Source organism: Maylandia zebra, linkage group LG9 (assembly GCF_041146795.1).
Source record: "Maylandia zebra isolate NMK-2024a linkage group LG9, Mzebra_GT3a, whole genome shotgun sequence".
Taxonomy (NCBI): Eukaryota; Metazoa; Chordata; class Actinopteri; order Cichliformes; family Cichlidae; genus Maylandia; species Maylandia zebra.
In genome coordinates, this window is record NC_135175.1 from 34593321 (window position 1) to 34858785 (window position 265465).

A 265465-nucleotide genomic window follows, 5' to 3' on the forward strand; every position below is an offset into this window, starting at 1 on the left:
GTGCAGTTGAGTTGCTTCTTTAGAAGAAACTACCTGCAAGGCTAAAGTGAGGTAGAATGGTTCCCATATAAAGATTGTTCAGTTTATTTGGACTTAAAGTTCAAAACGAGCCCAGAAATTCATTTTTAAAAGATGTGAATGCTTTTTTGACTAAAGCAAAACCTCTTTATCCATTAATAAAATTAATAACATTATTATTAATAATAAATGTATTTATATAGTACAGCATCACAGGTTGAATCAAAGCCACATATTAAGGTTATGTATACATGTTTGAGCAACCATGTGGTCACACATTCATTCCAACATGCACACTTCCATGGTCCAAAATAAAAGGGGAAAATCAGGGGAAAGCTAACCTGCAAAACCAAGTTTTCAGGTGTCACTTAAAACAGCTGACCTGAGGACTTCAAAAACATGATCGCCTCTGGTTTTAAAACCAGAGGGAGGGTCAGAGGAGACCCTGGTTTGCGGATAAGAGAGCAGTGATAAGGTCTCAGAAGCTCCGCTATAGAAACACGGGTCTGTGCGTTTTTATTTCTCAGTAACGCCTTTGTTACTATTACTATTATTACTATTATTACTTCATTTACCTTCAGCTGCATCTTTTAGCTGTTCTCCCATCAGCAGCAGCTGAAAGCTGAAAGAGAAAGCTGATATAGTGATTTTGAATAAACAGCTGAAGCTCAGCTTTAATCCTCACTGAGCGTTTTCTCTATATTCTGGCATCTTTCTGCTTCCTCCTCTGGTTTCCTTCTCAGCTCTACTACAGATAACTACCACCAGCTGATGAGAGCATCGAGGCATTTAGCCACAATGTTCTAATTATATATTGCAATTTAATATACACTCACTGGTCATTTCATTAGGTACACCTGTTCAGCTGCTCAAGAACACAAATAGTTTTTCACATAATCACATGTCAGCAGCTCATTGTAGTTTTGCATTCCCAGGTCCAAAGTGTCTTCACTCAGTCCTAGCTAGCCATCTGTGCAGTCTCCCTTTGTCACATAGTCTGTTTACTTTACACTCTCAGGTGGTAGAGTGGGTTGTTTACCAATTGGAAGGTCGGTGAATTGATCCCAGACTCCTCCTGTCTTCATGCTGAAGGATCCTTTGGCAAGACACTGAACCCCTGATGGATCCATCCGTGTGAGTGGGAATGTTAGAAAGCAACTGACCATAAATACAAGTGCTGTATGAGTGTGTGTGGGACTGAATGAATGAGAGATGCAGCTGTTGTTGTTTGAGTAGAAAGTTGTTATATAACTACCAATCCATTTACCATTTCCTTGATTTTTGATTCCTTGCCTTGATTCCTTTAAAAAAAATTTCTGGGTCTTGCTTCATCCCACAAATCTTCACTAACCCCTGAATCCCTGTTAAAAGAAACAGACATGAATGTTTCAGTCCACACTCCATAACAGTTGGTGGCTGTAATGCACCATTCAGTTGTCTGCCAACTGCCAATAAAAGAAAAAGAAGAAAGAAGAAGTTCCAGCTTTACCGAGGCCCTCGCTCATCCATAGGTAAGCAGCACAGGTGCGCCCTAAAGTATCGGAGTGTGCGACCGTGAAGGTTCGTGGGAACGTGCAGGGTGGAGGGATTAATTGTCGCTAAATCTACGTGCTCATACATCAGCCAGCTGTGTGCGCAGCTTCATCTCCAGCTCTGCTCCTTTGGACGCGTCCTAGTTTGTTCTTTTCACTCCTTTAACTAAGTGAGATAAATCAGCACGATAATGGAACAATAAAATGTGCCTCCTTACGAGCAGGATTATGTCAGGCTTTAGTCAAACAGGTTGACGACTCAGTAAAGATTGCAAGGACGTGGCCAAGGTTTCGATGCTGTGGTGACAGCTTTGAGCCATCCACCAGCGCCTATGACCACTTCCTCTGATAACACCTCACCCTCTCATTCAGAAAAAATGAACTCTTAACAGCACAGCTTGCAGCCACATCAGATGCAATGTTAACCATGTTTTTTTCCAGCATTTTTCCAAAGCAATTCACATGTTTGTGCGATTCATATAAACACTTTACTCTAAAACTGTGGTCTCTGTGAAACAAAACAAAAATCTCTTAATATAAGTTCAACAGCTTTGCCTGTTCAGTTTGATAAATTGCTCTCCGTAAAGCGTCCTTTAGTGATGACTGATTTTGACCAGTTTAGGAAAATGTGAATGTTTTATTTCTTGATTTGGAGCTTGTTGGAAGATGTCGAGTGTTTGCTCACAAAAAGTTGGAGCAGAAAAGTCTTTACTGCTCTGTTTTTGTGAATCCTGAGGTCACTCACTGCCAGCAATTCAATTCAATTCAATTTTATTTATATAGCGCCAAATCACAACATAAGTCGCCTCAAGGCGCTTCATAGATACAGAGAAAAACCCAACAATCATATGACCCCCTATGAGCAAGCACTTTGGCGACAGTGGGAAGGAAAAACTCCCTTTTAACAGGAAGAAACCTCCGGCAGAACCAGGCTCAGGGAGGGGCGGGGCCATCTGCTGCGACCGGTTGGGGTGAGAGAAGGAAGACAGGATAAAGACATGCTGTGGAAGAGAGACAGAGATTAATATCAAGTATGATTCAATGCAATACAGTTCCCCCTGGTGAGAGTCTGTATCTGTCACTGATGCTCATCAGAGACCAGAGATGCTTCTTTCAGTTTGTGCATAAAATCTTGTGATTTTAAATGGAGCACCAAAATGCAGTTGCTGTAGAAGTGCAGTTTATCACTAGAGTTGTAGGTTCAAGCTGTGCGAGGGTCCACTCGTGTCTGACTGAGGTCCCCCTCATCAGAGGGTGAACTGTGTTAAACTGCATTCCTGCCAGATTCCTGTGACAAGTCAGTGCAAACAGTAATGCTTTATAATGTTATTGTGGGCTTCATAAAAGGACTGTGTTGAATGAGCAGCCAGACAAAATGAAGATAAGTTGCTAATGAGCACTTCGGGTTCTCCTGTGAAAACATGATTCTATATCTACATGTTAACTGGAGGCTGACACACTTAAGGCATTTAGTTTGGGTGGATTTTAACTTTCCTTCTTGATTATTTCCATCTTGCTTTGACTGCAGCTGTAACGACATTGATTCGAGCAGGAATTTTAAAAAGCATTTTAACAGACAAACAAAGCCGAGAGTCTGTCACATTGAGCCTTCGGTTTAGGAGGAGATCTGCTTCTTTTTATACCAGTAGCTGTTGTGGCTCAGCAGACTCCAACTCCACTGGGTGGAGCTAAAAATGCAGAATGCCACAACTGTGGGAAACGTGGACACTACGGGAGAGTTTGCAGGTCTACAACTGTGCATGAGGTGGCAGACAGCGCAGATGGACTCTTCCTAGGTGAACTGGATTCAGGGGAAGACCCGTGGCTTGCTAACATCTGCGTGAGAGGCAAAAGCATGACATTTAAATTAGACTCGGGGGCAGATGTCACAGCTATCTCAGAAGAGACATTCAAAGGAGGACATTTCCTACAGTGACAGGAGCACTACAGAGACAATCTATGTAGTCAGAAATCTTTGTGTAGCTCTCTTAAGCATGACCGCTTTCGTGAGACTGAAACTAATTGCCCGAATGGACAATATTGACCTTGAGACAGTAAAAAAAGTGTACCCGAAACTATGTGATGGGCTCGGGCTTGTTCAAAAACCATACACGATTAAGCTGAAGCCTGACGCTGAACCTTATTCACTGAAAGTGCCAAGGCATGTTCCACTGCCACTACTGGGCAAAGTCAAAACAGAGCTGGAGACAGACTGGTGTTGCGGCATGGTCGTAGCCCCCAAAAAGGACAAAGAGCAAGTCCGCATCTGTGTGGACATGACACTATTAAATGAGTCAGTGTGTCGTGAAAGATATATCCTCCCCTCTGTAGACCAAACACTAGGCATGCTCACAGGTGCGCAGTATTTCTCCAAGCTTGATGTTAACACGGGCTTTTGGCAAATACCGCTGTCCAAAGAATCTGCTCTCCTCACCACATTTATTACGTCAGTTGGTAGGTACCATTTCAATCGTTTGCCATTTGGTATTTCCAGTGCACCAGAGCATTTCCAAAACATGATGGTGACGGAAGTGACAGCCGGCCTCGCGGGAGTCGTGTGCCACATGGACGACATCCTGGTCTGGGGATCCACGAGAGGAGCACGACATGAGACTCCACGCTGTCCTCGACCGTGCAGAGACGTCACCCTGAAGATGTCAAAATGTGAGTTTGGAATTTCCAGTGAAATTCTTAGGATTCATTGTGTCATCAGAAGGTGTGAGTCCTGACCCTGACAAAACCAGTGCGGCACAGAATATGAAAGAGCCAAGCACCGTGAGTGAGCTTAGGAGCTTCTTAGGAATGGCGAATCAGCTGGCAAAATTCACCCCAAAACTCTCCGAAAAAGACAAACCACTGAGAGACTTGCTTTCAACTAAAAACATGTGGTACTGGGGGCAGTTTAACACAAGAACTGAGCTTGAGACCGACCATAAGCCACTCGTGAGCCTACTCGGAGGGCAAGCCTTGGATTTGCTTCCACCGCGGATACAGAGATTCAGCATGCGCCTAATGAGGTACTCTTACACAATAAGGCACATTCCAGGCAAAAGCCTCACCACAGCTGACACGTTCTCACGGTTACCGCTGATAGACAGTGTGATGCCCAGAGACAATGATCTTATGGAGGACACTGATATTTACGTTGACACAGTGCTGGAGGGCTTTCCTACTAGCAGCAAATACCTTGCAGATCTCCGTGAGCAGCTACAGTCTGACAGCGTCTGTTCCCAAGTCATGAAGTTCTGTGCAGAGGGCTGGCCGGACAGGAACCAGCTGCAGCGAGTAAAACACTACTGGTCAGAAAGAGAAGTTTTGAGTGTACACAAGTGATGATCATTTTCAAACCAGTAAATTGAATTTTAAATAAGGCTATTCAGTTTTTAAAAGCATTTATTCAAGTTACAATTCAGATTCAATCCGAGCAATTCAAATTGAAATTTAACTTATTCAAATTCAGTTTCTGATGGCACAGATTTCTGCCCATACACAATTTGCATGTCAAGTGACATCCTTGGCATGCTGTCTGTTAATGTGCAATTTAACACAGTCTTGAATTACACAATCAGTAATCATTTCAGGCATCAGTTAGTTGCCAAGATTATGTTAAGTAAATAACTAATATTAAATGTAGATTTTTATTTATTGGTGTTTGTCATAATCATAACATCACATATTTACCTCTAGTAGAGCCTTCTTGATTTCTTCATTATCAATTGGAGCCTGAAATGTCTTGTCTTTTCCAACAAGGTACATAAAGAAGTTTGGAGATAAACAACATGGCCCTGAACCACCATGGACAATGGAAACTGCAATCATTCTTCCAATGTAGAAATATTCATTTTCACCTGCAGCTAAAGATAAAGACATTACATTATAATAAAGTCATTTTGACCATGGCAAAAAATGTGAAAAAAATAAACACCTTTACTATGAAATGTGAGATATTTGGCATAGTCTTTTCCTTCGAATATTCTTCTCGTCCTTATGGCTTCCATCAAAAGGGTGAGATATTCTTGAGTAGGCCCACCTGTGTCTATTGCCTCTTCAGCCAGCCCCACGTCATCAGAGAATTTCACCATCATGCCAGAGTTGGGACTTTATGAAGACCTTCTGAAGCCTCGGTAGGCACGATCCCAGACATTGTCCCGGTTAATGTTGAATCTGCTACAGGAGGTTTTGTTGATCTTCAGAGGCGGATTTGAGATGACATCTGCAGCCGTCAATCCATCAGGTTCATCACTGTAGAACCAGTCACTGAAAAGCAACTAAATATTTACACTATTTACACTTTATGTAATTTTTTTTGTTTAATATCTTGTAAGTTATTTTTTCTTGCTTTATCAACTGGCCTTTTTCTGTTAATTCATTTTAAAAAGCAAAATAGTGATCTGAAGAACAATCATCAGCAACCAAATAATTTTAAGAATCTTTTTTTTTCTGAATACAAACATCAGCAGAATAACTTCACAGGAACAGTTCAGCTATGTTTGCTCCTGTAAAAGGTTAGGATCAAAAATAGCAGCAGTACCCAGCACTATTTTTAGTAAACAAATATTTGATAAATAAGTTAACTGCAAGTCACACACTATGGGTTTGTTGTATTGCATCTGAAGAACTGCTGTCAATAACGACAGGTGCATAGATATTGTTATACATACTGTTGGAGCTATTTGTTCTTTATTTTTGTTTTTGTTCTTATTTTTGAAATTAGTTAAAGTTTGTTGTTAGTTTACTTATATTTTGGGGTTTATTTGTCGGTTAATATTTTGTTTTAAATGATTTGTTTGTTTGTTGTTATTTTGTTAAATTAGTCAGTAAGAGCTGTAGGGCCATTTTTTCTATAAATAAAGAGACTGGTTTAGGACCAGCATGCATTGGGGTGGGCCTATGGTTTTTTTTTTTTTTTTACCAGAGCAGGAGAAGCAGCAGGAAGGATCTTGTTATTGCTTGCCAAGATGGATAAATAAACCAAAACTCTCAACTAAAATGTTTGGACAGTGGACTTCTTTTGCCTGCGTACGAAATATTACCTCAATGCAGCAGTGGCTTGTGGACTTTAAGTTGTGGGACGTTTGATCTTTCAAAAGTAAAGGAATTGCCACTACATAAAGTAAAAAACCTTCCCGTGGACAAAGGAATAATCCTTCATTAATGGATATAAGGATTTCAAGGATCACCGTCGAACTCGAATAAAAGTTATTGGATCGTCTGGTGAGTAATCCAGACGGATTTGATGTTGAAGCCTGGATCAACATGTCACTCGTTCGTCAAAGCTGGTGAGTGATAATATTGTTTAAGCCGTAAAGGAAAACGGTGAAGCTATTGGAGTTTAAAGACATAATTTCACTACAAAGACTGATGAACTTAGTTTTGACGTACTAAATTGGTGCATAATTGGATCGCTAATTGAAACATGCCAACGCCCTCTGTGCTTTAATCCGCAATGGCCTCAAAGGAGTTTCTAAGGGAAATTGTCTCTACAAACTTGATCCAGTGTTGGATGCAGGAATCCTCAGAGTGGGTGGCCGATTGAATAAAGCAGCCATGCCTATGGAATTAAAGCATCCTGTAATTTTGACAAAAGATATGCATGTGTCAACACTGATTTTACGCCATATCCATCAAAGGTTGGGACATGCAGGAAGAGCACACATGCTGTCAAAACTAAGACAAAATTACTGGATACTAAATGCAAATTCTGCTGCCAGGAAAATCATCTCTCGTTGTGTCACGTGTAGACGCAACAGAGGAAAGTTTGTTGAACAAAAGATGGCGGATCTGCCTGAAGAGAGAGTCCTGCCAGACACAGCTCCATTCACAAATGTTGGAGTGGACTATTTTGGACCTATAAGTGTTAAAAGAGGACGAAGTCTCCTTAAAAGGTATGGAGTTCTTTTTACTTGTTTCACCAGTCGTGCAGTACATCTGGAGATTGCATGTACACTTGATACAGACTCTTGTATAAATGCTGTGAGGAGGTTCATCTGTAGACGAGGCCCAGTTTCGACCATCAGATCTGATAATGCTACAAATTTTGTTGGGGCGAATCGAGAGTTGAAAGAAAGTTTGACTGAGCTGGACCATGCCAAAATTCAAAAGGCTTTTGTTCAGGATGGCATGAAATGGAACTTCAACATCCCAGCAGCTTCTCACCAAGGCGGTGTGTGGGAGCGTCTCATTCGTTCAGTAAAGAATATTTTAGCCTCAGTTCTTAAGGAGCAAGTTCTGGATGATGAAGGACTCCAAACAGTTTTCTGTGAGGTTGAAGCTATAATGAACGACAGACCCATTACTAAAGTTTCAGATGACTCAAATGATCTTGAAGCACTGACACCCAATCACTTGTTGTTGCTGAAAAATAAACCAGTTTTTCCACCAGGACTGTTTCATCCAAGTGATTTGCATGTCAGGAAAAGGTGGAAACAGGTACAGTACATGGCAGAGTTGTTCTGGAAGAGAGGGCTTTCTGAGTACCTACCTTTGATGCAAGAAAGACAAAAATGGATGAGGACTAAAAGATGTCTTATACCTGGAGATGTTGTTTTAATTGCAGACGCTACAGCTCCAAGAGGATCATGGATGATGGCGAAAGTCTTAAATGTAAACATGGGCCCTATTTCAGGAAGCCGGTTTAGTGCAAACTCTGAGTAAGTATACCCTGAGTTAACGAAAACTCTGGGTTTTCGGTTTCACAAAGCGAGTTTAGATTAATTCTGAGTGAGTTACTATGACGACACACTCCGTGAAGCTAACCTGCCCCCTAGCAGGTTTACTTCAACTAACCCTGACCTTCTCCGCCTCTTTGTCAGAAACCTGACAGTAGGAAGTGTCAGACATGGCGTGCTCCTTCCTTGAAGAGCCAGTAGATGTTGAAGCCCAAATTCTCCGCAGAGCTCTCCGCCGGGAGAGAGTGATTAGAGCGTGTTTGGACATTTTATCATTTCCTGATGATTTCCTGTGCGAACGTTACCGTTTTCCAGCACAATCTATAATTTATTTGAATAACATCCTCAGGCCTAATATTGCTCATGTGACACATCGCGGACATCCTCTCAGTTCTGTACGTATTATTTGTATTGCACTTCGGTTTCTTGCAAACGGGAGCTTTCTGTATAATATTGGTGACGCTGAGCACGTTTCCAAGGCTACCGTCTGTCGGGCAGTCAGGAATGTTACAGTTGCACTGAAACGTCTCCTGTACTCGTTTGTGGTGTTCCCCGGTCATAGACCCACAAGATTTATCAAAGAGGGATGCCACAAAATTGCAGGTATCAGGATGAACAAAACTTAATTTATGATGTGGTGATACTTGAACTACTACTTAAATTTTACATTTACTTTCACGGTTCCCAGGCGTGATTGGCTGTATAGATGGCACTCACATTCCAATCATTGCTCCTTCAGTAAATGAAGGAGACTATGTGAACAGGAAGTCTTTCCACAGCATTAATGTACAGGTACATAGTTCCCTGTAGCATTTCAAACTAACAAATTATTTCATTATAGTAATGGATGCTAATTTGTGTTCTCTGCACTGTGAAGATCATATGTGATGCTGCCAACATTATCACAAATGTGGAAGCCAACTGCTCAGCCTCTGTGAGTGGTGGTGGAGGAGGACCCCCATCTGTTTTTCAGGCCTCCGCTTTTTTTCTGTTGGCTATAACGGGTCACATTTGAGCATACAGAGTAAGCAAATATGTACTTGTAATGCTCAGATAATTTCAATAAGTGCTTACAGAAAGAAAATTAATGTAGCCTCTAACTGCAATTGATTTACATCGGACAAACAGACCAAGCACTATGGCTCATAATACAATTACACCTTACCTGTTTGGACTATATTTTTATATTTCATTTTTACTTGCTGCCAGGAACGTTTGGGGCCTGTTGGGTTGCACCTGCGCTTACATTACATCACAAAATAAAATGTATAAAATAACAAATAAAATAACATATGATAAAATAACGTGTTAAATGGGTGGAAATCCCTCGATCAATGTTTAAATTAACACTCACGCATTGACTCTGTCGGCTATGTTTTGCCATGCATGCTCCCTTTCTTTTGCAGCTGAGGCTGTGTTACTTTTTTTCTGCAAAATTTGCATGTTATCGGCATATGCTGCCATCAGAATTTCGGCCTCAAGCGCTGTAAAATACATTGACCGCGCCTTCTTTCCCTCCGTCTCCATGGTGACTCGCTTAATCTGTGCTCCACTAATCAGGGCTTTATGTATCCTCGTGCGCGCGCTTAACTTGGGGTTAAAGCAACTCCGCGTTGACTGAACTAATTGTTATCAGCCTTTCTGAAACCGAATATTCCGAGTTGGACAGTTCGGGGTTACTCAACCCTGAGTATCGTTTTTCACTCTGAGTTTTCTAAACCGGCTTCCTGAAATAGGGCCCTGGATGCAAAAGGCTTGGTGCGTTCTGTGAGACTACAAACAAGGACCAGTGTTTTGGAAAGGCCAGTGACAAAACTTATTTTGCTACTGGAAGCCTCATCGTGAAGAAAATCCTCAATGAAAATTAAGGATTTGTTTAAGGGAATAGCTCCTCCTTTTGGGACTTTAAAGTAATTGTGATTGTATGCACAATTAGGGGCTGGAGTGTTGGAGCTATTTGTTCTTTATTTTTGTTTTTGTTCTTATTTTTGAAATTAAAGTTTGTTGTTAGTTTACTTATATTTTGGGGTTTATTTGTCGGTTAATATTTTGTTTTAAATGATTTGTTTGTTTGTTGTTATTTTGTTAAATTAGTCAGTAAGAGCTGTAGGGCCATTTTTTCTATAAATAAAGAGACTGGTTTAGGACCAGCATGCATTGGGGTGGGCCTATGTTTTTTTTTTTTTTTTTTTTTTTACCAGAGCAGGAGAAGCAGCAGGAAGGATCTTGTTATTGCTTGCCAAGCTGGATAAATAAACCAAAACTCTCAACTAAAATGTTTGGACAATGGACTTCTTTTGCCTGCGTACGAAATATTACCTCAATGCAGCAGTGGCTTGTGGACTTTAAGTTGTGGGACGTTTGATCTTTCAAAAGTAAAGGAATTGCCACTACACATACTGTGAAATAAGAGTATAAACAGAAGATTAAAATGCATTTTATGCAGTAGTAATTCTGGCTCTACATTTGGCTGGGTTGGGTCTGAAGTACTTCACCGTGGCTGAAATTGCTCAAGTTATGGATTAGATAGAGAGCCTCAATAATTTACCAAAAAAAAAAAAAACCCCCCAAAAAGAAAAAAACGGTTTCACTGAGCTTATTACTTTAGAATTATTTTCATGTATATCATTTTATATTTTTTAAATTTTAGAATCAGAATCATAATACTTCATTGATCCCTAGGAGGAAATCATGTAATTTTATAACTTAAGACTAACTTGTAGTATGTTCTCCTGATGTGGATGCCATTTGAGATTCTGTACCACACTGAACCTTCAGCATAAACACAACACAATACCATATCAACTGCAAATGTAATGGCATGCAAATGAAACTGAACAATTAAATATGCAACATTGTTATACAAAAGAGTATTATATACTTGCACATCAGATGTTTGGGATATTGAAGGTGACCTATAAAATACAGATCCAATGATTAAGAAGAAAATGTTATAAAACATGACATGCTTTAGTGGCCATCAAATGCTAACATTAAAGTGTTAAGAACATTAGATGTTTATATACCTGCCACAGAGGCCAGATCAATGTGCTAGAAGGCAGCCAACTCGATGTATAGGCTCTGGTGTACTTGGTGGAGGTTATCCACCAATGGTGTGTATCCAAGGTTATCATATTGGCTCTAAAATTTGCGACCCAACAGTACATGTACAACAGAATTCCTGTTTCCTACCCAGCGCGGTAGTAAAAGAACCTGCAGTCAGCTGAGACTGAAGAAATCACTTGGATGAGTGACTGGAAGGTCAGGGGGTCGAATCCACTGAACGGCTACCCTGAGGTACTGTCCCTACACACTGCTTGGGCACTGGATTGGCTGCCCCCTGCTTGGCTACAGTGAAGCAGTGGGCAGCCACTCCTTCCTACGAGTAATTTCCCTACGGGGATAAATAAAGTATACATCATTAACCAATTATAAACTGGTTTGTTGTTTGCATTTTTTTTCTCCTGTTAGTTGGACCCTATAAGTATAAAAACTAAAATTACCTTTGAACAGAGTGTTTTTAAAAAGTTGCGCTCATGAGGACAGCGGGTTTATCTTGCAGCACAACACAAAGTTGCCATATTTCATCAAAGTTTAAAACACTTCACTGAGAGTGAAGGTGCAGAAAATCCAAAATGTAATATCTTAATTTCATGACATTTTCATGACACATGGTCTCGGACAAATCATACATGACCCAGCATTGTTCAAAGAATGCAAGCTTTCTTATTGTGAGTTGCCACAGCTGCCAGAGAGGGGCAGATTTCTGGCTGATCTTAATGAGTCGTTGTTGCTCTTTCTCTCTGAAATTGCTTTACAGAGGATGTAACGTCTGTGATAAGCAGTGAGCTTTGTGTCCTTGTTGTGATTCAGAAATTACTGATAAGTGGATAACTGGAATATATAGTTTATAGATGTGGTGTGACGCTTGTGCTATTTTTAACAGGACCCCAGAAAACTTTACAGTACTCATGCAACTTTACCAAACTTTTGATGGCTAGATGTGAAGTTCCTGCTGTAAATGCATTCACTCTTTATATTCAGAAATCTGAGCGACATTAAGAGATGTCAGAAATCTTGTATTTAAAATAAATGAGGGAAGTACAATGAGGAATGAGAGAACTGACAGCTTTTATTTTAATGACCCTATCTCAGTTCTTTTAACACAATATATCAGAAAATAAGTTGGTGAAATCTGGACTGATGAGTTTATTGTCAGCATTTTAATCATGAGTTTAAAGGCTGTAGGTTGCAGCCACTGCTCGGTGTATTAATGTAACAGGGCTCAATGCTGGTTCTAATTTCAAGCTTTTCTTTGTGAAATAATTTAGAAATTCATATTTTATTGCACAAATCATTATTTAAATGAGAATTCTTTATTTCTATGTGTGTGATTCTTGCAGTCCTCCATAAGAATCCCACCCTGGTGTAACATTGCTAAAGAGAGACGAGCGTCAGGCTGTTCCAATTCTCAGCACCGCTCTTCTCTTTTCCTGAGTCCTTAGCAATTCTCCTTCCCAGGATGACGTTTTCATCGAGGCAAAGGAAAACAAAACACCACGTGGTTACGCTGCGCAGCTGAGTCACGTGACCGCACAGTAGCAAACCACAGCAGAGTCGGAAGAGTGGGGCGGAGCAAATGTGTGCAGGAGAGGAGTCGAGCAGAGAGAGCTGCTTTTTCATGAAACGGGAGTAAAGTAGTGAACTTAGAGGAGAGAAACAAACTAAAGTATCGATCATAAACCACTACCAACGTCCTGATCGATATCTGCATCGATCTGCCCACCCTTGTCTCCTGGATCGTATCTGCGATCAGCGTGAACCACGTGGGTCTCTGCTCCCTGATCTGTTTCCTGTGTTTGGAAAGAGTTGCAGCTTCATCGCGGAGTTTCTCTCGGTTTGTGGGCTCATCTAAAGGTAAGCACCGAGCTAACTTTACTGTGAGTTCAGTTCATGTTGAGTTTAGCTCCTGAACAGTGGCGGTCGTAGCCTGTTTGGCGCCCTGGGCGAACACTCCCTCTGCCCCCCCCCCACGCACAAAACATATTAAGGATTGTACATTAACATAAAACTGTTGTACACACACATATGAAGAGAGAGAGTATACATTGTATGCAAACTGCTACCAAACAGCCATCATAATTCGTCATACAATGAGAACAGGACAAATCAACAACTGACACTGACTAATTAATACTAAAATCTGTAACATAATGTACTGTTTGCAGTTTAGTCTGTTGCTGTTGCTATTTTTACCATTTCTTCTTGGAGCAACTGTAACCCACATTATTTCCTTAGGGATTAATAAAGTATTCTGACTCTGATTGTTTCAGGATGAGCTGCCATTATCCAATCACACGTCTGCTTACCTGCATCTTTTGCTCGTTTCTCCTCCTCCTCTTTTCTCTTTTTTCTAAACTGAGCACCTGATGGCTTTGAACTTTTCTTGTCCATCTTACATTGGTTTTAATTTTGCACTCCAGTATGAACACCCATCCCTCAACCCGAGGATCACCACAACATAACACAACAGACCTACACCTTAGTTCACAGGTTCACTTAGTCTAGGGTGCATTTCTGAGATTTCACACAACCCAGGATTCAAATCATGAATCCATAATAGGCTTGGATTTACATCATTATGAATGAAATGTGCTCTATCTGGAAGCAGCAGGACCCCCTCCCCTTTCGATGGGTTGTGTGTGAGACTTTAAATCATCAAACTGTAAATTAAAAATTTTAAATTGTTATTGATCCCTTTACCCCTGGTCCTAAAGTGTATATTTATTTTCTTACTCTTCTTATATTTTTTGTTTGTTTACTTGCACTGCTGTAACTGGAGCCTCGTCGTCTCGTCTCTCTGGACTGTAAGTAGCGGAGATGACAATAAAGTTTACTTTGACTTCAGCAGCGAGCAGGAGCACCGAGGAAAAACATGGGTGCAAATTATAAGTCTGTATCATGATGTCTGGTGTTTTCGTGTTTGTTGGTTTGTTTTTATTTTGTTTTATTTTGCGAGTTGGTTATTAGATGCTGCTCCAGCCGCTGCCCCGCCCTCTCCTCTCTGTGCCGCAAGCAGCAGGCGCACCTCGCAAACGAAGGGCGCCCTTACTCCCAGCAAATGGGCGATAGAAAACCGATCGGTGCGTATGCCATTCCCAATATGCGCTGGCTGGGGAGCATGAGTATGAGCATTTTTTTTTTTCTTTTGCCGATGCCCGTGATGCCGCCCCCCCACCACGGTGCCTACAGCCTCATTTATATTTGAAGTGACCCGAGCAATCAGTAGTTTTCTGATGAGGCAGCAGCTCTCCAGGGCAGAGACAATGTTCTTATTTTTCTCCTCCTTCTCCCTGAGGGTCTTCCACTTTAAGCTGGGTCCTTTTTATTCCAGTCTCTCTGTAAATAGTTATGTTGTTTATATTTATGTTTAATGTTTTTCTGTTTGAGAATTTTAATACTATTTGAAATAAATTTTTGTAATGACTAATGTCTCAGTTCTACTACACAGCAGATATTGGCACAGAACTTGACACATGTAGAATTTATTTCATATTATACTAATGAAAATACTAATACTAATGTATAGCAACATAGTGATGACCAACATAGTGATGACCAATTATTTAAGAGAATAAAGAGAGGTTAGTTCCAGGAGCTGCCCCGTCGTCCAGGGGCAGCACCTGGAGCAAATGGTGAAACTCACCAAACTGCTCACGCCTCTGGAGGACCTGATGGACCCAGGTACGGTGAGGACGTCCTTTACGCCGCTGCTCTGTTCTCCACAGTAAATAGAAAAGGGAGACTCTCTCTTCAAACGCTAGCTCGACAGCTGCCATCTTGCAAACATACCGTCTGGCACAACTTCCTCCCACATTTCCACTTCAATAATTCACGTTGGACACGCGTCGAGGTGCGAATTTGCATGCGTCAAGCTAGGGGCGTCTGGCGCGTTTTGGTCGTGTCTACTGCATTCGGTGTGAACACACCATAAAATCTGGGACTCTCCACCATTTGAACCTAGAACTGAAGAAGCTTCTCAGACGAGAGGTGAAACGTCTTCAAGCAACTTAATGAAGTGGTGATCATGTCCAGGCCGTGTTTTATAATCACAGGGGTTGCTGAAGGTGTTGAATGTCTTGGGTGGGGGAGTAACAGGTCATTGTTGGTAGAATCCACAGCAGGAGCTGTTCAGGCTGATGACTAGGTGTGAAATGTTGGTAGAGTGGGGTCTTTAGGTTTGTGCTTGGTTCACTGTCTGAGTGTTTTCCAGACAGAATCAGAGTCATTAGCTGAAAACAGTTTTTGGAGTTTAGCCTCACTAAACCTGAACAAGGAATGAATGAATGCCTTTATTTGTCGGTTGCAGTTGCCTGCAACTGAAATTGCTGGTTTCCAAAAGGGAGTCAGCATGAGAAGAAAACAAGAACTCCATAGCAGATAAAGTAAGCACCGATATTATCATACCATAACACCATAAAACACAGACAAGCAACATGGGGGAGTATGCCGTGTGCACAGCTGCATCTGCAATCTTGCGATCCCGACTCCGGTTGAGCCGCTGTCCACATGGGAGGTAAGCATGGGGAGGCGTTGGATTCGAGTAAGGGAGGGTGGTGGTGAGGGCGTATCAGTGTACGTGTGTGTGCGTTTCGGGATGCGTGTCCTGTGTTCAGCCTGAGAAAGTGGCCTTCCGCCTATTAGGCAAAGATCAACAGTCCGCAGCCTACTGAGGTGGCAATGAAGAATCAGGCAAGAGAGTCAGCTCGTTCTCGTTATCATATCTGAGGGAAGAATTGTTGTTGTTCGCCTCAGCCTTCAAGTGTCCAGCTGGCGCCTTCAGGGTGGGGGGTAGCCGCATGAGAAATCATGGTTATGTTGTTTTCGGACGAACAGACTGCATCAATTTTACAGTTGTTCTTAATGTCCATCACTGGTCTCCAGGTGTATCTCCCGTTTAAGAGCTGTGAGCTCCTCCAAGATCTTTCCCATATTTTGTTCAGTAAGAACAGTCCCAGCACTCACAGCTCTTCCCACACTTTCGATCATAGCGGCTAGCCTTGTGCCGGTTTGAACAGCAGTCACCACTTTCTTCAATTTCCGATAAGCCAGGGCCATGCCAGCTCCGATCAGCAAGAATCCTGTTATCATGGTTCCAAATAGGTAGATGTCTCCAATATCCTCGATAGACAGTCCCGCTAGGCACACAACATGCCACTTCTGCCACCCGTCCATCGTGTATCCAGCAGGGAACGTCCCTTCAGGACACTCGGGCTCTCCCGAACCCAGGCTTCTCGTTGAGAATAGAGTGCCAATTGCGTTAAGGGACCAGTTGATCAAATTCATAGTTCTTCTTTAGGTTTTAGAGAACAAGAGTGAGAATGAGACACTCTCTCAGGGTTTGACTCAGACAAGACCAGACAACGACATAGAAGCAAGCGAGCAGGGAAGATAACCGGGAGGAGAGCGTGAAAGAGGTGTCCGTCTCCTCCGAGAGCCAAAGTGGAAAAAAAGAAACTGTCTCCCCTTTAGCTTAGCTGTGAACCAGAGCTGGCCATTATTCTAACTCACCCTGGTGTGTGATGCTGTGCAGCTGTCCTCACAGATGCTGATGTTACAGGACGTCACAGCATCTCTATAATAATCCAAATTGTTAATAACAATCCTGAAAACCTGCCAGCCGGTGCAGTCCAGACACACCTGCAGATTCTCCACAGCCTCATCAGTCCACTGCTTCAGTGTCTTTACAAAAGCTTTAGACAGTTTCAGTTTGTGCCTGTTTGCAGGGATCAAGTGAACCGTGACATGGTCTGAGAATCTTGATGTAGTTTGAGATGATGACCCTCTTACTATCAGCTCACCTTCTGTTTTGTAGAGTATTTTTTTTATCCATTTTGTTTAATAAAATCTATGAGGTTCAAATGAAGCACCAAACTGCAGTTACTCAGTCAGTGGAGGTTTATTACTGCAGTTTCTCACCACTGTTGTTAACTGGAGGCTGACACACTGACTGAAGACATTTAGTTTGAGTGGATTTGAGCTTTCCATCTCAGCTTCTTTTGGTCAAGGATGAAATACATATAAATATATTTTTGTTCCAGCTGATCATCAGGAGGAGACGAGCCATTTAGACTCAGTTCAGCCACTACAGAGGAAACAATGACTTCAACCCAAAAGGTGAGCAAGAATATCACTGTGGACGTTACAACTCTCATTGTAGCACATCATTGTAATGTGATAATATCAGCAGAAGGTGGTGGTAACACACCTACGACGTGTTTGTTGACATCTTTGATTCCACTAATGGAGTTTCAGTTTGTTCCACGACTGCATTTCACTCACTGCCTCTGTTTGTATCTCTGTCACTGCAGGACCAACATGGAGCGAGAAGTCAGCGCTCTCAGGAGGCCGACAAACCTCACAGAAGAAAGGGAGAGAAGAAATACAGCTGTGAGGAGTGTGGGAAGGATTTTACTCGGGCCGACAGCTTAAAAACACACCAACTCATCCACAGTCGAGTTAAAGCTTACAGCTGTGAGTTGTGTGGAAAATCTTTTACCCTGGCTGGAAACTTGAAACGACACCAGCTGACCCACAGTGGAGTTAAAGCTTACAGCTGTGAGTTGTGTCGAAAGTTTTTCAACCAGGCTGTACACTTAAAGAGACACCAACTCATCCACAGTGGAATTAAACAGTACAACTGTGACTTGTGTGGAGATTTTTTTACCCACCCTGGAAGCTTGAAAAGACACCAACTCATCCACAGTGTAGTTAAACCGTACACCTGTGACTTGTGTGGAAATGCTTTTACCCAGGCTCAAAGCTTAAAAACACACCAACTCATCCACAGTGGAGTTAAAGCGTACACGTGTGACTTGTGTGGGAAATCTTTTACCCAGGCTCGACACTTAAAAGCACACCAACTCATCCACAGTGGAGTTAAAGCACACAGCTGCAATCAGTGTGGCAAAGCTTTTACTCACAGTAGCCACTTACAGAATCATCTAGTTACCCACTCTGGAATTAATAAGTACAGATGTGACATTTGTGGAAAAACTTTCAGTCGCAATGGGGACCTAAATAGACACATCCGCATTCACACTGGACAGGATGTTTACTGCTGTGATCAGTGTTGGAAACCGTTTACAACAGATGCACAGTTACAAAGCCACATGCTTAGCCACACTGAGGAGAGACCTTATAAATGTGACCTGTGTGAGAAGACTTTTAAATCTCCACGTTACCTGAAAATACACCAACAGATCCACACCAGAAAGAAACTCTACAAGTGCAGTTACTGTGAGGTATGTATTTATATTTATATCTTCTAATTTCAGTGTCACTGTTTGGCTCATTAAATTGTGTTAGCATGTTAGTAATTCTACTGGACTCAATGGCATCTACTGGAATTTGGAAAATGTCAGTAAAGAACATGATGAGTCATCTAACTAACAGCAATTATTACTGTTACTTTGTATCCATATTTGAGGATTTACAGTTGCAATTGTTTTGAAGCATTATTTAAATTAGTCCTAAGAGCAACTGGTGGAAAGTCACCTTAATTCCAGTCACTCTGCAGTAACTGGATCGAATGGAATATGGATCTTGTAAATGGCACTAATTGATCTTCTCGGATGGGAGGTGAAACATCTTTGAGAAACTTTAAAAACTCCAGATGCTTTTCTTTATAAGCTCCTTAGACTACGATAATGTACGCCTGAGAACCTTCACAGACTGGGTATGATTTTACAACTCCTTTAAATTCTGATTCAGTTTGATTTTGACTATTATAATTATTCCATTTAGCATGGATATATATAGTGTAGAGGAACCCTGTAAAATAAATATATTCATTTCCAAATAAAGAACAGATCTTAACACAGTTACTTATGGTACTTTTTAAATTTTATTTCTGAGATTTGTGGTATTTCACAGTATATTTCCTCCATTTTGCACATGGACATCTGGTTTTATTTGTGGTCTCAGTCCCAGCTCACTTAACTCTCACTTCCAAGTTTCAAAAAAAGAAATATATTTAAAAATCTCCTGAAATTTCCTTTCCTAATAATTTCTGTGAATGTGTGAGTAAGGTATGTTGTATAAGGTGCTTTGAGTGCTCAGAGTGGAAAAGTGCTCTATATGAACCAGTCAATTTTACTTGTATTCACTAACTTAACAACAGGAGGGTCATCTAACTAAAACCAATCAGTGTATCCCACCTGACCCCCTCAGAATCAGCTGACTTTTAATAGTCTCCAAGTTTTATTTAAATGTCCTATGTATGTATAAGTATGGTGAGAGTCTGTTTGCAGCCAGGGTAGCAGTGCTTCTTGCTGTTCCTCTGCATCACAGACATTTATTGTAGCCCATTAAGCTGTTATAATGTAAACAGTAAAATATAATTGGATGTTGTCAGAGATGCTCTTTATTTCAGGTGGCGTTCAGGATTAAAATGTTGAAGGACTGACTCACACTGTCTTTGTGTCTTTGTTTAGAAGCAGAGTGACACAGATGGATCCAGTTTTCAACCCTATTGTCAGTGTGGTGGTGGGAAAGCGTTTCGTTGTGACCTTTGTGGAAAAACTTTCAACCAGCAACGAAGCCTAAAAAAGCATCAGCTTAGACACACACAAGACAAAATGATCTACTGTAAAGAATGTGGAAGAGGCTTCCCCACTCAATCTGATTTTAAACAACATGAACTGTTCCACGGTGGGGTTTAAAAGCACGCCTGTAACCAGTGCTTACCAGCTTAAAAGACATAAACGAGTCCACACAGGAGAGAAACCATACAAGTGTAGACACTGTAACAAAAGGTTCTCACAATCGAGCAGTCGTAACCTTCATGAACGTACACATGTTGAAGGGAACTTCAGCTGTGACCAGTGTGACAAGAGCTTCAAGAATCTCAGTTCATACTCCGAACACAAACGATCCCATTCTCATTATACATTATCTGCTCTGTGCAAACAGAGTAAGCGTGATCATTAAATCATTCCTATTACTGAATCACAATGACTCTGCAGAGACAGAAAGATCCTCTTCTGGGGCCCGTTCTTCGTACCTCACTAAGTAAGTTAGCTGGATTTGATTGTTGACCATTTCGCGTGATCTTGGATCGTTCGGTTCTCCGAAGCTCATCCGGGACTTGCTGTCATAGCAACAGATCTGTAAGCGTAAACCTGCTCGGGAGCAGGCTTACTTTATGTAAACAGGATTAGATCGCGGCCACTCAGGTATGTCCGCTTCATGTATACGAAAGCAACAGCGATATTCCACCACTGTTTTACCATAAATAAATATCATCAATGTAACTAAAGACAATGCAGTACTTGATCCTTTTATTGATTTCATACAGATACATACAGGTCATTTCCTAAAAAAGGGAAATGTACTATTAATCATTCTATTTCATGTATGTGATTATTTCAGATGTAATTCTTATTTTAGAGTAGTAATTGTAAATTACTTCGTGTAATCAAGATGAGAGACCACGGCTATAAAAGCGAAGGTGGATTTGGGAAGCCTGTCGCAGCCATGTCCTGTCCGTATACGCGAGCCACCCATTGTGGAAGGTGCAAGATTGATAAGGAGAGTCCTCAGAATTCAGCGTTTATTGCGGGATAGACAGGATCCTTTAGCTCAGCGCGACAGTGTGCTCATAGAAAGATATCGATTTTCCCGTGAGGGTATTATTTACTTAACCAACTTGTTGACGAGGGGGTGCAGGACCACCACCTGTCTTTTTTTGCTCTGCCCTTTTCTTGGTTGCGGTTATAAACAAACAAACAGATTATTCCAGGGTCTCTTTCCAAGAGACGAAAAGCAATATAAGTGATAAATATTACCATTCTGTAGAATATTCTTATATTACACTTTTACTTGTTCCCATGTTCTAGTGGGTCCTGTCGTGGCTCTAATGTGAAAGAGGATATAATGTAATATAATATAATAAATTTACCCTACCGCCTACTGGTGTTGGCCAGAGGGGCCGATGGCGCGATATGGCAGCCTGGCTTCTGTCAGTCTGCCCCAGGGCAGCTGTGGCTACAACTGTAGCTGCCTCCACCAGTGTGTGAATGCGTGAGTGAATGAATAGTGGCATTGTAAAGCGCTTTGGGTGCCTTGAAAAGTGCTATATAAATCCAATCCATTATTATTATTATTATTATTATTATTATTATTATTATTATTAATATTATTAAATTACTTACGAGTTTAATTTGTCAGCAACTTTCTGCCAGCCCTCTCTCCTTGCTTTTGCAGCCTTTGCAGTGTTCCCTTGCGTTTTAATTAAACTCTGAAACTCCTGAAATCCCTCAATCAAGAGTTCTTGCTCTGCTGCCGAAAAATACTGAGCGCGCTCCTTCAACATTTTCGCCGACCAATCAAAGGGTTGCCGATCAATGTTTCTACTATCGATGCGTAGCCCCTGTTAAGCCACCCAGTGATCTCACATTACTTCATCCAGCTATACTAATCGTCAACAACAGGTGTGTTCGGAGAACCGGAATAGCGAGCTCAAAGTTGGCGCGATGATTTGATCTTGGATGTAGTAAGCGAGGTACGAAGAACGGACCCCTGGTTTCAGGGTCAGACTTAAAAACCTTGAGATCAGGCTCCACAGAGTTCAGATGGAATCTCCTGTAAAGAGTGTCAGCTGATGTCACACTTGGATCTCACAAGGTAGCTCTGATTTTTGGACCTGCAGTAAATAATCCTGAATCTTAAATTTAATAAGATGCAAATATAGATGTGTACATCAAGTTTTTGTGTTTTAATTTTAATGGATTTTATTGCTCTGAAATGTTATTCCTGTCACATTTACATAATTCCCCCTCAGAAAACAGTAGTGTTTAGTTGTAATACTTGTATTATAAAGTTATAGAAATATCTTTTAAAGCCAACTGATAAGTGTCAGTCTTGGTAGCTGGGGATCGGTCTGCCAGGGCCTCCGCTCCTGGCCACCGCCTGACTCGCATTGCACCCGACCCCTACCGTGCCTCCTGCGGGTGGTGGGCCTGCAGAAAGATGGGCCCCTGTCCCTTTTTCGGGGTGTGTCCCCATGGACTAAGGCCCGGCCAGCATACGCTCGCCCTCGGGCACCCTCCCCGGGCCTGACTCCAAGGCGTGTCCCCGGTAACCATATCCCAGGCAGGGTGAACTGTTCCCTCGATGGTCTTTTCACAGGGGTCTTCTGAATCGCTCTTTGTCCAACCGATGCCAAACGGATGATGTCACAGGTTCGGAGTTTTGACTGCCGTCCCCTCTTAATTTAACTGTGATTAATATGTTATGAAGCTTAACTTTAATCTCAGCCAAACCGATTTACTCAAATAAAACTTTGAAGTAGACCAAACATTAAGATTTGGAAGTTATCTAAGAGACTTGTATATCATGTTTAACCTGAGTAGGAAAAAGGCCGAGGGGGGGTTGAAAACGATGTGTGGGAGTCTGTTCTCGCTGGGCTCTAGTGATCCTTGACCTCGCAGTCTGCTATCAAGCTGGTGGGTAACAGGCATCTCCGGAAACGTCGAAGCACTTTTGTATGTATGGGATATCTTGATAAATCAAGCAGATATTTGAAGTTTACACAACTACATTCTATCCTGAAAATAACTTAAAAGTTTATTTTGTGACCCAGAAAGAGTAATATTTAAAAAAATTTAGCCACGCTCCTCCGCCGTTGCCGTGTTTAAATTTTGGACAAAATGCATTCTGGGATATTTAGCTGTACCAAGTTCACACAAGTCACCACCAATGCATGCTCGATAAAATGGGCGGAGCGAGAACACATCTGGGAATTTTTTGCGTTCTCTGCTTGATGCGCATGTCACTGTCACTACCTGATCCGTACTGGAAACCCGATCGGTACCACACATGTGCGAAAGGCCACTATTTCTGCTCATTTACGATAGTTACGGGTCAGAGTATCTGTTAAGATGTTAACAATATTAAGTATCTCTTAAAATGTTATAATGAAACATTTATATTTAACGTAGAGAAAAATGAAAAATAAAAAGATAGCCACAGATCAGGACTCCCCGATCCTTACTGCACATGTATGTGCAAAGTCAGACCGTACAAATCGGGTCTACACGATTCGTACCGCGGATGTGCAGATGTTTTCTTCTTCTTCTGTTTCTTTTAATGGCAGTTTACTCCCCAGTGTACGAGGATACTGCCACCTGCTGACCGAGCGAATGAACCCTTTTTTTAACTGAACTGGGCGTGTTAAATTTGATTTAGTGATAGTCGAGTGTGTTTATACTTGTCTGTGTGGAGAGGATTGTTGGAATAGTGATGAGGATTTCCGCTATCACTGTCAATTGTCAGTAAACACTTAATCTGGGTGATGAATCTTCATGTGACATATTACTAGAGCTGTATTATTAAGTCTGTCATTAGGCGCCATTCTTCTTATTTTAAAGCGTTGTTGTTTAATTGGGGGACGCTCTCTGTTAAGGAGAAAAGCATGAATTTGTTTGTATACGGATTATCTGTTGTTTAAATGTCCCGGGCAGTCGAAAAGGAGGCTAGGAGCTAACTGGACGCTAACCGTGTCACTCAAATAATTAACTGTCGCAATGTTGGCAAAGAGAAGAAATGACGTAAGATTTGCGCATGCATGGTATGGATCGGGTAGCGACAGCGTACTTTGAATTGGAACAGTACTGATGACGTGTCATGAGTAGGGATGGGTATCGTTTAGGTTTTATCCGATACCAGTACCAAACCGGTAGTTTTGAAACGGTGCTTAAACGGTGCTCGAACCAGTGCTTAAAGAATGGAGAACACAAAATTGGTCCAAAAACCTCTCATGTTCAGCTGTTTTTTTATAAAAAGATAACAATGTTAGCCTTTTCTGCAGCTACAGGGGATTTATGGCATCACTCTTGGCCAAAAACTTCTCATGTTTAGCTGTTTTCCTCTTTTTCTTTGGTCATTTTAGCCTTTTTGGCCAGGGTGAAGGGAGTATCTGCCATCAAACAAGAAGACAGCCGCATGTAGCTATGATGGTGTTTGCTAGTTCACCTTACATGCATTAATGTAATAACGTGGTTAGCCTACTCAACGTAAATTACACACGAACAACATTAAGCTACTCACGCAGAGAAGAACGGCTGCTGCTGCATCATCATCCTCATCATTTCTGCTACACTGGCAGGGCTAGGGGCCAGGACTCTGCTCTTCGGGTTTTTGGGGGATGTTGCAAACTCCGGGTCCGATAACAGGCACCATACCTGCAGTAGATGCGCTCGGTGTGAGGTCTCGCAGCAAGCTGTCAAATACGGCGCATTTCTCAGCTTGTAACAAAATGCTATACGTCATCAGGTGTTTCATCAGATTCGAGGTGTTACCTCCTTTGACAGTATCACAGTATCAGCTTAAAGCACTTGTTGCTGCTGAGTTTGCATCTTTTTCTGTGAAGTACAGCCAGACTTTGACCGCTTCACCTTGGGCATTTTTAATCTGTAGCTCTGCTCTAACTGAACGTACGTACCTGGGCCCGCCTACTACGCTCGCAAAGGTAAAATGATTGGCTGGAATCCAAAGTGTGTGACATCTCAGGAAAAAAAACACCGAAATAAAGCACCGAAATGTGCGCAGCTTATCGGTCTGGTTACTACCGTTCACGTCAGAACCTGTGCCATCATCGCACCGGATACCGGTACCCATCCCTAATCACGAGTACACGAGAACACAAGTACGCATATTGAGACAGGTCCAATTTCTTCACCCTCTGCCAGGATTCTGTGAGGAACATAACGTCCAAGCTATCACTCATTAAAAAAAGCCATTTAGTATAAATGATTTGTTGGCATATAGATTTGAAACAAAGAACTGAAAAACACTTGAAATATAGTTGCATATAAGACATTCATGAAAACACAAAAACTGTCATTGTAGTGGGGTTTTTTTTTAGTTTAAAGAATATGATAAATATAAACTACTATGTAAATGATTATTTATGGCAAGAAAATGTATTATTTTCAATTGGATTAATGGAAAACTACCAACAATAACTCAGTGGTATAAAGAAATCTTTAGAGCTTTACCAATGGAAAGACTGAGTGCAAAATTAAGTGGCAATGATGATATTTTTTTGGATATGTGGCGCCCTGTAATGGATTACTTATCTGATGATCTGAAGACAACCATAGTGAGAGGGGCAGGCCCACTCCAATGGCGGGTTGGGTTTGTCAGGACAAATGTGTAAATGCGTGGTAGACCAAATTATTTACCATACTGTATTAGTTTTCTGTTTACATGTCTCAGACTGCTTATTATGTTATTTTTGTTTTTGTTTTTTTTTGTTTTTCCTTTGTTGTGGTTCTGGTAGTTGTTTTTGTTTTTTGTTTTTTGGGGAATAAAAGGAAAAAAATAAATAAATAAGAAAAAAGTTTCTCGTACTCATGCTGCCCTGACATACTGCCAACGTATTTTTGGGATAATAATAATAATGGATTGCATTTATATAGCACTTTTCGGGGCCCTCAAAGCGCTTTACAATTCCACTATTCATTCACTCTCACATTCATACACTGGTGGAGGCAGCTACAGTTGTAGCCACAGCTGCCCTGGGGTAGACTGACAGAAGCGAGGCTGCCATATCGCCCCATCGGCCCCTCTGGCCATCACCAGTAGGCGGTAGTTGAAGTGTCTTGCCCAAGGACACAACGACCGAGACTGTCCGAGCCGGGGCTCAAACCGGCAACCTTCCGGTCACAAAACAAACTGCCAAATCTTTGAGGCACGATTGCCCCGATGTCATAGGCACCGATCGGTTTTCTATCGCCCATTTGCTGGGAGTAAAGGCGCCTTCCATTTGCGAGGTGCCCCTGCTGCTTGCCAAACATAGGGAGGAGAGGGGCGGGGGGGGGGGGGGGGGGGATTCTCTGGCTGGTTGGAGCAGCACCTAATATCCAACTCGCAAAATAAAACAAAATAAAAACAATCCAACAAACACGAAAAGACCAGACATTATAACACAGACTTAGAATTTGCAGCGATGTTTTTTCTAAATTCTATACACGAAAAGTGAGCGCGAGAGCCCTCAGTGTGGCTGCTTGCTGCTTTTCTCAAGTCAAAGTAAAAAGAGGGAGTGTTTGCTCAGGGTACCAAACAGGCTAGGACCGCCCCTGCCCACCTCTACTGATGAGTTTACTGTCAGCATTTTAATTATAAGTTTAAAGGCTGTAGGTTGCAGCAATTGCTCATACACTGTGTATAAATGTTACAGGGCACAGTGCTGGTTCTAATTTCAAGCTTTACATTGTGGATGAATTTACAAATTCATATTTTATTGCACAAATCATTATTTAAGCGAGAATTCTTTATTTCTATGTGTGTGATTCTTGTGGTCCTCCATAAGAATCCCACCCGGGTGTAACATTGTTACAGAGGGATGAGTGTGAGGCTGTTCCAACTCTCAGCACCGCTCTTCTCTTTTCCTGAGTCCTTAGCAATTCTCCTTCCCACGATGACGTTTTCATCGGCACTATCTGATATCCTCGTGTCGGTGTTCCCACATCATCATAATAAATGTTGTTCCAGGTTCAACATTGCAAGTGACCAAACACATTGTTGTGACATCATACTTTTGCGACTCCGGGATAAACCGCCTTAAAAAAATCTACTTAACTTGCGAGAAACCGCCTCTGTCCGCCGATCCAGCAATTGAATTCTTTGCATTTCAGGATACTGATCTTTAATAAACGGTAAGCATCATACATATTGTCCTTGCAAAATTTCATAAATGAATGAACCGTTTGGCTTGCAAAAGTATGTAATAATTATTTGTAATAATTTATTCTGTTTTGGGAGTGTTTTTTATGTATCTGTATTATATTATACATACACATTAAAAGTTGTCAAGGGAAAATTGTATTTAGTAGTCAGTATAATCTTTTAGTTTGCATATGGTAGAATACTGCATGTAGTTATTTGTATTAGGAAATATTCAACCATGTATACTTAGAGGCATATAATCAATTGTGTGTGATCTCTAGCAGGCTGCAGGCTTGGTGTGCACCCCAGGAATGCACCCCCACGTCCTGGGAGCATGAGAGCTTGTACCTTGTCTTATTGTTTTATGGTAGGATTAACGTAGTTACGTCTGTTCTAGTCTAAGTGCTTTAACTGCTTGACTTCCTCACCGTGTTATCTAGGGTGAGGCTACCCTCTTCCTGACCAAGGATGTTTTCCCTTTGTGCTTTCATGTATATGACCCTTTGATCAGACACACACACACACACACACACACACACACACACACACACACACACACACACACACACACACACTGAAGTATAAAATAAAGACCGGGGCAGTGCTCGGCGCGAGTCTCTTAGTAGGGAGCTGCCCTTGCTAGCAAGAGTTCTGTGTGTTTCTCTTCTCTGAGTCTTTGCTGAAGAAGTGTTTTAGAATATTTTCCCTAACAAAAGTGAATCTCTGTCCAAAAAATGCAGTCAGTTTACTTTTTACTCACTATGAGTATCATTCATTATTCTTCCCCAGTAATTAAGGTTAGGATATGTATTTTTTTTTGTTCCAATCCATTCTTCTTTTGCAGCATTTAAATAACCTTTATCAGATTTGATGGTTTTGTTACAGACTTTCCAAAAAAGTGTTTTTCTTTCACAAATGTGGGATTAAATTGTGTTAAAATGTACAAAACAGTGATGTCATGTTTTGAGACGAGGACCCAGGCACAGAGAGACTTTATGAATTTAGGAATCTTATGATTTAATAAAGAAATTTGCTGACTTGCACAGAGAGGATAAAATTATGATGACTCATAACGGAGAAGAAGACAACAGACGACGAGGACAGGGAGGAACAGGGGTTTAAATGCACCAAGGAGACAGTCACAGAGAACTCGGGACAACTGGAGACATTTAAGGATGCAGGGACTGACAGAGACAGGGAAGAAGTCTCATCGTGACGTGTAAAGTTTATTTTGCCTGGCTGGGCAGCTCTCTGGGTGCTCAGCACCCCCAAAGCTCTGATTCTAGAATCGCCCCTGGTTCTAACCTTCATTTCATGGACGCACAGTGTGAGCACTCAGGTCGCATCAGAGCATCGGGCCGTATAGTGTGAGACCCTGCATCGTGACTTACGAACATCTAACCCCTGCGAGTCAATCGTGCAGTTTGAGCAGGAGCTGAATCGCGCGACTGAAAAAATCGCACAGTGTAAGCCGGGCATAAGGAAAAGAGGTTAGCAAAAGGAGATAGGCGGTACTTTTGAAAAAAAAAAAAACAACTCCGCCTGGTTACGCTACGCAGCTGTGTCGCGTGACCACACAGCAACAAACCACAGATGAGCAGGAAAAAGGGGGCGGAGCAAAGTGTGTGTGCGTGCGCAGGAGAGGAGTCGAGCAGAGAGAGCTGCTTTGTCATGAAACGGGAGTAAAGTAGTGAACTTAGAGGAGAGAAACAAACTAAAGTATCGATCATAAACCACTACCAACGTCCTGATCGATATCTGCATCGATCTGCCCACCCTTGTCTCCTGGATCGTAGCTGCGATCAGCGTGAACCACGTGGGTCTGATCTGTTTCCTGTGTTTGGAAAGAGTTGCAGCTTCATCGCGGAGTTTCTCTCGGTTTGTGGGCTCATCTAAAGGTAAGCACCGAGCTAACTTTACTGTGAGTTCAGTTCATGTTGAGTTTAGCTCCTGAATGAGGTCTTCTGCTGCTCTCCTCGGTGTCTGTTCACAGTTTATTGTGAACACGTTGAGAGAAGAGTGAGAGAGTGTTTGAAGTGATAACAGGAAGTCAGAGCGATCTGCTGCAGTATCAGGGTCACAATAAATTTTATAGTCCAGCTGCTGTGGATGAACACATGAGAGGCTGTAAACTCCTACAGTCTCATTTTAATGAGTCTGGCTGCTGTAAAGTGATGCACAGGAAGATGGTAAATGGCCTGTATTTGTATAGCGCTTTACACATTCAGTCACCCACACACTGGTGATGGCAAGCTACAGAGGCGAGGCTGTCAGACACTGTTGCCACCGGGCCCTCTGAACACAATGGGTGAAGTGTCTTGCCCAAGGACACAACAACCGAGACTGTCGTAGCTGGGGCTTGAACCAGCAACCTTCCGATTACAAGACGAACTGCCAACTCTTGAGCCACAATCGCCCCGATGTTAACAACAGATGTTAACAACAGATGTTAACAAAAGCTAATGAAACAGAGATGAAAGTTCATGTTTGAAAGCACTGAGAATTAAAATAAATGGTGGTGGTTAATGTGCAGCTCTTGGTGATTTGGGGGAAGAATTATGTTTTTAATCCTGTTGGGTATTGAATGGTGGTGTCACGGTTGTGGCAGCAATCGTGTGGTGTTGTGGAAAGGACCCTAAATGCTGGCATATATTATATGGCTCTGACCTTTTAACTACATTTCCAGTCACTCCATTTATGGCGTGACCTTTTAACAGACCAACATGTAAAAAGCATAAGTGAGCAGTCCTGCTAATCTTATAACAAGAGGAACATGTGGATTCTTATGCACAACAAAAAATTACAGCGAAGAGTCTGCTCCCTGCATGCTGTTCTGTTTTGTAGAGTTTTCTATAAATTTTGTTTAATAAAATCTATAAGGTTCAAATGAAGCACCAAACTGCAGTTACTCAGTTGGTGGAGGTTCAGTAGTGCAGTTTCTCACTGTCATTGTTAACTGGAGGCTGACACACTGACTGAAGACATTCAGTTTGAGTGGATTCGAGCTTTCCATCTCAGCTTCTTTTTGTCACGGGTGGAATACATATTGTCAGGGATTAAACAATTATCAAAACACTCGGGTGAAGAAACGACACTCAGACACTTCAACAGTTTAACGTGCACGGGTGAGAGTTCAACAGATACTCACACCCCGCACTGGTCTTACGTCTTTATTTATACTTCATGGTACATGGTGAAACGCACAGATAAAACAGGAACTTAGCTGCACGCCCTTCACTCGTGGGTGGAGAACATGCAGTTCCTGGAACTTAATCTAACAATAACAGCTGGTTTTCACAACTTATTGTGGTTAATGCTTTGTACGCTATCTATGGCAAACCTTCTGTTGCTATGTGCTGACAACTAGAATATGCTTAAAGAAATGAGCTCTTGCAAGGATGGTTATATTTGCACACATCCCTTGTGATCTCCTCGAACAGTGGTGGCCCACTGTTCAGAGAGTTCATGATAGAAAGACGTTTGCATAAGCAGAAATATTAAACACTTATCAGTATATCACTCAGTTACATTTCATGACAATAAAAGCTTAAAATACTCTAACACATATAAATATGTTTTGTGTTCCAGCTGATCATCAGGAGGAGACGAGCCATTTAGACTCAGCTCAGCCACTACAGAGGAAACAATGACTTCAACCCAAAAGGTGAGCAAGAATATCTCTGTTATTGAACCTGTGTGCAGGTTATGGAGTTTCAGTTTGTTCCACGACTGCATTTCACTCACTGCCTCTGTTTGTATCTCTGTCACTGCAGGACCAACGTGGAGCGAGAAGTCAGCGCTCTCAGGAGGCCGACAAACCTCACAGAAGAAAGGGAGAGAAGAAACACACCTGTGACGATTGTGGGAAGGGTTTTATCAAGGCTAAACACCTGAGAGCACACCAACTCATCCACAGTGGAATTAAACCGTACAGCTGTGACTTGTGTGAAAAATCTTTCACCCAACTTGGACACTTAAAAACACACCAACTCATCCACAGTGGAGTTAAAGCATACAGCTGTGATCAGTGTGGTAAATCTTTTGCTCTCAGTTGCACCTTAAAACGTCATCGAGTTACCCACTCTGGAATCAAAGCGTATAGATGTGACATTTGTGGAGACACTTTCAGTCGGCTAGGGACCCGAAATATTCACCAACGGATTCACACTGGACATGATGTTTGCTGCTGTGTTCAGTGTGGGAAACTGTTTACAACAGATGCACAGTTACAACGCCACATGTTTACCCACAATGAGGAGAGACCTTATAAATGTGACCTGTGTGATAAGACTTTCAAATCTCCAAAGTCCCTGAGAAAACACCAAGAGATCCACACCAGAAAGTAACTCTACAAGTGCAGTTACTGTGAGGTATGTATTTATATTATTATCTTCTTATTTTAGACTGAGTGTTTGGAACAACTCTGTTAATTAAATTGTGTTAGCATGTTAGTAATTCCACTGGATGCAAAGGCATCGACTGGATGTCCGTAAAGAACATAATAAGTCATCTTACTAAAAACAATGATTCCTGTTACTTGGTATCCATGTTTGAGGTACAGTTGCATTTTTTTGAAGCATTGTTTAAATTATTTGTAATTTTCCAACCTCAACCTTCATGTAGATTATAGGGATGGGTAGTCTAAGGAGCTTGTAAAGAAAAGCATTCGGCCTTCTTTAAGTTTCTTGAAGACGTTTCACCTCTCATCCGAGAAACTTCTTCAGTCTTTAGAACAATTAGTTCCATTCACAAGGTCCCAATTTAATTCACTTGATTTGGTAGAGAGTCTCAGCGTTTTTAAACCCTTAGGGCTTTAAAATCTGGGAAAACCTTCACAGACAATAGGGCTGGGTATTGTCACTGATTTCTAAAACTCATTCAGTTCTGATTCACAAGGTCCCGATCCAATTAGTTTAGACTGAATTTGATTTTGACTTTATGTGCTGCCAGACATCTGGCTTTAGTTTTGGCTTCACCCTCAGTGGAGTCTCAGTCCCTGGTCACTTGACTCTCACATGGCCCCCTCTTGTTACCCACTTGCAAGTTTCATACATGGCAAAATACATTTAAAAATATATATTGTACATATCAGAACTGCTCTATTTTACTTGTATTCACTAACTGAACAACAGGAGGGTCATCTAACTAAAAGCAATCAGTGCATCCTACCACACATTCAGAATCAACTTACTTTAATAGTCTGTTAGTTTTATTTACATGTCCTCAAAGTATCAACCAATCAATCAATCTTTATTTATAAAGCACTTTTCATACAGAAATGTAGCACAAAGTGCTTTACATGGTTAAAAGCAGCCCACCCCACCCTCCAACTCACTCCCCACACTCTCTTTTTTTTGCCTGTCCCGTTTGGCTCTTTTGCCATCAGAATTATTGTCTAAAGGCAAAGAAAGATGCCCAACAGATTTACTTTACCAAATTGACCATCCCAGCTTTGCCGTAATGGTCTGTTTGATTCACCTTTTATTGTTTATTTTATTTTTTATTTTCACTTGCTAAATACAGGACAGACTTGACTGAGGAAGAGAAAGGGGAGAAAGAAAGAGGGAAAAACAGCAGAGAAGAGGGACAAGGATAAAGGGCAAAAAAACAAAAACCAACAAAATAAGCAGACAAAAAATACATATATCAATCACCTGGATCACCTGTTGAGAAAGAAAACAAGTAGAAGATAGAATAAACAACAGGACGATGATCTATGGGAATATAACAATAAAAACAAAATATTAAACATTATTGTGCAGCACATAAGATCAACAGAACACAGTGTGTTTTGAGGTAGGAGCCAAAAAGGGTGTAGTTTGTGTGTGTGAGCACCTGTGTGTACACCTGTGAGCATGGACGCGCTTGTATTTAAAAGGTTCCTTCATGTAATGATCTGCTAGAGGGTGTGGGGGGGCCATAGCCCCGTCCACCAGGGCATGAAGCAGGTATGGAGGAGATCAAAACTCCCGACATCCAGAGGTTGGCATGTTGACATTTTTGAAGAGGCCGGAGGTTATTAATGTTTTTGGAGTTACTGGATTTATGATAATTGTGTTGCTCTCTGTTTGTGATTATGACGGGTATTATGTTGACTGTGGGAGAGAGAGGTCCGAGTCCAGAGTTTTTGTGTATTACTGTTAAAAGTTGAACAGATATAGGAGCTGGGACCAGGGGGACATCAGTCAGTGGCGGATAGATCAGCAGGTAATGTCGGTTTGAGTAATGACAGGGCGGTGTGCGGGAGTGCTGTACACCAAATGGTAAATTGGCAGACAGCAGACGGCGTCCCCAGGCGTTGAGGTGGAGCCCGTCTGCCCCAAAAAGATGCCTCCTCTCCCAGAAGGCATCAAAATTGTTAATAAAACCCACACCATGGGAGACACAGGGGGAGGAAAGCCAGGTGTTAAGGCTGAGCAGACGGCTGAAATGGCCTATCCCTCTGCCTTCTGATATCCTTTGTTCCAGCTCGATCACTTTTTGGCTCAGGTTGATGCAGCTTTCACAACTGGATGTTGAGGTAAGTGGTGCCATGACTCACGCAGTATTTGACAGTATTTGTTCGCTGCACCTCGTTCACAAAGGCGCTGAGCTGCTTCAGTGGCTTCTCTATCAATGCAACCAAGCTGTGTGTATAGTTTCACTGTGACAGTAAAATGTAACTGGATGTTGGCAAAGATGCTCTTTATTTCAAGCTTCATTCTGGATTAAAATGTTGAAGGACTGACTTACACTGTCTTTGTGTCTTTGTTTTGAAGCAGAGCGACACAGATGGATCCAGTTCTCAACCCTGTCGTCACTGTGGTGGTGGGAAAGAGTTTCGCTGTGACCTTTGTGGAAAAACTTACAGTAATCAAAAGAGCCTGAAAATACATCAACGTAGACACACTGGAGACAAAATGAACTACTGCAAAGAATGTGGGAGCGGCTTCCCCACTATAAGTGAATTAAAAAACCATGAACTTTGTCACAGTGGGGTTAAAAAGCACATCTGTGACCAGTGTGGGTCATCCTACACCTCTGCAGGTGAGCTTAATAGACACAAACGAGTCCACCCAAGAGAGAAACCATACAAGTGCAGACACTGTGACAGAAGTTTCTCGTACTCAGGGAGTCGTAACAATCATGAACGTACACACATTGAAGGGAACTTCAGCTGTGACCAGTGTGACAAAAGTTTCGGTAAGCTCAGTTCATACTCCAAACACAAACAATCCCACGCTGCAAATAAATTGTTTCACTATTACCAATGTGCAAAAACATTCACTTCATTATCTGCTCTGAGCAAACATCAGCGTGATCATGAAATCACTCCCATCACTGGATCACAATGAATCTGAAGAGACAGAAAGATCCTCTTCTGGTTTCAGGGTCAGAGGTCTGAAAAAACAGATAAACAGATTTATTAACTATCTACAGCAGCAGTCCCCAGCCTTTTTTGCGCCACGGACTGGTTTAATGTCAGACAATATTTTCATGGACTGACTTTTAAGGCGGATAAATACAACAAAATAAAATGATACGACCAAGACAAACACTGGAATTTTGTAAATAAAATAATAAACATGAATTCACCGTGTAATCGTGTAACTTTATTAGCAGCGTCCTCTGGAAATGCGCCCACAAGATTGAGAGCAACATCCTCCTCTCTGCCCCTTAATGCTCTCTGGTCACTATGGTAACATGTAGATGTTTCTTTCAAAATAAGACACACAACTACAACATGGGGAAAAGACCCAGGCAAAGAGAGTTAATGAAAACCATAAATTTCACGCCCAAGCCTCAACTCTCGCGGCCCGGTACCAAACAACTCATGGACTGGTACCGGTCCATGGCCTGGGGCTTGGGGACCGCTGAACATGGTTTAACATTCCACATTGTATACAAGACTTACAGGCAAATACAGAAACTAATTTCAGTGTGTTTTTCTTTTTAAGTTTAAAACATATCTTAAGTGGTAAGACAATGAATTTTACTCTGACTGTCCATGTTATATAGCAGTATCCATTTTATCATGCATGTATGCTACTTTTTTCTGCTGACTGTAAATGTTTTTCTTTTGTATTCATGAAATAAACTAGACTTTCACAGTTTACGTTTTTTACTGTTTCTGCTTTTGTTCACTCCAAGTTGGACAAAAACCCACAGACAGGCAGAGTAAACTAACAATGTGAAGCAATCACAGACTGTGTATTAAATGGAAAATGGCCTGTATTTGTATAGCGCTTTACTTAGTCCCTAAGGACCCCAAAGTGCTTTACACTACATACAGTCCACCCATTCACAAACACATTCACACACTGGTGATGGGAAACAACATTGTAGCCACAGTTGCCCTGGGGCGCACTGACACTGATTAGCAGAGATGGGCAGTAACGCGTAACGCGTTACTGTAATCTGATTACTTTTTTCAAGTAACGAGTAAAGTAAGGGATTACTATTGCAAAAACGGTAATTAGATTACCGTTACTTTCCCGTAGTAACGCTGCGTTTCTGCGTTACTAAAACGGTGATTTCTTTGCGATAATGTCTCATGACAGTGACGTAAACGAGTGCGCCGTTGGTGACAACAGCTGTGTGCAGATCAACAATGGATCACATATCGATTGCGGGAGAGAGTATGAGCGTGCAGCGTTTAAAGCGTGGAAGTACTGACCTTACTTTGAGTTTGATTCCATAAAAAGTGACAAAAACATTAGTGTCCGCTGTGCGTGGGAAGAAAACTTCTTTTTACAGCGAAAAAAACCCTAAACTTCCAAGCAAGCACCGAGTAGCTACGACGTAATGGGAAACTCACAGAGAAACTCGCGGATTCTTCCACTGACCGCGGCACACCTGCACCAGGGTAAACCTCCGCCTACCCTGCTCCTGCTTTACAGGTGAAAATAGAGCAACAGGACCGCTGAGTCTTTGACTTTATTTATTTTCTGCTGTGTTTTACTTGCATCTATTTGAAAGACTGAGTGTAAACACACAAAATATTTTATTTTATGTGCTGGAATGTGCAGAAAATAGGTTTAAATGTTAAACTAATTTATTCAAGTCAGAGAATGGTGCATATAATTACATTTTTGCTTGATGCATAAAGTTAAAAGATTAAAACTAATAAAACAAGTTTTAAAAAGAGACTTTTCCATTTGATTACATTTTGTATGATGGATTATGTAGAAAAAGTAGAATTGGGCTGAAAGATCTATCGCTTTATCACCTCTTCAGGGTGTAAATCATGTTTTTAGTAACTAAGTAATTAATTACTTTTGAAAATAAGTAATCAGTAAAGTAACGGGATTACTTTTTGGGGAAGTAATCAGTAATTAGTTACTGATTACTTTTTTCAAGTAACTTGACCAACACTGCTGATTAGTACCTTGTTTTTCATAAACACAAACAGGTGACTGAGAGAAATGTCTTTGTTATCCACTTTGATCATTCTGAACATTGAAGGAGGTTTGTTCAAGAGTCACACTTTGTGTATTTCCTTAAGTTAGAACATAATAATGTTGGATATAACTATTTCAATTGATCTTCCCTTCGTGGTTTTGATGTGAAATGTTGTTAAACCATGTGTCAACTTGTGTTAGCATGACAGCAGATCATTCTGATGTACTTGTAAGAAGACTTAATGAAAAGGAAACTGACCCTGAACTAATTAAAAGCAGGTCACAGCTGAGTCAAAGGGTAATAAAAATAAGGCCATGCTGTGTCCAGCGTCTAAAAAAATTCAGGAGACTAATTTGCCATGAAGTATTTCTGGAAAAACTGTACTAATATATTTTAATTACTCAAGAAATAATATTTGATTAAAAGCTAATGGCCATGAATGTGTTTCAGGGAAAACTGAGGATTACTGCATTCTTTGCTCTATGTTAGATGCTGACGCTGACCGCAGCATGATTTAAAAAAACACACAAAGTGTTTACCAAACAGAATATGAGGTTTTGATTTTTCCTTTGCAGGTGCAGTGTGAATCTCGCCAATGATGGAAATATTTTGAGTGTGCAAAATATAAAGTCAGCAACCAAGAATATACATACAGAAAATGTAAGGAAAACATATAACTGTCATGATCGGGGGAAACGTGCAAACTAAACACAGTAATTCGGCGTGCCCGTGTGGTGTGCTGGCTAGACCCAAACGCAGGGAAGGCTAGTGATGGGTTGGGACAGGCACGCAGTTACTCTAGTAACGATCGGTGCACAAAGCACGGCTTTGGAACCGATGTTACAGATGAAGAGCGAACGGAGTGTCAACAGTTTCAGCGGAAGAAGCAGAGAGACAAATGCTTTTTCTGAAGGAGGAAGGGCTGTGTTTTGGTTGCTTAGGTGCTGGGCACATAAGTAAGGACTGTGCTAAGCGTTTGACATGTAGGACATGTGGTAAAGGTCATACCACTGTCCTCCATATTGATAACAATGGTTTAAGTCCAGAGTCCTTTGGAGAGCCCTCCTTTTCAAAGAATGTACTCCTATGAAACTATGGAACTCCTATGAAAATTTGTGGTCATACAGGGGCCGGAAGAGACAGCGGTTTTCTTTCCATTCTGCCAGTTCAAATAAAGTCTGTTAAAGGTAGTCATGTCATTAGGCATGGGTATTGTTTAGGTTTTATCCGGTGCCAAACCGGTACTTTTGAAACTGTGCCGGTGCCTAAACAGTGCTCAAACCGGTGCTTAAAGAATGGAGAACACAAACTTTGTCCAAAAACCTCTCATGTTTAGCTGTTTTTTTGGTAAAAAGATAACAATGTTAGCCTGTTCTGCAGCTATGGGGCATATATGGTATCACTCTTGGCTGGAAGCAGTGCTTAAACAATGGAAAAAACACAAACCTTGTCCAAAAATAATAACGGATTGCATTTATATAGTGCTTTTCGGGACCCCTCAAAGCACTTTACAATTCCACTATTCATTCGCTCTCACATTCACACACTGGTGAAGGCAAACTACAGTTGTAGCCACAGCTGCCCTGGGGCAGACTGACTGAAGCGAGGCTGCCATATTGCGCCATCGGCCCCTCTGGCCATCACCAGTAGGCGGTAGGTAGAGTGTCTTGCCCAAGGACACAACGACTGAGACTGTCTGAGCTGGGGCTCGAACCGGCAAACTTCCGATTACAAGACGAACACCTAACTCATGAGCCATGATCGCATCTCATGTTTAACTGTTTTGCTCTTTTTCTTTGGCCTTTCTTTTGGCCAGGGTGAAGGGAGTATCTGCCATCAAACAAGAAGACAGCCGCATGTAACTACGACGGTGTTTGCTACTTTACCTTACATGCATTAATGTAATAACGTGGTTAGCCTACTCAACGTAATTTACACATGACCAACATGACCCCCGCTGTCTTTCGCTACTCAGGTTAAATATGATATACAAGTCACTCGGATAACTTAAAAAAGTAATTGTTGGACTTTTTTATGTGTTTTATTTATACCGGAATAAATCGGTTTGGCTGAGATCAAAGATATTAGATTAGATTAGATTAAATAAAACTTTAGTAATCCATCAGGTGGGTTCCTCTGGGATTTTGACACAGCTGAATGAACGTCAAACAGAAAACTGATTAAACAAGTGTGAGACTGTCAAGAATTTACGCCAGTGTCCTCGTATATTTTAGATAGCAAGGAACAACGGCACACTGTGGTGTCACAGCTGGTGACGCAAATCTGAAGGCTAGATGTAACAGAGTTAGAAAATAGCTTAATGAATTTCCTCAAAATTGATGTGCTTTGTGAATAGTTGGAGCCACCTGGTGGACAGACACAGCAACTGTTAAGGTTCCAAATTGCTGCACAGCGCATGCGTCAGCAAAGGAGAAAAACTCCCAAGCTGGTGGTAGGTGCTAGTGAGCGATACTGTTGTCAATTTTGTAATTGTATTAATGAAAACATTCTTATAGTGGTAATTGTCAACATGTATTTTGATTGTAAGCAGTACTAGCATGTATCCTGAAAGTTACAGGCATTTTGATGCATGGGTAGTAACTTTATTCACGAGTAGCATTTTAAATTAGCATGCTAAGCTAATACTCGTTAGCTAGTCAGGTGCTTTTTGATTTGCACTCTCATTTTTTTCTCTGATTTTTTTCTCCTCCCCTTTGTGAGTGTGGACGCTTCATCTCTTTGCTCTTGAATGCTTTGCTTCTTATATTGATTTTTATTGATTTTTATGCTGATTTTTTCCCTTTTTTCCGTGTGAGCTTACCTGCGATAACTTCTGGACACTTGTAGATCATTAGGACTAGAGTGTTCTTAACAGAAACAGCAACATTTTATGGTTACCTTGTCCTCAGCGCTCCGTGTGTCTGTGGCCTAGACACAGCTGAAGCCTGATTACAGCGTCTGGGCACCGAGCAGCCTCAATAGCCTGGAAAGGTGCTAACCGCTAGGCTAACTAGCAACAAGATGCCTTCCCTCTCCACAGATGACTACCACAGCCTCCTGCAGAAGATTGCAGTACTGGAGACAAAAATTCATCGCTTAGAAGTAAACGTGGAGGTAAATGGACTGTGTGGAAATGAAACAACCTTGCCTTTGATTCAAAACAATGGCGATGAGCAAGCTAGTACACAGCTAAGGAGCACAGATAACATGACCAAGAAAGTAGACTCTGTGCATTATTATAAATCCTCAAGTGATAATCCCCCCTTAGACTGTCTTGGTGCAAAACCAAGACATAAATCATGTCTCCTGGAAGGGGGAGGACGTATCACAGGCAGGGCACAGCGAGCTGAAATCTCCGAAACCGACTGGCCTTCACTTCCTACGAGACAGAGAAGCTCTTCTACCCCTGTATACGGGAGGAAACAGGACTGGACAACCGTGAATAGGAAGGTTAACAACAAACCTCCAAAACAACTGAATGTGAAACTGCAGAACAGATTTGCTCCACTATCAAAGGACCCTGGATCTATATCGGACAACCATCCATCTAAAAGCAGCGAAATAAGGTCTGAAAATCTGTTGAAAAGTGAAAGGCCACAGGGAAAGCTAAAGGCTAGGCCTGAAACTCTGATTGTGGGTGACTCTGCCGTAAAGGATGTACAAAGGATGTGCGGTAAGAACACTAAAGTCCTCTGCTTTCCTAACGATATGGTCAACAACCTGAAGGAGAGAATTCTTCAAATTGCAGATGAATATCCAACTGTGACAAACATTGTTCTGCATACAGGGTCAAACGATGTGTCCAAACAACAGTCGGAGGTTCTGAAACGGGACTTTACTGGATTATTAAATACTGTAAACTCTCTGAATGCAGCTGTATTCATCAGTGGACCTGTACCGCCGGTCAGAGGAGGAGACGAGAGATTCAGCAGGTTGTTTACACTGAATAAATGGCTTATATCAGCATGTGCTGACCACTCAGTGCACTTTATCGACAACTTTAATATTTTTTGGGAACGCAGGCATCTGTTTTAACAAGTCAGGGGTGAAACTGTTCACCTCCAACTTGTTTTATTCCATACGTCATCCATCCGTGCTTGGTGCCAAGGCTGAGATAAACGAGGAGTTATCTCATAAAGAGGAACAAACAGTACTCCAAGAACAGACAAAGCCCAGCAGAAACCTTGAGGAGGAGCTCCATCTGCCCCCACCCGGGAAGAGCCTCAGAAAGGAGAGACATCTGAGGCAAGAAGAGGGGTCCCTATTTGCCTCCAACTCTCTCAACAACACCAACGACCAGGACAAGGGACCACGACCTTCCCCAGTCCCCCAAACCCCTGACAGGCCATCACCCTCCTCCCCCTCCCTTTCTCCCTCCTCCCCACACCTGAAATTCACTGAGGAGATGATGGAGCGGGTCAATGCTGGGCTCAGATCTACCCCCCGTCCCAATCCCTTTTTGTCCCCCATAAACCCCCCACCAGAGCGGCCAAAGGTTCGCCATCGAGCCCCACCCTCAACAGAGCAATCGAAGTCACATTGCCCAGCCTCGCCCCCCTTAGTTCCTCTTCATGCCCTGTCTCCGCAGTCTGATGCGTGATGTGTGAAGGGTCCGGGCTGTGAGGATTATGGCAGTGATGACTTTTCCCAGGAGAAGCTGGGACCCTGTTTACTAGAAGGTTTTAAAATTTCTGTACTTTTAGGTGACAGGAGACATGTGGCCTGGTCAAAACACAGAGAGCTGCACTCTAAAAGATCTTTAAACATAGTAAACATACCTTGTGTGCCACAGACTGCTCCCAAACAGGAGGGGACAAGTAATACCTCTAAAACACTTAAGTTGGCTTTATTAAACATTAGATCTCTAGCTGGGAAAACATTTTTAATTAATGATCTAATCACTGAGCACAGCCTTGATTTTATGTTTTTAACTGAAACTTGGTTGGACCAAAGTAACAGTGGAGCTGTTCTCATCGAGACGACCCCTCCTACAGTTTTATCAGTGAGGCCAGGGTGAGCAGGAGAGGAGGAGGGGTTGCTGTCTTATTTAATGAATCATTTCAATGTAAGCAGCTATCTCCTGGAATTTTTCAGTCTTTTGAATATGTGGCTTTACAGCTGAAGGCCCCATCCAAAGTTGTGTTTCTTAATGTTTACAGGCCTCCCAAATACTGCACAGACTTTTTTAATGACCTCAGTGAACTGTTGTCTGTGATCTGTGTTGATTTTGACTGTGTAATTATTGTTGGGGATTTTAACATTTATGTGGACAACCCTCAGGACAAAGGGACTAAAGACCTGAGTAACACTCTGGGCAACTTTGGGCTGACTCAGCATGTAACAGAGGCCACACATAATAGAGGACACACTCTTGACCTACTGATCTCCAAAGGCCTGAGCATTTCAAAGGTTACTGTGTCTGATGTGGGCCTGTCTGATCATTACTGTGTTTTCTTTGAAAGTAAAATCTCAGCCCACACAAATATATCAACAACAGTGATCACAAAACGGTGTATAACTGAACACAGTAGTGCAATTTTTAACCAGGTCTTCCCATTAACACCTGACCTGCCCAGAGGGTCAGTCAATGAGCTCGTCAATAGCTTCAATGCTAACATGTTAAATGTAATGGACACTATTGCTCCCATTAAGGTGAAGGTTATCTCTGGAAGGAAAAAGTCTCCATGGAGAAACTCCACACTGGTGAAAAATGAAAAAAGAGAGTGTAGGAAAGCTGAGCGCAGATGGAGAAAAACAAACCTCCAGGTTCATTATGACATTTATAAAGAGAAACTTCACAATTATAATTTACAACTGAGGAATGCAAGGAGGTCCTACTTCTCTGACATCATCACTAAAAACAGCCATAATGCTCGGGTCTTATTTTCTACAGTTGACAGGCTAACAAACCCCCCTGTGTCAGTGGCAGCTGAACTTCATTCGACCATGGCCTGCAATGACTTTGCCAAATTCTTCACTGAAAAAATCCAAAAAATTAGACAAGCAATTGTTACATCAACAGCAGATCCAGGATATGTACTGTGTCCACCAAAAAACTGTTTAAACACCATGAAACAGTTTCAACCTATTAACAGCAAAGACCTGGAGGACATCTTAGGTCAACTGAACTCCTCCTCCTGCTGTTTAGATGTCCTGCCAACAAGTTTTTTCAAAAAGGTCTCAAAGACTTTAGAGTCAGACCTGTTACAGATCGTCAACTTTTCTTTATTATCAGGTGTGTTTCCAGAATCACTAAAAACTGCTGTAATCAAACCTATACTGAAAAAGGACAATCTTGACAAGACACAAATGAACAACTACAGGCCGATCTCAAATCTCCCGTTTTTAAGTAAGATCATTGAAAAAGCAGTTTCTCAACAGCTCAGTTACTTCTTAAAACAGAATAATTGCTACGATGCCTTCCAGTCAGGTTTTAGACAGAACCACAGCACTGAAACTGCTCTGACCAAAGTGTTTAATGACATATGTCTGAATACAGACAGTGGAAAAATGTCAGTCCTAGTTTTACTGGATCTCAGTGCAGCATTTGATACAGTTGACCACAACATATTACTCAAACGACTGGAGAACTGGACAGGTCTTTCAGGAACTGTACTAAACTGGTTCAAAACATACGTAGAAAACAGGAAATACTTTGTATCAATAGGTAACTTCACATCTGAGCAGACAAGTATCACATGTGGAGTTCCCCAAGGTTCCATCTTGGGACCCCTTCTGTTTAACATCTACATGCTCCCACTGGCACAGATTATAAACAACAACAAAATAAACTATCACAGCTATGCAGATGACACACAAATATATATCACAATGTCACCAGGAGACCGAGGCCCTGTACAGGCTCTTGGTAAATGCATTGAGGAAATCAATGACTGGTTGTGCCACAATTTTCTCCAGCTAAACAAAAACAAAACTGAGGTAATAGTTTTTGGCGCCAAAGAAAAACGATTACAGGTCACCAGAGAACTTCAATCTATACATCTAAAAACCACAAACCAGGCGAGAAATTTGGGTGTAGTGATGGATGCAGACCTAAACTTAGAAAAACACATTAAGACAATAACAAAGTCAGCTTACTATCACCTCAAGAATATATCAAGGATAAAAGATCTGATGTCTCAACAGGACCTGGAAAAACTAGTCCATGCATTCATCTTTAGTAGGCTTGATTACTGTAACAGCATCTTTACAGGTCTACCTAAAAAATCAGTCAGACAACTACAGCTCATTCAGAACTCTGCTGCTCGAGTCCTCACTAAGACCAAAAAAGTGGACCACATCAGTCCAGCTCTGAGGTCCTTACACTGGCTGCCTGTCCGTCAGAGGATAGACTTTAAAGTTCTGATGCTGGTCTATAAAGCTCTGAATGGTTTAGGACCAAAATACATCAGTGACCTCCTGACCCAGTATGAACCATCCAGATCCCTCAGGTCATCTGGATCCGGTCTTTTATCAGTTCCCAGAGTCAGAACCAGACACGGAGAAGCTGCATTCAGTTGTATATGTTATGTTTGGAAAGAAAAAAAAGGAAAAGAAACTCCCAAGCTGGTGAACTGAATGTTGCAGTTGCTTTGCACACTGTTAATGAAGACTGTGTGCTGTTTTCTTTTTACCAGTTGCCAGAATAAAGAGGGAGCCCAGAGTAAGGGCAAGTCCAGCGTTGCAGTGCCGTCCTTTCTACATGGGCATATCACACCACTTGCACAATAGACTCACAGATCAGCAACAGCTACATAGACTGTTCCATTTCACAGCCTCGCATTTCCGGCCTTCTCAGTCTTCAAAGGATCCTGCCCACATAGACCGCGAAGGCTGGGTCCTCCGAACAATGCGGCTTATGTTTTGGGATACAGCTACTGAGCCTTGCAATGTTCACACGCCACCATGTTGGATGATGCCATTGCTCTAACACTGTGTATAAATGTAACACGGTTTTATTTTAAAGCTTTACTTTGCGAATGGATTTAAAATTTGTATTTTATTGCACAAATCATTATTTAAGGACAGAATGCTTTATTTCCAGGTGTGTGACGCTTGTGATGGTCCATAAGATTCGCTCCAGGGTGTCACATTGATACAGAGACTAGTGTGAGGCTGTTCCAATTCTCAGCACCGCTCGTCTCTTTTCCTGAGTCTTTAGCAATTCTCCTTCCAAAAAGGACGTTTTAATCAAGCAAAAGGAAATGAGCCGAGGAAAAGGAAAGAGGAGATACTTTTGGAACACACCCCACCTACTCACGATGTATAGTCGAGTCACGTGACCACACAGTAACAAACCACAGCAGAGTCGGAAAAATGGGGCGGAGCAAATGTGTGCAGGAGAGGAGTCGAGCAGAGAGAGCTGCTTTTTCATGAAACGGGAGTAAAGTAGTGAACTTAGAGGAGAGAAACAAATTAAAGTATCGATCATAAACCACTACCAACGTCCTGATCGATATCTGCATCGATCTGCCCACCCTTGTCTCCTGGATCGTAGCTGAGATCAGCGTGAGCCACGTGGGTCTCTGCTCCCTGATCTGTTTCCTGTGTTTGGAAAGAGTTCCGGCTTCATCGCGGAGTTTCTCTCGGTTTGTGGGCTCATCTAAAGGTAAACACAGAGCTAACTTTACTGTGAGTTCAGTTCATGTTGAGTTTAGCTCCTGAATGAGGTCTTCTGCTGCTCTCCTCGGTGTCTGTTCACAGTTTATTGTGAACACGTTGAGAGAAGAGTGAGAGAGTGTTTGGAGAAAAACACCAACTAATCATTAGCTCAGCATGCTGGGAGAAGTTGAGCTTTCGCTCACAGAAAGTTTTATCATAATAACTGTGAGTCTGTGAGAAAGAGGTAGGTTAGAGGGTGACAGGTCGCCTAGCAACAGAGGCTTCAGTAAGGGGAAGTTAAGAAATAGGAAGTATAGAGCTGCAGCGCCATATTAATAGAACACAGGAAACCAGAGGGAAAAAGCGGAACCAAGTAACACACACACATTACTCAGACCAGAAGGAGTTGTTTTGATCGAAACTGTGTGTGTGACGTGTAGCAGAACTATATATACAGTGGGGCAAAAAAGTATTTAGTCAGCCACCGATTGTGCAAGTTCCCCCACCTAAAATGATGACAGAGGTCAGTAATTTGCACCAGAGCTACACTTCAACTGTGAGAGACAGAATGTGAAAAAAAAAAATCCATGAATCCACATGGTAGGATTTGTAAAGAATTTATTCGTAAATCAGGGTGGAAAATAAGTATTTGGTCAATAACAAAAATACAACTCAATACTTTGTAACATAACCTTTGTTGGCAATAACAGAGGTCAAACGTTTACTATAGGTCTTTACCAGGTTTGCACACACAGTAGATGGTATTTTGGCCCATTCCTCCATGCAGATCTTCTCGAGAGCAGTGATGTTTTGGGGCTGTCGCCGAGCAACACGGACTTTCAACTCCCGCCACAGATTTTCTATGGGGTTGAGGTCTGGAGACTGGCTAGGCCACTCCAGGACTTTCAAATGCTTCTTACGGAGCCACTCCTTTGTTGCCCGGGCGGTGTGTTTTGGATCATTGTCATGTTGGAAGACCCAGCCTCGTTTCATCTTCAAAGTTCTCACTGATGGAAGGAGGTTTTGGCTCAAAATCTCACGGTACATGGCCCCATTCATTCTGTCCTTAACACGGATCAGTCGTCCTGTCCCCTTGGCAGAAAAACAGCCCCATAGCATGATGTTTCCACCCCCATGCTTCACAGTAGGTATGGTGTTCTTGGGATGCAACTCAGTATTCTTCTTCCTCCAAACACGACGAGTTGAGTTTATACCAAAAAGTTCTACTTTGGTTTCATCTGACCACATGACATTCTCCCAATCCTCTGCTGTATCATCCATGTGTTCTCTGGCAAACTTCAGACGGGCCTGGACATGCACTGGCTTCAGCAGCGGAACACGTCTGGCACTGCGGGATTTGATTCCCTGCCGTTGTAGTGTGTTACTGATGGTGACCTTTGTTACTTTGGTCCCAGCTCTCTGCAGGTCATTCACCAGGTCCCCCCGTGTGGTTCTGGGATCTTTGCTCACCGTTCTCATGATCATTTTGACCCCACGGGATGAGATCTTGCGTGGAGCTCCAGATCGAGGGAGATTATCAGTGGTCTTGTATGTCTTCCATTTTCTGATGATTGCTCCCACAGTTGATTTTTTCACACCAAGCTGCTTGCCTATTGTAGATTCACTCTTCCCAGTCTGGTGCAGGTCTACAATACTTTTCCTGGTGTCCTTCGAAAGCTCTTTGGTCTTGGCCATGGCGGAGTTTGGAGTCTGACTGTTTGAGGCTGTGGACAGGTGTCTTTTATACAGATGATGAGTTCAAGCAGGTGCCATTCATACAGGTAACGAGTGGGGGACAGAAAAGCTTCTTACAGAAGACGTTACAGGTCTGTGAGAGCCAGAGATTTTCCATGTTTGAGGTGACCAAATACTTATTTTCCACCCTAATTTACGAATAAATTCTTTACAAATCCTACCATGTGAATTCATGGATTTTTTTTTTCACATTCTGTCTCTCACAGTTGAAGTGTACCTCTGGTGCAAATTACTGACCTCTGTCATCATTTTAGGTGGGGGAACTTGCACAATCGGTGGCTGACTAAATACTTTTTTGCCCCACTGTATACCCATTCTGGCTTCTAATGCTTTCAGACCTGAGCTTGTGTTAGTGTGACAGGCCTCAATTTCTGGAAATATCTTTATTTTTTTTAGCTTGACCACTCTGAGTCCAGTCTTTCTCTGTCGCCAAAAGAATTCAAAAGAACGGAATTTAATAAGGCTGACACACTGACTGAAGACATTTAGTTTGAGTGGTCCTGACTCTTGGTGGCGCTGTCACTTGGTGTTCGCTCGCTCTGCGGTATAGTATCACTTCCTGTTCCTGCTCAAACACAGTGGTGTTTCTGAGTAGCTTATTTGCTTACCAATTTAATTAACAACTTTTAAATACATTCTTTTTCATAGTATAATCTTCACGTGCTTCATCCGAAGCACACTTTCTGTGTACTCACTACCTAATTTATAGCCAAAGTATTCACTCACTTTCTCTGTACTGTTTCGCTAGCTTAGCCTAGCTCGTAGCCGACTCGTTAGCACCATGGCTACTTCACCTGTCCCTCCTGCTCTTTCTTGCTCATTCAATTCAATTCAATTTTATTTATATAACGCCAAATCACAACAAAAGTCGCCTCAAACCCAACAATCATATGACCCCCTATGAGCAAGCACTTTGGCGACAGTGGGAAGGAAAAACTCCCTTTTAACAGGAAGAAACCTCCGGCAGAACCAGGCTCAGGGAGGGGCGGGGCCATCTGCTGCGACCGGTTGGGGTGAGAGAAGGAAGACAGGATAAAGACATGCTGTGGAAGAGAGACAGAGGTTAATAACAGATATGATTCAATGCAGAGAGGTCTGTGTCAGATGTATAGTTACTCCTCGGCCTCCTTTAGCAATAATGATATCTGTAACAAATGTAGCGTATTTGCAGCTCTGGAGGCCAGGATTACTGAATTGGAGACTCTGCTTCGCACCCTTCATTCACCCATAGCTAGCCAGGCCCCTGTAGCTGGTGCAGCCAAAGATGGCGTAGGCCCCGCTAGCTGTTCCCCGGCAGACCCCAAGCAGCTGGGGAAAGATGGCGGCTGGGTGATGGTGAGGAGGAAGCATAGTCCTAAACAGAAGCCCCAGGTACACCGTCTAACCGTTTTTCCCCACTCGGCGAAACACCCGCCGGGGGTCAAACTCTGGTAATTGGTGATTCTGTTCTCAGACACGTGAAGCTAGAGACACCGGCAACCATAGTCAATTGTCTTCCAGGGGCCAGAGCAGGCGACATTGAAGGAAATTTAAAACTGCTGGCTAAGGGTAAACATAAATTCAGTAAAATCATAATTCACGTTGGCAGTAATGAAACCCGGGTACGCCAATCGGAGGTCACTAAAATCAATATTGAATCGGTGTGCAACTTTGCCAAAACAATGTCGGACTCTGTAGTTTTCTCTGGTCCCCTCCCCAATCAGACCAGGAGTGACATGTTTAGCCGCATGTTCTCCTTAAATTGCTGGCTGTCTGAGTGGTGTCCCAGAAACGATGTGGTCTTGTTAGGAGAGACGGCATCCATCCCACTTTGGATGGAGCAGCTCTCATTTCTAGAAATATGGACCAATTTATTAAACCCCCCAAAATATGACTATCCAGAGTTGGGACCAGGAAGCAGAGTTGCAGTCTTACACGCCTCTCTGCAGCTTCTCTCCTCCTGCTACCCCAAAAACCCATCTCCATAGAGATTGTGTCAGCTTCCAAAAAGACAAAAAACAAACTAAAAACCAAAAACAAACAACTTAAACATAAACAATTACAAAGAAAGAACAATACAGTATCCACATCTGAACCAAAGAGTAAAACAGTGAAATGTGGATTATTAAATATTAGGTCTCTCTCCTCCAAGTGTCACGGCGGGGTGCGCCGATGTGTGCGGAAACAGGACCCAAAAGCAGATGATGACGAGGAATAGTAATGATTAACAGAAAAGTGAACCTTTATTGCGATGACGGCAGGAAATGAACCAAGAGACCAAAGCAAACAGGCAAAACACTAAGAAACAAAACACTGAGCTGGCAAAACACTAAGAAACAAAACACTGAGCTGGCAAAACACTAAGAAACAAAACACTAAAGGTACTAAGACCAAAAACTATAACTATGACCGAGGTGGAAAATAAACAGGCTAAGACTATGACTATGACTGTAACTCTGGTGAGAATAAACAGACGAACTGACAATGGCATGAAGAAAACAAAAGGCTTAAATACAGACATGAGGTGATCAGGGGAAGTGGCGACACATGGGGGAAAACAGCTGACAGACATAAACCTAATGACAGGACCAGGAGAGGAAAGCTAAATACAATGAACAAAGAACACATGACATTGTCAGAATAAAACAGGAAATGACAACACAACTTAACAGACCTAATACGTGATGAAATAAATAGAAAACCCCAAAACATAGAAAACCCAGGAACAATAACTGCCTAAACTAAAGGCAAATAGGAAATAACACAAACTAATAACATATCAAAAAAATACAAAGAAAACTCAGAGTGCTGGGTCGGAGACCCAGCCTGTGACACCAAGTCTCTGTTAGTACATGACTTAATAATTGATCAACAAATTGATTTCCTCTGCCTTACAGAAACCTGGTTGCAGCAGGATGATTATGTTAGTTTAAATGAATCAACACCCCCGAGTCATTCTTTTTTTTTTTTTTTTTTTTTTTTTCTTTTGGCCTGTCCCGTTTGGCTCTTTTGCCATCAGAATTGTTGTCTAAAGGCAAAGAAAGATGCCCAACGGATTTACTTTACCAAATTGACCATCCCAGCCTTGCCGTAATGGTCCATTTGATTCACGTTTTATTGTTTATTTTATTTTCACTTACTGAATACGGGACAGACTTGACTGGGGGAAAGAAGGGGAGAAAGAAAGAGGGAAAGAGAAACAGCTGAGAAGAGGGACGGGGGAGAAGGACAAAAAACAAAAACCAACAGAATGAGCAGAAGAAAAAAAAAAAAGAAAAAAAAGAAAAAGAAATAAAAAATGCATATATCAACCACCTGGATCACCTGCTGAGAAAGAAAGAAGAAAACAAGCAGAAGAGAACAAGAGTAATAGAATAAACAACATCACAATGATATATGGGAATATGACAGTAAATACTAAATATTAAACATTATTGTGCAGCACATAAGATCAACAGAACACAGTGTGCTTTGAGGTAGGAGCCAAAAAGGGTGTAGTTTGTGGGTGTGATCACCCGTGTGTACACCTGTGAGCATGGACGCGCTTGTTTTTTTAAAAGGTTCCTTCATGTAATGATCTGCTAGAGGGTGTGGGGGGGCCACAGCCCCGTCCTCCAGGACATGAAGCAGGTATGGAGGAGATCAAAACTCCAGACATCCAGAGGCCCCCAGAACACAAGAGACCAAGGAAGACCAACAGAGGGGCAGCCGCGCCACTGTCCCGGAAAGAGCTGAGGAGAGTCCCAGATGAGGGCTCACTCAGCAGCCGCGGAGCAGAAGCCCGGGGGAGTTGCAGTGACGTGCCCGTGAGCTCCGCCGGCAGCCAGCCGTGCCTGAGTGACCGAGCCCCAGGCCGAGAGGCCGGGGGCACCCCACCTCCGAAGTGGCCCGAGCCAGCCCCAGGCTCCAGGCCCCGATAAGCGGCCGTCAAGGAGTGAGCCGGTGTGTACCTGGACGCCCACCCCCGGACACAAAGAACCACCAACGCACCGACACCTGAGGGAGTCCGCCACTGGCAGGGGAAGTGGTGGTAGGGGGAGATAGGCCTCCAAACCTTGGAGGGCCTGAGATGTCCCCAGAGAGGTGGCGCCTGACACCCAACCTGACATATAGACACAGAAATACAGGCACACACATATACAAACATCCATTCCCACCCTCATGCTCTCATGAATGACTTAGTTAGAATGACTCTCCCCCGAGTCATTCTAACTACCAGAAATCTCGAAGCACAGGCCGAGCGGGCGGTGTGGCAGCAATTTTTCACACCAGCCTATTAATTAATGAAAGACCAAGACAGACTTTTAATTCATTTGAAAGCCTGATGCTTAACATTGTTCACCCCAGCTGTGAAACTCAGAAACCAGTCTTACTTGTTATCATCTATCGTCCACCTGGGCCTTACACAGAGTTTCTGTCTGATTTCTCAGACTTTATATCTAATTTAGTTCTGAGCTCAGATAAAATAATTATTGTGGGTGATTTTAACATCCATGTAGATGCTAAAAATGACAGCCTCAACATGGCATTTAATCTGTTATTAGACTCAATTGGTTTCTCTCAAAATGTAAAAGAACCCACCCACCACTTTAATCACACTCTGGATCTTGTTTTAACATATGGCATAGAAACTGAACATTTAACAGTGTTTCCTGAAAACCCTCTCCTGTCTGATCATTTCCTGATAACATTTACATTTACAATAATTGATTACACAGCGGTAGAGAGTAGACTTTATCAAAGTAGATGTCTTTCTGAAAGCGCTGTAACTAAGTTTAAGAATATAATCCACCCACTGTTATCATCTTCAATGACCTGTACCAACACAGAGCAGAGCAGCTATCTGAACGCTACCCCAACAGAGGTCGATTATCTTGTTAATAATTTCACCTCCTCACTACGTACGACTCTGGATACTGTAGCTCCTGTGAAAACGAAGGTCTCTAATCAGAAGTACCTGACTCCGTGGTATAATTCTCAAACACATACCCTAAAGCAGATGACTCGTAATCTGGAGAGGAAATGTCACAAATTTAGAGGATCATCATTTTGCCTGGAGAAATAGTTTGCTGCTTTATAAGAAAGCCCTCCGCAAAGCCAGAACATCTTACTATTCATCACTGATTGAAGAAAATAAGAACAACCCCAGGTTTCTCTTCAGCACTGTAGCCAGGCTGACAAACAGTCAGAGCTCTTTTGAGCCAACCATCCCTTTAACGTTAACTAGTAATGACTTCATGAACTTCTTCACAAATAAAATTTTTATCATTAGAGAAAAAATTACCAATAATCATCCCACAGATGTAATATTATCCACAGCTACTCTTAGTACCATTGATGTTAAGTTAGACTCTTTTTCTCCAATTGATCTTTCTGAGTTAACTTCAATAATTACTTCCTCCAAACCATCAACGTGTCTTTTAGACCCCATTCCTACAAAACTGCTTAAAGAAGTCCTGCCATTAATTAATTCTTCTATCTTAAATATGATCAACCTATCTCTAATGATCGGCTATGTACCACAGGCCTTCAAGCTATCATTAGAAGACATAGCATACATTTTCACTGCTATGCAGATGACACCCAGCTCTATCTGTCCATGAAGCCAGATGACACACACCAATGAGTTAAACTGCAGGAATGTCTTAAAGACATAAAGACCTGGATGGCCGCTAACTTTCTGCTTCTTAATTCAGATCAAACTGAGGTTATTGTACTCGGCCCTGAAAAGCTTATAAATATGGTATCTAACCAGATTCTTACTCTGGATGGCATTAACTTGGCCTCCAGTAACGCTGTGAGGAACCTTGGAGTCATTTTTGACCAGGACATGTCCTTCAACGCACATATTAAACAAATATGTAAGACTGCGTTCTTCCATTTGCGCAACATCTCTAAAATGAGAAATATCCTGTTTCAGAGTGACACTGAAAAACTAGTTCATGCATTTATTACTTCCAGGCTGGACTACTGTAATTCATTATTATCAGGATGTCCAAAAAACTCACTGAAAAGCCTTCAGCTAATCCAAAATGCTGCAGCAAGAGTCCTGACAGGGACTAGAAAAAGAGAGCATATTTCTCCTGTTTTGGCTTCCCTTCATTGGCTTCCTGTTAAGTCCAGAATTGAATTCAATATCCTGCTCCTCACATACAAGGTCTTAAATAATCAGGCCCCATCTTATCTTAATGACCTTGTAGTACCATATCACCCTATTAGAGCACTTCGCTCTCGCACTGCAGGCTTACTTGTTGTTCCTAGAGTATTTAAAAGTAGAATGGGAGGGAGAGCCTTCAGTTTTCAGGCCCCTCTTCTGTTGAACCAGCTTCTAGTTTGGATTCGGGAGACAGACACTATCTCTACTTTTAAGATTAGGCTTCAAACTTTCCTTTTTGCTAAAGCATATAGTTAGGGCTGGACCAGGTGACCCTGAATCCTCCCTTAGTTATGCTGCAATAGACGTAGGCTGCCGGGGGATTCCCATGATGCATTGAGTTTTTCCTTTCCAGTCACCTTTCTCACTCACTATGTATTAATAGACCTCTCTGCATTGAATCATATCTGTTATTAACCTCTGTCTCTCTTCCACAGCATGTCTTTATCCTGTCTTCCTTCTCTCACCCCAACCGGTCGCAGCAGATGCCCTCCCTGAGCCTGGTTCTGCCGGAGGTTTCTTCCTGTTAAAAGGGAGTTTTTCCTTCCCACTGTCGCCAAAGTGCTTGCTCATAGGGGGTCATATGATTGTTGGGTTTTTCTCTGTATCTATGAAGCGCCTTGAGGCGACTTTTGTTGTGATTTGGCGCTATATAAATAAAAATTGAATTGAATTGAATTTGAGCTTTCCATCACAGCTTCTTTTGGTCAAGGATGAAATACATATAAATATATTTTTTGTTCCAGCTGATCATCAGGAGGCGATGAGCCATTTAGACTCAGCTCAGCCACTACAGAGGAAACAATGACTTCAACCCAAAAGGTGAGCAAAAATATCTCTGTTATTGAAACTGTGTGCACGTCACAACTCTCATTGTAACTCATAATTGTAATGTGATAATATCACCAGAAGGTGGTGGTAACACACCTACGACGTGTTTGTTGACATCTTTGATTCCACTAATGGAGTTTCAGTTTGTTCCACGACTGCATTTAACTTGAGACTGACATGGCGGGAGCATATTGACCGGATTGAAACAAATGCAAAAAAGTTATTAATGTTATGAGGTGTGTAGCTGGGAGGGGTTGGGGAGCGAGCTCTTCTGCTTTGAAAAGACTTTACCAGGCATTAATTAGGTCGGTCTTTGATTATGGGTGTGTGGCATATGGTTCAGCAGCTCCCTATGTGTTGAGAAGTTTAGATGTTCTGCAATCGGAAGCCCTTAGAGTGTGCTGTGGAGCTTTTAAGACGTCTCCAGTTGGTGCCCTACAGGTGGAGATGGGAGAAATGCCCCTAGATCTTAGGAGGAAGCAAGTATCGGTGAATTACTGGGTTGATCTTGGTGGTCATGGTGACGCACATCCCACAAAGGAGGTACTTTTGGAATGCTGGGAGTATGGAAGAAGTCAGAAGGATCATTTTGGAAAGGTGGGGAATCAGTGGGCTAAGGAGTGTCAGGTGTATGAACTTAAAATATGTCCTGCAGTAGTGTTCTCTGTGGTTCCCCCATGATTATTGGAGACCCCTCCTGTGGACTCCTGTATTCATGTGTTCACGGATGGTGCTAAAAGTCCAGTTACTGGAAGTACAGGGTTTGGAATAGCAGTTCCGTCAAAAAATATTGGAATACACAGACGCACTTCAGATGGACTGGCAGTATACTCGGTTGAAATGGTAGCAATTTTGGTAGCATTGAAATGGGTAGAGTGTTCGAAAATCAGGCAGGTGGTAGTGTGTTCTGACTCGGCAGCTGTTCTTTCAAGTCTACAATCATTTTGTTCGAAGACAAGGCAGGGCATGCTGTATGCTATTCTGGAGACTATCAGCAGAATAAGGTGTTGTGGTGGCAATATTCACTTTCTTTGGCTGCCAGCTCATGTAGGGATCAATGGAAATGAAAAGGTGGATAGGTTGGCGAAAATAGGACTGAGATGGAATTTACAAGCAGCGGATCTGAAGCAAAAGGTATTGTTTGGAGGCAGGTTGTTCAGGAGTGGCAGAAGCGGTGGGATTCAGGGAGTACGGGCAGGCAATTGTATCATCTTAAGAGGGAGGTGGCAGTGAGTAGGTTTTATGGGGGTAATAGGAGAGATGAGGTGGTCATTACCAGGCTTAGACTGGGACATTGTGCATTGAATAAAACACTACAGATGATAGGAGAACATGAGACGGGGCTTTGTGGAGTGTGCCAGGAGGAGATGGAGACAGTAGAGCATGTAATACCCTTACACCGCAGTAAGGGTTATGATGTGCAGAGGAAAGTTCTGCAGAATAGATTGAAGGAGTGGGGAATTGGGGAATTTAATCTGAAGAGTGTGTTGGAGGGTAGTAGGGCACAGGTGAGGGAACTGGTGGGGTTTCTGAAGGATATAGGTGTTTATGAAAGAGTGTAGGGTTTTTTTTGTTTTTTGTTTTTTGTTTTGATACAGCTTGTAAACTCACTGTCTGACCCATACTCCAGAACAGTAAGAGGTGGTAATGCTCCTTTACGTTGGATGTCAACCGCCGTTAAACACAAAGAAGAAGAAGAAGTAGACTGCATTTCACTCACTGCCTCTGTTTGTATCTCTGTCACTGCAGGACCAACATGGAGCGAGAAGTCAGCGCTCTCAGGAGGCCGACAAACCTCACAGAAGAAAGGGAGAGAAAACATACAGCTGTGATGAGCGTGGGAAGGATTTTACCAAGGCTGAACACCTGAAAACACACCAACTCATCCACAGTGGAGTTAAACCGTACAGCTGTGACTTGTGTGGAAAATCTTTTACCCTGGCTGGAAACTTAAAAAAACACAAAATCATCCACAGTGGAGTTAAAGCATACACCTGTGACTTGTGTGGAAAATCTTTTACCCAGGCTGGAAGCTTAAAAACACACCAACTCATCCACAGTGGAGTTAAAGTGTACACCTGTGACTTGTGTGGAAAATCTTTTACCCTGGCTGGAAACTTAAAAACACACCAACTCATCCACAGTCGATATAAAGTGTACACCTGTGACTTGTGTGGAAAATCTTTTACCCAGGCTTTTAGCTTACAAACACACCAACTCATCCACAGTGGAGTTAAAGCGTACACCTGTGACTTGTGTGGAAAATCTTTTACCTGGGCTGGAAGCTTTAAAAGACACCAACTCACCCACAGTGGAGTTAAAGCATACAACTGTGACTTGTGTGGAAAATCTTTTACCCAGGCTGGAAGCTTAAAAGCACACCAACTCATCCACAGTGGAGTTAAGGCATACACCTGTGACTTGTGTGGAAAATCTTTTACCCAGGCTGGAAGCTTGAAAACACACCAACTCATCCACAGTCGATATAAAGTGTACACCTGTGACTTGTGTGGAAAATCTTTTAACCACACTGGAAGCTTAAAAAGACACCAACTCATCCACAGTGGAGTTAAAGCGTACACCTGTGACTTGTGTGGAAAATCTTTTACCCACGCTGGAAGCTTACAAACACACCAACTCATCCACAGTGGAGTTAAAGCGTACACCTGTGACTTGTGTGGAAAATCTTTTACCCACGCTGGAAGCTTGCAAACACACCAACTCATCCACAGTGGAATTAAAGCGTACACCTGTGACTTGTGTGGAAAATCTTTTACCCACGCTGGAAGCTTAAAAAGACACCAACTCATCCACAGTGGAGTTAAAGCGTACACCTGTGACTTGTGTGGAAAATCTTTTACCTGGGCTGGAAGTTTAAAAAGACACCAACTCATCCACAGTGGAGTTAAAGCATACACCTGTGACTTGTGTGGAAAATCTTTTACCCAGGCTGTTAGCTTAAAAACACACCAACTCATCCACAGTGGCGTTAAAGCATACACCTGTGACTTGTGTGGAAAATCTTTTACCTGGGCTGGAAGCTTACAAACACACCAACTCATCCACAGTGGGGTTAAAGCGTACACCTGTGACTTGTGTGGAAAATCTTTTTCCCACGCTGTTAGCTTAAAAAGACACCAACTCATCCACAGTGGCGTTAAAGTATACACCTGTGACTTGTGTGGAAAATCTTTTAACCGCACTGGAAGCTTAAAAAGACACCAACTCATCCACAGTGGCATTAAAGCGTACACCTGTGACTTGTGTGGAAAATCTTTTACCTCGGCTGGAAGCTTAAAAGCACACCAACTCATCCACAGTGGAGTTAAAGCATACACCTGTGACTTGTGTGGAAAATCTTTTACCCAGGCTGTTAACTTACAAACACACCAACTCATCCACAGTGGAGTTAAGGCATACACCTGTGACTTGTGTGGAAAATCTTTTACCTGGGTTGGAAGCTTAAAAACACACCAACTTATCCATAGTGGCGTTAAAGCATACACCTGTGACTTGTGTGGAAAATCTTTTACCCAGGCTGTTAACTTACAAACACACCAACTTATCCACAGTGGAGTTAAAGCATACACCTGTGACTTGTGTGGAAAATCTTTTACCCAGGCTGTTAGCTTACAAACACACAAACTCATCCACAGTGGAGTTAAAGCATACACCTGTGACTTGTGTGGAAAATCTTTTACCCACGCTGGAGGCTTAAAAACACACCAACTCAGCCACAGTGGAGTTAAGGCGTACAGCTGTGATCAGTGTGGTAAAGCTTTTGCTCGCCATACCTACTTACAGCATCATCAAGTTATCCACTCCGGATTTAAGGCGTACAGCTGCCACATTTGTGGAAAAACCTTCCGCTGGCTAAGTAGCCGAAATATTCACCTCCGCATTCACACTGGAAATGACGTTTACTGCTGTGACCAGTGTGGTAAACTGTTTGTGAAATATAAAGACTTACAACACCATATGTTTACCCACACTGTTGGGAGACCTTATAAATGTGACGTTTGTGATAAGACCTTTAAAGCTCCACGTTACCTTAAAATCCACCAACAGATCCACACCAGAAAGAAACTGCAAGTGCAGTTACTGTGAGTTATGTATGTATATTGTTATCTTCTTATTTAAGACTGACTTTTTGGATCAACTCTTCGCATTAAATTGTGTTCGCATGTAGGGCTGCGCCATATTATACCCTTCACGGTAATACCGGTACAATGCTAGGCAACGATAAGAAAATGAAATATTGCGGTAGAATATGGGTAGACCGTGCATGCGCAGTGACGAAAAAGCACGGTGGTAATTGAGAATGAGAATGGGGGGGAAAGCAGATTGTTGAGTGAAACGGATGAACCAGAATTAGTTTGTAAAAATGGTGCAACTTAACTGGTGTGGTGTTTGTTCGTCAGATAGACAACAAAGCACATTTTTTTTGCACTAAGGTGCTTGTAAATCTGGGAGTAATCTGGGTCCTAAACTCCTTTAAGGTCCCGAAGTCAAACGAATATCACTAGGAGTTAAAAACTGTCTAAATTCTTCCATCTTTAATAAAACAATCAGCGCTGTTGCTTTACCAGGTGTAACTATGATGTTTAACACCCAGGCATCCATGAAAACAGAATTCATTACATTTAGCAGAGTTAGAAGTTAGCAGGAAGTTAGCGGAAGTTAGCTCGCTAGTTTCGCTAGTTACCTAAGCATGATATAGCATGTTCTGACTGAGAGATTTCTGAAAAAAATCTAACGTACAGCTCTGCTATCACTTCCAACATAAATGAAGACAGGAAACAAAACAGCAGTGACGTTTGTAGGGTTACTGAAGTTTGGCTAGCTGGTATGTAATGTGCTACATGATCGCTAGCGACACAGCTATGTTAGCATAACATAAACAGAAAAGCTGGAGGATGAACGCTAACACTTTTCCACTCAATAAAAGTTAACGTGAAGGTTCCTGATGGTTAGAGACAAATGCAATCGCATGGCAGGATGCTGTAAACAGACCAAACTTCAGTCAGGAGAACAACTAAGATAATCCATCCACAATATGAGGTTAGTCATTAATATACTGCAACAAGAATCAGAATCAGAAACTTTATTGTCATTGTCACAAGAACAATGAAATTAAGAATGGTCCCCGATCATTGCATCATCCCTAGCAATATCAAAATATAAATAAAACAATAAAATTCAATAAATAAAATAGATAGAATACTTAAAATACTAATAAGACGTAACAGTAAAACATTCACATACATTCCCACACACATGCTTCAGACCGTGCATAGATTAACACAAGAGTGGCGTGATGGACATTTTTTTGTAGTACTCAGATGTGTTATTGCAGTTGGATAACAACTGTGTTTGAGTCTGTTAGTCCTTGAGCTGATTGCCCTGTACCGTCTGCCTGAGGGCAACAGTTCAAACAGGGAGTGGCCAGGATGTGAGGTGTCTTTTATGATATTTTGGGCCTTTTTAAAACAGTGGACGTTGTGTAGAACTTCCAGTGTGGGGAGAGAGCAGCCAGTGATCTTTTGGGCGGTGTTAATGATCCCTTGGAGTGCTTTCCATGAACAACATGAGAATAGAGCAGCTGTGATAGAATACAGAATTAATGAATCAATGGTACAGAAGTAGAGGAAGCAAGAAGAATGAGTTGAATAGTTTGATTTATCTGACTGCTTTGTTTCGCTTAATGTGCCTAATAATCCCATGCACCTTGTGGTCCGAAAAATACATATTTGACTTTTTTATTTGGCACACTGCAGTTTAATGTAGCAAAGCACCTCTTTTTAACTTCAGTGGATGTTATACATGGTTATGCTCAGGATATGTCAGCCCATTTCTACTGGAAATGCCTTTTGGTTAAACTTTCAGAAAGGAATTTGCATTTGCACTGTTAAATATTTATATAGCTTTAATACACATAAAAAACAGCTGCTTGTTTAAGTAAAATAAATGGATGTTTGGGGGTTTTTTTGCACTGTATTTATTTGCCCAAGAGTAAGTTTGCTAATGATGTTGGTTGAAGCTAATAGAAGCAGTCACGAGAACTAAATAATAGCGTTGTTTTAACGGCACCCTCATCATAGTGCTCTCAAATGCAGCAGCAATCCATTTACTCAAAGTCATAACAGATAGAAAGCAAGGCAGTAGCCTGTGTTCAGAAAAACCCAAAAACATTTTATTCAAATATAATAACCACAATGGTGGAGAGGGAAATAAAGAGAAACTGGCTTCTTTTTCCAGTATAACCATGTTTACAGGCTGTTCTAGTGTTTATGTTTTACACGCTTGTCCAAACAACAAATAAGTTAAATTTCAAAAGGTCTTTTCCAGCGAACATAAGAAGAAAATAAAAGTCTGGCGTAGAGTTAAGTCTTCAGTGTGATTTAGTGCATCTCAAATAAATGAATAATCCAAAAAGTATTGTTAGGATTTAAATATATATATATTCTTAATGCTTATTTTCTGATTAGATTGTTTCATGTATTTTAATAATAGAGGCCTTTATAAACCAGGCCCAGAGGTGACAAAGATCTAGGTCGGAAGGTGACAAGTTGCCCTGGCAACAGACTTTAGAAAGGAGAAGTAAAAAAAAGAGGAAGTTTAGTGCAGAGCTGCACCTGAAATCTGACACAAAGAAAGAGGAACTGAGTAAACTGAGGGTGTGTGTGTGACGTGCAGCGGAAATATATATAACCATGCTGGCTGCTACTGCTTTCAGACCTGAGCGTGTGTGTTCATGTGTTCGGGTCTCCGTTTCCGGAAATGTAAAATAAAGATAATTTTTTTCAGCTTTCTTTGCTGCCAAAAGAATTCAAAGAACGAAATTTATAGTATCTTTATTAATACTGGAACAAACAAGCAAATAAGGTAAAATATTCCCTCCCAACAAAACGTTTAAAAACATACAAATTTGACAGGAAATCTATCTGCACCTTCCAGTGTGCAATGTGGCAATAAGTTCGCTCATGTTTGGACTTCTTCTGTGTTCCGCAAATCAGTCCGTGGATGATTACATTGCTCCGCCCATCAAAAAGTCTACGCATGCGCGAATATCTCAGTTAGTGGACTGACGATTGTTGGTTGGAAAATTTTTACATTTCACCCAACCTTACTGGGTAGTCTAAAGAGCACTGAAAGGAAGGCAACTGGACTTCCTTGAAGATGTTTCAACTATCTTCCGAGAAGCTTCTTTGGTCCTAAGAGCAATTAGGTCGGTTTACCAGGTCCCAATTCAATTTGATTTTGACTCTATCAGAAATATTATTCTTATATTATAATATTATAATTATGATCATATAGCTTGGATATATATAGTGTAGCCCTGACAGAGCCCATCACCCACTGGGAACGAGTCCTTATTGCCGGCAATGCGAACCAAGCTCTTGCAACGGTTGTATAGGGATCGAATGGCCCGTAGCAATGGGCCAGACACCCCATACTCCCGCAACACCTCCCACAGGACACCCCAAGGGATTGTTCCTCCTGTATCCGAGGTTCGACTAGCGGACGAACTCTCCTTTCCAGCACCCTGGCATAGACTTTCCCAGGGAGGCTGAGGAGTGTGATCCCCTGTAGTTGGAACACACCCTACGGTCCCACTTCTTAAAGATGGGGACTACCACCCCGGTCTGCCAGTCCACAGGTACTGCCCCTGATCTCCACGCAACATTGCAGAGGCGTGTCAACCAGGACAGCCCTACATCATCCAGAGCCTTCAGGAACTCAGGGCGGACCTCATCAACACCAGGGGCTCTGCCACCAAGGAGTTGTTTAACTGCCTCAGTGACCTCGCCCCCGGAAATTGGCGGGTCATTCCCCTCATCCCCAGACTCTGCTTCCTCCTCGGAAGACGTGTCAGTGGGATTAAGGAGGTCCTCGAAGTATTCCTTCCACCGCCTGAAAATTTTCTCAGTCGACGTCAGCAGCGTTCCTCCAGCACTATACACAGTGCAGGTAGAGCACCGCTTTCCCCTCCTGAGACGCCTGACGGTTTGCCAAAATCTCTTCGAGGCAGTCCAAAAGTCTTTTTCCATGGCCTCTCCGAACTCCTCCGAACTGTTGAAGCTCTGCCGGAGGTGTGCGTGTGTGATCTCGCGGACTGGGGCCTCTGCTAGATGTTCCCAGCACACCCTCACTATGCGTTTAGGTGCACCAGGTCTGTCCAGCGTCCTCCCCCGCCACCTGATCCAACTCACCACCAGGTGGTGATCAGTTGACAGCTCAGCCCTTCTCTTTACCCGAGTGTCCAGAACATATGGTTGCAGGTCTGGTGATACGATTACAAAATTGATCATCGACCTACGGCCTAGAGCGTCCTGGTGCCACGTGCACTCTTATGTTCGAACAAGGTGTTCGTTATGGCCAATTTGTGATTAGCACAGAAGTCCAATAACAAAGCACCACTCGGGTTCAGATCAGGGAGGCTGTTCCTCCCAATCACGCCCCTCCAGGTCTCGCTGTCGTTACCCACGTGAGCATTGAAGTCTCTAGGTGGAGCACCTTCCAGCACCCCCCCATGGACTAAGGCACCACCAGACACTCGCCTTGGGCACCTTCCCCGGGCCTGGCTCCAGGGCGGGGCCCCGGTAACCCTATCCCGGGCGGGTTAACTGTTCGCTCGATGTTCTTTTCATAAGGGTCTTCTGAATCGCTCTTTGTCTGGTCCCTCACCCAGGACCAATTTGCCATGGGAGACCCTACCAGGGGGCAAAAGCCCCCAGACAACATATCCCCTGGGATCCCTGGGACACACAAACCCCTCCACCACGCTAAGGTAGCGATTCAAGGAGGAGATTTTCCAATTGGCTAAAAATTACAGGGGAGAGGGATGCTGCTAGCTAGCCAGTCCTGTATAATATGGCCTTAAAGCGAGCAAAAAAAGGTAATTCCTGGACTTTTATGCCAATTTGGACAGAAGACTGGGGTTTTGTGCAACAGAAAGATCATGCTATATGTGCCCTTTGCCTTGAGAGTGTTGGTTGCCAGACCTCCAATGTTAAACAACAGTTTGAGATGAAAGATCAAGAAGCTTCAAGTATGAGGCAGAGAAAGTTGAATCAATTACACGTGCTGTGTCAAGATATGAGAAGCAAGCAAGTACTCTTGCACATTTTTACAGCTGCTAAACATCATGGACCATAAGTAAGTTTTCGTATTGGGCAGTGCATTGCTAAACATGGAGAGCTGTTTACAGACGGAGAATTTATTAAGGAGGCTTTTCTCTCAAGCTCAGAGATGTTATTTAATGGGCTTCCAAACAAAGATGCAATTAAAGCAAGGATTCAAGACATACCTGCATCAGCCAGAACTGTGGAATGATACATCCAGGAAATAGGTAACAATGTCAGAGCCCAACAAACAGCTGCTTTGAAAGAAGCCCAGGTGTTTAGTGTAGCTTTGGACAAAAGCGTTGATATCAGTGAGGTTCCACGTTTGGCTGTTCTGGTAAGATCCTGTGATGTGGAAGTACAAGAGGAACTCTTCTGCTTAACCCCGATGCCTGAAAAAACGTGATGTGGGGTGTGGTGAGGCGTGGTCGGCGACGCCGTGCAGGTCTGCAATCACGTCCGCCGTGTGAAAACACGCTCTAAATGATGATCTGTGGTCCCGCCATGCCTTATTCACACCACGTGAGGGTATTGGCAAGGTTTTTAAGGAGTGTTTTGATGAGCGAGGCATTGGCATTACATTGTGCTGTGACAAATAATGATGCACCAGCCATTGCTGGAAAACACAGGGGTGCTGTTACCTTAATTGAGGAACAAGTTGGTCATCTCATCATTAAACAACACTGAATAAAAGAGTTAGAAAACCTTTGTGCCAAGATGTCAAATTCAGATCTTCATGACGCCATGGCCACAGTGGCAAAAATCGTGAACTTTATAGTTAAGCAATCTGCTTTGACACCGCCAATTCCAGTCTGTGCTCGAGGAGATGGATAGCTCATGCATAGACATCCCACTCCACTGTGCTATCAGATGGCATAGCTGTGGAAATGTTCTGGAACGATTTGTGGATTGTTTTGATGTGGTTAGAAAAAATCCTGGCAGAAAAGGTGCAAAGCCGTCCGAAGTCAGAGACCAGAATTGGGTTGAAAAATGGGACACTTCAGCGAGTTACAAAATGTGATCCCCAGATAACACAACTGGCAAATACAAAGCAGCGGCAGGGATCACATTAACCTGCAAATCCCAACATAACTCTTCCAAAATTATTAGACACCCAAGCAATGGCACTGGATTCGCTACTGACGCCAGGTGAACTCCAGGAAGCTCTGATAAATATGCCCAATCATAAGGCTCCAGGTCCAGACGGTTTTTCAACAGATTTTTACAAAGAATTCTGGACGATTGTGGCACCAGCTTTTCACAGGATGTTGCAGGAAATCAAAGAAAATGGTAGACTACCACCATATATGAACTCTGCAAATATCAGTCTCTTACTAAAACCAGGCAAAGACCCTGTATTTCCTTCAAGCTATCGTCCAATATCCCTTATTAATGTAGACCTTAAAATAATCTGCAAAGCTCTCTCAAAAAGATTAGAGAAAATAACCCCCCTTTTAATTCATCCTGACCAAACTGGTTTCATAAAAGGTAGGCACTCATCAACAAATACACGTAGATTACTTAATTTAATAGACCACTCATGCAGTAAAAACATTGAAACCATAATCTTTTCTTTAGATGCAGAAAAAGCATTTGACAGAGTTAACTGGAAATTTCTATTTGCAACTTTACACAAATTTGGTTTTGGATCCTCTTTCATAAACTGGTTAAAAATATTATATAATTCCCCAACAGCTTGTGTCAGAACAAATGACCAAACATCCTCCAGCTTCCCTCTCTTGAGGGGTACCAGACAGGGATGCCCACTCTCCCCTTCACTGTTTGTAATTTTTATTGAGCCAGCAGCAATTAGACAGGCTACAACAATTACGGGCATAAAATGTAAGAATGTAGAACATAAAATCAGCCTTTATGCGGATGATGTGTTACTTTTTCTCCAAAATTCACAAACCAATCTCTCTGGGGTAATTGCATTGATAAATTCTTTCTCAAGTGTCTCAGATTATTCAATTAACTGGTTGAAATCAACAGTTCTTCCGATTAATTGCTCCTTCCATAAATTCTTCTCCTTCCCCACTGCAATCTGGAAATATAAAATATTTAGGTATTAATGTCTCTCCTAAGCTTTCACACTTAACTAAATTAAACCACATCCCACTTCTAAAGAAAGTAGAAGGCGATCTGACTAGATGGAAATCTTTACCCATATTACTCATGGGAAGGGTCGCCGCTATAAAAAAGATGGTCTTGCCAAAAATAAACTATTTATTTTCAATGATCCCAAATAAGCCATCACAAGATTGGTTCAGATCTCTAGACTCGTATATTTCTAAATTCCTTTGGAAAGATAAACCCCCACGTATCAGCTTAAAAACACTACAAAAGACCAAGGATAAAGGAGGATTAGATCTGCCAAACTTTAATCACTATTTTTTAGCCAATAGGCTTCAGTTCATCTGTTTGAGTACTTGTTTGAGTACTTACGATTGTTTTGTTTTTTTGTTGTTGTTTTTTTGTACTTTTCATATTTTACATTTATATTTATTATTGAAACTTGCACCAAGGGAGCGGCACTCCAATTTCGTTGTACTCTGTACAATGACAATAAAGGCTATTCTATTCTATTCTATCTCTAGATGGTTTAAACACACCCTCTTAGATGAACCTTGGATAGATGTAGAACAGGCACTATGTAATAATCTAGAAATTTCATACCTACCATTTTTCAGCTCAAACATCAAACGACATGACTGCTTTAAAAGCATCAACATCAGCTCTTCTCTGACAGCATGGTGGGAGATTCTAAAAATGACAGAGTCTTCATTAATCCCATGCAAACGTACACCTATCTGGAACAATCCGGACATATTACAAAACAATAATATGATAAACTTTCCAGTTTGGAATTTCAAATGAATTAAATACTTGGAACATATATTGGAAGGAACAAACTTTATTTCATTTGACAGACTAGTTACACAATATGGGATCAACAAGAAACGATTTTTGGAATATCAACAAATTAAATCCATAGTAAAAAGAAATGTAATCCTAGTGAAGCTGAATTACAAACACCATCGAGTGTGGTACAATTTTTTAGTCTAAAACCCCCCAAATTATTGTCTAATATATACAGAACACTTTCTAAAATAGATGAATCAATATCCCTTCCTTGCAAAATGGGAAGCAGATTTATCGATCAGCTTAGACCAAAACCTTTGGTCTCAGATATGCTTAAAAACCTTTCAATGGATCAGCAATCCTAGTTTTCAATTAATACAATACAAAATATTACATAGAGTGCAATATACTGGTCATGGGATGTTCAAGATGGGCTATACGCTGTGAAGATCAGAGAAATATTTTACTGCTATTGTTCATGGTCATCATCACTACCATTGCATTAATAACATTAATAACATAATCTACAGCATTGATATTGTATTCAGATGTTTAAACATATTGGCACCCAATTAACTTTTATTACAGGTGCAGTTATAACCACTTTAAAGTGTTGAGTTAAATCTATAATCTTAAATGCTTTTGAATGCTTCATAATGTTAAAAGTTTATATGCAGATTATATTGCATTATAAAAGAAAGCCCTAACTCTGAGTACACTCTGTGCCAAAGTAGACAGGAAACGTAGGCTTTTACAGAGTGTGCTTGTGAAAGTGAAACTAAAGCAGAGTCTAAGTGTGAGTTACTTTGAGAAGCTGTTGGGAGGATGCTATTTGAATAATCAGGTTATTCATTATTATCTTTTATTCATTTATATCTTTTTATTAAGCTTTGAGTAGTGGCATTCATTTACAGCATTTATTCAATATATTACATCTATATATAGTAGGGGTGCAACGATACACAAAATTCACGGTTCGGTTCGGTTCGATACTTTGGTGTCACGGTTCGATATTTTTTCGATACAAAAAAATGTTCATGCATTTTTAATTTGTCATTTATTAAAATTATAAATATATATTTTAACTCAAAAGTACAGTTTTTAAATTTAACCCTAACCCTTGTGCGTGTTTTTTATTTTGACAGCGAATGCGCACCTGCGGACCACTTATGTGCAGCCCTGGTTATTTAGCTCGTCATATCGCAGCCACAGAAATTCTTTTGTCCATGAAACCATAAAGCTGCACTTTCTTTTTGCCTTATAGTCTGATTTGTCATAACTTCTCCTGCTGCTTTTACACACGCACTCACATAAGCTCAGCGATTCTCTGCGCGATCAACCTCTCACATGTTTAAGCTTGCTGCGGGAGATTTCACTTGTCATGTTTGCATAGTAAGCTAACGATTAATAAGACGATGTCAGAGGAATTGGTGCACAAATTATCATCACTCACAGATCAGTACTGTCGCTCTCTATACACAGTTCGCACGATTGCAAAGTGAAAGCAAAAAAACGAGCGCAAATTCAAACGCGACTTCAATATGTCACATATTGACAGTGGCTCACCGATGCCAATGACATAATTACCCAGCTACATTTCTGAAAGAATGCAAAAGCATTGACATATATTTTTCCTACAATAGCCCGACGGGCAGGGCAGAGATAGATTTTGGTAGCCCGACTGAAAAAATCGCTAGCTCCGGGACGTCAGGCTAGCGATATTGCAAGCCCTGTATCTGATTGAGGAATCACTCATCTTTGGAAAAGAGAGTTTATTACAGAGAAATGGCTCTTTCCAAAATAAAAGCTATACTATCTGCTTCTTCTGGGCTATATTCTCAGCAGCATAAGGAGAATCATGTGCTAACAGCTGTCTAAATGACTCGGCTAAAGTTTGTAGCATGCATGCTTGTTGTTTTTGTCTTTGCACTAGGATGATGTCGGTGTAAATGTGCAGTCATATTCGTTGTGTTCCCACTAGTGCTTTCAGGTTAATCTCGTTGAAATGACCTTAACGCCACAACACGGCAAATCTCCATTAACGAGCTACCGCCGATCGCTCTGTGCATGGGGCTAGACGGCCAACACGTTAACGAGCTAACTGCGCTAGCACACTAGTTCACACCAATGTAATTGAGCATTGCATGGCACATCCAACATACTGTTTTACTTTAGTCCATGACTCGCTTACCTTCAGGGTCATACGTCACATGAAAACCAAAATAATTCCAAACACCAGATCTGAATGAGGGTGGGGGAGGTGCCCTGCGCTCTTCCTTCTGACTATGCTGTCTGTGTTGAGCGCTCAGTGGATCTGCGCTGGACAGTGCAGCCTAGGCGGAGTAGTCGAACACAGATTCACTGAGCGCTCAACACAGACAGCATCGTCAGAAGGAAAATTGATAAAATAAATTACAAATGTTGTATTGTTCGATACATATGCGTACCGAACCGAAAGCACTGTATCGAACGGTTCAATATCGATACGAATATCGTTGCACCCCTAATATATAGTTATAGTAAACTGCTACACATCTGAGAGTGGCCTCTGTCTGGTTGTGAGCGTTAGTGGGTGAGGTGAGAGGTGACACAGAGTGCCAATTGAGGTCAGGACACACACACACATACACACTGTAGGTAGGCTTATGTTCTAGGTGAGAGTTCAGACATATTTTGCTTGTAACTGCATTTTTGTGCGTGCAGAATTTCTAGTTTGTTGCAGAGCATGGCCCGAGGTTTTGGAGAAGCGAGAGCGAGCTACCGGAAGCACCTGGCGTGGAGGCGAAGAAGATGCTCTTTCAAACAGTGTTAAAGTCGTTAACGGAGCATTTGTGGTTTTGAAACTTATGCATGTGATGATGCATGAGGGGGCGTCATAAAATTAAACCCTGATGGTATAAAACAACTGCTTGTGTATTGTTAGGGAGATCGATGCTGTCTGAGTACAGTGTTCATCTCCCACACGTGTGTTCATTAAAATCATCATTTGACTCCACCCGGCCGGATCAGTGTTTTATTTTGGAATTCCTCCTGTATCCCTCCTCAATATTTGAACCCTTAACAACGCCTTCCAACAACTGCTCACACTGTCTAGCAAATACACCGGACAATTACATCCACGCTCTTTGGTTCTGTCCACCAGTTCAGAAGTTTTGGCGCAAGATATGTGAAGACTTATCAAAGTGTCTGAAATGTAACATTCCAGCCTCCCCTTTAGTATGCGTGCTGGGCAACTTGGATGAGGTCACTGCAGAAATAAACATGTTGTTTTTACGGCCCTATGCATTGCCAAGAAAATGGTCCTCATTAACTGGAAAAATAAAAATAATCCTAATTCTAACCAATATAAAAACCATCTAATAGATCACATTAGTCTTGATACAGCCTCTGCCATCACATTTGATCAATCCCTTTGGGCTCCTTTGATCGGCTTCATCACCTAGTGGGGGTGGGGGGTCATGGTTTGGTCCTGCCTTCGCTATTGTGGTTGATATGGGGGTAGGGACGGCCTTAGGACGTCTGGGGAGTCCCTAGGGACGTTTCCCTAGAGGGACTAACCTGGGGGATGTGGCCATGACCTGGTTAGGGGCTCTGGTGGCTCTTAGATGGTGTTTTCCTTGTGGCTGCATACAGCGGAGATGGGGGAGGGTCTGTGCTGGCGGATGTTGGTTACTGGCCTGGTAGCCTGGCTGCTGCTGGGTGGGTCCGAGATGGGCGTGGAGGCTTGGGGGTCTGGGGGTGCTCGGCCCCCGGTCTGGGGTGCTGGCTGGGGCTTGGGGGCTTGGGTCCTGGCTGTTGTGTCGCCAGAGCTGTGGGTGGGTGGGTGCAGGTGGGGCTTAGCCCCAGTGCAGGGGACCTCTGATGCATCGGTCCAACTAGGGGGCTCTCTAACTGGTGGGGAGGCTGTTATATCTTTGCAGGTGGTCTCCTCTCTACAGGAGCTCACTCTGCAGGTGGGGGAGAGATATAGGAGAGGTGGAGAATGAACTCAACCTGGATGTCTATTGTGTTGTGTAGTTCGGGAGATGATTGGATGATGGGGTGCAGTTTTCTCCCGGGTGGAGTCGGGTGGGCTCCCCCGGACTCTGTGGGGCTGGGCGCTGCTGCTGCTGTGGGCCCCGGTCCGGATGGGCCTGGGCCCCTTTGCCCTTCCCTCCCCATCTCCAGCTGCCTCCCTCTTCCCGCTCCACCACAATCACCCACACATTCAGGGCCTTGGGTTAAAGGTGTGTCACCAGGGTGCAGGGGAGGCATCCCCCCCTCTGTCCCCTTCTGGCTGCCTCTGCCTCAATTTTATCCCACAACTTAGACATTCACATTACTCACACTCTCATTACACATACATATAGGATCTTGGGGGTGGGCACGCTACACTGTTTCCAAATTACCATCAGGGTGTACAACCTCACCCCTGGCGTCGTTGCCCACCTCCCAATTTTAAATACATGTAGACATTGAGAGCTAGCAGGAGGGGCTGTGCGCTTACCTGCTGCTCTCTGGCAGGTAGCTCCATGCCCTCCTTGGTTTTAAATGCACCTTAGAACACACATGCATCAACACTACAATGAGCGGGTGGAGGGAGGTTTGGAGTCTTCTCTCACCCCCGTTCTCTGCGGCCTGCTGGAGCGGGGGGGGGCTAGGAGGAGTTGGCTGTCCGACTGCGGTCTGGAATGTGGGGCCTCCCTGCTGCTGCCGAGCCGGGGCAGTCTGCTTCTCTCCACCCCAGGGAAAAGGGTTACACTACCTGGGTCTTGGTGCAGTTTCCCCCTCCGGGGGCAAGGGTACCTAGCCCTGGGGCTTAGAGTACGCTTGGGGAGTGTGATTGTGTGTACAGCGTCTCTCAATGTCTGTCTCCACGTTGGGTGAATGTTGAGTGCATATTAGAGCATGAGGGTGGGAATGGATGTTTGTTTCTGTGTGTGCCTGTATGTCTGTGTCTATATGTCAGGTCAGGTATCAGACGCCACCTCTCTGGGGACATCTCAGGCCCTCCAAGGTATGGAGGCCTATCTCCCCCCACCACTTCCCCTGTCAGTGGCAGACGCCCGCAGACATCGGTGCCTGGGGATGGGCGTCCAGGTACACACCGGCTCACTCCTTGGTGGCTGCTTGTCGGGGCCTGGAGCCTGGGGCTCGGTCACTCAGGCACAGCTGGCTGCCGGCGGAGCTCCCGGGCACATCACTGCAACTCCCCCTGGCTTCTGCTCCGCGGCTGCTGAGTGAGCCCTCATCTGGGACTCTCCTCAGCTCTTTCTGGGATAGTGGCACAGCTGCCCCTCTGTTGGTCTTCCTTGGTCTCTTGTGTTCTGGGGGCCTCTGGATGTCTGGAGTCTTGATCTCCTCCATACCTGCTTCATGTCCTGGAGGACGGGGCTGTTGCTCCCCCACACCCTCTAGCAGATCATTACATGAAGGAACCTTTTAAATACGAGCGCGTCCATGCTCACAGGTGTACACACGGGGACTCACACACACAAACTACACCCTTTTTGGCTCCTACCTCAAACCACACTGTGCGCTGTCGATCTTACGTGCTGCACAATAATGTTTAATATTTAGTATTTACTGTTACACTCCCATAGATCATCGTGATGTTGTTTTTTTATGTTGCTCGTTTTGTTCTTTCTTCTGCTTGTTTTCTCTTTTTTCTTTTTCAACAGGTGATCCAGGAGATTGATATATGTATTTTTTTGTCTGCTTATTTTGTTTCTATTTTGTTTTTTGCCCTTTATCCCCGTCCCTCTTCCCCGTTGTTTTTCTTTCCCTCTTTCTTTCTCCCCTTTCTTTTCCCCAGTCAAGTCTGTCCCGTATTAAACAAGTAAAAATAAAATAAAATGAACAATAAAAGGTGAATCAAATACACCATTACTGGGATGGTCCATTTAGTAAAGTAAATCCGTTGGGCATCTTTCTTCGCCTTTAGACAATAATTCTGATGGCAAAAGAGCCAAACGGGACAGGCAAAAAAAAAAAGAAAAAGAAGAAGGATCTAAAACTTGGAGATATAGTCATTATAATGGATTCTTCTGCACCATGTGTTTCCTGGCCACTTGGAAGAGTTCTGGAAACCATTCATGACAAAAATGGACTTGTACAATCTGTACTTTTAAAAACAAAAACTAACATTCTTGAAAGACCTGTAACTAAACTTTACCTGTTACATTAGACATTGGTATAAAAGTGTATTTAAATGCTCTGTTTGCTTTTGGTTATTTATGTGACTTTATATGTCTAAAGTAGACTGTGTGAGTGGCTCCTTATTTTCTTTGTGATTAGAATTGCCATGTCTGACAGCCATTACAATTAGTGGTTGGGGCGTAGGAGCCATTTTTGGGTTAATAACATATGTGGCCACCAGAGGTCACCTTTTTCTGTTTTGGTATGGTTTGTTCATGTAAAGGTATTTAAGGTAGACACACTTAGTCGGCATCAGGTGTGTCCTTAATTGTAAGAAGGCAAACAGTTTGTGACCGGCAGTGTTGGGTAAGTTACTTTAAAAAAGTAATTAATTACTAATTACTTAGTCAGTACTCTACAGTACGCAGAGGTAGCATCTCTTCCACAATGTTGCCTGCAATCATTTTTTTAAGCTCACCTTCAGACGTTTTCTGTGCTGCTGAAGTAAAATCCAGCTTTGCCTGCTTAGCAGGAGTTGCCATGGTGTTATCCATGGATGATGAACAAGAAGTGTTCGTCTATGCTCTCATGTCATGCGCTTCATTAGATTACTCATGCTATTAACAGCTGCTGATAGTTTTTTCTCGCCAAGACATATAGCTTACATATTACTGTAATATTCTTGTCTGCTTGTTTCAGAAAAGTGAAGAGACGGGAATATGTCCATTTCATAAAACAGCCACTCGCTTCAGCCGAGTCCGACATCGTCCGCTTTAGAATACAACTATGCAGCAAACTGGTGCGAAATGACACGCACCTACACTACAGCGATGTTAAAGCGGCAGAGTTTACTTCTATGTTTAGAAGACAAATTATTGAAATTAAATAACAATATTCAGCGAGTTTAATTATTTTACAATGTAACGCAAGTACATTGAACAGTAATTAGTTACTCTATTTTTTCAGTGGAAAAGTAATTTAATTACAGTAACGCGTTACTTAGTAACGCATTACACCCAACACTGGTGACCGCTGCGCTGTTATGTTAAGATGATATTGGAATAAAGACCAAAAAGGAAGAGATAAGTACTGCTGGAGCTATTGGACTGTTTAATTAATTCATGCATACCAGGGACGTCACCCCCGTTAACGACCACCTCAGTGGCTTCAAGCGTAGGCTTTGCCTCTACAATTATTCCTGTTAAATATTAAACTCCACTGAGACAGCTGGTGACACAAATCTGAAGGCTAGACTGTCCCAGTTTCCAGCCTCGCATTTCCAGCCTTCTCAGTCTTCGAAGGATCCTGCCCACATAGACCGCGAAGGCTGGTTCCTCTGAACAATGCGGCTTATGTTTTGGGATACACAATTCATAGCGCGGCGGTGGGTGTGGATAATTTTTCCGCAAAATGCGGCAGAAGGGAGCGGCCGAAGAGTGAACTTCGCATTTATTCATGTGCAAATGTTTAATAATGAAGAACATTAAAACATTACTGTTGGCCACATGTGAGCAAAGTTATGAGACATTAGTGATGTTTGTGCTAGAGATGGCACGATACTACTTTTTTATGTCCGATACTAATATCTTAAATTTGGATATCTGCCGATACAGATATGAATCCGATGTAGTGTGTCTTTTAATTAATAAAATAGTTTTTTAATATCTTGGTGCATTTTGTATAAGTTCATACTCAAGTTTAAATAAACAACAACACTAAAGCTATTCTGTTATACCTGTATGTAAAAAATACACTGCACCCAAAATATTTCATAGTTCAGCAACAGTGATCAATCTAATAAACTTAAACCTGCTCCATCTGTTGGGTCTGTCTAGCACAGGCCCACCGCTGGAACGAGACAATTTAACTACACAGCAAAAGCACCGAACACCAAGTAAGCAAAGTTCTTTGTGTTACTCATGCATGAGGGAGACCGGAGCCAGATGTCGTTCCGCCCACTTGACCTCTGTCAGACTCTCAGCCAGGTTCCCCATAGCACTAATTTTATTGTGGTTAGATGAATATGCATAGGTTCATCAACATATGACGTCTACATACACACAAAGAGTACCTTGCCCTTTGCGTTGTGCAAGTGTGTGTGTGTGTGTGTGTGTGTGTGTGTGTGTGTGGGGGGGGGGGGTCAGTTATAGTGTGACCCCATAAACGACTTTCCCTAAACCTGCTGGCCTGGAAGTCCAGCAGTTCATCTAAAATACCAGGGACGTCACCCCCGTTAACGACCACCTCAGTGGCTTCAAGCGTAGGCTTTGCCTCTACAATTATTCCTGTTAAATATTAAACTCCACTGAGACAGCTGGTGACACAAATCTGAAGGCTAGACTGTCCCAGTTTCCAGCCTCGCATTTCCAGCCTTCTCAGTCTTCGAAGGATCCTGCCCACATAGACCGCGAAGGCTGGTTCCTCTGAACAATGCGGCTTATGTTTTGGGATACACAATTCATAGCGCGGCGGTGGGTGTGGATAATTTTTCCGCAAAATGCGGCAGAAGGGAGCGGCCGAAGAGTGAACTTCGCATTTATTCATGTGCAAATGTTTAATAATGAAGAACATTAAAACATTACTGTTGGCCACATGTGAGCAAAGTTATGAGACATTAGTGATGTTTGTGCTAGAGATGGCACGATACTACTTTTTTATGTCCGATACTAATATCTTAAATTTGGATATCTGCCGATACAGATATGAATCCGATGTAGTGTGTCTTTTAATTAATAAAATAGTTTTTTAATATCTTGGTGCATTTTGTATAAGTTCATACTCAAGTTTAAATAAACAACAACACTAAAGCTATTCTGTTATACCTGTATGTAAAAAATACACTGCACCCAAAATATTTCATAGTTCAGCAACAGTGATCAATCTAATAAACTTAAACCTGCTCCATCTGTTGGGTCTGTCTAGCACAGGCCCACCGCTGGAACGAGACAATTTAACTACACAGCAAAAGCACCGAACACCAAGTAAGCAAAGTTCTTTGTGTTACTCATGCATGAGGGAGACCGGAGCCAGATGTCGTTCCGCCCACTTGACCTCTGTCAGACTCTCAGCCAGGTTCCCCATAGCACTAATTTTATTGTGGTTAGATGAATATGCATAGGTTCATCAACATATGACGTCTACATACACACAAAGAGTACCTTGCCCTTTGCGTTGTGCAAGTGTGTGTGTGTGTGTGTGTGTGTGTGTGTGTGTGTGGGGGGGGGGGGGGGGGGGGGGGGGTCAGTTATAGTGTGACCCCATAAACGACTTCCCTAAACCTGCTGGCCTGGAAGTCCAGCAGTTCATCTAAAAACCATGGCATTAATTATACAACTATAAGCATACAATCAGTAGATATTTCTAAGCATAAATGACAATCAACAATACAAATCTAACACCATCCTTCCTATTCTGGTACGAATAGGGTTGCAAACTCCAAGCAAAAGAAAGAAAATAGGGAACCAGCCCCCACCCTCCACCTCGTGATGCTTAATCAATGTAATCAACTTTAATTTGATGCAGTGTGAAAAAAATGCACATAAATAAATTATTTTTGAACGATAATTAAATAGATTCAGCATCTTTCTTCAACAGAATTGCAGACTGCACAGATGGTACCTTCCCAAAGGAAATAGTACTATAACTTACTAGGGTATATTAGACTTAACAGTTACTATTTACAGTATTGGACTTCTATACATTTTACATCAGATTAAAACTTTGGGTGTAAGATTTAGATAATTATTTATTAAAAGCTAGACATTTTAAAACAGAATAAAAAAGAAAATTATGCCTTTGTGCCCCCCTTTTCCCTGTTAATGCCCTATCGGCCCCCCTGGCTAAGCTTACCAGCCGTCAGTTACGTAGAAAAAGATCCTGGTCTAGAAAGTAATATTAAATAAATTCTAACAACAGCTTATCAAGCTTAAACGTGCTGCTGTTGTTCAGCCGCTGGTTTCCTCTTTCTGGCGCAAAGTGGGCCAAAAACAAAGATAGAAGGACTCGCGACAGAAAAGCCGAAAAGCTGATCATTGATCAGTTTCACGATGGAATTAGCAGCAGGAGAGGGAGGGAGAAGAGGCACTTGCTCCATACATCAGTTGTTAAGCTTAACACGGGAATGCTTTACAAACATTCAGAGATGAACTTACTCACTTGCTTTACTTCTCTCTGGGATAACTTCCTCGGAGATGAAATGCCGCATTGCTAGCGAGGCCACAAATACACACAGCCGCTCTGTCACGAGAGCACACTGCTGTGTGGCCGGCATAGTGTACAGGAACATCTGTGCCGAGTATAACCTGGAAGTCCCGAGGTCAAAATGAGAGATGCCCCCAAGGGTGGTGGAGAGTGACCGAGCTAAGATCCTGTGGGACTTCCAGATACAGACGGACAAAATGGTGGTGGCTAACCAACCGGACATAGTGGTGGTAGACAAACATTAGAAGACGGCCGTAGTGATCGATGTAGCGGTTCCAAATGACAGCAATATCAGGAAGAAGGAACACGAGAAGCTGGAGAAATACCAAGGGCTCAGAGAAGAGCTCGAGAGGATGTGGAGGGTGAAGGTAACAGTGGTCCCCGTGGTAATCGGAGCACTAGGTGCGGTGACTCCCAAGCTAGGCGAGTGGCTCCAGCAGATCCTGGGAATAACATCGGAGATCTCTGTCCAGAAGAGCGCAGTCCTGGGAACAGCTAAGATACTGCAGGACCCTCAAGCTCCCAGGCCTAGAGGACCCGATATATATATATGTATAATTGTTATTTACTAACTAATCTTGAAATGACTGTTCAGTACAGAAATAAAGCCCAACAATCATGTTTTTACAGTCTCGTGGTCTCAGCCTCAGATACTCAACTAATCAAAGTGATGTCATGACAAAAATGAATGACAAACAAAAAAAAATTTCTCCTTCATTTCTGTCAAACAAAGCTGTATCATCATCATAGTATCATGGTTGCTAGGCAACCTGAACGGCCCGACGAAGGCTAGACCGTCCCATTTCACAAGCCTCTCACTTCCGCGCACCGTACGTAGTACACGTAGTGCGCGTATTTCAAGCGTACGGTCTCTTAATTGGGATACAGCCATTGATACGGAGAGACTAGTGTAAGGCTGTTCCAATTCTCAGCACCGCTCTTCTCTTTTCCTGTGTCCTTAGCAATTCTCCTTCCCATGATGACGTTTTCAACGAGGCCCAGGAAAAGAACCGAGGAAAAGGAAAGAGGAGGTACTTTTGGAAAACACCCCACCTACTCACGATGTGTAGCGCAGTCACGTGACCACACAGTAACAAACCACAGCAGAGTCGGAAGAGTGGGGCGGAGCAAATGTGTGCAGGACGGGAGTCGAGCAGAGAGAGCTGCTTTGTCATGAAACGGGAGTAAAGTAGTGAACTTAGAGGAGAGAAACAAACTAAAGCATCGATCATAAACCACTACCAACGTCCTGATCGATATCTGCATCGATCTGCCCACCCTTGTCTCCTGGATCGTAGCTGCGATCAGCGTGAACCACGTGGGTCTCTGCTCCCTGATCTGTTTCCTGTGTTTGGAAAGAGTTGCAGCTTCATCGCGGAGTTTCTCTCGGTTTGTGGGCTCATCTAAAGGTAAGCACCGAGCTAACTTTACTGTGAGTTCAGTTCATGTTGAGTTTAGCTCCTGAATGAGGTCTTCTGCTGCTCTCCTCGGTGTCTGTTCACAGTTTATTGTGAACACGTTGAGAGAAGAGTGAGAGAGTGTTTGGAGAAAAACACCAACTAATCATTAGCTCAGCATGCTGGGAGAAGTTGGAGCAGAAAAGGCTTTTCATTGTCCCTGCAGCTGTTTTTCTGCCTGCACCAAACCTCTACAGCCTCATTTCTATTTGAAGTGATAACAGGAAGTCAGAGCGATCTGCTGCAGTATCAGGGTCACAATAAACTTTATTGTCCAGCTGTATGGGCTCAAAATGTGGTCATAAATATTTTGTACTTGTAAAAAAGATTTGTATGTGTAAAAAAGATTTGTGTGTGGACTTAGGGAAAAAAAACCCTCCAAGTTACAAGTACGGATTTTGACCCTATTTTTCTTCCTTTCATCTGATTGGTCAATGTCATGTCAATCACAAATGTAACAATCCAATCAGAGAACAGATGGGTTTGGCTGTCGGAGGGGCGCTTTTTTGAACTGCAGGTCCTTGAAGGGTGATACAGTTTGAAGCTGGAGGATCGCTATATAAATATCGATAGCAGCTAGGTCCCCTAACTTTCAGTAGCTGTTGAAAGGAAAAAGTTGTGGTATGTCAGTGGTTAGAAATACCATTATTACTTTAGGATTAGTTTAACACAAAGTCAGGGCTGACCCGGGACCATTGCTGCTCACATCGGACGCAGGATGTGCTGCTAATGCTAACTGCTAACTAAAAGCAAAGGATCCAGAATTTGTTACGCTGGCTGCTGGGCTCTGTGGGTTTTTGCAGCAGCTCTACCTGTACTAGATGCACCTGCTCCTTGTCTTTTCTATCTCTGACTTTATGTCCTCTACAAGAGTTTGTTTTTTTTGCTGGTTCTTCAAATGTTCAATAAAAACATGTATGCTAATTCATAACGAAGAAAGCTTTGTAATGAAGACTGTCATTTCCAAAACACTGCCCGCCCCCAACCCGCGGTCCGCAGCGCTGTTGAAAAGGCTGTGGAAGTCCCTGTATTAAACACGTAGACCTGTGACACAAAAATCACCAAACTCGGACGACCACAGACTGTTTTCCTTCGTGGTGATGAAGGAAAACGCTGGGTTGGCATGTAAAAGGGCATTTATTCCCTTCAAAGACCTGCAGTTCAAAAAAAGCGCCCCTCGACAGCCAAACCCATCTGTTCTCTGATTGGATTGTTACATTTGTGATTGACATGGCATTGACCAATCAGATGAAAGGAAGAAAAATAGGGTCAAAATCCGTACTTGTAACTTGCAGGGTTTTTTTTCTAAGTCCACACACAAATCTTTTTTACACACACAAATCTTTTTTACGCACACACAAATCTTTTTTACACACACAAATCTTTTTTACAAGTACAAAATATTTATGACCACATTTTGAGCCCATACAGCTGCTGTGGATGAACACATGAGAGGAAGTGAACTCCTACAAAGTCTCATTTTAATGAGTCTGGCTGCTGTAAAGTGATGCACAGGAAGATGTTAACAAAACTAATGAAACAGAGATGAAAGTTCATATTTGAAAGCGCTGTGAATTAAAATATAATGTGGTGGTTAATGTGCAGCTCTTGGTGAGTTGGGAGAAGAAGAATGTTTTTAATCCTGTTGGGTATTGTTAGGATTTAAATATATATATTCTTAGCTGTGAACCAGAGCTGGTCATTATTCTAACTCACCCTGGTGTGTGATGCTGTGCAGCTTCCTCACAGAAGCTGATGTCACAGCATCTCTATAATAATCCAAATTGTTGTTAACAATCCTGAAAACCTGCCAGTCGGTGCAGTCCAGACACACCTGCAGATTCTCCACAGCCTCATCAGTCCACTGCTTCAGTGTCTTTACAAAAGCTTAAGACAGTTTCAGTTTGTGCCTGTTTGCAGGGATCAAGTGAACCGTGACATGGTCTGAGAATCTTGATGTAGTGTCAGATGATGACCCTCTTACTATCAGCTCACCTTCTGTTTTGTAGAGTATTTTTCTTTTCCCTTTTTTAAAATAAAATCTATGAGGTTCAAATGAAGCACCAAACTTCTTTTACTCAATCAGTGGAGGTTCATTAGTGCCTTTTCTCACCACTGTTTTTAACTAGAGGCTGTTACGAAATAAATATATATCCTTAGTCCTTATTTTCTGATTATATGGTTTTTTGTGCTTTGTAATAAAGTCTGTGAGAAAGAACGAGGTTAGAGGGTGACAGGTTGCCTAGCAACAGAGGCTTCAGTAAGGGGACGTTAAGAAACAAGAAGTATAGAGCTGCTGCACCATATTAATAAAACACAGGAAACTAGATGGAAAAAGCGTGTGTTAGTGTGACAGGCCTCCGTTTCCGGAAATGTAAAATGAATATCTTTATTTTTTTTTTAGCTTGACTACTCTGAGTCCAGTCTTTCTCTGTCGCCAAAAGAATTCAAAAGAACGGAATTTAATAAGGCTGACACATTGACTGAAGACATTTAGTTTGAGTGGATTTGAGCTTTCCATCTCAGCTTCGTTTGGTCAAGGATGAAATACATATAAATATATTTTTGTTCCAGCTGATCATCAGGAGGAGACGAGCCATTTAGACTCAGCTCAGCCACTACAGAGGAAACAATGACTTCAACCCAAAAGGTGAGCAAGAATATCTGTTATTGAACCTGTGTGCAGGTTACAACTCTCATTGTAGCTCATAATTGTAATGTCATACTATCACTAGAAGGTGGTGGTAACACACCTACAATGTGATTGTTGACATCTTTGATTCCACTAATGGAGTCAGTTTCAGTTTGTTCCACGACTGCATTTCACTCACTGCCTCTGTTTGTATCTCTGTCACTGCAGGACCAACACGGAGCGAGAAGTCAGCGCTCTCAGGAGGCCGACAAACCTCACAGAAGAAAGGGGCAGAAAAAATACAGCTGTGACGAGTGTGGGAAGAATTTTACCCACGCTGGAAGCTTAAAAACACACCAACTCATCCACAGTGGCGTTAAAGCATACATCTGTGACTTGTGTGGAAAATCTTTTACCTGGGCTGGAAGCTTAAAAACACACCAACTCATCCACAGTGGCGTTAAAGCATACATCTGTGACTTGTGTGGAAAATCTTTTACCTGGGCTGGAAGCTTAAAAACACACCAACTCATCCACAGTGGCGTTAAAGCATACATCTGTGACTTGTGTGGAAAATCTTTTACCCAGGCTGGAAGCTTAAAAACACACCAACTCATCCACAGTGGCGTTAAAGCTTACACCTGTGACTTGTGTGGAAAATCTTTTACCCAGGCTGGACGTTTAAAAAGACACCAACTCATCCACAGTGGAGTTAAAGCATACACCTGTGACTTGTGTGGAAAATCTTTTACCCAGGCTGGAAGCTTAAAAAGACACCAACTCAGCCACAGTGGAGTTAAAGCATACACCTGTGACTTGTGTGGAAAATCTTTTACCTCGGCTGGAAGCTTAAAAAGACACCAACTCATCCACAGTGGAGTTAAAGCATACACCTGTGACTTTTGTGGAAAATCTTTTACCCAGGCTGTTAACTTACAGACACACCAACTCATCCACAGTGGCTTTAAAGCATACACCTGTGACTTGTGTGGAAAGTCTTTTACCCAGGCTGTTAGTTTAAAAAGACACCAACTCATCCACAGTGGAGTTAAAGCATACACCTGTGACTTGTGTGGAAAATCTTTTACCCTGGCTGGAAGCTTACGATCACACCAACTCATCCACAGTGGAGTTAAAGCATACCGCTGTGATCAGTGTGGCAGAGCTTTTACCCACAGTGGCCTCTTACAGCGTCATCAAGTTATCCACTCTGGATTTAAGGCGTACAGCTGCCACATATGTGGAAAAACCTTCCACTTGCTAGGCAGCCTAAATATTCACCTCCGCATTCACACTGGAAATGACGTTTACTGCTGTGATCAGTGTGGGAAACCGTTTGTGAGATATAAAGACTTAGAACGCCACATGCTTACCCACACTGTGGGGAGACCTTATAAATGTGACCTGTGTGAGAAGACTTTTAAAGCGCCACGTTACCTTAAAATCCACCAACAGATCCACACCAGAAAGAAACTCTGCAAGTGCAGTTACTGTGAGGTATGTATGTATATTATTATCTTCTTATTTAAGACTGACTGTTTGGACCAACTCTTCTCATTAAATTGTGTTCGCATGTTAATAATTCTACTGGACTCAATGGCATCTACTGGAATTTTGAAAATGTCAGTAAAGAACATAATAAGTCATCAAACTAAAAACCATGATTACTGTAACTTTGCATCCATATTTGAGGATTTGCAGTTGCACTTTCATTCAAATATAATAAACACAATGGTGGAGAGGGAAACAAAGAGAAACTGGCTTCTTTTTCCACTATAACTATGTTCACAGGCCGTTCTAGTGTTTATCTGTCTTACACAGATAAACACAGATATCTGTCTTAAAATGTGTTCAATGTGCTGCCCATTGTGTTGGATTGTCAATGCAACCCTCTTCTCCCACTCTTCGCACACTGATAGCAACACCGCAGGAGAAATGCCAGCACAGGCATCCAGTATCCGTAGTTTCAGGTGCTGCACATCTCGTATCTTCACACCATAGATAATTGCCTTCAGATGACCCCAAACATAAAAGTCTAAGGGGGTCAGATTGGGAGACCTTGGGGGCCATTCAACTGGCCCACGACAACCAATCCACTTTCCAGGAAACTGTTCATCTAGTGATGCTCGGACCTGGCACCCATAATGTGGTGGTGCACCATCTTGCTGGAAAAACTCAGGGAACGTGCCAGCTTCAGTGCATAAAGAGGGAAACACATCATCATGTAGCAATTTCAAATATCCAGTGGCCTTGAGGTTTCCATTGATGAAGAATGGACCCACTATCGTTGTGCCCCATATACCGTGTTGGGAAGGTTACTTTTAAAATGTATTCCATTACAGATTACAGAATACATGCCCCAAAATGTATTCTGTAACGTATTCCGTTACGTTACTCAATGAGAGTAAAGTATTCTGAATACTTTGGATTGCTTAATATATTATCATGCTTTTTACAACTATGTGAATGTACTATTGCTGTGTGATTTATTACTGTTACTGAAGGTCTGCGGCTCTGAACCGTAGTAAAGGGACCTTTGACTAATATGGGTTCCGTGTCGGGCTCATAGCCGAAAAATAGCTTTACTTTTTTTTTGTGGGTCAACTTTTCTTGCGAGAGACAGAGAGAGGCGTTGAAAGGCTGCTCCAACAGAGCTTATTGTTTTGGAGGAAAACACGAACAGAGTGTACATTCGAGTCTTAATAGCTTACTTGCACACAATGCACCCGACCCCTATTGCGCCTCCTGCGGGTGGTGGGCCTGCGGGAGGATAGGCCCATGTCTCCTCTTCGGGCCCCATGGACTAAGGCACGGCCACCAGACACTCGCCCTCGGGCACCCTCCCCGGGCCTGGCTCCAGGGCGGGGCCCCGGTAACCCTATCCCGGGCAGGGTAAACTGTTCCCTCGATGTTCTTTTCATAAGGGTCTTATGAATCGCTCTTTGTCTGGTCCCTCACCCAGGACCAATTTGCCATGGGAGACCCTACCGGGGGGGCAAAAGCCCCCAGACAACATATCCCCTGGGATCCCTGGGACACACAAACCCCTCCACCACGATAAGGTAGCGATTCAAGGAGGAGATTTTCCAATTGGCTAAAAATTACAGGGGAGAGGGATGCTGCTAGCTAGCCAGTCCTGTATAATATGGCCTTAAAGCGAGCAAAAAAAGGTAATTCCTGGACTTTTATGCCAATTTGGACAGAAGACTGGGGTTTTGTGCAACAGAAAGATCATGCTATATGTGCCCTTTGCCTTGAGAGTGTTGGTTGCCAGACCTCCAATGTTAAACAACAGTTTGAGATGAAAGATCAAGAAGCTTCAAGTATGAGGCAGAGAAAGTTGAATCAATTACACGTGCTGTGTCAAGATATGAGAAGCAAGCAAGTACTCTTGCACATTTTTACAGCTGCTAAACATCATGGACCATAAGTAAGTTTTCGTATTGGGCAGTGCATTGCTAAACATGGAGAGCTGTTTACAGACGGAGAATTTATTAAGGAGGCTTTTCTCTCAAGCTCAGAGATGTTATTTAATGGGCTTCCAAACAAAGATGCAATTAAAGCAAGGATTCAAGACATACCTGCATCAGCCAGAACTGTGGAATGATACATCCAGGAAATAGGTAACAATGTCAGAGCCCAACAAACAGCTGCTTTGAAAGAAGCCCAGGTGTTTAGTGTAGCTTTGGACAAAAGCGTTGATATCAGTGAGGTTCCACGTTTGGCTGTTCTGGTAAGATCCTGTGATGTGGAAGTACAAGAGGAACTCTTCTGCTTAACCCCGATGCCTGAAAAAACGTGATGTGGGGTGTGGTGAGGCGTAGTCGGCGACGCCGTGCAGGTCTGCAATCACGTCCGCCGTGTGAAAACACGCTCTAAATGATGATCTGTGGTCCCGCCGTGCCTTATTCACACCACGTGAGGGTATTGGCAAGGTTTTTAAGGAGTGTTTTGATGAGCGAGGCATTGGCATTACATTGTGCTGTGACAAATAATGATGCACCAGCCATTGCTGGAAAACACAGGGGTGCTGTTACCTTAATTGAGGAACAAGTTGGTCATCTCATCATTAAACAACACTGAATAAAAGAGTTAGAAAACCTTTGTGCCAAGATGTCAAATTCAGATCTTCATGACGCCATGGCCACAGTGGCAAAAATCGTGAACTTTATCGTTAAGCGATCTGCTTTGACACCGCCAATTCCAGTCTGTGCTCGAGGAGATGGATAGCTCATGCATAGACATCCCACTCCACTGTGCTATCAGATGGCATAGCTGTGGAAATGTTCTGGAACGATTTGTGGATTGTTTTGATGTGGTTAAAGAAAATCCTGGCAGAAAAGGTGCAAAGCCGTCCGAAGTCAGAGACGAGAATTGGGTTGAAAAACGGGACACTTCAGCGAGTTACAAAATGTGATCCCCAGATAATACAACTGGCAAATACAAAGCAGGGGCAGGGATCACATTAACCTGCAAATCCCTGAATTAAGAAAAGTCATATATGCCCAGTTTACTTTTTTCTTATCATTGTTTTACCATCTGCATTTTCTGTTGTATATTTCCTTTGCTGTTATGGTTAAATGTTATGTTATGGATAAAAAGTGTTTTTTGAAATATAGCAAATATAGTTCTATAAAGTTGTTCTGTATAGTGTGCAACTGTTGATATGCAGCATTATTAAATTTATTGTTAATGCAATTATTGCGATGACACATTGACTTTTGAGGAAATTTTAGATGCCACTCATCATCAGAAAGGTTGCCTACGCCTGCTCTACAACAAAGACCTATTGAGTCTCAGTACCAGGTCACTTTACTCTAGCATGCAAAGTGCTTTACCGTGTTGTATAAAGCACTTTGAGTGCTCAGGCAGAGTAAAAAAGTGCTTTATAAGAATCAATCCATTTTACTTGTATTTACTAACTGAACAACAGGAGGGTCATCTAACTAAAACCAATCAGTGTATCCCACCTGACCCCCTCAGAATCAGCTTACTTTTAATAGTTTGTGAGTTTTATTTAAATGTCCTCAAAGTATGGTGAGAGTCTGTCTGCAGACAGGGTACCAGTGCTTGTTGCTGTTCCTCTACATCAAAGACATTTATTGTATCCCATTAAGCTGAGTGTTATAATGAAAACAGTAAAGTGTAATTGGACATTGGCAGAGATGCTCTTTATTTCAGGCGACTTTCAGAATTAAAATGTTGAAGGAATTCCCTGACTTACACTGTCTTTGTGTCTTTGTTTAGAAGCAGAGTGACACAGATGGATCCAGTTCTCAACCCTGTCGTCGCTGTGGTGGTGGGAAAGACTTTGACTCTGCAACAGACCCTAAAAATATATCAACGTAGACACAGTGAAGACAGAACCAACTATTGCAAAGAACGTGAGAGGCTTCCCCACTCGAACTAATTTAAAAATACATGAACTCATTCACAGTGGGGTTAAAAAGCACATCTGTGACCAGTGTGGGTCATCCTTCACCTTTGCAGGTCACCTTAAAAGTCATAAACAAGTCCACACCGGAGAGAGACCATACAAGTGTAAACACTGTGACGGAAGCTTCTCACGATCGAGGCATCTTAACCTTCATGAACGTACACACATGTAAGATAATTTACCTGTGACCAGTGTGACCAGAGCTTCAGGAATCTCAGTTCATACTCCAAACACAAACGATCCCACACTGTAAATAAACGTTTTCACTGTTGCCAATGTGCAAAAACATTCACTTCATTATCTGCTCTGTGCAAACATCAGCGTGATCATGCAGGACTGAAATCAGTAAATCAAAATGAATCTGCAGAGGCAGAAAGATCCTCTTCTGGTTTCAGGGTCAGACTTAAAAACCTTGAGATCAGGCTGCACAGAGTTCAGATGGACTCCTGTAAAGAGTGTCAGCTGATGTCACACGTGGATGAAGTTATTCAGTGTTTTTATAGTTTTGTATTTTCATTGTTTTGAAGTCTTAATTTGTATTTTACTTTTTGAAATTTAGTTTAAAGCTGAACTGGGGCTATGTAATACTAATTTATTCCACAAGGTGGAGCTTTATTTGATCAGCCAAAGACCACATTCATATTTACAGTGGTGGCCTGCAAAAGACAACACATCTTTAGAAAAATTGGGGTAAAGCAGCAAAACACTGTTAGAGGTTAAAGTTTGCAGATTACTGATGTTGTTCATCAGCTCTAACACAGTGAGACCAGTCATGGCCCAGTGCTCTGGGGTTTTCTTAAATGCTGTTTAATTGTTTCTACTCTGGTTTAGTGTGATGGCCATGAGTGATGTCTCTGTCAGCAAAAAGGCTGTAACACTGTCCGTGATAAAGATGCTAAATAGAACCTTCAACCTCCCCATTGTCTTTCTTCCTTCCTGCATTCAGATGAATAAATTAGCTTTTTGTTTTCTCTTATGTCTGTAAAGGTTCTCAGTCATCCAGGTCGTCGTAGTCTAAGGAGCTTGGAAAGAAAAGCATTTGGATTTCTTTAAGTTGCTTGAAGACGTTTCACCTCTCATCCTAGAATCTTCTTCAGGTCTAAGGTCAAATGGTGGAGAGTTCCAGATTTAAGCTCTGTGGGAGCGTCCCCCCGAGAGGGACTTCCTAATGATCCTCTACCTAATCACACAAGACAAGATGTGAAAACGGGTGTAGGTAGGATACAATTTAAACAAGTAGTATAAAAGAGGTGATATTTTTGGTGACAATGCTGGTGTGAAGATTGTGCTGTTTTGATCTCAGCACTGGAGCCCCCCAGGGGTGTGTTCTGAGCCCCCTGCTGTACTCTTTGTACACATATGACTGTGTGGCCACTACCAGCTCCACCACCATCATCAAGTTTGCTGACGACACCGTCGTGGTGGGCCTGATCTCTGATAACAATGAGACGGCCTACCTGAAGGAGATTAGGAATCTGGAGAACTGGTGCCAGAGGAACAACCTCCTTCTAAACGTCAGTAAGACAAAGGAGCTGATAGTGGACTTCAGCACTAAGCAGGAGAGGAACTACCAGACCCCCGTCATCAACGAGTGCCCAGTGGAGAGAGTGGACAGCTTCAAATACCTCGGAGTTCACATCACGCAGGACCTGTCATGGTCCTGTCACATCAACACCGTGGTGAAAAAGGCCCGACAGCGTCTCTACCACCTCAGACGCTTGAGAGACTTCCAACTGCCCTCCAAGGTGCTCAGGAACTTTTACTCGTGCACCATAGAGAGCATCCTGGCGGGAAACATCTTAACCTGGTTCGGGAACAGCACCATGCAGGACAGACGAGCTCTACAGAGGGTTGTGCGGTCAGCTGAGCGCACCATCCGCTCCGAGCTCCCTGACCTGCACTCAATCTACAGCAGGCGGTGCTGGACCAAGGCCAGGAAGATCGTGAAGGACCTCAGCCATCCCAACAACAGACTGTTCTCTCTGTTGAGGTCAGGAAAGCGATTCCGCTCCCTGAAGACCAACACAGAGAGACTGAGGAGGAGCTTCTTCCCGCAGGCGATACGGTCTCTCAATCACACCACCACACAGTACTGACCCACACATATGGTTCTTACACACACACTGGACTTTCTGGACTTTGGTTTTGCACAACACTGGTCACTATATTCTTCATTTCCGGTTAATACTTGTACAGCTGCTGTTATTGTGTATATATTTATTTAGATTTAGATTTCTTCATACATTCTTATATAGTTCTATATTGTGTATTGTGTCTTTTGTTGTACAGTTATTTTATTTTCAACTTTAATTTATATATTTATCTTTATCTTATTCTTCCCAGTTAAATTTACCCTTCATTCTAATTTGTGTTGTACAGTTATTTCATTTTTAACCTTAATTTATATTTTATTCCTTCCTAGTTAAATTTACCCTTTTTAATTTTTCATATTTATTTCCTATCTTATTCATAGCCTTTTCCTTTTTTGTTCTCTTTAGGTCACGAGCAGTTGTCCAAGCATTTCACTACATATCGTACTGTGTATGACTGTGTACGTGACAAATAAAATTTGAATTTGAATTTGATGGCGTTGCAAATATTCCTTTCATTCCTTTAATATTCCTTTAAAACCAAGGAAATATTTGGTTTCAACGCTCAGTTTATTTTCAGGGAATATTCCAGCAGTTAAAAGTGTTGATAAATGAACTCGAGTGTCTAAAAATGGGCAAAAAGGGCAAATTGCAAACATATGTACATTGTGTGTAATGGGATTTGGCAAGATTGAGAGATCTGCCGGACATAAAGAAAAATGTAAATATGAGACTGACAAAAAATTGATAAAAAGAAAGACTAAATGAAGCAAAACACTGGATGGTACAGCTCATGAAGGCACAAACATGGCCTGCTACTGGATGTGTGAGAGGGCAGAGAGAAGGGGGTGGGCTCCCAGACATCGCAGTGAAGGTCAAAGGTGAAAATAAGACATGCAGAGATTCAGCAGAGAGAAGACGCTCACTGTCTTTGCATGTTAAGAATATCATGATTAAATAAAGTTTGTTTAGGGATTTTTATACATTGCAACGCTCTATTAAGAGTTGGCCCTCCATGTAATAATGGGGTAAAAGCGTGAATTTAGCTCTTTGATTGAACTGAATTTTTGAGACTGACATGCAAAGCTGCAGAGGGATTTCCAAACATGCTTACATATCATAACCAGTTAAAGTCAGGGTGCAATTTTCCTGGGCTAAAGGAGTCTGAACACAATATCCCAGACTTAGATAATAAGTACAAAATAAGGTTATTTTAGTTACTCTCATAAATTCTGTGTAATTATCTATAAACTCATATAAAAAAAAAAAAAAAGAAACACCCAGCACGCCCCTGCGGGCGGTTTATCCTTCAAGCTCGGGTCCTCTACCAGAGGCCTGGGAGCTTGAGGGTCCTGCGCAGTATCTTAGCTGTTCCCAGGACTGCGCTCTTCTGGACAGAGATCTCCGATGTTGTTTCCGGGATCTGCTGGAGCCACTCGCCTAGCTTGGGAGTCACCGCACCTAGTGCTCCGATTACCACGGGGACCACCGTTACCTTCACCCTCCACATCCTCTCCAGCTCTTCTCTAAGCCCTTGGTATTTCTCCAGCTTCTCGTGTTCCTTCTTCCTGATATTGCTGTCATTCGGAACCGCTACATCGATCACTACGGCCGTCTTCTAATGTTTGTCTACCACCACTATGTCCGGTTGGTTAGCCACCACCATTTTGTCCATCTGTATCTGGAAGTCCCACAGGATCTTAGCTCGGTCATTCTCCACCACCCTTGGGGCCATCTCCCATTTTGACCTCGGGACTTCCAGGTTATACTCGGCACAGATGTTCCTGTACACTATGCCGGCCACTTGGTTATGGCGTTCCATGTATGCCCTGCCTGCTAGCATCTTGCACCCTGCTGTTATGTGCTGGATTGTCTCTGGGGCATCTTTACACAGCCTGCACCTGGGGTCTTGTCTGGTGCGATAGACCCCAGCCTCTATGGATCTTGTACTCAGAGCTTGTTCTTGTGCTGCCATGATTAGCGCCTCTGTGCTGTCTTTCAGTCCAGCTTTGTCCAGCCACTGGTAGGACTTCTGGATATCAGCCACCTCCTCTATCTGCCGGTGGTACATACCATGCAGGGGCCTGTCCTTCCATGATGGTTCCTCGTCTCCCTCCTCTTTCTTGGGTTTCTGCTGCCTGAGGTATTCACTGAGCACTCGGTCAGTTGGGGCCATCTTCCCAATGTATTCTTGTATTCTTGGGGCTACATGAATAGGATGAGGGACCTATGGATTCTTCAATACCCAACATCCACAATGACGGCGAAACAACTAGTAGCTCAGTGTTCCAACATTCGAAAGAAGGGACTGCTCTCACAGCTAGAGATTGACGAGGTACAACATAAATGCTACGGCAAGGAGGAGTCAGGACGCCAGGTCAGGGGGGAGATATCATCACCCCCACCCGAGATTGGGTACATAGCCCCAAGTGCGATAGGAGAAGGATCGTTGAGTGCGAGAGGAACTGACCTGAAAAATAGGATCATGGCCAAGCTTGAAACCTGGATCCCCCGTAGCCGGTTACCAAGATTACGTGAAGTACCCTCAGAAGGTCTGCTAGATGATGTTAATGCAGCACTACGGGCAATACCTACAACCACGATTACCGACACTAACAAGCTGATCTACAATACGGCAGCAGTGATCAGTGAGATGCTTGGCTACAAGTTGAACAGCGACAAGGGGCAGTACCCTCCATGGAGAAGGAGGTTAGAGGACAAGATCAAAGTAGCACGGAGGGAGGTTAGCCAACTAACGGAGTTGCAGAAAGGTGCGACAAATAAGGTGCCTAAGAAATACAGCAAGCTGTCCATACCTGAGGCCTTGGAAACTGCCAAGCAAAGACTCACAGCCTTGGCCAGCCGCTTGAGGAGGTACACCAGAGAGATAGAAGGCAGGAGAATAAACCAGCTGTTCTCCACAGAACCAGCAAAGGTGTACTCTCAGTGGCAAGGGAACAATAAGAGAACAGCACCACCAAGGCTGGAGACGGAGCAATACTGGAAGAGCATATGGGAGAAGGACGCAACCCATAACGGCAATGCTCAGTGGCTAGAGGATCTGAGGGCAGACCACAGCGACCTCCCTGAACAGGGTCCAGTAACCATCACAGTGGCAGATATCCAAGAAAGGGTCTCCAGTATGAAGAGTTGGACAGCACCAGGGCCCGACATGGTTCACGCCTACTGGCTGAAGAAGCTGACTGCACTCCACGAGCGTCTGGCAGCACAAATGAACCAGCTGCTAGTTAACGAGAGACACCCGGAATGGCTAACTGAAGGCTGGACGGTCCTGATCCCCAAGGACCCCAAGAAGGGACCGGTCCCCTCCAACTACCGACCAATAACCTGCCTCAGTACTACATGGAAGCTCCTGTCAGGCATCATATCGGCTAAGATGAACAGGCACATGGGTCAATACATGAGCGGGACACAGAAAGGAATTGGCAAGAATACCAGAGGCGCAAAACACCAGCTACTGGTAGACAGAACAATCAGCCGAGACTGCAAGACCAGACTGACCAACCTGTGCACTGCCTGGATCGATTACAAGAAGGCCTATGACTCAATGCCCCACAGCTGGATACTGGAATGCCTAGAATTGTACAAGATCAATGGGACCCTAAGAGCCTTCATCAGGAACTCAATGGGGATGTGGCGTACAACACTAGAGGCCAACTCCAAGCCCATAGCACAAGTCACCATCAAGTGCGGGATCTACCAAGGAGATGCTCTGTCCCCACTGCTGTTCTGCATAGGCCTGAACCCCCTCAGTGAGATCATTAACAAGACTGGCTACGGATACCGACTACGGAACGGAGCAGTTGTCAGCCACCTCCTGTACATGGATGACATCAAGCTGTATGCCAAGAGTGAACGAGACATCGATTCACTGATCCACACTACCAGGCTATACAGCAATGACATTGGAATGTCGTTCGGACTGGAGAAGTGTAGTCGGATGGTAACAAAGAGAGGGAAGGTAGTCAGAACTGAGGGGATTGAACTACCAGAAGGCAACATTGCAGACATAGAGGACAGTTACAAGTACTTGGGGATCCCGCAGGCAAATGGGAACCATGAAGAGGCCGCTAGAAAAGCTGCAACCACGAAGTACCTGCAGAGGGTCAGGCAAGTCCTGAGGAGTCAGCTGAATGGTAAGAACAAGATCCGGGCCATCAACACGTACGCCCTGCCCGTGATCAGGTACCCTGCTGGGGTAATAGGCTGGCCAAAGGAGGAGATAGAAGCCACTGACATAAAGACAAGAAAGCTCCTTACCATGCATGGAGGGTTTCACCCCAAGTCCAGCACCCTGAGGCTGTACGCTAAACGGAAGGAAGGGGGCCGGGGACTGGTGAGTGTCAGCACCACAGTCCAGGATGAGACAAGGAACATCCAAGAATACATTGGGAAGATGGCCCCAACTGACCGAGTGCTCAGTGAATACCTCAGGCAGCAGAAACCCAAGAAAGAAGAGGGAGACGAGGAACCATCATGGAAGGACAGGCCCCTGCACGGTATGTACCACCGGCAGATAGAGGAGGTGGCTGATATCCAGAAATCCTACCAGTGGCTGGACAAAGCTGGACTGAAAGACAGCACAGAGGCACTAATCATGGCAGCACAAGAACAAGCTCTGAGCACAAGATCCATAGAGGCTGGGGTCTATCACACCAGGCAAGACCCCAGGTGCAGGCTGTGTAAAGATGCCCCAGAGACAATCCAGCACATAACAGCAGGGTGCAAGATGCTAGCAGGCAGGGCATACATGGAACGCCATAACCAAGTGGCCGGCATAGTGTACAGGAACATCTGTGCCGAGTATAACCTGGAAGTCCCGAGGTCAAAATGGGAGATGCCCTCAAGGGTGGTGGAGAATGACCGAGCTAAGATCCTGTGGGACTTCCAGATACAGACGGACAAAATGGTGGTGGCTAACCAACCGGACATAGTGGTGGTAGACAAACATTAGAAGACGGCCGTAGTGATCGATGTAGCGGTTCCGAATGACAGCAATATCAGGAAGAAGGAACACGAGAAGCTGGAGAAATACCAAGGGCTCAGAGAAGAGCTGGAGAGGATGTGGAGGGTGAAGGTAACAGTGGTCCCCGTGGTAATCGGAGCACTAGGTGCGGTGACTCCCAAGCTAGGCGAGTGGCTCCAGCAGATCCCGGGAATAACATCGGAGATCTCTGTCCAGAAGAGCGCAGTCCTGGGAACAGCTAAGATACTGCGCAGGACCCTCAAGCTCCCAGGCCTCTGGTAGAGGACCCGAGCTTGAAGGATAAACCGCCCGCAGGGGCGTGCTGGGTGTTAAAATATATATATATAGGCTGGGGTCTATCACACCAGGCAAGACCCCAGGTGCAGGCTGTGTAAAGATGCCCCAGAGACAATCCAGCACATAACAGCAGGGTGCAAGATGCTAGCAGGCAAGGCATACATGGAACGCCATAACCAAGTGGCCGGCATAGTGTACAGGAACATCTGTGCCGAGTATAATCTGGAAGTCCCGAGGTCAAAATGGGAGATGGCCCCAAGGGTGGTGGAGAATGACCGAGCTAAGATCCTGTGGGACTTCCAGATACAGATGGACAAAATGGTGGTGGCTAACCAACCGGACATAGTGGTGGTAGACAAACAGAAGAAGACGGCCGTAGTGATCGATGTAGCGGTTCCGAATGACAGCAATATCAGGAAGAAGGAACACGAGAAGCTGGAGAAATACCAAGGGCTTAGAGAAGAGCTGGAGAGGATGTGGAGGGTGAAGGTAACGGTGGTCCCCGTGGTAATCGGAGCACTAGGTGCGGTGACTCCCAAGCTAGGCGAGTGGCTCCAGCAGATCCCGGAAACAACATCGGAGATCTCTGTCCAGAAGAGCGCAGTCCTGGGAACAGCTAAGATACTGCGCAGGACCCTCAAGCTCCCAGGCCTCTGGTAGAGGACCCGAGCTTGAAGGATAAACCGCCCGCAGGGGCGTGCTGGGTGTTTTTATATATATATATATATATATACACACACAGGGAGTGCAGAATTATTAGGCAAGTTGTATTTTTGAGGAATAATGTTATTGAACCCAAAAAACTCATTAATATCAAAGCTGAATGTTTTTGGAAGTAGTTTTTAGTTTGTTTTTAGTTTTAGCTATTTTAGGGGGATATCTGTGTGTGCAGGTGACTATTACTGTGCATAATTATTAGGCAACTTAACAAAAAACAAATATATACCCATTTCAATTATTTATTTTTACCAGTGAAACCAATATAACATCTCCACATTCACAAATATACATTTCTGACATTCAAAAACACAACAAAAACAAATCAGCGACCAATATAGCTACCTTTCTTTGCAAGGACACTCAAAAGCCTGCCATCCATGGATTCTGTCAGTGTTTTGATACCAGCCCAAACCAGTACTCCACCTCCACCTTGCTGGCGTCTGAGTCGGACTGGAGCTCTCTGCCCTTTACCAATCCAGCCACAGGCCCATCCATCTGGCCCATCAAGATTCACTCTCATTTCATCAGTCCATAAAACCTTAGAAAAACCAGTCTTGAGATATTTCTTGGCCCAGTCTTGACGTTTCAGCTTGTGTGTCTTGTTCAGTGGTGGTCGTCTTTCAGCCTTTCTTGCCTTGGCCATGTCTCTGAGTATTGCACACCTTGTGCTTTTGGGCACTCCAGTGATGTTGCAGCTCTGAAATATGGCCAAACTTGTGGCAAGTGGCATCTTGGCAGTTGCACGCTTGACTTTTCTCAGTTCATGGGCAGTTATTTGGCGCCTTGGTTTTTCCACACGCTTCTTGCGACCCTGTTGACTATTTTGAATAAAACGCTTGATTGTTCGATGATCACGCTTCAGAAGCTTTGCAATTTTGAGACTGCTGCATCCCTCTGCAAGATATCTCACTATTTTTGACTTTTCTGAGCCTGTCAAGTCCTTCTTTTGACCCATTTTGCCAAAAGAAAGGAAGTTGCCTAATAATTATGCACACCTGATATAGGGTGTTGATGTCATTAGACCACACCCCTTCTCATTACAGAGATGCACATCACCTAATATGCTTACTTGGTAGTAGGCTTTTGAGCCTATAGAGATTGACAGACCACGTGACTTTTGCGCATTGCATGCTGGGAACTTGTGGCAAAACAATCCAAGTGTCATGGTCCTGGGTCGGTGACCCAGCGCTTTTAGTTTGTTATCATTTTCTAGATGATGATTGTTTAAGTTCTGTGTTCTATTCAGTCTGCCTCTGAGTCTGTCTGTCTATGGTGTCACCCCATCTGTTTGTGAATCTGTCTGTTTAGTTCAATGTCTTGTCTGGTTCCATGTGTCTGAGTTTCCTGTTTTATTGTGAAGGTCCGTGTCGTATGTGAGTGTGATCAGTTTACGTTTCCCCTGTCCCATCAGCCCAGATTCCTCCCAGCTGTGTTGCCCTCCTGTCTCTCATCCCATGATTACTGGTGTGTGTATTTAAGCCCTGTGTGTTCTCCTGCCTGTTGCCGGTTCGTCTGTGTAACTCCGCGTCAGTCTGTGTTCCTCGGTGTCCTGCTCGTCTCTCTGCCTCTCTTCCCTTTTTGTTTCATCTCAGGTTTGTCATTTAGCTTTCCCAGTTCAGGTCTTTAGTTTTGTCTTCCCTCTTGCCTGTTTTGCCTTCTCACCACTGTGTAAATAAACTCACCGGCATCTCATCCACTGCCTGCATCTTGGGTCCTTCTTCTAACTCCACACGGCTCGCCTCGGCAGCCGTGACAGTACGAACCGGCCAAATATGGACCCAGCGGCATTCGCACCTTCCAAGGGGCTTCGGGAGGAATTAACCGATTCAGTTTCCAGATGGACTAATCTGTGGCTAGAGCATGAGGGGGAGGAATTTCGTCATGCTCTGGAGGCCCGAATACAGCAGCTAGTTTCCAATCACCCCTGGCTGCTGGATTCACTTCACCCACTCCTACAGGACTTCATCCTCAACACGCTTCATCTTCACCCTCCAACTGCGACAGCTGACCTGCCTGGCTTACCGGAGGATTCTCTCCCCAGTCCACCAGAGGACTCTCACCTGGACACAATGCCGCCCGATCAGTCGGCTTCCCCCTCCTTCCGGGCTAAACGGCGGTCACGCCGCCGTCATCCTTCGCTTGCCAAACCAGCTCTCGGGGTCAGTGAGAGTGACGGTTTCATGTACATGCAGCCCCCCAGTGGCCAGCTCACACCAGCCCAGGCTTTTTACAAAGCACTGGGAATCATCCTCATTCCACCCAGCCCATCCACCTCACAGCAGGAGCAGCCACTTCAGAGCTGCCTCATATCACCGTCCGCTTCCCCGGCCGCTCTCGCCCCCTCTCCCAGGCTGAAGCGACGTCCGCATGGCCGTCAGTTACCGGCGGATTCCGTGAGTCAGGAGCGCAGTGTTTTTTCTGCTCCATCTGAGCGTGCATTCATGAACACTCTGTCAGGTATTCCTGAATCTAGTAATTCAGTACCAGTCAACTCAGGGTTATTCAAATTTGAAAAGAGTAATTCGGAAACGGTTAATTCTTTGTCTGATACTCCAAGGTCCGTTAACACTCGCTCTGAGGATCTAGAGGACTGCTTTCATTCTGCCTCTTCCGAGTCCTGTGTTATGCCAACCCGGACTTTCAAACCGAAATCTGGAAATAAGAAAGACTATCTACCAGAATCTCAGTTAGCCGCCCGGCCAGAAGCTCAGTTAGCCGCCCGGCCAGAAGCTCAGTTAGCCGCCCGGCCAGAAGCTCAGTCGCCACCTCCACCACCATTGTCATCACAACCATTATGTCAGTCACCCTTAGTCCAGCCTCCTGTTCAGCAGCCGCTAGCCCGGCATCCTGTATCAATTGCTCCACCTGTAAAACAATACGAGTCAATTCAACCCGAAAAACACCATTCCTCGCCCGTCCATTCCAAGCAGAGGGACACATCTAATAATAATGTCAACACTCCTCAAAGGCTGGCCAGTTCTGAAACCGAGGTGCACTCCAGGGCCTCCCCAGAGGCTGGGCTTCAGCCCCCAGCAGACTCCGGACCCCTGGAGGTTAAGAAGCCAGCTGAGGGCCGCACCCGGCTGTCGCTGCCTGAGCAGCGTCGATGCTCTATGCAGCTGCAGCCTGCTATGTGTTTGCCAGAGGCCACCGCGCCTGCTGGTCCTGTCCTGTCCCTGCCAGAGGCCACCGTGCCTGCTGGTCCTGTCCTGTCCCTGCCAGAGGCCACCGTGCCTGCTGGTCCTGTCCTGTGCCTGCCAGAGGCCCGTGTGCCTGCTGGTCCTGTCCTGTGCCTGCCAGAGGCCCGTGCGCCTGCTGGTCCTGTCCTGTGCCTGCCAGAGGCCCGTGCGCCTGCTGGTCCTGTTCTGTGCCTGCCAGAGGCCCGTGTGCCTGCTGGTCCTGTTCTGTGCCTGCCAGAGGCCCGTGTGCCTGCTGGTCCTGAGACTGTTCTCACTGGAGGGCCCGAGGATCCCGTCCAGCCTTTTGCATCATCAGCTGGGGGGCCCGAGGAGCCCATCCAGCCTCCTTCCTCGTCAGCTGGGGGGCCCGAGGAGCCCATCCAGCCACCAGCTGCTCCACCAGCAGCCTCATCCACGCTTGCAGCAGCAGTTTCATCCATGCCGCCACCTGCTGCAGCGCCTCCGTCTGCATCCTCCACGCCGTCGCCTGGCCCGGCCTCTGCTGCATCCTCCACGCCGTCGCCTGGTCCGGATTCAGCATCCTCAGCGTCGCCTGGTCCAGCGCCTGCTTCGGCTTCATCCGCTTCGCCTGGTCCAGCCTCCGTGTCTTCATCCTCGCCTGGTCCAGCCTCCGTGTCTTCATCCTCGTCTGGTCCAGCTCCCGCATCACCTGCAGTGGCCTCCTCTTCAGCTTCAGCTGCTTTGCCTGGTCCAGCTTCAGCATCCTCATCAGCTGCTGCCTCGCCTGGTCCGGCTTCCGCATCTTCATCAGCTGCTGCCTCGCCTGGTCCATCTTCCGCATCTTCATCAGCTGCTGCCTCGCCTGGTCCAGCTTCCGCATCTTCATCAGCTGCTGCCTTGCCTGGTCCAACTTTAGCTTCTGCTTCAGCCTCGTCTGGTCCAGCCTCCGTGTCTTCATCCTCATCAGCTTCGTCTGGTCCAGCCTCAGCTTCCGCCTCGTCTGGTCCAGCCTCCGCTTCGCCTGGGGCTGCAGGGGCCACGCAGCCTTCAGGTCCCCTACTACCACCTCCACATCGTCGGTCATCTGCCAGGCCGCTTGTTGGGCATCTCCGCCACCGTGGACGCCCTCCTGAACGCCGCCACTGCCTTCCGCGTGGCCGGCCTCCGGACTTGTTTCCACGCCGCTGTTGCCGTCCACACGGTCGGCCCCCAGAACTGTTTCCACGCCGCTGTTGCCGTCCGCACGGTCGGCCCCCAGAACTGTTTCCACGCCACTGCCTAATGCGTGGCCGGCATCCGGACCTGCCCCGCTGCCATTCGCATGGTCGGCCTCCTGAACTTGACCATCTGGGCCTTTTTGGACTTTTCTTTGCCCCCCAAAAAGGTATGTACAAAACGAAGGAGAACAATGCCGGTCCGTACAAAGACAGACTTGATGAAAAGTCAAAGAAAAGATACGAGGAAAAAAATCAAACCAGTGAAAGGGTTAGATCCTTACGAGCACACAGAGGGACAAAATACGTTAGCGTGCTGCCCAACTTTCACCATGCTCATATTTATAATTATACGGTTCTTGTAGTGAGTGCATACACTCATGAAGTTTAGTAACTTCAGGTCACTGCAACAAGCCCAGGTACAGTTTACCGACGGATGGGTACAGGACCTTGAAATGCACCGTGTAGAAAGTAAAGCCCATCGTACGTATCATAAGTTTACCAGTCTCACAAATCGTCTTCATAAATACACATTTGTTAACAGTTTATTAATAGGACCTTTGAGCTCAATGGTAATTAATTAGTGGTGGAAATAATTTCTGGTACGCGTTACAGAAATGTAGCAGTGACAATAATATTGTATGCTGTAATCGTACTGGGCAATTAGTGATACAAAACAACTGTTTTATCCTGTGAATAAAAGTATGTTTTTGTCAATGTACCATGGTAATAACAGAAGCGAAACACAATATTGTGTCAGGACAATTTACTATTTATGCACAATAAACAAAGGAGCGACAATTTCTGTTCAGCGCCAGACTTGCTTGTAACCTATATCACCAATTATGTTATGAAAAATGACGTATTAACTACAACAGCAGACTGACGTCACATTTTCAATCTCTATACAGCTTGGAGTAAGACAGCATGCATGAAGAGGATGATGTGGACAAAATACTCATTTGCCTAATAATTCTGCACTCCCTGTATACAGTGGGGCAAAAAAGTATTTAGTCAGCCACTGATTGTGCAAGTTCCCCCACCTAAAATGATGACAGAGGTCAGTAATTTGCACCAGAGCTACAAATCAACTGTGAGAGACAGAATGTGAAAAAAAAATCCATGAATCCACATGGTAGGATTTGTAAAGAATTTATTCGTAAATCAGGGTGGAAAATAAGTATTTGGTCAATAACAAAAATACAACTCAATACTTTGTAACATAACCTTTGTTGGCAATAACAGAGGTCAAACGTTTACTATAGGTCTTTACCAGGTTTGCACACACAGTAGCTGGTATTTTGGCCCATTCCTCCATGCAGATCTTCTCGAGAGCAGTGATGTTTTGGGGCTGTCGCCGAGCAACACGGACTTTCAACTCCCGCCACAGATTTTCTATGGGGTTGAGGTCTGGAGACTGGCTAGGCCACTCCAGGACTTTCAAATGCTTCTTACGGAGCCACTCCTTTGTTGCCCGGGCGGTGTGTTTTGGATCATTGTCATGTTGGAAGACCCAGCCTCGTTTCATCTTCAAAGTTCTCACTGATGGAAGGTGGTTTTGGCTCAAAATCTCACGATACATGGCCCCATTCATTCTGTCCTTAACACGGATCAGTCGTCCTGTCCCCTTGGCAGAAAAACAGCCCCATAGCATGATGTTTCCACCCCCATGCTTCACAGTAGGTATGGTGTTCTTGGGATGCAACTCAGTATTCTTCTTCCTCCAAACACGACGAGTTGAGTTTATACCAAAAAGTTCTACTTTGGTTTCATCTGACCACATGACATTCTCCCAATCCTCTGCTGTATCATCCATGTGCTCTCTGGCAAACTTCAGACGGGCCTGGACATGCACTGGCTTCAGCAGCGGAACACGTCTGGCACTGCGGGATTTGATTCCCTGCTGTTGTAGTGTGTTACTGATGGTGACCTTTGTTACTTTGGTCCCAGCTCTCTGCAGGTCATTCACCAGGTCCCCCCGTGTGGTTCTGGGATCTTTGCTCACCGTTCTCATGATCATTTTGACCCCACGGGATGAGATCTTGCGTGGAGCCCCAGATCGTGGGAGTTTATCAGTGGTCTTGTATGTCTTCCATTTTCTGATGATTGCTCCCACAGTTGATTTTTTCACACCAAGCTGCTTGCCTATTGTAGATTCACTCTTCCCAGTCTGGTGCAGGTCTACAATACTTTTCCTGGTGTCCTTCGAAAGCTCTTTGGTCTTGGCCATGGCGGAGTTTGGAGTCTGACTGTTTGAGGCTGTGGACAGGTGTCTTTTATACAGATGATGAGTTCAAACAGGTGCCATTCATACAGGTAACGAGTGGGGGACAGAAAAGCTTCTTACAGAAGACGTTACAGGTCTGTGAGAGCCAGAGATTTTCCTTGTTTGAGGTGACCAAATACTTATTTTCCACCCTGATTTACGAATAAATTCTTTACAAATCCTACCATGTGGATTCATGGATTTTTTTTTTCACATTCTGTCTCTCACAGTTGAAGTGTACCTCTGGTGCAAATTACTGACCTCTGTCATCATTTTAAGTGGGGGAACTTGCACAATCGGTGGCTGACTAAATACTTTTTTGCCCCACTGTATATATATATATATATATATATGTGTGTATAACTAGACTTTTTGCATATTATGTAAGGTGTGGCTATATAAATATATGTACAACTCTGTGTATATGTGTTTATGGACAGGCATGCAATGTAGTGACAAGAAAGTAGCCTTGCAGGGAAGGAAAGACCTGAATCTCTCATGGTTGGGGGTTGGGGGATGGTGTGTTTGCACAACAAAAGCAGGAGAACAATGGAGCTGAAGACCTGTGAAAATCTCAGCGGGGTGCCAAGAGGTGTTAGGGTCGGGGGAATTTGCGCAGGGCTAGTAAATCTAGTAGTAGGGACTTGCACCAGGGAAAAAAAGGCTCAGTAATTCTAGTGTTATGGATCAAACCTCTACCAACATGACATTGATTATGCAACTCTAAGCATATATGAGTAGATATTTCTAAGCATAAATGACAATCAACAATACAAATCTAACATCTGCAGTTCCACACTCTCATGGGAAACTACATTCTCCCCCTCCAGTCTCTTATCCTCCTGCTCCTGCAGTAACAAAACAACACAAAGCATCCACCATCTGTTGCAGGCTGGATGAATTGTTGCTCAACATTTACTACTCCTAAGGTCGGCTCGGGACTCATGTGATCAGTGTCCCCTATAAGTGAATTTCTCCCAAGCCCATTATAATCATGGAGAAGCACACTTTGCGACTGTTTTCAGTAAGAACATTTCATAGCGCTTTAAATTTCAATCTTTCAGGCCTGGTTTAAAGAGCTAATTATTAAATCATGAACTCACAAAATATCAAAATATCACCTCTTGTGGATCACACCTCTCAGTGCACTGTAACAAAAGCAAAAACAAACGTAACCAATAAAATACTAATATAATAACATATACTAGGGCCCGTTGCAGACATGTCCAAACATAAAACCATCTCTCTCTCTCTCGTAGAGAAAGAAAACAACCCAAACCTCACTGATAAAATCAACCTACTACTCAGCAAAACCCAAAAATCAGTGAGACATTCACAGGAAGGTTTTGCTTCCTCCCGGGACAACATTGTGTGGGAATGAGAACATCAGGTACTGTAGCACCTTTTGTTCCTTCTTGAATTAAGTCTCAATCACAGAAAATGTGGCGCTCCGAAATAAAACTTACATTCAAACTTCATCATTTTCACTCTGTACCACTGCTCCTCATCAGGGCTGTGTCAAGCACAGTAAACATTTCAGTCGAGGCCTTGAGCCATAAAGAGACATCACGCACAGACATTCTTTTCATAACCAGACAATTTTAGACCTTGTTCCTTAAATCTACCTAAATGCCCCCTGGGTGACATAAAACACATTCTAAGTAATCAATGGCTTCTTGTAACAGATTCTGTATTTGGATGTTTGTGTGCAGCATTTCACATATCAGCATAAGCATTTGTTAGCAAAGCATTCTTCATTGCATCAGCGTGTGTGTGTGTGTGCATCACTCTTCATTGCACGAGCATGTGCACGTGTATTTGTGTGTGTCACTTCTCAGTGAATCAGCGTTTCGGTTTAGGTGTGTGTGTCATTTCTCACTCAATCAACGACTGCGCATGTGTTCATGTGTGTGTATCACTTCATTCTGGATCAGTGTGTGTGTGTGTGTGTGTGTGTGTGTGTGTGTGTGTGTGTGTGTGTGTGTGTGTGTGTGTGTGTGTGTGTGTGTGTGTTCATCACTTTCCTGTTTTTGTGTTTTGGGTAAACCACTGCCTGAAGCATACAGAGAAAAAACAAAAAACAAAACAAAAACAGACGAACAGGAAAATGATGTTGTGTTGGTTGTGAGGGAAGAAACACCAAGCCAGGTCCTGTGTCAGCCTTCCCTTCCCCCCCTTTTTTTTCTCACAATATAATCAACTCCTAGCCCACCAAGTTGACAGGACAACACAGATACATGTTTAAATTCTTAAGATCATGTTTAAACTCACAAAAGAGAATTTTCCTTCCTTCATTAATTACTTGTGTTGTTCAATCAGCAGAAAACCTCTCACAATTTGACTCTCTTAACCACTAAATTTATTGTTTCATCACTGGTTGGTCATACCAGTCTCTTTCTTTTCTTTCTTTTTTAAGTTGTTGTCCTACAACCCAGAGAGTTCATTTGTTAGTAGCATATAAACTTCACCATTTAATAACAGGTGTATTTTAAGTTCTCTCTCTCTGTGCCTCCCCAGGCCAAACATTGTTCAGACTTGTTATGATGGGGCTTATGGTCACATTCTTATGGGTACCAGCGCATCGTGGAGGTAAAGGAAATGAAATGGCAGATAGGACAGCAAAAGTCGCAACAAGGAGACCGATGGTAGATATGGTTATTAGTGTGAGTAGGACGGAGCTCAAGAGTACAGTACGATACAAAATGAAGGAAAGGTGGCAAAAGCAATGGGAGGAAGAGAGGAAAGGGCGATGGTTTTATAAAATCTAAAGGAAAGTGGGGAAAATGAGAAGTACAGGCCGAAACATGATAGAGGATACGATTATATCTCGACTGAGATTCGGACACACTGGTTCAAATAGCACCTTGTTTTTAATAGGTAAACACTGTACAGGGGAGTGACTGCAGTAGGGAACAGGAAACAATAGAACATGTTTCTTGAATTGTCAGAGGTTTGATATTGAAAGGAGACAACTGATCAAAAAGCTGGACGGTATGGAAGTGAAGTTGGACTTGATTGATCTGTTTCGCACGACCTCTTTAAGTGAAAGTTATCAGGCTGTATTTTGGTTTTTAAGGCAGACCCATTTGTTCGAGAGGATTTGATTTATTATTATTTATTTTTTTTTGTCTTTTCTGTCCACACTCCACACCAGTTAGTGGCGGTAATGCACCATTTTGCTGTTTGCCAACCGCCAGTAAACCCTATACGGCAGAAGAAGAAGAAGAAGAAGGGGGCGGAGCAAGATTTGTTAGCAGGAGAGGAGCCGAGCAGAGAGAGCTGCTTTGTCATGAAACGGGAGTAAAGTAGTGAACTTAGAGGAGAGAAACGAATTAAAGTATCGATCATAAACCACTACCAACGTCCTGATCGATATCTGCATCGATCTGCCCACCCTTGTCTCCTGGATCGTAGCTGAGATCAGCGTGAACCACGTGGGTCTCTGCTCCCTGATCTGTTTCCTGTGTTTGGAAAGAGTTGCAGCTTCATCGCGGAGTTTCTCTCGGTTTGTGGGCTCATCTAAAGGTAAGCACCGAGCTAACTTTACTGTGAGTTCAGTTCATGTTGAGTTTAGCTCCTGAATGAGGTCTTCTGCTGCTCTCCTCGGTGTCTGTTCACAGTTTATTGTGAACACGTTGAGAGAAGAGTGAGAGAGTGTTTGGAGAAAAACACCAACTAATCATTAGCTCAGCATGCTGGGAGAAGTTGGAGCAGAAAAGTCTTTTCATTGTCCCTGCAGCTGTTTTTCTGCCTGCACCAAACCTCTACTGCCTCGTTTCTATTTAAGTGATAACAGGAAGTCAGAGCGATCTGCTGCAGTATCAGGGTCACTATAACTTTATTGTCCAGCTGCTGTGGATGAACACATGAGAGGAAGTGAAATGCCTGGCTGACAACTGTATAAAACAAAAAGTACACACAATATTCGAGGCACACAGTGTGTTACACCCCTGAAAACGAGAAATATATCAACTTTTAAACACTTTTACCTGAAAACAGGGGAAAAGAATCACGAGAGTGATCATGACTCATGCACTAGTTTATTGCAGTGAAAATGAACAGAGACGTTTCACATTCTGTACTGCTAAATGTCACGTGGTGGAAGAAAAACACTAAATAATAAACCAAAACACTAAAGTGATTACAGGGCAGCTGTGGCTACAATGTAGCTGCCATTGCCAGTGTGTGAATGGGTGGATGACTGGATGTGTAAAGTGCTTTGGGGTCCTTAGGGACTGAGTAAAGCGCTATACAAATGCAGGCCATTTACCATCTTACCATATATGCCAGAACAGGTTTCCTGACAAAATGGCTGACAATAGCGGCGTTTTTAGTTCCTGCCGTTATCTTACTGGCCATTACACAGTACAAAACTGACGCTCAAAACCGCCACGTATATGCGCACAAATACAATGTTTCTAAACTCTTACAAAACAATGAAGGATTACCTCTTAAATATCTTAACAGTGTACACATGGGAAATATATCAACTTTTAAACACTTTTACCTGAAAACAGAGGGAAAAGAATCACGAGAGTGATCATGACTTGCGTCTCTCATGCAGTCGTTTATTGCAGTGAGGAGAACGCACGAAACTCTTAACCATTTTCTTACCATATTTACATTATTTTTTCCTTATATCAGCTGATATGAATTAGTATTAACTGAACAGTTTTATATGCAGTAGTCCTTCAACCTGGCACAAGTGCACACTGTGGGAATTTACGACTGTGCGTAAATCCCCCCTAATTTTGGTATGATCCGAGCTCAGACACTAAGCGACTGAGCGAAGGGGCGGGGCAGCTGCTGCCTGCGAGTGCGCTGTTGGAGAAACGCAGACAGAGCAGAACTGAAGTTTGAGCAGGTACCAAAGCAAATCATTCGTGCCGTACAAATAATGTAAATATGACGGTGTATCACGAAAGATTGATATCAAACTGATCACTTGACCAATATTACGTTACTTGCTCTTCAAGTGAATCAACAAATGGCAAAATGAAAAGCCGAACAACAACAATGCTGTTTTTTAGAGAGTCTTGGCTTACATGTGTGTTTATTTCATATTTTCAGTTGTTACCCTCCACGGCTAAATAAATCGGTTTCCGCTGTCTATTTTAATCACTTTCATCAAGTGTACATATGCACTAGGTTTATTGTTAATTAATAAGAAACTCCAGACGATTCCATTCTGAGCTGAAGAAGCTTCTGATTGGTTCGTAGAGTCCATGTGAGTAAACTGGTGGCACAGCTGTGGATGCATATAAGGCAAAACACAGAGCCTGTTTCTGTGACATGGGAACATCAAGAGATGTCAACAAAACACCAGGGCCCTATTTCAGGAAGCCAGTTTAGAAAACTCAGAGTGAAAAACGATACTCAGGGTTGAGTAACCCCGAACTGTCCAACTCGGAATATTCGGTTTCAGAAAGGCTGATAACAATCAGTTCAGTCAACGCGGAGTTGCTTTAATCCCAAGTGAAGCACGCGCATGAGGATACATAAAGCCCTGATTAGTGGAGCACAGATTAAGCGAGTCACCATGGAGACGGAGGGAAAGAAGGCGCGGTCAATGTATTTTACAGCGCTTGAGGCCGAAATTCTGATGGCAGCATATGCCGATAACATGCAAATTTTGCAGAAAAAAAGGTAACACAGCCTCAGCTGCAAAAGAAAGGGAGCATGCATGGCAAAACATAGCCGACAGAGTCAATGCGTGAGTGTTAATTTAAACACTGATCTAGGGATTTCCACCCATTTAACACGTTATTTTATCATATGTTATTTTATTTGTTATTTTATACATTTTATGTTGTGATGTGATGTGAGCGCAGGTGCAACCCAACAGGCCCCAAAGGTGCCTGGCAGCAAGTAAAAATTAAATATAAAAATATAGTCCAAACAGGTAAGGTGTAATTGTATTATGAGCCATAGTGCTTGGTCTGTTTGTCCCATGTAAATCAATTGCAGTTAGAGGCTACATTAATTTTCTTTCTGTAAGCACTTATTGAAATTATCTGAGCACATTACAAGTACATATTTGCTTACTCTGTATGCTCAAATGTGACCCCGTTATAGCCAACAGAAAAAAAGCGGAGGCCCGAAAAACAGGTGGGGGTCCTCCACCACCACCACTCACAGAGGCTGAGCAGTTGGCCCTCAGCCAAAACAGTGGGCGCCCTGTGGCCGAAGGCATCTCTGCGGGGACATCCTCTGAGTCAATAACCCCGCAAGACACAAGTGCCTACATAGGGGGTAAATTCAAAATAATACATGATGTGCATACATCCTTTCTTCACAGTCACCTTTGCAGTGCTGCTCATTCATTTGATAAACTCTTCACCATAATGAATTTGTTTGTAGTGAAGTTATTTTCCTACTGATTTTGCCTTCCCTCAGTCTTGGTTGTCTTTGAGAGCATAATGACAATGAAGTGTAAGGTGATAGGTATGTTTGTTAATTGCCATTTGGTCCCTTGTAAGTTATAAGTGACCTGTATAAACCTCATATTCTATCAGTTGATGGTGATGGTGTACTGCATCTGGTGCAGCCTCCTGTTGAGCCAGACCAACATGCAGTTGTGAGTAATACTCCACAGATTATATGAGTTTACAGTAGAACAGCAATGTTGTTTATTTCTTTACTACAGGAAAATAATGAAGAAACATTGACAGCTGTTACAGAGGAGGAAGCAACAGAGGCACTTTATGAGGTTCACATCTTTTAATACTTTGTGTACAGGAAACACAGGCGACCAATAAAGCCAGTTGAACAGAAAATCTGTTTATTCGTCTATCATCAATCAAACCCATCGAAGTCCTCATCCTCTGTGTCTGAATTGAACAGCTGCGCTAAATCTCCATCAAACATGCCAGGTTCACTTTCTTCACTGTCAGAGTCACTTTCCGTGCCGTGCGGCTCCTCGGAAATGATGCCGGCTTTTGCGAAAGCTCGAACAACAGTGCCAGCAGACATGTTAGCCCAAGCATCTACAATCCATTGGCAAATTGTGGCGTAACTCGCCCGGCGCTGCCTTCCACTCTTAGTGAAACTGTGGTCTCCACCGGTCATCCATCGCTCCCAGGCCACTCGCAGCCTTACTTTGAACAGGCGGTTCACACCGATGTCCAGCGGTTGGAGTTCCTTTGTCAGGCCTCCCGGAATGACAGCAAGCTCACAGTTCATTTGCTTCACAAGTTTTTTCACATCGGCTGTGAGATGGGCACGCATAGAGTCACAGATTAAGAGCGATGGTGATGCGTGGAAAAAACCACCTGGTCTCCTTACATACACCTCCCTCAGCCAGTCTTTCATCATTTCCTCATCCATCCAGCCCTTTTCATTTGCCTTAATGATGATTCCTGCTGGAAACTTCTCTTTAGGCAAAGTCTTTCGCTTAAAAATCACCATAGGCGGCAGTTTCTGTCCATTAGCATGGCAGCCAAGCACAACAGTGAAAGAAGACTTTTCGTACCCCGTTGTGCGTATCGCTACCGTGCTGGTCCCCTTCTTCTCCACAGTGTGACTCACCGGGATGTCAAAAGTGAGCGGGACCTCGTCCATGTTTGTGATGTGGCTGGGCTGGATGTTTTTGTCGCCGATGTGTTTGCTGCAGTAGGAGCGGAAGATGGCCAGCTTTTCCTTATAATCCGCTGGAAGTTGCTGCGCTACCGTAGTCCTGGTCCGGATGGAAAAATGGCACCGTTTCATAAAACGAAAGCACCAAGACGGACCTCCTTGGAAATGTTCAATGTTCATCTCTTCAGCTAGTGAAACTGCTTTTAGCCGAATGGTGACCGTCGAAACGCTTCTCCCGCTCGTTCTTTGCTCGATGATCCACCGCTCGAGTCTTTCCTCCAACTCGGGCCACCTCGCCTTATGTCCGCGGAAACTCAGCTGCGTTTTCTTGACCTGCCGGAGCTTGTTTTCCAGCTTCCTCCATTTGCGAACCATCGATTCGTTAATCTTAAATTCTCTCGCCGCTGCTCGATTTCCATGTTCCTCCGCGTAGCTGATGGCCTTCAGTTTAAACTGTGCTTCGTAAGCGTGTCTCTTTGCCATTTTCAGGGTTGTTAAAACAACGATGTCCTGCATAATGCACATACCTGTTCTTTTATACAGGTATGTGCGATTGTCCCGGTATATACGATCAACGCCCACACTTCAGCCTTTAACGTTCTCATGGTGTTCTCTACTACGTCCTCCTTACAACACATAGGGCGCGCCGCACTTTTTGAAGAAAATCTAAGACTTTTAAGTGCGCCTTATGGTCGTGAAAATACGGTAGCCAGATTATATCGCTGCTGTGGGCCCGGTTCAGGGTCAGGGTAAGGGGTAAGCAAATAGGGTAAACATGGATACCCCCTATCACCAAGCAAGTAGCCAGTAGAGCAGGGCGATATGGCCAAAAATATTTATCACGATATATATTTGAAAATTTGCGATAACGATATAACCGACGATATAATTGATGCGAGACAAAATACAACTCCACAACATTACTAGCGCAAAAAGACAACCTTCCATTTATTTTCACTTAAACAAGAAGCTGGTTTTTATGTACATTAAAGCTTTATAAAAATCTAACAGTGCAAATGCAAATTCCTTGCTGAAAGTTTAACCAAAAGGCATTTCCAGTAGAAATGGGCTGACATATCCTGAGCATAACCATGTATAATATCCACTGAAGTTAAAAAGAGGTGCTTTGCAACATTAAACTGCAGTGTGCAGTACGTATTTTTCGGACCATAAGGTGCACGGGATTATAAGGCACATTAAGCGAAACAAAGCAGTCAGATAAATCAAACTTTATTAAACTCATTCTTCTTGCTTCCTCCACTTCTGTACCATTGATTCATTAATGTTGAATTCTCTGGCAGCTGCTCTATTCCCTTGTTGTTGCAGTATATTAATGACTAACCTCGTATTGTGGATGGATTATCTCAGTTGTTCTCCTGACTGAAGTTTGGTCCGTTTACAGCATCCTGCCATGCGATTGCATTTGTTTCTAACCATGAAGAACCTTCACGTTAACTTTTATAAGTGGAAAAGTGTTAGTGTTCGTCCTCCAGCTTCACTGTTTATGTTATGCTAACATAGCTGTGTCGCTAGCGATCACGTAGCACATCATTATATACCAGCTAGCCCAACTTCAGTAACCCTACAAACGTCACTGCTGTTTAGTTTCCTGTCTTCATTTATGTTGGAAGTGATAGCAGAGCTGTACGTTTGATTTTTTTCAGAAATCTCTCAGTCAGAACATGCAATATCATGCTTAGGTAACTAGCGAAACTAGCGAGCTAACTTCCGCTAGCTTCCTGCTAACTTCTAACTCCGTTAAATGTAATAACTTTTGTTTTCATGGATGCCTGGAAGTTAAACTTTATAGTTACACCTGGTAAAGCAGCAATGCTGATCGTTTTATTAAAGATGAAAGAATTTAGACAGTTTTTAACTCTAAGTGATGCTGCAGTGTTGTTTGACCTGAAGTATACGGAGTTTAGGACCCAGATTACTCCCAGATTTAAGAGCATCTTAGTCCGACAAATATGACAATAACAACGGCCGCTTGCATGTTCTGCAAAAAAATGTGCTTTGTTGTGTATCTGACGGACAAACACCAAACCAGTTCCACATCACGGAAGTTGCACCATTTTTACAAACCAATTCTGGTTCATCTGTTTCACTCAACAATCGGCCATGTGCATATGAAAACAAAGGCACTGCGCATGCGCGTTTTACTCCCATTCTATCGCAATATTTCATTTTCCTATCATTGCCTAACATTATACCGGTATTACCGTGAACGGTATAATATGGCCCAGCCCTAGTAGCCAGTGAACTCTCCTAAGACAGAAGGATACACTTCTGAAGCAATTGGTCTTTATATATTTTAAAGTATTCTCAACTCACCATGTCCACATTTTGTGCTCAGTGTACATTCACGGAATATTTGTGAGTCATGGACAGAGCCTGGCCACTTGGCTTCCACATTTGTGATAATGTTGGCAGCATCACATATGATCTTCACAGTGCAGAGAACACAAATTAGCATCCATTACTATAATGAAATAATTTGTTAGTTTGAAATGCTACAGGGAACTATGTACCTGTACATTAATGCTGTGGAAAGACTTCCTGTTCACATAGTCTCCTTCATTTACTGAAGGAGCAATGATTGGAATGTGAGTGCCATCTGTACAGCCAATCACGCCTGGGAACCGTGAAAATAAATGTAAAATTTAAGTAGTAGTCCAAGTATCACCACATCATAAATTAAGTTTTGGTCATCCTGATACCTGCAACTTTGTGGCATCCCTCTTTGATGAATCTTGTGGGTCTATGACCGGGGAACACCACAAACGAGTACAGGAGACGTTTCAGTGCAACTGTAACATTCCTGACTGCCCGACAGACGGTAGCCTTGGAAACGTGCTCAGCGTCACCAATATTATACAGAAAGCTCCCGTTTGCAAAAAACCGAAGTGCAATACAAATAATATGTAATGAACTGAGAGCATGTCCGCGATGTCACATGCGTAATATATGGCCTGAGGATGTTATCCAAATAAATTATAGATTGTGCTGAGAAACGGTAACGTTCGCACAGAAACTCATCAGGAAATGATAAAATGTCCAAACGCGCTCTGATCACTCTCTCCCGGCGGAGAGCTCTGCGGAGAATTTGGGCTTCACGATCTACTGGCTCTTCAAGGACGGGGCACGCCATGTCCGACACTTCCTACTGTCAGGTTTCCGACAAAGGGGCGGAGACAGTCAGGGTTAGTTGTAGTAAACCTGCTAGGGGGCAGGTTAGCTTCACGGAGTGTGTCGTCATAGTGACTCACTCAGGATTCATCTGAACTCGCTTTGTGAACCCGAAAACCCAGAGTTTTCGTTAACTCAGGGTATACTTACTCAGATTTTCCACTAAACCGGCTTCCTGAAATAGGGCCCAGGAAGACAACTGTGGAGCTCCATAAGTGTGGCTCAAGTTTGAATACAATTTGGTGCCATTTACAATTAATACAGATAGTTTCTCTCTTTACTCTTAAAGTTAACAAATGTGTTTTTTATATTTATCAATCTAAAAAAAATAAACATTTAGTCTGATTTGATGTTACAATTAAGAAAGTGTTTTTATCCGAAGAGTGTGTAAATATCTGGTTTCCACTGTATATTTGATGATGTTGGTGTTTGGCTTGATTGTTAGCACAGAGAGGGAGAGAGAGGAGAATGAGGACAGAACAGAGATGGAACAAGAGCAGGTGAGACACACATGTCAGTCCAGGAGTGGGCAATCTCAGTCCACGAGGGCCGGTGTCCCTGCAGGTTTTAGATCTCACCTTGGGTCAACACACCTGAATCACATGATTAGTTCGTTACCAGCCTCTGGAGAACTTCCGGACATGTTGAGGGGCTAATTTAGCCATTTAAATCAGCTGTGTTGGTTCGAGGACACATCTAAAACCTGCAGGGACACCGGCTCTCGTGGACTGAGATTGCCCACCCCTGTGTTAGTCAAATGGTTGTTTACCAAAAGTATCACTGTATCATAGGTCCTCATGTATCTCGTACCTAGTGTTTCTTTTTAGGTTTGTTATTTTTCAAATTCTATATTTATTAAGTTATGCAGCTTGTTTGCACAACAAGGCTAAATAATTATATAAACTTTTCTCAATCTAAATAGTGGACTTTGGTAGAATTAAAAAATAAGTGTAGTTCAGGTCTATGATGATTTTTAGTTCTACTATCATCTAGTTCTGATTCTGGTTCTGTCTTGGTTAAATCCTCATTAGTCCTGTTTTAATTCCGGATCAGTTCTGGGTCTGGTTGAATTGGGGTTTAGTCCGCGTGTCATGATACAGCCCTGGTTTTGTTCTGCCTTGCCTGCCAAAACGGAGCCTATTAATCTTTCAGTCATTTCTAAACCCCCCACCCCCCACCCCACCCTTTAGGGCTAAGCCCTGGGTGTATCAAATGTCTGCCTCCGCCTCTGCCTGAAACACTTCCTGCTTTTCCAGCCTCAGGCTCCTTTAGCTTAGCTGTGAACCAGAGCTGGTCAGTATTCTAACTCACCCTGGTGTGTGATGCTGTGCAGCTTCCTCACAGATGCTGATGTTACAGGACGTCACAGCATCTCTATAATAATCCAAACTGTTGGTAACAATCCTGAAAACCTCCCAGTCGGTGCAGTCCAGACACACCTGCAGATTCTCCACAGCCTCATCAGTCCACTGCTTGAGTGTCTTCACAAAAGCTTTAGACAGTTTCAGTTTGTGCCTGTTTGCAGGGATCAAGTGAACCGTGACATGGTCTGAGAATCTTGATGTAGTTTGAGATGATGATACTCTATCAGCTCACCTTCTGTTTTGTAGAGTATTTTTTATCCATTTTGTTTAATAAAATCTATGAGGTTCAAATGAAGCACCAAACTGCAGTTACTCAGTGGAGGTTCATTACTGCAGTTTCTCACCACTGTTGTTAACTGTTCCAGCTGATCATCAGGAGGAGACGAGCCATTTAGACTCAGCTCAGCCACTACAGAGGAAACAATGACTTCAACCCAAAAGGTGAGCAAGAATATCTCTGTTATTGAACCTGTGTGCAAGTTACAACTCTCATTGTAGCTCATAATTGTAATGTCATACTATCACTAGAAGGTGGTGGTAACACACCTACGACGTGTTTGTTGACATCTTTGATTCCACTAATGGAGTCAGTTTGTTCCACGACTGCATTTCACTCACTGCCTCTGTTTGTATCTCTGTCACTGCAGGACCAACATGGAGCGAGAAGTCAGCGCTCTCAGGAGGCCGACAAACCTCACAGAAGAAAGGGGCAGAAAAAATACAGCTGTGACGAGTGTGGGAAGAATTTTACCCTGGCTGGAAACTTAAAAAAACACAAAGTCATCCACAGTGGAGTTAAAGCTTACATCTGTAAGTTGTGTGGAAAATCTTTCAACCGGGCTGGAAGCTTAAAAACACACCAACTCATCCACAGTGGAGTTAAAGCATACAGCTGTGACTTGTGTGGAAAATCTTTTACTTTGGCTGCTAACTTAAAAAGACACCATCTCATCCACAGTGGAATTAAACCGTACACCTGTGACTTGTGTGGAAAATCGTTTACTCACGCTGAAAGCTTAAAAACACACCGACTCATCCACAGTGGAGTTAAAGCATACAGCTGTGACTTGTGTGGAAAAAGTTTTACTTTTGCTGCTAACTTAAAAAGACACCATCTCATCCACAGTGGAATTAAACCGTACACCTGTGACTTGTGTGGAAAATCTTTTGCCCACGCTGGAAACTTACAAACACACCAACTTATCCACAGTAGATTTAAAGCATACAGCTGTGACTTGTGTGGAAAGTCTTTTGCCCACGCTGGAAGCTTAAAAACACACCAGCTCGTCCACAGTGGAGTTAAAGCTTACACCTGTGACTTGTGTGGAAAATCTTTTGCCCACGCTGAAAGCTTAAAAAGACACCAACTCATCCACAGTGGAGTTAAAGCGTACACCTGTGACTTTTGTGGAAAATCTTATACCCACGCTGAAAGCTTAAAAAGACACCAACTCATCCACAGTGGAGTTAAAGCATACACCTGTGACTTATGTGGAAAATCTTTTACCCAGGCTGGAAACTTACAAACACACCAACTCATCCACAGTGGAGTTAAAGCATACACCTGTGACTTGTGTGGAAAATCTTTTACCCAGGCTGGAAGCTTAAAAAGACACCAACTCAGCCACAGTGGAGTTAAAGCATACAGTTGTGATCAGTGTGGTAAAGCTTTTACTCACAGTGGCCTCTTACAGCGTCATCAAGTTATCCACTCTGGATTTAAGGCGTACAGCTGCCACATATGTGGAAAAACCTTCCACTTGCTAGGCAGCCTAAATATTCACCTCCGCATTCATACTGGAAATGACGTTTACTGCTGTGATCAGTGTGGGAAACTGTTTGTGAGATATAAAGACTTAGAACGCCACATGTTTACCCACACTGTGGGGAGACCTTATAAATGTGACCTGTGTGAGAAGACTTTTAAAGCGCCACGTTACCTTAAAATCCACCAACAGAGCCACACCAGAAAGAAACTGCAAGTGCAGTTACTGTGAGGTATGTATGTATATTATTATCTTCTTGTTTAAGACTGACTGTTTCGTTCAACTGTGCTCATTAAATTGTGTTCGAATGTTAGTAATTCTACTGGACTCAATTTTGGAATTTTGGAAACAGTGCATTTAGATAATGACTGAAACCAGCCCACTGAAGGAACAATGTGCTGGGAGTTCAGTTCCTTAAGCTTAATTATGCAGATTCTCATGACCATTGATCAACAACCACTGACCATTATGCAAATGTACTGTTTATAAGATTGGGGGAAACTTGCAGTCAGCTGAGACTGAAGGAGTCACTTGGATGAGTGACGAAACGTTTCTCCCACAAAATTATATGTCCAGATGAACAGAATCAATTTTTGGAGGTTTACTTACCTGGATGATTGAGCATGCATCAAGATGGGTTGACAATGTTTCTTTCTCGCTGATATAACGGGACACCTCAACGAGTTACAAAATATGATCCCCAGATAACACAACTTTCAAATACAAAGCAGCGGCAGGGATCACATTAATCTGCAAATCCTTGTTTAAAGATAAGTCATATTAGCCCAGTTTATTTTTTCTTATCATTGTTTTTGGGGCGAATGTGGCTCAAGAGTTGGCAGTTCTTCTTGTAATCGGAAGGTTGCCGGTTCGAGCCCCGGCTCCGACAGTCTCGGTCGTTGTGTCCTTGGGCAAAACACTTCACCCGTTGCCTACTGGTGTTGGCCAGAGGGCCCGGTGGCGCTAGTGTCCGGCAGCCTCGCCTCTGTCAGCGCGCCCAAGGCAGCTGTGGCTACAATGTAGCTGCCATCACCAGTGTGTGAATGGGTGGATGACTGAATGCAGTGTCAAGGTCCATAGGGATTAAGTAAAGCGCTATACAGGCCATTTACCATTGTTGTGAGGCGACCATTAATAGCATCTGCATTTTCTGTTTGTATAGTTCCTTTGCTGTTATGGTGTTCTTGTTATGGATAAAAAAATTTTTTTTGAAATATAGCAAATCTATTTCTATGAAGTTGTTCTATATAGTGTGTAAGATAAGATGACCTTTATTAGTCCCACAGGTGGGAAATTTGTCTCGTTACAGCAAAAGTGCAAAGTTATGTAGCACTTAGCAGTTATGTAACTGTTGATATGCAGCATTATTAAATTTATTGTTAATGCAATTGTTGATATGGTAAATTGACTTTTGAGGAAATTTTAGATGGCACTCATCATCAGAAAGGTTGCCTACCACTGGTAGAAAGGTTGCTCTACAACAAAGACATTTATTGAGTCTCAGTACCAGGTCACTTTACTCTAGCATGCAAAGTGCTTTACCGTGTTGTAAAAAGCACCTTGAGTGCTCAGGCAGAGTAAAAAAGTGCTTTATAAGAATCAATCCATTTTACTTGTATTTACTAAATGAACAACGGGAGGGTCATCTAACTAAAACCAATCAGTGTATCCCACCTGACCCCCTCAGAATCAGCTTACTTTTTATTTCAGGCCACTTTCAGAATTAAAATGTTGAAGGAATTCCCTGACTTACACTGTCTTTGTGTCTTTGTTTAGAAGCAGACCGACACAGAAGGATCCAGTTCTCAACCCTGTCATCACTGTGGTGGTGGGAAAGAGTTTCACTGTGACCTTTTGTGGAAAAACTTTCACTCTGCAACAGACCCTAAAAATCTGGACTTCTTTAAATTGCTTGAAGATTATTTCACCTCTCAACCGAGAATCTTCTTCAGGTCTAAGGTCAAATGGTGGAGAGTTCCAGATTTAAGCTCTGTGGGAGCGTCCCCCTTAGAGGGACCTCCTAATGATCCTCTACCTAATCACACAAGAGAAGGTGTGAAAACGGGTGTAGGTAGGATACAATTTATACAAGGAGTATAAAAGAGGTGATATTTTTGTCAATGCTGGTGTGAAGATTGTGCTGTTTTGATTGCTTTGCAAATATTCATTTCAATAAATCCAAGGAAATATTTGGTTTCAACGTTCAGTTTATTTTTAGGAAATATTCCAACAGTTAAGTGTTGATAAATGAACTTGAGTCTCTAAAAATGGGCTAAAGGAGATGTGAAGTGCAAACATATGTACATTGTGTGTAATGGGATTTGGCAAGATTGAGAGATCTCCCGGATATAAAGAAAAATGTAAATACGAGACTGACAAAAAAATTGATAATAAAGACTTAATAAAGCAAAACACTGGATGGTACAGCTCATGAAGGCACAAACATGGCCTGCTACTGGATGTGTGAGAGGCAGAGAGAAGGGGACGGGCTCCCAGACATCGCAGTGAAGGTCAAAGATGAAAATAAGACATGCAGAGAGAAGTCACTCACTGTCTGTGCATGTTAGGAATATAGTGATTAAATAAAGTTCATTTAGTGAATTTTTTTTTTAATTTTTTTTATATATATATACATTGCAATGGTTCTCATTAAGAGTTGGCCCTCCATGTAATAATGGGTAAAAGAGTGAATTTGGCTCTATGATTGAACTGAATTATTGAGACTGACATGTAGAGCTGCAGAGGGATTTCCAAACATGCTTAGATATCATAGCCAGTTTAAGTCAGGGTGCAATTTTCCTGCGCCAAATTAGTCTGAACAGAATATCCTAGACTTATATAGTAAGTACAAAATTACAGGCTGAGAATTGTTAGATAATAGTGTAACCCATGTGAAATACAGGTCCGTAAAATCCCCCCCCCCCCTTCTTTTTTTTATCTAAGGCTATAGCCTGTTATTGTCAGAAGGGGGTGCTGTAATGCAGTTTTGTGTTCTGACAACCGTGCGTCTAGTGCGCAGGAAGCATTACCTGTCTCTTCCTATGAGATCTTCCCTCTCTGATGGCAGTCAAGTGTGTGTCGGAGCTCACCGAAAAGTATTTGGTAACCTGATTAATGAGACCAGATTGTTTTACGTATAAATGCTAATAAGCTACTCTTTTATTAGGCCCCGAACTCTGACCACAAAGGGAATAACGTCTGTCCAGTTATTTGTGTTGGAATATCCCAGTGAGTGACATGCCGTTTGTTCATCAAATTTGGTGTGTTGTTTTACTTTTCTTGTTGTTCTTCACAGTGTGTTATAAGTGTTGAATGCTTTGAGCTAAAGGTGTTTTACTGCCGATGCTAGCTGCTAATAGCTGTTAGCTACCCTACCCCCACGAAGCCATATTCCGATCGGGGAGGTATTCGGATAGAAGCACTAGCTCTGTTTATATTAGAATGGTTAAGTCTTAATAGAAATGAGCATATTTCAAGTTCATTAGTACTTGCACTGTGAATTAAGTTACCTTTGCTTGTTAGCCTTACGGATGAATGTCACCTTGATTGCAATGACTATTTACATTACTGTTTAAGCTGCTGATGTTCTTTATTGTGATAAAATAGTTGATACTGGTACAAACAAGTTACTGTAACTCTTGTAACTTGGTAAAGCTAAATGGAATGCCATTTGTTATTAATACATTTGGAAAAGAAGTTCATGAGCTCATGTTAAGAACACAAGATGGAAAAGAAATTCATTGTTCTGCACTGTTTGTGTAGATTGGTTTTTTGAACTACTAGAAAGGATTCTGGAGAACCACTGACGGCGAGAACAGCCCAAATGAGATCCTGAATGATCATGAAATGATGTGGCCAGCCATGCGATCGGATTGTAGGATTTGCCTGAGAAACTGATTCAAGCATCCCTGTATTTCAGACAAGCCCTATCCCAGATAATAGGGTTTGCACACTGACACTTCCGCTACAGTACACCTGTTTGGGTTTCAACAACTTTAAAGGACAATTCAGACTGGACAATTCAAACTTCACAACGGGAACACTTCCATCCGTTTTATTCATTCAAAAGAGTTCTGATACAATTCAGTATAAGTCTTTCATTCGACTGTCTTTATTTTATTTGGTTCTGCTTTATATCTATTCACCTTTAAAATGCACTATTAGTGTGCAGTTTGGTTTATTGTGCTGTATATGTTTATGAATGGTACTGAGGCAATAAAGGTCTCAGTTGTTCATTTCCAAGCCAATTCCTTTTGTGAGTCTCCAAAACAAAACCTCCTTCTGAACCTAGTAAGATGTTTAGGGTCTCTATTTGAAGTGAAAGTGTACTGGTCCTGAGTAGAGGTGCTACACAAATGTGGCGCACCAGCCAGGAGGTTTAATTCCTTTTATTTTTGGAAGTTTAGCAACTGGTGCTTTCATGCCTTTTGGGTCAAATCATTACATTTGTCAATGACATTCTGGGTTGGAGTAATAAGAACATGGATGTAATCCAAACTGAAGGTGTCAAAGTACCTAACTCTGTCCTAGTAGGAGGGTAACAGGTGATGAGGTTGACAATGAGGTTATTGATTACTTAGGGTAGTTTGGTTCCATTGGAAGAGTAATTAAAATAACTAGCACAGAGGCACATTTTAAAAACACAGCCATTGTGGAGTTCCAATCAGGTGAACCAGTCCAGTTCCTTAAGGATAGCTTACCTTGCAAAAGACAAAGCCATAACCCAAGTGTTGTCCATCATATCCAGCTTCTGTCTGGCTGTATGCTGCAGACAGGGGTTCGTGTTTAATCCATTCTTACCTAACTGAACTAAAAGGTCTTGCCGAACTGAGTGGTGCAGATTTTGAGGTTTTATTAGGTGAGCTGGCCAAAATGAAGAAGTCCACTGAGAGTAACCCCACAGTTGGACCAAATGCATCAGTGCCTAGTCAAAATCCGCAGTTCACTAGTGACACAGACTGAGATGAACCAACCATCATTGAGGATCAAAGTCCTGTTAAATTGGGCAGTGGTTCAACCCACTCGCCTGAGCATGGCTCTCACTCATCCTCTCCAAGTGTAGAGGTGACTGCCTCGCACAGAACAACCACTATCTACTTACCACCTGAACAGCTCACTCCACCTGAAGTACAGAGAGTAGTAGTTGAGGATGTCATTATGAACAATGAAATGCCTTCTCAAGGTCACGCAAAGGCCCTTCTCGGAGAAAACCCCTTGCTCTACTTTCGAAGCTGATTATGATACGTGGCGCAACAATGTTGAATTCCCCCTCACAGATCGTACCATATCTGACAAACTTAAGGTAACGAAAATAGTTGAGAGCCTTCTTCCGCCAACTGCTGACATTGCAAAGCACTGTGGTCCTAACGCTTCATGATTATATCAGCCTTCTTCAATCAATCAATCAAAATTTATTTATATAGCACATTTTTAAGACCGAAGTACACCAAAGTGCTTTCCAGTAAAATTGCAGTACAAATAAAATCACAATAAAATATAAATTACAAATATCTAAAATATAAGATAATTCCATAATCTAAATACAGAGCCAGATGTAAATTACCCTAATTCGCCTTAAATGCCAGATCAAACAAATACGTTTTTAAATGTGATTTAAAAGACTGAATGGAATCTGACGCGCGAATATGAAGAGGGAGAGTATTCCATAGCCTGGGTGCAGCAACGGCAAAGGCACGGTCTCCTCTGGTCTTCAGCCGAGACCTAGGTTGCACCAAGAGCAGTTGGCCCGATGATCTTAGTGCTCTCTGAGGGCTGTACAGACAGAGGAGATCAGCTAAGTAGTCAGGTGCCATATTGTTTAAAATTTTCTAAGTAAACAATAGGATTTTAAAATCAATTCGATATTTGATAGGAAGCCAGTGTAAATTTTTCTTGACATATCCTATGGCACTGTTGATGATGGGGATGAGCTTTTTGCCAAATTCTTGAGCACAAACCAGAACTCAGGTGAAAAGCCTTCTGCCTATTTACAGCGGTTGCAGATAACCCTGAGTAAAGTCATTAAAAGAGGCGGCATCACTACAAATGATTCACTTCCGCTTCCGGCTGCATGGAGTGAAGTAGTGGGTGTGTCCAGCTCCGCTTATTAATTCTAAATATTGCATTTTCCAGACAACGTAATTCTTATTCTTGGTTAGCTGAAACCACACTAAAATGGATATTAAGAAGACCAGAAAATGTCTGTGAAGGTTCTCAGTCATCCAGGTCATCGTAGTCAAAGGAGCTTGCAAAGAAAAGCGTCTGGACTTCTTTAAGCTGCTTGAAGACGTTTCACCTCTCATCCGAGAAGCTTCTTCAGTTCTACACATCAGAAAATACACACAAAAGACCATAGACATCGATTCGACCACCTCAAGGACCTGAAGGACAGAATTGTTTAATTCCATGTGTGTGTCTCTTGCAGTCCTCCATAAGAGTCCTTCCGGGCGTAACATTGTTACAGAGAGACGGGTGTAAGGCTGTTCCAATTCTCAGCAGCGCTCTTTGCTTTTCCTGAGTCCTTAGCAATTCTTCTTCCTACGATGACGTTTTCATCAAGGCCAATGAAAAGAAGTTAGGAAAAAAGGAGAATGGAGGAACTTTTGGAACATACCCCATGTGGTTAAAATGTGCTGCTGAGTCACGTGACTGCACGTGACTGGGACATTGTGCATTAAATAAAACACTACAGATGATAGGAGAACATGAGACGGGGCTTTGTGGAGTATGCCAGGAGGAGATGGAGACAGTAGAGCATGTAATACTGCGGTGTAAGGGTTATGATGTGGAGAGGTCAGTTCTGCAGAATAGATTGAAGGAGCGGGGAATTGGGAAATTTATTTATTTATTTATTTATTTTTGGATACAAATTGTAAACTCACTGTCTGACCCATACTCCGGAACAGTAGGAGGCGGTAATGCTCCTTTACGTTGGTTGCCAACCGCCGTTAAACACAAAGAAGAAGAAGAAGAGAAGAGGGCGGAGCAAAGTGTGTGTGCACGAGAGGAGTCGAGCAGAGAGAGCTCCTTTGTCATGAAACGGGAGTAAAGTAGTGAACTTAGAGGAGAGAAACGAACTAAAGTATCGATCATAAACCACTACCAACGTCCTGATCGATATCTGCATCGATCTGCCCACCCTTGTCTCCTGGATCGTAGCTGAGATCAGCGTGAACCACGTGGGTCTCTGCTCCCTGATCTGTTTCCTGTGTTTGGAAAGAGTTGCAGCTTCATCGCGGAGTTTCTCTCGGTTTGTGGGCTCATCTAAAGGTAAGCACCGAGCTAACTTTACTGTGAGTTCAGTTCATGTTGAGTTTAGCTCCTGAATGAGGTCTTCTGCTGCTCTCCTCGGTGTCTGTTCACAGTTTATTGTGAACACGTTGAGAGAAGAGTGAGAGAGTGTTTGGAGAAAAACACCAACTAATCATTAGCTCAGCATGCTGGGAGAAGTTGGAGCAGAAAAGTCTTTTCATTGTCCCTGCAGCTGTTTTTCTGCCTGCACCAAACCTCTACAGCCTCATTTCTATTTCAAGTGATAACAGGAAGTCAGAGCGATCTGCTGCAGTATCAGGGTCACTATAACTTTATTGTCCAGCTGCTGTGGATGAACACGTTGTTTTTGTAGATCTGGGGTTTATAATAGCAGCAGTATTAATGAGACAAGGACAGCTCTGTCTTAACATAGTGAGTCCCTTTATTGGCTGGCCACAACAAAAAAAACCAGACGGTGCTGCATGAACATTTAATTAGTCCCTACCATAACACCCCTCCTCTGAGTATTCAATTCAGTTATATTTATATTTTTTTATATATAGCACCAAATCCTCAAGGCGACTGTTGTTGTGATTTGGCTTCTAGGATATCTTCTTTCCGTAGTTTGGTTACTTGGTGGTATATGAGACTTGGGTGGGTGGGGGATTGTCTCAATGAGATAATATCGTGGAGAATTCCGCTCTGCTTTATATTGTCCCGTTTTCTTTCATGTCCCAGATCCAAACTTGATCTCCTGGTTGTAGTCCAGTGAGGTCTTGTGCTCTCTGTTGTTGAACCATTTCCACTGTTTCTATCTCTCCTCTCTCTCTTTTTTTCTTTTTTATGTCTCTCAGCATAGTGATGTTTATCCTGCCTGGTTTGAGGCAGGATGGAAGTATAGGGGCTGTGGTACGAAGTTTCCTCCCCATTAGAATCTCTGCAGGGCTATGTCCATTGGCAAGTGGTGTGGTGCAATATGCCATGATGGTGAGAGATGGGTCTGCTTTCTGTAGAAGGCTTTTTACTGTTCTCATTTCTCTTTCAGTCTCACCATTTCTCTGAGGGAATCTCAGGCTGGAAGCGGTGTGGGCAAAGCCCCACTCTAGAGCAAACGTTGGGAAGAGTTCTGAGGAGAATTGTGGGCCATTATCTGACTTTAATTATGTTGGTATGCTGTGGCGTGCAAATACGGACTTTAAGTGTTCAATCATTGCTGCTGATGTGTTAGAAGACAGCTCAGGTATTTTTGTGTATCTTGAGAAATAGTCCACTACAACCAAATACTGGCTGTTACTCCAGTCAAAAAGATTTTGCAGTAGAGTTGGACATGTTTTATTGTTTCATCTCTGTGTTGCTGCTGTCTTATTTGTTGTTGTCTGTCCTCTATTTCAGGAAGGCCTGATGTGCATACAAGTCCATTTCATCTCTTAATGTCGTGTTAGAAACCGCTCTTTCTGGCACTCTGGCAGCACGTCTGCAGTTGCTGTGTGTATGACATGTGAGATGGTGAAAGAGAACCTCATTACTGTATTTTCATGACCATAAGACGCACTGTACTAAAAGGTGCAGTCTCAGTTATGTGTGCCATTACTGTATTTAACACACACATAAGGCGCACTGGATCATAGGGCGCATACAAGTACCGTATGCGTATTTAAAAATAAAGCGGGAGCAAACCTGAGTTCGGTACCTTACTCACATTTCTATTACCGGTAATCGTCATCATCAACAACACACAAGCATACAAGTGTGCGTATTTAAAAATAAAGCAGGAGCAAAACAAAGTTTGGTACTCACATTTTTATCATCAATCAAACCCATCGAAGTCCTCATCCTCTGTGTCTGAATTGAACAGCTGCGCTAAATCTCCATCAAACATGCCAGGTTCACTTTCTTCACTGTCAGAGTCACTTTCCGTGCCGTGCGGCTCCTCGGAAATGATGCCGGCTTTTGCGAAAGCTCGAACAACAGTGCCAGCAGACATGTTAGCCCAAGCATCTACAATCCATTGGCAAATTGTGGCGTAACTCGCCCGGCGCTGCCTTCCACTCTTGGTGAAACTGTGGTCTCCATCGGTCATCCATCGCTCCCAGGCCGCTCGCAGCCTTACTTTGAACGGGCGGTTCACACCGATGTCCAGCGGCTGGAGTTCCTTTGTCAGGCCTCCCGGAATGACAGCAAGCTCACAGTTCATTTGTTTCACTAGTTTTTTCACATCGGCTGTGAGATGGGCACGCATAGAGTCACAGATCAACAGCGATGGTGATGCGTGGAAAAAACCACCTGGTCTCCTTACATACACCTCCCTCAGCCACTCTTTCATCATTTCCTCATCCATCCAGCCCTTTTCATTTGCCTTAATGATGATTCCTGCTGGAAACTTCTCTTTAGGCAAAGTCTTTCGCTTAAAAATCACCATAGGCGGCAGTTTCTGTCCATTAGCATGGTAGCCAAGCACAACAGTAAAAGAAGACTTTTCGTGCCCCGTTGTGCGTATCGCTACCGTGCTGGTCCCCTTCTTCTCCACAGTGTGACTCACCGGGATGTCAAAAGTGAGCGGGACCTCGTCCATGTTAGTGATGTGGCTGGGCTGGATGTTTTTGTCGCCGACGTGTTTGCTGCAGTAGGAGCGGAAGATGGCCAGCTTTTCCTTATAATCCGCTGGAAGTTGCTGCGCTACCGTAGTCCTGGTCCGGATGGAAAAATGGCACCGTTTCATAAAACGAAAGCACCAAGACGGACCTCCTTGGAAATGTTCAATGTTCATCTCTTCAGCTAGTGAAACTGCTTTTAGCCGAATGGTGACCGTCGAAACGCTTCTCCCGCTCGCTCTTTGCTCGATGATCCACCGCTCGAGTCTTTCCTCCAACTCGGGCCACCTCGCCTTATGTCCGCGGAAACTCAGCTGCGTTTTCTTGACCTGCCGGAGCTCGTTTTCTAGCTTCCTCCATTTGCGAACCATCGATTCGTTAATCTTAAATTCTCTCGCCGCTGCTCGATTTCCATGTTCCTCCGCATAGCTGATGGCCTTCAGTTTAAACTGTGCTTAATAAACGTGTCTCTTTGCCATTTTCAGGGTTGTTAAAACAACGATGTTCCACATAATGCACATACCTGTTCTTTTATACAGGTATGTGCGATTTTCCGGTATATACGATCAACGCCCACACTTCACCCTTTAGCGTTCTCATGGTGTTCTCTACTACGTCCTCCTTACAACACACAGGGCGCACTGCGCTATAGGGCGTGCCGTACTTTTTAAAGAAAATCTAAGACTTAAGTGCGCCTTATGGTCGTGAAAATACGGTAATCTCATTCTCAGTCTTTGTACTCGTGGCGGTAGTTCATCTAAGTTCTTGGAGACTAAAAGTAGCTCTAAAGGCTTGTGATCTGTCACAACATGAAACTTGATGCTGATGAGAAAATCACTTGCACGCCCAGGTTATGGCTAATAGGGCTGCCAAAAATGATTCTTTTGATAGTCGACTAGATTCTTTTTGCGATAATCACGTCATGCATCCATTGGATGGAAAATGAACTGCTATTTGCACCAGCATGCATCTGCTCTTATATAATTATCATTAGCTTATAGTGTTTAAAGTATGTGCTAACCAAAAATAAAGACAAGATGACAGTTTATTAAACTTTTAATGAAATTTGCAGATTGCCTCTGTGGAGTTCAATAACCTCAGCCTCCTGCTTCTTGCTGTCTAAAAAATAGCAGGACACTGGAGTAAATTCTACCATCTTACCCTTCTGTTTAACCAGTTTTCTGTTTGACGTTTATTCAGCTGTGTGAAAACTGTAACTTTAATCTCAGCCAAACCGATTTACCAAACGGTAACATTTTTACAATAATCTTCATTCTACACGAGGTAGTTTAGATGAACAGAAATTTGAAGCATTCTTTACTGATTTAAACCTGCCACAGCTTTCTACTACTGACCAGCAGATTATAGATGCTCCAATTACAGTGGAGGAGATTACCCGTGCAATTAACAGTATGCCACTTAATAAAGCTCCAGGATTAGACGGGTTACCATTGGATTTCTATAGAGCATTTGAGGATATGTTAAGTCCCCTGTTGCTTGATGTTTTTAATGAGGCTTTTAAAGTAGGCTCATTACCTCAGTCAATGCACTCTGGACTTATAACATTTATTCCTAAAACTGGGAAAGACCCTTTAGACCCAAGTGGTTGAGCCCCATATCTTTGCTGAATTCTGACCAAAAAATCTTGTCAAGGGTCTTCGTGGGTCGATTAAAAGTAGTAATGGCGAAAAAATTATATATATGATTCAGTATATCCAAAAGTGGCCCTATCGCTGGATGCTGCTAAAGCTTTTGATTGTGTTGAGTAGGATTATTTGTTTAAGACAGACCTTCCCAAAGTGTGGGGCCCGCCCTTAGGGGGTCACAGAGCCATTGCAGGGGGAGAGCGGTATGAAAAGGGGGGAAAAAAACCAAAAAAACCCAATGTAAAACCTGAAGATAGAGACAAAATACTGTTAATCTGACTACCTGCCATTCTGCAATTCATCTCCTGTAAACAATAACGTGGCGCACAGCGTGACGTGAAAAAAAGGCACATACCTTTGACCTCTGTATTCCTTGTCCACACGTAAACAGAAAAAAAAGAGTTTTAAAAAAAATCTGTTTTCGGTGATTCGAAACGCCGTTTACGTGTGGACGAAACAGCTGCGTTTTCAAACATACCCGTGTAGGTGCGGACGTATTTGGAATTTCGATGGGTAATAGTCAACATAAGCTTCTATGATATGCAGATGATATGTTGTTACTTATGACCCAGTCTGGGAAGTCAATTCCAGCCCTATCAGAATGTATAGAAAGCTTTACGCTGCTTTCAGGGTATTGCGTCAACTGGGATAAATCAGAGGCAATGCCTATGTCAGGACACTGCCCTCATACTTTATTTAAACAGTGGGAGTTTGGGTGGTCTGTGAATGGTTTGAGGTATTTGGTAGGGCTGAACGATTATGGAAAATAATCTAATTGCGATTTTTTGCCCCAATATTACGATTGCGATGCGATATGCGATTATTTTTTAAGGTCTTTGTCTTCTGTATTATTAAACAAAGACAAGCAATACATCATATAGTATGGCCAATACTATATTACATTAATTTTAAACTGTTCTTTCCTGGAAGACAGACCTCTGTTATGATAACATGAGGTGATGCATGAATTGATGACTGACATTTTTATTTAACTTCTTCAATCACAACAGTATATTTGAACATACACAATAGTTTATTTTTAGCTTACAAATATCTGAGCATAAAGTGCTGACAAGGAACCCTGGTGTAAACATTAAAATGAAAGTCAGTACAATGTGCAGATTGCAGAAATATACATAAACAAAATCAGTGGCTTTACCACACTCAGTTTTTCGACATCTGTGAACTACTAGACAGTCATTCAATTAAAAAATAATATTAAATAAATAAAACTAATAAATAAAAAATACACACATCTTACTGATCTCTGCAGTCAGTAACATTACACATAAAGTGCAAACATAATAGCAATTGTATAAACACACACACAAACACGCCTTTAAAATTTAAAGGAGTGAAATTGGACGGTCTAGCCTTCTGATTAGCTAATCAGAAGGCTAGTTCTGATTAGCGTCACCGCTGTCTCGGTGGAGTTTAATAAACTTGGCCGTCTGCTTCTTGCTATCTAAAATATAACCAGACACTGGCGTAAATTCTCGACTGTCTCATACTTCTGTTTAATAAGTTTTCTGTTTGACGTTTAGTCAGCTGTGTGAAAACCAAGGAGGAACCCACCCGGGGGATTAATAAAGTTTTATTTTACCTAATCTAATAACTTTAATCTCAGCCAAACCGATTTACTCACGAACAAACAAAACACTGAAAAAAGCCCAACAATAACATTTTTAGGTTGTCTAAGTGAATTATATATTACGTTTAACCCGAGCAGCGAAACTCCGCGGTGATCTGAAAATGATGTGCTGGGAGTTGTGCCGTTCTCGGCCGCATCAGTAACCCTCGAGCTCCCGGCTAGCTGTCGAGCTGGTGGGTAGCAGACGCCTCTGAAAACGTCGAAGCACTTTTGCAAATATGGGATATCTTGATAAACCGAGCAGATATTTGATGTTTACACAACTACTTTCTCGCCTGAAAATATTTTAAAAGTTTATTTTGTGACCCAGAAAGATTAGTATGAGTAATTTTAAAACTTAGTAGCGGCCGCCATTGTTGGAAACTGGAGTTTGGCTGGGCCGCGCTATGAATTCTGGGATATGGTAGTAATTTGGACAGCCTTCGGCGCGTCGCTGTGACGTAATCGGTCTACAAATGCGGCCTCAGGAGGATGCAGCCCATGAATTTGGACATGTCCAGAGTATAATCGCAGCCTTTGCGGTTAGAAAATTGCACTTCATCATGTCGCGATATTATCGCAAATGCGATATATCGTTCAGCCCTAGTATTTGGGGATACAAATGACCTCAGATTACACTAAGATGGTCTGAGCAAATATGGAGCCAATGTTTGAAAGAATAAAAATGGAATTTGGTAGATGGTCCGGAATACGTCTCACAATATGTGGTAAAATGAGTTGTATTAAGATGATGACTGCACCCATGATCTTTTATATTTTATCCAATATTCCATTACACATTCCAGATAAGTATTTCAAAGATCTAGATTTTTTGATTCGGCAGTTTCTTTGGGGTAGCTCACCACATCGTTTAAGTATTAAGAAACTTCAAGCGAGTACAAAACAAGGAGGTTTTTCATTGCCTAATTTCCAATGGTATTATTGGGTGAAGAATGTGAAACAACTTAGAGCATGGTTACCTACTGCACCAGTTAAACCCATCTGGTCCCATATGGAGACGGAAGTTAATGGCGGTATTTCTCCTTGGAGGGAGCTGTTTGATACCAGTCATAAACGTACCCATCCTATAATTGCAAATGCGAAGACATTGTGGTGTAAATTACATAGGGTGGGTCGCTGGGACTTTATTAAATCTCCTTCGGCATCCTTATGGGGAAATAAAATAATTTTAATTGGAGGGACATCGGTTGACTGGTTACAGTGGTGTAAGGCAGGCATCCTTAATGTATCAGATTTATTTGATTGTGGAATTATATAAGTTGCAGCGTAATCAATTCTGGAGATATGTCCAAATACATAGTTCATTATCAAAGTGGTTGGGAACCTGTCCTGTGGGCAGCCCTGTGGAAGTCCTGCTCTCAAGACCATTACCTCTAAGATTTATCATTTATCGCAAGAACGGTCGGCTGACCCTCTCCTTAAAGTTAAGGGCTACTGGGCCCAGGACATGGCATTGGCCATATCTTCAGTTGAATGGGATTCATGTTTTCAAAATGTTAATACTAGTTATAAAGAAACAGGCAGTAGATTTATTCAACTTAAAATAATCCATTGGTGGCATCGAACACCGCAACAATTGTATAAATGGAACCTGGCCTCTACGGACGAATGTTGGAGATGTGATGGTCAAAATGTTTCGATTTTACATATCTTATGGAGCTGTTCGGGACTTCGGAATTGGTGGGAAAATATAATGGAGGTAATTTTCAGTGTTTTGAAAAGGAGATTTGGTATCTCACAAAAACTGTCCATACTTGGCATTTTCCAGTTATACAAAAAGATTAGGCCAAAATGCAAAACACTGTGTGGCTGAAAACTAACACTGCACATCACTCTCAACACACCATCCCCACTGTCAAATATGGTGAGGCAGCATCATGCTCTGGGGGTGCTTCTCTTTAGCAAGGACAGGGAAGCTGGTCAGAGTTGATGGGGAAATGGATGGAGCCAAATACAGAGCAATCTTGAAAGAAAACCTCTTGGAGTCTGCAAAAGACTTGAGACTGGGGCGGAGGTTCACCTTCCAGCAGGGCACCCACCCTATACATAAAGCCAGGGCAACAATGGAATGGTTTAAAACAAAACCTATCCATGTGTTAGGATGGCCCAGTCAAAGTCCAGATCTAAATCCAATCCAGAATCTGTGGCAAGATCTGAAAACTGCTGTTCACAAACACTGCCCATCTAATCTGACTGAGCTGGAGCTGTTTTGCAAAGAAGAATGGGCAAGGATTTCTGTTTCTAGATGTGCAAAGCTGGTAGAGACAGACCCTAAAAGACTGGCAGCTGTAATTGCAGCAAAAGGTGGTTCTACAAAGTATTGACTCAGGGGGCTGAATAATTACGCACACCCCACTTTGCAGTTATTTATTTGTAAAAAAAAAATAAAAAAAATGTTTGGAATCATGTATGATTTTTGTTCCACTTCTCACATGTACACCACTTTGTATTGGCCTTTCACGTGGAATTCCAATAAAATTGATTCATGTTTGTGGCTGTAATGGGACAAAATGTGTAAAAGTTCAAGGGGCCAAATACTTGTGCAAGAAAAACTGGTGATCTCACTGATAATGTGGTCCCATTCAGCAAAATGGGCCAAAAAATTGCATAAAAAGCTTAATATCTCAAAGTATAAAAGTTATGTGCACCAGAAGATATAGCAGGCATTAGCAGAAGGAGCAGAACAGTTTAAAGTGTGAATGGTGAAAATCAGATGAAAACTGAGGGAGTAGTTAACCAGCAAATGTCTGAGCAACTAGAATAAGGTAGAACTAGAAGAATTTGCATTTCCTGCGAAAATGCTGTGTGGATGCCTTAACGCTGAAGATGTCTGCAGAAAAAAGCTGAAAAAGTTGAAACAAAAAAACAAAAAAAAAACCATTGCCCTGAGCAAGATTCGAACCTGGCCCTTCTGGTCTAAGGGCGGTTATTTAGCTCACTGAGCCAAACACTTTCTCACAAAGAAGAGGTGGAGAGACTGACAATTGTGCTGAAATGAGCGGAAGCTGCTGAGAATTGTGCTGATAAGAGGTGGAAAGGCTGAAAATGTTGCAGAAAAGAGGTGAATCAGCAGAATTTGGGCAGAAAAGAGGTAAATCAGCAGAATTTCATCTCATACTCATCTCACTGCGCCAAACCGGTTCTCATATGATACCACTTCTTACAGGGTTCACGTTTACTAAGGCACTACCCAAAAGGCGCCACAAGAGGGCACTCCAACACAAGAGATGACCTATTTACACTGATGCACTTAGTAAACAGTCAGCCCCCTACTTAGCTACTACATAATACAGTGATATTACAGTATACAAATTCACACAAATACTATGATTTGGCAGAAATACTATGACTTAGTAGTAATACTATAACATAACAGATTTCCTAAAAAAACTATGAAATTGCAGTAATTCTATGACTTGGCAGAGATACTACGTTTTAGCACAAATACTATAACAACGCAGAAATACTATGACTTAGTAGTAATACTATAACATAACAGTTCAATGTTCTTGCACAAATACCACAATATGGCAGAAATACTATGTTTTAGCACAAATACTGTGATTTGGTATAAATACTATGATTTGGCACACATACTATATTCCGCAGATACACTATAACATAACAGATATTCTACGACTTAGTAGTAATACTATAATATAACAGAATTATTAATTGGGCACAAATACCACGATTTGGCAAAAATACCATGATTCGGCACAAATACGATGACATGGCACAAATACTATGATTGGGTACAAATACTATGACTTGGCAGAAATACTGTGATTTGGCAATAATACTGCGTTTTAACACAACTACTGAGATTTGATTGAGATACTATGATTTAGAAGAAAAACTATGACTCCATACAAATACGATGCTTTCGGACAAATACTGTTTTGGTTCCAATACTGATGTGCAACAAATACTATGATTTGGCACAAGTACTATGATTTAGTACAAATACTATGATTTGGCAGAAATACTATGCCTTAGTAGTAATACTATAACATAAGAGATATACTATGGTTTTGCAGACATACTATGTTTTTACATAAATACCATGATTTGGCACACATGCTATGATTTAGCAGAAATACTATGATTGGGTACAAATACTATGATTGGGCAGAAGTACTATGTTTCAGTACAAATACTATAATTTGGCATAAATACTATAATTTGGGATAAATACTATGATTTGGCACATATAATATATTCAGCACATATATTATAAAATAACAGAAATATTATGATTTAGCCCCAAAACCATGATTTTGCACAAATACCATGATTTTGCAAAAATACTATGATTTAGCAGAAATACTATGATTTAGCAGAAGTACTAAGATGTAGTAGAAGTACTTTGCTTTAGCAGAAATACTATGATTGAGGAGTAATACTTAAACATAGGAGAAATATTGATACACAGACACACATACACAGACAGTAAAGGGAACAGGAGCTGTTGAGAGTCTGGGCTTGGTATATGTAGGTCAGTTAAATTAGCTGCACCTGCTGTAGTCAGCCCTTACACACACAGACACAGAGAGAGGTGTGAGTTTTCTTCAGTGTATTTCTGACATTCAGGATTCCCCTCGAACAAATGGCCATAATTTCCTAACCGTAGGGGCTAGAACGGTCATTCAGACATCGTTTTGTTCAGAAGAGATGGGGGAATCTTCAGGTCTTCATAATTCAGAGATAAAATATAAATTATTAAAGATATATGACTTGTAATACACTGTAACTGAGTAGAGGCGAAGCAAAAACTGCCTTGACTTGCTCTCAAACAACCTTTGGTAATTCTAAATCTATTTGGAGTATCAATATCATTCTTTCACCGTAAGAGACAGCAGGCTTTGGTGAACAATCATGGAAATTTTCAGGTCTCTGTGGAAATCCATTAAAAAGATATGATGAGAGAAAAAAGTGCTTCATTTCCAGAGTTTGAAATCTGAAGAAATCTGAGCGAAGGACGAATTTCCTACCCTCAAACAAGTCTAACTCATTTCAGAACGGTAATAGGTGAGAAAATAATTCTTGAATTGTGAGCGTCAGGAGTGTCTGAAGATATACTGGGACAAGCCTTATGTCTTAACTTTGCTTCATTAAGGAGATATGACGATTCGAATATGCCTCTCATTACAGAAATCAAGTGGTGATTTTGAACAAACTCTCCATTGACTTTCTATGGAGAGTTTTGCGACTTTGTGTTGGTCTGAGGAGATTTGCCAAAATTCTATAAATCCCACAACAATGATAGTGACATTTTCGGAAGGCCAGCAAAAATACCTACGTTTTGATGTATAATTTGTGGAAGTTGAGTGAAAATTGAGCAAGTAGCAAGAAGTTGTTCAGACATGAAGAGAAGACTGCAAAACCTTCAGTGGCACACTGGAAGCCAAGTGCATAGCAACCATAACAACGCATGTATTTTGTGAAAAATCACAATTTTGCAACTGAAAACTTTAAGAGGCATAAAAGTAAAACAGTAAATGATTTGAAAAAGCTGATTTATACCTGAATAGCCCAATAATTTGAGAACATTTTAAAGTTTGAATGGTTGTTCTACGTGAAAATATGAGGAAGTAGTTAAGTTTCAAAAACAAGAAAATTTTAGCAGAATTGCAGAAGTTTCCCATTCATTTCAATGTGACAAATTAAGCTTAATATTTTAAAAAGTATAATAGTGAAAAATACCAAAAGACATAGCACACATTAGCAGAAATAGCAGAATAGTTTAGAATTTGAACGGTGAAAATCGGCTGAAAATTGTGGAAGTAGTTAAGTGCCAAAAAGTGTACGGAAGTATCAAGAGGAACTCAATAGTGTGGATGCTTAAAGCATCCACACAACTAGAAAAGTTGCATTTCCTGCGAAAATCCAGTGTGAATGCCGTGTAGTGGAATCTGAAAACAGCAGAAGAAGGAGAAACCGCTGAAAAAACACTGCGTAGAAGCTGATTTTTTTCCTGAAAGCTGCTGCATTCACACAAGAAAGAATAAAGAGAAACAGGAACACAATCGTTCACACTTCTGCTGTTTTAATTGTGTGAATGCCGTGTGGCATTCACACAATTAAAACTAAGTAGCTGCCACCATAGTTGAAAACTGGAATTGGCTGAGCCACGCTATGAATTCTGGGATAGGTTGGTCACGAAGAATACACCTGACCCATCCTTCAAATCTAGTGAAATGAAGCACGCATTTGACAGACCTGGGTATCAGTTCCCTCATCTGCAAATGGTTACTGGACTTCCTGACCAACCGCCCCCAACATGTCCGGCTGGATAACCGCTGCTCATCTACCATCACAATGAACACCGGTGTACCACAAGGCTGTGTGATGAGCCCTTTCCTCTACTCCCTCTTCACCCACGACTGCAGACCTGCTGATGGTTCCAACACCATCATTAAGTTTGCAGATGACACCACGGTGATTGGCCTCATCAGTGACAACGATGAGGCCGCCTACAGGGAGGAGGTGGATCGTCTGGCTGAGTGGTGCGACAGAAACAACCTGCTGCTTAACACCGAGAAGACCAAGGAGCTCATCGTGGACTACAGGAGGAATGCTGACCCACATCCACCCATCCACATTAAGGGGACGGCTGTGGAGCGTGTGAGCAGCTTCAAGTTCCTGGGAGTCCACATCTCCGAGGATCTCACCTGGACGACCAACTGCTCCAAGCTGGTCAAGAAGGCTCACCAGCGCCTCTTCTTCTTGAGGACTCTGAGGAAGAACCACCTGTCCTCAGACATCCTGGTGAACTTCTATTGCTGCACCATCGAGAGCATCCTGACCAACTGTATAACAGTCTGGTACGGGAACTGCTCTGCCTCGGACCGGAAGGCGTTGCAGAGGGTCGTGAAAACTGCCCAGCGCATCGCCGGAGCACCACTTCCTGCCATAAAAGACATCTACAGGAAGCGGTGTCTGAAAAGGGCTGGGAAAATCATCAAAGACCCCAGTCACCCATCACATGGACTCTTCACCCTCCTGCCCTCTGGGAGGCGCCACAGGAGCCTCCGGACTAAGACCACCAGGTACTGGAACAGCTTCTTCCCCACAGCTGTCAGACTCCTGAACTCTGCCTCCTGACATCTGACCCACGTTAAACTCATGGACTGAACATACACACACCCACAATGGACAACTGTACCCTCAAACACAATAATAACATGGACTGAACCACCACTCACAACCACTAGCACTTTATATAGCCTCTGTAGAAACTATCTACACCCTCACTTATCTTAACTGCACTACTGTATAGCTCTGTGTAAATAATCATTCTGTACATTCGATAATCTTTAATCCTACAACTGTTTACAACTTGCATAGTTCCCATTTCTGTATAGCTGTATATCCCAGATTCTGTAAAGTTATTTATTTCATATTCTGTATAGTTTTTCATATTTATATCCTGTTCATATCCTGTACATAGCTTGTACTCACTACAGCCTGTACATACTTATAGTTATAGAATATTCACAACATACTTCATACCGTGTACATTATAACATACCATAATAGACCCATTTCTGTAATATACTCACATATCTATATTATTGCTAATATATATTGTAATATATCTATATCACTAAAGCACTTCTGGATGGATGCAAACTGCATTTCGTTGCCCTGTACCTGTGCATGTGCAATGACAATAAAGTTGAATTCTATTCTATTCAATTCTATTCTATTCTATTCTATTTGTCGACTGCATTTGGAGAAGTCTTCTAGTTTGGACAGCCTTTGTTGCGTCACTGTAACGTTATCACCTACGATACTGGAAACTGCTTCTTCTTCTTTGGCGTTTAACGGCAACTGGGATTCTTGTAGATGCAGTGCTGCCATCTTCTGTTTCAGTCCGTTAGTACACTCTTGAATCCTACGTATTCCTGTGTCTTTCAGGATCTTACAAAGCTTCAAAGGATGCGTCAACTATTAAATTAGTTGTCAGCAAATTTAATAGTCGAAGTAATCGTGACTAGTTGACAAATCCTGGCAGCCCTAACGGCTAATGCCTCCTTCTCTATTTGAGTATATCTTTGTTGTGTGGGGGTTGATGCTTTTGAAGTGAAGGTCACTACCTTGGTTGAGTCTTCCTCTTGTTTCTGAAGTAGCACTGCTCCCAGTCCATAGGAGGATGCTTAAGGCTGATACTGTTGTTTGTGCTTTGGGACTGTAGACTGCCAGGTACTCAGTACTGACTTAATGCTGTCAAACACTGTTTGTTGAGCCTCACTCCAACAGTACTTTTTTGCTACGGCGTAGTTCTCTCAATAGCTGTTTTTTCTGCTTGGTGGGGAAACATTGCCTTGATGATTAACCATTTTCAGAAATTGTCTCGCTCCACTTACATCAGCCTCCATGTTGCTGACCATGTTCACTTTTTCTGGGTCTGCTTTGACGCTTGTACTGTCAATGATCTGTCCAAGCAACTTGATCAAGGTTTTTGCAAAGTCGCATTTCTCACTTTTCAATGTCACACCTGCTTTTGTGAACCACACAAGGACTGCGACTAGTCTCTTGTCGTGCTGGGCCTGTGTGTCCAAAATGTCATCCATTTGGCAGACAACTTCGTCCAGCCCCTCCAAGACTTGAGACATTCATTTTTGAAAATGCTCAGGAGCTGAAGATATGCTGAAACAGAGTCTATTGAAACAATACCTTCCAAATGGCATGATGAAGGTTGTGAAAAGAGCTGACTGCTTGGAAAAAGGTATTTTCCACAATTCTGAGTTAGCATCGAGTTTTGAGAAGAACTTTGTGCCTTCTAGCTGTCCTACGGTGTGCTATACTGATTGCAACATGTGTCTTTCTCTTTTCACAGAATTGTTACGTTTGGTCAAGTCAATACACACACTTCTTCTCTGTTTGGTTTGGGTACTGGAAAGATTCCTGCACAGCAGTCCAGTAGACTGCTACACTCTGGAGATTACCCCTAACTCTTCTATACAAGCTAGCTCCTTTTTGATTTTAGGCAGTAGGGAAGTGGGACCCTTTTTGGGGTCAACAGGTAAATGGCTTAGCATCTGCTTTAAGCTCAATTTTGTATTCCCCCTCCATTTGTCCTAAACAGCTAAGTAGCTTCAGAAACTGCTGCTTTACCGCCTCTGCTGAAGGGAGTGACGCTGCTTCTACTCTGTCCACTAACCCAAGCTCTACACTTGTTGGGCAGCTAAGTAACCCTTGTGTCAGGTCTGCTACTACATACACAGTATTGTAGTGTTGCCCGGAGTACTCAGGTTAGCTGTAAATTTCTCTGTAACTGCTAACTGCTTTCTTTTGTAACTGCTTTTTTCTTTCAGGCAAGACTGTTACATCCGCTCTTTTGTCAATTTTGAGCCAACAGGTCTATATTGTTAACTTTTTTTTTTAGTCATCCATGCATCCTCAGTTCTATCAGATGCTACTGTGCTACTTCCCTCTCTTCAATGTCACCACCTGCTGCCCATATTTCTCCCAGTGCCCCCGACCTGCACACTCTTGCATAGTGACCTTTCTTTTTACACTGATTGCAGACTACCTCTTTGGCTGGGCACAGCTTTTTGCTGTGAGGTGTTGTCTTTCCACATCGATTGCATTGCCTTGTGTCATGTTTCATGTTCCTCTCTGTGTTTTGTGGCACAGTCTGTTCTGGTTTGAAATGTTTTATCTTTGCTAATGATGTCCACGTTGCAAGGATTCTCCTGCTTGAAGTTGTTTTTAAGAAGATGCTGGTGCTTCTTAACAAGCTCACTTTGGGGAATCCCTATCACTGCTTTTTCTAACATGAGCTCTGCATCCACTTGCAGTTCCTCCGAGAGCCTCTTGTCTCTCATTCCGACAGCGAGTCTGTCAATTATCATTTCACTGTACAGCGCCCCGTAGTCACAATGCTACGCCAAGGCATATAGGGATGTAATAAACCGATCTGCCGTCTCTCCCACTTCTTGCTGCCTTCGGTTGAACTTTTCATGTTTAAAAGATAATGTTTCTTCTGACTACAAAGTGTGCCTTAAGTTTGTTTTTGAGAGTGTGGTACTCACCTCCGTCAGGTTCATTGAAGTGATCATGTCTTCAGCTTTATAGCCCAATGAATATATTAGAGAACCAGGGCTGGCCATTATTCTAACTCACCCTGGTGTGTGATGCTTTGCAGCTTCCTCACAGAAGCTGATGTCACAGGATGTCACAGCATCTCTATAATAATCCAAACTGTTGATAACAATTCTGAAAACCTGCCAGTCAGTGCAGTCCAGACACACCTGCAGATTCTCCACAGCCTCATCAGTCCACTGCTTCAGTGTCTTCACAAAAGCTTTAGACAGTTTCAGTTTGTGCCTGTTTGCAGGGATCAAGTGAACCATGACATGCTCTAAGAATCTTGATGTAGTTTGAGATGATGATACTCTTACTATCAGCTCACCTTCTGTTTTGTACTGTGTTTTTTTTATCCATTTTGTTTAATAAAATCTATGAGGTTCAAATGAAGCACCAAACTGCAGTTACTCAGTGGAGGTTCATTACTGCAGTTTCTCACCACTGTTGTTAACTGGAGGCTGACACACTGACTGAAGACATTTAGTTTGAGTGGATTTGAGCTTTCCATCTCAGCTTCTTTTGGTCAAGGATGAAATACATATAAATATATTTTTGTTCCAGCTGATCATCAGGAGGAGACGAGCCATTTAGACTCAGCTCAGCCACTACAGAGGAAACAATGACTTCAACCCAAAAGGTGAGCAAGAATATCTGTTATTGAACCTGTGTGCAGGTTACAACTCTCATTGTAGCTCATAATTGTAATGTGATAATATCAGCAGAAGGTGGTGGTAACACACCTACGACGTGTTTGTTGACATCTTTGATTCCACTAATGGAGTCAGTTTCAGTTTGTTCCACGACTGCATTTCACTCACTGCCTCTGTTTGTATCTCTGTCACTGCAGGACCAACACGGAGCGAGAAGTCAGCGCTCTCAGGAGGCCGACAAACCTCACAGAAGAAAGAGAGAGAAAACATACAGCTGTGATGAGTGTGGGAAGGATTTTACCCTGGCTGGGAGCTTAAAAAGACACAAAGTCATCCACAGTGGAGTTAAAGCGTACAGCTGTGACTTGTGTGGAAAATCTTTCAACCGGGCTGGAAGCTTAAAAACACACCAACTCATCCACAGTGGAGTTAAAGCGTACACCTGTGACTTATGTGGAAAATCTTTTACTTTTGCTGCTAACTTAAAAAGACACCATCTCATCCACAGTGGAATTAAAGCGTACACCTGTGACTTGTGTGGAAAATCGTTTACCCACGCTGAAAGCTTAAAAACACACCGACTCATCCACAATGGAGTTAAAGCATACACCTGTGACTTGTGTGGAAAAAGTTTTACTTTGGCTGTTAACTTAAAAAGACACCAACTCATCCACAGTGGAATTAAACCGTACACCTGTGACTTGTGTGGAAAATCTTTTGCCCACGCTGGAAGCTTACAAACACACCAGCTCGTCCACAGTGGAGTTAAACCGTACACCTGTGACTTGTGTGGAAAATCTTATATCCACGCTGAAAGCTTAAAAAGACACCAACTCATCCACAGTGGAGTTAAACCGTACACCTGTGACTTGTGTGGAAAATCTTATACCCACGCTGAAAGCTTAAAAAGACACCAACTCATCCACAGTGGAATTAAACCTTACACCTGTGACTTATGTGGAAAGTCTTTTACCCAGCCTAGAAACTTACAAACACACCAACTCATCCACAGTGGAATTAAACCTTACACCTGTGACTTGTGTGGAAAATCTTTTACCGAGGCTGGAAGCTTAAAAAGACACCAACTCAGCCACAGTGGAGTTAAAGCATACAGCTGTGATCAGTGTGGTAAAGCTTTTACTCACAGTGGCCTCTTACAGCGTCATCAAGTTATCCACTCTGGATTTAAGGCGTACAGCTGCCACATATGTGGAAAAACCTTCCACTTGCTAGGCAGCCTAAATATTCACCTCCGCATTCATACTGGAAATGACGTTTACTGCTGTGATCAGTGTGGGAAACTGTTTGTGAGATATAAAGACTTAGAACGCCACATGTTTACCCACACTGTGGGGAGACCTTATAAATGTGACCTGTGTGAGAAGACTTTTAAAGCGCCACGTTACCTTAAAATCCACCAACAGAGCCACACCAGAAAGAAACTGCAAGTGCAGTTACTGTGAGGTATGTATGTATATTATTATCTTCTTGTTTAAGACTGACTGTTTCGTTCAACTGTGCTCATTAAATTGTGTTCGAATGTTAGTAATTCTACTGGACTCAATTTTGGAATTTTGGAAACAGTGCATTTAGATAATGACTGAAACCAGCCCACTGAAGGAACAATGTGCTGGGAGTTCAGTTCCTTAAGCTTAATTATGCAGATTCTCATGACCATTGATCAACAACCACTGACCATTATGCAAATGTACTGTTTATAAGATTGGGGGAAACTTGCAGTCAGCTGAGACTGAAGGAGTCACTTGGATGAGTGACGAAACGTTTCTCCCACAAAATTATATGTCCAGATGAACAGAATCAATTTTTGGAGGTTTACTTACCTGGATGATTGAGCATGCATCAAGATGGGTTGACAATGTTTCTTTCTCGCTGATATAACGGGACACCTCAACGAGTTACAAAATATGATCCCCAGATAACACAACTTTCAAATACAAAGCAGCGGCAGGGATCACATTAATCTGCAAATCCTTGTATAAAGATAAGTCATATTAGCCCAGTTTATTTTTTCTTATCATTGTTTTTGGGGCGAATGTGGCTCAAGAGTTGGCAGTTCTTCTTGTAATCGGAAGGTTGCCGGTTCGAGCCCCGGCTCCGACAGTCTCGGTCGTTGTGTCCTTGGGCAAAACACTTCACCCGTTGCCTACTGGTGTTGGCCAGAGGGCCCGGTGGCGCTAGTGTCCGGCAGCCTCGCCTCTGTCAGTGCGCCCAAGGCAGCTGTGGCTACAATGTAGAGCTGGGCGATATGAGATTTTTTCATATCACGATATGTTTTTTTTCATTTCAGGCGATAACGATATCTATCACGATATAAGCCAAATAACTATATTTGTAAGATTTAAATGTGCCGTTGCTCACAAGTAAAATGTGAAATAATCAGCAGCTTGTTTTTATTTAAATATTTATTTCCCATAATAAGTTCAACAGGGTAGATGTACTTAAGGAACATGAGACTTTTTCAGATAAATAAAGGCAAATATTGCAAACTACACAAAAGGCAGCCGCTAAAGCGTTTAAGTTTCAAAATAGAACAAACGAAACAGACTAAATTGTCAATTCCACTTAGAAACAAAATATTAATTCTAAAAATAAATCTTAGTTTGTTTTACAGAAGAACAGACAAAATTGACTAACTTTTGTCAATATCAAATAAACTGAGAACTAAAAGGAAATTCTCAATCTCTCCTTGTTGTATAGCTTAGCTTTTCAAACAGTTTTAACAGTTACTTTAGTCTGACAAAAGCCGAATGACGAATTAGCGCTTCCAGTCAGAGACTGAGGCTACGTCCACACGTACACGGGTATTTTTGAAAACGGAGATTTTCCTTTTTCGTTTTAAAAAATAATCCCGTCCACACATAAAGGCAGAAATAAAGGAAAACGCTGCTATGAACATGCCAAAGCAGCAGGTGGCGCTAGATTCCTAACCGTGCAGAAATATTGGCCAATCAGAAGTCTAGAAGCCTCGGTGGGAAAAAGTAAACAAAGCTGGGGCATAGAAGCAGAACCGAGTCGTATGTGTGGAGGGACAGTAACTGTGTGTATATGTAAGCATTTAAACACTGCAGAGAGTAGAATTAACAGTAACAGTATTGTAGAAATTCATTTCACCGAAACAATAACGTGGCGCACAGTGTGACGCATGCACCAGTTTATTGTATTTCCAGACTTGCTTTCGGCACAATTTACAGTGAACGCTACTCTGTTTTTTGTCAGACTTGAAATAGCCGAAATACCTTCACACTACGGAACTTCTATGGCTCTTCCGTTCGACAATCTCTCCGGCATTGGAACCATCATCTGTTTTCTCTTCGGTCACGCTCGGTTGATTTTTCTAGTCGGCACACTCATTTCCTCCATTACGCGCTGGCTCCATTACCCGCTGGCTGCTTCCCAAACAAACACACGTGCGGCTTGGCACTTGTGCTGTAACAAGTCACGCCACGTGACGCTGCGGCTGTGATTGGTTCGGCTCTGCGCTACTTAATTTGGATTGGCTGACCTTTTTTTTTTTTTTAAAGAGGACAAGAGCGAGGTCTATCGCGATAGCTTAATTTCTCTATTGAGTAAAAGTTATATCGCGATACATATCGTTATCGTTCTATCGCCCAGCTCTACTACAATGTAGCTTGCCATCACCAGTGTGTGAATGGGTGGATGACTGAATGCAGTGTCAAGGTCCATAGGGATTAAGTAAAGCACTATACAGGCCATTTACCATTGTTGTGAGGCGACCATTAATAGCATCTGCATTTTCTGTTTGTATAGTTCCTTTGCTGTTATGGTGTTCTTGTTATGGATAAAAAAAATTTTTTTTGAAATATAGCAAATCTATTTCTATGAAGTTGTTCTATATAGTGTGTAAGATAAGATGACCTTTATTAGTCCCACAGGTGGGAAATTTGTCTCATTACAGCAAAAGTGCAAAGTTATGTAGCACTTAGCAGTTATGTAACTGTTGATATGCAGCATTATTAAATTTATTGTTAATGCAATTGTTGATATGGTAAATTGACTTTTGAGGAAATTTTAGATGGCACTCATCATCAGAAAGGTTGCCTACCACTGGTAGAAAGGTTGCTCTACAACAAAGACATTTATTGAGTCTCAGTACCAGGTCACTTTACTCTAGCATGCAAAGTGCTTTACCGTGTTGTAAAAAGCACCTTGAGTGCTCAGGCAGAGTAAAAAGGTGCTTTATAAGAATCAATCCATTTTACTTGTATTTACTAAATGAACAACGGGAGGGTCATCTAACTAAAACCAATCAGTGTATCCCACCTGACCCCCTCAGAATCAGCTTACTTTTTATTTCAGGCCACTTTCAGAATTAAAATGTTGAAGGAATTCCCTGACTTACACTGTCTTTGTGTCTTTGTTTAGAAGCAGACCGACACAGATGGATCCAGTTCTCAACCCTGTCATCACTGTGGTGGTGGGAAAGAGTTTCACTGTGACCTTTTGTGGAAAAACTTTCACTCTGCAACAGACCCTAAAAATCTGGACTTCTTTAAATTGCTTGAAGATTATTTCACCTCTCAACCGAGAATCTTCTTCAGGTCTAAGGTCAAATGGTGGAGAGTTCCAGATTTAAGCTCTGTGGGAGCGTCCCCCTTAGAGGGACCTCCTAATGATCCTCTACCTAATCACACAAGAGAAGGTGTGAAAACGGGTGTAGGTAGGATACAATTTATACAAGGAGTATAAAAGAGGTGATATTTTTGGTGTCAATGCTGGTGTGAAGATTGTGCTGTTTTGATTGCTTTGCAAATATTCATTTCAATAAATCCAAGGAAATATTTGGTTTCAACGTTCAGTTTATTTTTAGGAAATATTCCAACAGTTAAGTGTTGATAAATGAACTTGAGTCTCTAAAAATGGGCTAAAGGAGATGTGAAGTGCAAACATATGTACATTGTGTGTAATGGGATTTGGCAAGGTTGAGAGATCTCCCGGATATAAAGAAAAATGTAAATACGAGACTGACAAAAAAATTGATATTAAAGACTTAATAAAGCAAAACACTGGATGGTACAGCTCATGAAGGCACAAACATGGCCTGCTACTGGATGTGTGAGAGGCAGAGAGAAGGGGACGGGCTCCCAGACATCGCAGTGAAGGTCAAAGGTGAAAATAAGACATGCAGAGAGAAGTCACTCACTGTCTGTGCATGTTAGGAATATAGTGATTAAATAAAGATCATTTAGTGAATTTTTTTTAAAAATTTTTTATATATATATATATACATTGCAATGGTTCTCATTAAGAGTTGGCCCTCCATGTAATAATGGGTAAAAGAGTGAATTTGGCTCTATGATTGAACTGAATTATTGAGACTGACATGTAGAGCTGCAGAGGGATTTCCAAACATGCTTAGATATCATAGCCAGTTTAAGTCAGGGTGCAATTTTCCTGCGCCAAATTAGTCTGAACAGAATATCCTAGACTTATATAGTAAGTACAAAATTACAGGCTGAGAATTGTTAGATAATAGTGTAACCCATGTGAAATACAGGGCTGTAAAATCCCCCCCCCCCCCCTTCTTTTTTTTATCTAAGGCTATAGCCTGTTATTGTCAGAAGGGGGTGCTGTAATGCAGTTTTGTGTTCTGACAACCGTGCGTCTAGTGCGCAGGAAGCATTACCTGTCTCTTCCTATGAGATCTTCCCTCTCTGATGGCAGTCAAGTGTGTGTCGGAGCTCACCGAAAAGTATTTGGTATGCAATGCTGCAACCTGATTAATGAGACCAGATTGTTTTACGTATAAATGCTAATAAGCTACTCTTTTATTAGGCCCCGAACTCTGACCACAAAGGGAATAACGTCTGTCCAGTTATTTGTGTTGGAATATCCCAGTGAGTGACATGCCGTTTGTTCATCAAATTTGGTGTGTTGTTTTACTTTTCTTGTTGTTCTTCACAGTGTGTTATAAGTGTTGAATGCTTTGAGCTAAAGGTGTTTTACTGCCGATGCTAGCTGCTAATAGCTGTTAGCTACCCTACCCCCACGAAGCCATATTCCGATCGGGGAGGTATTCGGATAGAAGCACTAGCTCTGTTTATATTAGAATGGTTAAGTCTTAATAGAAATGAGCATATTTCAAGTTCATTAGTACTTGCACTGTGAATTAAGTTACATTTGCTTGTTAGCCTTACGGATGAATGTCACCTTGATTGCGATGACTATTTACATTACTGTTTAAGCTGCTGATGTTCTTTATTGTGATATAATTGTGATAAAATAGTTGATACTGGTACAAACAAGTTACTGTAACTCTTGTAACTTGGTAAAGCTAAATGGAATGCCATTTGTTATTAATACATTTGGAAAAGAAGTTCATGAGCTCATGTTAAGAACACAAGATGGAAAAGAAATTCATTGTTCTGCACTGTTTGTGTAGATTGGTTTTTTGAACTACTAGAAAGGATTCTGGAGAACCACTGACGGCGAGAACAGCCCAAATGAGATCCTGAATGATCATGAAATGATGTGGCCAGCCATGCGATCGGATTGTAGGATTTGCCTGAGAAACTGATTCAAGCATCCCTGTATTTCAGACAAGCCCTATCCCAGATAATAGGGTTTGCACACTGACACTTCCGCTACAGGTTTCAACGACTTTAAAGGACAATTCAGACTGGACAATTCAAACTTCACAACGGGAACACTTCCATCCGTTTTATTCATTCAAAAGAGTTCTGATACAATTCAGTATAAGTCTTTCATTCGACTGTCTTTATTTTATTTGTTCTGCTTTATATCTATTCACCTTTAAAATGCACTATTAGTGTGCAGTTTGGTTTATTGTGCTGTATATGTTTATGAATGGTACTGAGGCAATAAAGGTCTCAGTTGTTCATTTCCAAGCCAATTCCTTTTGTGAGTCTCCAAAACAAAACCTCCTTCTGAACCTATTAAGATGTCTAGGGTCTCTATTTGAAGTGAAAGTGTACTGGTCCTGAGTAGAGGTGCTACACAAATGTGGCGCACCAGCCAGGAGGTTTAATTCCTTTTATTTTTGGAAGTTTAGCAACTGGTGCTTTCATGCCTTTTGGGTCAAATCATTACATTTGTCAATGACATTCTGGGTTGGAGTAATAAAAACATGGATGTAATCCAAACTGAAGGTGTCAAAGTACCTAACTCTGTCCTAGTAGGAGGGTAACAGGTGATGAGGTTGACAATGAGGTTATTGATTACTTAGGGTAGTTTGGTTCCATTGGAAGAGTAATTAAAATAACTAGCACAGAGGCACATTTTAAAAACACAGCCATTGTGGAGTTCCAATCAGGTGAACCAGTCCAGTTCCTTAAGGATAGCTTACCTTGCAAAAGACAAAGCCATAACCCAAGTGTTGTCCATCATATCCAGCTTCTGTCTGGCTGTATGCTGCAGACAGGGGTTCGTGTTTAATCCATTCTTACCCAACTGAACTAAAAGGTCTTGCCGAACTGAGTGGTGCAGATTTTGAGGTTTTATTAGGTGAGCTGGCCAAAATGAAGAAGTCCACTGAGAGTAACCCCACAGTTGGACCAAATGCATCAGTGCCTAGTCAAAATCCGCAGTTCACTAGTGACACAGACTGAGATGAACCAACCATCATTGAGGATCAAAGTCCTGTTAAATTGGGCAGTGGTTCAACCCACTCGCCTGAGCATGGCTCTCACTCATCCTCTCCAAGTGTAGAGGTGACTGCCTCGCACAGAACAACCACTATCTACTTACCACCTGAACAGCTCACTCCACCTGAAGTACAGAGAGTAGTAGTTGAGGATGTCATTATGAACAATGAAATGCCTTCTCAAGGTCACGCAAAGGCCCTTCTCGGAGAAAACCCCTTGCTCTACTTTCGAAGCTGATTATGATACGTGGCGCAACAATGTTGAATTCCCCCTCACAGATCGTACCATATCTGACAAACTTAAGGTAACGAAAATAGTTGAGAGCCTTCTTCCGCCAACTGCTGACATTGCAAAGCACTGTGGTCCTAACGCTTCATGATTATATCAGCCTTCTTCAATCAATCAATCAAAATTTATTTATATAGCACATTTTTAAGACCGAAGTACACCAAAGTGCTTTCCAGTAAAATCGCAGTACAAATAAAATCACAATAAAATATAAATTACAAATATCTAAAATATAAGATAATTCCATAATCTAAATACAGAGCCAGATGTAAATTACCCTAATTCGCCTTAAATGCCAGATCAAACAAATACGTTTTTAAATGTGATTTAAAAGACTGAATGGAATCTGACGCGCGAATATGAAGAGGGAGAGTATTCCATAGCCTGGGTGCAGCAACGGCAAAGGCACGGTCTCCTCTGGTCTTCAGCCGAGACCTAGGTTGCACCAAGAGCAGTTGGCCCGATGATCTTAGTGCTCTCTGAGGGCTGTACAGACAGAGGAGATCAGCTAAGTAGTCAGGTGCCATATTGTTTAAAATTTTCTAAGTAAACAATAGGATTTTAAAATCAATTCGATATTTGATAGGAAGCCAGTGTAAATTTTTCTTGACATATCCTATGGCACTGTTGATGATGGGGATGAGCTTTTTGCCAAATTCTTGAGCACAAACCAGAACTCAGGTGAAAAGCCTTCTGCCTATTTACAGCGGTTGCAGATAACCCTGAGTAAAGTCATTAAAAGAGGCGGCATCACTACAAATGATTCACTTCCGCTTCCGGCTGCATGGAGTGAAGTAGTGGGTGTGTCCAGCTCCGCTTATTAATTCTAAATATTGCATTTTCCAGACAACGTAATTCTTATTCTTGGTTAGCTGAAACCACACTAAAATGGATACTAAGAAGACCAGAAAATGTCTGTGAAGGTTCTCAGTCATCCAGGTCATCGTAGTCAAAGGAGCTTGCAAAGAAAAGCGTCTGGACTTCTTTAAGTTGCTTGAAGACGTTTCACCTCTCATCCGAGAAGCTTCTTCAGTTCTACACATCAGAAAATACACACAAAAGACCATAGACATCGATTCGACCACCTCAAGGACCTGAAGGACAGAATTGTTTAATTCCATGTGTGTGTCTCTTGCAGTCCTCCATAAGAGTCCTTCCGGGCGTAACATTGTTACAGAGAGACGGGTGTAAGGCTGTTCCAATTCTCAGCAGCGCTCTTTGCTTTTCCTGAGTCCTTAGCAATTCTTCTTCCTACGATGACGTTTTCATCAAGGCCAATGAAAAGAAGTTAGGAAAAAAGGAGAATGGAGGAACTTTTGGAACATACCCCATGTGGTTAAAATGTGCTGCTGAGTCACATGACTGCACGTGACTGGGACATTGTGCATTAAATAAAACACTACAGATGATAGGAGAACATGAGACGGGGCTTTGTGGAGTATGCCAGGAGGAGATGGAGACAGTAGAGCATGTAATACTGCGGTGTAAGGGTTATGATGTGGAGAGGTCAGTTCTGCAGAATAGATTGAAGGAGCGGGGAATTGGGAAATTTATTTATTTATTTATTTATTTTTGGATACAAATTGTACACTCACTGTCTGACCCATACTCCGGAACAGTAGGAGGCGGTAATGCTCCTTTACGTTGGTTGCCAACCGCCGTTAAACACAAAGAAGAAGAAGAAGAGAAGAGGGCGGAGCAAAGTGTGTGTGCACGAGAGGAGTCGAGCAGAGAGAGCTGCTTTGTCATGAAACGGGAGTAAAGTAGTGAACTTAGAGGAGAGAAACGAACTAAAGCATCGATCATAAACCACTACCACCGTTTGGATCGATATCTGCATCGATCTGCCCACCCTTGTCTCCTGGATCGTAGCTGAGATCAGCGTGAACCACGTGGGTCTCTGCTCCCTGATCTGTTTCCTGTGTTTGGAAAGAGTTGCAGCTTCATCGCGGAGTTTCTCTCGGTTTGTGGGCTCATCTAAAGGTAAGCACCGAGCTAACTTTACTGTGAGTTCAGTTCATGTTGAGTTTAGCTCCTGAATGAGGTCTTCTGCTGCTCTCCTCGGTGTCTGTTCACAGTTTATTGTGAACACGTTGAGAGAAGAGTGAGAGAGTGTTTGGAGAAAAACACCAACTAATCATTAGCTCAGCATGCTGGGAGAAGTTGGAGCAGAAAAGTCTTTTCATTGTCCCTGCAGCTGTTTTTCTGCCTGCACCAAACCTCTACAGCCTCGTTTCTATTTGAAGTGATGACAGGAAACCAGAGCGATCTGCTGCAGTATCAGGGTCACTATAACTTTATTGTCCAGGTGCTGTGGATGAACACGTTGTTTTTGTAGATCTGGGGTTTATAATAGCAGCAGTATTAATGAGACAAGGACAGCTCTGTCTTAACATAGTGAGTCCCTTTATTGGCAGGCCACAATACAAAACACCAGACGGTGCTGCATGAACATTTAATTAGTCCCTACCATAACACCCCTCCTCTGAGTATTCAATTCAGTTATATTTATATTTTTTTTTATATAGCACCAAATCCTCAAGGCGACTGTTGTTGTGATTTGGCTTCTAGGATATCTTCTTTCCGTAGTTTGGTTACTTGGTGGTATATGAGACTTGGGTGGGTGGGGGATTGTCTCAATGAGATAATATCGTGGAGAATTCCGCTCTGCTTTATATTGTCCCGTTTTCTTTCATGTCCCAGATCCAAACTTGATCTCCTGGTTGTAGTCCAGTGAGGTCTTGTGCTCTCTGTTGTTGAACCATTTCCACTGTTTCTATCTCTCCTCTCTCTCTTTTTTTCTTTTTTATGTCTCTCAGCATAGTGATGTTTATCCTGCCTGGTTTGAGGCAGGATGGAAGTATAGGGGCTGTGGTACGAAGTTTCCTCCCCATTAGAATCTCTGCAGGGCTATGTCCATTGGCAAGTGGTGTGGTGCAATATGCCATGATGGTGAGAGATGGGTCTGCTTTCTGTAGAAGGCTTTTTACTGTTCTCATTTCTCTTTCAGTCTCACCATTTCTCTGAGGGAATCTCAGGCTGGAAGCGGTGTGGGCAAAGCCCCACTCTAGAGCAAACGTTGGGAAGAGTTCTGAGGAGAATTGTGGGCCATTATCTGACTTTAATTATGTTGGTATGCTGTGGCGTGCAAATACGGACTTTAAGTGTTCAATCATTGCTGCTGATGTGTTAGAAGACAGCTCAGGTATTTCTGTGTATCTTGAGAAATAGTCCACTACAACCAAATACTGGCTGTTACTCCAGTCAAAAAGATTTTGCAGTAGAGTTGGACATGTTTTATTGTTTCATCTCTGTGTTGCTGCTGTCTTATTTGTTGTTGTCTGTCCTCTATTTCAGGAAGGCCTGATGTGCATACAAGTCCATTTCATCTCTTAATGTCGTGTTAGAAACTGCTCTTTCTGGCACTCTGGGCAGCACGTCTGCAGTTGCTGTGTGTATGACATGTGAGATGGTGAAAGAGAACCTCATTACCGTATTTTCATGACCATAAGACGCACTGTACTAAAAGGCGCAGTCTCAGTTATGTGTGCCATTACTGTATTTAACACACACATAAGGCGCACTGGATTATAGGGCGCATACAAGTACCGTATGCGTATTTAAAAATAAAGCGGGAGCAAACCTGAGTTCGGTACCTTACTCACATTTTTATCATCAATCAAACCCATCGAAGTCCTCATCCTCTGTGTCTGAATTTAACAGCTGCGCTAAATCTCCATCAAACATGCCAGGTTCACTTTCTTCACTGTCAGAGTCACTTTCCGTGCCGTGCGGCTCCTCGGAAATGATGCCGGCTTTTGCGAAAGCTCGAACAACAGTGCCAGCAGACATGTTAGCCCAAGCATCTACAATCCATTGGCAAATTGTGGCGTAACTCGCCCGGCGCTGCCTTCCACTCTTAGTGAAACTGTGGTCTCCATCGGTCATCCATCGCTCCCAGGCCACTCGCAGCCTTACTTTGAACGGGCGGTTCACACCGATGTCCAGCGGCTGGAGTTCCTTTGTCAGGCCTCCCAGAATGACAGCAAGCTCACAGTTCATTTGTTTCACTAGTTTTTTCACATCGGCTGTGAGATGGGCACGCATAGAGTCACAGATTAAGAGCGATGGTGATGCGTGGAAAAAACCACCTGGTCTCCTTACATACACCTCCCTCAGCCAGTCTTTCATCGTTTCCTCATCCATCCAGCCCTTTTCATTTGCCTTAATGATGATTCCTGCTGGAAACTTCTCTTTAGGCAAAGTCTTTCGCTTAAAAATCACCATAGGCGGCAGTTTCTGTCCATTAGCATGGCAGCCAAGCACAACAGTAAAAGAAGACTTTTCATACCCCGTTGTGCGTATCGCTACCGTGCTGGTCCCCTTCTTCTCCACAGTGTGACTCACCGGGATGTCAAAAGTGAGCGGGACCTCGTCCATGTTAGTGATGTGGCTGGGCTGGATGTTTTTGTCGCCGACGTGTTTGCTGCAGTAGGAGCGGAAGATGGCCAGCTTTTCCTTATAATCCGCTGGAAGTTGCTGCGCTACCGTAGTCCTGGTCCGGATGGAAAAATGGCACCGTTTCATAAAACGAAAGCACCAAGACGGACCTCCTTGGAAATGTTCAATGTTCATCTCTTCAGCTAGTGAAACTGCTTTTAGCCGAATGGTGACCGTCGAAACGCTTCTCCCGCTCGTTCTTTGCTCGATGATCCACCGCTCGAGTCTTTCTTCCAACTCGGGCCACCTCGCCTTATGTCCACGGAAACTCAGCTGCGTTTTCTTGACCTGCCGGAGCTTGTTTTCTAGCTTCCTCCATTTGCGAACCATCGATTCGTTAATCTTAAATTCTCTCGCGGCTGCTCGATTTCCATGTTCCTCCGCGTAGCTGATGGCCTTCAGTTTAAACTGTGCTTAATAAACGTGTCTCTTTGCCATTTTCAGGGTTGTTAAAACAACGATGTCCTGCATAATGCACATACCTGTCCTTCGTGGCAACAGCTGTGTGCAGATCAACAATGAATAATATATCGAGTGCGGGAGAGAGTATGAGTGTGCAGCGTTTAAAGCGTGGAAGTACTGACCTTACTTTGAGTTTGATTCCATAAAAAGTGACAAAAACATTAGCGTCCATCGTGCGTGGGAAGAAAAATTCTTTTTACAGCGAAAAAAAGCCCTAGACTTCCAAACAAGCACCGAGTGCACAACGACGTAATGGGAAACTCACAGAGAAACTCGCGGATTCTTCCACTGACCGCTGCGGCACACCTGCACCAGAGCACACCTCCGCCTACCCCAGTCCTGCTATACAGGTGAAAATAGAGCAACAGGACCGCTGAGTCTTTGACTTTATTTATTTTCTGCTGTGTTTTACTTGCATCTATTTGAAAGACTGAGTGTAAACACAAAAAAAATTTTATTTTATGTGCTGGAATGTGCAGAAAATAGGTTTAAATATTAAAAAAAATTTCTTCCAGTCAGAGAATGTTGCATATAATTAAATTTTTGCTTGATGCATAAAGTTAAAAGATTAAAACTAATAAAACAAGTTTAAAAAAAAGAGACGTTTCCATTTGATTACATTTTGTATGATGGATTATGTAGAAAAAGTAGAATTGGGCTGAAAGATCTATCGCTTTATCACCTCTTCAGGTTGTAAATCGTGTTTTTAAAAAGTAACTAAGTAATTAATTACTTTTGAAAATAAGTAATCAGTAAAGTAACGGGATTACTTTTTTGGGAAGTAATCAGTAATTAGTTACTGATTACTTTTTTCAAGTAACTTGACCAACACTGCAGATGATATGTTGTTACTTATGACCCAGTCTGGGAAGTCAATTCCAGCCCTATTAGAATGTATAGAAAGCTTTACGCTGCTTTCAGGGTATTGCGTCAACTGGGATAAATCAGAGGCAATGCCTATGTCAGGACACTGCCCTCATACTTTATTTAAACAGTGGGAGTTTGGGTGGTCTGTGAATGGTTTGAGGTATTTGGGGATACAAATGACCTCAGATTACACTAAGATGGTCTGAGCAAATATGGAGCCAATGTTTGAAAGAATAAAAATGGAATTTGGTAGATGGTCCGGAATACGTCTCACAATATGTGGTAAAATGAGTTGTATTAAGATGATGACTGCACCCATTTTTCTTTTATATTTTATCCAATATTCCATTACACATTCCAGATAAGTATTTCAAAGATCTAGATTTTTTGATTCGGCAGTTTCTTTGGGGTAGCTCACCACATCGTTTAAGTATTAAGAAACTTCAAGCGAGTACAAAACAAGGAGGTTTTTCATTGCCTAATTTCCAGTGGTATTATTGGGTGATGAATGTGAAACGACGTAGAGCTTGGTTACCCTACTGCACCAGTTAAACCCATCTGGTCCCATATGGAGACGGAAGTTAATGGCGGTATTTCTCCTTGGAGGGAGCTGTTTGATACCAGTCATAAACGTACCCATCCTATAATTGCAAATGCAAAGACATTGTGGTGTAAATTACATAGGGTGGGTCGCTGGGACTTTATTAAATCTCCTTCGGCATCCTTATGGGGAAATAAAATAATTTTAATTGGAGGGACATCGGTTGACTGGCTACAGTGGCGTAAAGCAGGCATCCTTAATGTATCAGATTTATTTGATTGTGGGACTAAATGTTTTTTAAGCTTTGATAAAATTGTGGAATTATATAAGTTGCAGCGTAATCAATTCTGGAGATATGTCCAAATACATAGTTCATTATCAAAGTGGTTGGGAACCTGTCCTGTGGGCAGCCCTGTGGAAGTCCTGCTCTCAAGACCATTACCTCTAAGATTTATCATTTATCGCAAGAACGGTCGGCTGACCCTCTCCTTAAAGTTAAGGGCTACTGGGCCCAGGACATGGCATTGGCCATATCTTCAGTTGAATGGGATTCATGTTTTCAAAATGTTAATACTAGTTATAAAGAAACAGGCAGTAGATTTATTCAACTTAAAATAATCCATTGGTGGCATCGAACACCGCAACAATTGTATAAATGGAACCTGGCCTCTACGGACGAATGTTGGAGATGTGATGGTCAAAATGTTTCGATTTTACATATCTTATGGAGCTGTTCGGGACTTCGGAATTGGTGGGAAAATATAATGGAGGTAATTTTCAGTGTTTTGAAAAGGAGATTTGGTATCTCACAACAACTGTCCATACTTGGCATTTTCCAGTTATACAAAAAGATTAGGCCAAAATGCAAAACACTGTGTGGCTGAAAACTAACACTGCACATCACTCTCAACACACCATCCCCACTGTCAAATATGCTGAGGCAGCATCATGCTCTGGGGGTGCTTCTCTTTAGCAAGGACAGGGAAGCTGGTCAGAGTTGATGGGGAAATGGATGGAGCCAAATACAGAGCAATCTTGAAAGAAAACCTCTTGGAGTCTGCAAAAGACTTGAGACTGGGGTGGAGGTTCACCTTCCAGCAGGGCACCCACCCTATACATAAAGCCAGGGCAACAATGGAATGGTTTAAAACAAAACCTATCCATGTGTTAGGATGGCCCAGTCAAAGTCCAGATCTAAATCCAATCGACAATCTGTGGCAAGATCTGAAAACAGCTGTTCACAAACACTGTCCATCTAATCTGACTGAGCTGGAGCTGTTTTGCAAAGAAGAATGGGCAAGGATTTCTGTCTCTAGATGTGCAAAGCTGGTAGAGACATACCCTAAAAGACTGGCAACTGTAATTGCAGCAAAAGGTGGTTCTACAAAGTATTGACTCAGGGGGCTGAATAATTACGCACACCCCACTTTGCAGTTATTTATTTGTAAAAAAAAAAAAAAAAAAAATGTTTGGAATCATGTATGATTTTTGTTCCACTTCTCACAAGTGCACCACTTTGTATTGGCCTTTCATGTGGAATTCCAATAAAATTGATTCATGTTTGTGGCTGTAATGGGACAAAATGGGTCAAAGTTCAAGGGGCCAAATACTTGTGCAAGAAAAACTGGTGATCACACTGATAATGTGGTCTCATTCAGCAAAGTGGGCCAAAAAATTGCACAAAAAGCTTAATATCTCAAAGTATAAAAGTTATGTGCACCAAAAGATATAGCAGGCATTAGCAGAAGGAGCAGAACAGTTTAAAGTGTGAATGGTGAAAATCAGATGAAAACTGAGGGAGTAGTTAACCAGCAAATGTCTGAGCAACTAGAATAAGGTAGAACTAGAAAAAATTGCATTTCCTGCGAAAATGCTGTGTGGATGCCTTACGCTGAAGATTTCTGCTGAAAAAAGCAGAAAAAGTTGAAAAAACAAAAAACATTGCCCTGAGCGAGATTCGAACCTGGCCTTTCTGATCTATAGGCGGCGTCTCACCTTACTGGACCAAACTGATTCTTACAAAGAAGAGGTGGAGAGACTGACAATTCTGGTGAAATTAGCAGAAGCTGCTTAGTATTGTGCTAATAAGAGGTGAAAAGGCTAAACATTTAGCAGAAAAGAGGTGAATCAGAAGAAGTTCTGCTGAAAAGAGGTAAAGAAGCAAAAAGATGAGTTGAAAAGAGGTGTAGAAGTGCTTGCTGAAGATGGCTGTATGTGTAATGACACACTGGAGAGTGTCAAGAAAGCAGAGCGCATGCAAGCAGGGAACATGTGTAGCAACTGTCACAGGTAGGATTCGAAACTCTGCCCCCGGGTCTCACGGCAGCTGCCCTACCCTCTGAGCCAAATGAGTTCTGGTCTCAAGCAAATATATGATGAGAGAGAAAATGTGCACTGTGGAGCAGAAGCTCAAATTAGCAGAAAAGAGGTGAAGAGGAAGAACTTTGTTGTGAAATGAGGTAAAGAAACTGAAATTTGTGCTTAAAACAAGTGAAAAAGCTGAACTCTGAAATCCTGCTAAAACAGTAGTAGAGGCTGATATTTTTCAGCTACTCACTGAGCCAAACTGGTTCTCACGTAACTGAAAAAAGGTGGAAAAGCTTAAAATTCTAATGAAAACAGCAGAAGAGGCTAAGTGCACTGTGGAGCAGGAGCTCTAATTAGCAGAAAAGAGGTGAAGAGGAATAATTTCTGCTGAAAAGAGGTAAAGAAGCAAAAAGCCGAGTTGAAAAGAAGTGTAGAAGCAGAAGTGCTTGCTGAAGATGGCTGTATGTGTAATGACACACTGGAGAGTGTCAAGAAAGCAGAGCGCATGCAAGCAGTGAACATGTGTAGCAGCTGTCACAGGTAGGATTCGAACCTCTGCCACCGGGTCTCACGACAGATGCCCTACCCTCTGAGCCAAATGAGTTCTGGTCACAAGCAAAGATATGATGAGAGGGAAAATGTGCACTGTGGAGCAGCAGCTCAAATTAGCAGAAAAGAGGTGAAGAGGAAGAACTTTGTTGTGAAATGAGGTAAAGAAACTGAAATTTGTGCTTAAAACAAGTGAAAAAGCTGAACTCTGAAATCCTGCTAAAACAGCAGAAGAGGCTGATATGTTTCAGCTACTCATTGAGCCAAACTGGTTCTCACGTAACTGAAAAAAGGTGGAAAAGCTTAAAATTCTAATGAAAACAGCAGAAGAGGCTGAGTGCACTGTGGAACAGAAGCTCAAATTAGCAGAAAAGAGGTGAAAACAGCAGAAGAGGGTGAGATTTGTGCTGATAAGAGGTGAAACTGCGGAACCAATCAGAGGTACTGCTTCTGTCTGCTTCATCAGGCTGTGTACTTGTATGTATTTCTGCCATAGACTGTTAACCAGAATCTGAGGTCCATATTAGAAAAGCTGCTAAAATCATTAAACTTTGCAGAATTGTAATAAATTATCAATATGAATTACCGGTCTGTGATAGTGTATAAATTTGTAGTTAAAAAAAAAACATGTGGGCCAAGGTGGAATCGAACCCACGACCTCTGGTCTGAAGAGCGGTGTCATTACCAATCGCGCCACCTCTAAGGGGGCGGGCGCTTTGAAAAAAAGGGTGATGAGGAGTCAGAATTAGATCGCGGTGAGACGCGAAAAACGCCGTTTTTTGGAGTTACAAAACGTCGTGTAACTCAAAAACTAGGTGGGATAGAAGCATAATTCTTGCACTGGGTGAATCAGCGGACTTTGGTGTACTTTGACTGCGATTTACATAGCTCTTTGTATCTCCGTCGCGGAGATATGACGAGAGAAGAAACGGCTTCATTTTCGGAATTTGAAAAATGAGAGGAGGACAGATTTCCACCCCTCAAACAAGTCTAACTCATCTCAGAACGGTAATAGGTGAGAAAATAATTCTTGAATTGTGAGTGTCAGGAGTGTCTGAAGATATACAGGGACAAGCCTCATGTCTTAACTTTGCTTCGTTAAGGAGATATGACGATTTGAAAATGCCTTCAGTTTCAGTATTTCAGCTCTGAGTTTCACAACCTCCCCATAGACTTTGAATGGGGAGTTTTTAGACCATGTGTCACTTCGAGGCAAATTGTGAAAAAAACGTAACTCTCACAATAATTATAGTGACACTGTCTTAAAGCCAGCAAAAATACCTACGTTTTGATGTATAATTTGTGGAAGTTGAGTGGAAATTGAGCGAGTAGCAAGGAGTTGTTCAGACATGAAGAGAAAATTCAGAACGGACGAGTGTGCAGTGGGAGTTAATTGCATAGCAACCATAGCAACACATGTATTTTCTGAAAAATCACAAAGTTGTAACTGAAAACTTAAAGAGTCATTACATGAAAACGGTAACAGATATGAAAAAGCTGAATCACACAGGAATAGCCCAATCATCTGAGAACGTTTTAAAGTTTGAATGGAGTTTCTAGGTGAAAGTATGAGGAAGTAGTTAAGTTTCAAAGACAAGCAAGTTTTAGCAGAATTGTAGAAGTTTCCCATTCATTTCAATGGGACAAATTAAAGGAAAAAAGTGTAATTTTTAAAAAGTATAATAGTAATAAGTACCAAAAGATATAGCAGTCGAAAGCAGAAATAGCAGAACAGTTTAGAGTTTGAATGGTAAAAATCGGCTGAAAACTGAGGGAGTAGTTAAGCGGCAAAGAAACGGAGCAACTAGAATAATAAAGGATAAAGAATAAAGAGAAACAGGATCTCAATAGTGTGGATGCCTACGGCATCCACCCAACTAGAAAAGTTGCATTTCCTGCGAAAATCCAGTGTGAATGCCGTGTAGTGGAATCTGAAAACAGCAGAAGAAGGAGAAACCGCTGAAAAAACACTGCGTAGAAGCTGATTTTTTCTGAAAGCTGCTGCATTCACACAAGAAAGAATAAAGAGAAACAGGAACACAATCGTGTGAATGCCTCACGGCATTTGCACTTCTGCTGTTTTAATTGTGTGAATGCCGTGTGGCATTCACACAATTAAAACTAAGTAGCTGCCACCATAGTTGAAAACTGGAATTGGCTGAGCCACGCTATGAATTCTGGGATAGGCTGGTCACGAAGAATACACCTGACCCATTCTTCAAATCTAGTGAAATGAAGCACGCATTTGTCGACTGCATTTGGAGAAGTCTTCTAGTTTGGACAGCCTTTGTTATCACCTACGATACTGGAAACTGCTTCTTCTTCTTTGGCGTTTAACGGCAACTGGGATTCTTGTAGATGCAGTGCTGCCATCTTCTGTTTCAGTCCGTTAGTACACTCTTGAATCCTACGTATTCCTGTGTCTTTCAGGATCTTACAAAGCTTCAAAGGATGCGTCAACTATTAAATTAGTTGTCAGCAAATTTAATAGTCGAAGTAATCGTGACTAGTTGACAAATCCTGGCAGCCCTAACGGCTAATGCCTCCTTCTCTATTTGAGTATATCTTTGTTGTGTGGGGGTTGATGCTTTTGAAGTGAAGGTCACTACCTTGGTTGAGTCTTCCTCTTGTTTCTGAAGTAGCACTGCTCCCAGTCCATAGGAGGATGCTTAAGGCTGATACTGTTGTTTGTGCTTTGGGACTGTAGACTGCCAGGTACTCAGTACTGACTTAATGCTGTCAAACACTGTTTGTTGAGCCTCACTCCAACAGTACTTTTTTTCTACGGAGTAGTTCTCTCAATAGCTGTTTTTTCTGCTTGGTGGGGAAACATTGCCTTGATGATTAACCATTTTCAGAAATTGTCTCGCTCCACTTACATCAGCCTCCATGTTGCTGACCATGTTCACTTTTTCTGGGTCTGCTTTGACGCTTGTACTGTCAATGATCTGTCCAAGGAACTTGATCAAGGTTTTTGCAAAGTCGCATTTCTCACTTTTCAATGTCACACCTGCTTTTGTGAACCACACAAGGACTGCGACTAGTCTCTTGTCGTGCTGGGCCTGTGTGTCCAAAATGTCATCCATTTGGCAGACAACTTCGTCCAGCCCCTCCAAGACTTGAGACATTCATTTTTGAAAATGCTCAGGAGCTGAAGATATGCTGAAACAGAGTCTATTGAAACAATACCTTCCAAATGGCGTGATGAAGGTTGTGAAAAGAGCTGACTGCTTGGAAAAAGGTATTTTCCACAATTCTGAGTTAGCATCGAGTTTTGAGAAGAACGTTGCGCCTTCTAGCTGTCCTAGGGTGTGCTATACTGATTGCAACATGTGTCTTTCTCTTTTCACAGAATTGTTACGTTTGGTCAAGTCAATACACACACTTCTTCTCTGTTTGGTTTGGGTACTGGAAAGATTCCTGCACAGCAGTCCAGTAGACTGCTACACTCTGGAGATTACCCCTAACTCTTCTATACAAGCTAGCTCCTTTTTGATTTTAGGCAGTAGGGAAGTGGGACCCTTTTTGGGGTCAACAGATAAATGGCTTAGCATCTGCTTTAAGCTCAATTTTGTATTCCCCCTCCATTTGTCCTAAACAGCTAAGTAGCTTCAGAAACTGCTGCTTTACCGCCTCTGCTGAAGGGAGTGACGCTGCTTCTATTCTGTCCACTAACCCAAGCTCTACACTTGTTGGGCAGCTAAGTAACCCTTGTGTCAGGTCTGCTACTACATACACAGTATTGTAGTGTTGCCCGGAGTACTCAGGTTAGCTGTAAATTTCTCTGTAACTGCTAACTGCTTTCTTTTGTAACTGCTTTTTTCTTTCAGGCAAGACTGTTACATCCGCTCTTTTGTCAATTTTGAGCCAACAGGTCTATATTGTTAACTTTTTTTTTTAGTCATCCATGCATCCTCAGTTCTACCAGATGCTACTGTGCTACTTCCCTCTCTTCAATGTCACCACCTGCTGCCCATATTTCTCCCAGTGCCCCCGACCTGCACACTCTTGCATAGTGACCTTTCTTTTTACACTGATTGCAGACTACCTCTTTGGCTGGGCACAGCTTTTTACTGTGAGGTGTTGTCTTTCCACATCGATTGCATTGCCTTGTGTCATGTTTCATGTTCCTCTCTGTGTTTTGTGGCACAGTCTGTTCTGGTTTGAAATGTTTTATCTTTGCTAATGATGTCCACGTTGCAAGGATTCTCCTGCTTGAAGTTGTTTTTAAGAAGATGCTGGTGCTTCTTAACAAGCTCACTTTGGGGAATCCCTATCACTGCTTTTTCTAACATGAGCTCTGCATCCACTTACAGTTCCTCCGAGAGCCTCTTGTCTCTCATTCCGACAGCGAGTCTGTCAATTATCATTTCACTGTACAGCGCCCCGTAGTCACAATGCTACGCCAAGGCATATAGGGATGTAATAAACCGATCTGCCATCTCTCCCACTTCTTGCTGCCTTCGGTTGAACTTTTCACGTTTAAAAGATAATGTTTCTTCTGACTACAAAGTGTGCCTTAAGTTTGTTTTTGAGAGTGTGGTACTCACCTCCGTCAGGTTCATTGAAGTGATCATGTCTTCAGCTTTATAGCCCAATGAATATATTAGAGAACCAGGGCTGGCCATTATTCTAACTCACCCTGGTGTGTGATGCTGTGCAGCTTCCTCACAGAAGCTGATGTCACAGGACGTCACAGCATCTCTATAATAATCCAAACTGTTAATAACAATCCTGAAAACCTGCCAGTCGGTGCAGTCCAGACACACCTGCAGATTCTCCACAGCCTCATCAGTCCACTGCTTCAGTGTCTTCACAAAAGCTTTCGAGAGTTTCAGTTTGTGCCTGCTTGCAGGGATCAAGTGAACCATGACATGCTCTAAGAATCTTGACGTAATGTCAGGTAGGGCTGCCACAAACGATTATTTTGATAGTCGACTAGTCACCGATTATTTTTGCGATTAGTCGACTAATCAGATCATGCATCCATTGGACGTAAAACGTGGAGCTTATTGCACCAGCAGCATCTGCTCTTATATAACTATCATTAGCTTACAGCTTTAAGTGTTTAAGGTATGTGCTAACTAAAAATAAAGACAAGATGATAGTTTATCAAATTTTAATGAAATTTGCAGATTGTTTCGGTGAAGTTTAATAAACTCCTTGCTATCTAAAATATAACGGGACACCGGAGTATATTCTCGAGCATCTCACACTTCTGATAATCAGCTGTCTGCTTGACGTTTATTCAGCTGTGTAAAAACTATAACTTTAATCTCAGCCAAACCGATTTACTCAGGAACAAATAAAATACTAAAAAAAAGCCAAACAATAACATGTTTAAGTTATCTAAGTGACTTATATATCATGTTTAACCTGAGTAGCGAAAGACGGCGGTGGGTTTGAAAACGATTTGCCGGGAGTCCGGTGTTCCCACGGGCTCTAGTGAGCCTTGCCCCCGGCTAGCTATTGAAAACATGTGGTGTCTTGATAAACTGAGCAGATATTTGAGGTTTCCACAGCTACATTCTCGCCTGAAAATATGTTAAACGTTTATTTTGTGACCCAGAAAGAATAATAAGAGTAATATTTGCCATTGTTGGAAACTGAGCTGGGCTGCGCTATGAATTCTGGGACAGAGCTACCTCTTTTTCGGGGTTTAACGGCAGCTGGCATCCTTGTACATGCAGTGTTGCCATCTTCTGTTTCAGTCCGTTATTACACTCTTAAATCCTACTACTTATTCCTGCGTCTTTTGGGATCTTACAAAGCTTCAAACGACTCGTCGACGATTTTGATTTTCGACGTAATTGTGACTAGCCGACTAATCGTGGCAGCCCTAGTGTCAGATGATGACCCTCTTACTATCAGCTCACCTTCAGTTTTTCAAAGTTTTTATCCAATTTGTTTAATAAAATCTATGAGGTTCAAATGAAGCACCAAACTAAAGTTATTCAGTCAGTGGAGGTTCAGTAGTGCAGTTTCTCATCACTGTCGTTAACTGGAGGCTGACACACTGACTGAAGATATTTAGTTTGAGTGGATTTGAGCTTTCCATCTCAGCTTCTTTTGGTCAAGGATGAAATACATATAAATATATTTTTTGTTCCAGCTGATCATCAGGAGGAGACGAGCCATTTAGACTCAGCTCAGCCACTACAGAGGAAACAATGACTTCAACCCAAAAGGTGAGCAAAAATATCTCTGTTATTGAAACTGTGTGCAGGTTACAACTCTCATTGTAGCTCATAATTGTAATGTGATAATATCAGCAGAAGGTGGCAGTAACCAGTGTTGGTCAAGTTACTTGAAAAAAGTAATCAGTAACTAATTACTGATTACTTCCCCAAAAAAGTAATCTCATTACTTTACTCATTACTTATTTTCAAATGTAATTAATTACTTAGTTACTTAGTTACTTTTTAAAAACACGATTTACAACCTGAAGAGGTGATAAAGCGATAGATCTTTCAGCCCAATTCTACTTTTTCTGCATAATCCATCATACAAAATGTGATCAAATGGAAAAGTCTCTTTTTAAAACTTGTTTTATTAGTTTTAATCTTTTAACTTTATGCATGAAGCAAAAATGTAATTATCTGCAACATTCTCTGACTTGAATAAATTAGTTTAACATTTAAACCTATTTTCTGCACATTCCAGCACATAAAATAAAATAATTTTTTTGTTTACACTCACTCTTTCAAATAGATGCAAGTAAAACACAGCAGAAAATAAATAAAGTCAAAGACTCAGCGGTCCTGTTGCTCTATTTTCACCTGTATAGCAAGACTGGGGTAGGCGGAGGTTTACCCTGGTGCCGGTGTGCCGCAGCGGTCAGTGGAAGAATCCGCGAGTTTCTCTGTGAGTTTCCCATTACGTCGTTGTGCACTCGGTGCTTGTTTGGAAGTTTAGGGGTTTTTTCGCTGTAAAAAGAAGTTTTCTTCCCACGCACGATGGACACTAATGTTTTTGTCACTTTTTATGGAATCAAACTCAAAGTAAGGTCAGTACTTCCACGCTTTAAACGCTGCACGCTCATACTCTCTCCCGCACTCGATATATTATTCATTGTTGATCTGCACACAGCTGTTGCCACGAACGTCGCACTCGCTTACGTCACTGTCATGAGACATTCTGGCAAAAAATCACAGTTTTAGTAACGCAGTAACGCAGCATTCCTACGGGAAAGTAACGGTAATCTAATTACCGTTTTTGCAATAGTAATCCCTTACTTTACTCGTTACAAGTAACGCGTTACTGCCCATCTCTGGTGGTAACACACCTACAATGTGTTTGTTGACATCTTTGATTCCACTAATGGAGTTTCAGTTTGTTCCACGACTGCATTTCACTCACTGCCTCTGTTTGTATCTCTGTCACTGCAGGACCAACATGGAGCGAGAAGTCAGCGCTCTCAGGAGGCCGACAAACCTCACAGCAGAAAGGGAGAGAAAACATACAGCTGTGATGAGTGTGGGAAGGATTTTGCCTGTTCTAAACACTTGAAAACACACCAACTCATCCACAGTGAAGTTAAAGTGTACAACTGTGACGAGTGTGGAAGATCTTTTACTGATCCTAGAAACTTAAAAACACACCAACTCATCCACAGTGAAGTTAAAGTGTACAACTGTGACGAGTGTGGAAGATCTTTTACTGATCCTGGAAACTTAAAAAGACACCAACTCATCCACAGTGAAGTTAAAGCATGCAACTGTGACTTGTGTGGAAAATCTTTTGCCCACACTGGAAGCTTAAAAACACACCAACTCATCCACAGTGGAGTTAAAGCATACACCTGTGACTTGTGTGGGAAATCTTTTGCCCAACCTCGAAACTTAAAAGCACACCAGTTTGTCCACAGTGGAGTTAAACCGTTCACCTGTGATCAGTGTGGTAAAACTTTTGCTCGCAGTAGCCAGTTACAGTGTCATCAGGTTACCCACTCTGGAATTAAGGCATACAGCTGTGACATTTGTGGAAAAACTTTCAGTCGTGTAGAGACCCGAAATAAACACCTCCGCATTCACACTGGACATGACGTTTGGTGCTGTGATCAGTGTGGCAAACTGTTTACAACACATGCACGGTTACAAAACCACAAGTTTACCCACACTGAGGAGAGACCTTATAAATGTGACCTGTGTGAGAAGACTTTTAAATCTCCACGTTACCTGAAAGAACACCAACAGATCCACACCAGGAAGAAACTCTGCAAGTGCAGTTACTGTGAGGTATGTATTTATATTCTTGTCTTCTAATTTAAGACTGACTGTTTGGATCAACTCTGCTCATTAAATTATGTTCGCATGTAGTAATTCTACTGGACTCAATGGCATCTACTGGAATTTTGAAAACGTCAGTAAAGAACATAATAAGTCTTCAAACTAAGAACAATCATTACTGTAACTTTGTATCCATATTTGAGGATTTACAGTTGCACTTGTTCTGATTCATTATTTAAATTATTTGTAATTTTCAAATCTCAACAGGACATAAAAACTTTATGCCAGGGGTGTCAAACTCATTTTAGTTCAGGGGCCACATGGAGAAAAGTCTATTCTCAAGTGGGCCGGACTGGTAAAATCATTGTATATACTAACTTAAAAGTTCAAATTGTTTTCTTTGTTTTAATACGATCAACATAAAAATAAAGCTAGAGCCTGCGGACAGTATGTTCAAAATAGTACATAGCTATTAATTACAAAACACCTCAAGTTATTTGAAAATTCTGAGGACTAAGAACACACAAGCACACAGTGCCTCAGTGATTCACAGAAGTATATCACAGATCACAGAACTACATCAGGGTGTCTCATGCAGCACTTTCAGTGGGGTTGCATAGTTTATTTGACTCCTAATACCTGGCATCTTTTAGCTTTCACCAGCTCATCAATATCAGGCTTCACATCCTGAGCGGCAGCTAACTTCAGGATGTGATTCGAGTGCCTGTGCGTGAGCCTTGAGCGCAGTTTTGTTTTATTTATGCTCACTACAGAGAAAACTTGCTCACAAAGATACGTGGTTCCGAACATGCACAACAGTTTTGCAGCGAGGGCTGTCAAGTTGGGGTAACCTGGCAAGAGATTCTGATAGAATGTGTTCAAGCCAGCTGCGGCAAATTTGCCCTTCAAATCCGAGTCACACTGCAAGTCTATTATTTCAAGTTGGATCCTGACAGGCAGATCAAAGGGATTCACGGTGAACAGCGAGCAAAAAACTTTGAAGTCTTTCTCCAGTTCACCAAAAATCTGAAATCGTTGCTCAAACTAGTAACAGTCCCGTTATTTTATCTTTAAACCGCTTCATATCTGCCACACTTTGGAAGTGAGCTGCATCACCACCAGCGAGCTGCGTCTCCCACAATAACAGCTTCAACTTGAAAGAACGTATGCTGTCATAATACTGCGTGACAACGTGCAGCTGTTTGTTCAAGTTATTCAGGTCCTCTGTAACATCCACCATAAATGCAAGGTGCTGCATCCATTCTGCGGAATGAAATTCTAACACTGGTTTGCCCTTTTCTTCCATAAACTGTTCAATTTCTTCTCGTAAATCAAAGAAACGCCTCAGCACAGCACCTCGGCTCAACCATCTTGCCTCAGTGTGGCATGGCAGGCCATAGATGTGGTCTTTCTCTCTGAGAAGACTGTCAAACTGACGGTGATTGAGGCTTCTGGATCGGATGAAATTAACAGTTTGGATGACCACCTTCATGACGTTATCCATTTTCAGTGACTTGCAACACAAAGCCTCCTGGTGCCAAATACAGTGAAAAGTCCAAAAATCACGTCCTCCATTTGCAGATTGCACTTTATCTCTGAACTTTTTTACAACGCCTGCTTTGAGGGCGCACCATCTGTAGCCAGGCTAACAGCGCGCGACCAGTCCACCCTGTCCAGCGCGCCGACGAGTGCAGTGAAAATATCAGCTGCGGTCGTTGTATCTGTCATCGGTACCAACTCCACGAACTCCTCGGTGACGGTCAATGTGTCATCAACTCCGCGGATGAAAATTGCCAGTTGTGCGACATCTGTAATGTCCGTGCCTTCATCAATTGCAACTGAAAACACAATAAATGACTTTATTTTTGGCTTCAACTGGCTGTCCAAATCCGCTGAAAGATCAGAAACCCTGTCGGCAACTGTGTTTCTTGTCAGGCTGATATTTGCAAAGGCCTGGCGCTTTTCAGGGCACACAATCTCCGATGCCTTCATCATACATGTTTTTACAAATTCACCCTCACTAAATGGTTTTGAAGCTAGTGCAATTTCGTTAGCAATGAGGTAGCTAGCTTTCACTGCAGCATCACTGATGTCTCGGCTGTGAGTAAACACAGACTGCTGTTTCTTCAGACCCGCCAACAGTTCATTCACCTTCTCTCTTCTCCGCTGTCCTTGAAAGTTGTCGGCATGAAGACTCACATAGTGGCGACGGAGGTTATATTCTTTCAGCACTGCAACATGCTGGGAACACACCAAACATACAGCTTTCCCATTCACTTCTGTGAATAAATAGGAGGATGACCATTTTTCTTGGAACACTCTGCACTCTGCATCCACTTTTCTCTTTTTTGACAGAGACATATTGGGGCAATAAGGGTGCCAAAGCACATCAGGTTTAAATTTCGCGGGCAAAACAAAGTAGCTCACAATTGCTATTGCGCCATCCAATGGACACAATTGGAACAGCAGCTTCTTTATTGAAAAATTGCTGCTCATTTTTATACTTTACAAAATCATCTCACGGGCCGTTTTAAACCCGTTTGTGGGCCTGATCCGGCCCGGGGGCCGTACGTTTGACACCCCTGCTTTATGCACAGCACAGGTGTCCAAACTTTTTGTAAAAAGGGCCAAATTTTATAAAGTGAAGATGCACGGGGGCCAGTGGTTGCTTTTGACATTTTTTCTTCATAACAATGTTACATGTAAAGACAGGGTGGGCCATTTATATGGATACACCGTAATAACATGGGAATGGTTGGTGATATTAAAGTCCTGTTTGTGGCATATTAGTATATGTGAGGGAGCAAACTCATCAAGATGGGAGGTGACCATAGTGGCTATTTAGAAGTCGGCCATCTTGGATGCAACTTTTGTTTTTTCAATAGGAAGAGGGCCATGTGACACATCAGATTTATTGGTAATGTCAGAAGAAAAACAATGGTGCTTGGTTTCAATGTAACTTTATTCTTTAATGCATTACTTTTAATAGTCTATAGGTTTTACTTACATTTCCTCAAAGTATGGTGAGCCTCTGTTTGCAGCCAGGGTACCAGTGCTTGTTGCTGTTCCTCTACATCAAAGACAGTTATTGTAGCCCAGTAAGCTGAGTGTTATAATGTAAACAGAAGAAATGTAATTGGACGTTGGCAGAGATGCTCTTTATTTCAGGCAACGTTCAGGATGATAAAGTTGAAGGAATTCCCTGACTTACTCTGTCTTTGTGTCTTTGTTTAGAAGCAGAGCGACACAGATGGATCCAGTTCTCAACCCTGTCGTCACTGTGGTGGTGGGAAAGACTTTCGATGTGACCTTTGTGGAAAAACTTTCACTCTGCAACGAAACCTAAAAATACATCAACGTAGACACACTGGAGACAAAATGAACTACTGCAAAGAATGTGGGAAAGGCTTCCCCACGTTAGGTGATTTAAAAAAACACGAACTCTTCCACAGTGGTGTTAAAAAGCACATCTGCGACCAATGTGGGTCATCCTTCACCACTGCAGGTGAGCTTAAATGTCATAAACGAGTCCACACAGGAGAGAAACCATACAAGTGCAGACACTGTGACAGAAGCTTTTCACATCCAGGGTCTCGTAACAAACATGAAAATAGACACATGGAAGAGAACTTCAGCTGTGACCAGTGTGACAAGAGTTTTAGGAATCTCACTACATACTCCGATCACAAACGATCCCACGTTTCAAATAAACTCTTTCACTGTTACCAATGTGTAAAAACGTTCACTTCATTATCTGCTCTGTGCAAACATCAGCGTCATCATGAAATCACTCCCATCTCTGGATCACAATGAATCTGAAGATCCTCTTCTGGTTTCTGGGTCAGACTTAAAATCAGATCAGGCTCCACAGAGTTCAGCTGGAATCTGCTGCAAAAAGTGTCAGCTGATGTCAGACTTGGATCTGATGATGTAGCTTTGATTTCTGGACCTGCAGGAAGTAATCCTGAATGTTTAATTTGGGAAGGTGTAAGTAAAGATATGCACATCAATTTTCCTTCTTTTAATTTTGCATAAATAAGATAAGATAACCTTTATTTGTCCCACGCGTGGGAAATTTTATTGCTCTAAAATGTTATCCCTCTTACATTCAAATAATTTTCCTTCAGGAAACAATAGTGTTTAGCAGTAGTGCTTGTAATATAAATCTATAGAAATATATTTTACATCCAGTTACTATTACAGCAAAAGTTCAAACTTCATGTTTAAAGAAGAACACTGCAATAATCTAATAAGTTCAATATTTTTCTAGTTTTATATTTTCATTGTTTTTGAAGTCTTTATTTCTATTTTACTGTTTAAAATTCTGTTTGAATCTGAATTGGCTTTGGCTGCATTTCAATGCAATAATTTATAAAGAAATTTATACCACAAGGTGGAGCAGTGAGTCTATTTATGCTTTATTTAATCAAGCAAAGAACACATTCATATATACAGTGTTGGCCTGCAGAGGGTAAAGTATTTTTAGAAAATTTGGATAAAGCATCAAAGAACTGTTAGAGATTAAAGTTCTCAGAGGACTGTTGTTTGTCAGCTCAGGGCTTATTTCTAATTGGTTCTTTAATTGTTTAGTGTGAGGGACATGAGTGATGTCTCTGTCAGCAAAAGAACTGCAAAGCTGACAGTGATAAAGATGCTAAAGAAAACCTTTAAAACATTTTTTCAGTAGTCAAATGAATAAATCAGTTTCTATATTCTTATTGTGCAGTGTGGAGGGTTTTTTTTCTTCTTTTTGTTTTTTCTTGAAGGATAAAGTGTCATGGTCCTGAGTCTGAGGACTCAGTGTTTTGTGTTTCCTTATGCTTTTGTTCATTCCGAGTATGTATTCTGTTGTGATTTTGCCATTTGTTAGGTTTCTGTTCTTTGCCTGGCTGCTCCCTTCTCTGTGTTCCCTCTGTCTGTCCATGGTGTTATTGTGTCTGCTCATGAGTCTGCCTGTCAAGTTCAGTGTCCTGTCTGGTTCTCTGTGTCTGTTAGTTTCCTGTTTTATTCTGAAAGTTCATGTCTCATGTCAGTGTGTTCAGTTTTACCTCTCCCCTGTCTCGTTAGCCTAATTGCTCCCAGCTGTGTCTCCCTCCTGTGGCCCATTCCCTGATTATTCCCTGATTACTCCCTGTGTATTTAAGCCCTGTGTTTTCCTGTGCTCTGTCACGTCGTCTGTTTAGTTCCATGTCAGTCTGCATTATTCTGTTACCCGGTATTCATTCTGCGTCTCTCTGCCATCTCTCTTTGTTCATTTTACTCCTCCTCCCGTGAGTGTCTGCTTTAAGTTTTGTTCTTTAGTTTTCCCAGTTTAGGTTTGTTTACTCCCCGCTCTGCTCTTCCTGTTTTGTCACCTTCTCACCGCTGTAAATAAAAACTCACTCGCACCCCAGCCAGTACCTGCATTTTGGATCCTTTTTTCAATACACCACACGACTGCCCCCAGCCGTGACATAAAGGTTACTCTTTCAACTTTGGTAAATGACTCTCCAAAGGAAACGCTTGTACTATAGCGTAAAATCTGGGATCTCCATCAATTGGTCTCAGAACTGAAGAAGTCCCTCAAATTATAGGTGAAAATGCTTGAAGAAACACAAAGAATTCCAGTCACAATTCTTTCAGTCACCATTGCCTTTTCCTCTGGTTCCTCTACAAATATTTGGATCGGTATCTGCATCGATCTGCGCACCCTTGTCTCCTGGATCGTAGCTGAGATCAGCGTGAACCACGTGGGTCTCTGCTCCCTGATCTGTTTCCTGTGTTTGGAAAGAGTTGCAGCTTCATCACGGAGTTTCTACCAGGGTGAGATGCTGGAAGCAGATGTGACCTACCTAGCTAGAGAAGCTCTCGTGGAGGCTGGCTTAATTTTGGAGGAAGAAGGTAGACAGCAGTTAGCATAAGCTGGCCTTTGACTGGACTACAATGAATGAATTGACGACAATGAAAGTCTGGTTGGAACGCTAAGTTGGAAACGGGCGATAGGGGAAATTGGTTCAAATGAAGCGAGTGCTTCAAATAGTAAGAGAGGAATTCAAATTAATATTGAACCTTAAGAAGAAGAAGAATGAGAACATACGATTAAGTCCAATTGTGGTATCAAGAGAACTGAAAAAGATGATAGGAAATGTCAAACAAGCAAGAATTCTAAGGTATGGGAACCTGTTGATGTCAGGTAAGACAGAGGAGGAAATAAAATAATGCGTACTGAGAGGATATGTAAAAAGACTGTTGTAGAAAGGAGGCTTGAGGGAGAAAATAAAACAGTCATTTATGAGATCAGTCGTTGTTGATCAATGGACATGATAATTTGCATATTAATGATCAAGGAACTGACCTCACAGAATATTGTTCAGCTGAGACTGAAGTCACTTAGATGAGAGATTAAATGTTTCTACCGCTGAAAACACTACGTTCAGATAAACTTTTTAGGATTTACTTATGTGGAAGATAAATTAATATCATTAACAAGCTCTGTGACATAATATTGGGTCTGTTCTTTAGATCTGTTGTTTAACTTCTTTCACTTGGGATATCACCTCTCTCGCGACATTCATCATACTCCAGCCTCTCATTATCACCTTGACTGCATCCCAAACTAAAGTGGGCTCAACCAGGCTATTCTTATTCTCTTGTAAATATCCAATGATTTCTCTCCTAGTGTCTTTTATAATACTTTCATTGTTTAGTATACTCATGATCAGTCATTTTACTCCTGGATAAATGGATTGTCTTATGGTCAGAGACATCTGCTGTGTTGGTAGAAGACTAATTGTTCTGATGCCTGTTCACTACATTCATAAGAAAGTAATCAATACCAGAGCATATATAATGAGTAACTGAGAAGTGTGTATCTCCAACAGTTGATTCTGTTCATCTGGACGTAGCGTTTTGTGGAACAAACGTTTCATCACTCATCCAAATGACTTCTTCAGTCTCAGCTGACTGCAGGTTTCCCCAATCTTATAAACAGTACATTTGCATAATGACTGAAACCAGCCCACTGAAGGAACAAATGGGCTGGGAGGTCAGTTCCTTAATCATGATTATGCAAATTCTCATGACCATTGATCAACAACCACTGACCAAAACCCACTGATCAAAGAGTACCGAGCCATGAGTACCGTTCACAGAGAATTGTGGAATGGCTGAAATCACAGCATTGTAAGATGGGGAAAGATGTACCGTTAGGCCCCCTCCTCGATTCAGAGATGGTCTTTCCCTTTTCACATAAATGGCCTCCTTGACTCCGCGGCTTTGGCTGCATTTCAATGCAATAAATGCAGCTGGCCGCTGTGTCAGTGGGGATGGTGTTCGCTCTGTGTTGTAGCGTCCTAATGACACCCAGTTTGTGCTCCAGTGGATGATGAGAGTCAAACCTTAAATATTGATCCGTATGTGTAGGTTTACGGTGCACGCCAGCTTCCATCAGTATGGGGGACATCTAAAAGCTGACGTGTACCGTAAACCTACACATACGGATCAGTATTTAAGGTTTGACTGACTAAATGTATTTATCCCAGCTGGACTTTTGTCAAAGCTGGAAAAGCACCTAAAGAAAGCTCCAGCTGATCCAGGAGAGAAGGACAACCGCTGCCTAAGCGAAAACCTGTAGTGATCCCATATGTGTCAGGAGGATTGGAGCAGTTGAGACACATTTTTTCTAAACACCGGGTCTCTGTGGCTTTTAAACCCCAAACACGCTGCACAAAAAATTGGTCCACCCCAAGGATCGGGTCCCCCGACACAAACAGAGTAACATAGTGTACGCTGGTAAGTGCCAGGAGGACTGCCAGGATTTATACATCGGGGAAACCAAACAACCTCTGGTCTATTTACACCTACAGGCCAGTGGACACTCTTTCAAGGATGAGGATGTACACATCTTGGACAGGGAGTAGGGATGGGTATCGTTTTGGTTTAATCCGATACCAGTACCAAACCGGTACTTTTGAAACAGTGCCGGTGCTTAAATAATGGAGAACACACAATTTGTCCAAAAAACTCTCACGTTTAGCTGGGGGGGGGGGGGGGGGGGGGGGGGGGGGTGGTTTGTGAAAAGATAACAATGTTAACCTTTTCTGCAGATATGGGGCATAAATAGTATCACTTTCGGCTGGAAGTTGTGCATAATCAATGGAGAAAAAAACACAAACTTTGTCCAAAAACCTCTCATGTTTAACTGTTTTCCACTTTTTCTTTGGTCATTTTAGCCTTTTTGGCCAGGGTGAAGGGAGTATCTGCCATCAAACAAGAAGACAGCTGCATGTAGCTATGATGATGTTTGCTAGTTCACCTTACATGCATTAATGTAATAACGTGGTTAGCCTACTCAACGTAAATTACACACGAACAACATTAAGCTACTCACGCAGAGAAGAACGGCTGCTGCTGCATCATCATCCTCATCATTTCTGCTACACTGGCAGGGCGGGGCCAGGACTCTCCTCTTCGGGTTTTTGGGGATGTTGCTAACTCCGGGTCCGATAACAGGCACCACACCCACAGTAGATGTGCTCGGTGTGAGGTCTCGCAGCAAGCTATCAAATACGGTGCATTTCTCGGCTTTTAACAAAATGCTATACGTCACCAGGTGTTTCATCAGATTCGAGGAGTTACCTCCTTTGCACAGTGTCAGCTTGAAGCACTTGTTGCTGCTGAGTTTGCATCTTTTGCTGTGAAGTACAGCCAGACTTTTGACCGCTTCGCCTTGGGCATTTTTAATCTGTAGCTCTGCTCTAAAAGAACGTACGTACCTGTGCCCGCCTACTACGCTCGCAAAGGTAAAATGATTGGCTAGAATTCAAAGCATATTACATCTCGGGGGGGGGGGGGGAGCACTGAAAGAAAGCACAGAAATGTGCTGTGAATGTGTAACACAGTCATGTGTGTACAGAGTGTACAGTAGGGGACTCAGTACACAGCCTTGTTGAGAGCCGGTGTTGAGGCTGAGGGCTGAGAAAAGATGAGGCCCCACCCTAACTCTCTGTACACGATCTGAGAGGAAGTCTCTGATCCAGCGGCAGGTGGTAGCAGGAAGTCCAATTTCCAGCAGTTTAACTATTAGTCTGTCTGGAAGTATTGTATTGAAAGCAGAGCTAAAGTCAACAAAGAGCAGCCTGGCGTAAAGGCCCTGCACTTCCAGATGAGAGATGGTGGTGTGGAGCGTTGTAGCGATGGCATCTTCAGTTGATCTGTTAGCTCTGTATGCAAACTGGAGCGGGTCGAGTGTGGGTGGCAAGCAGGACATTTTGTGACATCGGACTAGTTTCTCGAAGCACTTCATTATAACAGGTGTTAGAGCAACTTGTCGGTAGTCGTTGAGGCTGCTAATGTTAGTACGCTTTGGCAGTGGGACAATTGTGGCTGACTTTAGGCACGGCGGGACGCAGGACTGGGACAGTGAAGTGTTGAAGATCTTAGTGAAGACCCCAGCCAGCTGGTCTGCACACTCTTTTAGGACCCTTGCGGTTACCCCATCTGGTCCGGCGGCCTTCCTGGGGTTCACAGCCCTCAGTGTGCGCCTCACCTCATATTCCTGTACTATGAGGCTTGGGCTGCTGTTGCTGTCTGATGTTTTTGCTGCTGCTGCCTCTGGTCCCTTCACCTCTAAGTGTGCAAAGAGCAGCACAATTTAGTGGTTCAACAATACAGAATAAGCTCATGATTCATATATGAGTCTCTCCCCGACAACAGCGAGGAAATTGAGATAAATACGAGGAGGCTGAAGGAGAACCAAAATGCTTTTGATATAAGAGACAACTGTTCTGATAGAAATCCCTGAGCACTGTGCAAAGTGTTCTGAGGATTAGGACCCAGGTACAGATTTATCCAGAGGACAGATGCATCAGTACAAACTGTTTCATCCTATAAACCTGAACTCTATGAAAACTGACTGTTCAATGTGCTAAAGAATGGAAAACATTATTTCCCATCATACCATGAGCAACATTCAGGCATGTAACACAGTAAAACTTTTATTTTTTACATATTCAGCAGAGAGAGTTAGCTGTGTGCACTGCAAAAACAAAAGAAGTGTAACTCATTTCTGCTTGATTTCATTAAAAACTGTGTTATTAAGAAATAATAAATGGGGCTAGCCTCAAAACACTCAGCGTTGGGACTGACTGGAGAATTTCAGGACAGAGCCAAAGTTTTGGAACTGAAATAAAAACTTAAGCCAAATTACACAGTTGTTCCACAAACATTTCCCATCATAAAGTTAAACTGTCCTAACACCTACAGGCATAAGACAGGATACGTTTTTTTTTCAATGTTGGATTTTGTGCAATTTGCAGTGGCGAAATAAGATGTTTGTTTTGTAATCTTCAGCACATTGTAGTTTCAACAGGGCGGACAGCCGGTGTCACATTGTTAAAGAGAGATGAGAGTAAGGCTGTTCAAATTCTCAGCCCGCTCTTCTCTTTTCCTTAATCCTTAACAATTCTACTTCCAACGATAACTTTCTCATAGAACACAAGGAAAAGAAGAAAGGGGGTCGCTTTGGAACACACCCCACGATGTTGCGCTGTGCAGCTGATTCACGTGACCGGACACCAACAAACCACGGCAGAGCAGGAAGAAGAGGGCGGAGCAAAGTGTGTGAGCAGGAGAGGAGTCGAGCAGAGAGCGCTGCTTTGTCATGAAACGGACGTAAAGGACTGAACTTAGAGAAGAGAAACTAAAGCATCGATCATAAACCACTACCAACGTCCTGATCGATATCTGCATCGATCTGCCCACCCTTGTCTCCTGGATCGTAGCTGCGATCAGCGTGAACCACGTGGGTCTCTGCTCCCTGATCTGTTTCCTGTGTTTGGAAAGAGTTGCAGCTTCATCGCGGAGTTTCTCTCGGTTTGTGGGCTCATCTAAAGGTAAGCACGGAAGCAGGGCTAGCGATTTTTCCAGTCGGGCTAACAAAATCTATCTCTGCCCGTCGGGCTGTCATAGGAAGGAAAAATATATGTCAATGCTTTTGCATTCTTTCGGAAATGTAGCTGGGTAATTATGTCTTTGGCATCGGTGAGCCACTGCCAATATGTGACATATTGAAATCACGTTTGAATTTGCGCTTGTTTTTTTGCTTTCACGTTGCAATCGCGCGAACTGTGTATAGAGAGCGACAGCACTGATTGGTGAGTGACGATTATTTGTGCACCAATTCCTCTGACGTCGTCTTATCAATCGTTAGCTTACTATGCAAACATGACAAGTGAAATCTCCCGCAGCTTAAACATGTGAGAGGTTGATCGCGCAGAGAATCGCTGAGCTTTACAGGGAGTGCAGAATTATTAGGCAAATGAGTATTTTGTCCACATCATCCTCTTCATGCATGTTGTCTTACTCCAAGCTGTATAGGCTCGAAAGCCTACTACCAATTAAGCATATTAGGTGATGTGCATCTCTGTAATGAGAAGGGGTGTGGTCTAATGACATCAACACCCTATATCAGGTGTGCATAATTATTAGGCAACATCCTTTCCTTTGGCAAAATGGGTCAAAAGAAGGACTTGACAGGCTCAGAAAAGTCAAAAATAGTGAGATATCTTGCAGAGGGATGCAGCAGTCTCAAAATTGCAAAGCTTCTGAAGCGTGATCATCGAACAATCAAGCGTTTCATTCAAAATAGTCAACAGGGTCGCAAGAAGCGTGTGGAAAAACCAAGGCGTAAAATAACTGCCCATGAACTGAGAAAAGTCAAGCGTGCAGCTGCCAAGATGCCACTTGCCACCAGTTTGGCCATATTTCAGAGCTGCAACATCACTGGAGTGCCCAAAAGCACAAGGTGTGCAATACTCAGAGACATGGCCAAGGTAAGAAAGGCTGAAAGACGACCACCACTGAACAAGACACACAAGCTGAAACGTCAAGACTGGGCCAAGAAATATCTCAAGACTGGTTTTTCTAAGGTTTTATGGACTGATGAAATGAGAGTGAGTCTTGATGGGCCAGATGGATGGGCCCGTGGCTGGATTGGTAAAGGGCAGAGAGCTCCAGTCCCACTCAGACGCCAGCAAGGTGGAGGTGGAGTACTGGTTTGGGCTGGTATCATCAAAGATGAGCTTGTGGGGCCTTTTCGGGTTGAGGATGGAGTCAATGGTGAACAGATCAAAACACTGACAGAATCCATGGATGGCAGGCTTTTGAGTGTCTTTGCAAAGAAAGGTGGCTATATTGGTCGCTGATTTGTTTTTGTTTTGTTTTTGAATGTCAGAAATGTATATTTGTGAATGTGGAGATGTTATATTGGTTTCACTGGTAAAAATAAATAATTGAAATGGGTATATATTTGTTTTTTGTTAAGTTGCCTAATAATTATGCACAGTAATAGTCACCTGCACACACAGATATCCCCCTAAAATAGCTAAAACTAAAAACTACTTCCAAAAACATTCAGCTTTGATATTAATGAGTTTTTTGGGTTCATTGAGAACATGGTTGTTGTTCAATAATAAAATTATTCCTCAAAAATACAATTTGCCTAATAATTCTGCACTCCCTGTATGTGAGTGAGTGTGTAAAAGCATTTCAGTTCTGCTGAGCCAAATAAGACAGGTCAGGGTGAAGAAGTGACAGCCAAAGAAAAGCTTACCACAAAACAGAAAAGTTATGACAAATCAGACTACAAGGCAAAAAGAAAGTGCAGCTTTATGGTTTCATGGACAAAATAATTTCTGTGGCTGCAATATGACGAGCTAAATAACCAGGGCTGCACATAAGTGGTCCGCAGGTGCGCATTCGCTGTCAAAATAAAAAACGTGCACAAGATAAGAAGTTGCAACGCCTGTTTGCATACATAAGATTTTCTGGAGGAGGACAGACATTTGTTTAGAACTCTTAAAGATGTCGAAGAAGCTCCTTTAAGCAATTACTTTGGTTTTCCTCCACCTCCAAAGAAATGTCAGGAGTACAAACCACAAAAGAAGCGCGTATTCTCGGAAAAGTATTTGCAGGAGGTGAGCTGGCTTCAAACAAATGATGAACGCACAGAGATGTGGTGCAGAATGTGCCGTGAAAATCCCACTCTAGTGGACAAAAACAGTGCTTTTTATATGTACGCAAACGCGCGCTGCAACTTCTTATCTGGTGCGTCTTTTATTTTGACAGCGAATGCGCACCACTTATGTGCACCCGTGTAAATAACATAATGTTCTGCCGGGTGTGTTGTTGGTTTTCCCTCAATTTCTGAGTCAAGTGCCTTTGTTACTGGGACCAATAATTTTAAGAAAGGCCCCCATTAAGACCCATTAGAAATGCACGAAATGCATTATTGCTCAGTCTGCAATATCTTTCCCAGAACAAACACAATTGCAAATAACATACTAAAAATACCTTTAGAACTAATTATTGTAACTCAAATTGGCTTGGTAAGCTCAGTGACCCCTGACCTACATACACAGGTGAATCCAATAATGAGAAAGAGTATTTAAGGGGGTCAATTGTAAGTTTCCCTCTTTTAGTTTGCTCTGAAGAGTAACAACATGAGGGTCTCAAAACAACTCTCAAATGACCTGAAGACAAAGATTGTTCACCATCATGGTTTAGGGAAAGGATGCAGAAAGCGGTCTCAGAGATTTAAGCCATCTGTTTCACAGTTAGGAACATATGGAGAAAATGGAAGACCACAGGCTCAGTTCAAGTTAAGGCTCGAAGTGGCAGACCAAGAAAAATCTTGGATAGACAGAAGCGACGAATGGTGAGAAGAGTCAGAGTCGACCCACAGACCAGCACCAAAGACCTGCAACATCATCTTGCAGCAGATGGAGTCACTGTGCATCGTTCAACCATTCGCCGCACTTTACACAAGGAGATGCTGTATGTGAGAGTGATGCAGACGAAGCCTTTTCTCCGCCCACAGCACAAACAGAGCCGCTTGAGGTTTGCTAAAGCACATTTGGACAAGCCAGCTTCATTCTGGAATAAGGTGCTGTGGACTGATGAAACGAAAAGTTATTTGGGCATAACAAGGGGCGTTATGCATGGAGGGAAAAGAACACAGCATTCCAAGAAAAACACCTGCTGCCTACAGTAACATATGGTGGTTCCATCATGCTGTGGGGCTGTGTGGCCAGTGCAGGGACTGGGAATCTTGTCAAAGTTGAGGGACACATGGAGTCCACTCAGTATCAGCAGATTCTGGAGACCAATGTCCAGGAATCAGTGACAAAGCTGAAGCTGTGCCGGGGCTGGATCTTTCAACAAGACAACGACCCGAAACACTGCTCAAAATCCACTAAGGCTTTCATGCAGAGGAACAAGTACAACGTTCAGGAACGGCCATCTCAGTCCAGACCTGAATATTATTGAAAATCTGTGGTGTGAGTTAAAGAGTGCTGTCCATGCTCTGAAGCCATCAAACCTGAATGAACTAGAGATGTTTTGTAAAGAGGAATCGTCCAAAATACCTTCAACCACAATCCAGACTCTCATTGGAACCTACAGAAAGCGTTTAGAGGCTGTAATTTCTGCAAAAGGCGGATCTTCTAAATATTGATTTTATTTCCTTTTTTGCAGTGCCCAAATTTATGCACCTGCCGGATTTTGTTTAAACAATTACTGCACACTTTCTGGAAATCCAGTAAACTTAATTTCACTTCTCAAATATCACTGTGTGTCTCCTATATGATATATTTAACTGACATTTTTAATTGTAGCAACCAACGATTTATACAGGAAAATAATGACTATTAACAAGTTGCCCAAACTTTTGCATCCCACTGTATATGACTTCATAGTTTTATGAGTTGTCCAACTGAAATGTAGATGTTTTGTATAGACAAATGGTCCTTCAACCAGAATCCAGACTCTCATTGGAAGCTATGGGAAGCATTTAGAGGCTGTTATTTCTGCAAAAGGAGGATCTACTAAATATTGATGTCATTTTTCTGTTGAGGTGACTAAATTTATGAACCTGCCTAATTCAGTAACTATTGCACACTTTCTGTAAATCCTATAAACTTCATTCCACTTCTCAATATTACTGTTTGTCTGCTATATGATATATTTAAATGAAATTACTGATCCAAAAAAACAATGAATTATGAAGAACAATCCTGAATATTATCAGGGGTCCCAAAACCTTTGCATACCGGGAGAAACGTTTCATCACTAATTCCAAGTGACTTCTTCAGTCTCAGCTGACTGCATAAACAATACTTTTGCACAATGACTGAAATTCACCCACTGAATAAACAATGGGCTGGGAGGTCAGTTCCTTGATCATTAATATGCAAATTCTCATGACCACTGACCAAAAACCACTGATCAATGGCCATGAGTACCATTCACAGAGAGTTGGGGAATGGCTGGAATCACAACATTGTAAGATAGAATAGAATAAACCTTTAATTGTCCCACAAGGGGAAATTTAGTGATCATGAAAGATGTGCCTTTAGGCCCCCTCCTCGATTCAGAGATGGTCTTTCCATTTTCGCGTAAATGGCCTCCTTGACTCTGCTCAAACTAGCGTTCCTCCCGGTCCAGGATGTCTCATCATTGAAAGAGTTCCCACTGGCCTGTAGGTGTAAATTGACTGGAGAGTCCTGGCCCTACTAAAGAATGTTATCTTGTTTCAGGATACATAATACCTGCCATTATCCAACCCATTCACAGTGTTGAGGAAAGCCTAAGCTGAGAAGGCACCTAAAGTAAGCCCCAGGCGGTAGAGAAGGACAGCTGCTGGTTAAACGAAAACTCTTAGTGATCCCTCATGTCAGCAGTATTGAAACAGTTCAGACATGTTTTTTTCTAAATGTAGTCTAAGTGTCAGGAGGAATGCCGTGATTTATACATTGAGGAAACCAAACAACCTCTGGCAATGCAGATGGCACAACACAGAAGAGCTACCTATGTTCACATCCACAGGTCAGTGTGGCCTGTAGGTGTAATTCTTAATTCCACTCTGCCTAGATGATACCCATAAATCAGGTGATGTTATGCCATCATTTCTTAGTACACAACAAACACTTCACATTAGAATAAAAAAAAATCCCAAGTGTGCGGAAGTAGAGGCAGTAGTAGCACATTTAATTATTTACAAGCATAATGTTTGTTTATTGACATACATGGGCAATCAGAGCAATCTGCTGCAGTATCAGGGTCACAATAAACTTTATTGTCCAGCTGCTGTGGATGGTGGAGAGTACCAGCTTTTTAAACCCTGGTAGGGGTTCTCCCTAAAGAAGTGTAATTGACCCACTTTTGATCACATGCCTTATCACATAAGGGATAAAATGCATATCTATACTTTTGTGTCCCAGCTGAGTAACAGGAGGAGAAGAGTCTGGTGGAGCAGCAGAGGAACAGTTTCAGCCATTTGGATTCAGCTCAGCCACTACAGAGGAAACAATGACTTCAACACAGGAGGTGAGAAAAATATCTCAGTTACGCTGTTATTGAAACTGTGTGCACAGCTGGTTGTTAACAGCAGCTTTATCTTTTCCATCCTGGGCTCCTCCATAAATAGAGAAGCTACATTCACAAACAAAAACCACAGAAGTTACAAGAAAATACAAAGATCACATTTTATCAGAACACATTGAAACAACAATGTCATCAGTTGGACTCAGAATTTGTTATGAAGTACAAGATTTTCTCAAGTAATCAATATTTCTTTAATAATGTCATTTTCAGTCCAACTCTCATTGTAGCACATAATTGTAATGTGAAACTATCACCAGAAGGTGGTGGTAACACACCTACAATGTGTTTGTTGACATCTTTGATTCCAAAATGGAGGCAGGTTCAGTTTGTTCCACGACTGCATTTCACTCACTGCCTCTGTTTGTATCTCTGTCACTGCAGGACCAACATGGAGCGAGAAGTCAGCGCTCTCAGGAGGCCGACAAACCTCACAGAAGAAAGGGAGAGAAAACATACAGCTGTGATGATTGTGGAGAAGATTTTACTGGAAAGTCTAACCTGAAAATTCAACAACTCATCCACACTGGGATGAGACCATTCAGGTGTGACTTGTGTGGAACGTCTTTTACCAAGACAGTAAACTTAAAAAGACACCAACTCATCCATAGTGGAGATAAACCGCACAGCTGTGACTTGTGTGGAAAATCTTTTACCCAACCTGGAAACTTAAAAAGACACCAGCTTGTCCACAGTGGAGTCAAACCGTACGCCTGTGATCAGTGTGGTAAAACTTTTAATTGCAGTGGCAACTTACTAAAGCATGAAGTTACCCACTCTGGAATTAAGGCGTACAGCTGTGACATTTGTGGGAAAACTTTTAGCCTTTTAGGGAACAGAAATAGACACCAACGCATTCACACTGCAAATGGTGTTTACTTCTGTGATCAGTGTGGGAAACTGTTTACAACAGATGCACACTTACAATTCCACATGTTTACCCACGCTGATGAGAGACTTTATAAATGTGACCTGTGTGATAAGGCTTTTAAATCTCCACGTTACCTGAGAAAACACCACCAAATGCACTCCAGAAAGAAACTCTACAAGTGCAGTAATTGTGAGGTATGTATTTATATTTTTATCTTCTAATTTCAGTGTCACTGTTTGGATCAACTCTGCTCAGTAAGTAAGTAACTTGTTAGCAAGTTAGTAATTCTGCTAGCTATAACAGCAGTGCTGGCTGATGATCAGATTTCAATCATTATTTCTTTTCATCCATGATCATGAAAAAAGTTCATTATTACTTTTCTGTATTCACAATATCCACGTTGTACCATATTTAGGCCCACATTACATTTGCCATGGCTGCTGGAATTTTGACAGTGTCAGTAAAGAACATAATAAGTCATCTAATTAAAAACAACGGTTACTGTTACCTTGTAGCCATATTTGAGGATTTACAGTTGCAATTCTTTTGAAGCGTTATGTTAATTAACCTTAAATTAAAATCTCAATGGGATATAAAAATACTTCATTTACAGAATATTCAGTCAACTCTCTCACAAATCTCTTAAAACATTCCTAATATAATACAAAGTGAAAATTTCTCCCTCTTCTATCTAACATTCACACTCCATTGGATCCATCGGAGAACAGCTTGGGGTTAGTATCTTGTGACATGCAGAGTGGATTATGTAGATCAGCAGTCGCCACTAATCATTTTTATCGTTAACTGGGTTTCCCTGGGTCTTTTCCCGTTTTTTTTTGGGTACTGGTTTTATTTTGTTGCATTTATCCTCCCCTCCTTGAAGGCCGATTCGTGAAAATATACACAGACATCAAACAGTCCGTGGCACAAAAAAGGCTGGGAACCGCTGAAGTAGATGACCTGCTCTACCTTCTGAGCTACAGTCACCCTTGAACAGTGGTTCTTAACCTTGTTGGAGGTACCGAACGCTACCAGTTCCATATGCACCTCTTTAGCGAAAAATAAAATACAATTTTTTTTTTCAAATTCAAGACATAGATGAGCCGTGCATGTCACGGCGGAGGCTTTACCGAAACCCTGAAACAGACTCACCGAACCCGTAGGGTTCGATCAAACCCAGGTTAAGAACCACTGCCCTAGAAATTCCTCAAGTATAGAAAAACTATCTGTATTATATGGTGTCCGTAGAGGTGTTAAAGATGGGAGGCAAAAGCAGAGAGGGGCTTTTTCTTCTAGTCCCGAGCCGGTAAGTAGGATACGAGAAGACTGAAGATCTGCGGTGAAAAGACTTACAGAGAGGGACAACAGAGGAGAAGTCATAGCCCTTCACTGTGGATCGATTGATTGGATTATGAATTTTAAACTGCGTACTCATCGTATGCTGAGTTAGGATCAGAGTCAAGAAGGTGAAGTCGGGGAGCCTTGTACTGGAAACTGGATTCTATCAGTGCGCACGATGATCCTCCTTCCCTCCTAAAAGAAGACACACCTCAACAACGGTTGTAGTCACTCAGCAACAAAATAGTTAGTTTATAGTGTGATAAATTGATTATTTGGATTTGATTGATTAAATTGCAATTAAGCTGTTTGCTAACGCCTGCTGAAATCTTGCTTTAATAAAAATTATTTATCTTAATTCAAAGTCAGAATTGTGGACATTGATTCTATTACCTTCTTAAAACAGTAAATGGTAAGACTTTGTGTGTTAACCCATAACATCAGATTTAGGTTCTTATAGGTTATTCTAGTACTTCATTATAATACGTCCTTGGGATGTACTGTCCAGGTCACAAAATTTTACTCAGCACAATAACAAGTGCTATAGATCATTAGAGGAGAGCTGCCGTTAATAACTGTGGCTTACAAATATGTTTCATTAAGGTTGCAAATGAGAGCATAGAGTCAAAGGAAGTGCAGGGCGGGCACTTAGATGAAGGCAGTTAGAGGCTGAGCGAATCTCCTCGCCGCCGGCTTAAACTAGTCTCAACTTCACCTATCAGGATAATACCCGTAGGGAGTAAGCGACTCTGATCCAAAGGATGGAGAGCTGTCCAGACCACCTGTACAGGGGTAACTGGGATCTAACAGTGTGAATGAGGTATGTTGCATAAAGCACTTTGAGCGCTCAGACAGAGTAGAAAAGTGCTCTGTAAGAACCAGTCCATTTTACTTGTATTCACTGACTGAACAACAGGAGGGTCATCTAACTAAAACCAATCAGTGCATCCCACCTGACCCCCTCAAAATCAAATTCTTTTTAATGGTCTGTAAGTTTTATTTACATGTCCTCATAGTATGGTGAAAGGATGTCTGCAGACAGGGTACCAGTGCTTGTTGCTGTTCCTCTACATCAAAGACATTTATTGTAGCCCAGTGAGCTGAGTGTTATAATGTAAACAGTAAAATGTAATTGGATATTGGCAGAAATGCTCTTTATCTGAGGCGACGTTCAGGATAAAAATGTTGAAGGAATTCCCTGACTTACACTCTTTGTATCTTTGTTTAGAAGCAGAGCAACACAGATGGATCCAGTTCTCGACCCTGTCGTCACTGTGGTGGTGGGAAAGACTTTTGTTGTGACCTTTGTGGAAAAACTTTCAGTCATCAGTGGAACCTTACAATACATCAACGTAGACACACTGGAGACAAAATGAGCTTCTGCAAAGAATGTGGGAGAGGCTTCCCCACTCCAAGTGAATTAAAGCGCCATGAATTCATTCACGGTGGGGTCAAAAAGAACATCTGTGACCAGTGTGGGTCATCATTTTTCACTGCAGATGATCTTAAAAGACATAAACGAGTCCACACAGGAGAGAAACCATACAAGTGCAGACATTGTGAGAAATGTTTCACACAATCAAGTAGTCGTAACCTTCATGAAGGTACACACGGAAGAGAACTTCAGCTGTGACAAGAGCTTCAGGAATCTCGGTTCATACTCCGAACATAAACAATCCCACGCTGTAAATAAACTGTTTCACTGTTACCAATGTGCAAAAACATTCACTTCATTTTCTGCTCTGTGCAAACATCAGCGTGATCACGCAGGACTGAAATCACTGTATCACAATCAATCTGAAGATCCTCTTCTGGTTTCAGGGTCAGACTTCAAAACCTTGAGATCAGGCTCCACAGAGTTCAGCTGGAATCTGCTGTAAAAAGTGTCAGCTGATGACACACTTGGATCTGATGCGGTAGCTCTGATATCTGGACCTGCAGTGAATAAACCTGAATGTTAGGAAGGAAGGCACAAGTATAAATATTTACATTAGTTTGTGTGTGTGCGTGTGTGTTTTAAAAGGAATTTTAACACTTATCCCCCTACAAAAAGTAGTGTTTAGTCTCAGTACTTCCATGGATGCTTTTGGTGTTTAATAACCAGTAACCATCATGGCTTGATAAATAGACAAATAGATATATTCCCACTCTTAATACACCCAATCACTGCAGTGTCATTAGATAAACATTTACAGGTGGCATGTTTCTGCTTTCTACTAGAAATCTGAGGTGTATAAGGTAAACGGCAATGGAGATCAAAATCCTTCGGCACTATTATTTGCCCTGCAGTGAACTGGAACCTGTTCAGCATGTACTATTAGAATGTCAGGTCTATGTTCAAGAAAGGAACAAGGCATTAATAGCAATTTTTAAGAAGCTGAATGTGACTAGGCTCTTTGACATTCATTTAAACACGAAGCTTCAGAAGGATTTCATAAGATGATCTATACCGCAGTTAGACTTCGGTCTAGCAAAGAGGTGATAAAGATGATTGTGTTACTAACTCTATTGTGTCTTTTTCTTTTACTGTCTGTTGAATTCCCAGTGCCACCAATCTAGGCAACACAGTGGTATAGGATAGTGATGTGCAAATGAAGCAAAGAACCATTTCATCAACTGAACTGAAAATGGGTTCATTAATTCAATGCTTTGTTTCAGCGCATCTAGTGGCGAAATGGGAAACAGTGGGGAAAAAAAGTCTAAATAATCATGTACTAAGCATAACTGGGGGTTGTGCAAAAGATACAAATATACTTGTGTAAAGATGGATTTACTGGTCAGTTGATTCTGTAAATGTACGTACTGTAGCTGAAGGAAGGATGTGCTGGGATGGTATGGTGTGCTCATGTAACTAGGGCAGGGTGTGAGAAGGGATGAGGTGCCGAACATTTAGTTTTTATTAAAAAATATTTTTTCCTCTTTTTAGAATTGCTTCATTTTTTGCTGACAGTTTCTTCATGGCACTGATGAGGCTTGGTGTTGCTTTGCTACCACAAACAAATGTAAGGAATTGCTTGGACATGTTCTCTCCCATCAGTTCTGCTGTCATGTTGGTGGTATTGCCCATTATGGCCATCTTAATAAAGATCTATCTGTCTATCTATGTCTCCGTGACTCTCTTCTGCTGGAACATTTCCACTGTTACCATGTAAAATGGGTTGAGCAATGCTAAATAAGATGCTATTTTTCATGGTCCTTGGAAGAGAGAAGATTAACTTCTGTTCTGAGTGATGCCGTATGTGTTAACAGACCTCTCTGCATTGAATCATATCTGTTATTAACCTCTGTCTCTCTTCCACAGCATGTCTTTATCCTGTTTTCCTTCTCTCACCCCAACCGGTCGCAGCAGATGGCCCCGCCCCTCCCTGAGCCTGGTTCTGCTGGAAGTTTCTTCCTGTTAAAAGGGAGTTTTTCCTTCCCACTGTCATCAAAGTGCTTGCTCATAGGGGGTCATATGATTGTTGGGTTTTTCTCTGTACCTATGTAGCGCCTTGAGGCGACTTTTGTTGTGATTTGGCGCTATATAAATAAAATTGAATTGAATTGAATGCCCGAAGTCCTTGAGCTGTCTGCCTCTCATCAGGTAGCGCTGTAGCATTAAGAAGGTGCTGTTCCAGGGCCTGTACATAGGAACATGCAAACAAACATTTTTAAACATTTGATACATAACTATCAAGGTACATAAGCTGTGTCCAGCCTACGAATCCGCCCGACAAATGTGTCCTGTTTTTTTCCCCAGATTTGAAGGATGGGTCGTTGTGTCCTTTGTGGTCCACCATATTCCAGAATTCATAGCACGGCCCAGCCAATTCCAGTTTCCAACAACGGCGGCCACTACTAAGTTTTAATATTACTCTTATTAATCTTTCTGGGTCACAAAATAATCTTTTAACATATATATTTTTATTTTTAAACCCATGAAAGCATCCTTTTTCCCAGTAGCTAAATCACTTTTTTTTTTATCTTAAATTGTGTCGAGTGGGAAGTTTAGATTTTTAATGTCATGTGTGATGTTCTTGTATGTGATTTATTTACTCAGAAATTCCACAAATGTGCCTCTTTTGACAATAATCATTGTATATCTCAGTTTTAACTTTCAGTTCAGTTCCAGTTCAGGGTCACCTACACGGTATCTGCCCACCCCGAGTCCATCACAGGGTTAAATAATTTTGGTCTAATTGAGTAGGATTAATGTGAACTCATCATAAGAAGGTTTTAGGTTTATTCTTTAGTCCAGGCACTAGGACTACCTCAAGCCTTACTTGAGTCAGGATTCAAAGTTCTGTCTGTCATTTTCCTTAATTATGTTCAGCTGTGTCCAGTTCCCAATTAGCCCTGAGTGTGTGAGAGAGTATTTGTAGCCCTGTCTCATATCTTTTTAGTTAACATGTTAGTTTATGCTTCCTGAGATTCTGTTGCTCTTCGTTTTCCTTGCATTGTGGACTTGAGTGGATAACCCAAATAAAGGTTAGTTTGTGTTTATTCTGTATCCCTGTGAGTCCTGTGCTTTGACTTATGCCTTGCTGAGCCCTGACAATGTAAGAACTTCTGAATGTGCCAGAATCTATTTGGGTCTTAGTTACAGAGAGTTCACTCTGTTATGGCGAAGCATGTGGTCATCATCATGACTGGTCCTTAAAAACGCAGCATCCAACAGGAATACATGCCTTCTCCAGAAGTCTGCACTAAAAGGCAAGATTTTTATTGTTGTTAGGTTTTTAAAAAACCCAAGTTTTCTGTGTCATAAGAGTGGTTCACCCGTTACTGGGTTACGCTGGCATACTGTCACTAACTGGCTCAAAGCAATTTATGTTCAAGTTTGGGGGCAAATAAGCATGAAACACTGCCTACAGACCAATAAATTCTCTGATGATGGTCAAAATCTGTAGAAGATCACTGAGACCTGTGATTGGATAGTAGGTGGGTCTAAAGTCTGTTCTGTAGAATAAGCATGTTTGAAATATTTTCGTATTTTTATTTTTTACATGCCTCGATACTGAAACGCCACCAGATCTGTTTGTGTCCCTGCTGGTTAGCAAGTGGAGAAGAGTCTGACGAAGCAGCAGAGCAACATTTTTGAGTCATTTAGGCTCAGTTTAGCCACCACAGAGGAAACGATGACTTCAACAGAAAAGGTATGGAAAATATGTTTCACTACTATTGAAACTGTGCCCTTCATCGTCTTCGGTTGGTTTGCTTGATGATGGTCACAATTTGCTCAAAAGTTGACACAAAGATGACACAAAGTTCATTTTAACGGGCACCAAAACACAGGCTAGGTTTATATTAAGCCCCCAATAGTACATCATGTAATGTTATTTGTATATATTACTCTTTCTATAATATAATTTTAATTACTGTTGTAGCACACATTACATTTACACTTTTCCTTCATTAGATATTATTGTATTACAGTTTGGAAATGTTATACAGTAGTTGTTGTGGTAATCCCTAGTCTCTCATCCTGTAGTTCAGCAGACTTGAACGCCACTGTGTTGGAGTGCAGCTGGTGGCAGTAGTACTTGCTCTGCTCTGCTACATGCTTTAGGGTCACTCTAACCAGAACCTGCAAAAGTTCCACATTTTACTATTGTAATTCTTTATAAAATTCTTGTCAAAATAATGTGAAATTATTTTAGGGTTTGGCCTAGTAGTCTCATTAAATGTAGCTCTAGGGATAAACAAATGCTGGTGTAATGACGGTGTCAGCAGTCTAAGGTGTTCTAGAATACAATTTAAAAACCTGTAGAAATATAGACCTCTCCCTTTCCTATCCCCCAGCCATGTCTGCCCAGTCTGTAACAACTGAAAATAAAATGAAAAATAACAACAAAGGTTGATCAAATGGACCAAAACGGCAAGGCCGTGATGATCCGTTGGGTATCCTTGTTGGCTTTCAGCTAAATTTGTCTAATCTAAGCAGTCAAATCAAAGACAAGAACAAGACTGAATATTTGTGTGTACAAGCACTAGGAATGGCGATGACGTGAGAATATTTAAATACTTAAATCTGGTAGTTCCATAGACTATACTACCAAATTATTGTTTGGTTCTTCTGACCATTTGTATATAATGTACTACCACTAGTAGATGGTTGAAATGGGCCTCTGGTTTAAAATTATACAGAAAACTGGAGGGAGTTTGACTGTTCAGTTTGTTCCATGACTGTATTTAACTCAATGCCTCTGTTGGTATTTCTGTTGCTGCAGGATCGAAATGGGCAAAGATGTCAGCCCTCTCAGGAGGCTGACAAACCCCACGGGGGAAGAAAATACAGCTGCAATGAGTGTGGGAGAGCTTTTACTCGAAAGGAGTCCCTAAGAAAACACACAGACTTCCACACTGCAGAGATTCTGTTCATCTGTGACTTGTGTGGAAAATGTTTTACTTGCTTTGGTAAATTGCAAAGACACCAACTAATCCACAGGGGATATAAACAGTTTAGATGTGACTTGTGTGGGAAGTCCTTTACTCAGCAAAGTGCCCTAAAAAAGCATAAAGTCTCTCACAGTGATATTACAGCATACCGTTGTGATCATTGTGGGAAGCGTTTTACTCAGAAAGAAGGCCTGGAAAACCACAAGTTCATCCACAGTGGAGTTAAACCATACAGATGTGATCAGTGTGGTAAAGATTTTACTCAAAGTGGTAGCTTACGGAGGCATAGAGTTACCCACTCTGGAATTAAGGCATACAGCTGTGACATTTGTGGGAAAACTTTCAACCATTTAGGGAACAGAAATAGACACAAACGCATTCACACGGGACATGATGTTTACAGCTGTGATCAGTGTGACAAGCAGTTTACAGAAAAAAGATACTTACAACAACACATGTTTACCCACACTGAGGAGAGACCGTATAAATGTGAACTGTGTGAGAAGACTTTTAAACTTTCATCGTCCCTTAAAATGCACCATCAGATCCACACCAGAAAGAAACTCCACAAGTGCAGTTACTGTGAGGTATGTATTTTTTTTTTTTTTTTTCTTTCTGGGGTGTCAACGCTCGTTTCTGTTCCTCTACGTCATAGAAACAAAATTTATTTTAAAGTTTATTTAAACGTGTAACTTATGTTAAATGTATTTGTCTTTGTTTAGAAGCAGAACAACCCAGAAGGATCCAGTTTTGAACACTGCTATCGTTGTGGTGGTGGGAAACCATTTCGTTGTGACATTTGTAAAAAACCTTTCAGCCAGGAAAGGACCTTAAAATTACATCAACGTAGACACACTGGACACAAAATGAACTACTGCAAAGAATGTGGGAGAGGCTTCCCCACTCCAAGTAAATTACGACGACATGAACTTATACACAGTGGCATTAAAAAGTACCTCTGTGGCCAGTGTGGGTCATCATTCGCCACTGCAGGTAACCTTAACATGCATAGACAAATCCACATGGGAGAGAAACCATATAAGTGCAGTCACTGTGAGGAAAGCTTCTCACATTCAAGTACTCGTAACTTTCATGAAAGAACACATAAAACTACACCTGTGACTAGTGTAACAGGAGTTTGATCTTAAAAGTATTTTAAAGTGTAAATAATTTGTTTTATCTTTGAGGAATTAAATGTGGTATAACCTCCACACACTGTCCTGCTTACCATTAAAGTTGAATATTGGTAAGTGTGGCTGTGTGGTGCTTATACTATTTTTCTCCACAAAGAGAAGGTTCCCAAGTTTCTTTAAGAATTGTGTTTTTTTTTTTTTTTTTTTTTTACTTTAAATGAATAGAAATTTCCTACTAATTTTATTTTTTATCTTGTATAGAACTTTTTAAATGCTTATTTAACCTGCTGTGGTAATCCCCACTACTTTTCACAGAACTGATCCAGAAAGGTCAAATGCAACGTAAGAAAATGTTAGCGAATGGGGAGAACTGCTGATACAACGGTAGAATACAAAATCACAAAAGACAATGCGCTTCTGGGGAGACAATTTTGCCAACGAGCTTCAGAAGGGGAAAACTACAAATAATGGGACATATTACACTTAAACACATTTAGAAAGGGTGGCGAGTTCTCAAGTTCTTTGACGGGGGAAAAAAATAAAAATTTGGCGTTTTTTCATCACAAAATTTATGTAGTATTGTAGATGTTTAATGTTAGTGGTTTACTGTTAGCCTGTTACTTTTGCAGCTTTGCCATTACATGATTGTCTTCTCACAAACGCTTCCATTGAGACTTGTCCAGGATGCTGGGTGTAATTTATTTATTAACATTTCTAGGCTAATTTAAGATTTGAAGACTTTTTTTTTTTTTTTTTTTTTTTTCTTTTTAAATGTTCTGGGGATGTTCATCAAATATGACTAAGGTAACACTAATTTGGTGTAAAAATAAATAATTGGTTTCATAACAAATATTTGAGCCATGATTTCACTTCCACCGTCTGAGTAAAGACTGACATGACAAATGGTAACATTTAACAGTCTGAATCCAATTTTTATTTATTTTTTTTTATTTTTCTCCCCCTGACACAGATGGACGATTATTGGAGATTGTTGTGTTTTTTGTTTTGTGTGGGGTTTTTTTTTTTTTTTTTTTTTTTTTTTTGGTCCCATTTGAAATGAATGAGAAACTTTATAAATTCTGCTAAAACTTGCTTGATTAGATTATAGCTTTTCTGCTAAGACAAAGGATTTCATGTAAATCATAGTATTTTTACAGAGTCAGTGTTTCTGCTAAATCATTGTATTTCTGCAAATTCATAGTATTTGACACTGCAAAGTATTTTTATTATTTTTTTTAGCACAATCAATCTTTATTTATAAAGCACTTTTCATACAAAAAATGTAGCACAAAGTGCTTTACATAGTTAAAAGCAGCCCACCCCACCCTCCAACTCACTCCCCACACTCTCATTAACATAAATGATGTGAACACACACACACACACACACACTTAAACAGTAAAAATTGGGCTGGGTCAATCAACGTATTTCACCCAAATCACAATATTTAAGCCAAATCATAGTATTACTGCTAAATTGTAGTATTTGAGCCAAGTCATAGTGTATATAGGCTAAAACATAGTATTTCTGTCAATAGCAGCAATACTATGATTTCACACAAATACTATGACTTAGCAGACACACAGTTGACTGATCTAGAAACTGCCAAATTATATTATTTCTGCTAAATCATAGTATTTGTGCTCAAACATAGTAATTCTGCCAAAGCATAGTATTGGTGCCAAATGGTAGTATTTTTGCTTAATCATAGTATGACCGAGAAGGTTAAGTGTCTTAACTTCTTTTCAGCACAAAGTTCTGCTTCACCTGTTTCAAGCACAAATTTAAGTTTATTCACCTCATTTCTGCAGAAAGTTCAACTTTGTCAGCTAATTTTTCAGCTCCTTCAGTTGAAGCCTGCTATATCTTTTGGTGCTCATAACTGTTATACTTTTTTTTTTTTTTTTTTTTTTAATATATATTTTTAGATCAGTTTTTCAGCAGATTGTTCTCCTTCTTCTGCTGTTTTCCGATTCCACTACAAGGCATTTTCGCAGGAAATGCAAACTTTTCTAGTTGCTTCTTTCTTCTTTGCCATGGAACTACTTTCGCAGTTTTTGTGCGATTTTCACCGTTCAAATTTTAAACTATTATGCTATTTCTGTTAATGCCGACTATGACTTTTGGTGCTCATAACTTCTATACTTTTTTGAGATAATTCGTTTTTGTGCTTTGTTTTTTTGTTTTTTTGTTTTTTCCCCCTCCGGTCCCATTGAAATAAATGGACCACATAATCAGTGTGGTCACTGATTTTGTTTGTGGGGTTGAGCTGTGTTCTTAGCTTGGTGAGATGAGCAGCTGTTCTCAGAGCGGGAGGCCCGGGTTCAAATCCCGCTTATGGTAACAATTTTTTTTTTCAGTTTAACATTTAAACTTTTTAACTGTTTTCAATACAAATTTCAGCTTCTACACCAGTTTTCAGTGGATTTCTTTCCCCCTCCCTTCAGCACACAGTTTTACTACTTCTGCTGTTTTCAGCAAATTCCACTACAAGGCATTCACCAGAGGTGGGTCGAGTATCCAGAAATTGTACTCAAGAGTAGCATTACTTTTAAATATTATTACTCAAGTAAAACTGAAAAGTAGTTGTCAAAAAAGTTACTCAAGAGTAAAAAAAGACTACTCAAGTAGCGAGTAACTGTTTGAAACGTCAGATTTATTTATTTATTTTTAAACTATTGTCACAACCTGCGGGATCGGCAAGGCGCTGGTCAGAATCTCTCCACTCCTAGCCCCCCTTCTCTTTTTCCTCTCCCTCTCCCCTGTTTTGCCGGGGCAGAACTCATGGCGGGTTCACGCCCTCGGTCCACGCCTTCCCGGATCGTGCACACCTGGGCCTCATCAGACCAGCCGGTATATGAGAAGGAGATCAGCTGTTCAACGCTGGATTGTTGTGAAGGCTCTTGTCAGTACACACCTAGCTCAAGTTTGCCGTGCCTCTGCCTCAGACTTAACGTGTTCCTTTGTTCCTAGATTCCCCGGACCCGTCCCCGTGTTTCCCCGTGTGGAAGGTGTGACAGGTCGCTAGCGGAGTGGAGAGAGGCTGTTCTGAGCACGTGTGTGATTTCCCCGTTTTCCCTGGAGCCCTGGACCCCTGCCCCTCACGTCTTGTATATAGCACTAACCTTGCACTGTCTGTACATTCACTTGGTGAAGATCTGTAATAAACATCTCTGTTTGAATGCTACCCAGGAGTCCTGCAAGTGGATCCTTTAAGCAACGCGTGGCACTAATTTCCAGATTTCAGTTTTTCACAACATGAAGCTTTTTTTTTTTTTTCACTAATACCGACAGTAAATAATACAAATATATAAACAGTTCAAACAATTTCCAGTGACAAGATATGCTGTTAACTTCATATTCATTTTTGCTCCAAATGGCACAGCAGCCTCAGAAAACATTAGAACCATTCATCTTGAACATATGTACATACAAGGCAGCCCAGTTTACCATAAATTGTTTGGGTGTGTGTCTATTTCTGCATATTTAACAAAAATGTGCCATTTCTTCACTCAGTGAGGTGATGGTTACGCTTCAGCAGCAGTTTGCTCTCAAGGTTGTTTTTGTGAAGCTGTGTTACGTTCCCCTGAGGGGTCTAGGCGGGGAGGGGGAAGTAACAAAAAGTGACCGGGTCAGAAAAAGGAGGCAAAAGGGTTAAATTAAAGAGTTTTATTAAAGTTTCAATTTATACTAACTAAAAGAGACAGACAAGCCACTATGACCATTTAAGAAAACAAACAAAACTCAGGCGTTGGTCAATAAAGTAAAACGTAAGCCAAAAAGAAAGAGCAGCTCCTAATTTCTCCTGCATTAAGGAAAATCCCTTCACATGGAACAGAGGAGGCTGGAGTGCAGAGAAACTGGTAGAGATGCAGTTATACAGTCTACCTGGGCCCCACAAACTATCAGCTAAAGAGATTAAATACATTAAATTGCTGCACATTTTGCAGACTAACAGTTTAAGATTATTTAATAAATTAAATATATCTTTCTATAACATTAAATGTAACGAGTCAAATAGAAGTCTTTCTAAAGTTATTTAATTATATTTATATTATGAAAAGCAGATTTGTTGACATCTTAAGTTTTTCCCGTTTTCAGATAAAATAAAAACGCACAAAGCAAATACAAAAACAAGAACACAAAGCTGGAAAACCCACCCGATTGACCAAAATGAACTCAAAATTCTCCCACACAATAGAAACTCCTCTATTCCTCGCTGGCTCCATGTCTCTCAGTAGAAATATCAGTGGTTTGCTATGTGTCACCATCAAAACGCTCCACAAATCCTGTGAAAGATTCACTTCCTTATAAACCATTGAACGAGACACCGAAGCAGTCACGTTCTAAACGAAGCTTCGGACGTCACTGATCACGTGACTCTGGCCAAACGAATCAAGCTTCGACACAGAGCTTCTGAAGCAGTGTGTTGATTTTTTTGACACACGCACCGGAGCGTCAGCTTCAAGCAGACCATCACTATCAGTTTGTTTTACTTTTAAGTGGGTGAGTGATAGTGTTAATAATAATAATAATGGATTGCATTTATATAGTGCTTTTCTAGGCACCCAAAGCACTTTACAATTCCACTATTCATTCACTCTCACATTCACACAATGATGGAGGGAAGCTACAGTTGTAGCCACAGCTGCCCTGGGGCAGACTGACAGAAGCCATATCGTGCAGATAAGATGACATGTTTAAAAATGCCAACTAAGACCATATGAATATTTAGTTGTGTTAGGAGAGCTGGTAATAAAGTACTCAAGTTTGTGCTTTGGCTCAAGCTTATTTTGGAGGGATCAAGGTCCAGAGGGGCTTTTCAAAAAAAATTAGGGGTCCTAGAGGAACCCTTTTGAGGGAGGAGGTGTTACGTCCCTCTGCATCCCCTAATCTCCTCAGTATGTTCAGCTGGTGCTAATTGGCCCCACCTAGGCAGGTGTTGGTAAAAGCATATCTGAGGCAGGCTTTCAGGAAGCCTTACTAGCCATGCCTGGGTGGTAGCAGCCATGTTAGCCAACCTGCTATGCATTTTAGGATTAAAACCTCTTCTCACTAACACTCTGGTATTCATCTCCTTTTTTGTGTTGCGGCTTTTGAGCCAGGTAGTAACAGTGCTTGAAACTCTTTGCGCAAAGACTTGATAGTTTTATTGACAAAAGAAAAAACAACATATAAATGAAAATCAATTTGGATTTTGTAAAAATAGATCAACGGCATTGGCATTATTGACTTTCATTGAAGATATTTAATCTGCAACCCATAATAATAAATAAACAGTTGGGGTATTTGTTGATTTAAACAAAAAAGCTTTTGACACGTTACAACATTATATTTTGATTTCTAAATTGTATAATTATGGTGTGAGAGGAGTGGCATTGAATTGGTTAAGGAGTTATTTAGAAAATGGGCTGCAATATGTACATTGTTTCGAGAACACCTCTGAAAGATTGAAGATTGTATTGGGCGTTCCTCAAGGTAAAAAGGTTAAATTTTATTTTATTTGCAGGTGACACAAATTGCTCAGGAGAGAATTTGAAAGATATGAAATCATGGTTTCTGAGATGTAAATTTTTAAGAAATGGTTTGATGTAAATAAATTATCTTTGAATCTGACAAAAACGAAATTGATGATATTTGACAATTGTGTAAAGGAAGAAGTTATTATGCCCATTAATGGAGAACTGATTGAAAGAGTTTCGCTTTTTGGGTGTAATAGTAGATGAAAATTTGACGTGGAAATCACAAATTGAGTACATTAGAAAGAAAATGGTCAAAAACATTTATATTTTGAGAAATGTAAAAGATTTATTAGACTACAAATCAATGAGCAACGTTTTTCGTTGGTTTTCTCATACTTTAGTTATTGTGTGGAAGTCTGGGGAAATACATTGGTGAATACTAAAAACCCTCTAAAATTAATACAGAAGAAAATGATACGAATGATTCATAACGTTAAATATAGAGAACATCCAAATAAATTATTTATAGAAAAAAACTATTAAAATTAGGATATTTACTGAAACTACAGACAACATTAATTATGTTTAAGGCTAAAAATAATATTTTGCCTTTCAAGTTACAAAGTTTATTTTCAATGTGTTTGGAGGGAGAAGACAGAAGGAAATTTCATTTTAAGCATCAGCTAGCTAGGACTACACAAAGATTAATGAGTCCAACGGTTAGGGGTATATGACTGTGGAACTCTCTTCTTTATAATCTAAAGAATTGTACAAATTTACATTGTTTTAAAAATTGTTAGATGATAATTCAATATGAAGAATATGAATGAAATTGGAGTTAATTGAAGATTGAAATTTGAAAATTGAAGATTTCTTTTTTTCTTTTTTTTTTTTACATTTTTTGCCTCATTTTATTCTATTCACTTATCTTTTCTCCTTGTTATTATGTGATGTGGTATATTGCTGATTGTAAATTTGTTTTGTCTGCGTTAGGACCTAGAGATATATGTTCGTTTGTTCCTCGGTTTTTGGTGTCCACTTGTAATATAAGTTGGATCACAGACAGGGGGCAGGGTTTAATAAGAATATTTTCTTCTTCTTGCTCCCACTCCACGCATGGTTGCAGTGCTATACCGAAAGAAAGTATGGTTTGTTTGTCTGAAAGAAAACTGTTGAAACTGTTGAACCAAGTGTGAAATAAATAAATGAAATGTGTGTGAATTTTGCTTTCCACTGTTTGTGTGTTTTGTTGTTGTTGGGTAGATAGCTTGTACTGGAAGGACTGTAAGGTGCTAGTTCAGGTTTGCAGCTACCACTCCCCGGAGTGTCGGCCAGAACACTGCTCAAGGCCCGGATGAATGTTCAGAAGGGAGACAATGAAGACACCGAGGATAGTGCAGACTCTTGTATTGACTTCACACAGTTGAAGGTAACAGGGATTGTCAGAGGAGCAGGTATTGCATACAGGTTTAGGTGCGTGGGCATGGGTGTGTGTGTGTGTGGTCTCTGAACGGAACAGAAAGAAAATACTACATTACTAAAGTGTTCACAACAATATCTCCAGAGTACATCAACATAAACACAGGCGGGAAATAAACTAACATCCCCTTTAATAGAAGAGATACCATACCATAGGCCATATATTACCCACGACTCACACATAGACCCCCTGAGAGAGCTAACCAGGTACACAGCTATACCCAACCACACCGCAGGAAAGTTAGCTTAGCTTAGCTTAGCATCCGCTAACGGCACAGACAGAAACATAGTCATTTCCCCCCTAACCTTGGTTACAGTCCCAAACACATCTTATTATCACATCCTCACACATCACCAACTTACGTTGCTCATTAACGCACACTTCTCACGGAATAACCAATTCTCTGCCGGTAATCTGGAGCAGAAAAGCTCAGGTGCTTTGCCCACGTTTCTCCCTGGACATAGTCTCTCATACAAAGCGGTGGGGTGACCTCTACTGGCCACTCTAAAAACTACAGGTGAACTAACAACTGAACAGAATAAAACCATAACTATGGGGCCTTTTGTACAGCCGCCCCCAAATGTATGAAGTACATTTGCTCACAACAAAAGGCAATTTTACAAACAAAGTCATGGTGATTGTCCTTTGTCTTCGTCCGGGAGGGCAGGCAGCACCACCAGCCTCGCCACAGGTCGGGTGAAGGTCCGGTCCTTCACCTTGATGTCAGCAGACCTGATGTGCCCGTCGGGACTGGGGTGGACTTTGGAGATGCAGCCCACGAGCCAGGAAGCACGAGGCAGCTGAGGATCTATGATCATCACCACTGAACCTTCTGTGACATCTGCGGGGGATGACCGCCATTTCTGCCGAAGCTGCAGGCTTGGAAGGTACAGCCGGATGAATCGAGACCAGAAGTGGTCAGCCAGCACCTGGGAGTGCTTCCACCTCCGGCGACTCAGGAGCTCTTCTCTGGGATAAGCCACTTGAGGAAGTGCTCCGTCAGGCCGCCCCATCAGAAAGCAGTTGGGGGTCACTGGATCAGGATCACTGATGTCAGACGGGACATAACCTAGTGGTTTGGAGTTCAAGATGCCCTCCACCTCCACAAGGACCGTGTGGAGGACCTCTTCTTGAAGGGGTTGGGATCCTACTGTAGTGTAGAGTGCCGTCTTGACAGACCTAATCTCCCGCTCCCACACTCCCCCGAAATGAGGAGCCGCTGGTGGATTGAAGTGGAAGACGATCTTATGGGGAGCCAGGAGCTTCTGCAGGTCAGAGGTCATGGCTGCAAAAGCTGCTTGGAGTTCCCTTTCTCCCCCACGGAAGTTGGTCCCTTGGTCTGAGTACAGCTCAGCTGGAGTTCCTCTCCTGGCAATGAAACGTCGAAGTGCCATTAGGAAGGCATCTGTATCGATGGAGGTTAGGACATCAAGGTGGACCGCTCTGATAGTTAGGCACTTAAAGATGATGCCCCACCTCTTCTCCACACGGCGCCCGATTTTGACCTCAAAGGGTCCAAAACAGTCCACGCCTGTCGAATAAAAGGCAGGTTTGTAAAGGCGGAGGCGCACAACTGGCAGGTCCGCCATCTTGGGAACCGTCGGTCGGGCTCTCCATCTGCGGCACTCAAGACAGGTCCTTTGAAAACGCCTAACTGCTTCCCGGCCTCTCAGGATCCAATGAGTGCGCCGAATCTCCGCGAAGACCCTCTCTGGCCCTGGATGGCGCAGGCGACTGTAGACGTCCTGGATGAACAGGCGGGTGACTGGATGTGTCGGATCCAAAACTAAAGGATGGGAGCTGGTAAAGGCGAGATCTTCGGAGCGGCGAAGACGCCCACCTACACGGATGACCTCATTCTCGTGGTCGAACTCAGGGGATAGTGCAAGGAGACGACTGTTGCGACTGATGGATTTCCCCTGCTTAAGAAGTCGATACTCCTCAGGGAAGCTCTCCTGTTGAGCTTCTCTCAGGACGTTCATCTCTGCTCGAACATAGTCATAAGTCGATGAAGTTCCACCGCCTTTGGCCGCCCCATGCAACTGCGTAATAGCAGCTTCCAGCAGCTGTGTCCAGGTGTCATATTTGCTGAAGTTCGAGGTGGCGGGGTCGAAGGTGGTAGAAAATCCACAAAAGGTCTCTTTACGGAGCTCAGATGGGCCTGGAGGCTCAGCCAGGGTGCCACTTGGCTCTGGAGGCCACTGTTCTGGACCTAGGAGCAGGAAAGGAGGCCCTTGACTCCATCTATTGGGTCTGGTCAGCTCGGGAAGGGACTTCCCACGGGTTATATCATCTGCGGGGTTCTGGGCTGAGTCCACATAGCGCCAGGTGTGCGAGTGAGTTAATTCCTGGATCTCAGCCACGCGGGTGCCGACGAAGACCTTGAAGTGGCATGACTGGGACCTCAACCAGGTGAGTACAGTTGTGAAGTCAGACCACAGCACTATTCTCTTTATGTCCAGAGTGAGCTCATTTCTCAGGAGACGGGAAAGATGAGCTCCGGAGAGGGCACCACACAGCTCAAGTCTAGGCATGGAGAGAATGGGTTTAGGGGCAACACGGGAGCGAGCCATCAGGAAGGCTAGATGTGAGCTGCCATCACCTATCACTGTTCTCATGTAGGCCACTGCGCCATAAGCCTGCTCTGACGCATCACAGAATATGTGAATCTCTCTCTCACTAACTGACTCCGTGATGTGCTTTGGGAGATACGGGCGAGGAAGCAGGACTTGTGCAAGGAACGGCAATTCCTCTTCCCAGGTTTTCCACTGCTGGAGTAGTTCTGGCGGAAGCTGCGGGTCATCCCATCCCCTCTGTTGATCCCAAAGGCGCCTCACCAGCATCTTGGCTCGGGTGGTGTACGGTAGGATAAAGCCCAGTGGGTGGTATTGGCTTGCGAGAACTTTATAAATATTCCGCATGGTGGGGGCGCCATAACTGATTTTGCGGTGTCTGTAACCCAAGGTGTCCGTGGGGAAGTGCCAGCTAAGGCCCAGAGTTGGCTCAGAGGTGTCTGATTTGTCTTGAGTGAGCCAAAGTTCTGCACTTGTGGATCTGAGGTCTTCAGGTAGGTGGCCAATGGTGCTGGGTTCATTACTGGCCCACTGGCAAAGGACAAATCCAGCAGAAGACAGGAGGGCTATTAGCCTGTCCACTAGGTCCCGGGCTTCTTCAGGGGTCGGCACGCTCTGGAGAAGGTTATCAACATAGAAGCACTGTCCCACAGAGTGACGTAGCGGATCATCTCCTTCCGTGTGGTCCCTGGCGTGGCGCTGCAGAGCGAAGGTTGCACAGCATGGGCTGCAGGTTGTACCGAAGGGGAGGACCTGCCATTCATAAACGGCCACCGGTTCCTCGGGGTGCAGATCCCGCCACACAAACCGCAGGAGGGAACGATCTTCGGGAAGAAGGCGAATCTGGTGGAACATACCTTTAATGTCACCACTGATGGCTACGGCATGCTCTCGAAAGCGAAGGAGGACACCAAGGAGCGATGCGCTCAGGGTGGGCCCAGGTAGAAGATGTTCGTTGAGGGCTTGGCCTTGGAACTGGAACGAACAGTTAAACACAAGGCGATCTTTGCCATTGTGGCTAACAAGGTGGTGAGGGATATACCATGACTCATCTGCTTGAGCAACCTCAGAGGGGGACACCTTAACCACCGAACCGGCCTGGACCAACTTCTCTATCTCCGCCCGGTAGATCTTAGCTCGTTCTGGATCTTTCTGGAGCCTTCTCTCCACACTTCTCAAACTGGGAACAACAGCGTTAGGGCTAGCTTTAAGGTGTGGCATGTTCTCGCGGCGAAGGAGGGGGGTGGCATAGCGTTGGATGCCCTCGACATCTACACGAACTGTCTTCTGCTCTAGCAGGCTAACTGCATAGTTATCTTCTCTTGAACGGGTAACCACCTTGCCTTCTGGCACCGGGACAACATCTACCTGCCATAACTTCTCTACATGTTTGAGTAGCTCACTCACCTGGGGAGGAAGGGCAGTCGTGAAGAGGCACTGTTGTGGCAGCGAAGAGGAACCTATAAGGCTGGAGGGACCCTGTAGTGTCCACCCTAACCTGGTGCGCATAGCAGCAGGACCACCCGGTGGACCAAGACGGACAGCTTCAGTTGGAGTGATGAGCTGTGGGTGGTCACTGCCAATAAGAAGGAGAGGTTTGACCCTCTTGAAGGACTGGAGAGGCAGGCCTCGGAGGTGTCTGTACTTCCGCTGCAAGGACTCCACTGGGTAGCTGTGCTCGGCTAGGTCGATACGGGTGGTGGTGAAGGCGTTGCGGACTTTGTACTTCAGCTTAGGTTTGCCACCAGGGGAGATCTCGAATGAGACACATGATCCTTGCAGAGTTTGCACATCTTGCCTGATAGTGCGCAATGGAAGTGTCTCTGGGATGCCTTGAAGGTCAAGCTTCTGGGCAGCGGTGGGTAGCAGCATAGTCCTCTCTGACCCATCATCCAAAACTGCGTGAGTGCTCAAAGTCTTGCCATTATGGTGAAGGATGACTGGGACAACCTTTAACAGGACTTGGCCGCTCTCTGTAGGACGATCGAGGTACAGGACGCCCGTAGGATTCTCACCTTCTCGTGGGGGAGCAGACACTGGGCCATGTGGCTTCAAGGACTTCGAATTCACGTCGTGAAGGACCTGCAGATGACGAACCTGACACAGGGTGCAGGGTTTCTTGAGGGTACACTGTGCTGCCTGATGGGAGCGTGCGCAACGCCAGCACCTCTTGTTAGTCTTTATCCAGTCTGTGAGTTGTTCGCGACTCAGCTTGATGACCTCCTGACACTGACTCAGGTGATGGGCACGGTTATCGCAAAAGGCGCAGTAGGGTTGCTGCCTAGCTTTGTTTGGAGTGGTACCTAGTGACCTGGGTGAGCTCTCTCCACTGTGAAGAACCGCAACAGAGCGTCTGCTTGGTCTGACATCAGGCTTCTCTCTGGTGATCGCTGGAGTGGGCAGGCCGTCATAGTCCTGACACCAGGATTCGTACTTTAACCAGGTAGCTAGGTCGTCCAGGGTGTAAGCCTGACCAGAATGGTTGTACATGCACCGACGGAAATCAGCTCTTTGCTCTGAAGGAAGCTTACTAAGGAGTCGAGCCACATGGGAGCCACACTGGAGTTCGACCTCCCCATCAGGGCCTAAAGTCTTCAGCATGCCCACGAGCGACTGGATGTGGAGAGAGAATCGCGCAAATGCGGCTGCATCCCCTCGGCGGATGTCAGGTGAGTCCATGACAGCAGCAATCCTTCTCAGGTCAAGCTGGTGGGGCTGCCCAAGCCTGTCGTTAAGAGCGTTCATAGTGTCACTGAAGGGCGTGGCAGAATGGAGGTAAGCGTCCGCTATCAACTTTGCTTCCTCCAGGTGTAGGTGATCTAACAAGACTTGGTACCTGAAGAGCTCTGAACTCTCCGGGGGCAATAAGTTCTCTAGCGCCATCTTTAGACGAGCAAATTCCCCAGGATCACGGCGTGAGAGCTTGGGAATGCTTGGACGAGGCCCCCTGTAGGTCAAGAAAGGAGTAGATGAGGACGGGGGTGGAGTTGGCAGTGGTTGCAATGGAGGGGGGTGTGCTCTCGGAGGCGGCGCTGGAGGGTAGGTGATCCTTGGCTGAGGAGAAGTGAACCCTGGCCTAGATTCATGTGGGGGGATGATCTGACTCTCCTGTGCAGCCATAGACTCCCTCTTCAGATCCTGGAGCTCTTTCAGCATCGTATCGATGCGGTCCGCAACTGGACCCTGGCTGGAGACAGACTCCTCCTTGAACACAACAGGAGGAGGTGGTGGAGGCCAGTCCTCTTCCTCTTCAGCAGGGGGTGGCTGGAGATGAACAGCAGGGGCTCTGGGGGGTGGACTGAGCTGCAGACTCTCTGCACGGTCCAGCAACTGCAGCAAACTAGCATGAAGGGCCTGGAAATTAGCCAGCCCGGCTCTCATCTCGTCATGCGACTGCTGGAACAGGAACCTTTCACGCTGTATATCTTCTAACTCTGCTCTCAATGGTGTGACATGGCCGTGTGAGCCGTCATCAGAGGGATCAGACGGAGGATGGTGGGAAGAACGGTTGTCGCCTCCTGTCCCACTTTCCTCCTGGTAACCTGCACCAAGCCCGGGGAAGTCAGTCTCATAAGCTTCATAGCGGAGGGGACGACGTACATTACGCCGTGGGCGCGCACCAAGAGCTGAGAAGTTCTGAATATCATCCATCTTGTTAGGGTAGAAGCAGCTTACATCCGGCTCGAAGGACCATTAATGTTGGGTAGATAGCTTGTACTGGAAGGACTGTAAGGTGCTAGTTCAGGTTTGCAGCTACCACTCCCCGGAGTGTCGGCCAGAACACTGCTCAAGGCCCGGATGAATGTTCAGAAGGGAGACAATGAAGACACCGAGGATAGTGCAGACTTGTATTGACTTCACACAGTTGAAGGTAACAGGGATTGTCAGAGGAGCAGGTATTGCATACAGGTTTAGGTGCGTGGGCATGGGTGTGTGTGTGTGTGTGTGGTCTCTGAACGGAACAGAAAGAAAATACTACATTACTAAAGTGTTCACAACAATATCTCCAGAGTACATCAACATAAACACAGGCGGGAAATAAACTAACATCCCCTTTAATACCATAGGCCATATATTACCCACGACTCACACATAGACCCCCTGAGAGAGCTAACCAGGTACACAGCTATACCCAACCACACGGCAGGAAAGTTATCTTAGCTTAGCTTAGCACCCGCTAGCGGCACAGACAGAAACATAGTCATTTCCCCCCTAACCTTGGTTACAGTCCCAAACACATCTTATTATCACATCCTCACACATCACCAACTTACGTTGCTCATTAACGCACACTTCTCACGGAATAACCAATTCTCTGCCGGTAATCTGGAGTAGAAAAGCTCAGGTGCTTTGCCCACGTTTCTCCCTGGACATAGTCTCTCATACAAAGCGGTGGGGTGACCTCTACTGGCCACTCTAAAAACTACAGGTGAACTAACAACTGAACAGAATAAAACCATAACTATGGGGCCTTTTGTACAGTTGTGTTGATTAAAACAACCAATGCAGCTTTCACAGTTTTTCACATTTTGAAACTGTGATCTTTGGAGATGTGGAATGTAAATGTGTTTGTCTGAAAAACACTTTGGATCAACTTCTGTTGTTTTAAATGTGCTACATCAATAAGAATGATTTTTACAAGAAACACAAAAAGTGTTTACATTATTCGGACATAAAAACAATTAAAGTTTGAATTCCGAAAATTTTTAATTAAATTCCAATACAATAATTATACATTGACACGAAAGCTGACATTACTTTTAATGTTAGCTTTTAGTTTATAGGTAATCTGAACTGAACTGAACTGAACTGAACAGGATGGAGGTGGACCCCTGCCTGGTGGCTTGGATCTCCGACTACCTCACCGACAGACCACAGTACGTCAGACTGAAGGACATCACGTCTGACACTGTGGTCAGCAGCACAGGAGCACCACAGGGAACTGTGCTGTCCCCTCTTCTCTTCACCCTGTACACCTCTGACTTCTGCTACAACTCTGAATTATGCCATATTCAGAAGTTTGCAGATGACACGGCCATCATGGGGTGTATCTGGGATGATCAGGAAGAGGAGTACAGAAGTCTGGTGAGGAACTTTGTCGCATGGAGTCACACAAACCACCTGCAACTCAACACCTCAAAGACTAAGGAACTGGTTGTGGACTTCGGGAGGTCCAGAGAAGGTCCACTGCCGGTTCAGATAGAGGGGGAGGAGGTGGAGGTGGTCAACAAGTACAAGTACCTCGGGCTGTGGGTGGACAATAAACTGGACTGGTCATGCAACACAGAGCACCTGTATAAAAAAGCCCAAAGCCGACTGTACTTCCTCAGGAGGCTGAGGTCTTTTAACATCTGCAGGAAGCTCCTGAGGATGTTTTACCAGTCGGTGGTTGCTGGAGTACTTTTCTATGCTGTGGTGTGCTGGGGGAGCAGCACAGCAAAGAAGGACTCATCCAGGCTGGAGAAACTGATCAGGAAGGCTAGCTCTGTGGTCGGCATGAAGCTGGACACTCTGGTGACAGTGGCAGAGAAAAGGACATTAAAGAAACTGATGGACATTATGAACAATGCTGGACATCCTCTGCACACGGCCATAAACAATCAGAAGAGTCTGTTCAGTGACAGGTTGCTTCTCCCCAAGACAAGAACTAACAGACTTAAAAACTCCTTTGTCCCACACGCCATCAGACTGTTTAACTCCTCTCTGGAGGGGAGAGGGAGGGGAAACAGGAGGACAAAGGAGGGGGGAACAACTAAGCTGTAGTGCCTCTTCACCTCACTGTACAATACCTTGTGCAATACTTTTTGTAAATAGTCAACAGTGCAATAGACTCAATACTTGAAATGTGCAATTCACTTGTATTTTTATTTTTTATTCCTATTTATTCTATTTATCCCCTTTGTATATTTTATTTATATTTGTCTCTGTATTTATATATGTGTGTGTGTGTGTGTGTGTGTGTGTGTGTGTGTGTGTGTGTGTGTGTGTGTGTGTGTGTGTGTGTGTGTGTGTGTGTGTGTGTGTGTATATATAACAATTCTGTAACTGTAACTTCGGTCGTTGCTGTGCTTTTTGGAAGTCGAATTTCCCAGAGGAACCCACCCGAGGGATTAATAAAGTTCTATCTTATCTTAATCAGCCCATGAAGGTCCAACATGAGACATAACTGAAACTTTACTTTTAGCACTAAATGAGCGACCTGAATATTCTTTCACTCTCTGAGAGGACTCTGTCAGTGTCAGTGACCTCTGACTGGATTGTCGTTTGCATTTACAGCAGTAAAGTATCTCCACACGATTCTCCTCCATCTCTGTAGCCCAAATGTAGTTTCCAAGTCACGTTACCGCACAGCAACGATTTAAAGCAGAGCAGGAAGAAGGGGGCGGAGCAAAGTAGCAGAGTAGTCGAGCAGAGAGAGCTGCTTTTTCATGAAGCGGGAGTGAAGTAGTGACCTTAGAGGAAAGAAAAAAACTAAAGTATCGATCATAAACCACTACCAACGTCCTGATCGATAACTGCATCGATCTGCCCACCCTTGTCTCCTGGATCGTAGCTGAGATCAGCGTGAACCACGTGGGTCTCTGCTCCCTGATCTGTTTCCTGTGTTTGGAAAGAGTTGCAGCTTCATCGCGGAGTTTCTCTCGGTTTGTGGGCTCATCTAAAGGTAAGCACCGAGCTAACTTTACTGTGAGTTCAGTTCATGTTGAGTTTAGCTCCTGAATGAGGTCTTCTGCTGCTCTCCTCGGTGTCTGTGAACACGTTGAGAGTGAGAGAGTGTATTGCAGTGTTTTTTGGTTTTTTTGGATAGCGGCGCGGTGGGTCGCAGGGTCCAAACCATGGTGCTATTTCGTCTTTTTCTATTTAAGTTCTGGTTTAATGTAAAATTGTAAAGTCCGTGGAAACTACAGAAAAACCGTCTATAGCCGACCAAAACGTTTGGATTTAGTAAAACGCCAGCAAGCGCAGCTAGATGGAGACATGCTGCGCTGCTGCGGCATTTTGTGAGCTCCAAATAGACGGGATAGGACGCCGCGTCTCAGCGTCGGCCCGTCGAAAACTGTGTGCGCGAGGTGGATGCGCGACAAGCGAGCCGAGATCGATGTTGGGCTAAAAGCTAACCGTAGCTAACCGGTGTTCCAGATTAACTGGCGTAAGTCGAACAGCTGTATGGTAAACATGCTTTTGAGGAGCCGCTGATGAAAAACCAGCAAAAACACCAAATATTTTATCTGTGACATTTTTGAGGTTCTCTCAAACACAATCCGTTAGTCTACTTGCTGTTGAACCACAAAGTGTTTTAAAATGTCGCGTTTACCTTGTGATATTCTCACGAGGCGATCGCGAAAACGGCAAACAATAAACGTCACCACAATGATGCTCTTCACGGTACACCAACAGTAAACGATATGGAGAATCTTGTCTTCGTTATCGCTACTCTTGTACCATTTATTACTCAGATTTCAGTGTTTTCGCTTCACAACTAAAGCGTGCAGTTTACTATGTGTGCACTCTAGTGATGTGTCGGTCGCGAACGAAACGGCTCTTAGAGTCGGACCTTTAAAGTGAACGATGCGAGCCGACTCCTTATTGGGAGCCGTGTTGTTGTTGTTGATTTTTTTCTTCTTTTTTTTCTCTCACCCTCTCTCACACTTTTTTTCCGCTTCACTCTGCACACGAGCCTGTGCTTTGCACTGGGAGGAGGGGGGAGGGCGGTAGTTAGGCAGTAGCACAGGAACAGAGCTGGAGGGAAAGAGAGAAAGAGAGCCAGGGACAACAACGTCACATTAGAAAGGTATAGTAATCATACACAACTATTTTCAGTTGCGGATGATAAAGGATTCAGAAAGTTTATTCATGCAGGTCCATATGACAGAGAATGTGCATCTTCTTTTTGTTTTCATATTTTAAATTGGGTTTAATTAGGGCTGGGTATCATCACTGATTTCTAGATTCGATTCCGATTCACAAGGTCCCGAATCGATTTGATCCACGATTCGATTCTATTTGAATCTGGGAAATTTTGCTTCAGTCAGAAATATTCTAATTCAGATCAGTACATTTACATATTTTTGTATCTATAAAAAGGAAGCTGACACTCGCAAAACTTTATCAAAGGTGTGAGCGTCACAACAGAGGCCTTTATGTCAAAGTAGCTGAAGATAAAACACAGAAAAACATGAAGGTGATTTTCCTGGCCTGGGATTTTATAAAAATATTCTGCAGTACGTCAAAAACAAAAGAAAACCATTAATCAACACATGAACATTACCTCTGACCTTACAGCGGTTTTATTAGAGACACCGCTAAGCTCGAAAGTAAGTAAAAGGAAAAAAAAAAACAGCGGCCGACAGCGCTGTAAACAACAGTAGACTTGTGCGTAACAAGCAAGCCAATAATGCAGAAAACAGATTTTTAGAAAGGAATGAAGTACAGAGAGAGAGAGAGAGAGCTGTGCATGAAGTGTGATTTTTATCATGGTGGAAGCAAAACGGCAAAACTAAGAGGGAATCCATGGCGAAGTTTATGGGAAGCGTAGTTTGGACCTCCTTTGCTGCTGGTTCGGTCAGTATTGTTTGGTGAGAGATAAAACCTGCAGCTTTAGAATCAGCGCAAAAAGGGCGTGAACACAAAGCGCGGACCCGCCGAAACATTAGAATCAGCAAGCTGTCGGCTTTCAGCCCCGACCGTGTCCGTGCCGTCAGGTGAGAAAGGCGACATCTCACTGATTCTGATCCACCGGTCCGCGCTTTGTGTTTACGTCTTTGTGCAGAATCCGTGTACCTGCTGTCATTTCCTGTTTTAACTGTTTGGTGGTTGTTGAAATTTTGTGAGGTTTCACCTGAGGGCAAAATAAATTTATATTAAAAAATCGATTCAGGATTTTAATGAATCGATATCACGTTATCCAAGCTAGAATCGATTTTAATCGATTATCAAAACCCACAAATGAACATTTTATTTTTAATTATTTGAATATATGTGAGTGCTTGTGTATAAATACACAAATAATACACATATGCTTTCAATTGTGTAAAGTGATCTAGGTAGCTCTGTTTTGGAAGTTCAGTTAACGCTGCAAATGTGTTTTGGAGTTTGTACATGCGTTGTCTCTAACACACACACACACACACACACACACACACACACACACACACACACACACACACACACACACACACATATATATATATATATATATATATATATATATATATATATATATATATATATATATATATATATATATATCTATCAGTAGGGCTGCCATGATTAGTCGACTATCAAAATCGTTGACGACTGACTTAATAGTCGACGTGACGTTTGAAACTTTGTAAGAGCCCAAAAGACGCAGGAATAAGTAGTAGGATTTAAGTGTAATAACGGACTGAAACAGAAGATGGCAGCACTGCATGTACAAGGATGCCAGCTGTCGTTAAACCCCGAAGAAGAAGAAGCTGTGTCCCAGAATTCATAGCACGGTCTTGCTCAGTTTCCCACAATAGCGGCAACTACTTAGTTTTAATATTACTCTTATTATACTTTCTGGGTCACAAAATAAACGTTTAACATATTTTCATGCGAGAATGTAGCTGTGTAAACCTCAAATATCTGCTCAGTTTATCAAGACACCACATATTTTCAAAAGCGTCCCGACGTTTTTGGAGACGTCTGTTACACAACAGGTCAATACCTAGCCCGGGTTCAAGGCTCACTAGAGCCGTGAGAACACCGGACTCCCGGCAAATCGTTTTCAAACCCACCGCCGTCTTTCGTTACTCAGGTTAAACATGATATATAAGTCACTTAGATAACTTAAACATGTTATTGTTTGGCTTTTTTCAGTATTTTATTTGTTCCTGAGTAAATCGGTTTGGCTGAGATTAAAGTTATAGTTTTTACACAGCTGAATAAACATCAACCAGACAACTCAATATACTCCAGTGTCCTATTATATTTTAGATGGCAAGGACCAGACAGCTGAGTTTATTAAACTCCACTGAAACAATCTGGAAATTTCATTTAAATTCAGTAAACTATCATCTTGTCTTTATTTTTAGTTAGCACAGACCTGAAACACTTAAAGCTGTAAGCTAATGATAGTTATATAAGAGCAGATGCTGCTGGTGCAATAAGCTGTACGTTTTACGTCCAATGGATGATGATCTGATTAGTCGACTAATCGCAAAAATAATCGGTGACTAGTCGACTATCAGAATAATCGTTTGTGGCAGCCCTAATAAACATATATGTAAAACTACTTTTTTTTTTTTTTTTTTTTAAATTAGTAATTCATTTTGTGCATTATTTTATATTGTTGTTAATAATAATTTAATTAAAGCAACAAAACAACATGAAGAGCTGGTTGGGAGCCAAAAGAGCTGGATCTTTGTAGTGAGTCGAGCTGAAAGACCCGGTTCTCTAAAAAGAGTCGGAATTCCCATCACTAGTGCACTCAAATGGTGTCGAGTCAACTAGCGCCACCTGTGGCCAAGTGCCATAGTCTACAGCCAGAGTAACCTGTTACACACATCTTCCCCGACGTTTGAATTTGTTTCATACACAATACATTTGTAACTTTCAATTTTTTCTCTTTTTGCGTCTTGCAAATAAACCTTTAAACTGAATGAAATCATTATGTATTTATTTACATCAGTAAGAAATGCCAAATTATATTCACAAAGAGAGTTGGTAGTTATATACAGTTTATATACGTATGGTCAATTTAATAAATATTTGTAAGGAGATGGCATTTACTGTGAATTTACAGTGATTAGTTACACTGTGATTAGTAATAAATAGACCCAGTGTGATTGAGTCGACCCTGTGAGAGTGGGTGGATTTAAGAAAGTGAGTGACACAGGTGTGTCAGTTGGTTTGTCATCTGTTTTTGAGTGTGGAGGAGAGTTAGAAAACTTTCTTTTTAATGCTAAGTTAGGAATATTCATGATTTAATTTGCAAAACTTGCATATGATCTCCAGTTTGTAGCAGATCTACTGACTATCATATAGCAACTGGAGCAGATTCAAATGTTGTTCAGTTCATTACTGCCACCCGGAAACATGTTGAAAGATGCAATGCCAGCGATGTGGAATGTAAAGACCAAAACCAGTCATTGTTAGAATAGAATGGAATAATCCTTTAATTGTCCTACAAGGGGAAATTTGGTTGTAACAGTAGGAAGAAAAACGCATATACAAACAAACAGGACACAGAACAGAAACATACAATTTTTTAACAAATTTACTTCAAGGACAATAGTTACCAAAAACAGAGTACTGTACAGTTACTAAAATTAAATACAGATAAGAGGCAAACCCAGGTTGTAGTTTGAATCGATTGATAAAATAGTGCAGTTACAGCGCTGATGTAAACATCTATGTTTGTTGGGAGCAGTGTTGATTGTACAGTCTGACACTGCAGGGAGGAAGGACCTGCAGAAACGCTCCTTCATGCATCGAGGATGCAGCAGTCTGTCACTGAAGCAGCTCTGCAGCAACATCTACATGCATGGGCTGGGAGACTCTGTCCATCAGAGATGTTATTTTGGCCAGAGTCCTTCTGTCTCCCACCACCTGCACTGGGTCCAGAGTGCATCCCAGAACAGAGCTGGCCTTCCTGATGAGTTTATCCAACCTCTTCCTCTCATCTGTCGATAAACTGCTGCTCCAACACACCTCACTGTAAAAATGACAGATGCCACCACAGAGTCATAGAAGGTCTTTAGAAGCGCTCCCTGGACTCCAAATGACCTCAGCCGCAGTGTTGTGGCTCCAGTCCAGTTTATTCAAGTGAACACCCAGGTACCTATACAGGTGAGGGCTCATCACAGTCCTCACCTGTAGGTGGCAGCATGGGGAGTTGATGGAGAGGTCTGCAGCGTAGAGGGTGAAAGGAAGACCAACTTCCTAACTGGCAGACCACAGGCAGTAAGGATGGGCGGACATGTCTCAGCCTCCACCACTCTCAGCACTGGAGCCCCCCAGGGGTGTGTTCTGAGCCCCCTGCTGTACTCTTTGTACACATATGACTGTGTGGCCACTACCAGCTCCACCACCATCATCAAGTTTGCTGACGACACCGTCGTGGTGGGCCTGATCTCTGATAACAACGAGACGGCCTACGTGAAGGAGATTAGGAATCTGGAGAACTGGTGCCAGAGGAACAACCTCCTTCTAAACGTCAGTAAGACAAAGGAGCTGATAGTGGACTTCAGCACTAAGCAGGAGAGGAACTACCAGACCCCCGTCATCAACGAGTGCCCAGTGGAGAGAGTGGACAGCTTCAAATACCTCGGAGTTCACATCACGCAGGACCTGTCATGGTCCTGTCACATCAACACCGTGGTGAAAAAGGCCCGACAGCGTCTCTACCACCTCAGACGCTTGAGAGACTTCCAACTGCCCTCCAAGGTGCTCAGGAACTTTTACTCGTGCACCATAGAGAGCATCCTGGCGGGAAACATCTTAACCTGGTTCGGGAACAGCACCATGCAGGACAGACGAGCTCTACAGAGGGTTGTGCGGTCAGCTGAGCGCACCATCCGCTCCGAGCTCCCTGACCTGCACTCAATCTACAGCAGGCGGTGCTGGACCAAGGCCAGGAAGATGGTGAAGGACCTCAGCCATCCCAACAACAGACTGTTCTCTCTGCTGAGGTCAGGAAAGCGATTCCGCTCCCTGAAGACCAACACAGAGAGACTGAGGAGGAGCTTCTTCCCGCAGGCGATACGGTCTCTCAATCACACCACCACACAGTACTGACCCACACATATGGTTCTTACACACACACTGGACTTTCTGGACTTTGGTTTTGCACAACACTGGTCACTATATTCTTCATTTCCAGTTAATACTTGTACAGCTGCTGTTATTGTGTATATATTTATTTATATTTAGAGTTCTTCATACATTCTTATATAGTTCTATATTGTGTATTGTGTATTTTGTTGTACAGTTATTTTATTTTCAACTTTAATTTATATATTTTATCTTATTCTTCCCAGTTAAATTTACCCTTCATTCTAATTTGTGTTGTACAGTTATTTCATTTTTAACCTTAATTTATATTTTATTCCTTCCTAGTTAAATTTACTCTTTTTAATTTTTCATATGTATTTCCTATCTTATTCATAGCCTTTTCCTTTTTTTGTTCTCTTTAGGTCACGAGCAGTTGTCCAAGCATTTCACTACATATCGTACTGTGTATGACTGTGTACGTGACAAATAAAATTTGAATTTGAATTTGAATTTGACAACAGGGATCATTTTTTGTCTCTTCATTATACAGTCAGATTAGCTTGTGAGAACCATCTCTATCACCATGTTTGAATTCATAGGGAACTAAACTTTTTTTGTTGTTGTTGCCACTGAGGAGAGTAGTAATTTTTGTTTGATAATCCAATGTGTTACGAACAACAGTTGTCTTTTTCTCAGGGATGTGACTGCTTTCTCTTCTTGTATTATAAGGTTTGATGTAGGAACTTTTGCACTGCAGTGGCTGAGACTTTGGTCCTGATTTGTTCTGATTTAGGTTGTGGTAATTTATTAATCTTTATGGTGGTTTCCCTGGCTGTGATGAGCTCCACTATGGGCAGCAGTTGTGGAAATGTGGCAAAATCGAGTCTTTTGGCTGGCATAGTGTAAGCTCCTTAAATTACCACAATCTGGATGCCTGAGAACCTTCACAGAGACTGATAGGTTTGTAGCTTGAACCTATTCGCTGGAACGTTGAAGGCAATATAATTACACAGCAAGCAAGACACGAAGTAGGCAAAGTTCTTCTTGTTACTCATGCATGAGGGAGACCTCATTAACATATGACGTCTACATACAAAGGTAGGTGTGTGTGTGTGTGTGTGTGTGTGTGTGTGTGTGTGTGTGTGTGTGTGTGTGTGTGTGTGTGTGTGTGTGTGTGTGTGTCAGGAAGAGGGTAGCCTCCCCCTCACCCTAGATGGTTCACCCTAGATAACACGGTGAGGAAGTCCAGCAGTTCATCTAAACAAAAAGCACTTAGACTAGAACAGACGTAGCTACGTTAATCCTACCATAAGACAAGGTACGACCTCTCTCGTGCTCTCTAATGCACACAAAGTTTGCAGACTATCAAGGCTCAAGCCTCTACCAATCTACAACTAATTATAAAATTCTAAGCATATATAAGTAGATGTTTCTAAGCATAAATGACAATCAACAATACAAAACCTAACAGAGACGTTATTTTTAGAATCCAGACAAGGATTTTACAAACTGTATGTGTGCATGAGAGATGTATAGAAAGAATATACATGTATTTTATCCCTGACAAAAATATATATATAAATAAAAAAATATATACATTGTTTGTGTGTTTCAGCCATTTGGACTCAGCTCAGCCACTTCAGAGGAAACAATGACTTCAACTCAAAAGGTGAGGAAAAATATCTCAGTTACACTGTTATTGAAACTGTGTGCACAGCTGGATGTTAACAGCAGCTTTATCTTTTCCATCCTTGTTTGAATTCATAGGGAAGGGATTTGGTGTGTGGTAAACAGGTAAATGAACTTTTTTTTTTATTTTTTTATTATTTGAATATATATGAGCGTTTGTGTATAAATACACACACGATACACATATGCTTTCAATTGTGTAATTTAAGTGATCTAGGTAGCTCTGTTTTGGAAGGTCAGTTAACGCTAGAAATGTGTTGGAGTTTGTACGTGCCTTGTCTCTAGGGGCCACCACATATATAAATAAAACCACTGTAGTAATTCTTTTTTTTTTTTTTCTTTTTTTGCACAATTTTATATTTTTGTTAATAATAAATTAATTAAACCATCAAACAACCTGAAGAGCAGGTTGGGAGCCGAAAGAGCCGTCTCTTTTTAGTGAGCCGAGCCGGAAATCCCATCACTACTAGCAAACACGCTTTGCTTGTGATTGAAAAAAAGGAAAAGCACTCCTTCCCTATTGGTGGGAAAATATACCATTTCAACCAATCAAAAAATTATATGGCAACATGTGGCATCTGGTTGTTTGGGAAGAGGGGGAAGTTTTAGGAATGACCAGTGAATGAGAGAGAGAGTTTTGATACGTGAGAGATTTGTGACGTTTTACCGTATTTGGAGTCTCAAGTTAGTGTGTCATCTTGTGTAGTTAGTGTGTAGTGTAGTCGTTGTTTTCTTTTGTGTGTCAATTATCAGTGTTGGGTGTAATGCGTTACTAAGTAATGCGTTACTGTAATTAAATTACTTTTCCACTGAAAAAGTAGAGTAACTAATTACTGTTAAATGTACTTTCGTTACATTGTAAAATAATTAAACTCGCTGAATATCATTATTTAATTTCAGTAATTTGTTTTCTAAACGTAGAAGTAAACTCAATCGCTGTAGTGCAGCTGCACGTCATTTCGCGCCAGTTTGCTGCACAGTCGTATTCTAAAGCGGAAGATGTCAGACTCGGCTGAAGCGAGTGGCTGTTTTATGAAATGGACATATTCCCGTCTCTTCACTTTTCTGAAACAAGCAGACCAGAACATTACAGTGAAATGTAAGCTATGTCCTGGGGAGAAAAAACTATCGGCTGCTGTTAATAGCACGAGTAATCTACTGAAGCGCCTGACACGAGAGCATAGACGAACACTTCTGGGTGATTCTTGTTCATCATCCACGGATAACACCGCGGCAACTCCTGCTAAGCAGGCAAAACCTAATTTTACTTCAGCAGCACAGAAAGCGTCTGAAGGTGAGCTTAAAAAATGATTGCAGGCTACATTGTGGAAGAGATGCTACCGCTGCGTACTGTAGAGTCTCCGTCTTTAAAAAAAAAATTTATTATTTAAAGAGTTTAATTTCTATTGTTTGCCCACTCAAGGTTTATAGGGATTTTAAGAAGTATTTAGTTAAATTATTTATTTAGCAATTAAGTTACTTTTCTGACACAGTAATTAGATAAGTATTTTAAATACAATATTGACTAAGTAATTAGTAATTAATGACTTTTTTTAAAGTAACTTGTATATGAATATTTCATACTTTAAGGCTGCCTGTTTATTTGGGGACATGAACAAAATACATTGGACTTGTACATAATAACATCACAGATGATAAATTAAAAAGATTTTAAGTAAATGCTTGTGCATTCTTCAAGTCTTGTTGAATATGTTGAATTGAACTATGTGATCTATTTAACGCCTCTCCCAGTCAGTGCTGTTCTCCATGCCTGTGTGACTGTACATGATGTTATTAGCACAAACGCTTTAAAGGTGATCATTTAGGACTTTAGCAATAATACAGACAGCAATGTAGCTAGCAATAAAACTGTTTTATTGGAAATAAACTTAAAAAAAAAACAACACATCTCTCCATCCATTCGCTTCCGCTTATACTTTTTCAGGGTCGCGGGGGGCGCTGGAGCCTATCCCAGCTGTCATAGGGCGAGAAACAAACATCTGTCTCCTATTTTTTTTTTTTTTTTTTTTTTTTTTTTTTTTTGTCACACAGGAAAGAAGCATCATTATCCACTGATAAGACTTATTTCTTTCTTTTATTTTTTCTGTTTTTTCAACAGAAGAATATCTCTAACAAGTTGGTTTATTCACATTTTCACATCTTTAGTTGTAAGTGAAATGTGCATTTTGAGTTTATACACTATGTATATAAGGCGACCGTTCCTTTTGCAGTATTTTTGTGTGGTGCGTTTTTCTATGTCTTAACAAAGGGGTTACAAAGGTGTTTAAGTTCACCTAGGATGATTTTTTTTTTTATATTCCCACATGGTCTTACTGGGGTGATGAGAATTAAAATTCGCATTCTTTTTTTTTTGGGGGGGGGGGGGGGGGGTAGGGGGTGCTGGAAAAGCTTGAAAAGGGACCTTGAAAGTGCTTAAAGTGCTTGAATTTGACACTGAAAACGGCATATAAACCCTGAATGGAGTTTCAGTTTGTTCCACGACTGTATTTCACACACTGCTTCTGTTTGTATCTCTGTCACTGCAGGACCAACATGGAGCCAGAAGTCAGCGCTCTCAGGAGGCCGACAAACCTCACAGAAGAAAGAGAGAGAAAAAACACAGCTGTGAGTTGTGTGGAAAATCTTTTACCCGGGCTGAACGCCTAAAAACACACCAAGTCATCCACAGTGGAGTTAAACCTTACAGCTGTGAATTGTGTGGAAAGTCTTTTACCCAGGATGGAAGCTTAAAATCACACCAAGTCATCCACAGTGGAGTTAAAGCGTACAGCTGTGATCACTGTGGTAAAGCCTTTGCTCACAGTAGGTACTTACGAATTCATCAAGTTGTTCACTCTGGAATCAAGCCATACGGTTGTGACATTTGTGGAAAAACCTTCACCCAGTCAGGGCACCGAAATGTTCACCGGCGCATTCACACCAAAAATGATGTTTACTGCTGTGATCAGTGTGGAAAAGTCTTTGTGAACTCAAAAGATTTAGAGAGCCACATGTTTACCCACACTGAGGAGAGACCTTACAAATGTGACCTGTGTGAGAAGGCTTTTAAAGAGCCACGTTCGCTGAAAAAACACCAAAAAATTCACACCAGAAAGAGACTCTACAAGTGCAGTTACTGTGAGGTATGTATTTATATTTTTACAGTTGCAGTTATTTTGAAGTATTAAATGAATGTAGTTTAATTTTCAAAAGTGAAGTGAAATTTATTTTGGTCAACAACAACACAGGTTATTGTCTTGATGCATTCTCAATCATCCAGGAAGGTAAATCTCCAAAAAGTTGATTCTGTCCATCTGGACGTAGCGTTTTGTGGGACAAACGTTTCGTCACTCTTCCGAGTGACGTCTTCAGTCTCAGCTGACTGCAGGTTTCCCCAATCTTATAAACAGCACATTTGCATAATGACTGAAACCAGCCCACTGAAGGAACAATGGGCTGGGAGGTCAGTTCCTTAATCTTAATTATGCAAATTCTCATCACCATTGATCAACAACCACTGACCAAAACCCGCTGATCAAAGACCACTGATCAATGGCCATGAGTACCATTCACAGAGAGTTGGGGAATGGCTGCAATCACAGCATTGCAAGATGGCGAAAGATGTACCAAAGAATGCATTGAGTAAATGTGGTTATCCCAGCTGGACTTTTGTCAAAGCTGGAAAAGCACCTAAAGAAAGCTCCAGCTGATCCAGGAGAGAAGGACAACCGCTGCCTAAGCGAAAACCTGTAGTGATCCCATATGTGTCAGGAGTATCGGAGCAGTTGAGACACATTTTTTTCTAAACACCGGGTCTCTGTGGCTTTTAAACTCCAAAACACGCTGCACAAAAAATTGGTCCGCTCCAAGGATCGGGTCCCCCGACACAAACAGAGTAACATAGTGTACGCTGTTAAGTGCCAGGAGGACTGCCAGGATTTATACATCGGCGAAACCAAACAACCTCTGGTCTATTTACACCTACAGGCCAGTGGACACTCTTTCAAGGATGAGGATGTACACATCTTGGACAGGGAGGAACGCTGGTTTGAGGGTGGAGTCAAGGAGGCCATTTACGTGAAAAGGGACAGACCATCTCTGAATCAAAGAGGGGGCCTAAGGGTACATCTGTCACCATCTTACAATGCTGTGATTGCAGCCATTCCCCAACTCTCTGTGAATGGTACTCATGGCCATTGATCAGTGGTCTTTGATCAGTGGTTGTTGATCAATGGTCATGAGACTTTGCATAATTAAGATTAAGGAACTGACCTCCCAGCCCATTTGTTCCTCAGTGGGCTGTTTTCAGTCATTATGCAAATGTATGTTTATAAGATTGGGGAAACCTGTAGTCAGCTGAGACTGAAGAAGTCATTTGGATGAGTGATGAAATGTTTCTTGGGAGAAACATTATGTCCAGATGAACAGAATCAACTATTGGAGAACACAGATTATCGTTTTACATAAAAGTAGTCAATCATACAGTAACTGAAATGTCCATTCAAGTATTCAGTTTCACTCCCAAAACTGACACACATCTATACGTAACATTGGTTCTCACTTTAGGTATTTCAAACTTATAAGACCCCCTCAAATCATATTTTCCATCTCTTAGTTTAAACATACTTAAAATACAAATTGGAACATTCTTTTTCATCACTAGATACATTATTTCTAAAGTTTTAGAATGTATAATGTCCATGAATTTTAACATAGATGATCCTACAAAAACTGGTTGGTGGACTCCTTAAATCCAACTTTATTTATTATTCCAATAGCTCGTTTTTGCAATTTAAAAAGTGTGCGTGCGTGTGTGTGTGTGTGTGCGCGCGCGTGTCCAAATTTCTGCACAATAGGTCATATAAGGCAAACAAAGGGAAGTATACAATGGTTCAAAGCTAAATAAGACATGAAAACTTCATGTACAGAATATTCAGTCAAATCTGACACAAATCTACTGAAACTCCTGATGATGGAAAAAGTAACGTTTTAAAAGCTCCTCCCCTCCTCTATCTAACATTCACACTCCAATGGATAAATCGGAGAGCAGCTTGGGGTTAGTATCTTGCAGCATCCAGAGTAGAGCATCTAGGTGTTTAACCATTCCCATTAGGTAGATTACTTACAAATGAAGAGTCTATTTTGTCCAGTAAGCTGAGCGTTATAATGTAAACAGTAAAATGTATTGGATGTGGGCAGAGATGCTCTTTATTTCAGGCGATGTTCAGGATAAAAATGTTGAAGGAATTCCCTGACTTACACTGTCTCTGTGTCTTTGTTTAGAAACAGAGCGACACAGATGGATCCAGTTCTCGACCCTGTCATCACTGTGGTGGTGGGAAAAACTTTCACTGTGACCTTTGTGGAAAAATGTTCAGTAATCAATGGAGCCTAACAATACATCAACGTAGACACACTGGAGACAAAATGAACTACTGCAAAGAATGTGGGAGAGGCTTCCCCACACCGAGTCAATTAAAAAACCATGAAGTCATTCACAGTGGGGTCAGAAAGCACGTCTGTGACCAGTGCGGGTCATCCTTCACCACTCCAGGTGACCTTAAAGTGCATAAACGAGTCCACACCGGAGAGAAACCATACAAGTGCAGACACTGTGACAGAAGCTTCTCGCAATCATCTGGTCGTAGCAAACATGAACAAACACACTGGAAGAGAATTTCAGCTGTGACCAGTATGACAAGAGCTTCAGGAATCTCAGTTCATACTCCAGACACAAACGATCCCACGCTGTAAATAAACAGTTTCACTGTTACCAATGTGCAAAATCATTCACTTCATTATCTGCTCTGTGCAAACATCAGCGTGATCATGCAGGACTGAAATCACTGGATCACAATGAATCTGAAGAGACAGAAAGATCCTCTTCTGGTTTCAGGGTCAGACTTAAACACCTTGAGATCAGGCTCCACAGAGTTCAGGTGGAGTCTCCTGTAAAGAGTGCAGCTGATGTCACACTTGGATCTGATGCGGTAGCTCTGATTTCTGGGCCTGCAGTGTATATAATCCTGAATGTTTCATCCAGGAAGCTGGAATAGAATAGAATCCCTTTATTGTTGTTATACAGATGTACAATAACATACAGAGCATCTCCTACTCGGTACAAACATGTAAGCAGGGGCTTACAGTTGCTGCAGTACTATATACCCATTGGACAGTGTTTGCAGAAAACCAAATATATAAAAAAATATCCAAATATAGAATTGGTGGTTCAAAAGTTACAATTTGGATTATTGAAAAGTACTTGTTTATAGAGGGAATAATGACCATTTTAAAGATTTTGAAACCTGTCGTTGCCTAGTTTCTCTTTAGTGTCTTTACGCTCTCCTTGAAGTCCACATGTTATTGAATGTATTTTGATTCACATGTTCTGCAGCTGTTTTCTTGTTGATTTGAAGTTTGTGTTATGAAATCCTGATACACTTAGAGTTCATCAAATATAACTAATGCTTTGTCTAGTGTTTTCTTAAACAGTTTGATGTGAAAAATGTGTAGTTTGAGCCATGATTTCAGGTTCAGATCAACTGTTTTCAGTGGCAGAGGTGGAGGTTTATCAGAGGAGACTTGGCTGTTCTCCGATCACACTGAACAGGGTTCCTGCAGCTTATTATAAACTGAAATTCTCTTCAAGGAAAATAAGGTCATAAAATTTTATCTCAAAACCTTGCTGTAGGTATGAAGTTTGCAAAGGGTGTGTTTAAGATGCTAAACGGATGAGTTTTCCTTCCAAACTGCAAACAAGCTGTGCTTTCTAACAACCAAAGTGAGATTAATCAGACTACTTTCATAATCCATAAGGACATTATTATGTACAGAAGGGTAAATTGAGCTTAAGAGTTTTTAGTGTCATGAAAATGACTCTCCTTTTACCTGACTATAATCACTATGGTAAGCAGGGATGCACCAATACTGGTATCTGGTATCGGCCTCAACACCACATTTTCTAAAGTACTCGTTACAAGTCCCCCGATAACGGGGACCGATACACCGGTCTGAGAAATGTCTATGTTTGAGCGGCAGGTAAGGGGTTAATCACAGGTGCCGAGTTCCCACGCGCTGGAACAGCACGTATTACATGCTCCAGTCCCTCATTGAGCAAAAGCGAGTGGTGGGCGTGTATGTGTCCGAGCATGAACTCCCTGGCTGTATCCCAATTTAGGGACCATCAGAGACCCTTGTCTAGTAGAGCGCAGTCCTAGGAACAACTAAGATACTACGCAGGACATTCAAGGGGCGAGAGGGAATATTTTAAATATTTGATATGTACCATGTCTGCTTGAGCAGAAGTGTGGTGAATGGTTGCTTGTCAGTGTTGGTTCTCTTTCACTCTAGCTGTGGCTGTACTCCAGATTTTTGAGCCTCTCTTTGCCTCTGTTTGCACCCACAAACTTCCATTAGTCAACTAAAATGTGCTTCATATTTTGTCTGTCACAAGTTTCTTGCTCTGATATTCAAATCATTGGTAATTGTTAGAAAAACAGTAGCTTGGTGTACATGTACTGAATGTGATTCTAACTGCTTTGGATAACATATAATAATGATGGAAAATAAGCATTTGGTCAATAACAAAAGTTAATCTCAATACTTTGTTATATACACTTTGTTTTCACAAGCCCAACAATAACACTTCTCACTATTGCCAATATTAACAAAACTAAAAAGGGTAGGCCAAGTTATATATATTAAGAAAAAGAAAATAAAAAATGATGCTGTAGTGTTCGTTTGACTTTGGGACCTGAAGTGGAGTTTGTACCCGGAAACGGCTAATGACATCAGACTTCTAAGACCAGATTCCAAGTTCACCATCAGGATCGCTCAGCGTCGACATCATGAGAACTAATTATAATGAAGGCCGTTACATTTAGAAACATCATCGTGTCTTAAACATAAAAATATAATGCTACTTTAGCTTGTGTCACATATTCAGTGAAATTAAATAACTTAAGCCATCACGTACAATGGTTTGCAATAACATGTTTATCAAAATGGGTGGTGTATTTGGGATCATTGTCATGCTATAAAACCCAGCCACCTTTTATGATCAATATCCTTGCTGATGGAAGGAGGTTTTTCACTCAAAATCTGACAATAATTAATGAAAATTGTAAATAATTAATGAAAATTGTAAATAATTAATTAAACAAATACTTTTGACACATTTAATTATTTATTTCACATTTTAATTAATTATTGAGACATTTCAATACTTATTTAATAGTGTATTTAATTAATTCATTTTGGCACACTTGACTCTTCATGTCTTACCATGAATTTATTTTATCTGTCAACCTCACCCATCAAACCCAGGGGGCGGGGTTAACGCTAATCAAGTCAAAACCATTGCTTTAGCCTGGTGGCCGTTGTTTTTAGAAGGCGTTACTGGATATCAACAACCGGCATGTGGAAACTAAGAGAACTGAACTTTGAAAAACCCAGTTTGTGTGTCACCAAATACCATTGTAATATTTTTTTAGCTGAGAATGTAGCGGTTTAATCTTCATGTGTCTGGTCGGTTTGTCAAGATACAGCCTCTTTGCAAAAGTGCTTTGATGATTTCGGAGATGTCTGCCCAGCCCAGTCTTACGGCAAAGCGTGCGAGAGACCCGCTCGCCTCAAAGCGCAGGCCCCGGTACTCAGCTGCCATAACCCCCGCAGTACACTGACTTCATTTACTGAGGTTATATTTATCAGGTTTTTATTTCATAATGTTCATATGTGTCATAAATGTTTAAGTCGCCAGTTCTGAATCATAACTAACATTAAAAACATGTTTAGGAGGAGAGAGAGCAAAAAAATCAGATTATTTCGGGGCGATCGTGGCTCAAGAGTTGGGAGTTCGCCTTGGCCTTCGCCCGACTCCGACAGTCTCGGTCATTGTGTCCTTGGGCGAGACACTTCACCTGTTGCCTACTGGTGGTGGTCAGAGGGCCCGGTGGCGCCAGTGTCCGGCAGCCTCGCCTCTGTCAGTGCGCCCCAGGGTGGCTGTGGCTACAATGTAGCTGCTATCACCAGTGTGTGAATGTGTGTGTGAATGTGTGTGTGAATGGGTGGATGACTGGACGTGTAAGGCACTTTGGGGTCCTTTGGGACTAGTAAAGCGCTATACATATACAGGCCCTTTAACATCTGATCTTTGGGTTTTTGTTGAATACTCAGCCTGACCTGTGTATAAGATAAGATAAGATAAGATAAGATAACCTTTATTAGTCCCACACGTGGGAAATTTGTTTTGTCACAGCAGGAAGTGGACAGTGCAAAAGTTATGACGCAAAAATTAGAATACAATAAGAATAAATACAGTACACAACTGTACAGAATAGAATAAAATAATATACTATATACAGTAGAATAAAATAGAATAAAAATATACAATAAGATAAAAATAGAATACGAATGCTATATACAACTGAGTAAAAATACAACGATGCCAGAAAGGATTATTGCACTTAGTGTTATTGCACATGTGTGGATGTGTGTGTTTGATCAGCTGCAAAAGTCTTTGTTGTGGAGTCTGACAGCAGTGGGGAGGAAAGACCTGCGAAATCTCTCCGTCCCACACCGTGGGTGCCGCAGTCTCCCACTGAAGGAGCTGCTCAGTGCTGTCACAGTCTGCTGCATGGGGTGGGAGACGTTGTCCAACAGGGATGACAGCTTAGCCGCCATTCTCCTGTCACTCACCACCTCCACTGGGTCCAGAGGGCATCCTAGGACAGAGCTGGCCCTTCGGATCACCCTGTTCAGTCTCTTCCTGTCCCCAGCAGAGATGCTGCCGCCCCAGCAGACCACACCATAAAAGATAGCAGAAGCCACCACAGAGTCATAGAAGGTCTTCAGGAGTGGGCCCTCCACCCCAAACGACCTGAGTCTCCGCAGCAGGTACAGCCTGCTCTGCCCTTTCCTGTAGAGGGCGTCTGAGTTATGAGTCCAGTCCAGTCTGTTGTTCAGATGAACACCAAGGTACCTGTAGCTGTCCACAGCCTCAATGTCCATACCCTGGATGTTCAGTGGTTGCAGTGGAGAATGCTTGTGCCTGCGGAAGTCTACCACCAGCTCCTTGGTTTTACTGGCGTTGATCTGGAGGTAGTTCAGCTGGCACCAGTCCACAAAGTCTTGAGTCAGTCCTCTGTACTCCTTGTCGTCCCCATCAGTGATGAGGCCGACTATTGCAGAGTCATCAGAGAACTTCTGCAGGAAGCACTGGGTGGAATTGTGGGAGAAGTCTGCAGTGTAGATGGTGAAGAGGAACGGAGCCAGAACCGTTCCCTGTGGGGCCCCCGTACTGCAGACGACCCTGTCCGACACACCGAAACACAAACTGTATTAAAAGAAATAACGTTGGTGTTTCCATCATGTAGTAACTGCTGGCTTTAACTGTACAAAGGTTGTTCGACAGTATGAAACACATACAGACTTCATGATGTTCGGCTAATATTTTTATTGTGAATATTAATCATGAGGGTAAACGGCCCTGTATACCACGGAGCGAGGTCAGCATATCCACGATATCTTCAGCTCTCTGTGTTAACCCATCAAACTAATCTAATGGTCATCTACGAATAATTCACGGGGTCATATCAATATGATTTTAACAAAAATCATCCTTAATACTGCCAACCATTCCAGAGACGTGCACTCAAACTTTACAACCGCATCACTTAACACTGCAGTTTTACATGTGCACTTTTTTTTTTTTGCAGTCCATTCTGAGCTTTGTTGGTCTACGTGCCATCGGGTGAGAAAGCCGACAAAGACAAAGCAAACCCCATGAATTACCAAAGATTCACACCAAACTTATCACAAAGATGACATTCTTGGTTGCTTTAACAAACATTTTATTATGTCATGGTTTCATTCACTCATGATTTGTCGTGAGCACTTCTTTAGTTTGAACCCAGTGACAGTATGAAGTTATTAGATTTGTTTTTATCTCAGTGTTTTCACTTCCAGCCATAAAGTATTTCCACATGGGGCTCCTCTTTTAATTAATTCCAAATTTAATAAATTATTTAATGGTGTATTTAATTAATTCATTATGGCAGTCCTGGCGTTCCATACTCTTTCTCACGCTCTCATCTCAAAAATGTGATTTCTCAGCGTAGCTCCATCATGTGACCGCACAGAAACGAATAACAGCAGAGCAGGAACTAAGGGGGCGGAGTAAAGTGTACCGCAGAGGAGACGAGCAGAAAGAGCTCCTTTTTCATGAAACGGGAGTAAAGTACTGAACTTAGAGGAGAGAAAAAACCGAAGTACCGATCATATACCACTACCAACGTTTGTATCGATATCTACAGCCATCTGCCCACCCTTGTCTCCTGGCTAGTAGCTGAGATCAGCGTGAACCACGTCGGTTCACGCTGATCTGTTTCCTGTGTTTGGAAAGAGTTGCAGCTTCATCGCGGAGTTTCTCTCGGTTTGTGGGCTCATCTAAAGGTAAGCACCGAGCTAACTTTACTGTGAGTTCAGTTCATGTTGAGTTTAGCTCCTGAATGAGGTCTTCTGCTGCTCTCCTCGGTGTCTGTTCACAGTTTATTGTGAACACGTTGAGAGAAGAGAGAGTGTATTGCAGTGTATTTTTGGAATGGCGACGCGATAGCTTACAGCGGCCCACGGCCACACCGAGTCCAAACCATGGTGTGGGGCTGCTCGTTATAACGAAACATATCGGTTGACGATAGGAAAACATCTATCGTTTCATATCACTCTGGGCCTGTCTCAATAGAGATTGACAGACCACGTGACTTTGGCGCATTGCATTGTGGGTGGCAACAAAATCAAAAAACTCCATCAAGCGCTAGCATTTCCAGCACCGGTGATCATTCATTCTGCGGTCCTAATCCCTACTTGCATTTTATTTGCCCCAAAAACATATATGTGAACACGGCAGGTCCGTACAAAGCCAGACTTCACGAAAAGGCAAAAAAAAAAAAAAAAAAAAAAAGAGGAACAAAATCAGAGGAGTGAAAGGGTCAGACCCATACAAGCATACAGAGTGGAGTAAGTACGTTAGCGTGCTGCCCAGCTTTCATCACGCACATATTTATTATTATATGGTCCTAAGTGTGAGTGCATACACTCACAAAATGTTTAGTGACTTCAGATCCCTGCAACAAGCCCAGGTCCAGTTTACTTTGGTGATTTGGACTATTCCATTTCACAGCTGTTGTTACATTTTTGTCCTTTATCTCCTGTACAGGCCAACGCAATCTAATTGTTGTTTCAGGTTGTAGTGTTACACAACATTTTCAGATCTAATAGAAATAAAATGAGTTTCGTAATTCATTCAATTTATTGTCTTTATTCATAACTGGCATTATTGTTTCATTCTATTATAGAATCTTCCAAAAAAGAGGCTAAATTGTATTCCGTCATACTTTATTAGCTGCTTCGGTGAAAAAATAATCAACAATGCAATAAAAAAAACATATCAAAACAACTTACTGGAAAACAGTTATTCATCACTTGATTGCTTCAATACAACACTTGGGCACATATGTGCTTGACTTTTCGTGGCTGTTTTGATATTGCTCTCTTTTTCTTAACTGATCAAATCTTGCTGTGGTAGCAGCTAGGGCTGCCATGATTACGTCGACATTCGTCGACTCTTTGTTACTTCGGAAACATGGCTTGAACAATTTCTCTTCCACATCGGAATCCAATAAAAACCGTTCTCTTTACCCATCGGCTTCCAGTGGCTGTCATGCAACTGGCCCTTGCCAGTTAATGCAACAATAATGCAACAGCTTCTTGCCATTCTTCATGTTTCTTTTTATCGTTGTGTGACTTTACTTGTGAAAGCCTCTCTGCGCTAGTACCGCTTGCCACTCGCACCTACAATCCTTTGCGGTTTTATCCCGGAAATGACATTTTATGCGTACTTGTGCATACTTCCGTACTCATGGTACGCCATCAGTCGGAGACCAAGTAGTTTTCCAATCCGGTCTTTAATTTTGACATCATTAGCCGTGCCTGGGCCCAAGCTCCGCTGCAAGTCCCTAGGGCTGTGTTCCAATCCAGCAACCACACTCTTCGTAGTGCGCATTTGGAGACCAATTACGTCACAGCGACAGCTGTCCCAACTCGAAGTGGTACTCCAAATGCGGTCGACCAATGCGCCAACGATGGCCCCAAATTTGAAGTGTGGTCTGGTGTAGACTTCATGGTCCCATATATCCCACAATTCATAGCGCTGTGGAGGATGTGGATAATTTTGCCACGAAAATATGTGTGACGGCTGAAGTGGGTGGCCGAGGAGTAAACTTTCAAAAGGAAGTACTGAGTATTATGTCACTTATTTACAGTGGGGCAAAAAAGTATTTAGTCAGCCACCGATTGTGCAAGTTCCCCCACTTAAAATGATGACAAAGGTCAGTAATTTGCACCAGAGGTACACTTCAACTGTGAGAGACAGAATGTGAAAAAAAATCCATGAATTCACATGGTAGGATTTGTAAAGAACTTATTCGTAAATTAGGGTGGAAAATAAGTATTTGGTCACCTCAAACAAGGAAAATCTCTGGCTCTCACAGACCTGTAACGTCTTCTGTAAGAAGCTTTTCTGTCCCCCACTCGTTACCTGTATGAATGGCACCTGTTTGAACTCATCATCTGTATAAAAGACACCTGTCCACAGCCGCAAACAGTCAGACTCCAAACTCCGCCATGGCCAAGACCAAAGAGCTTTCGAAGGACACCAGGAAAAGTATTGTAGACCTGCACCAGACTGGGAAGAGTGAATCTACAATAGGCAAGCAGCTTGGTGTGAAAAAATCAACTGTGGGAGCAATCATCAGAAAATGGAAGACATACAAGACCACTGATAATCTCCCTCGATCTGGGGCTCCACGCAAGATCTCATCCCGTGGGGTCAAAATGATCATGAGAACGGTGAGCAAAGATCCCAGAACCACACGGGGGGACCTGGTGAATGACCTGCAGAGAGCTGGGACCAAAGTAACAAAGGTCACCATCAGTAACACACTGCAACGGCAGGGAATCAAATCCCGCAGTGCCAGACGTGTTCCGCTGCTGAAGCCAGTGCATGTCCAGGCCCGTCTGAAGTTTGCCAGAGAGCACATGGATGATACAGCAGAGGATTGGGAGAATGTCATGTGGTCAGATGAAACCAAAGTAGAACTTTTTGGTATAAACTCAACTCGTCGTGTTTGGAGGAAGAAGAATACTGAGTTGCATCCCAAGAACACCATACCTACTGTGAAGCATGGGGGTGGAAACATCATGCTATGGGGCTGTTTTTCTGCCAAGGGGACAGGACGACTGATCCGTGTTAAGGACAGAATGAATGGGGCCATGTATCGTGAGATTTTGAGCCAAAACCTCCTTCCATCAGTGAGAACTTTGAAGATGAAACGAGGCTGGGTCTTCCAACATGACAATGATCCAAAACACACCGCCCAGGCAACAAAGGAGTGGCTCCGTAAGAAGCATTTGAAAGTCCTGGAGTGGCCTAGCCAGTCTCCAGACCTCAACCCCATAGAAAATCTGTGGCGGGAGTTGAAAGTCCGTGTTGCTCGGCGACAGCCCCAAAACATCACTGCTCTCGAGAAGATCTGCATGGAGGAATGGGCCAAAATACCAGCTACTGTGTGTGCAAACCTGGTAAAGACCTATAGTAAACGTTTGACCTCTGTTATTGCCAACAAAGGTTATGTTACAAAGTATTGAGTTGTATTTTTGTTATTGACCAAATACTTATTTTCCACCCTGATTTACGAATAAATTCTTTACAAATCCTACCATGTGGATTCATGGATTTTTTTTTTTTTCACATTCTGTCTCTCACAGTTGAAGTGTAGCTCTGGTGCAAATTACTGACCTCTGTCATCATTTTAGGTGGGGGAACTTGCACAATCGGTGGTTGACTAAATACTTTTTTGCCCCACTGTATGTGCAAATGCTTAATAATGAAGAACATTAAAGTATTGATGGTGGCCACATGTCGACAAAGTTATGTGACATTAATGATGTTTGTACTAACTCTGTTTTAAAGCCTTTACTTTAAAATGTATGCCGTTCAATGGTTGACCTTAATCTTATGGAGAATGGGATGATTTTATGGAGAATTAAATTCAGTAATATATCCACAAACACAACAAATTGAAAGCCAGTGAATACTGCTCGGTTTGCAATCCTGAATAACACGACACAAGCAGGATTCACTTAAGGCTGGGCGATAAGGTCTAAAATCTATATCACGGTATAATTTGAAGCATGTGCGGTAATGATATATATGACGATATAGTATATTCTTTCTTCTATATAATGTACTTTACACACTTTAAAGTCACACTTAAAATCCTTTAATTTTCTTAAAAATCGACAGTGTGCTTTGTATGAATTATGGTTGTGCTTACTGACCGATTATACATAGCACATGGCGTGCAGAAATCTTTCAAAGAATGTTTTAGTACGACTTTGGTAAGTTATGAAGGCACATTGCTTGATGGAGTCAGGAGCCACGCGAGTTATCTGGGTCCTAAATTCCATCTCTTCAGGTCCCAAAGTCAAATGAACGCTGCGGCATACTGAGAGTTTAAAAACTGTCTAAATTCTTTCATCTGTAATAAAATGATCAGTGTTGCTGCTCCGCCAGGTGTAACAATTAAGTCTAACATCCAGTGTCGCAAAATCAATCAATCTAGAGCAGTGTCACAAACCACGGAGGCCCCAGGAAAGTGCAATCAAACGATGAGTTTATTAACAGCCCGGAGAAAAGATCAACATATGTCTTCTGACTAAAGCAGTGGGAATGACAGATTAAAATAGGTTCCAGACATTAGTCACAGTTAATGGTGCATCTTGTACATCTTTAATGGCTATAAACAGACATAGAACTTCTCTTTTCTATAACACCTTCCATACAAGGTAATAAGCTTCAAGCCCTCAGGGTCTCTGGGGCTAATTATTGACTCTGGTCATCTGTTGGCAAGTAGAGTAAAATATAGTGAGACACCAAATGAGTTAAGGCCTCAGGCCGGACACATTCCTAGATTATATGTGTTATATGTATTTTAAGCATGCATGCAATCATCCTTCTATGTTCTAGTTTCCCTCAGCATGTATCACCTGGACAGTCACGCCAGTGAAGCTTAAGACCCTTAATGAACCGAACATCAACTCAAAATAAGCACAGATATGCAATGTGTATAAAATACTTCTAACCGCACTTGTAATAAAAGTTAACATAATGGAAGGATCCTCAAATGGACATCTTCAATAAACAACTGTAATGCAATATCAATACTGTGAGAAATATTATTACATGAAATAATGCTGTAAAGAATGTTATTAATGCAATTATAATGATGCAGATTATATGGCAGCAATAAAAGAATTTCTGTATCTCCACACCAGGCATCATGAAAACCGAATTTATGAAATTCAACAGAGTTAGAAGTTAGCAGGAAGTTAGCTCGCTAGTTTCCACCTAAGCATGATATAGCATGTTCTGACTGAGATATTAGTGAAACAAATTAAAATGTACAGCCATGCTATCACTTTCAACATAAATGAAGACGGAAAACTAAACAGCAGTGATGTTTGCAGGGTTACTGAAGTTGGACTATTTGCTATATATTGTGCTACGCGATCGCTAGCGACACAGGTACGTTAGCATAACATTAGCACAGTGAAGCTGAAGGACGAACACTAACTTTTTTCCACTTGATAAAAGTTAACGTGAGGGATTCTGGTGGTTAGGGACAAAAGCAATCACATAGCAGGATGCTATACACAGGCCAAACTTCAGTCAGGAGAACAACTGAGATAATCCATCCATAATAAGTGGTTCGTTTTTAATGTACTGCTGCACAAGTTAGGCGGTAGCTGAGCTTTAAAATGATTAGTGGTAATAAAGACCAAGAGAGGCCGACAGTGATCACTGAGTGTTTTTAGGGGCTTTTTGAGATAAAGTAGAACAAGATATAAAGCAATAAACCATGTTAAAAACACAAAAGCCTTATTAAAGGCGAAGTAGTTTGGGCCTGGAATTAGCCATTGAAGACTTGATTTAAAGTACGCATCGAGCTGAGAACGTGAAAAATTCCTAGATGTGTTCTCGTTCCTCCTGTTTTATCAATTGGTGGTGACTTGTGTGTACTTGTGTGTACTTAGTACAGCTAAATATCCTAGAATGCATTTCATCCAAACGCCAAACACGGCAATGGTAGATGAGCGCGGCTAAAACTTAAATATTACTCTATATCTAAAATCACAAAATAAAAGTTATTTTAATGTGAATGTAGCTGTGTAAGCTTCAGATATCTGCTCGATTCAGCAAGATATACATTTCCAAAGTGATCCGACATTTTTGGGGATGTCTTTTACCCACCAGCTCCATAGCTGACCGGGAGATCGAGGATCACTAGAGCCGGTGAGAACAGCGGACTCCCAGCACACCGTTTTCAGCAATATTTTCTCATCGATTTGATGGTCACTGTTAGTGGTGCAACGGGTCAAAAATCTCACGGTTCGGATCGGATCACGGTTTTAAGTCACGAATTGGATCAGCAAAAACAGGAAAAAAAAGACAAAAATTCGACTCGCCATTTACTTAAGTATTTTTGCCTCTTAAAAAACATTCAACTGAAGACTCATTCCACGCACTTATATAAAAACAAATTAAGGTACAATATAGGGGTGGGCGATATAAATGATATATGATATAAACGATATAAATTTGACCAACGATAGAGATTTTGACTATATCGCTCTATCGAGATAGCGCATGTTGATGATGTCATCAAGCTGTGCCTGTTTTGGTCGAAAGCATCGCAGCGGCTACAACCATTATCATCTGCAAATTATGGCGACAGTCATAGCAAAGAGATGAAGCACTTTAGAAATATGGGGAAAGCCAAAAACTGCGCTTCCTCTACTTCCGTAACACTGATTCATTAATGTTGAATTCTCTCGCAGCTGCTCTATTCCCATGTTGTTGCAGTATATTAATGACTAACCTCGTATTGTGGATGAATAATCTCAGTTGTTCTCCTGACTGAAGTTTGGCCCGTGTACAGCATCCTGCTATGCGATTGCATTTGTCCCTGACCACCAGAATCCCTCACGTTAACTTTTAATGAGTGGAAAAAAAGTTGGCGTTCAGTCAGTTTGTCTCCACTGTCTGTTGTTATGCACACCATTTTTTCCTCCTCCAAACTCCAAGAGATAAGACCCTCCTTTAATCCATGTGCTAGAGTCTCGCCTGTGTGATCCTCGGGGAAAAAGGCAGTTTGTAAGCACCAACTTTTCATGGTGAAGTCCCTGGTAACATAATGGACTGTCAGGCTCATGTAAGGCTCCATAGTTTGACTCGACCATAAGTCTGTCGTTGCCGCAAAATGTTGTACTGCTTGTAATTCCGTTGAATAAAGAAACAATAATTTTTGCCTTTTTAAAAAAAAATTAAAACCACTTTGTAACTGATGTGATGTTCTATAATGTAGAATCCATGTCATTTATAGTTTACAAATGACAAAATGTTTACACAAAATCATGACAGTTTACATGATATCACCCACTACTAACATTACTTTAATTACTGTATCTTTTGAAAAATTACCGCTATTTAGACAGCACAAGAATATTCAACAGGAGCAAGTTTCATTTTATCTGGTTTTACCACCATACTGTTCACCAAAACGGCAGCAAACCTTCACCATCTTATCCAGAAGGGTCACCTCTTCACCCTGACTGAAAATGTCTGGAGCACACCAACAGATATTTGGAGATGGAAGAGAACTGGATATCAGCTCGTCTCACAGCTGCTATCCAGGCTGGACGCCTTCGTTTGGTAACATCGATACACGAGCTGCCTCATGTTGCTTCCAGGTTGGGAAAGAATGAAAAGATAAACCCTTTTCAAGCTTATTGTCTTGCTGGTCGTGCGATCGAACATTGCAGCCAACCACCCAGCAAATACGAACCATGGCTGTTGTGTGTGCCTTCGCTCCTTTTTCGCTTGCACTTTGCTTTGACCCCAAAAATGGCGCATCAGGCCAAAATCCTTTCCACGCCCACCCCCGTGACATCACGCTACAAAGCCCTATATAAGTGAAAAGCGAGATTACATCAAAGGGAACTTTAGTTTCATCTGGATCAAGTGTAAGTTTGTTTGAGTGGGACTCCTTCTTTGTGTGTATATATGGAAGTCCATATATACAGGGTGCAGCATCCACCGGGTAAAGGTGGTGGTATGCAGGGAGCTCAGTGACTTTTTCAAGTTCTTGTTGCAGCTGATGACTTTCTTTTTGTAGTTGCTTCTGGGGTTTCACCTTGAAGCTTCATAGGTATTGTTGTCACTGAGTGTAGTAATGTTTATTTGCTCTGCTTCTTCTTGTCAGGGATAAAATACATATCTATACTTTTGTGTCCCAGCTGAGTAACAGGAGGAGAAGAGTCTGGTGGAGCAGCAGAGGAACAGTTTCAGCCATTTGGACTCAGCTCAGCCACTACAGAGGAAACAATGACTTCAACACAGGAGGTGAGAAAATATCTCAGTTACTGTTATTAAAACTGTGCACAGCTGGTTGTTAACAGCAGCTTTATATTTTCCATCCTGGGCTCCTCCACACATGCAGAATGTACGTCACAAACAGAAACCACAGAAGTTACAAGAAAATACGGAGATCATATTTTATCAGCACACAATTGGGGGGGGGGGGGGGGGGAAACAATGTCATCAGTTCAACTCAAACTTTTCCAAAGAGGAAATATTTTTTCCCAACAAACAATTTCTTCAATAATGTTTTCTTTCCATTTTCTTTATTATCAGTTGAACTCAGTTTTTTTTTTTTTGTTGTTTTTTTTTTTATGAAGTAAGGCAAATTTATTTGTATAGCACAATTCAACAACAAGGTGATTCAAAGTGCTTTACAGAGACATTAGAAACAAAAACAAATAAAAAGCATGATTTAAACATGTAACAGCTTTTTTCCAGTGATCAATATTTCTTCATTGTAGCACATCATTGCAATGTGATACTATCACCAGAAGGTGGCGGTAAAACAACTACAATGTGTTTGTTGACAACTTTAATTCCACTAATGGAGTTTCAGTTTGTTCCACGACTGCATTTCACTCACTGCCTCTGTTTGTATCTCTGTCACTGCAGGACCAACATGGAGCGAGACGTCAGCGCTCTCAGGAGGCCGACAAACCTCACAGAAGAAAGGGGGAGAAGAAATACAGCTGTGAGGAGTGTGGGAAGGATTTTATTTGTCCTGCAAACTTAAAAAGACACCAACTCATCCACAGTGGAGTTAAACCGTACTGTTGTGAGTTCTGTGAAAAGCCTTTTACCCAGGCTGCAGACTTAAAATCACATCAGCTCATCCACGTTGGAGTTAAAGCGTTCAAATGTGACTTGTGTGAAAAGTCTTTTACCCATCCTGGAAGCCTAAAAAGACATCAACTCATCCACAGTGGAGTTAAAGCATACAGATGTGACTTGTGTGGAAAGTCTTTTACCCACCTTGAAAGCTTAAAAATACACAAAGTCACCCACAGTGGAGTTAAAGCATACAACTGTGACTTGTGTGGAAAGTCTTTTAGCCAGGCTGCAAGCTTAAAAACACACCAACTCATTCACAGTGGAATTAAGGCATTCAGCTGTAAGTTGTGTGGAAAATCATTTACCCAGTCCCAAAACTTAAAAAAACATCAAGTTACCCACTCTGGAATTAAGGCGTACAGCTGTGACATTTGTGGAAAAACTTTCAGCCATGTAGGGTACAGAAATATTCACCTACGGATTCACACGGGCAATGATGTTTACTGCTGTGATCAGTGTGGCAAACTGTTTACAACAGATGCACAGTTACAAAGCCACATGTTTAGCCACACTGAGGAGAGACCTTATAAATGTGACCTGTGTGATAAGGCTTTTAAAGAGCCAAGTTCCCTGAAAAAACACCAACAGATCCACACCAGAAAAAAACTCTACAAGTGCAGTTACTGTGAGGTATGTATTTTTCTTTTTAGACTTGCACTTATTTTGAAGTATTATGTGAATATAGTTTAATTTCAAAGCTAAATGAGACATAAAAACTTAATGTACAGAATATTCAGTCAAACCTCACACAAACCTTCTGAAACTTTCCTGATGTTGGAAAAAAATATGTTTTTAAAGATTCTTCCTTTTCTATCTAACAATCACACTCCAGTGGATACATTGGAGAGCAGCTTTGGGTTACTTTCTTGTGGCATGCAGAGTAGCGCATCCTTAGGTTTAAAAATCAGTCTTTCCATTAAGTAGATTACCTACAAATGATGAGACATTTTCACCCAGTAAGTTGAGTGTTATAATGTAAACAGTAAAAGGTAACCGAATATTGGCAGAGCTGCTCTTTATTTCAGGTGATGTTCAGGATAAAAATGTTGAAGGACTGACTCACACTGTCTTTGTGTCTTTGTTTAGAAGCAGAGCGACACAGATGGATCCACTTCTCAACCCTGTCGTCACTGTGGTGGTGGGAAAGACTTTCGCTGTGACCTTTGTGGAAAAACGTTCAGCCATCATCGAAGTCTAGAACTACATCAACGTAGACACACTGGAGACAAAATGAGCTACTGCAAAGAATGTGGGAGAGGCTTCCCCATACCAAGTATATTAAAAATACATGAACTTATTCACAGTGGGGTTAAAAAGCATGTCTGTGACCAGTGTGGGTCATCCTTCACCACTGCAGGTCACCTTAAAAGTCATAAACAAGTCCACACAGGAGAGAAACCATACAAATGCAGACACTGTGACAGAACCTTCTCGCGTTCAACTAGTCGTAACGATCATGAGAGTACACACATGGAAGAGAACTTCAGCTGTGACCAGTGTGACAAGAGCTTCAAGAATCTCAGTTCATACTCCAAACACAAACGATACCACGCTGCAAATAAACAGTTTCACTGTTACCAATGTGCAAAAACATTCACTTCATTATCTGCTCTGTGCAATCATCAGCGTCATCATGCAGACCTGGAGTCTCTGGATCACAATGAATCTGAAGAGACAGCAAAGTCCTGTTTGGAGGGTCAGACTTAAAAACCTTGATCAGGCTCCACAGAGTTCAGCTGATTTCACACTTGGATCTGATGAGGTAGCTCTTATTTCCGGACCTGCAGTGAGTAATCCTGAATGTTACACTCAGGAAGCTGAAATTATAAATATGTACGTCAAGTTTTTATTTTTCTTTGATTACCTTTGATGCTCTGTTTCAACATGAATGTTTTTTATTTATTTATTCATTTCATAAGTTACCTCAGTTGAATTCCATGTTCATGTTTAATCCTCCTGTTTTGTAATCTGTGCTCTTAAATTGCTTTTCTCCCAAAAGTCCAAATAATTTTACACCAGTTGCTCGTGAAGCTTCTAATATGAACTAAATTGGTCAACAGGCTTTGAAACAACGACTGATGTGACTTGATACCGAAAATAAATAAATAAATTAAAAAAAATTCAAGCTAAATTTGTGTTGGGCTGTACTTTCATGTAAAACCAGTTTGTGCCAGCAGTTGGAGAAATGACTCACTACAACCATTATTCAGTCTTTAATTCTGGCGTCAATAGCCGGGAATGAGTGCGCTAACATACCTGCAGGTTGCTGTTTTAATGAGTGTTTGATGGAAAACGACAAGAGCGGAGTTTGCGCTCTCCAGTCACATGATAGGTGAGTACTAGTAAATAATTTTTCAGTACTTGTACGTAGGGCTGCACCATTTTGCATAAAATGAGAGTCACGATTTTTTTTGCTTAGAATTGAGATCACGATTCTCTCTCGATTTTTTTTTCCAATATAAATATTTATCGCACTTATTAACTGCACATCAACTTCGTAACAGTTGAGACTGAACATAAAAACAATAAATGTCTCACTTGTCTACGCTTGCGTACAAAATATTTAATATTTACAATACTTTACTGTTCAAAATGTTATTGTTATTCTTTGCGTGTGTAAGGTGATGAGAGAGGTAGGTAATAGGTATGTTTCTTAAAATGTAAACCACAAATATTAACAAAATATAACGCTTGACATGACGATATGATAGTTGACCATGGCAGGACCACAACAGAGAACGTAGTCCTTTTTTTATGCAGCCAGCTGCTTAAAGGTGTTTTGCCAAGAACACAAGTCGGTCAACAGTTTGAGGCTTCAGTGAGGAACGGAGACACGTTACAATGTCCCCCCTGTGCTGAACACCCTTTCAGAAAGGGAACTTGTGGCAGGAATACAGAGGTATTTTTTTGCCAGTATGGACAGTCTTGGAAATTCTCCCTTGTGTTCCCTCCACCAGACTAAGGGGTCCGCTTCACTATCAATGTTGCTTAAGAGCAAATATGACAGTAGTTCTGAGACGACATCTTGCTCAGGCTGGGATGGTGTCTCATTGCCTTTTGCTGCTTTAAGGAAGCTGCCTAAGGTCTTTCGGCTCTTCTTCATGGGGGCAGCCGGGGATGCAGTTGAGGTGGAACTCAACTAATCTTAACATTCTGTTCCACACCACAGTAATACCTTTAAAATAATAAAGTACAATATAAAAAATTTTCTAAGAATTTAAAATGTGTGAATATCATTATGAGTCTGATGTGATCTGATGTAAACATAATTACCACAACTGAATTTATGCTAGTCATCTCATGTGTCAGTCTGGCTTTTTTTTTTTTTTTTGTCCTCATGGATGTAGTCCATCTTGGATCCAGAGATGTGGCAATGTCTAACAGCTCCTGTGTGTTTGGATCACTGTACTTTTCCTGAAGGTACCCCAGGACTTTGGACTTAATTGATCGTGTGAGATCCAAGTCATCTTCCTGCACAGCCACAACTGATGTTTCAAAGAGGTGGAGAACCGGTTTCACTGAGATGTTCACATATTGCTCTCCTGACAGGGCATCAGTGAAGTCTGTCAATGGAATGAGTGTTTTGTTGAGTGCCTCGAGAACTTCAACATCCTGCCATGTTGGAACCAGGTGTCTAGTCTACCGATCAGAGGAGAGAACATGTGAAATAGCAGGTAGCTGTTCAAGTACCCTCTGGACCATAGCTTGTCTGGAGCCACATCTTGTTGGACACTCCATTTTAAGCTTGTGCTCTGGTAGCTTAAGCTCATTTTGGGCCTCAGCAAGTTCCCTCTTCCGTCTCCAACTGTAACTGAAGCAGCCCACAATTTTATGTAATATCTATGCACCTAATGCAGACATACCCGCCTTTTTTCATAACCTGTCACAGTATATTTTGGAATTAGAAGGTGCACAAATAGTGGTAGAAGGAGATTTTAATCAAATACTGGATCAAGACCTAGATAGATCACTTCCTAGGAGAGGCACAGAGAGTAAATCTGTAGTTGCCATAAGGCAGATGACCTCAGATTTAGGTCTGAATGATATTTGGCAGACAATGCATCCAGAAGACAGGGAGTATTCCTTTTACTCTCCACCTCATAATGTTTATACTAGAATCGACTACTTTCTTATTTCTGAAGCCTTAGCCAGCAAGCTTTTTGCAGAGACCTACAGCACGATCAATTCTTGGATCTTTCATTGCATTCTCTAACAAGAAAAAATAAAATTTGAATCAGTTCTTGTCATGAACTAATTTATTATTATATTTAAAATCTTACAGTATCATTATCAATATCATTATTGCCTAATTATTATTGTTGTTTAAAACATACAGCTGTATTAATATGAACTATTTTTGTAGTATTATTAATGCTGCTATTGTTGTTTATAATATACATCATACTAGCATACAGCTATTGTTTTTTTTGTTTTTGTTTTTAAAAAAATAAAATAAAATTATCAACTTACAAGAGCAGCAAGATGTAGTCTGTGGCCAAAACACTGAAGCTTTGTCCAGTTAAGGGATGCTGCTTTCACAATGTTGGCTCCACTGTCTGTTGTTATGCACACCATTTTTTCCTACTCCAAGAGATAAGGCCCTCCTTTAATCCATGTGCTAGAGTCTCGCCTGTGTGATCCTCGGGGAAAAAGGCAGTTTGTAAGCACCGACTTTTCATGGTGAAGTCCCTGGTAACATAATGGACTGTCAGGCTCATGTAAGGCTCCATAGTTTGACTCGACCATAAGTCTGTCGTTGCCGCAAAATGTTGTACTGCTTGTAATTCCGTTGAATAAAGAAACAATTTTTGCCTTTTAAAAAAAAAAAAAAAATTAAAACCACTTTGTAACTGATGTGATGTTCTATAATGTAGAATCCATATCATTTATAGTTTACAAATGACAAAATGTTTACACAAAATCATGACAGTTTACATGATATCACCCACTACTAACATTACTTTAATTACTGTATCTTTTGAAAAATTACCGCTATTTAGACAGCACAAGAATATTTAACAGGAGCAGGTTTCATTTTTCCCTGGTTTTATTATCACACTGTTCACCAAATGCAGCAAACCTTCACCATCTTATCCAGAAGGGTCACCTCTTCACCCTCACATGGAAGAAGTAATCTGATTGGCATGGTAGTATGTTTGAAGCAGGTCCCTTGTGTAGAGCTGGAACCCAGTCATGATGTGCTTCACCCATTTCATCGGCTGGTTTACTGCAATAATGCCAAATAATTAGCAACTCTATAAATAGAAGGTAGTTCTGCAAAATCACTCAGTAGGATGTTTGTTCTAATTTGCTATGAGCTCAGAGTGCATAGAAAATAAAACTAATAGACTATAAAGAGTGATATGAACATGTTTAGAACTTACCGGAATGAAAATGTCAGGAGCACCAACAGATATTTGGAGATGGAAGAGAACTGCACGTCAGCGCGTCTCACAGCTGCTATCCAGGCTAGACGCCTTCGTTTGGTAACATCGATACACGAGCTGCCTCATGTTGCTTCCAGGTTGGGAAAGAATGAAAAGATAAACCCTTTTCAAGCTTATTGTCTTGCCGGTCGAGTGATCGAACATTGCAGCCGACCACACAGCAAGAACGAACCATGGCTGTTGTGTGTGCCTTCGCTCCTTTTTTGCTTGCGCTTTGCTTTGACCCCGAAAATGGCGCATCAGGCCAAAATCCTTTCCACGCCCACCCCTGTGACATCACACTACAAAGCCCTATAGGAGGACGCGCTGTCGTGTCATCCATGTTTTCTACAGTCATTGATCTCTATCCGTTCTTTAAGTCTGACGTCACTAGCCGTGTTTGGGCTCAAACTCCGCTGCAGGTCCCTAACGATCAGTGTGGCATCACGGAGAGTTGAAAAACTGTCTAAATTCTTTCATCTGTAATAAAATGATCAGCGTTCTGCTCTACCAGGTGTAACAATTGAGTTTAACATCCAGTCATCCATGAAAATGGAATTTATGACATTTAACGCAGTTAGAAATTAGCAGGAAGTTAGCTCGCTAGCTTCCATCTAAATATAATATAGCATGTCCTGACTGCGGGATTTTCGAAACAAATTAAGACGTACAGCTCTGCTATCACTTCCAACATAAATGAAGACAGAAAACAAAACAGCAGTGACGTTTGTAGGATTACTGGAGTTTGGCTAGCTGGTATATAATAATGTGCTACGTGACCGCTAGCGACACAGCTATGTTAGCATAATATAAACAAGCTAACTTTTTTCCACTCAATAAAAGTTAACGTGAGGATTCTCGGTGGTCAGGAGGACCAAATGTAATCGCGTGGCAGGATGCTGTAAACGGACCAAACTTCAGCCAGGAGAACAACTGAGATAATTCATTCATAATAAGTGGTTCGTTCTTAATGTACTGCTGCACGAGCTAGGCGGTAGTTGGGTTAGTCATTCATATACTGCTGCATGGGCTGGGCTGTAGTTACATCCTAAGGTTTTAAAAACTGAGCTTAAATAAATGATTAGCGGTAATAAAAGCCGAGGGAGGTCAACAGTGATCACTGACTGTTTTTAGGAGCTTTTTGAGATTAAATAGAAGAAAATACAAAACATTAAACATGTTAACAACACAAAAGCCATATTAAACGCAGACTACTTTAGGCCCGGAAGTAGGATTTGTCACGTCATCACTTAAAGACCGGATTAGGGAAACGAAAGAGCAGGTACTTTGTGTGTGTTCAGCGAAGTTGTGTCATGCCACCGCACTGCAACAAATCACCGCAGAGCAGGAAGAAGGGGGCGGAGTCTTTTTTGATATAGAGAAAGTGTATGATATGATGTGGAGGGAAGGTCTATTAATAAAAATGAGGTAAATGGGTATAAATGGTCGAATGTTCAGATGGATTAAGGATTTTTTGGAAGGCCGACGAATAATAGTGAGGATTGGGAGGAGTTATTCGGAGAGTTTGCCGATAGAAAATGGAACGCCACAAGGAAGCATAGTTAGCCCGTTATTGTTTTCACTGCTGATAAATGATGTGTTTAAGAACATAGAGGGTGGGATGGGGCAATGTGGGCAAGAGGACGAAGGTTAGACTTTTTGGTAAAGAAAGTGCAGGGGGCAATCACAGAAATAGAACAGTGGTCATATAAATGGGGGTTTAAATTCTCAGCTGATAAGACTAAAATAATGGTTTTTACAAGAAAAAGAGTTGGTGTTGACATCAGGGTCAGATTATATTGATAAGAATTAGAAAGGGTAAAACAGTTTAAATTTTGGTGGTTGTGGATTGATGAAAGGGTGATGTGGTAGGACTTGACTTAAGCGGCCAAAGAAGTGCAGGAGGCTGATGCTGTCCAGTGTAGCAAGTGATTTATTCACCATTTTGTGACCCAAATAATATTTACAAAGAAACAAATAAGAAACTCAAATTAACTCAGTTCAAATAAACATAAGTGAACTTAAATCAACGGAAATTAAGGTCAAACTGCACACAGCTACACTGATTGAACCTTTCTCCTCAAACACCTGAGTTCTGCTTAAATAGTCCACTTAACCAAACAATTTCTCCTCTCGACTATTCCATTCAGTAGGTAGGTAAGATGAACATGATTATATTCAAACCTCTACTGCCACTCTTTACTAGCAACATAAACTCTATGGTGTAATCAATACATATTACATCAATAAATGTATTTATCCATAAACCCTCTAAAATCAACTTTATTAAATTATAAGAGTTCTTCCCCTTCTGCACTTGGTCTCTTCCTGTGACCTCAGATGAACCCAGAAGCTATAAAGCAGGAAGTAAAACTACATTTCCTCCTTTTGTTTCTGGAAGACAGGTAAGGTAGGTTCTAAACAATACAAATTAACAGTTGAAGTAAATAACATGTTAACTTAACAAACTTGTATGAATTGATTTAAACCAAGATGTTATATTATATAATCTGTAAAAGTGCAAAACATAAACAAACCCGGGATATTAGATGTTTGCCTATTGCAGATTACATGCGAAATATGGTTAAATCAAAACAAGAATGTTAACTAAGAATATGGACAAATCGTACTTTCACCCACTTTGTCACAGGTGACATGGACTGTACATATTCAGAAAATAATAGACCAATGCAAGAAAGTAGTGATGGCCAAATGAAGCTTTCTGAAGCTTGTATTGAAAAACGGTTCATTACTCGGAGCTTTTCAACACAGTCCTCTCTGGTGACATCTGGTGGCCAAAAATATGAAGAGCAGCTTGAATCCACAAAATAAAACCAACTGCTTCATTAAGATTGCCCACTCACTCTACAGAGTGGAATTCTATCTGATATTGGGCCGCCGTTGTGTTGCTTTGAACGTGTATTTTTTTTTTTTTTTTTTTTTTTTTTGGTGGTTAAAAAAAAATGGTTTATTTGTTTAATAAATAATTTTGACCAGTAAACTCTCCTTGTTTAAACATGCACCATTGTGTGGTCTTTCTTTGCTTGAGACTTCTTGGTGTTGGTAAATACAATAATTGAAAAATTCCACGTTACATATGATAATGTACAACACATTATGGAGTATGCTTCTGCTGTGAGGTCCTGCCTCCATGCACTTATGCAATTAACCGCTAGACGGGTATATATATAAATAATATTATATTAGGGAAATTTTCCTATACATGTTTTTGACCTGGGGGTAGAATTGATTGTGAAATGGAAAAGGAAAATGCTTATGAACTTGCAAACTAAAAACATGATGCATTTAAGGTAACCCTTTTTCATTTTTATTTAAGAAGAAAATTTGTTCCACTGTGCGATGGCCGAAACTGTTCCTTTTCGTGGAGATAATTTCTCCTGCCTTAAGGAAAATCCCTTCACGTGGAACAGAAGAGGCTGGAGTGCAGAGAAACTGGTAGAGATGCAGTTATACAGTCTACCTGGGCCCCACAAACTCAGCTAAAGAGAATAAATACATTAAATTGCTGCACATTTGGCAGACTAACATTTTCAGATTAATTAAACAATAAAATATATCTTTTACAACATTACATGTAAAGAGTCAAGTGGAAGTTTTTCTACCGAAGCAGTTAGGTTCTAAATGAAGCTTCGGACGTCACTGATCACATGGCTCTGGCCAAACGAAGCAAGCTTCGACACAGTGCTTCTGAAGCAGTGTGCTGATTTTTTTTGACACACGCACCAGAGCTTCAGCTTCAAGCGGGCCATCACTACAAGAAAGTGTTGAATATAATGAGGTGCTTAGTGGGAACTGACTGGGGGGCTGATAGGAAATCTTTAAAAGCTTTATATACTGGGTTGATTAGGTCAGTATTGGATTATGGGTGTGTCGTATATAATTCTGCTGTCAGAACAAGTCTTTGTAAGTTGGATGGTATCCAATATCAAGCGTTAAGACTTTGCTCAGGCGCATTCAAAACAACATCTGCAGCAGCTGTACAGGTAGAAATGGGAGAAATGCCATTACAAATAAGAAGAGAGCAACTGGCATTGAATTACTGGGCAGGTTTACAAGGACGTGGTCAGGATCATCCGACAAAAACAGTTTTCCAACCATGCTGGGAAAAAGAGAAACATGAATAGAAGAGTTTTGGGTGGACAGTGGGACAGAAAGCAGCTGAACTTAATCTGGACAAGATAAACATAAGTCAAACAGCACCGTTGCCTACAATACCACCATGGATGCTCCCTGATGCAGTAGCAGATTTCACATTGTTAAACAAAAAGAACAAGGAGAGGGGTTTATCTTAAATCTACATACAGCACAGGAATATATTAATCAGTATTAGAGTTATGTCAAAATCTACACAGATGCATCAAAGAATACAGCCAACCAAAGCGGGATAGCCTTTATTGTTCCTGAATTTAATATCAAGGTGGGGAAAAGGATCAGTGACGATTTATCAGTGTACACGGGTGAAATGGTTTCATTATTGTTAGCAGTCCAGTGGGTTGAAGAAACAAAACCACTAAGATCTGTGACATTTTCAGACTCGAGCTCTTCACTGGCCAGTCTGCAAGACTGTCACTCAGACTGCAGACCTGACATTCTGATAGAGATCCAGCAAACATTGTTCAGACTTGTTATGATGGGGCTTATGGGCACATTCTTATGGGTACCAGCGCATCGTGGAGGTAAAGGAAATGAAATGGCAGATAGGACAGCAAAAGTCGCAACAAGGAGACCGATGGTAGATATGGTTATTAGTGTGAGTAGGACGGAGCTCAAGAGTACAGTACGATACAAAATGAAGGAAAGGTGGCAAAAGCAATGGGAGGAAGAGAGGAAAGGGCGATGGTTTTATAAAATCTAAAGGAAAGTGGGGAAAATGAGAAGTACAGGCCGAAACATGATAGAGGATATGATTATATCTCGACTGAGATTCGGACACACTGGTTCAAATAGCACCTTGTTTTTAATAGGTAAACACTGTACAGGGGAGTGACTGCAGTAGGGAACAGGAAACAATAGAACATGTTTCTTGAATTGTCAGAGGTTTGATATTGAAAGGAGACAACTGATCAAAAAGCTGGACGGTATGGAAGTGAAGTTGGACTTGATTGATCTGTTTTGCACGACCTCTTTAAGTGAAAGTTATCAGGCTGTATTTTGGTTTTTAAGGCAGACCCATTTGTTCGAGAGGATTTGATTTTTTATTTTTTTTTGACATTCCGGTCCGCACTCCACACCAGTTGGTGGCGGCAATGCACCCTTTTGCTGTTTGCCAACCGCCAGTAAACCCTATACGGCAGAAGAAGAAGAAGAAGAAGAAGGGGGCGGAGCACAGTGTGTGTGCAGGAGAGGAGCCGAGCAGAGAGAGCTGCTTTTTCATGAAACGGGAGTAAAGTAGTGAACTTAGAGGAGAGAAACAAACTAAAGTATCGATCATAAACCACTACCAACGTCCTGATCGATATCTGCATCGATCTGCCCACCCTTGTCTCCTGGATCGTAGCTGAGATCAGCGTGAACCACGTGGGTCTCTGCTCCCTGATCTGTTTCCTGTGTTTGGAAAGAGTTGCAGCTTCATCACGGAGTTTGTGGGCTCATTTAAAGGTAAGCACCGAGCCACATCCAGGGTTAAAAAAGCATTATGTACAGTTCAGTGCGGGCATCGCTATTCAACAGTACCTTTCGGTGCACCTCGTAAATTCAGGAAACTGTACACCTAAACTCACAAGGTTGTTTAAATGATCCTGTAGTTTTCTTCTCCTTTACGAGGATGGCCGGAATATTAGGGGCCTGCTGCATATGTATTCCTTACAGTAGTCACAACCATAGCTAATAGTAATAATTTAATAATAGTAATAAGGTATTTTCAGTACTAGGATCAAATTTGGAGCTTATATTTTGGTCGTTTGTTTTTATTATTATTCTTTTAGTTAAAGTAAAGAAACTAAAATGTTAAATTATTCTTAGTGTTTTTATTATTTTATTATCATCATATTACTTGGTTTTATCCCAAAAGCTAATATAACAAATAAAATACTCTCAAAATTACATATTTCATTAGTTTGGGGTTGTTTTTGGGTTGGTGAGAAGGGGAAGGATTTTGGGAGAACTACATGTGTTTTATTGAATCTATAAACAGACACACAGTGCAGTGAGGAATTAAATCCACATTTGGCAGCACTGAAAATTATACAGAGATCTTTGACTTTTGAACTTCTCCCTTAATAGAGATGTTATGTTACCAGATGTTACGCTATGAGTAAAAAAAAAATGCTTGGACACTGCCAGCATAATGGGCAAGTTTTTTGATGAGGCTCACGTGCAAACCTAAAGCAGAAGATGAAGATCGCCAAATATGCTTCCAAACCAACATCCTTCTAAGCCAAAGAGTAGAAAATATGATGACGTGTATCTTACCTTTTGCTTCACTTGCACAATTGTGGTGTTGGGTGTAATGCGTTACTATAATTAAATTATTTTTCCACTGAAAAAGTAGAGTAACTAATTACTGTTCATTTTTAGGTATTTTAATTACAGTTACTTACAATGTACTTGTGTTACATTGTAAAATAATTAAACTCGCAGAATATCATTATTTAACTTCAATAATTTATCTTCTAAAGGTAGAAGTAAACTCTGCCGCTTTAACATCGCTGTAGTGTAGCTGCGCGTCATTCCGCGCCAGTTTGCTGCACAGTCGTATTCTAAAGCAGAAGATGTCGGACTCGGCTGAAGCGAGTGGCTGTCTTATGAAATGGACATATTCCCGTCTCTTCACTTTTCTGAAACAAGCAGACCAGAACATTACAGTAATATGTAAGCTATGATCCTTGTTCATCATCCACGGATAACACCGCGGCAACTCCTGCTAAGCAGGCAAAACCTAATTTTACTTCAGCAGCACAGAAAGCGTCTGAAGGTGAGCTTAAAAAATGATTGCAGGCTACATTGTGGAAGAGATGCTACCGCTGCGTACTGTAGAGTCTCCGTCTTTAAAATTTTTTTTTTATTATTTAAAGAGTTTAATTTCTATTGTTTGCCCACTGAAGGTTTACAGGGATTTTAAGAAGTATTTAGTTAAATTACTTATTTAGTAATTAAGTTACTTTTCTGACACAGTAATTAGATAAGTATTTTAAATACAATATTGACTAAGTAATTAGTAATTAATGACTTTTTTAAAGTAGGTTTCAATAATCAATTTTCTGATCGAGGTATTAAATCCTGAATCGATTTTAAATATAAAACGTGTATAACTGAAGACAGTAGTGACATCTTTAACCAGGTCTTCCCATTAACACCTCACCTGTCCAGAGGTTCAGTCAATGAGCTTGTCAAGGTCAAATTTATTGATATGGCACATTTCAAACAGCTGATGCTGCACAAAGTGCTTAACAATATAAAAATGGCATTAAAAAGCAACAATGTAATGCAATAATAACTGTATAAAACAATAATAGGACAGTAAGAGAATTAAAACAATAACTAAAACTAATTCAAATAAGACCAAAATGCTTGGGTCATAGTGTGTTAAAAGCCAGGGCATAGAAATGTGTCTTCAGTAATGATTTAAATTGCTCAAGTGTTTGTGCAGATCTAATATTTAAGGGGAGACTATTTCAAAGTCTGGGACCTGCCACAGAGAAGGATCTATCACCACGAGGTTAGTCCGTGGGATGGACAGCATTAGTTTTGAGCTAGACCTCGTGGTTTTTCCTGGAGCATAGGCAGAGAGGAGCTCAGACAGGTAAGGAGGGGCTCGGGCATTAAGTGACTTAAAAACAAAAGGTAAAAGTTTAAATTTGATCCTGTAGGAGACAGGAAGCCAGTGTAAAGAAGCTAAAACTTGGGTTATATGCGCTCTCCATTTGGTACCAGTTAGGAGTCGAGCAGCTGCATTTTGAACCATCTGAAGACGATGGATGGTGGCCTGATCTAGACCATAATACAATGAATTGCAGTAGTCTAATCTGCCAGTAAGGAAAAGGTGAATAACACGCTCAAAGACGTTAGAATCAGAATCAGAAAGGGTTTTATTGCCAAATGTTGAGCGGGTTTAAAACATTAGGAAATTGCTGCGGTGCTTCAGTGCAAACATACTGTTATAAATACTGTTATAAATTAAGCTTAAATAGACATGAAAATAAAAATAAGAATAAGAATTAAAAGTGCTAAGTAGATAGATATATACATGATATATACATGAGTGCAGGTGGTGATCAGTGCCAAACATGGAATGATGCAGTGACACAGCGTAGGGTCATGTGTTAGTGGTGGGAACAGTCATATGGTTATTGTTCATGTGTCCAACAGCAGAGGGGAAGAAACTGTTCTTATGGCGAGAGGTTCTGGTGCGAATGGACCGGAGCCTCCTGCCTGAGGGGAGCAGGTCAAACAGACTGTGTCCAGGGTGAGAAGGGTCAGCTGAGATCCGAGCTGCACGCCCCAGTGTCCTGGAGGTGTACAGGTCCTGCAGAGATGGGAGTCTGCAGCCAATCACCTTCTCAGCAGAGCGCACAACACGCTGCAGTCTCTGTTTGTCCCTGATAGTGGCTCCAGCGTACCACACGGTGATGGAGGAGGTGAGGATGGACTCGATGATTGCGGCGTAGAATTGCATCATCGTCCGTGTTGAATTTCTTCAGCTGCCTCAGGAAGTACATCCTCTGCTGGGCTTTCTTAATGACGGAGGTGATGGTGGGCTCCCACTTCAGGTCCTGGGTGATGGTGGTACCCAGGAAGCGGAATGAGTCCACAGGGGTGATGGGGGTGTCAGTCAGGATGATGGGGGGGAGTGGAGCTGTGTGCTTCCTGAAGTCCACAATAATTAGCCGGGAGGTATGGCTTTACCTTGGCTAGCTGTCTTAACTGAAAAAAGCAGGACTGAACTACTGCACTCACCTGCTTATTCAATTTAAAAGAACCATCAAGGTTGACTCCGAGGTTTTTTACATGTGTTTTACAATAGAAGGAAAGGGTGCCCAGAGTGCTGTCGATATGATTAAAGTTGCCAAAAATGACAACCTCAGTTTTATTTTCATTTAGCTTTAAAAGAATTTAATGACAACCACTGTTTGACATCATCAAGGCAGCGTAATAAGAGCTGGGGACGGTCTGATCCTGCTTTTAAAGGTAGATAAATCTGGAAATCATCAGCAAAACAGTGAAATTAAATGCTGTAGCACGAGAAGATGGAGCCCAACAACAACAACAACAACAACAACAACAACAACAACAAATAGAGTGCGAACAGGGCAGGACCCAAAAGAGAGCCTTGAGGTACACCGTATTTAAGAGGGGCTATTTTGGAGTTGTGGGGGCCTATATTGACATAAAAAAGACCTTTCTGACAAATAGGACCGAAACCACTGTGAGGCAGATCCTTTTAGGCCAGCATGAAATTCTAGCCGTGATAACAGGATGTCGTGGTCAACCGTGTCAAAAGCTGCTGACAAGTCCAACAATAAAAGGGCAGCACTCATTTTCGTGATTTTCCGCGTCATTTTCGCGAAAATGTAGTTTTGTTTTTTTTCATCAGTGTCTTGTAAGCCTATACTGGTGTTTTTAAAAGTTATGTTTGATTTTATGACTTTCTGTGTCGTTTCTGGGATTCTTAAAGTCAAATTGCACCGCTGGAAATCATTTGTTTTGATGCATATGCTGTTTGTTTTTTTGTTTTTTTTGTTTTTTGCAAATTTGCAGTATAATATTTATTTTTGTTTTTCCTGCAGTATATAAAAATTGGTGTATTTCAAAAATAAAACTATGAAGACACTTAAAATAAATTATCTTTGGTGGGAAACTATTTTGTGCAACTTTTTTGTATTTACAGTTTTGAGGGATAAGCCTCTTAAATTTCTCTAACTAGAAATATATGTTAAAAAAACAAAACGATTTTCAACTTTTTTGTAGTTTATTGCAATTTATGTAATTACTATGCAATTAATGCATATATTCAAATTTGGGCTATAAATGGTAAATGGCCTGCATTTGTATAGCACTTTACTCAGTCCCTAAGGACCCCAAAGCGCTTCACACTACATTCAGTCATCCACACACTGGTGATGGCAGCTACATTGTAGCCACAGCCACCCTGGGGCGCACTGACAGAGGCGAGGCTGCCGGACACTGGCGCCACCGGGCCCTCTGACCACCACCAGTAGGCAAACATGGGGTTAGAAACTTGCCCAAGGATATTTGGCATGCAGCCAGGAGGCAGCCTGGGATCAAACCACCGACCTTCTGATTAGTGGCTGACCTGCTCTGCCACCTGAGCTACAGCCACCCCGGTTGTATTGTATTGTTGTATTGATGTATAGCAACTTGAAATGCTCCAAAAATGGCACTACAACATGTAAAAATATAATATAAGCTCTGGCGGACTTGGTTCTATGGTAGGTCTTAAAGGGTTAAGGACATTAAAAAGTACCTGATGCCTGTGACTGTTTACTGACACTAAGTTTGAGACAAACCGTGTCTTTGCAGCTTTTACAGCTTCTTGGTAAGCAGAAAAACGAGTCCTTAAAATCTGTAGGGAAACGTGCAATCTGTCCTTTTTCCATCTCCTTTCGGCGCGTCTGTAGTCACGTCTAAGGGAAGCGCGTATGTTCGTTCAACAACGGCTCTGATAAATGCTTAGCGCGCACAGTCCTGAGCGGAGCAATAGAGTCCAAGATATCAGTGCAGGTAGAATGAAGAATGTCCGAAAGGTCCTCAACACCTTTACACCCCTCCGACAGCCAAACCCATCTATTCTCTGATTGGATAGTTAAATTTGTGATTGACATGACATTGGCCAATTAGATGAAAGGAAGAAAAATAGGGTCAAAATTTGTACTTGAAACTTAAGTGCAGAGTTTCACACGTATGCACTTTTTGTTACAGTACAGTATTACAACAGTGTATTTACCTGTTCCGTATTCCATATATGTATTCTGTTATTAGCTAGACAAAGAGAATCAACATATTTCACTGTCATAGACATACCTAGTTTTCTTATCAAGCTTTCTTCAAAACAAATGCTAAAAAGATAAATCCATAAATCCCAAATATTCTGAAAGAATTATGTAATCAGCACCATCTCAATATGTGTGATGAATTTAAGGAAACGCTTTATGGCAGAAAAAGCGACTAAAACAATACATGATGGAGCCGAACAGTAACATTACAGAATGTTGGGGGTGTGCGATCCAAACTAATGTGCTACCCATAGCATGCTGCTAAAGCCGTAAACAAATACTTACAAAAATCTAATGTATTATACTACGCAATGTTGTGCGCTTTCAGTTTCCGACTTTTATAACTAATCTATGAAATATATCGGGTGTGACTGCTTTTACTTTATATTTCTGGCACGATGCTGGCCGGCAAGCAGGACAAACATGATCAGACAGGGAGACGTGGCATGTCGTTCCTGAATACTCCACCATTATGAGAAAACAGTGCGGATCATAGACTTCTGACTGCTAACAACAGGCCAAACCATGGTCTCACACTGCCACCTACTGGTTCAAAAATGAATCATATGCTACAAATATCCCGGACTAGTTACCAGGTCTCCTATTAAAACTAGTTAATTTAGGGCATTTTCAAATGAAAATGTCACTTGCTTAAACATAAACGAATTCACAAAAATGTGATCACACGTTGGTGGGTATCACACAAGGTTCACAAGCAACACCAGTTTGCAAAATACAAGAAACAACCGTCAGGTGCTCAAAATGAACCTTAGACTCAAACATTAGAACCGGCTGTTCCCCACAGTATGCCATGTAATAAATGATGTCTAAAAATATCTAGTTTCATGCATTGGTCAAAACACTCAACTCCATGTACACAATGCTCAGCTGAAAACACTTCACAAAAGTCAAGTTGCCCGACATTTACAGAATTTAAAGAAAATGCACTATTTTGGATATATATTGTTATCAGGATGAGGAATGTCTTATATTGGGATATAAGATTTTGGTCTGCTTCTTTTTGTCAGGGATAAAATACATATCTATACTTATTTTTGTGTCCCAGCTGAGTAACGGGAGGAGAAGAGTCTGGTGGAGCAGCTAATTTCAGCCATTTGGACTCAGCTCAGCCACTACAGAGGAAACGATGACTTTAACACAAAAGGTGAGAAAAATATCTCAGTTACGCTGTTATTGAAACTGTGTGCACAGCTGGTTGTTAACAGCAGCTTTATCTTTTCCATCCTGGGCTCCTCCATAAATAGAGAATCTACGTTCACAAACAAAAACCACAGAAGTTACAAGAAAGCACAAAGATCATATTTTATCAGCACACATGCACACACATGGCAGTCTGTTACACAGGGGGCAGCTCCTGTATCGAATCTTGCTAACTTGAGGTATGTAATCTGTGTAGGACCATGAATTGAAGGAGCCCATGTCTGGCACATATAGGAGTGTACCCTGTAGAGCAGTGATTCCCAAACTTTTTTGCTGGGCCCCCCTTGTTTTACAAGAAAAATGTTCGCGCCCCCCCTTCTCGCGCGTGAACAAACACCCTCCAACCACACACGCCCATATTTTGCTCCATTGTGGTTTGTTTCACACCTCAAACATTTAGTAAACAATTAACCCTTGTGTTGTCCATGGGTCATTTTTGTCCTCTAAAGAAATCTTTTGCTATCAAAAATGTATTTGTTATTCATCAAATGGGCTGAAAATAACAGAAGTTATTCATTACTATACTATGAATGATTGGAATAAGTTTCAAGTAATTTGATTTATTTATGTGGTTTTTATTGAATTTTATAACGTTGTTGGCCCTCGTGGACAAAAATGACCCCAAAGTACAAAGTGTTGCAAAGAGCCGTATTTTCACACCATACTGTTTTCAAACATCTTTGATCTTGGATCACTGATGTGTGGGGTCAAGCACTGGTCATAACAACCACAACAGGCAGCACAATGAGGAGGCAGGTGCTCTATATTCAATGAAATTTTATTTATACAGCGCCAAATCACAACAACAGCCGCATCAAAGTGTTTCGTATTGTAAGGTAGACTCTGCAATAATACATACACAGAAAGTATCCTCAAAAGCCTCCATTGCACTGGAGATTTGCATACTTTGATGAGCATACTTTTTTTTACCATGTTGTGCAAAGCAATGACCAGTAGGACAAAGCACATATTGTCCTCTAGTATAATGAGGAGGGAGAATCAATGTTCAGGAAGATCCAGGGTTAGAAGATATAGAAAATATTGTCAATATTTAGAGCACATGCTACCCTTTCTCTGAAAAAGCACATCAGCCACCTGCAGAAGTGGAAGAAGGCTATGAAGTGAAGAAAAGTGATGAAGAATCTGAACTATGTTCAAGTAGGTTCTCAGGCATCCAGGACATGGTAGTCTGAGGAGCTTGGAGAGAAAGTGACTGGGCTTCTTGAAGTTTCTTGAATTTTCAGAATGTGAAACTGAAATAGAAGATGTGTCAGAGGACTACACATCATCCATTTCAATTATGATGAAGACAAAGAATCAAGCAGGAAAGAGGAATCAGCTGAGACAGAGGAATATTTGCAGTAACGTGAGGAAACACTGATCTGGTCTTCTAACCTTCCCAGTGACAGACGATGCATGACTCTCTCATGTGCCTCAGAGAAAGATGATCTACCACAGTCCAAGCACATGTGCCAGGTCCCATACTCCTTCAGTGGCTTTTCTACTCGAGTACTGAAAGCATTATACACAGTGTATTCTGCTTGTATTCTGCTTTTTAACGTTCACATGCCAATGGATGCATCAGAGACCAAGTTGGGGTTCAGTAACTTGCCCAAGGACACCTTGGTAAGAACTCCAGACTAGAGCACACAGAGATTGAACCAACAACCATCCAATTAGCAGATGACCTGCTCTACAGCCAACTCAATGATGAACAAGGAGGGACAACAAGAGAGGAAGAAAAATGGACCGAATGCAGCTGTAGGCATATGTGGGTGTGTTGATTCTTACTGCCGTGCATCCAGTAGAGTCGCTACGGCCAGTTTATGACATCCTGAGTCTGGTAGAGAAGTTTTCATGCTGACACAAGATTAATCATAGAAGCACAAAAAGGACATAATTTCTTGATAAAGACACAATAGATGATCGTCGTTCATGACACAAACGTGCTCCCATTTGAGGTGTATGATGTGTGTTGGTGTTGACTTGACTTGAAACACAAGTGGGTGTTCCTCCTGCTGTGATGTAAGATCCTGGTACTGATGTGACTGTATGAGCACCAAGTCCCCTTCAGAGGACTCTGTCCCCTCCAACAGAACATCCAAGTAAACCAGGGAACTTTGAGACAAAAACATGGGCAGCATGTGATGCAGGTCCAGCTGTACATGGAACATGCTCGTGTGCGATGGCAAACCGTCTGTCCTGCAGTCAGGACACGAGTTGTCCCTAACATTGCAGGTTTCCAAAAGAAAACAATCACCTGTAACAGCTTGTTTACTGTATATGCCCCTTGGCCTGCAACTGCAGAAAGAATGCTGTCCATGATGGGACCAGTGCAGAGGAATAAACCTGAGCTTCCTCCTGCACTTGGGTCAAATATGGACACGCCTTTGTCCTCATGAAAGTTTGCCTTCACTCAGACTCATGCCCTCCTACCATGCCAAAATATAGAAAACTGTCAGGCAATGAGTTGGAATAAAGTTGAATAAAACCTTGAAACACAGAGATGGATGATATTTTATACTTGTTGCTTCAAAGCAAACGGGGTCATTTTTGAGCCCTGAGGACCACAGGTGTGATTATGTGCTGCCATTTAAAATTTATAAATGGTTCAAAAAAAGAATTCTCACTAAAGTTCAACATACAGCACTCTGTATGTTGAACTTTAGTGAGAATTTAAAAAAAAAAAATTTTTTTTAAATATTTAATTTAATTAAATATTTAATTTTCTTGTTTTATTTTCGCTAAAAAACAGGGTGTATTTTTTGTAAACAAGGTCTGGTGGCCCTAAAATGTAAAATGTTGGGTAAATTTTGTGTTAATGTGTTGGTCTTAAGTAAAACTAAGGTGTAACACTGAATTGATTGACAATTTATACTTTTTACTTTAAAAAAACAGTCAAATGAAGTGGGGACATTTTTGACCCCTGAGGACCACCAGTGTGATTATTTGCTGCCATTAAAAATTTTCAAACACTTGAAAAAAAACTTTCTCACTAAAGTTCAACATACAGCAGTCTCTAGTTATTCAGATAGTCAAAATTATCTAAACAATTAAATATTTAATTTTCTCAATTTGTTTTTGCTAAAAAACAGGGTTTATTTTTTGTAAAGAAGGTCTGGTGGCCCTAAAATGTAAAATGTTGGGTAAATTTTGTGTTAATGTGTTGGTCTTAAGTAAAACTAAGGTGTAACACTGAATTGATTGACAATTTATACTTTTTACTTTAAAAAACAGTCAAATGAAGTGGGGACATTTTTGACCCCTGAGGACCACCAGTGTGATTATTTGCTGCCATTAAGCAAATACAAGTAATCTGCAATAAATTACAGGTAGTAATAAAATAAACTACTAACTCTTTTACGCTGCGTCCGCACCTACACGGGTATTTTGGAAAACGCAGCTGTTTCGTCCACACGTAAACGGCGTTTCGAATCACCAAAAACTGAGTTTTTTTTTTTTTTTTTTAAACGCATGCTCAGTGAGTTCCTCAGGCAGCAGAAATCCAAGGAAGAGGAGGAACCATAATGGGAGGACAGGCCCCTGCACGGTATGTACCACCAGCAGATAGAGGAAGTGGCTGACATCCAGAAGTCCTACCAGTGGCTGGACAAAGCTGGACTGAAAGACAGCACAGAGGCACTAATCATGGCAGCACAGGAGCATGCTCTATGCTCGATAGAGAATGGGGTCTATTATACCAGGCAAGACCCTAGGTGAAGAGGGTGTAAAGTTGACTCCAGCAGGACAAACATGGAACGCCATAACCAAGTTATTGCTCCAAAAGTTGATTCTGTTCATCTGCACGTAGCGTTTTGTGGGAGAAACGTTTCGTCACTCATCCAAGTGACTTCTTCAGTCTCAGCTGACTGCAGGTTTCCCCAACCTTATAAACAGTAAATTGGCATAATGAATCTTGTAGTATTGTCTTTACCTCATTTATTTTTTTTATTTCCTTAGATTATCTCTCTGTTCAACACTTTCGCTGACACTTGATGTCTTTTAAATGTTCTATACAAAGAAATCTGTCTTGACTTGACTGCAGTGTGTTTAGTGACATCTTTGACTCCACTAATGGAGGAAGTTGGAAGGTTGAGTTTGTTCCACGACTGCATTTCACTCACTGCCTCTGTTTGTATCTCTGTCACTGCAGGACCAACATGGAGCGAGAAGTCAGCGCTCTCAGGAGGCCGACAAACCTCACAGAAGAAAGGGAGAGAAAAAATACAGCTGTGACGAGTGTGGGAAGGATTTTACCCGTCCTAGAGGCCTAAAAACACACCAATCCATCCACAGTGGAGTTAAATCTTACAGCTGTGAGTTGTGTGAAAAATCTTATACCCAGGCTGGACACTTAAAAACACACCAAATCATCCACAGTGGTGTTAAAGCGTACAGCTGTGATGAGTGTGGGAAAGATTTTTCTCGAAAGGATTCACTAAAAACACATCGGCTTAGACACATTGGGGAGAGACCATTCAGCTGTGACTTGTGTGGAAAATCTTTTATCCTTGCTGAGTATTTGACAAAACATCGACGCATCCACACTGGGGAGAGACCATACAACTGTGACTTGTGTGGAAAGACTTTTACCCAGGCTGGAAACCTAAAAAGACACCAGCTAATCCACAGTGGAGTTAAACCGTTCACCTGTGATCAGTGTGGTAAAGATTTTCCTTACAGTAGCTATTTACGGCTTCATCAAGTTACCCACTCTGGAATTAAGGCGTACGGTTGTGGAATTTGTGGAAGACACTTCAGCGGCAAACAGAGCCGAAATAAACACCTACGCATTCACACCAAAAATGACGTGTGCTACTGTGATCAGTGTGGCAAACTGTTTATGACATACAACAGCTTAAAACAACACATGTTTACACACGCTGAGGAGAAACTTTATAAATGTGACCTGTGTGATAAGGCTTTTAAATCTCCACGATCCCTCAGAGTCCACCAACAGCTCCACACCAGAAAGAAACTCTACAAGTGCAGTTACTGTGAGGTATGTATTTATATTTTTATTTTACCCTGGACTGTTTGGATTTATCACACTTGAATTTCAGTTCAGAGGTTTGCTTCCATGATCCTTACAAAAACACTGAATAACTAATTCTCTGTAGACACAGTATCCACTTTGTACCATATACAGGCCCATGTTACATTTGCCATTTCTGCTGGAATTTGGCAAGTGTCAGTAAAGAACATAAGTCATCTATCTAAAAACAATGATCACTGTTACTTTGTATCCATAATCGGATTTAGAGTTGCAATTCATTTGAAGCATTTTTTTGAACTAATTTTAATATCAATGCAATCACATAGCAGGATGCTATACACGGGCCAAACTTCAGTCAGGAGAACAACTGAGATCATTCATCCACAATACGAGGTTAGTTATTAATATACTGCAACAACATGGGAATAGAGCAGCTGCGAGAGAATTCAACATTAATGAATCAATGTTACGGAAGTGGAGGAAGCGCAGATGAAATAATGATAAATTGCAGATGATGATGATTGTAGCCGCTGCGATGCTTTCGACCAAAACAGGCGCAGCTTGGTGACATCATCAACATGCACTATCGCGATAGAGCGATATAGTCAAAATCTCTATCGTTGGCAAAATTTATATCATTTCTATCGTATATGAGGCATGTTGTAAAAAGCTCTTTGAGTGCTGAGGTAGAGTAGAGCCATTGCGGGTGGGTATAAATTTAAAAAAAAAGGCACTGCTAGCATAGTAGAGAACAGAAGCATCACCAAATATGTTTTCAAACCAATCTCTTTCAAGCCAAAGAGTAGAAATTTGATGAAGCCTATCTTACCTTTGTCTTCACCTTTACAATGGTGGATAATGAGGACAGTTTAAAGCCAAACAAGCTAAATGCCACTTGGAGACAAAACATCCACAGCACAAAGACAAGTCAGTTTACTTTTTTTAAACAAAAATTTGTGAATAGTTGTCCTTAGCAGTGTCTTTTTAATAAAGCTGCATCCGTGCCAGCAAATGCTTACCTCTGCTCTTATAAAGTTGCCTACCAAGTGGCACAGTGTAAAAAAGCCACACGCAATTGCGGAGGAATTAATAGCATCAGCATATTTATGATATGGGGGCAGGGAAAGCTCAGTAGGTAGAGCCTAGAGCTGGGCGATATGAGATTTTTTTCATATCACGATATGTTTTTTTCATTTCAGGCGATCACGATATCTATCACGATATAAGCCAAATAACTATATTTGTAAGATTTAAATGTGCCGTTGCTCACAAGTAAAATGTGAAATAATCAGCAGCTTGGTCAAAGGAGCTTGCAAAGAAAAGCGTCTGGACTTCTTTAAAGAAGTCCAGACGCTTTTCTTTGCAAGCTCCTTTGACTACGATGACCTGGATGACTGAGAACCTTCACAGACATAATCAGCAGCTTGTTTTGATTTAAATATTTATTTCCCATAATAAGTTCAACAGGGTAGATGTACTTAAGGAACATGAGACTTTTTCAGATAAATAAAGGCAAATATTGCAAACTACACAAAAGGCAGCCGCTAAAGCGTTTAAGTTTCAAAATAGAACAAACGAAACAGACTAAATTGTCAATTCCACTTAGAAACAAAATATTAATTCTAAAAATAAATCTTAGTTTGTTTTACAGAAGAACAGACAAAACTGACTAACTTTTGTCAATATCAAATAAACTGAGAACTAAAAGGAAATTCTCAATCTCTCCTTGTTGTATAGCTGAGCTTTTCAAACAGTTGTAACAGTTACTTTAGTCTGACAAAAGCCGAATGACGAATTAGCGCTTCCAGTCAGACTGAGCTGCACCGCTTTATTGTATTTCCAGACTTGCTTTCGGCACAATTTACAGTGCACGCTACTCTGTTTTTGTCAGACTTGAAATAGCCGAAATACCTTCACCCTACGGAGCTTCTATGGCTCTTCCGTTCGACAATCTCTCCGGCATTGGAACCGTCACCTGTTTTCTCTTCGGTAACCTTCGGTCACGCTCGGTTGATTTTTCCAGTCAGCACACTCATTTCCTCCATTACCCGGGCGGCACGGCGGCTGGCTGCTTCCCAAACAAATACACGTGTGTGGCTTGGCACTTGTGCTGTACGTAATAAGTCACGTGATGTGACGCTGCAGCTGTGATTGGTTCGGCTCTGCACTACTTAATTTGGATTGGCTGTTCTTTTTTTTATTTTTTATTTTTATTTATTTATTTATTTATTTATTTATTTATTTTATTGTTAAGAGGACAAGAGAGATGAGGTCTATCGCAATAGTTTAATTTTTCTATCGAGAAAAAGTTATTTCGCAATACATATCGTTATCGTTCTGTCGCCCAGCTCTAGTAGAACCCCATGATCAGAAGGTCCGACATTCAAATCCCCTGAACAGCTACCCTGAGGTACCCCTGAGCAAGATACCGTCCCTACACACTGCTCCCTGGTGCACCTCCTTAGTGGCTGCCCACGGCTTCACTGAGTGAATTGGTCAAATGCAGAGAGAGTAATTTCCCCACAGGGATCAATAAAGTACACATTTATTATTATTATTATTATTATTATTATTATTATTATTATTATTATTATTATATGTCAGAGGACATAGTGGAACAGCCTAATGATAAGGTGCATGATAAACACTTTTCTCTGCAGATGGATGAAGCCACTGACAGTAACAGAGACTGCTTACTGATAATGTATGTCAGAGCGTCTATTCTTTTAAAAGATTTAATTTGCTTCAGCAGTTGAAATTAAAAGTTACAGTGCTGAACATTGATGTGAAATCAGCAGTCTGTTTTCTCACAAAGGATGCCCTTAGAGGAGGGCCGCGCAGTTTTATGCTAAAAGAAAAATGTATTGTTATGACTATTTTCTTCTGGCTTCTCCTGGCTGGTTCTCCTCTTGCACCTCATTCATGTTTGACCTCGTCTTGTATCATCCCTCTTCCTGGAATAAGATGGAGAACGAAAAGTCACCTCCCCAACCTATCTTTGCTGCATTTAAAATTATCTAGCAATTTTCAGCATACCGTTTCTAGTTATTATCTAAGCTCAGGACATGTTCGGTCTCCCTTGGTCAAGCAAAAGTATCTCCCTGACTTTAACCAGTGTGATGTGTAAGCATGTTTGCAGAACCCTCCGCAACTCAGCATGTCAGTCGCAATAATTCATAGTGCTGAATGAAGGTTTTGACCATCACTACATGGAGTGCCAACTCTTTAATGAGCACATAGCAATGTGTACATAAAAAACAGCATTGTTTAATCATTTTATTTCTAACTTCGCCCAGTAAGCTGAGTATTATAATGTAAACAGTAAAATGTAATTAGGCTGCTCTTTATTTCAGGCGACGTTCAGAATAAAAATGTTGGAAGGATTCCCTGACTTACACTGTGTTTGTGTCTTTGTTTAGAAGCAGAGCGACACAGATGGATCCAGTTCTCAACCCTGTGAGCACTGTGGTGGTGGGAAAGAGTTTCTTTGTGACCTTTGTGGAAGAACTTTCAGTAATCGTGGGAGCCTAAGAAAACATCAACTTAGACACACTGGAGGCAAAATGAACTACTGCAACGAATGTGGGAGAGGCTTCGCTACTGCAGGTGACCTAAACCTGCATAAACGAGTCCACACAAGAGAGAAACCATACAAGTGCAGACACTGTGACAAAAGCTTCTCACAATCAGCTCATTGTAAAACACATGAACGTACACACGTTAAAGGGAACTTCAGCTGTGACCAGTGTGACAAGACCTTCAGAAATCTCAGTTCATACACCAGACACAAACGATCCCACGCTGCAAATAAACTGTTTCACTGTTACCAATGTGCAAAAACATTCACTTCATTATCTGCTCTGTGCAAACATCAGCGTGGTCATGAAATTATTCCCATCGCTGGATCACAATGAATCTGCAGAGACAGAAAGATCCTCTTCTGGTTTCAGGGTCAGACTTAAACACCTTGAGATCAGGCTCCACAGAGTTCAGCTGGAGTCTCCTGTAAAGAGTGCAGCTGATGTCACACTTGGATCTGATGAGGTAGCTCTGATTTCTGGACCTGCAGTAAACACACTGAATGTTAAATTTAGGTAGTATGTAGTGCTTTTTATCCCTGTCACATTTTAATCTTTGTTCCCTTAGTACACAGTAGTGTGTAGTAGTTGTACTTTTTATTGTATTATAAAAGTTATAGGAATGTGTTTTTTACCAAACTGATATTGCATGAAAACTGCAGATGTGGATAATAATAACTTCATAAAGCATTTTCAAACAAAATACCAAGCAGCAATTTTACATACAGTGGTCATTTATCGCAGGAGTTATGTTCTAAAAATAACCCACGATAGGTGAAATCCGCAAAGTATCCAACTTTATTTTTTACAATTATTATAGATTATAGATGTTTTAAGACTGTAAAACACCCCACTACACACTTCATACATTTTTGTCAGACAGACATGGACAATTTTCACACTTCTCTTGTGAAAGTTCAAACCTTCGTAGAAAAAGACGTCCAGTATTATAGAATGAAACCACAGGCACTCACAGATGCCTTTGATGGTGCAAAACATTTCGTCAACATTGTGTTTTTTGGGAAGAAAACTGTCACGAGGCGGGATGGACTCATGCGCAGACAAGGGAAGCTAAATGCAGTTCCTTTTATTAACACACAACACCAGGTGCAACTATATATAGGTGAGAGAGGGGGGGGGGATCCAGAGGGGCACAGGGGACGTCCAGAAATAGGGGCTCTTTACACATGAGGAAATCGTCACACAGTTCCAAAACACAACACACCAGCAACTCCACTCGCCCAGGGTTTTAAGGGAAAGAGAATCCTGCGCACAGGAACAAGCGGTTAATCCAGAAAGATAAAACGAAGAGACAACTTGAAACTAGGGTACGGAAGCTTACAACCGAGGTTACTCAATAGTCCAACCATGAGATGTTTCCAGCCACTGCCTTAAGTAGTGGACGCTGGTGAAGTGATGAGCCACAGGTGCGAAGGGCAGGATCGGAAGCCTGCAATGAGCTCCGCCCAGGCGACACATGGTGAGCGTGAGGGAGAACCAGAAACATATGTAGCCAACCTGGGTCCGCCAGGCAGACATGGGGACCATGACAAAAACTTACAAACAGACAGTACAGCATCTCACAGTCGCACTACTAGCGATCGAAGATTTATGTAAATTTGACAGGAGACACGGCAGACCACTGTGACTCAAGGTCTGATTATTTAAGACCTTGAGTCACAGTGGTCTACAATCAGTACCCAGAACATAATCCGCTGTTAAAAAAAATTAAATAAATAAAAAAACATGCAAATTTGCACACAAAAAAATCAGACCAGGAAAAGTGAACCATGTTATAGCGCCAGGCAACTGTATATACATGTGTATATATTTTTTTCATTATAACTTTCTTGCTTTTTTCCAAATCTAACTTCTTTCTATGTATTTGTATGTACAGTGGAACCACAACTTACGAAATTAATTTGTTCCCAAGGGTCTTTTGTAAGTCGAAAATTTTCGTAAGTCGAAGCACCCATTGCGCATTTTGAGTGAGGCGATGCTGAACGATAGGCTATAGGCTAATTGCTAACTAGAACAACAATACGTCGTTCAAGTGGAACAGCGAAGCGCAAGTACGGAACCCAAGGGGTTGTCACATGATTCGGAAGGCATTGTGGGCATTGTAGGCTCAGCCAATCAGAGCCAGTGGATTTCGTTACCCGGGCATTTTGCCGTAACACGGGCAGAAATATTGTCGTTCAGTGCCTTCATAACTTGAATTTTTCGTTAAACGGGGTATTCGTGAGTCGGGGTTCCACTGTATTTATTTTATCTGTTACCTCAGTAAAATTTTAATTGTTTTTCTATTTAATCTTCTTATGCTGTGGTAATCTGTGCTCTTAAAAGTGTTTCTTCCCAAACTCCAAATAATGTCACACAAGTTGCTCTTAAAGCTTCCAGTATGAACTAAATCTGTCAACTGGTTTGTACCAGAAGATACAGCAGTGAGTCAGTGTAACCTTTAGTTTATTTACTGTATCTTTGACGTCCACATGTTGTTTGTTATTGGATGCATTTTGATCCATGTTCTGCAGCTGTTTTCTTGTTGATTTTAAGTTTGTATTGTCAAATCCTCATTCTGTTAAACCATTAGTTATATTTGATGAACTCTCTGTAAAGTTTGTTTTATAAAACACTTTGGTGTGAAAAATAAAGAGATGGTTTCACAACAAGTAGTTTGAGATTTGAGTTAAGATTCAGATTGATTGTTTGAAGGTTAGGGTTAGGAAAGTATGAGTAAAGATCATGTTTCTTTTAGCATTGTTAATGGCCAAAAATGTTATTCTAGTTAGAGTCCATGAACACTAAACTGTTTCAGACCAGTTGACGTTCAATTCAATTTTATTTTTATAGCACCAAATCACAACAAGAGTCGCCTCAAGGCGCTTTATATTTTATGGTAGGCCCTACAATAATACATCCAGAGAAAAAAACCCAACAATCATATGACCCCCTATGAGCAAGCACTTTGGCGACAGTGGGAAGGAAAAACTCCCTTTTAACAGGAAGAAACCTCCGGCAGAACCAGGCTCAGGGAGGGGCGGGGCCATCTGCTGTGATTGGTTGGGTTGAGAGAAGGAAGACAGGACATAGACATGCTGTGGAAGAGAGACAGAGGTTAATAACAGATATGATTCAATACAGAGAGGTCTATTAATACATAGTGAGTGAGAAAGGTGACTGAAAAGGAAAAACTCAATGCATCATGGGAATCCCCCAGCAGTCTACATCTATTGCACCATAACTAAGGGAGGATTCGGGGTTACCTGATCGAGCCCTAACTATATGCTTTAGCAAAAAGGAAAGTTTGAAGCCTTATCTTAAAATCCAAGCGGGAAGCTGGTTCCAGAGAAGAGGGGCCTGAAAACTGAAAGCTCTCCCCCCCCCTTCTACTTTTAAATACTCTAGGAACAACAAGTAAGCCTGCAGTGCGAGAGCAATTATATAGGGTGATATGGTACTACGAGGTCATTAAGATAAGATGGGGCCTGATTATTTAAGACCTTGTATTTGAGAAACAGGATTTCGATGTTCAATTCTGGATTTAACAGGAAGCCAATGAAGGGAAGCCAAAACAGGAGAAATCTGCTCTCTCTTTCTAGTCCCTGTCAGGACTCTTGCTGCAGCATTTTGGATTAGCTGAAGGCTTTTCATGGAGTTTTTAGGACTTCCTGATAATAATGAATTACAGTCGTCCAGCCTGGAAGTAATAAATGCATGAACTAGTTTTTCAGCATCACTCTGAGGCAGGATGTGTATATATAGCTTTTGAGCTCGAGACATACCAAGGGCTCAGAGAAGAGCTCGAGAAGATGTGGAGGGTGAAGGTAACGGTGGTCCCCGTGGTAATCGGAGCACTAGGTGCAGTGACTCCCAAGCTAGGCGAGTGGCTCCAGCAGATCCCGGGAACAACATCGGAGATCTCTGTCCAGAAAAGCGCAGTCCTGGGAACAGCTAAGATACTGCGCAGGACCCTCAAGCTCCCAGGCCTCTGGTAGAGGACCCGAGCTTGAAGGATTGACCGCCCACAGGGGCAAGCAGGGAATTTTTATATATATATATATATATATATATATATATGCCACTGAAAACGTTACATCCAGATGAACAGACTCAACCTTTTGGGATGTATGGAACATTGTATTTGTTTTAATTACATTATTATTTGGTGCACGTGTTTTTTGCTGCCATGATGCCTGGTCTCTATTGGAAACGACATTTTTAATAAATCTCATTCCCATTCATTTTATAATAAAAGAATTAATAAAAAGTTATCCTGTGGAAAAATGGTAAATGGACTGGTTCTTATGTTGTGCTTTTCTACTCTTCTGAGCACTCAACGCACTTTATACAACTTGTACATTCACCCATTCACACCAGCACATTTCTTTCCTAGGTGCTTTCTAACTGACATTCACACACATTCATACTCCGATGGATGCATTGGAGAGCAATTTGGGGTTAGTATCTTGCCCAAGAATATTTGGCATGCAGACTAGGGGAAGCCAGGAATTGAACCACCAACCTTCTGATCAGTAGCTGACCTGCTCTACTACCTGAGCTACAGCCAACCAAAGAGGGGAATTTTTGATTCCTGTGCGCATTACCTCCTGGTACCCTGCTTCCTAGCAATGTATTCCCCCTTAGACTTACCTAAAGAAGCGCTTACACCTGAGTTGATTTGTTGTTGTTGTCTTCAAACATTCTTTATTTTCAGACCACTGCACATTGTTCATTTAACCTTCTGAACTATTCCATTTGAGTCCTCCAAGTGACTGTTTTGCTAGTTTAAGTCTTCTTCCTGTTTCCACTACTTAGTCAAAACCAGCAATAACAACCTGTATAACACGTAACACTGTGGCTTAGCTGGTCAAAGTTACCTGCCTTATAAACAAAAATCTCAGTAGTGCCTATAACCTACATCCATACATGCTCTTTCTCCTTAGAGAATGTTGACTGTAGGGCAAAACGGTGTCTAACCCTGCTGCTTGATGAACACCTTCCTAAATCAGTGAGCCAATGAATAAAAGCCATTTTAGGAGAAATATACTATGTGAAATTTTGTGTAAATCACATTTGTGTGGCTCATTTAAATCTTCTTCTGAAAGTGAAACACTTAAAAATACATATGCCATAACCTTTGAGTCACAAGCTGACCCTGAGCCTCCCCAGTAAATCCAGCAGCTTTTTAACACCAGAAGTCTTTCATTTGCTGCAGACGTTAGTAAATCTGACCCTAAATTATAACAAGCTGTTCTTGTTTATTTGGTTGTGGACTTTGGGAGGTCCAGAGCAGGTCCACAGGTCCAGTTCAGATAGAGGGGGAGGAGGTGGAGGTGGTCACCACATACAAGTACCTCAGGCTGTGGGTGGACAACAAACTGGACTGGTCATGCAACACAGAGCACCTGTATAAAAAAGCCCAAAGCCGACTGTACTTCCTCAGGAGGCTGAGGTCTTTTAA

At 42.0% G+C, this 265465-nt stretch overlaps 4 protein-coding genes, 4 long non-coding RNA genes and 1 other non-coding gene across 15 annotated transcripts; all 9 read left to right on the top strand.

Moving 5' to 3' along the window:
- The first annotated feature begins 12854 nt into the window (after positions 1-12854).
- On the top strand, positions 12855-25632 carry LOC101482999 (uncharacterized). The gene is made up of 4 exons (XR_003022192.2): positions 12855-13135; positions 17320-17395; positions 17590-18522; positions 19714-25632. It is a non-coding gene; the product is annotated as an uncharacterized LOC101482999 (long non-coding RNA).
- Positions 25633-28565: 2933 nt separating this feature from the next.
- LOC112430833 (uncharacterized) lies at positions 28566-35045 on the top strand. 2 transcript variants are annotated; one of them, XR_013100215.1, is made up of 4 exons: positions 28566-28848; positions 30539-30614; positions 30724-31320; positions 33709-35045. It is a non-coding gene; the product is annotated as an uncharacterized LOC112430833 (long non-coding RNA). The 2 variants fall into 2 exon arrangements; XR_013100216.1 differs by having other exon boundaries at positions 33712-35045.
- Positions 35046-44654: 9609 nt separating this feature from the next.
- Positions 44655-185409, top strand: LOC143412345 (uncharacterized). Of its 3 annotated transcripts, none has more exons than XR_013100219.1 (4): positions 44655-44939; positions 179618-179723; positions 180162-180842; positions 183215-185409. XR_013100219.1 is itself a non-coding variant. In XM_076888526.1 (4 exons), the coding sequence occupies exons 2-3, from the start codon at positions 53625-53627 to the stop codon at positions 57756-57758; spliced, it is 2376 nt and encodes a 791-aa protein (XP_076744641.1). In that variant the 5' UTR covers positions 44655-44939; positions 53567-53624; the 3' UTR covers positions 57759-57763; positions 68342-69352. The 3 variants fall into 3 exon arrangements, 1 of the variants encoding a protein (XP_076744641.1); XM_076888526.1 differs by lacking the exons at positions 179618-179723; positions 180162-180842; positions 183215-185409 and adding exons at positions 53567-53642; positions 55401-57763; positions 68342-69352; XR_013100218.1 differs by lacking the exon at positions 44655-44939 and adding an exon at positions 173891-174232 and having other exon boundaries at positions 183215-185408.
- Positions 76842-87250, top strand: LOC106676125 (uncharacterized). Of its 2 annotated transcripts, XR_013100217.1 has the most exons (5): positions 76842-77364; positions 79987-80062; positions 80273-81541; positions 85292-85649; positions 86469-87250. It is a non-coding gene; the product is annotated as an uncharacterized LOC106676125 (long non-coding RNA). The 2 variants fall into 2 exon arrangements; XR_001342207.4 differs by lacking the exon at positions 86469-87250 and having other exon boundaries at positions 85292-86462.
- LOC112430834 (uncharacterized) lies at positions 103436-116278 on the top strand. Of its 2 annotated transcripts, none has more exons than XM_076888521.1 (4): positions 103436-103720; positions 112689-112764; positions 112971-114321; positions 115866-116278. In XM_076888521.1, the coding sequence occupies exons 2-3, from the start codon at positions 112747-112749 to the stop codon at positions 114318-114320; spliced, it is 1368 nt and encodes a 455-aa protein (XP_076744636.1). In that variant the 5' UTR covers positions 103436-103720; positions 112689-112746; the 3' UTR covers position 114321; positions 115866-116278. The 2 variants fall into 2 exon arrangements, with proteins under 2 accessions (XP_076744636.1, XP_076744637.1); XM_076888522.1 differs by lacking the exon at positions 103436-103720 and adding an exon at positions 111347-111459.
- LOC112430836 (uncharacterized) lies at positions 121074-144942 on the top strand. Its single transcript, XM_076888524.1, has 4 exons — positions 121074-121358; positions 137888-137963; positions 138174-139440; positions 142381-144942. Exons 2-3 carry the CDS (start codon positions 137946-137948, stop codon positions 139437-139439), a joined length of 1284 nt encoding a protein of 427 aa, XP_076744639.1. The 5' UTR covers positions 121074-121358; positions 137888-137945; the 3' UTR covers position 139440; positions 142381-144942.
- Positions 147617-168753, top strand: LOC112430835 (uncharacterized). The gene is made up of 4 exons (XM_076888525.1): positions 147617-147890; positions 161246-161321; positions 162522-163370; positions 166596-168753. The coding sequence occupies exons 2-4, from the start codon at positions 161304-161306 to the stop codon at positions 167172-167174; spliced, it is 1446 nt and encodes a 481-aa protein (XP_076744640.1). The 5' UTR covers positions 147617-147890; positions 161246-161303; the 3' UTR covers positions 167175-168753.
- A 901-nt stretch (positions 185410-186310) lies between the features above and the next one.
- Positions 186311-190445, top strand: LOC101482135 (uncharacterized). 2 transcript variants are annotated; one of them, XR_013100220.1, is made up of 5 exons: positions 186321-186453; positions 186566-186678; positions 186998-187121; positions 188196-188951; positions 189087-190445. It is a non-coding gene; the product is annotated as an uncharacterized LOC101482135 (transcript). The 2 variants fall into 2 exon arrangements; XR_013100221.1 differs by lacking the exon at positions 186566-186678 and having other exon boundaries at positions 186311-186453.
- Positions 190446-224581: 34136 nt separating this feature from the next.
- On the top strand, positions 224582-236161 carry LOC143420408 (uncharacterized). Its single transcript, XR_013100226.1, has 4 exons — positions 224582-224890; positions 232853-232958; positions 233589-234437; positions 234894-236161. It is a non-coding gene; the product is annotated as an uncharacterized LOC143420408 (long non-coding RNA).
- The last annotated feature ends 29304 nt before the right edge of the window (positions 236162-265465 follow it).

Coding starts and splice junctions, on each gene's coding strand:
- LOC112430835 (XM_076888525.1), top strand. Junction 163,371..166,595: donor GCAAGTGCAGTTACTGTGAG/GTATGTATTTAT, acceptor GTCTTTGTTTAG/AAGCAGAGCGACACAGATGG.